This window comes from Lichenostomus cassidix, chromosome 6 (assembly GCF_008360975.1).
Source record: "Lichenostomus cassidix isolate B80296 chromosome 6, HeHo_3.0, whole genome shotgun sequence".
Lineage (NCBI taxonomy): Eukaryota > Metazoa > Chordata > Aves > Passeriformes > Meliphagidae > Lichenostomus > Lichenostomus cassidix.
Genome location: NC_139487.1, coordinates 15,352,519 through 15,556,116, shown reverse-complemented (window position 1 = coordinate 15,556,116; position 203,598 = coordinate 15,352,519). Strand labels below are relative to the sequence as shown.

At 37.8% G+C, this 203,598-nt stretch overlaps 9 protein-coding genes and 1 long non-coding RNA gene across 19 annotated transcripts; 5 read left to right on the top strand and 5 right to left on the bottom strand.

Moving 5' to 3' along the window:
- Nucleotides 1-12,593: 12,593 nt before the first annotated feature.
- On the bottom strand, nt 12,594-26,680 carry LGI1 (leucine rich glioma inactivated 1). 2 transcript variants are annotated; one of them, XM_085065224.1, is made up of 9 exons: nt 26,663-26,680; nt 24,511-24,959; nt 24,045-24,116; nt 20,173-20,244; nt 19,998-20,069; nt 15,849-15,920; nt 14,439-14,608; nt 13,853-14,017; nt 12,594-13,769 (listed from the first exon to the last, which is right to left on the bottom strand). In XM_085065224.1, exons 2-9 carry the CDS (start codon nt 24,699-24,701, stop codon nt 12,952-12,954), a joined length of 1,632 nt encoding a protein of 543 aa, XP_084921350.1. In that variant the 5' UTR covers nt 24,702-24,959; nt 26,663-26,680; the 3' UTR covers nt 12,594-12,951. The 2 variants fall into 2 exon arrangements, with proteins under 2 accessions (XP_084921350.1, XP_084921351.1); XM_085065225.1 differs by lacking the exon at nt 26,663-26,680 and having other exon boundaries at nt 24,502-24,639.
- A 1,339-nt stretch (nt 26,681-28,019) lies between these two features.
- On the top strand, nt 28,020-36,566 carry LOC146435317 (uncharacterized). Of its 4 annotated transcripts, none has more exons than XM_085065230.1 (2): nt 28,020-28,354; nt 36,017-36,566. In XM_085065230.1, exons 1-2 carry the CDS (start codon nt 28,025-28,027, stop codon nt 36,038-36,040), a joined length of 354 nt encoding a protein of 117 aa, XP_084921356.1. In that variant the 5' UTR covers nt 28,020-28,024; the 3' UTR covers nt 36,041-36,566. The 4 variants fall into 4 exon arrangements, with proteins under 4 accessions (XP_084921356.1, XP_084921357.1, XP_084921355.1 ...); XM_085065231.1 differs by lacking the exon at nt 36,017-36,566 and adding an exon at nt 28,973-29,328; XM_085065229.1 differs by lacking the exon at nt 36,017-36,566 and adding an exon at nt 28,945-29,328.
- A 4,719-nt stretch (nt 36,567-41,285) lies between these two features.
- Nucleotides 41,286-42,745, bottom strand: LOC146435316 (uncharacterized). The gene is made up of 2 exons (XM_085065232.1): nt 42,431-42,745; nt 41,286-41,523 (listed from the first exon to the last, which is right to left on the bottom strand). The coding sequence occupies exons 1-2, from the start codon at nt 42,743-42,745 to the stop codon at nt 41,461-41,463; spliced, it is 378 nt and encodes a 125-aa protein (XP_084921358.1). The 3' UTR covers nt 41,286-41,460.
- On the top strand, nt 42,642-63,723 carry LOC146435315 (protein FRA10AC1 homolog). The gene is made up of 14 exons (XM_085065226.1): nt 42,642-42,776; nt 48,232-48,308; nt 50,289-50,381; nt 50,465-50,510; nt 51,309-51,385; nt 52,073-52,156; nt 52,647-52,731; nt 55,928-55,973; nt 58,655-58,768; nt 59,787-59,829; nt 60,283-60,407; nt 60,996-61,034; nt 62,310-62,394; nt 62,834-63,723. Exons 1-14 carry the CDS (start codon nt 42,744-42,746, stop codon nt 62,874-62,876), a joined length of 990 nt encoding a protein of 329 aa, XP_084921352.1. The 5' UTR covers nt 42,642-42,743; the 3' UTR covers nt 62,877-63,723.
- Nucleotides 63,724-65,482: 1,759 nt separating this feature from the next.
- On the bottom strand, nt 65,483-93,002 carry PDE6C (phosphodiesterase 6C). The gene is made up of 22 exons (XM_085065233.1): nt 91,764-93,002; nt 83,110-83,262; nt 82,914-83,003; nt 82,550-82,690; nt 81,995-82,069; nt 81,848-81,912; nt 81,643-81,709; nt 80,868-80,915; nt 80,512-80,661; nt 79,680-79,823; nt 79,528-79,596; nt 77,210-77,356; nt 76,724-76,831; nt 76,509-76,618; nt 74,079-74,166; nt 72,597-72,697; nt 71,353-71,460; nt 70,733-70,796; nt 69,880-69,954; nt 69,650-69,733; nt 68,747-68,897; nt 65,483-66,023 (listed from the first exon to the last, which is right to left on the bottom strand). The coding sequence occupies exons 1-22, from the start codon at nt 92,241-92,243 to the stop codon at nt 65,956-65,958; spliced, it is 2,586 nt and encodes an 861-aa protein (XP_084921359.1). The 5' UTR covers nt 92,244-93,002; the 3' UTR covers nt 65,483-65,955.
- On the top strand, nt 73,302-78,739 carry LOC146435314 (uncharacterized). Its single transcript, XR_014853199.1, has 3 exons — nt 73,302-73,746; nt 75,247-75,317; nt 77,967-78,739. It is a non-coding gene; the product is annotated as an uncharacterized LOC146435314 (long non-coding RNA).
- Nucleotides 93,003-100,375: 7,373 nt separating the features above from the next.
- RBP4 (retinol binding protein 4) lies at nt 100,376-106,579 on the top strand. 2 transcript variants are annotated; one of them, XM_085065223.1, is made up of 6 exons: nt 100,376-100,520; nt 100,682-100,817; nt 101,464-101,600; nt 101,745-101,851; nt 103,234-103,446; nt 106,379-106,579. In XM_085065223.1, exons 2-6 carry the CDS (start codon nt 100,689-100,691, stop codon nt 106,390-106,392), a joined length of 600 nt encoding a protein of 199 aa, XP_084921349.1. In that variant the 5' UTR covers nt 100,376-100,520; nt 100,682-100,688; the 3' UTR covers nt 106,393-106,579. The 2 variants fall into 2 exon arrangements, with proteins under 2 accessions (XP_084921349.1, XP_084921348.1); XM_085065222.1 differs by having other exon boundaries at nt 100,405-100,557.
- Nucleotides 106,580-106,850: 271 nt separating this feature from the next.
- FFAR4 (free fatty acid receptor 4) lies at nt 106,851-113,835 on the bottom strand. 3 transcript variants are annotated; one of them, XM_085065218.1, is made up of 3 exons: nt 112,417-113,833; nt 111,566-111,694; nt 106,851-107,869 (listed from the first exon to the last, which is right to left on the bottom strand). In XM_085065218.1, the coding sequence occupies exons 1-3, from the start codon at nt 112,948-112,950 to the stop codon at nt 107,462-107,464; spliced, it is 1,071 nt and encodes a 356-aa protein (XP_084921344.1). In that variant the 5' UTR covers nt 112,951-113,833; the 3' UTR covers nt 106,851-107,461. The 3 variants fall into 3 exon arrangements, with proteins under 3 accessions (XP_084921344.1, XP_084921346.1, XP_084921347.1); XM_085065220.1 differs by having other exon boundaries at nt 112,522-113,833; XM_085065221.1 differs by lacking the exon at nt 111,566-111,694 and having other exon boundaries at nt 112,417-113,835.
- A 10,365-nt stretch (nt 113,836-124,200) lies between these two features.
- CEP55 (centrosomal protein 55) lies at nt 124,201-135,661 on the bottom strand. The gene is made up of 8 exons (XM_085065217.1): nt 135,052-135,661; nt 132,937-133,224; nt 130,640-130,684; nt 129,763-129,901; nt 127,546-127,859; nt 126,491-126,562; nt 125,741-125,866; nt 124,201-125,296 (listed from the first exon to the last, which is right to left on the bottom strand). Exons 1-8 carry the CDS (start codon nt 135,232-135,234, stop codon nt 125,090-125,092), a joined length of 1,374 nt encoding a protein of 457 aa, XP_084921343.1. The 5' UTR covers nt 135,235-135,661; the 3' UTR covers nt 124,201-125,089.
- A 1,349-nt stretch (nt 135,662-137,010) lies between these two features.
- MYOF (myoferlin) lies at nt 137,011-197,953 on the top strand. 3 transcript variants are annotated; one of them, XM_085065216.1, is made up of 55 exons: nt 137,011-137,224; nt 143,118-143,173; nt 144,046-144,137; nt 150,416-150,524; nt 151,748-151,832; nt 153,378-153,538; nt 154,069-154,197; nt 154,952-155,014; nt 155,127-155,177; nt 156,705-156,735; nt 157,164-157,279; nt 158,416-158,542; nt 159,008-159,111; nt 160,030-160,098; nt 160,217-160,260; nt 160,655-160,737; nt 161,526-161,564; nt 163,261-163,385; nt 163,860-163,976; nt 164,337-164,514; nt 165,339-165,463; nt 165,716-165,822; nt 168,129-168,321; nt 169,339-169,494; nt 170,457-170,588; nt 171,887-172,050; nt 173,746-173,860; nt 173,988-174,093; nt 175,632-175,774; nt 176,070-176,243; nt 177,477-177,588; nt 178,873-178,950; nt 180,697-180,878; nt 180,971-181,129; nt 181,268-181,366; nt 181,697-181,858; nt 182,377-182,542; nt 183,147-183,223; nt 184,692-184,748; nt 186,985-186,996; nt 187,800-187,898; nt 188,556-188,681; nt 189,399-189,554; nt 189,665-189,756; nt 190,735-190,905; nt 191,431-191,579; nt 191,799-191,938; nt 192,537-192,625; nt 192,754-192,849; nt 193,436-193,577; nt 193,898-193,997; nt 194,844-195,037; nt 196,251-196,360; nt 196,678-196,825; nt 197,292-197,953. In XM_085065216.1, exons 1-55 carry the CDS (start codon nt 137,137-137,139, stop codon nt 197,325-197,327), a joined length of 6,234 nt encoding a protein of 2,077 aa, XP_084921342.1. In that variant the 5' UTR covers nt 137,011-137,136; the 3' UTR covers nt 197,328-197,953. The 3 variants fall into 3 exon arrangements, with proteins under 3 accessions (XP_084921342.1, XP_084921340.1, XP_084921341.1); XM_085065214.1 differs by lacking the exons at nt 184,692-184,748; nt 186,985-186,996; XM_085065215.1 differs by lacking the exons at nt 161,526-161,564; nt 184,692-184,748; nt 186,985-186,996.
- Nucleotides 197,954-203,598: the final 5,645 nt, after the last annotated feature.

The window sequence follows — 203,598 nt, the reverse complement described above, 5'->3', positions numbered from 1 at the left end:
AAAAAGTCCATAAGAGAAAGCTGAACTAAACTTGGGCAATTTGATAATTGAAAATTAAACTGCAGCACCAGCTAAAATGGCATTAATTTGGTTTCCATAATATTGTAAGTGCAGAAAGTGAGCCACCTCCTGCCTAGTCACCACTGTCCACACAGGGTGCTTTCTTAGGTTATTCTTTCTAAAGGAAGAATATTATCATCCTCATCCAGAATTTAGGCACACAGTTTTTGTCATTATAAATGCCAGGAAGAGGCCACTACTTCACTGCAGGTTGAGATGCAGGCCTGGCAGGTCTGTGTGCCTGGTAAGGGACCCTTTGATGTTCAATTTCCATCTCCCCGCCTGTAAATGCTCTGACTCCTCAGAGTGGCTTTCCAGAAACATTAAGAAGCACAAATGACAAAGCAATTAAGAGAGTTTTGTGGAGAACCGTGGGACTTTTCTGAGAGATTATAAGAACTTTATCCGCTATCACATCATTCCTTTTATCCGCCACTGATATATTCTAATAAGCCTTTTGGAACACAGCTGCTCTTGGAGGTTTAGTGAGAGCTAAATAAGATAAACCAAGGGAGTCCTGGAACTGACCTAGCCCTTACTCACCTCTCCTAAGGGCAGCACTAAGGGCTCTGCAGAGCTCCAGCAGGAAAGACGGCTGGATTCCTGGTACTGCACGTGGAACACCCTGGTGATATCTATCACAGTTTGATCTGAATATAGCTGTGTCAGCACTGTTATGTACTGCTGAAGCTATAAAAGTAGTAGATTTAAATCAAAACAGTAGTCCATATTGATGGCTTTTATTCTGTAAAAATGCTAATTCTGTAAAACCAACTTTAAGATCTTAAATTGGGGTTTAATTTGTCTAGCAAAACATTCATTGAAAGTAATACAGACTAATGTGAAAGGAGTAACAAAATAAATAATAAACTTGCATGGTTTCCTTTCCTTCTGAAAAGGTTTAACAAAAAAAGAGATAAGAATTACTTTCTCAGCTTCTGAAACGGATCCAACTCTTAAGTGCATTGTAATAACCATTTACGTCTGCACCTGAGTGCCATAAAACAGATGATTATTGCAGCACCAAGGAGTTTCATTGTCCTGGTCATTCATTCCAACTTCTGTCCAACCCAGAGTTGTTTGGGAATCACAGAATAGCTGAGGTTGATGGGCACATCTGGTGCCTTGAGAGGTCATCTACTCCACCCCCCCTGCTCAAAGCAGGGTCAGCTAGAGTTCAAGACTCTCTCTCGTGGGATTTTGAATATCTCCAGGGGTGGAGACTGCACCACCTCCCTGGGCAACATGCTCCTGTGTTTGGTGACTTAGTAAAAAAAAATTTTAAAAACAAAAGTTATGTTTAAAATTAATCAACACCTATGGTCTTGCAGCCCAGTAAAAATGTGGTCCATATGAGCTCCTGCCTCCCCACCAAAATTCCAGTGTCTGTCTTAATAGGTTTTATGTCCATCTTAGATGTTAGAACAGACCTGTATTTTTCAGCTTCTCTGTTAAGGAGGATGGTGAATAATTCTTAGTTTTTGGTGATGGAATCATTTGGTGCATGATTCTCCCACAAAGTGCTTCCGCATGTATATATAGGACTGTTATACAAACATTTAATCTTGTGTCACAGTATGTTCAGAGTATCACAGTTTTATTCCTCCTGAGTTGGTGGTTGTATTGAATAGTACTATAAAACAGGAGATGGGGTGGAGCATTGAAATAACAGGGAATCCTGCAATTACAGTCAATATAATGGAGATTTCCTGAGGCTCTTTTTCACTGCATTTTACAGATTGCACTATTAGTAGTTGCTCTTCAGGAGACTGAAAGTATTGAGATAAGTACATTCGGGAGAAGTAAGGAGTAACAACAAATTCTGTGGTCTTCAGAATGAAAGATTTTATTTTCTTTACTTCTGAAGAATAGGAAAATAATGGATATGCAGGATAATATTCAAATTCTGCTTCTATACTTGTTACTGTGCTTTCAATCCAGTATTAAAGGTGTACTGCTTAGCTGATTTTGGTCATGTAAAGGTCATGCTTCTGTCCTCAGATGGCTTAACTACACTGCTTGCTAAGCAATCAAGTTTCTGTAGCTAGTATTCCTGGGAAGATAAATTAAAAATAATTTTCCACATACTTTGAAGACTGTAGTATTTTCATTCTTGTATTTCACATAAATGTCCAAAGAGTTTATACAAATTTAGATTGTGATCCTTACATTTAAAAAGTTATGTAATTTTTGTGTTCTCTTTAAGCATGTGGAAAAGGCTGTTATTCCAATACAGCTTGGACAAAAAAAATATTTTCTTTTACTCTTGTAATGAAAAATCTGTCCGATTCCTCATCTTTCTTTCTTTCTCTCTCTATCATTTTATTTCCACTGAAGAACATAAACATCTAAGCAAACCAATAGAGTGAACTTTAGTAACTCACTGTTAGAAAAGAAAATGAACAGTAGCACTGGTTTTGTTGACCATTTGTATTTGCCACAGGCCAAAACAGTGTAAGTTTTGTAAAGCACAGTGGTGTGGGTGGCATCCAGGTCTTGGCCTGGTACTCTGAGGAAGCAGCAGCACTTGCTGTCCTCCTGCAGTGAAGTTTTATAGATTGTTGTTATGTAGCAAGTATATCATGCTCATCTCAGTTAAAGGTGTTTGAAACAGTAAATGTGTATTTGCACACCCTGTGTGCCTCTCTCTCAGGTGTAACTCCTGCATGTCAGGTGCATAGACACCCATGGGTATGTTCTTAGTTTATGCTGTGACACAGTGCAGGTAATGAACAGAATTCCTACATGTTTCAAACTGGCAGTGCTCGATAAAACATGAACAAGGCTATTACTTCTATTTTTTTAGGAGAATCTATATTTTTAATATAAACTTGGCAAGGCAACCAGTGTGAAATTCTAAATTTGGAAAAGTCTCCTTTCTGGCAAAAGAGTTGTGGGTGGGGTTTTATTCAGGCTTATTGTCTCATTTGGTGGGTTGAAGTTATCTGAGTACTCACTAAACATAACAAATTTCCAGGAAAGCACCTTTTTTCTTAAATGCTAAAGGAACATGGATTCACTGTAGCACAGTAACTCTTATAATTCCCCTTCCAGTTGTTTATTGGAGCCATTTATGCAGTGAAGAGAATGCAACCTTGGCATGTTCCCTTTCCCATACTGCATTTCCTGATGTGTCAGTACTCTTCTAGTTATGAGTTATGAGATTAGTCATAAAATTGAGTAAAGCTCTCTTCCCTTTGAATAAGTTGTTACTCAAAAAGAGTAAGATCAATCAGTGTATACAGAGATGCACAGTGGAAAAAAAAAAAGGAAAATACAAGAAAATTAACAAGGAATCCAGAAAAATAAATGATGGCATGTGATTATGGAAAAGAAGAAATGACCATGCTAGAACTTATGTATGCACCGTCCTGAGTAGGTGCTTCTTCCAGTAAGCATTTCCTCCTGGCAGTTGCTTAAATTTAGATCTTTCCAAAATACAATGCTTCATTTTGAAATATCTAAATTTGATGTTTCAACAATATAAATCCCTAACATATTTTTCATTTAAAATTCTTTCCCAAATCCAGCCCAATTTCTGGATTTTTAAAAAAATCACGTTTGAGAATTTTGATAACTTTTCTTGGTTTTTTCCACCTCTTCCTTGGAGAGGTTCTTGGAAATCTTGGAAAGAGTTTTTCCTGTTATTTAGTGCAAATTGCCACTATGTATAACTGAAATTACTATAGAGGCTTGTTCAACATAGCTACTAAAGCCAAAGGGCTTGAAAGAGGGAAGAGCAGATATTCTTTGAACCACAGATATAGAAAAGCAGGAGCAGGCAGAAGGTTATCAGTTACCATTCTGCCACATGCTTCAATAGAAAAGATGTAATCATTGAATACATGCTCCTTCTAAGTTACTCAGTTAGAGAATTAGTAGCAGACAAGAGGGAGTATTTATTTCTTCTTCATAGCACACAGCACCAGGGAGAGAAAAAGAAACAGAAATTACATAACTTTAAAGTTTGTGGTGGCTTTCCAGAGATTTCTTTTCTGGCAGGCACTACAGTAAAAAATCAGTGAACAGAAGTAGAGCTTGAGTGCCATTGAGGGTCAGAGCTCCCAAGGAGGAGTGGAGAAAAGTTGAAATTGCTCATAGTTGCCATTATTGCTTGTCTTATTTTGTTCTGTTCTGTAATGCCCGTTGTGACTGTTAAAAGAAGATAATTTGTTCAATTATATTTTTGCACTGTCACTTTAACTGAGTTTTTACAGCAGTAGAAATGGCTGAATGTATAGTTTCTCTTCGTGGAAAGGGAGAGAACTATTTCAATCAGCTGCATTTCTTGGCACTTACACAGTATGTTTCCTATTCTGTAAGCTATCTGCTTGGGGCTGCTCTGCAGGACAGGAAGGGGGAAGCTTCCTTATTTGCAAGTCCTATGAATTATTAAGCATTTGTTTACATGCCTTACTTGAAGGAGATTATTCTTCATTAGCTTTTACTTTTTCCCCAGAACAAAAATTACATAGAATGTAAATAACATTGTCACAGGTGATAGATCAGTATTAGTGTATTGGGACTCTATAATACCTTGATATATTCATAAATATGTGAATGATTTATTATGTTGTTATATTATTATATAAAACATTTTTATGTTCAGTATTTATATATAGACCCATGATAAACATATGGAATACTGACATGATTCAGCCTGTGCACCTCTCATCTTGTTCCAACAAGCTTAGTCCTCTCAGTTTGCTTGTACTAGTATGTTCAAAGGAGAGTGATCTGAAAAGCAACTCCAGCTTTTGTTAAGGAAAGAAAACGTTGCAACATAGATTTTAAACCCCTTTCCCTTTGTCAGAGTCACAGCCATAAGTGGGGTCTTTTTTTTTTTTCATTATTTTTTAATTGAGTCAGTGCTCCTTCATTACCTCCAGGAGCCGCAATGCAGAAGAGCATTCCTCATTAGAGCAAAAAACCCTGCTGCTGCCTTGCATGAGGGATGTACCTATTCTGGGCATTTTGCTGTCCACGAGAACACCTCCTTAAGGCATGGTTTCTTTTCCTTCCTTGCTGGAGGCTGAGAGGGTATACTGGGAAATCACAGTGCTGTAATTCTCATACTGTAGGGTTTTCTAATAAGCATCACTTTTGGCCAAGTGTGCAGGACATGGGAGCACACAAACCCAGGTCTAACTCCAAATGGTTATTTTTATGTCCTGTAACCTCAGCTAGCTTAGATCCTGTGAACAGTGCCAGAGTGGCAGCCCCTTAGGAATGGGCTGACCAAGCTTTTGCGGCATGTGCTGACCTCTGCAATCTGTTCCTGGCTCCCCAGCAAGTGGATGCTAAGTGAGCTCGGGTTTGATGACACACACGAGCTGATTACTCCCTCTGAAATCCAGCAAAACTGGGAATGTTCTGACATGCAAGAGCTGGTTGCCCTCAAGACCTTGCTGAGTTGTCCTTGTCACTGGGAGGAATGCCTCTGGTCTGTGGCTGTACTTCAAGGAAATTGTTTCTGTTGAGGCATAATTGGAGTTTGTTCCCTTCTTCCAAGGGCAGTTCTGGGCTGTCTGTTCTGTGTGCAGGAACAAGTAGGGCTATAAGAGAGAAGGAAGGACTTTTGCAATTTACTGGCTTAAGGCAGCTCTGGTTGTATACAGTGATGTTGCTCTGGCATAGTTTATTTGCAGTACTCTTGCCAGGTACACTTTACAGTTCATAGAATATCTTTAACTGATTATTTTGCAATTGTACTTAATTACATTTATACAACTTTTAGCCAAAGTGACAACCACACCCATAGGATCTTTTGATAAGTAGTTGAAATTAGCTTCCTTTTTTCTTACTGTTAAATCCTCTGATCGTGTCACTGCTCTCAAAATGATTTTACAGAAATTCTGAAATGAGTTGCAATTCTGGAACAAACATTCATTTCCAATTCTGTTCAAACTAATAAAATATGATTATCATATTGCTGTTGCAGTTTGATGTACTCCAGAACCCTGTATAAAAAAGCAGAGCTTTTCTGGCAGCTGCTGTACCAGTTATTTTTTCTTGGTCTCAGCCTTGAAGTGAGCTTAGTTTGAAGGACTTATTGTTATCTTAAATAATGCTATGGAAAAGTTAAAGATAAGATTTAAGACTGGACTAATGGCAGTGCATATGAATTATTTAAAAGCAGTGGATTTTTATTTGTGTTTGCAATCTACAATTGAGGTAGCTACTGCCTTCAAGTGTAAACATTAAAAGGATGGTCTCTTTTTAGCAGTAATCTGTATATCAGAAAATTTAGGTATTCACATGTGCAGTTAAACTTTAAGTTCCAGATTTATCCTTTTTCTTCCTTTCTTTCACACTTTGGAGCAACATACATACAGTGTTTTTTCTGAAAGGGCAGTATCTTTATGTTACTGTATATGGGGGACAAAAGGGAGCACGATAAGGGTTTCAAATTACAGTTATTTGGAAGTTGTGCCATACATTTGTTTGTTTGTTTTTCCAAAATTGCTGGTCCTTTCCTGTGCTTTAGAAATTACTCCCTCACAGGACAATACTATTACCTGCTTAACCATAAGGTACTTTGCTACTAATATTCCTACAGCTCTAATATTCAAATCTTAATAATAAGCTTATAAAAAGCTGAGTTCTGTTCTTCCCATGGGAATCTTGACTTACATTGCTGAAGCCAGCCTAAGTTGTGCAATTACATTCTCAAGTGCTTGCAAATAGTTTGCCAAAATTTTTTAATTGTTGACATAATTTCAGGGAATTTGGTTACTTGTATCTTACAGATTTTTTCAGTGTTCACATTCTCAGTATTGTAAATGCTCTGAATGGCTGTCTCATGTGTACATCTTATATTTTTTATTTTGTGGATCTCAGCAACTAAGTTGAGCTAATTTCTGAGCACTACGTCTCAAGAACTGAAAATAGGAAATGCAACGCTGGAGCACATTCATTATCCAGCTGCTTGGCTTTTCATCCAAAATGGTTACAGCCAGATGCTTCTGACAGAAGTGCAAAGACCCTCCTCTTCCCTAATAAAGAGCAATTATGTTCAGTACTAAAAAAAACAGAATTACAATTTTTATGTAATTTGTTCATGTTTGACTTTCTGAATGCTGTATTATTGTCCCCTTTGTCACTGCCTGTGACGGTGAATGCCACAGTTGAATTTGTGGGGGGAGGTATTTCCGTTCATGGCTTGGGGTTTGATGGTGTCAAGTACCATCTTGTTCCACACCTTCAATGAGTTTTTTCACATCTCTCTGAGTCCTTAATCACCCTGCAGTGTTTTTTGAGAAGGCTACATTAGTACTGCATGCAGTATCTCAAATAAGGCAACACCATTGATTTGCCATGATATGTAGTGTTGTGTTCTCCCTATTATCCTGCACATGTGGCAGCATTATTTGCTCTTTCCTGTAGCTGTATATTGAGATTAGTGTCTTGCTGAGTTGTTCACAACAATGTCAACTTGACTTTCTTTATTGCTAATTTTAAACTTTGTGAGCCTTTGTTCCCTATGTATAATATTTTGCATTTCTGGACCTTCAGCCTCATTAGTCAGCCTGTCCCACTTGCTCAGTTACCTAATTTCTCCTGAAATTTTACACTTCCATTTTCATGTATAATTTCAGATAAATGTGGATCTTACTGGTCTGAAATCCTGCTGGTTATCCCGTGAACTTTTTCTAAAAATAGACATAATATTTGTTACTTTTAGTTCTTCTGCACATAAATGGTTTTTAATGAAGGACTATGTATTCTTAGCAGATCAGCTTGTTTATTCTGAAGCTCTTTCAGCATTTTTGGATGCTCACCATCTGGGCAGGTTGACAACTTGCTAACATACTGCTGTTGCTATCCAGGCCTTCGAACAGGAAGTGGGAATGGGTCAGAAAGTCCTTTTTTCAATTGAAATAATTCAGTAGGAAGAATAAAGTAAGGCTGAGTTGAAAACAACTTTTGAGAATTCAGAAATTGATTTGATGAATGGGAGATTGGGAACAGTAACATAATTATTGCCATCATCCACTTCAGTTTATTTGGAGTATAAATAAACAATTCTATGAATATAAATATGCATATTTAGGGGCAAATTGCTTTCCACTGTAACAAATTTGAAGACAGAAGTATTACACTACCATAACTAATTGGAGCGATTCAAAGTCTCAAAGCGCAAATACAACACCACTTCTGTATAGCACACTGGAGGTCTTTGTAGTTATAGTTCATTTCAGGAAAATTCCTGAATAGAAATAGGGTTAGGTTCGCCTCTGAGCACTTTGTTTAAGTGAACTATAAACAGAGACATGCCTGTAACACCAGCCATTAGAATTCAGAGTCATCAGCAAGGAAGAAAAGTTGCCATTAGCAGTAAGTCAGGCAGTGTACCACAGCTCAGTCTTGAGGAATTGAACTCCCCAAGACCTCGACATTTATCGGTGAGTTCCTGGCCACAAAAACACATTCAGCCCTTCCAATCAATAGCAGTCTAAATCACAGCTTTACTACCACGCTTAGGTCTCCAGATCAGCAAGAATGAGAGGAGAAGGCTTGCAGGCATATGAAAGGTAGTTGCAACTGTTGGCAATATGTATAACAAATCAGAGAGAAAACTTGCTAGGCAGTGGGGGAGGCATTAACAGCAGAGTGAATTGAGTGCTTGGGTTTGCATTTTCCATCTGCTCAACCTGGCTTAACTTCTGTCTGGCCCTGGCAGGGCCTGGGCCTTTTCAGTGGGCAGTAGTGTGCTCACCACTCCCTTTGTGTCACCATGGTTGAGACTCATCTAACAGAGAGGTGTCAAAAGGAAAAAACCCACGTTTTAGGATCATGGATATAGTGCATTAATTTGTAAGCCTCTTACAGTATTTTGCAAGAATTGGGTGATTATCTGGATTTTCAGGGGTCCCCACTGAGGAGAAAGACTTAATGTGTTCCATGGAAAGGAAAATACTTCAGTGAAAGGGAAAACTTCCACATTCTTGGGATGTGTTGTGGACTTATATTCTGTTCCTAGTTGTAACATTTTGGGCATGCTGACACCTCTGCTTTCTGTTGGTTCTATTGTCAGTCTGAGGACTTTTTGTTACTTCTATGGTTTAAATAGTCTTTATTTTCTATTGAATGCTAACACAATATATTGTAATGCTCATATACATAAATACAGCTGTTAGTGAGCTTCCCACTAGAACATATCAAAGCATATCACATGTTATTAATTATGCTAATAATTGTTTCCCATCCTCATGTGTACTTTGAGTGGCTGTTACAACCCCTTCAAATAAAGTTTAAAAATTAAAATAATTAAGTTATAATTAAAATGAAATACAAAACAATAATACATTTCTGTTTGTTTTGTTACCTTGCACAAGAAGATATTTCTTTACTGAATTTCCTTCATAGTAAAAAGAGTGCGTTTTGGAATATTTTTTTCAATGGAAAATAAGTAGAAACAAAAAAACTACAAGTCCTAGGCATTGCAACAGACAAAATAAAAAAAGTTACACATGGTATAATATCAGGTATTCTGAATGTATTTTGTATATCTCTTCCTAAGTACAGAGGTGCATACTCTTTTATATTTGTGCTGTATTAAAAAGATAATGAAGTTGTTGTAGTAATACAATACTGTAGCATTTATGTTATTTTTCCTGTCTTAGACATTTACATGACTAAGCAGGGTCAAGGATCAGCAGTACTCATTAATAACCTTCAATACTGTCTTCTGTAACATGTTTAGTAGCTTACATATTCTGTCAGTCATAAACAAAACAGTTAGGGAGTTTAGAAAATTCATTAAAACTACAGAAGACAACCAGTCAGCTACAAGTAACATAGACTTTACTGAAAGAAATGGGTTTTTTTAAATAACATTTTAAAAAAGCATCAATGTATATATGATAAAAGGTTCTATTCTATTTTTTTTCTGACTTTTCCACTGATAGCAGAAGGAATACTGAGCAGAGATACAGGACGGAATATGGTCTTAGCCTTAAGCTCAGACAAGCTGTTAAAATGCCCAGTCTCTGAAATCAGGAAGAAATAGCACAGGGAACCACCTAATGAGCCTTTACACTCTTCTCCGTTAAGGATTATGAGTTCTGTTCTAAAAATACCCCAGTTCCTTATGTGGTACAAAGAAATGCTATAGTAACACAATAACAAACTGGCTGTTGTCCCTGTGAGTCTCCACCTGACATAAATTGACTAGAGAAACTTTCAAATTGAAAAAATAAATTGACTAGAGAAACTCTTTCAAAAGAGAACAGGTTTCAATTCAGCACTTTATAGTAATTAGTTGGTCTTCCAAAAATTACCTGGGCATTGAGAACTTCCCAAATCACTAGGGCTTGACTACAGGTAAAATTTTCTGAAGGAACAACCAAACCGATACCTCAGTTGCATTCTCCAGCAGATTAATCCCTTGCTACCCTCCACTGTACCATGGCTAGTTTTATACCTATTGTGAATGTCAAAGTCTAGTGCAGGCATTTAAACTCCTCCTTTAAACCCAGAAGTAACAGGGAATTCCCATAAGTCTGTCATATTGTTTCAGAATGAGGTAACTCAGGAAAACAATCATAGCATTACTATAGCTTAGGCCTTAGCCAGCATAGCTGGCCATCTCTGAAATACAATTCCGTGAAACATAACTTTTTTAAGGTACACTGTGAGACAATTTGTTGTTTGTAAATAAACATTGGAAGCAGATTAGCAAGTTTCTCCAACTGCACTTAAATTCAGCCAGATGTTATTAATATGTTCATAATGAGAAGGATACATAGCCATTATCTTCATAATTTGATAGACAGTGCATGTAGGCAAGTATAATGGGAAAAATCAGATCAAAACCAGTGCACATAATTCAATAGGACCTTAAGTAAAAGACTGAAACAGAAGACAAGAAGAAATAGAAAACACTTCATGGTTTGCTGGTAAATTGGAGATGGGTTCATGACTTGGTATTTAATTCCTTTCCCATGCAAAGGGCACTGAAGAAGAAATGGACAAACTGAGCTGGCAATCATAGATTTGCAGCCAACATTGAGAAATAATAAAAAATATTACTTGGGTTCATCTGGGGTTTGAAATCATGCTCATATAAAAGCTAAAACTATATAAAGGAAATATGGTTTGACATATAAATGAAACTGCCAAACAAGAGATTATTTATTAAGATGATTTTTGGACATATATTTATTAAGAAAAAATTTGGAGGCTTCAGCTGTGAGACTTAGTTTAAAATCTTTCTACTCACATTGTAAATACTTGTGGACTAGGTAGTTATTGAGCCAAATACTTAGCAGAGCATACGCAGCTATGGATAAAAAGGCATCAGAAAAATTAACTTACTAGAGTAGTATTAGAATTATTCACGTGAGATTTTTTCTTTTCAAATAACATTAAATATAAAAAAATTCCATTCTTTATTACAGAAGCAATACTGTTTAGGACTGGCTTCCTAAAACACACATTAATCAGCTCATGTGATTAGCTGCCATGCATAGTATGATTAGTTTTATTCACCAATCAACATCTGTGAATGGTAGAAATGTGTAGAAATGAACACAGTATTCATGTGTATATTTTAAGGATGGCGCTGGAGCACAATGCTTGATAGCTTAAGTGAATGCAAAGGTGTCTAAAATAAACTCGAGCTCTCTTCCTGAGCTGCACCAAATCAGCATCAGTGTAGGTTTCTCTCAAGTGCACTAGATGTATGTAAACAAAAGACTATTTTAACTTTGAGCTTGTAATAGATTTTGATGCCAAATTCAGATTTGGCATGATTTAACAGATATAGCTAGCTTCCCTGGAGTTGCATACACTACACAAACTGAATTTATCCTGCCACATTCAAAGTTCCCTGAATTTCAGAGGTATCTGGTACTAAGATTCATGGCAGGGTAGTGTAAAAAAATTACTTCCCATTCACTAGCTTCATTCAGAATAAGGAATAAATTCATTGAAGACTAAATAATTGCATTGCAGTGGAAAGATTTGACAAGGACACAGAATTCATGCAAGCGATGTGTGACAGTTCAGCTATAGAAATAATGCTAGCTGAAAAATAAGCTTTGCTTCTAGTTTTCAGCACAGTAACAGCCCCCGTGTTGTACAAGAGATTTGTTTTGCACTGCTTCAGCATCAGGTGAAGAAACAAAGACCTTTACCTTGTCTTTTATTCTGCTGAGATCTTTGTAAATTTTTAGAAAATCACATCCAGCTATACACAGTACAAAGGCCCATCCTACAATTCGATGTGTATAACTGAACCCTTCATCCTACAACCATATCTAGGTAACGGAATTATTTTTTCTGGTTAGAGTTCTGTTTAAATTAGTGAAGCTTTACCTAACTGCAAGGATTGTCCAGGTGATAATTTATAGGCTTGTGTTTTAATGCAGTATTTTTATCAAGAACTTGTTATAAGTAAAACCCACCTGATCTTCAATATTGTGCATCTTCTATGCAGTACAACACTGCGTTGGGCAATATGCCTTCTTGGCTTTATTTTATATGTGTATAATGTATACACAAATAAAAAGTATCACCTGCAAATAATATTTGGAATGTGAAAGACACAAAATGTAAACATTTTATTTGGCAGTTGTTTCAAACAGGTGAATAAATAAATGGAAAAGTACATCTTAATATTCTTTATAGCAACAGATGCAGTTGCACATGTATTTACATATTGTGGATGCAAAGAACAGTTAATTTAATTTCTTTTCTGTTAAAAAATGCAACTTCCAACACCACTAGACTTGACAATTAAAGATGAAGATACTAGTAATACTTTGTTCTAGCAATCTCAACTTTTAAAGGCATTCATTTGGAAGTAAGATAAGAGAGTCATCATGCATTTAGTTCATTTTGTCCACTTACGGTAGAAAGTCTGATGTAATCTCAGAATTATGAGTGTCATGCGCTTAAGTCAACTATGACATGTTTATAAATCAATGTAGTTCCCTTAAAACTTGAAGCAAAGAGAAAATCTCGTTTATCGATGGAGACATGTATGAAAGATCTTGGTGCCTGTACGTTTAATTCTTGAAACTTCACAAATTTTGCCTTTTCCGCATCCCAATAATAGACTTGAGTGAAAGAATAATCACTTCCAAGAATGGCATATTGATAATTACTTATCTGAAGCGGTTGGAATACCATTGACCCTCGGGAGGGCATCCTTTGTAAATCCAGAAATGCTGAACCACCCCATTTCATTACTTTAGAGTCCCCAATAAATCTTGTTAAGCAAATGTATACATCCTCTTTCACTTTGAAATGCTTCACTGCATATGCATCTTCCATATCTTGAATATCAAACCGCTTAACAAATTCATTTGTTCCTTTGTTCCATTGATATATTACAGGTCTTTGGGAACTACTTGACAGAATTAAATGTGGTTTGCCAGATATTTCAAGATACTCCACATCAGTATCTCTGTACCAGGCATGCAGAGACTGATGGGAATAAAATCCATTCCCATTCCATTTGTAAACCGTGGTGAAACCAGCCTTTGAACTGTCTGCAACAACAAAATACCAGTCTTCGGCAATCCTGAAAGTTTCAATGTCATTGGGTTTTCGGATTTTAAGGATTTCAATATCTTGAATTTTTATAAACTTATTAGCAAAAATATCTCTTTTATATATATGGGAGCCTCCAAACAGCTGTGCGACAATGACATACAGCTGACTCTCAATAACTATAGGTTTACACACAACAGTTGAAGTACCTATAAAATAAAAGTAAAAGACAGGGTTAGTACCACTTTTTGGATAATTTGTTGTGATGTTATTTGTCAAGCAGTGTTCATACCTGTAATGTTGTCGTAATTCCTGAACATCACTTCCACATGGTCCCATTCAAGAAAGATGCATTTTCCAGTAAAAGGCTGAGCAATAACCACGTGCTCATCATTCATATATGAGAAAGTATCTACTGACAGAGATTGGTATGGCAGGGACTGATAAACTTCAAATTCTGAAAAAGTGCACAAACCAGATTATAATTACAGAGATACTTTACATACTGTACTGAAAAAACATCCACTTATCAGACACCAATTCCTTACAAATTACAGTATTTCATCACTAGTCCACTTATCCTGTTGATAAAGGACCACTGCAGTTTGGTTTTCAACCTTTCTCAATAAAAAGAGGTGCTGTTTTATGTCCCACTTTTCCAAATCCTTACGTAACATATTAAAATGTGAGTAGATACTGCAATGTAGGACCCTGCTCCCAAATGATTCCCATGTCAGACTTAGACCGGCAAAGAGTTCATATTGATTTTAGTAGAAACTCCATCCAGTATGCAGCCTTCCTGCAAAAATGTGCTGTAGAATGAAAAATTATAGCTTTGAATTTAATTTAACAAGATTAAATAATTTGAGGCACATTACCTGTAATAATGCAATCAAACTCTTTCGGAGAGAGGCTATTGATTTTGCGCTTCTTATATTCTGGTGGACTTTCACAGTAAATGTCTTCAACAGTTGCATTGGTGCTGCCCAGCCATTCCACTAACCACTTCAGTTTGCAGTCACAATTAAATGCATTGCCTCTAAGATCTCTACAACAAATAAATCAGGCATTGAAAATAAGTAGTCAGTTAATATATTTCTCCTTGAGAACAACAAAATAGGCTTTTGTAAATATGTGCCCTCTTGCTTATTCTCACTTGAGGCCTTCCTGGCTTAATTTGTCCTGACCCACAGTTAAATCTACATACCAGAACCCACACAGACCTAATTATATTAAGGTAATCAAGGAGATCTTAACTTGGTGATCAGCCAGACATTTTTATCGATTTCCCCAAGTTTACAGGTATGCAAAAGCCTACCAAACTAATGAGCCCTGTTTCTTTTGGATTACCCTTTCTCAGTAAGAGCATTCTAGATAACAAAACAGGAATTAATGTAGCCTGATGGTCAGCCAGTCAGTCAGTATTCACTGTCTCCTTTAGACACACTCATTTAGGGCTTCAGGAGACACAAGCAAAAGAGTTCTGTTCAAGTCTTTTACAGCTGTCTTGAGTCAGATTTCTGATCGTATGTAACAGGAACAGGCAAGTGCCAGGACCAGACTGTGTAACCACCTGGCCATGATCAGTCATGCCAAGAAATGATCCCAGAGACACTGGCCATGTCCACATCTTACTACTGCAGCTCTGCACTGCGAATTCAACCTACCTTGTTAATGCAGGGAGCAGGCAAAGGATATTCAGAGCTTATTATCCCAGATCACATGAAACAGGACTTGGTATATTGTAAACAGGATCTATTTCACTAAACCAACTATAAGATTTTTCTGTTGATCTATATTTTGTGTTTCTACTGGTATTTTTTTATATATATATTTAAACAAGTTGATGTTTTGGTTTGGTTGCAATTAGATTTAGTATGGGATACTTACTTAGGCACATGCTTTATCGATAAAAGATAGCTTTCCCAGAAATTGCTTGAACATTAAAATATTACTCCATTAAATATCTTCCACCTTCCCCTCATGCCTTGCTCTCTCATGCATCCCTAAGGATCCTCCCTTCTTATTCACGAAATCTTAATGAACATGCAGCTTTATTACATAACTACCAACAATATTACTTATCTTCATAACTGGTGGAATATTCAAAACTATCACAAATTCTCAACAACAGTGCACAAAAAGCCCAAGCCTACCCATATTGTGTAGTCTGTACCCAGTAAGAAGATTCATTACTGGCTACTGGCTTAATGGCTACTCAGAATGTCCTCTAAAATAATCTCTTTATACTTGCAGTATAATTAATAGTTAATTAATTGCTTTCTTACACATTTGTTAAAGAATCCAAGCCTTTGAATATGTCTTTTGGAAGTGACTGAAGATTATTATTTGCAAGACTCCTGTAAAAGAAAACACCTCAGTATTAGTGCTAGTTCATGAAACTACAGATTTTTGCAAGCTGTGATATACTGTGTGGGGTTTTTCTCCTATGGCAAAGAACACTGGTATTCTCCAGCACTTAGTTCTGAAAGACTGCTTTTAAGAATAGCTCATTTACTTTGTGACTCTTCCTTCTACTAAAATGCCATGCCTCCTTCTGCTTTCTCACTCTTTAGCAGCCTTGCAGCATTTACAATTCTTCACTTAGCATAGTAAAAAGTGCTGTCACCTTTGGTGTTTTGCCAACACATTTTAACATTTTAAAACAATTAGTCCTGATTGGATCTACTGATGTTTTCCTTATGAGATCCCAATACAAGGTGTTCATATCATTGCAATTTCCCCACTTTCTCGTACCTCTTCTGGAAGGAAAATCTTACAACTATGGGCTGACGGGCTTAGGTTTAGCTCACAGTTTTTAAAAATATGCAGTAATAGGCAATAAATTGCTGATCGGCATGAATTGCTTTCCTGGAATGTGCATGTGTGTGTGTAAGTAGGTATTAGACCAGCAAAAAACTGTAATTAATTCCCAGTTTATAATGTTGGAAAAACTTGTTTAAATTCAGGTAGTATTCTAGCTAGTAAAAGTGACTAGGAAATGTGAGCAGGCTTTGAACAAAGAGTATATTACATTTCAGTCAGACTGTCTCTGTGAGTCCACCAAAGGTCTCAGATGTCACAAAGGGCATGACAGAAAAAGAATAATGTTGTAGGGTATAGTTTATGCCTCTTCTAATTAACAGAATTATTTATTACTTATGAGAAGAAACAAAAATGGAAATAAATCATTCTAGATTAAGATCTCAGTTAGAATCTGTAGCTAGTAGGTCTTAGAACTGCTTCTGTTTTAGCTTGTAAACATAGAAGTTATTTATTAACCACAATTTCTCTAGCCAAGCAAAGACACTTAGGCATATACTTAAATACAAGAATAAGCCCAAATGTACTATGTATGCTGCCTCATTTAAAATTGTTTGTCTGATCAGGAAGAGTAAATATGGTATGACTCCATTAGTCCATTCTCACTTCACCACTTTCAAAGTACATCAGATTGTAACACTGTATGTGAATGTATCATGTGCTTCACTTATGTGTAATTTTATTCTCAAGAGCAATTCTTTAAAAGTCAGGTGACTCACATGGAGAAAGTTGTGTGGACTTCCAAGCTGAGACAAGTTTAATGACCTGTATAGTTTTTATATGTTGTTATACAGCAAACTGAAAGGGACGATGTACTTGGAAGTAGGAGTGGTTCACCACTGCCATGGGAATAGGACTGATAGAAAAATTTAAGCAAGGTGTATGCATTTGCCGATTTTTGAATGAAAATTACACATTCTGTATTCCGCTGTTAAAAAGCACACTTCTATATTAAAAAACTACAGATGGTGCTGTATGTGGTATTTGGTTTATAATAAGAGAGTAAAGGTTGACTCAAACATGCAATTAAATTTATGGTAACACTTCTGAAAGAAATGCAATCAAAATTATGTATTTGCATAGAAATTATCATCCAATGCTAACTGTAAGACTTTGACATTAAATTAGTAAACTATTTGAAAAATGCAATCTTTCTTTAATTTTTCTGTTCTTAAGTCTGCTCTGACCAAAAATAAATCCTGTTGCATAATAATAAATACTAGATGGCTCTCTTTTACAATAAGGACACATTGCAAATATCAAAGCATTATAAAAATACAAACGTTTGGATAGCTTACTCCACTGCAAAATTTATGTTCTGAAAAGGAAGTAAATAGAATAAATAGAACAAAGTTCATATTTGTTCATCTAACTTCACAGAACTTATTTGCATGCTCATTTACTATGATTTTTTTTAATATATCTTATGTACACAAATACTCTCTTGTTTCTTAAATGAAAAATGCCTCAGGGTGCCAAATAATCATTCTTAATGTGTTTGTGCAATTTTACCCAAAAGATGGGGAGTGGCTCTGCAAGCAGATTAAACTAGTGGTGCCTTTGCAGTTATTTTCCACAAATTTCTCATTGTCTTTCTGACTAGTGCTCCATGGACAATAGCAGCATGATGCACAAGCCTGTGTCTCAAAAATGTGCATGCAAATGGCAGTGGTTTCTCAAATGTTGTTCTGTCTTTTGCATATGTTTTCTCTTGTGAAACTCCTGAAGCATCCCCAGAAACCAATGTAAGAGGCAAGACTTGGCCTATATGCTCTGCAGAGAAGAAACTGTGCCTCTGTTTTAGAAAAGCAATTTGTTCACTGGCAGCAGCAGCTACTAAATAAGTAAATGAATATAATAAATAATGTACTGGACCCATTTGTGAATATAAAGCTATTCATGTGCATAACTATTTTGAAGATAGGGTCCCAGTTCCCAGCCTCATCCAACTATGCGTTTTCTACCAACAGTATAATTATGCCTGTGCCTCTAATATGGATTGTTATGGGATGTGCACAGCCTTTTTATGTAGCTTTTCCCCTCTCCTCTCTCTTTCCTCTTCCTCAGACCTAGAGCCATTCCATAAGTAACTTTATCTACAGGAGATGTCACAGTAGGCTTGGTTTCAGCCAGCTGTAAATCTTATCCTGACCAAAAGGGAAAGCATAAAGCATTTTATGGTACATTTACTAGGTGGTGAAAATGTGGTGAGTTGCAATTGAACAATTATATTTATGCGTTAACTATTTAAAATGGAACCTTTGCTTTCTCTCCTCTGTCAAAATATATGAAAGAAAATTTTAAATGACCCTGTTTCAAAACCCTCTTGGAGGTTATCATGTTAAGGCTAAAAGGTCAGAATCCACTCCCCTGCCTATGACACACAGCCCATGACATGCTTCAGAATGCAGATCCTCAGAACAGGGTATAAACCCGTGTCAGGCACACTACAAATGTTTTAGCCTCCTTCCAGTATTTTTGTATTTTTTTTTGTGTTTTCTTATAGTGAGTGTTTTGTTTTTAGAAACTTTATTCCTCACTAAAATAAAATTATTGCTAAAAGACAAACTTGCTGTAAGATAAGAAACAAAAGCCTGTATAAAAGCTGTCTCCCTAGCTCAGAGACAAGGATGCTACTCTTATTTGCAGTGAAATGTTGCAGGTATTTGTTACCAATGTGTGTCTCACCTGCTGAGCACAGTTTGAGAAATGGCCCTGCTGGTGTGGGCATGGGGAGTGTTGCTCCTCCAGCCACACTGGCATCCAGAGTGCCTTGGACTAATTTCCCCTCCCTGCTCATGCAGGAAGGGGCAGCAGCAGGTCAGAGGGCAAGAGCTGGCCCTGTTTCCAAGATAGCCGAGGGGCTGAGCAGCACACAAGGAACAGTAAGCAGATCCCAGTGTCAGTGTGTGACAGATCCTGACTGGGGGAAGTTCTTGCTTGCATGCAGGAGAGGACAGGGTGCAGAGCAGAGTAGGTGCAGAGTGGAAGAAGTAGATTAGGAAGCCATAATAAATGCATCTTTTTGCAAGTCCTCTATTTAAAATTAATTGCTCTGGGTGGGAATTTTCAAGTTTGATTTAGTCAAATTCTTCTGGATACCATTACTGTCTGAAGTGGACACAGGCACAGACAGTGATGGCCTGTCCCAAGAATGGCTGTAATATTCTCCTGGATCCATGTCAGACTGGGGTACCTGGGAAGAGGTATGTGTCCATCCCTCAGCCTCCCACACTCCTAACCACAGCTCCCACCTTCCTCCTTTCCAAGTCCCAAACTGGGACTCACCTCATCAGTGCCAAGATTCTCAATTCACACTCCTTTCTCCTTGCTCCTACACACTCAGCTGGAAATCCCCTGTGCTCCAAGCAGAGAAAGTCAGGGAACTACTGCCAAACATGTACTGCTTGGAAGCTGTTTGTGTCTTTGCCCTCTACAGATACCACCGTTTGGTGGTCTTTGGTGGAACCACAAAGGTTAACATTCTAATTAAATTACTATTAATACCACTTAAATAAATATGAACAGTTATATGAAAATGAGAAATTCAGCAACACAGTGGTTCAGTTACTATATTAAATATACCAGGTAATACATTCAACCACTTTACTTACAGGTGAATTAAAGATTTCAGTCCTCTGAAAGTATTTCTTGAAATTGACTTAATGTTGTTGTTTTCTATGAACCTGTAATGGGTCATAAAGTGATTCTGGTCAAAGCAATGTCTGGAACTTGGAAGCCCACCCACTCTATTCAATAATGCCAGGAAATATACTTTTATCCACTCACAAATATTCTAGATGAGGAAGGCCCATGAAAGCATCATCACTAATAACATCAAAAGTGTTGGACGTAAACAACCTGCATAAAGAAATACAAAACAAAAGACCATTAGGTTATTAGCAGCTTTAGAAAATGGTTCAGCAAGCCATGGTAGGCCAAATTTCCACTGCCTGGTTTCATGTTTTTTCTGTGCAAGCACTATAGGACTGTACAGCTTATATATTGCACCATAGCATGGTGCAAAGGGAAGGATCCAACAATTATCTACTGGGGCCATCTGATGAAATTCCTTTGACTTCTGTGGGACGTAAACATGGGTTTATCGTGCCAGTAAAACAATGAGATTGTGCAAGTGCCTCTGGAGATATAGTAGGACAACAATGAAATGTTCAAATCTCTACAGAGATTTAAACAGTCTTGGTTTAAATTGCTGGTTAGCCAGACATCAGGTTGAATTTGCAACACTGACAGGAAGGAAAGATCTTTAACTTTTAAGTTAAACTTGTGAGTGTATTTAACCTCTGAGAAGGGTACTGAGAAGTTACTGAGAAAAAAAAAAAGGAAAGAAAACAATCTCTTAATTCAGTCAATGTTGAAATCAGAATTATTTTTAAGACCTCATTATACCTCTTGGAGATACTCTTAGTGTATGCATCTAACAGTAAAAATACCAGCAACGCATTTAATTTTATGTAATTTTGTAAGCATTAGAAGTGCACTAGCATTGATTTTTCCATCTTTATTTATGCTTATCAGCTATGTTTGCATTTGTCCATTATAATTTAGCCCTGGACCGCCACACTTTTAATGTGGTGAGACATCATCAAGTACATTGAACTTTACCCCAGTGGAATACTGCATGCACATCTATATTTTAATCAGTTGACCTGATGGATAAATAGATTCAGGCTATGACATCCTTAGATGTTCAGGAATGCAAGATTTCCAAGCACTAATTAATCCACTCAATGAGTTAATCTCTTATTTTGATGTTTACATTCAGAATAAATTGCAGGTAATTTATTTTCTCACTTGGCTATTGCAAGATTGTGCTTTTTCCATGTCAAGTATGTTCCTGTACAAAGTGTATGAAAAAATACAAGCAGGAAATTCTTCCTTTCTGTCAAAATCATGAAATACTTCAATTTTAGAGAAAACAATAATTTTTGCAGAATCCTTGAACCAGAAGACCAATTTATTAAATCCTGCAAATAATTTTACTTTTCTGATGTGATTTCACTGGCTAATTTTTCCTTTTTTGTTCTGCACTCTACTGTATAATTTAGAGAACAGAGTGGTATCTCTTTAAATAGTATTGCTATTTTAGAGATTGCCAGGCTTATAACATAGGTCTTGCACTTGGTGAGCTCATTTGCCTCCCAACTCATACCTCTCCCCAATGGCTGTATCACATATATTTGATACACAAAGTGTTTTTTCTCCCACAATTGCTGCTTCTGGGGATAGAGGCTGATGGTACTGCACTGTGGCTAGGGACTGTATCATTTGGCAGGAACAGTACAGCGCTAGCAGGTACAAATCCTGATGCCATGATTACCTGCCTTCTTTCTATGGGCTTTCATGTCATCAGTTTATAAGGGCACCCTCAGCACGTTGCTGATACACAGAGATAAAAGTGCTGAAGATGAGAGCTGGGAGGTTTTCTCTACATTTAGGGAACACTCCTGCTGGCTCTTCACTGTAGCTGTGCAGGTTCTTTGTATTTTTGTGGTCACATGAAGAGCACAGAGAATATCATCCATACTACACAAGAAGAAAAGCTCTCCAGGACTGGGAGTTATGAGTAGTGTTTAGCTCAAGACGGTGATTTTTCCAGAGACAACTCATGCTACTACATTAAAAATAGTAGTAAATAATAATAGCGGCAGAAATATTCCATATTTAGAAATCTGTGACTGGTGTATTGGAGACACCCAATTACATTTGGACTTCAAAAACATAATGTTGGAGACTGCTACTATTTCTATATGTATTTCTATTATTATAGAAATACACATAAGCTGCTAAATCTTGCTGTTGGCAAAATTAAACCTACCAATACAGCTATAATCATGCAAAGCTAAAACTTACTTTAATGTTTAATTAATGTCAGTTTTCCATATTTTTATTTCCCTTACTATCTTCTGCCAAAGATGAAAATTTTTCTTTCCCACATACAAACTGGAGTGTTGTCCCCGCAGACACAATCCTGCTCCTATGGTCTGTGTTTTGGGAGTAATTTGCCTTAGATCAACAGCCTGACATTCCAAGGATGGCAAGCAGCTCAACTACCATGTTAAAAATATATCTGGAAAACAAATCACTCATCAAAGCCCATAGTGGAACAAACCCTGCTTTTCTGGGGTCATAGCTTTTGTTGCAGCATTTATGAACAGCAGCGTAGAACATGCACTGCATTGTACAGTAGAAATGGAAATTATTATCATTACCAAAATGCCTTAAGACGTTGCCCAAATTCACTGTGCCAGGCACTATAATAACTCAAAATAAGATGACTGTGTCTGTCCTACTCCACCATGCCCAATTCTGCCTGCCTTGCAGTGGGATTGCTAAGTGTAGGTGGTGTATCATAGCCAAGAGAGATGATGTCCTACTCACTCTCTTCAGATACAAGCTCCACCAGTGCTGCTGCTTTTTTTATTTCCTCTCCTTTGAAAGGCCCATTGCAGAAATTATGTGAAATGTGTCCCTTTTGTGATCTGTGACCACCTGGGAAAAGCTTCTCTGGCATAAAGCACCATGGAAAAGCATTTAGGTTTCCATAGTAACTGCATTTACCTATTTACCCTGTATCCAAAATTGTACAGTATGTCTGCACCTCCTTATCAGCTCCACTTGAGGTAGCAGAGTACAGCCAGGGTCAGGGCTTCAGCTATCGGTATGCCACTAGTTTAATTTAACAGCCAGAGAGCTCCAGTACATCAGCATTACACCTCTGACCACATCCAGAGTGCACGGGAAGTCAGTTTGGGACAGATATCCGATTTCGGTTTTGATCACATCGGGGAGTCTGCCTTGCCGGATTTCTGAGACAAATCTGGGTGTGTGTCAGGCTGGCAGCACATCCACTATAAACAGTTCAGGTTACACCCCCTCTACCTCCGTATAGCTCACAATTATATAATCATATGCCCACATTTCTAGGAAAGCCTGTGAGCCTGTAAAAATCCTGTGCTGAAATGCAGCTAATAGTTAAATACCCTAAAATATTCGCTTTCTGTGTATACCTCATCAAAGTATTTGATTTTAAAAAAACCTGCTTCAGGTTTTTTAACTCAAAGAAAATAGTCATTACTTTTAAGAACATGAAATAACAAACAGGGTCAAATTCAGGTGCTATGAAGGCAGAACTCCCACTGAAGTGACTAAACTTCCACAGAAGTCAATGGCAATTTTACATGGAAAAGGACTTCAGGACCTGTCCCACTGCAATGACGGGCCTGATGTGAGGGGTTCTGAGTTCACAGTCGATGGGAGTTGCAAATGGACAGCTTTATACTGGGATCAGGTCCCAGGAAAGCAGAAAATAAACAAGAATAGTTGTTGCAATACTCAAGTCCTTACTGCAATGTTAATTAAAATATAATGAAGATAATATACATTCTGGCACCATGTATATGCATGTAAGCATTCAAAGTAGCACTGACAACAGATTGCCTTGCAAGATACTAAGTAAAAACACTTTGAAAAAATTAAACATGCACTATTTTTCAAATTGCTAAAAAGTCTTGTCTTTTATGATCTAATAAATCTTCTGCTGCTGTTTCTTATAAAATTAATACTGAGACCCTTTCTATAATATTTATGAATACATATACATTTCATAACAAAAACTGTAGCATATAAATATTTCTCACAGAAGCTGCAGAGATGGTGTGAGCAAAAAACTCCCTTCTGGGATTTTAGTAAAAGCAGATCTCACAAAGGATCTGTAAAGAAGAAAAAAACAACCATACATTAATGTAGCCTCATATATCCATGGTTATATGATCATCATAGAGATCTGGTCATCATAGAGAAATTTATTTATGTAAGTAAAAAAATTACCACCCCCCCCAAATATAATGTGACAGGTTTCATGTAGTATACAAGAAGGTATAAAATGAGATGTGTGCACATACACAGACAGACAGACAGACAGACAGATGAAAGAGATATAAAAATCAGGATTCAAGGATGCAGCACAATTTTAACACATTAGCTGATGATTCTGAATGCTGAAGGTACTCCCTGCAGCAAGCATCCTTCTGTGCACTGAAAACACCATACATCCTAGTTCATTTTAAATCATAAATTAAATAAGCAAATGCTTACAGCCCTTACAGTGAGATAACATCAGGCGGAACGCTGCGAGGAATAGATCTGGCATTTTCACATAAAGCATTATCTTTGGTACAAGTACACCAGGCAGGACATTTTGGCTTCACTGGTTTCTTCCCTTCAGTCAGCAAAAGCACAGATAAAAGGCATAAGAAATAAGCAATTCTTCTAAAGGGTCTGCTGGCATTTCCCATTCTTTTGATCCGCTCTCGTTCCAGCCAGTTGAAAGAATATCCCAAAACATGAACAGGGTTCTTTATTCAGCCATTGGATGTCTTTCTATAAGTCCAGGTCAATATTTGTCTCTGCTTTCCCAACCCTTTTCTTTCTCTTTCACTCTGTTTTTGTAGACAGAAACCTGCAGCTGATCTGTATGTTTCCACTCACTCAGGCAACGTACTGCTCAGAGAAGAGACCTGCGAGGTGCTGTAAGATGGGGAAAATCCAACCAGCTGAAGGGAAGGGAAAAAAAAAAAAAAGGGAAAGAAAAAAAAAAGACTTGCATCACCACAAAAACACTGAGCACAACACAGCATTAGATTGCAAAGTGATGTAACTGAGAAATACACTGCTTTCTGTTTTCACAGGGAGGCCCTTTCCCTGTTTCCAAAAATAGTACAGCATTATGTTTTGCTGGTGGGTGGGTGAGTGGGTGTGGGGTGGAGTGTATGTGTGTGGGGGAAGAAATCAGTCATCTCTTACTGGATCCCTACAACCTCGTGAACCTTTCAGAATTATGCTTCACATATTACAAGCAGCAGAACTAATGGCAGTATCCACAGGAAAATGAAATCGAGTGAAGCCATCAAAAGCATTGCTGCAAAAACTGTTAGATTAATTTTTATCCTCAGCCTTTATTGCACATATTTGTACCACTGAAAAACAAGCTGCCACACATGGAAAATATTACAATGTATGAGAGAATGCCTTTGACTGTCATTCCTAAACAAAATATTTTCTCATGCAAAATAGACCCCAAATAGAGCTTATTTTTTTTCTTTCTTTTTTTGCCTTTTTTTTTTTCCAGAAAAAGAGCGCTTTGTATTTGTTGCATGTTTTCTGAGCTGGTTAAATAAAGGCATAGGTGGATCAAGCACAGTTCTATATGGACAACATTAATTGAAAGTTTAAGTTTAAAAATGTATTTACTTGGAACTGGTTTGATCATTTTAGACAGAAAAAAAGAAAATTGTCATTTAAATACCAGCTATGTTAAACCTGTAGTTAAGAATGGACCTTCTTTGAAAAGTGACAGGATAGGGACAGATCTTGGTGGTAATAATGAACCTTTAGAATACTGCCTGGAGGCTGCAATTGAAATGAGTGCTAGGTGTGGTATGAGTGCTCAGTAAGATACAATCCTCAGCCTGAAGACTTTACAGTAAACCACATTAAATATTTTATACGGAACTTCAGCAGCACCTAAGTATTATTACATTAAGAATGGTAAGACAAAACTAACAAATGCCAAATGGCTGGGAAGCCATGTGGGATGATTTTTTATTCAATATAGGATTGTTATTAGAAGAGTTTTGCAAACTTTAACAGGTCTTAACACTTCCCTGTTGGACTGTTTACATCACACAGTTCACAAACACTAGTGGGGTCAACCCAGTGGGACAGATATCTAGTACATTTAATCATGCTCACTATTGGCCTCTTCATATGGATGCTGTCTCTCACCAAGAGACACCTGATCTCCTGATGAGGAGATCTCTTTTGACTTCTGGTTACTCCTCCTTTGATTTCACATGGCCACCTGGCTCTGGCCCATCTCTCCTGCTCTACAAGCCATGAAATCACAAGATCAACACCAGGCCATGTCTATCTTCCTCAGCAACAATCCCAGGAAGGCCTCAGTGCATATCCAGATATGCATGCTCACCAGGAATTTCATAGGCTATGGGCAGAACGACAGCCTGCAAAACTGCAAGAAATTCAATCTGTGGATACAAGGCAGGACTCCAGCACGGCTGAGTCCTTGACCGGGTGGTGACTGAGATCCATCTCCCTGGGATGAGGCAAGACACCCAGAGCTCACACCAGGTGCTGGGACTGCACACTCTGAGGAAGTGGGTGCAGACAGACATGTCCAGAAAGCTTTTAGAGGCAGATGGCCACCTTCAAAGGCCCTGCTGGGACAGGACTGCAGTACCTGTGCATGGGCACACTTCCCACTAGGCATCCATGCCCATGGAAGAAAGTGCAGCTCGTGCTTTCTCAGCTTCCTTGCTCTCTCCATTGTTTTTTTGTAAAGCTCTTTATTAATTTAAATGTGGGCCCATGTTTCTGCTCTTAAGAAAACCTTCTCTGTCAGCAGTCTCTCCTGAAGCAGCACCAGCTAAGAGTGACAGAAACTTAGGTTATTTCTGAGCCCTTCCACCTTCTGTAAGAAAATGGAACAGAATTACAGTAGCCAAAGCACTGAAATCATTACTAAGCAAATGTCGATGCTTTCCCATCCCCCAGTATAAAGGTAACTTCTTGATCTGGAAGTGCTCTAATTGTACCTACTGAGAAGGGAGCTGGATTTGTGGGACTTGCATAAGTAGGCTACACCATCTTCTCCCCTCCAAGATGTCCAATGGCACAGACATGCTGAGGTGAGAACAGAAAATTCTCTAACTTTTTTTCTGAAAGAGGCCTGTTGTTGTTTGTTTGTTTATTCCTGGCAAAGCTACCCATTGCCATGGCAATATTTTACCGTTGATGGTGAAACCCCGTGTTTCATTTCCTTTGGCTCATTCACTGAAATCCACCATCAATTACCTAGGCATTTCTCTTTAATTAATACTCCAACCACATTGTGAACCTCCTGAAAACTTTGCAGTGTAGCGTTTTCTTCGGTAACAAAAGCACATTCTGCAGCAGAGCAGTAACCTGACTCCAGTTTTGTCCATGCAGAGAACGGCCTGGAAGTTAGTTTTCCATTCCAAACTACATGCCAAAACAACCACTTTTTCCAAAATTGCGATATTATGAATATTTATAACAGCCCCATCAAAAGAGAGCCACAATCACATTTTCCAGGGTCCTTTTCTGCCAAGCTCAGCATCTCATTTCTTGCCGTGTAGCAGTTTAAAAACAAATGGGTTCATGGATTTTCGGTGGCACAGCTTCCTGCGGCCCGGCGGCACTTGGCTCACCCTTGGCGCTGCCATGGCTGTTTGTTTGCTGGCCAGCGGAGCGGGCAGTGCCTGCTGCGCCCACGGACCAGCGCCTGCCTCTCGCTGCCCGCTCGTTTGCCTGGCTGGTTCAGGTACTGAGTAGGCACAATGGCATTCAAAATTCAGTTATTTTCCTTTCAGCAAGGTTCCAGCAGGGGGGATGAGGGAGTTGTGGATGCGTTCCTCGCTCTGCTTCCCATCACTTGACGTTCTAGCTGAAAACCCTGCACCTCGCCGTGCCGCTGAGGGGGCTGGCGGTCAGGCGCGTTCCGGACCGGGCAGGGGGACACTGGCAGGGGACACTGGCAGGGGACACTAGCAGGGGGACACTAGCAGGGGGACGCTGGCCGATGGACACTGTGGGGGCCAGCGCGGCCCCGCGCAGCCGCCTCGCCGCGGCCCGTATCCCGGCAACGCGGCGGCCTCGGGCGGCGCCCGCCCTCAGCGGCCTGGGCCGGGCCGGAGGGAGCGGCCGTGCCGGGCCGCCCTTGCTTTCCTTCGCCCCGCGGCCCCTGCGCCGCCAGCCCTCGCTGCAGCAGCGGGAAGGAGCCTCGGGGGCCCAAGCCGAGCGGCTGCAGGGCTTGCTGCACCAATGTGCCGGCATATTTCACCTCTCCGCTGTCGAGCAGAGCCAACTACGCCTTAGGGAGCGAGCGCTTCCCACGCAGTGGCTCTGCGTGGTAGGAAACAAAATGCTGTTTCTTCCAATGTATCCAAATCGAATGGTAACAACAATTTTTGGTGACAATCAAGCGTCTAGGAAAAAGCTTGGTGCAGGTATATGACAGTCAAATTTAAAGCTACTTTTGCTTGCTGCCACTAGAGGTATTCAACACCCACCACTGCTCGTGTTCTTTGGTCAGACTTAGAACAACTTCCATGGCTTCTAGAGCAAACATACGCATTATTATTATTATTATTATTAATATTATTATTATTAACTAAGCATACATTTTTAGCACGTATTCTCCAATATCTGGTTAAAATGTTAATCCTTCTACAAGTAAACCTGTTTGCTAAAATATTTGAGGACAGCAAACACAAATGGTCAGAACACAGAACCAAAAATTATTTCAAAAAATATTTAATTTTTTTGAGGAATTAGCTCCATGCCAATGACTATATTTGCATATTTGCATTAGACCAGTATGTTTTCATTACCAACATATGACAAAATTTGAATAAGCTTCCTGTGGTTTCATGCTCAGTACACTTCCCTTTGCAGATCCATATCCTGTAACAGTTATCCTTAATTTTATCCTGCTTTTAGAAAACTGTGTTGCCTTTTCTCCGTTCAGGATGAGCAGCCTGCACATATGTAGCCTCATCCAAAATCCACTGATGGTGATGATGAGACTTTACTGTGCTTCGTGTCAAGCCCATAATATTACACCACACAGATGGGCAATAGTCCCAATCACACCCAGCATTCACGGGTCTCCTAAAGAACAAAACATTGTCATTGCTATGTTACCACTGTGTTTGGAGCAGAAGGATTTTGAGATCAAAGACTCCTACAAATGTCTCATGAGTCTGAGTTTTTGCTCTCTTGGCTCCACCCTTTTAAGAAATTCTGCAGCAAATGGCAAATTTAAAGCAGCTGAGAATGAGGCTGTACTTTCAATAAACCAAACTAAGTCTTGTGAATTCTAAACAGTTCTGAAAAGACTATGCTTCCTGGTGGATCTGGCACCAAGTGCCACTGCCAGGAAGAGGCCTTCTGCAGGTTAGGCATAATAAAACCCGAGATGCCTTTCCAACAGCTCATAGCACAGACAAGCTTGGGAATGAGCACAACACTGCCCAAAACTTTTTATTTGGAAAGTTCTGCTGACTTTGCCCTATCCTGTCTATACAGGTTCGTATTATGGGTATCCTTCTTTATTACACCAGTTTCATTAAAAGCAGAACAACCAGGCCAGTCCCTGTGTCAAAAAGCTGAGGAAATGGATACTTGACTGCTGCCAGCATTGGAGGAAAGAAAGACTTGGAGGGTGGTCTCTTTTTCCTTACATAAAGTAGCCAGTTCACAGGTCACTATGGACTTAGAAGCGATCACCTCTGAAGTGAGCTCTTGTGGCCAAAACTTCATGGTGATGTAAAACACCTGCTCCACTGAGCATAACCTGGTGAATGTGCAGCTGTCTCTGGAACTGCCCACTGGTTTAGGTACACCAGAATTTGACCAATGACAAAAAGTATGTCAGGAGAGATGTACTGGTATCTGAATGATCTCTCTTTAAGAAAAACAGATGCATAATGTATTTCTTTCAAAGGGAAGCCAGGCAAAATTAATCTATTTCTAGGTTTTATTTTGTTGCAACAAAGGACTTTCAACATCCTTATGATTCTTGATGCTTCATTTGCTTGTGAGCTCTGCTACAAAGCAACGTGCTTTGCAGCACACAACCCAGTAGCATCAAACTAACTGCTCTCCTGATTACCAGCCACTTTTCTCCAGACCTACACAAATAGTTCTTGCTTTGCTTCTATTGTCTGTGTTTTGCCTTGAAAATGCTAACAGTGGATATTTAAAGCTGGGGGGGAAATGAAAGAGCAAACATACACGCTCAAGAGCAAACCAGAGCTCAATTCAAAGATGTATGAAGCTGTGCTACTTAATGGTTCACAGCAGGAACTGAGACCACACCTAATATTGGGGGAAGTGTAAGAACAGGAAACAATATAAAAGAATACAAGGTTTCCACCTGCTGCAGAAAGCTGATTTTTTTTCAATCTTTCAAGATAAATTTCAAGAAAATTTGCCTGTAGTTTACTCATGGAAGATCAACTTCTCCCATGTTGGAAATGGGGACACTGTTGAGATAGACAAGCAGCCCATCCATTTCAGTGGAACTGACATCACACTCATCAGCTAGCATAGATCCTACGGTAAGATTAAGTGCCCTCTGTATGAACCTCTTAGCAAGGAGAAGTCTTGTTCAAATATGCAAGCTACTTTTTTGCCTTTTTTTCCCCTGCATAGCTCAAGCAGACATTAAAAGCATGATCCTAGTGAAAGAATTTATGCTTAACTTATAATTGGAAATGGTCTCATGACTTTTGAAGAAACTGGCATGGTGATTTTAAGAATATATTTCTGTGCAAAGCTTTCCTTAGTATGATGGTTTCTCTGTTCCCCACTCTTCCAAGTACTGTTGATTCTGCTCTCTTCCACAGCTCACTGCTGGTGTTTCTGCTCTAATGCTATTCTCTAAACTAGATTAAATAAATTAGCTGGTAAAAGAACCAGAAAACAAATAAAATGCTCAACAAGCCCAAATTCTTCCAACCCCACCCCATCCCCCCAAAAAAAAATTGCTAGAGTCAGAACAAGCAGCTGAGGACAGCAATGGGCAGAGAGCATTAGTTTCACTGTTAGAGAAAATGTACAGGGAGCTGCATGCTTGAAGGGCAGTTTCATGTTACAAATGCTCATATTTAAATGACCCATAGGACAGAACTGGTAACAAAGTACCTCAGTCTCTACCAAGCAGGACAAAATATGTAGTTCATAAGCACCCCAGTATTCAGCTAACATTGTTTAAAAATTATCACCGAACTGGAGGACAGACTTTCAACAGGTGTATACAAACTGACACTTCATAATTATCATCTCCCCTCTGCCAGCTCCTTGCACTATTTCTTAATTTAGTAGTTATTCATACAAGGTATCCTTCATGCCTACATTCAGAATAAGAGGGATAGAAAATCCAGTCCAGTAAGAACCCCGTATCCAAAACAAAATGTCCCAGATTTTCTAGCATGAGCAAGTGCTTTCTACAGACCCAAAACAACATACTACTGTCAGTGTAGCTAAATGCCATTTAATTGGCAGCTAGAGAAGTCTATAATACATTTCTTCATGGAAAAATGTTTGAGCTCTTCCAGTTTGCCAAGATGCTAATTAAAAACAGACGGCGTGCTACAAAATCCTTTCCTTGACCTATGCTATCTCACATGCCCTTCTGTACTTTTTTAATGGCGTTGGCTCCCTGAAGAATTATTCTAATCTTTATAAAATTGTCTTCAATTTTCCTTGTCATTTTGCAGACAGAAAGAAGTACCAAAATATTATTTATTTAAATGTACAGAGGAAATTTATTTGTTACATGGCAGAGACAACAGGCTTTTGAGGAGAAAGTCTTTACTTGTTAAAAACAGGTTTCTATGTCCTGAATAATTTACAATGAAAGAAGTCTTAGCACCACTGAAGTCACTGAAATAGTTCAAGCAAAAGCCTTGCTGGAGTGCCACTGACATAATGAACTGCACAATAAGAAGGATGTGCCTCATCAAACACATATTATTGTTTCATCATTGCTAATTAACATGCTTTACAAAGCAGAGATTTGTATTGGCACTGAAACATTTTAAGGGGTTGGTGGTGGTAGCTCCACAAGTGTATTTCACTGATGTTTTTATTGTTCTCAACAACTCAAGATATTTGGAAAAATACCTTATTTCAGTAACAGTTAATCCTTTTTACCTCAAGCAAATACCAAATCTGCCTGACATCCCACCCTGTGTTATGGCAGGCGCACTGCCACTGCACGAGCCCAGCACAGATTCTCCATTAAATAAAATACTGCACCAAGCTGAACTCCAAGGTCTCTTTTCCTTACAAACCACATTCGCCCTGCAGAGGAGACTTTGCAAGGCTGAAAATTTCATTACATCTGTTTGCTCATATGCCAGTATGCTACATATTTAGTACAGGTTTAAGAAAAGATTTGCTCTTTTGGCTGCTGGCCCTCTCCCTCTGCAGTGGGAGAACAAAATCAACACAACATCTTTATCTAAGAACTGACTGTAGTTTTAAATATAATTTTCATAGCAACAGAGAAATAAGTTATGACTGCTCAGAAGCTAAAGGATTTTCCCTACCTTGAATATGGTAACATTCACATTTTGAGTTCAAAATTACCCCTAATTATCACTTTTCTAAGCCAACAATCCAAATGCCATATAGCTGACTTTCTTTTTGACACCAATCACTTGTAGGCATCTGTAAGTTTCCACTGTTGCTGCCCTTGTGATTTTGGCAGAGTCATTAAAACTGGAAGGCCTAATTCCCAGCCTCAATATAACACATTAGTAAGAAGTAATAAGCTCCTTCATGAAGCAATACAGCTCCCCAGCTAAATAAATGGCACACAGTACTGATTAAACAAAGGCACATGTGGCCTTTTTTCCCCACATTTTTTTTAGAAGCTAATGGATGAATATATAAGAGAAAAAGACAAGGACAAAAAAAAAAAACCAGGAATGGGAACTCAAGAAAACAGTTAACATCACAGAAACCGAGATGTTGACCCCTAGGCATGGAAAGGGGGACCTGAGAAATTCCCTAGAGAATTTCTTGGAGCAAGTAATGGCTGAAAAGAGCTTCGAGCTGCAAATAGTCTCCTGCTGTTCAATTTTCTCTTCACTCAGGGAAATGAAGGCTACACATTCATTGCAAATAAAGACTGGATCAAAGATACCAGATTCCATTAACAATTTATTTTCTTAAACAGAACAATTGGAAATAATGACTTTTTAGATAACTGCTCAGGTCACAAATAGTAATAATGCTCTAATATGTGTTTCTGACACCCTTGATTCCCCTTCAGGGAGGCAGATATCCTTTCATATACATTATATATATATACAAAGATCTCTCTCAAGAGCTATATATAGCTTCTATTCACAGGCGAGCACCACAACCACTTATTCATTCTTTTCATGCTTTACCTGCTGTTTTCAAGGCTGCCCTGATGCTAAAAATAGCTTCGCATATTAGAGGAGGGTTGCTATAGATTCAGAATGGGTGATGTTCCAAAGACAGCTCAATCCCTCTTTGCCGAGGATCTGTGTGGATGCAGCTGATGGGCATCTGTGACCAGGGCTGTGATGCTCTTTCACAAAGACTCGTAGGCTCTAGGGATGGGGTATTTGTGTTGTTCTTAAGGCAAATCAATACAAATAATGGATGTCATCATAAGTTTAAGGCTTTCTTTTTCATACTGTAGTGTTAGAACACAGTACCACAGTACATTCACATATTAATAGCACATTAGCTTCTTTTTAACTGGGAAAACAATTTAACATTCTGTTGTATGGGCATATTTTTCTGTGGACGTTGATGTCTTCTAGTAAGAAAATATCAAAATGCTTCACTGGTCTTCTTACTACAGAGTGGAAAGGATGACAATTCATCATCTATTTGATTACTATCAAGAAAGCAAGGAAATGGCATTAAAAATTGTACTACAACAACTACTGTTGTTTTGCACTTCTGGCAGTGTCCTCTGACAATGCTGACAAAGCTAATGTTAATCTTGTAAGTTACCTTCATGTCCACAATTTAATGGATAGTGCAAGTGAAAAACTGCTTGTACATAACCTTCCAACTCATTTATTGCATACAACACTGAAGTGTGCTATTATTAAGTGCCATTTGATTAAGATTATGAAACCTTCATTTTCAAACTTTGTCTAATAAAAAGTCTGGAATCATAGGAAAGATTTTATTTTACCAAGCTTGAACATGTAGAAGTTTTGAGGACTGTCTCCAAAACACATTTATCTCTGTGTTCTGCAACTAAAAGAATTGTAAGTATTTTCCAGCTTTTAGAAATAAATTTTCTACATCAGGAGAATATCACTGGTTGTATCCTTTCAGGATAATGAAGTGCGATTAATGGAGATAAGCAAGTGTCTCAATAAAACTTACTTTTCTTTCATAACGGTGTAAAATCCTTTCAAGGTGTAACAATCTGATCTTAGCTGTGAAAGCAAGATACATTAGTTAAAGGGTAAGTTTCAAGAAATAATGGATGGCAATATATTGGTCATTAAAGTAACTCCTGCCTAGAAATGTGGGAATTTTATTCCACAGTATACATTAGCTCCCACACATGTAATAAACCAAGTTCATGTCTGTATACAGAATATCTTAAAGTTATTCAGCTACAATAACTTTCTAAAAACTTTAGTGATTTTTAGTAAATTACAATGAAAAGTTGAGGGTCAACAGAAAATTGTATAGGAAAGATTATGCTTCAGGAGTTCCACATTACAAATGGAATTTATTGTTTCATCTCAAAAGGCCACTGTTTCTAGGTCTTAACATTTGTGGCTGGATTGTGACCATATCTAAGATATATGAAGTAGTCAGAATTGTATTTTCCTTTTGTTAACAGACTCATATTAAAGAAACCTGCCAAATACTGACTCTGTTAAGGCTGAGGTTCAAATAAAAGTTTTACGGGGAAAGAGTGGCATCAATTTACTAAACCAAGATTGTTAAAATATATTAAAATAGATCCCAAATAACACAATCCATCTCTTATGAACAATATATTTAAGGCCAGCGTAATGCAAACTTGAGAGAGTATTTCATGAAATGCTAAAGGAAATGTTTTTTCACTCAAAACTCACTTCACATCCTGACCCTTATCTTCCACGTGGTTATGTTTTATTTCCATTCAGGAAAGCCAGTCATCTGGATATGCAACTGTTAAATGTTTTGACTTATCACTTGCAAATTGAATGTGGTTTCAGCAAGTAGCAGGATCTCCCCCAGGGTACAAGCTGGATATTTCTTTTTACTTGCCAGAGATACTTTCGTCAGTGGTTTTTTGAGTCTGCGATTTTTACTTCTAGAGTTGTGGATATTGCACAGTTCAGTGTTGCTGGCTATTAATAACATAACTTGGTATTTGTAACTAAGTTAGACTAATGGTTCCTATTTAGGGTAGTTACCTTTCCCATTCCACTAAGGTGGCATGGAATGAATAGTATCCTGGAAATACTTCCAATAGAAAGGCTGATAGTATTTCAGTAGCTCATGTCTTAATGATATTGGTGATTAAATAACATAAAATTGTATTTAATTTGAAATATAATCCTTATTATTTCCAAACCCTGGCAATCAGTAGTATACTTTTACTAATAAAAGGTCAGTTCTAGCAAAATGGTTCATGGTATTATTATTTAAATGAGGTCTCACAGCACTACTCTATAAGCATGTTCATTAAAAACTGTGAAATAGGAATTTTTAACTGATTCATTCTACTTCAGTGCTCAGAGCAGCTTTTTTATATCCCTGTATCATTTTCGCTGAAGGATCAGCTATTGGTCACCTCAGCCTGGATACTAACAGCTTCTACATGCAACTACTGTTCTACTTGACTATGTAATCCCACTGAAATAGATGAAGTGAGGGTCGATTCTGTCATCATTACATTATATTATGCTCTTACCTTAGTTTTTTAAAATCTGACTGTGAGATTCCAATCAATTGACTGCAGCTCTGTATATTGCAAATAAGCTCTGATGTATTTTCTTTGCTTTAGGACAACCAGTGGAAAACTCTATGATGAACTCATCTTACCAGCTGCACAGTACCGTTTTCAGGACTGGCCTTCTGGATTCCTGAGTTAAGAGCTCAACCTCTAAGTTAAGATGAAACATATCTCTCTAAAAAAACAGGTGTTTTCTGGAACATGTTTGCAGGAATGAGACTGTACATCTCTATTATATTTTATCTTAGACTTTTAGGCACCTTTCTTTTTGTTATGTGGAACACTGGGCACACAAATAGTGCTTAACTGCTACTGTGATTCAGATGACAGTGACTTGTCTGTCACCTTTTTATACAGAAGACTGTACAGAAGATTGTAAACGTTCCCTGTCAATGTTTTGTACCTTTCCTCATTTCTCATAAGTGAATATTATGAATATATATACATGGTAGACATTATACACAAAAATGCATGTCAGGAAAAGAGGGAATGCATATCCTTTCCACTATGGTTTAAAAATGCAATGGACTGTAACTTTGCTCATGTATTCTTTCTTCACCAAAAAATCAGTGGGAAACAATGTAATTTAAAGAAAACAAGTACACTGTTTGTCAGTTGTTTTATTTATTTCCACATTACTGGATTTTCCTTCTCTTCCTTATTATTTTCTATGATTTTTTTCATCTTCTGTAATAACTCTGATATCAAACTGGAAAAATAGATTTGCATTTCTCTTGTATTTCTGTAATTGAAAGCCATCAGTCACTTTCCACCATAGCAGATTTAGACATAAAAGTAAGATTAGGCATTCTTTGCTCTCTTAGGAAATAGTTCATACTTCAGGGAATTTAAGCATAATGAACTTCTAAAATCTCCTCAAATGAAAACTGGAACATGGTGGAGAAGTTACAGTTTCTATATTCCACTTACTTAAATGCAGGTTGATAAAACTAAGAAGTAGTATTTAGTACATATTGGTAATTACTTTTTAATTAAATTCCTGATAGGCTGAAGTCACTACTCTTGTTTATGCATGCCTACATGCAGGCGTAATCTGGTAGTGAGCTTTGCTCTGAGTAGAGCTGCCAGACTATGCTCTGGAGACCAAAATCACCTGCCACACTCCAAATGTGGAACTAGCAGTGACAGTTAAAGGACACTAGACAGGAGTCTCCACCATATATCTCTAGAGGATTTATTTAGTAACATTCTGTACATTTTGCAAAAATAATCCCAAACTTTATAGAGATAATATGGGGGGGTGATTCTAAGAATTATTTTTTATGGAAGTCTGATTTATTATTTCCATAACTGAATTAGTTTGTCTTTATAGGGTCATACTATTATTATTTGCACTACACATCTTAACACGGGCTTGCAGAAAACTTTATTTTAATGATATTTTTGAAATACACTGAAGTTTTAGGATCAAGGCTGATGCTTTGAGTGTTCTCTTACTTGCAACAAAATGAATGAATGAAGCAATCTGGTTTTCAAGATATTGTTATAAGATTCTTACATAACTCTGTAGTCATAGGCAAGAAAACTAAAATAGATGCTAGAAATTAAAACAGCTATAGTTCTTCAATATTGCATCTGTGATTCTGTAGCATGTTAAGGTGGAAGTAATGTTACCATCAAATAAACTGTTGAGCAGGACTTAAACTACGTCAGTCCGTGATAATGAAGATTAAAGATGCTCTTCTGTCAACAGTAATAAAAAACCTTATGAATTGAGTGTGAAGTTGAGAGTCTTTATCTGCATCACAGGAGGTGGAGCTAAGGGAACAAATCAGGTTAGGCTGTATTTTCTAACATTGTGGCCTAAACTGGGATTCTGTTCACCAAATTGATTAGCTGAAAATAAGGGTGCAATTTCCTCATATTTGACTTCTTGGGAGATTTTCAGATCAATAGAAAGTTTCAACTTAATTTTTATTAGGAGCCTTTGATATTTGTTTTTATCCTAACAGCACAACAAGCTTAATCTGGAATTTGAGATGTGCACTGTTATCTTCTTGACCTTTCCATTACTGTTTATTAAACTAATTTCCAAACTTTGGTCTCAAAATAAATGCTGTGTAGACAGACAATGGAATCAGCACCTTCAGTGCACTAGGCAGTAAGTAGTTGTGGAAACTGGCAGTGATTTATTCACCCTGGAAGTAGAGAAGCCAGGAATAACAAAGGTCCATGGGTCAAATTCTACCTCATATGTCTTTCTCAAATGCCACCATGTGTCAGACCTGCCTTTTGATATACAGATTTTCAAACAACTATTTTCCAAACTGCTTATCATATTGGAAGTCTTAGTGCTCTAGAAATTCTGTCTCCACCCGATATATCTGACATTGATATCCAATGGTGTTAAATAGGAATAATTAAGTGGAAAATGTCCACAGATAACTAGAATTTAGGAAATTCAATACTCTTATAATAGGATTAGATATTGGATTATTAGCTCTATTTTATCTTATTATCAAGTGAAATGAAATACAATGATTGTGGCTATTACACAAAGGTCAAGGAAAGAAACTGATGATCAATCAGATGCCATTTTTTCAAAGGCACTTTTCTAACAATGATTACACACTGAAATGGTAATTGCAACTTCAAAATAAAACTGCACAGCTGCTCTCAAAATAATGGACACAGCATGGGCTTGTCTATGATTATTTTTTGTAACTGACTTTATACTGGAAATATCTTTAAATACAGAAGTTCTTTTCTTGAATAAATTACTTTATCAGCCAAACAAATAAAACTGCATTTGTCTTTTTGCACAGCAACATTGACATCTAGTGGCTAGTTAAGCTTCATGTTTGATACTCCCTGTGTGACAAAAAATGTGGAACACACCATTTATGTAATTTGACAAAACAGATATGCACTGCAACAGCCTGCTATCTCCACATAACCTCTAGATGATTATAGAATATCTTTTAGTCTTCAATAACTAGTTTGGATGACCAGTACCAGTGATGGTGAGCGTGAGCCACTGCCCCTCCTGCACAGCCCCACTGGTTTTCCCTGACTGTCAGGAAGTCTTAAGCTTGGGAATCAGCTGCCTGATTGTAGTGTATGCCTTCCTCAGGGCTTGCTGGGAAGCACAGTGAATCCCTGAAATTGTACACAGGTACATCTAAATGAAAAAGAACTACAGTTACTGAATGTGATGTTACTGGCATATGTGACTGTCCATTTTTAGCTTTATTTGCTTTTCTACAAATTACTAGGGGGCTTCAAGTAGGAGGAGATAAAAAATCAGGAACACAACAGATGCCAAAGTACTGTTCGTACAATGAGGACACAAAAATAAATGATTTGGCAACTTCATAGACATGTAGGAGATAGAAGGGTGCCAACATCAAATAACATTAGAAAGTCTAATTGCCTCATTTGTCAACAAAATAACTGACTTAATGGAGAAAGAGGAGTGATTAGACAGGGCAAATCTCGATTTTACTAGCATTCCTGAGGGCTCCACATTACTGTCTCATAATTAAACTCAAATGTAGTACCCAGCAACCACCTCAAAATGGATGTGGTTGTCAGTGACTGCCTTGCCCTGGCTCTCCATACCAGTGGTAGCTGCCTCTTCAGGCTTGCTGGCAAAGTCTTCTGATATGTTTCATTAAAAATTGGAACAATTTTTTAATTGGCTGAACAAATTTTGATTCAAATCAGAGGCTGTGGAGTTTAAACAACTTTACCAGAGGATCTTAGAAGGCAATCATCTTCTGCAGGAAGGCTGATGCGTTTCTTCCTGGCTAAATACTGTTAACGACTAGACAGCTATGCTTAGTATTTCTTAAAAATGCATAGAGAAATGTGAGTTTGAAAAAGAGCAATAAAATGCCAGAGTGTTCCAATATGTAACCTATATAGAAAGGTTAATGTACTTGGGCTGCAAAAAGGGAAGACTGTGGGCATATATGTCTTCCAGTATTTAAAGATATTATTCAAATGATGATCAATTCTTGCTTTCTGTACCAACTAATGCAGGGCATTAAGAAATTATCTTAAGTAGCAATGAAGATTTTTCTTAGATAGTAGGAAAAAAACCCTTTATACCTAAGAGGTTAATAGATTAAGGTATTTAAGCTGTGAAATCTCTTATACCAGAACCTTTTAGGAACAGCTCAATAAGTATGTCAGGTGTAATTCTTTGGATTCTGCATCTCCATGACGTATGTATCATGTCTGACTTAAGCTTTTTGGATACACCAGGTCACATACTTAGCCCATTCTAGATTTAAGGCAGAACTAAAGTAAAAACTACAGTGATGTTGTCTCCTTTGTGGACCACGAAGTTCGGGGCTACTGTAATCTAAGACTATTGTTTCACATTACTGCTGAGCTGATCTAAAAGAGAGCTGCTGCTAAAAGGGCAGCCCATGTTTCTCACCTCCCACTTCCCTCCTGTGCCATCGCTCCATCCCTAACTCTTTTTTGCTCCACAAGGGTTACTCATCAGACACCACGGCAGGATAGCCACAGGAGCTAGGCTGGCAGAAAATTTAGTTCTGCAGTTCAGCAGGAGTGGTCAGATAAGCACTAGGGCCATTCAAGGGGAATGCTCTCTTCAGCAGTAGCTAACCTGTAGATTGACTTACTCGTAAAGGAAAGCTGTGCTCCTAAACTTGGCTGTACAGTCACTGAAATCTAAAACAGTAGCACCTCCTGCCCTATAAAGAGTTCTGCCCATCTCGTCTGTTCTTTCTCCTGTATCTTCCAGTCCTATGGGACACATATGAGAGAAGTGCCTTTTTGGTATCAAAACATACTGTTGCTACAATTAAACTACGGAGATACTCCCACTGGAGCCAAGTATAATGCATATACCAAGCGCTAAGGGCATGTTCAGTTTCAACTTCCAATTTATTTAGGAGGCCACTTCAGAACCCATTCCCCAGCTGTAGCTTACATATAAAAAGCAACCAGGTGATGTTCTAAAGCAACACAGTCAGACATCAGAGAAGCATAGCAAAGCAAGATGAAGTTATCTAGCTGCTATTCTCAGAAAAGCTGTTTATAAAATAACTTCAGCATCTACAGCAGTTGCTATAGTTGGAGTCACTGCAGAATTTTCCTGTCCCAGAAACAGTATTTTTCTATATGCAAGCTTTTCTGGCCACAACACAATGCGAAGAGACTCAAGAATTGTAAATCTCTCCTCTACCTTTCCCACTCTTCTTCAAAGTGCATAATCAATGATACGTTGGCCCAGTTTCCAGAATCATGTCAGGATTCATTCACACTAAAGCAGTCTGTCATTTCCATAAGACAGGAACAACAAAAAGATGCCTGCTATTACAGCTTTGAGGGTATACATTATTTATTTTGATATATTTAAATTATTAATTAGGATAATTCCATTTTTGCAGCCGAGTCTCTGCCCTTTAGAGGAAATGAGCTGCATCCAGTTAGGACTTCAGCAGAATACTGCATGCACTCAGATAAGCACAGTGCTATTCAGTTCCTTTCCACGAGACTCAGTTCCTTTCCACAGGACCATCTTCACATTCCTTCCCAGTGATAATGGCACAACACAAACACTAGGTCAGGAGAAAAAATAATTCTGAAAACGGAGATTCAGTAGCCAAGATAAGGAGATAAATTCAGCTCTGGTGTGTGATTACCTTACTGCAGAAAAACAACTATCTACAACTTAGATTTTACAACTTGCATATTACAAGGACAGCAGCAGTATTTAAATGTTTAATATTGCCCTATATTAAGTGTATCTGTGGTTTAACAATCCAGGAATCAATAGCACAACTGGAAACTGACACAGTCCAGAAGAAAGTACCTGGGATGGATTAAAGCATTTTAGACCTCAGCAGTTCAGCTTGTGTTTGTGTTTGATGGGAAACTATCAATTCCTTGACAGCTAATTGCTCTATCTGATGACTTAAGGCCGAAGATTGGTGCTTCCCAGCTACTTTATCAGAAAACACTTTTGGTTTAAGAAGCTCCTGTTTATGATGTAACCCACAGGCTCCCAAACTCTTATCGGCCAGCTGCCGTCGGTCCTCACAGGGAAACTGAGTCACATACTGCCTTTCGTTCTTTAACTGCGAGATGTGACTGAAAAGCAGAGAAGCCGCTGGCACACGCAAAAATCAGCGTTACAGACCGCCGTGCCGAAGCTGCGACCGCGGTCTATGCCGCGCCGAGGGCAGCGCGCACCTCCCTGCACGCCTGGCAGCTCCTGCCCACCGCAGAGCGCCGAGGGGCCTCCCTCCCTGAGGGGTCCCCTTCTCCAGAACAACGACCCCCGCCGCCCCGACCCCTCCCGAGGGACCCTTTCCGCCGGGCCCCTTTAGCCGCAGCGGGGTCTAAGCCCGTGCTCCACCACAGGGACTGCCCTGCCCAAGAGCTGGGGGATGGCGCGGGGGCGACCCGGGCCGGGAAGGAGAAGGGCGCACTGAGGCCTCTCTGAGCCCTGCGGCAGAGTCCTACCTTCCCAGAGGCGGAGAGACCGCGGCAGCCGGGGCCGCTCACCGGGTTCCCGGGCAGGGAGACTCCCCTCGCCCCTGAACATGATGAGCGGCTTTCCCCTCCCCTCCCGTGCCGGCTCGCCCTCGCCCTCCCCCGCGCCCCGCTGCCCCGCGCCTCCCGCCCGCGGCGGAGGGAGGGACGGAGGGAGGAAGGGAGCCCCCGGTGCGGCCCTGCTCCGCCTCTGCCTCGCTTTCCGGGAGCGGCCCGCAGCGCAGCGCCGGGGCTGGGAGCCGGCCGGCCGGGCAGCGGAGGCGGCTCTCGCCGCGCCGCGGCCATGGAGCCCAACCAGCTGCGCCTCTCCGCGGCCGTGAGTGGGGCCGGGAGGGAGGGAGGGAGGGAGGGAGGGAGGGAGAGGGGGCCCAGCAGGGACGGGCGGGGACAGGCCCGGCGGAGGCCGCGGCCTCCATGGCGGCGGGGCCGGCCGTGCCCGTGCGGGGAAGGGGAAGGAGCCGAACCGCCCTCCCCGGGCAGCCACGGGGTTCGTGCCTGTGCCCCGCTCCGGCGGCCGACGGGTCGGGCGGGTCGGGACAGCACTGGGCCGCTTGAGGGGAAAGCAAGTGGGAATGAACGGCTTCAGAAGCTGCGTCCGACCCACACGGGCCGGTGTTCGGTGTGATTTTTCTCCGTGGAGCTCCACAAAGCTCTAATCCTCGATGTCGTGGTCTGCTGTTAACCTACCTTTTACTCCTACTTTTTCTTTCATAGCTGTAATACAGGGGCAGTATCTTGTGAGTGCCTTCTCTGTTTGTTAAGGCCGTTCACTGTACAGTATATGCAGACACTCCTTGTCATTGGTTTTACAAGGAAGAACAGGTTTGAAGCTAGTTGTACTTATTCTTAGATTTTTCCCCCGAGCTAGGGGTGGCAGAGCCTCATAGTCAACATCAAGGTGCGACGAGCATGTTGCTGTGAAGCATTCTAACCTTCCACACAGCGTCCTTTATCCGGCCAGGATGGCTCCTCAAGCCCTCTTAGGGTTCCTGTGCTTCCTTCAGACGCTCTCCAGATAGTTTGTACTAAACAAGCACTCGGGCCTGTTCTGGGCCCCGTCTGGGCTGTGGGCAGACACGGCCACAGGCTGCGTGCTGGGTGGATCAAGGGAGGGATGGCAGCGATGCTTCTGAGGGCACTGGCAAGACTAGGCCCCAGGTCAGGAGCCACATATTTTGTAGGATTGCTTTGCCTTTTTTTTCTTCTTTTTAAACTGTTGTTTAAACTGTTCAGCCACCTGTTTGGTCAGGAGTCAACATGAACTGTGATGTGTCCATTTCACCAGTGTGTGTTTACCCCCTTGGAGAGGCTTAAAGGAGGTGCCTTCTCTGGATGCAAGTATCTGCTGTAAATGCAGTTCTGGGCAGTTTGTACTGTCCTGTATTGACATCAAGTATTGGTATCTCAGTCTGACATCTGTTGCTCACAACCTTCATACACTTACTGTGTTTTGTATGGGTTTTAGGAGCCCAGAGTTAAGTGGACTCTGTTCTGCCTCCAGTTATTTCACTATTAAATAATCCAAGATGTTTGGATTACTTGAAAGTGAGCTAAATGTACCCCAGAGCATATTTTCACTTGTTTTAAGTTTGTGGTTTACATTTATTTTGTTGTTTGGGAATAAAAAAATTCAAAGTTGGTGCAACAGCAAAATACACTGTACCATTTAAGTTACATAGCTTTCAGGTTCGTGTTTTCATAAAACACTTGGTATTTGTACTAATATTTTGCTAGAAGCATTCTGAGTCTGACAAATTCCATCAAAATAAAGTATATATTAAAGGGTTTATTAAATAGTGAAAGTAGTTACTTTAAATTTTGTTGATGATTATGCATGTCCATGTCTATATCTGCTAGGGCGGGCACAAAGCTTTGCTATCTGCTCCTCTTTTACTACAGTTAAATATTAAACATATTTTCCTGTTCTGGGATTGTTGTTTGGCTCTTTTTTTAGGCAGAAGGGGAGAAATGTGTCATGAAATTTTACAGCATTAAGTAGGTGTCTGCTTATATTGTCCTTCCAAAATGTCAAGATACATTTATGGATGAGACTGTTTGATGGAGTTCATGAAATGAACTGTTTTATGAAAAGTCAGGTCATATTGGTATCATCCTCATGTGTCAGGTCAGAAATCATTCAGTCCCAGTCTCCATGAGTGTGGTCAAGCACTGCTGGAGCTGCTGATGTCAAACCCAGCACTAGTGCAGTCCCTGTCTGTCCTGTTGTTGCCTTCACCGGAGGAGCAATCCAGAAGTGTCAGGACATCAGGGATCAGTTGTATTCTTTTTCGCTCTGAATTTATCTTTGGGGTATTGTAGTGAGTCAGAGGAATGTCAAAAGCTACGAAGAGCTTTCCTGTTGGAAGAGCAGCCTAGTCCTCAGCCATACCTGCCCTTATATTCACAGTCAGCTTTACAAAAGGCAGGCATCGACTTCTGAGAGCCCTACAGTGTGACTCTGTTGGAGCAGCTTTTCTTGCATCTTTTTTTCTTTTTATTTGAGTCATTCCTGGAATCACTTGAGAGCTGATTACTGAGGATGTCTACTTCTTTCCTGGGGTACTTCATCCAAGAGCAGCTGCTTTGTGAAAATCTCCATTCATTTGAGCTTTCCTCTTCTTGTCTGTTTCAGTACTTCATCTGTCTAATGCTTTCATGCTCATGGTGTTGGCTGGGACTTTCTTCCCTTTTGAGTGTGAAGGAAGCTCTCAATGTTCATTTGGGAAGCATTATTAATGCCATTTAGAACATTCCCAGATTAGCATGATATTTTTTAAATTTAGAGGCCAAATATAAATATTTGCTGCATACTCATGGAGTGTTGAGATTTTTCTAAAGACCACATGGGCTTCAGTAACAAAAGTAACGACAGGCTGGCTGCTGGAACCACCTAGCTATGAGAGTACCTTTTTGCTGCTTTTTTGCCTGTGCATGAGGACCATTTACAGCAGACATCTGCTGCACTTGTTTTTTTGGTTTGGAGTTTTGTTTGTTTTGGTTTTGGGGGTAGTTTGTTTTTTTTGTTTGTTTCTGTTTTGTTTGGTAATGGACAATTTTTATGTCTCCTGGGAAATAGAAAAGATTTCTGATTTGCTTTTGTTAAAATATATATGTACAGGGGGGTTATGTGTTCTTCAGAAGCATTCAGAAGAGTGAGAGGGACATTGCCATATTTGTTTAGTATTATTACAGTATTACTATTATTATTGTTATTAATAATAACAATAAAGAATTAAAAAAAATTTATAAACAGTCCTTCACCATCAGTTTGAGAACATAGTGTTTTACATCCTGTGCACGATACAAACCAGTTGTTGGTGTCAGTAGAGGATGCAGCTGACTCTTCAGCGTGGCATTTCTGCAAGCCATTTGCATCAAAGAGAAGGCACCTCATCAAAATCATCCTGAGGAGTTGTGCCTTTTTTTCAGATTTCGTTTTTCTCAGCTTTGGCTGAGGATGAGTATGATTGTAGCTAATGTAAGAATCAGCTGAATCAAACGCGCTTGTTTTCTAACACACTATCTTTTCTTATGCACAGTCTCATTTACCAAGTTACTTAGGTAGTGTGTGTTGCACCTTTCCACGTGCAGATCTGTTAATAACCATCCCTCTTGTTTTCACCAGAGTTGTGTAAAAGCTTGTTTGGAGTCGGTGCTGGTTTACACAGTTGCCAGCGCTGGCTGCTCTCTTCCTGTACTGCCCCGTCAGGTGGTGTGGGTTGTGGGGGCTCTGGGTGAACTATAAGGAAGCTTATCTGGGTGAAAATAATCTTTTTTTGTGTAGGTTCCTTTGTAGGGTGAGTTGTTTGATCTGGTTCATGTGTACTTTCACAACTGAAACAGAGCAGCTGGGAGGAAGGTACCAGAGTAGGAGTGAGGGAGAGGAGATGGGATCTACCTAAGCCATTGCTTCTCCTGAAGGAATTGAGCATGGAACCGTGCCTTGAAAGATGGAGGTGATAGATCTGGGCATCAGTCAGTGCTTGGTCGTTTGAAAACATTACGATACGGATATTTTGCTTTCCTTATATGCATTAATTTGACATTGTAGTCCAAAAGGTGTGTGGAAAAAAAGGTTTCATTTTCTGGTAGGAATGTTGTGATGATGAGGTAGTACATTTTTGCAGGCATATATAGTTGTTCTGTATTTCAGTTATTGTTTCGATCAGATTTTCAGCTACCAGTGTAAGATCTAATGATCTAAAATACTGTATCACAGCCTAAGAAACTTTTATTCCCATTTTTCTGTGTTTATAAAGTGGGCACATCACCTGTTGCCCTCCAGCCCTCTAAAAGACTAGCTCCTGGGGAAAGTATTAACCTTTCTCTTACATAAGGAACATTGTTTAGAAAATAAAAACCAAAGGTATTTGTGTTGGTTTTACTGGGCCCAGTTTTTGGTCGGGGGGGGCCCACAAAAATGGCTCCTCTGAGAAGCTTCTAGAAGCTTTCACCAAGTCCAGCAGAGCCAATCTCTGGTGGCTCTGAAGATGATGGACATGCCGCTGGCCAAGCCTGGGCCAGTTGGAGATGTTAGTCACGCCTCTGTGATTACATGTTTAAGAAGAAATCAAAACAAAGTAGTTATGCGCATCTTTCTAGTCAGAGAAGGAGGAGGAGGTGAGAACATGTGACGGAAAACAACATGGAGACACCAAAGTTAGTGGAGAAGGAGGGGGAGGAGGTGCTCCAGGCGCTGGAGCTGAGAATCCTCTGCTGGCTGTGGTGACGGCCATGGTGGAGCAGCTTGTCCCCCTGCAGCCCATGGGATCCACAGGGGATGCAGAGATCCACCCACAGCCCGTGGGGAGGTGCCCACACCGGAGCTGGGTGGATGCCTGGAGGAGACTGTGATCCAGTGGGAGTCCCAGTGGAGAGAGAGGCCTTGCTGCAAAGATGGAACAGCCTGGCCTTGGAGGTCTGCACCCCGTGGACAAGGGACCCATGCCACAGCAGTTTTGGGAGGACTGTCTCCAATGGCAGGAGGCTCACAATGCAGCAGTGTGTGTGTGTGCTGCTGCTCGTGAGATGGACCCATGCTGGAGCTCATGGAGAGCTGCCTCCCGTGGGAGGGACCCCACAGCTCTGCAGGGGATAGCTGTGATTTTCTTCCCTGAGCGGTGGAAGAAGGTTTTGTTGATGGACTGACCTAACCCCCCACACCCTGTCCTGCCCTGCACTGTTGGGGGGAAAGAGGGAGGGGGGTGAGCAGAGAAATTATGTCTTTAAGGGGTTTATTTTATTTCTCATTATCTTCCTCTGACTCTGTTAGTTATAAATCTCACTTTGTAGCTTTAAGATCAGCCTGTTTTGTCCTTGGAACATTTTTCTCCTGGTTCCTTATCTCAACTCATGAGCCCTTTGTGTGTTAACTTTTTTTTTCCCACTCCTCTGCCCAGCTCTGGCAGGGGAGGGTGGAGTGGGCAGATGTCATGGGTGCTTGGTATTTGACCAGTGTTCTAAACCACAACAGTATTTATCATACTTCTAGTTTTCTGCATCTCTGTGGAGGTTAAATACGAGGACATTTACATATAAATTATTTATAAAGTGATCTGTTTTATAAAGTGATCTTTCTTTGCCCTGTATTATTTGGAATATACTCTGTATTGTCTGTCGAATTTTGTTTGGTTTAGATGTGAAAATTTGCACTTGTTTGCTTACTCTCTGTCTTTCTCTCTTTTATTTATGCATGATGGACAGTACTGATTTGTAATTATGCCATATCCATATTGCATTAGCAGATATATTGACTGGTCTATTATTTTCAGGCACATGGCCATGGAGGCTATGATTCTGATTTTAGTGATGAGGAGAGTGGAGAGAAGTCTCTGCAAAAGACTAAAAGGTAATGTAATACAGAATTAACACTTTGCATTATGTATTTTGTGCAAATGGCCTCTTAGTGTGCATAGAAGATGCTGCCATTGTATGTAGGCTCTGGTGTTGAAATGGTTTTTGAAAAAATCAATGTCTTTGATTTCTGCATCTCCTCATCTAGAGCTTGCCAAAGCTTGTCATCTCCTAGGGGCAGCTGATTAAGATCTGTTCTGCCATCTCCATCTGGTGTATATTTGCCCCTCAGTTCTTGAAGCAGAGTGTTTTGTTTTTCCAAGCACTAGTATCCACTGCTGGGTTTTGGCAGCACTGTTCACATCACTGTGATCCATCAGGACAAATGGAACTGCTAAGAGAGCAAGGCAAAAAAGGCCAAGTGGTAGCAGACTTTGACAATATAAAACACATAGAGATGTAAAGGGAAGAACTGATGGTACTTCTTTGTTTTTTAATTTGTGAAGAGACCTGGGAATTGGTGTGTGATCAATCCTTGAAACGTACCTACCCATCTCGTATTTGAGATGAGCTTGGACAGTACTTTCAGTGGTTTGCACAGTTAGTGACCTGGAATTTTGTAGTCTGATCTTACTATATTGCAAAGATTTGTATTTATTTATGTATTTATTTTGCTTTTGTACAGTAGCTCCTTGACACTTTCTGTACCATACTGAACATTTGGCCTACATTTTGCATATATTTTCCTTACTTTTTCCTGTCTCCCTTGCTCTTTTATTGGACTTTATTTAAGAAGACTTTCTGGAAACTTTCCTAGGACTCTTGCATATTTTTCCTTTAGAGAAAAATTGAAAGAATGGGTTTTGTAGTGTCTGATTGCATTCTGGGAAAAAAAATTCATGTTTTAATCTTTGGAATAATAGCAGGCATTGTGCCATTTCATGTATTTTATAAATATAGCTGTTCTCCATTAAAATAGTGACTTTTTTCAGATTTCTATTTCTTTAAATGCCATTGCACATTCTACCATTCCACTTTTTGGGTGGAATATTAACTAACCATCAGGAGACTTTCAAAAATACCGTCATTATCCTTGTTCTGGCACACCACTGCTGATTCCCAGTAGAGCTCTTATGTGGGTTCCTTTTCTTGCTCTGTCATGGTATTTATTTTCACTTTAAGGAAAATAGTAGTGTTAAATTCTCTCCAAATTGTTGTTTAATAGAGTCTTCTTAGGGGATTTTGTGCTTACAAATCCTTTTGAGTAAACGATACCCTTAGTTTTTAGAGTCCTATATTCCATAGCTAGAAACAAATTCCCTGGCTTGCTTTCTTCATGTTTCTGGTTTCCATTCTTTCTGCCAGCTGATAATTATGGAAAAATTTTTTCTCCACCTTGCTTCATGAATGAAATTAACTAAATATACCTTTTACTAGCTAAAATGCATATCTTTAACTTTTTATTACTTCGTTGAACTCTAAAAGTATTTTTAGCTGCCTACTGACAAGTATGGTTCACAACATGGTAATTGAGTTTTAAATTTGTGATTCTTGTGATTGCACTACAAGAGGCAGAGCTGTTAAATGAGGTGTTGAGACGCTGGCACGAAAGCATGGAATAGGGTTACTACCAGTCACTCTGATTCAGTGAATGCACTGTCCTTCCTGTTCCTGCTTTGCTGTATAGCTGAGATTTGTAAAGGACTTTAAATGTCAGAGTGAAACTGAGGAATCTTCCAGGTTTTTTCATTGTGGTTCTATAGTGATAATATTGATAAAAACAGATATTACAAATTACTGTTTTAAGCAATTGCCTTTAAATTCCAACTGGAAGTAAATGCCTTTCTGGTTTTGTTCTGCAAATGTGGTAAAGTCCAAGCTGACACTGGTTCTGAAGTTTAATTTTATTATTGTAGAAAATAGCAATATAAAAGTTTTTGCTAGTCAAGATAGTGCAAGGTTTGGCATATGGAAATTTTACTGCTTATGAAAAATTCTTGACTAACTTTCCTTCCTTTTTCCCACCTACCTTTAGAATAGAGGAAGATGCCCTCCTGATAAAGCCATTCCAAAAAGCAAAACAAGGCAGTGTGGTTCACAGACAATTTGCAGCTGAAGAATGTGATAGGTATCTTTTATATATTCTTTTTGTGAGACATTTTCCTCTTAATGGAAAGATAGTTTTCACTGAAACATGTTTGTTATTAACAGGGAAGAAGCAAGAAAAAGAAGATTTCACTTGATAGCAATGGATGCTGTATCCTTCTGTTTCATTTTTCAAGTTTGAAGATGGGGCACAGGTTACCCATTATGGTAAAACACTGGGATATCTCAGTTATCACAGAAGGTGACAGTGCAGCACCAAATACTGAGTCATTCCTCAGAGGAGCTTCTTTTTGCTGTTGAGATAAAAGTTAATTGAAAATCTTTTTAAGAAGCCATATATAAAGTTTTTATTTATGAAGAAGCTTATTCTCTGAATAACTAATTACATATTTTGCTCAAGTTATGGTAAAAAGTGTGTTTCAAATTATGTTTCTGAGGCCAAAGTGTTTCCTATTTTTCCTCGATTTTAATTTTCAAACTAAAGCATACAACTTTTATTTGTATGTTGATGGTAAAAAAGTAATAAATTATTCCATTTTAGTAGCCAGACTGTTTTTATAATAGAAAAGTACAAACCTGTTTTAAACCAAAACTGCAGTACAAAGAAGCTGTTGTCTAAATCACAGCTGAAAAAATGAATGAAATTTCTGTGTATATGCATACAGAGCATCTTTGATAAAGGAAGACAGTTTTGTAAATTATGAATGAGGTTTTAAAGATGAAATTGCCTTGAATTCCTGTATTTGGAAATTAGCTTCTATGAGAGGTTATTAAGTAAAAGTTGCTAATTAATTCCATTCTTTATTTTGGAAATTACTGAACTGTTTGTGAGAAGAAAAGTCTTTCTCGTAAGTACATAAAAAGATTTTGGTTGGGTTTTTTTCAGTTTTAAACTATGGTAAAAGAAAAGGAAATAAGTTCTGAAACAATCCTTAATTGCTTTATTCAGTATGAAAGACATAAAAAGTTTGTGCATGACTACATTTTATACTATGGCGGCAAAATAGAGGATTTCCGACGATCTGGGTGAGAACCATTAGCAAACTTTCCCCTGCTGACCCCAAAGCTCCCCTGTTCTGTAAAGCTGTTAAATATATATTACAGCTTTGCGGGCAGAGATGGATGTAGCTGTGTATCAAATTACTAATTATTTTGGTCACAAATGGTAATGACAGTAATTGCAAATACCCAAACACAAAACTGCCTTGTTTCATTTTGTTTTCGTATTTTTAAATAAGAACTTACCGTGAGCTGAATTATTCTTGTTTTGTTATGTAAAAGGAAAGATGACAAGTGATCATTGTGGAGGGTACACTGAGAAATATCTGTCAGTACCTTCAAAATGAAAGTCTGAAATAATTCTGAAATGTGCAGAACTGCTATCCATTGTCCAGAATAATAACTTCTTTAGAGCTGTCTGTAACTGCCTTTAACATCTCTGTCTTCAATAAAGATTATAAAAAGTGCTTTCAGACAGGATCAAGTCATCCACAATTTCAGTGACCATTTTCCACCATGAGTTCTTTATTTGGGAACAGGTATACCAGGGAATACATTTTTGGTAGCTTTATTTCATAGTAATGTATTCCTTTATGCTGTGAGGTGGAGATCAGAGCTGTAAAATATTGATGCTTACTAAATTATTTGATGGATTATTTGATGGATTTTCATTTTAATGTTACATTGTACTAAAAAAGGTGTGTCCTTTTTTAGAGCAAATGACAAGACGGATCTTGATGTTATTAGAGAAAACCATAGATTCCTGTGGAATGAAGAAGATGAAGCAGACATGAATTGGTACCTGAAACGATTATTGGATGAGTTATTTTTAGATCACTTGTACTAAATTTGTGGTTTCCTCTACTAATTAAGAATTACTATGCATACTTGGCGATCATTCTTTGATCTTTGATGCATTTGAAAATGAAAGACCATTAGAGGGTCTTTCATATTGTAGTATTGCTCAAATGCCAACATGAATTGGTAACAGAAAGAACTAATAATAATATTTATTATCTGAGATGCAAATGACTGTTCAAAAACTCCAAAGAAAGCAGAGTTTGAGAAAACACAGTTTAGTATGTACTGTGGATTTATTTTATATTTATTTTTCCAGTTTTATGGAAACTACTCCTTAGATACAGAGTGTGTATCTGTTGCATTTCTAGGTCTACAATTTCTGTTCTTTCAATGAAACAACATGTCTTTGTCTCGCTAATGTCATTACAATGTAAAGTGAATTGTGTTGTCTTCTGTAGTTAATAAAAAATAATACCTTTTGTTTCAGGGAGAAGAGGCTTGCAAAGAAGTATTATGATAAATTGTTCAAAGAATACTGTATAGCAGATCTCAGCAGATACAAGGAGAATAAGGTACCTTTCATCAGTATGAATCATCTTGGTTTTTGAAGTATATACCCTTTTAAAAAATTTCCTTATGATTGTAGATATGTTGTAAAACCAGAATGTTAGTATCCCTTCCATAGAAAGGGAGTTGTGAGAATTTGTCAAGTTACTTAATAAACAGCACCCGTTTGAATCCAAGCATTGTCACTGCCTCAAAAATGTGCTTCTGTGGGAATAGGAACATTTCTGTCAGATGATGTTTTATGAAGAGGTACATTGTGTGTGAAAGGCAGAAAGTGCAAAGGGGTTAAAGAAAGAGGCTAGAGAGGTTGCTTGGAGAGGAGCAGTAGATGGAGCCTAAAAACCCATGGAATGTTACTGTTAAAAAAAAGTCTAAAAAGAGTTTTGTACTGGAATGCTGGCAGAGACAATTTTGGAAAAGTCTATTCTAAAGCAGCATCTTTTGCTGGTTGTTCTTTTCTGTTTGTGGAAACAGGATTTGTATGTGCCTTGTAAATAAATAGAATCTCTTAAGAGAAACAGCCCAATTCCAGCACCAGGTTTTCTTCTTAACCGGAACAGCCTTTGTTTTTTCCAAGTTTTTGGCTGACTAACTTCTTAGTCAGAGAGTATACACGCATTTTCTATTGTGGTTTTCTAAAGACTGGTGCTGAACTCAGATGCGTCTTGGTGTTTCTAGCGCACAGTAACCCAGCCTGTAGAGTTCTTTTAGACTATTTATGGTATTGAAAATTACATTCAGTGGTAAATATTTGCAAGGACTGGGTTTAGCTCTATTAGGAAGAAAATATGACAATCATCTGAAGACAATTGCGACAGTAAAATGCAAAAATTTAATTAAAATTAACAAAACCTAGAATGCTGAAGATTACTTCCCTCCTTTTTTTGAGTGAATTTGATTTTATTTTCCTATAGCTGTTTCATATCCCTCAGTGTCCGCTCCATCCCCCCACCTGATTTCCTTTGAGGATGCCTACAGATTTTGTTTCTCTCATTACTGTGCCAAGTTTCCATATGTTTGCTGTCTTTTGTGGGAAACTGTTCTGCCCCAGATTCTTTCTTCCTTTTTTTTTTTCTTGTGTTGTGTTGTGTGAACAGTATTTCCCTGTCAGACTTCAAGTGTGTCTGTCCTAACTTTGAGGTCACTCTCAATTCCAGTTTATGCTCCTAAGTCATTACCTACATTTTTGGAATTGCCATGTCAGCATAACTGCTGTGTCATGCAGTTTGTAAAATATTTATGCTTTCTTTTCTCAAATACATTCTGATCATATATAAGTCCTTTCTTAGAAATTCTTAGAAAAATAGGAAAAAAAAGTGAGATTTTTCTCAATGATTGCTTTATCCATGCTCGTGTTTGGAACTGAAGACTTTCAAAACAGGCTTTTTTCTTGGAAGTCTTAAAAATTTGCTGCTTATCCCATTCACACTGATGGAATGCAGTCTGTGCTTTCAGATTTTTCCTGCCTTAGTTTTTTCCTGCATTTCCAGAAACTGGAAGCTGGATATCTTTAGCCCCCCATGCCTTCTGTTTTGCAGTGCTGGTGTTATGAGAGGTGCAGGATAGATGATATGCTCCTCAGCTAGTCAGCCTTTTGCATGATAGTTGTTGATACTTCACCTTGATACAAGAAAGAAATTTTTTTATAGTCAGAACATTCAGTCACTAGAACAACCTCCCCAGTGGCACAGTGGAATCCCCATTGCTGGAGGTTTTTCACATGCAATTGCACAGGGTGATAGATAATCTCATCTGTGCTCACTTCCCCATGGAAGGTTGAACCTGGTGAGGTGCCTTCCAACCTGGGCTGTTCTTTGATTCTATGATTCTACGTAGTTCTAGTTGGTGTCAAAGTAAAGTTGGGCGTCAGTTTTCTGTGATTTTTTAAATACATATATTGCATAGATTGAGACTTGCACATATGTGCTCATATGTCTTTTCACAGCTATAATTGTTCTGCTCCAAGCCAAAATTTTCTGGTCAGGTAATTTTTCTAAAGATCTCTGCATAGAGATTGTAGCTTAGATCTCGTTAGGAACTTTTCTTCTGAAGTAAACTACTGTTTTGTGAAGTACTGAATAGTTTCATGGGAGCATCTCTCTCAAGGTCTGCAAAATAAGCAGAACTAGCTTCTCAAAGACTGAAGCTCAGAAGAACACAGTAAGAAGCCCCAAGACATGTGAACCCCTAAGGCCACATTCCATTCGCTGGTCCAGACTGTTTTACTCACTCACACACATGGATGTGCAGACACACACACACACACACGTGGCAGGGACTCCTCTGCTCTCATCCCTGTGAGCATTCTCATCCCTGAAGAGCTTCACAAGTGCTCTCACACCCAGAGCTGGAGACCCACTCACCCTCCTTGCTCCCAGGCCTGACCTGGTGATCAGGCCATCCTTGCTGATGACCAGTCTGGCTTGTTCTTCACTGGTGTTTCATTTTAATCAGAAACACCAACGTGAACCTCTGGGATGAGGCTGCACAGAGACAGTGGAAGAGTGTTCTGACAGCTCTTGCTTATGATGGGCCTGTTACTCCTCACATTTTCCCTAGATAAGAATTTTCTAGGTCAAGGTTGTCTTTGAACCTTCAGTGCATCTTGTCTGCAGACTTTGAGGCTGATAAATGACCGTCTGTATTGTCAGATAGTTCTGTTCTATTGTCAGTTTTGCAGTGCAGCACAGGAGGGTGTTCTGCATCTAAGTTTTACCTTGATATCCCTGGACTGGAAATGTTCCCATTGTTGTCTTATTTTCCTAGAGAATTTCTTATTTGCTGTCTCTGTACTTTGTTTTGTAGCTTAATAGACTGCAAGTGTCTCCTATTTGATAAGAAATGAAATGTGTTTGACACCTGGTCATTAAATAAAATACATTTTATTCTTTTGTTTTTATTTCCAGATTTCTAGGCCAATTCGCCTTCCACTTGGAAATATTAATATGTTTGCTTTTGTAGTTGTTTTTCAGCATGGAGATTTCCTGTAAAAATAAAAATATTTAAAGTGTTTATAAACAAAATACCCTTCTGGCAAGCAGAGGCAGAGAAATATTTTTAATTAAAAGAGAAAAGATTAAATTTTCCTGACCAGAATTAAATGGATGAGCCACGTGCAGGACATCAATCAACTGAAACTAGTCTTTACAATACTGAATGTATTGACAATTAACAACCCAATTTTGATTCTTACCTTAACAGTTTGGATTTAGATGGCGACATGAGAAAGAAGTAATTTCAGGAAAAGGTAGTTTCATTTTATATTGCGTTTCTTTTTGATGCTTCTCTTTCTGATTTTTGACATAATTTTGTTAGATAATATTTGACAGTAGTGGTAAGTTTATCAGATAGTAATGAACAATAAATTGACTTGTCTTCCAGCTTTGCTGTATTAGGCCACATAGGTTTAGATTACGCACTGTTCTACACATATTACAATGAATATTTTCCCAAGGTCAGTTTTGTAATGAACGCCACCATAATGCATTTGATAATGTAGAATTTCAAGGATAGGCTTTTTAGATGCTTTTCTCCAGTAGTTCTGTTACCTCATTATCCTTTGATACCTGTAATTGAAGTCTCTCAGTAGTTTTCCTCAGGAAATAATTTATTGATTAACAGTTTCTCCAGTGCTGTTCTGCAAAACAGTAAATTTTTAATTAAGGTTTCTTGTGTGATACCTACTTTAGATTAAATTGGTTTTGAAAGCTTCAGTGGCAATGATTATCATGTCTCCCAATCCTGTCTCTAAATCAGTAGCTTTATTATGTGTGTGAAGTTTTACCAGTGTGTTACTGGGACTTTACACAGTGGTCCTCCTTCCATGACTGAGTTGCTTAGACTTTTTCAACTCACTGAACAAGGAAGAAAATGAGGGGAATGAGGTATTACACTTCTTGAGGGTGGATCCTTACACGCTGTGGTTTTCAGAAATCATGGATGCACACACCAGAAAATTGTGTGGAGTTGTAGTGTTGATCTGTATCACTCAGTTACAGTTCTGTAAACAGCTGTGTCCTGTGAACACCTCTATTGTAGTACGTTTCAGAAAGTTAGAAATGCATTTATGATTTTTAGAAAAGTAAGTATTTCACAGTAGAAAGTGTGAACATTAATGGTGGGGTTTTTTAAACTGTAATGAATAAAGCTTCTAAAGGTAGTTGTAGTCCTATGTTGCATTCAGCACTACAGATTATATTAATAGATAGTTACATTTGATACAATTACATGCTTTATTGAATACTTTACCAAGATGATTAAATTAAATGAGAAGTAAATTATTTTTATGTCTTCGTGGGGAAAAGAATTTATAGCTTTGTATTTTTGTTATGTGGTACTCTATGTTTTAAAGTGTGGGAGAAAGTGCAAAATTACGCATTTCAAGCTTTTCAATGGAATCCTAATGAAAAGTGAGGAGTTGGAATACGAGAGTGGATAAATCCTCTCTTTCACCACCGGGGGGCGAGAGAACCCAACCCTCTGGCGCTGTCAGGCTCTCTCCGAGTGCGATTCCAAACAATCCTGTAAAAACAGCCGTGAGACTTATATGCTATTTTAAAGTATAAATCAGCGACATAAATTGCTTTAATTAAATGTAATAACACATCAATACCTACCTGTCTGATAATTAGCGTTAACATTGTATGCACTTACTGTATGTACTGCCACAGCTGTGTGAGTATAGCAGTGATGAGAACCACTGTGGGTGTGCTGTGCTGAGGTTAGGGGGTGTTAACAAGGGAATGCAGGAATGGAGTGCTCACATTTGGTTGCTTTGCATGTGATGGCTGTCTTTGCATGGTCACCAAGAAGGGCTAGGACAGTGAAAGAAGAGGTGTCACTTGTATTACTAATTGTAAATGCCAGATGATTTCTTTGGATTCGTTTCTTTCCAGACTTTTGCCATAGGTGTTTTTAAAGGAGGTAATATTGGAGATTGCTATGACACAGAGCCATACCTTACCTATGTAAGGTAGCCATACCTTACTTAGGGTTAAACATAATGAATATTAATTTGAAAGTTACTTTGTTTAATGAGAGTTCTAGGGTTTTTTTACTTCAAATGTTTGCATTGCAAGTGGTGTTTCATTACAGAACTGAAGTATCTGAGGACACTGCCAATCCATTAGTTAGCCGCTTAAGCAGAATTTTCTGAGGTTAATCGTTCACCAACAGTCCTGCATGTGAGCCTATTAATACACATCCTTTCTGCCCGCTCTGCATGTAACTCAGTCTTCTGCAAAGGGAATACATGGATCTTTATTAGTCCAATATTGGGACTTCAGTGATGTAAACAAAATCGATTATGTGCACATTTGTTTTAAAATCAGTGTTGCTTTTCACAAAATGAACCAAAGGAAGCTTTTAAAGCTGATGTAGCATTTCTCACAAAACTGGATTTCCTTTTCTTGAAAGAAAGGCATTTATGGATAGTCAGTAGAATAAAAATTGTGTGTCCAGGGTATCAGGTACACAAGTTATGTAAAAAGAATGTGGGCATCTTCATAGTGTATGTACATGATACTTTGAATAGTTTGATGTCATTAAAGATACATGTCTGAATCACAGCTTCTGATCCGTCATCCTTTGCTAAGTCAGTAACCATTTAGGGTAGAGGATGTATCCTAGTGACATTTTTTCAGACTTCAGTATTAGGCTTGTTATTTCATAACATACATACCTTCATCCATACATTTAAAAACACAGTTATGTTTTTATTTGCAAATAGGCAATATTGGACATAATTGATTGCTTTGTTGTTTCCTGTTATTGTTTCCTTAATCTAGATGTTATTTTTAGATTTGTGGGGTTTTTTATTTGAAAGAAATGGAAAACAAAAAGCAAAGACTGAGCAGAACTGGAAATAACAACCCCAAACCTATTCAGTTAATCATTGAACCATGGTTTGCTGGTGTTGACTCTTTGCAGGTCAATTTTCCTGTGGAAATAAACACTGTGATGAGAAAGAAGGCCTTAAGAGCTGGGAGGTGAATTTTGGTTACGTTGAACATGGTGAAAAGAGGAATGCACTTGTGAAATTGAGTAAGTCAGCCCTTCAAGGATATGTACGCTTAAAAGAAGTATCTTGTACTTTGAATTCTATCGAGTGAGACCCAGTGATAATAAGAGTTCATGACAAATGCTGAATAGGAGATAATTTTGTTAAATTAATCACAGGTGGTAGTATGCTCTTGATTTAGAGAGAGCAGCTATTACCAATATATATGTCAAAGTTGTTACAGTTTGGGCACTTCATTCTGTATAATTGGCATGTCATAAAATTAGAATAATTGACTAGAAGCTGTTTTGTTCAAAAGCATGTCTAGTTTTAATGGACAATACTGCATTGCAACGAGAGTTTCAGCATTGTCATTGCTCATTCAGTTACTTGGCTTAGAAGTCCTTAGGGCTTTGGACCAGACAACTTCTTGCACACCTTCAGCTCTACAGACAGTTTATTTTAAATATTTGTGTTTTCTTAGAAAATTTCTATTTTAAAATAATTTTCCATTCTTACATCTCAACTGGGATTTTCTAGTTCAATATTGTGTGCATTGTCATGTGTTCATCAGGTAATTAAACTTAACACAGTTTATACAGTTACTTTGTGTAAAATGAGTGAACAGTGGTGGATTTTTTCCTTTTGTGCACAAGACATTCCATGTAGAAGCACTTGGTCTTTGACAAAGCTCTAAGAGACTTACAGGTCTTCAGTATAATTGCAGATCAATTTGATCTGTCCACAGGGATCCATAATGGGATGTCTGTACATGATAAGCACTAATACTTCTTTAATGAAGAGTTGTGAGTGCTAAACTTGTGATCTTTCTTGACATTTAGTAAAACCTGGGTTTGTGATCCTTGACATTTAGTAAAATCTGGGTTTGTACTGAAGACTTTCATAATGCATTTTTTGAGTCCTGACTGCAATTACATGGTAACTAGTGTTTTGAAGGAAAAACTACTGATACTGAAAGATCTAGTTCTAACTAGTTTTGTAGTTTTGTTAATTATGCTTCTCAGATTCTTGGCTGCAATATTCTCATTTTCTCTTTTTCAGGACTATGTCCAGAATGTTCTCACAAACTCAACTTCCATCACCGGTAATGAAATGTTTTGGAAATAATAGGGACTGAATTATTAATAAGTTACAATTATGATGAACAGCACATAGGGGGAGAACTTCAGTGAGATGATTAGGAACTTCATTTATGCTGAAATAGCATAAGTATTCTGGAGTTACTATAAAGCCACCGCCTTGTCACTGTTGAGAGTTAAGATACTGTGCTACTGACAGCGCAGAGCCCCTCAGACTGGAACAATTCATCCCTACCAACACAGAAGTTTCATCTGCATAATTTCAGCCCAGTGATTATTTTTCTTATCCTGTTTTTCTATAGCACTTTTCTTTTTAACCGGATCGATTTTTTTTTCAGTTTAACTACTGATAAGTGTCTGAAAAAATGACAACCGTTTGACTGAATTAAATACTTCAGATTTACTGTTGCATAAAAAGTAAAAATAATAGAGAAGGTGTACATTCATCTTTTTTAAAGGAGGAAAGAAGTCAAAGCACACAAGAAAAGAGGCACAGCTGTACAGAACTCTAAAGAGCCAAAAAAAAAGAAGACAAAATTATCTTGTTCAGCAAAAAAGAAGTCCAAAAAAAAGACCCATAAAGGTAAATTTAAACTTTAAAACTTCAGTTATTAAAATACTCAGGTTATTTGAACCTTAGTTTTGCTATAGGTGCATAGATATAGACATATAATTATGTATAACTCTAGATAAATACATTTAGTTATACACGCAGATACGTAGTTTCTTGACTGTAACACAGGTAGTCAAAAAGGTAAATATCCTAGATAAAATTTCCTAGATTCAGAAAAAAGATAAATTTCTTAAATTTGACAGAGAGCGGGAGCCTTTTGAGAAGTATGCACTGCAAGGGAAATTTGTCCAAGCATTGGATGTTGTATACCAGAGAGGGTTGTGAAGTATTTCATTCCATGAGGCTTTGGGGTTGAAAGCCTTTTGGAAATGTTAGATAACCTTGGGTTGACATAATTAGGCTTGAACTGATGACCTTTGCACTCATGCAAAAAAAACTCCTTTTATTTCAGTGTTTGCTTGCTTGCTTTGAATGTGGTGTGTGAGTGCATGAATATATTTCTATATTATGATAGAAGTATCCTTGTAAACAATTTAAGATAACAGATAAAACCAAGAGAAGCTTACTTTTTTTTTCTATTTTGGTGTTTCTTTACAGATCAAGTTTCTTCAGATGATTCAGATAATTCTGATAAAGGTAAAGTATTTTAATATCCTTTATGTTTTGTAATAAGTTGTATAACTTCATAGACAGTTGTCATTGATCTTAGTTTTATTAGTGGTCTGTTTTAATATTTTGTAAGAATGCTGTCTGAAAACAAACAAATATGAAGGTTCAAATAAACTATTTACGTATCTTGGAAAAATAGTGTGGGGAGTTTTAAGAAGGAAATAGTTCAATAAAAAAAAAATTAAAAAATTAAAAAAAAAAAATGTGGGTGGATAGGAAAGTAAATTATCAGAAAAATGAGAGCTCAGGTTGTTCGAAAAAGAGTAGAAGGTGCAAAAATAGGTACGTTGTTAATAATTTCATGCTGTGTAGTCTCTACTATGTAAAGATAGTACTTTTCTGATACAATAACTGGTACATTTTCCTTCAGGGAATTACACTGATACATATATTATACTGAACTCTGCTCAAAAAAAAAAAAGTTTTAAAAAAAAGTACACTTTAATTAACATCCTTTCCAGCTACCACCTGTAGGACCTGAGACCTCCTTGTTGCAGGTGGATGCATTCAGTGACTCCTTAGTCCCTGGTTGACTCTGTATCTCAGTAATTCCAGTCTCCAGTTTCTTTTTTGATGAAACAGGCCCCATCTCCTGGTCACGCCAATTCTTGCTGCAGACTGTCCAGAAGTGATTGACTGTTTCCACTGATTGCTCTGCTCTGCTGTGTATTTTAAAGGCTTTCCCAGTTAGATCCAGTTAGATCCAGGAAGATGTGAAACAGTTTTCTTATGACTTGGACCATGCCCAAAGTCTTACTGGAAGATTGAGGGTGGTTTTTTTCAGATACAAGTTTTCACTCCTTTGTACTGACACAAAATAGTTATGCACTAATCCATGCTTTCTTACAATTTCATTGATAAGTCACAATTCATAAGAACTATCATTTAAGTAAGGTAATTGATTCATTTAATATTATAAATTGAAACTGTATTGTAACTCTGGCTTTGTGAATACTTGATTATAGGAAAAAAATGCAATGTTGCTATTGTGTCAAGGTCAGTGTTTTGGCATGATTTTTGTTATGTTTGACCAAAATAGTAGTTCATGATACCTAAGAATCTTTTTGATGCTACATTGATTAATGTTGCACAACATTTTCATTTTCACTTTATGCAAAGTAAAGTGTTCTGTTTATTCTTGTGGTTGCAATTGTACATTGCTTCTAGCAATATACCATCTAATTTTTAAAAAGATAAATTATTTTAAAATTAATTTCACGAACATTTTAAAATTTTTAACAGATTCAGATAGCAGCAATGCAGAAGATGGTCCTTCAGAAGCTGACTTTCGGAAAGGTCCTCTGCGAGAAGCAGATAAAAAATCACGGTTAGTTTGGTGTACTGTACTAGTAGCTATGAAATGTACAGTGTCCAGTCAGAACTGCAAAAGCAGAGTTTTCCTGAGTGTTTCAATGAGTATTCAGACATAAAAGCTTATGTCAAATCTTTTTCCATGTAGTGAACCTAAAAATGTGTTTTTAAAGAGGAGACATACACAACTCTTGAGGAAAACTTCTGTTAAAGCACTACCATCCACTGCTGCCTTACCCCCTACTATACCATTAATTGTCTTAGCAGTAAGTCCTAACAGTCAGCTCATACAGGGAGATGTGAAGGGTATTGGAATGTAGTGAATAAGTAAAAATTATCTGCATCTTCTACAATTCTAACCAGACGTCTGCTAAAACCTTTTCATGCAAAGATTATCTCCTAGGTACAAATCCAAATCAGAACTGTCTGACTTTTATTTTTTGTTGTTGTTACAGGGAAGGGGAGTTTGATGAGTATTTTCAAGACTTATTTCTCTAAAATTTGCAATTGATGTTGGCTGATTTGCTTCATGAGTTGCCCAGATGGGAGTCTGGAAATCCAGTCATAATTTTCCAGAGACCTCTATCTGCCAGCATACCTTTCTGCAGTCACTCATATGGACCATTTGGGTAGATTGTCTTTGTAGAAGGCTTCAAATGTAAAAACTTCCTGTTTATTGTAATGGGCTGCATACTCTTGAATAAAGAGAAATAATTTTTTCAGTTTAGCGCAAAAGATATATGGCACCCAAACGTAAACAAACAAGAATATAGTTTATTAACTTTACAACATGGAAGTTCACTGCTTTTATTTTATCCCAAACTTCAGTTATTGCCAGATTTTTGTAAAGGAGCATTTTATAAGATTCTGTGAGTAGTTTAAAGCCATACACTTTAATATATTTGTATTTTGTATTTATTAAACAAGAATTAATAGCCTTAAATTTATTGGTCACGTACACTTTAATATTTGGATATAAGTCTCTGTAAGTATTTTCAAATGCTATTGGAGAGATTCAAATTTTGTCAAATATTTATTCTACTTGAATTAGGTAAACCATATCTGAAGTGTCTCTCCTACTCCTTTAAAAAGTTCAGGTTATTTTGACTTTCTTTCAAATTTTAGCTGTAATGTGATGTGTCTTATAATTCCACGTACAAAAATTTGGTTGGTTCATGAAATTTTTGATGTAAAAAATAACATGTGATTTTCTACTGGAGATGTATGTGTGACGTTCATGTTATCTGTGGCTTCTGATCTCCTTTCCCTTGATTGAATGTTAATCCTTCTTTCACGTGTAATCCTAAACATACAAATAAAGCATGTATATTGCTTGAGAAACTTACTGGATGCATCTTCTTCATCTTGCAGCACATCTTTAAACATTCATTCAGTCATGTTTCCAAAGAAACAGTCTGCACATGAATAGGATCCATGCCTATATTTTTTCTGTCAGGTGAAAATTACTTTGGATATGAAGGTCAAACTTTTTAAAATTAAGTTTCCATGTTAATCTGAGGAAAGTTAAGGTTGTGTAAAGTATATTTTTGATAGGTACTTCTCACTGTAGATATATTTATAGAAAGTACTTCTAGTATTTGATGGGGAAAATGTAACAGCAGAGATGGTTGTAGTGTATTTATGAACATTTTACATGCACTCATATGAATAACTTGAGAACTCTATTTACAAGTATTACTTAACATAATTACATTTTAAACAGTTTGTACTTACATAATAGATGACAGTACAAGGACATATTTAGGGTGTCCTTGAGTAAGAAATAAGCGTATCCTTGCATGAAGGCTTCTTTAGGTAAGAAGGTGGATTTAGAGGTTAATTCTCTGTCATCTTGCAAGCTTGGCTGAGAGTCAAATCCAATCTGCAGCAATCTGCTTAAACGTGTGCAACTTGCCCAAAGGGGCTTTTGTTGAATGCGTTGCTATATTTGTTGCTTCAAGTATTGTATATATAAGTATGTGTTCTGGATAACTAGCTTCTCTTTGGGTCTTCAAAATACAGTTATAAAAAGTTACACTATACATATTAAATACATAATTTAATACAGTTTGAATAAAATTACATTATCAAACAACCTTGAAATATTTTTCTTTAGTAGCTGCATTTAATACAGAAAATAACACGATACCCAGTTTTATGTCAACTGTTTGCATAAAATATTTGGTCCATTTATAAGTCAGAATATTGTAAGCGTTTGGAGTTTTTTTGTGGATTTCTTTAATTTTGAGTGATAAATGTACACAGTATCTGTGTTCGTAGAGCATTGTTAAAAAGGTTTATATAGAGCAAATTTCTCATTCTCCCTTCCATGTGGATGTGGAGACTCTTTCAGAGGAAAAAAAAAAAGCGTGGGTCTGCTTTACTTAAAGGGGGAGGAAAAGTGGCAGGATTGAGTCTGCATGTTGAATGTATCTATTGCATGAGTTGCATTTGACATCCATCTCCTTAGATTTGAAACTGGTTCCAGTGAATACTCAGATCTCTGCATGACATACTGGCGATTTGCCTTCCTCCATCCACAGGAGGGACTGGCTTCCCGAGTGGGCTGTGGTTCCAAAGGTTTTGGGAGTGAGATCAGTGTTCTTGAAGAGCTAATTTGTGTGCAGTCTGGCCTCTTGGTTGTACAAGGAGAGGTAATGGGAATTTTGATGTGCTTGACTTTGGCTTTCCTCTCCCTCAGAAGATTAAATGGGTGCCAATTAATTGGTTTTCAAATACTTTAATTTATTGCATTTTGAAAGAATTACATGGGGGAGTATGTGAGTCTTTTAAAATGCCCTTGAATGCAGATCCTGCTGTAGATATGCTGGTGTAGGTATCTTAGTATACTTCTGTGTATACTAAGTGTAAAGTATGATGTTTGTGGTCTGCCATTTTAGATTTTTACAATAAAAGTTGGTCAGTTTAGGAACTGTGGGAGAGCCATTTGCATGTGATCAAAAGGGGCCAATGCCCACCATTTACAGATTTACCATTGGGAATTTTGGAAAAAATACAGTGTACCATGGGTCTGCTTTTTATAGATAAGAGCTAGGGAATTGTGTTGTGCATTCCCAAAATGAAAGAGATGTTTTACTCTAGAACTTTATATAGTGTTGAGAATGAAGGAAAATGAGAGAATTACAGATTAAAGAAATACACATAATATAAAAATCTAAATATCCAAGTTGTGAGTATCACAATTTCTGGTTTGAATTGTACATGTTAGATTTCATTCAGTAATTTCATATAAGATCTGTCAAAATAATTTCTAGTTTTTATGGACAGTGTGTAGAAGTTACATATTTTAACAAAAATACTGTATATAAATTGAGTGCCACGAAAAAATACCTAGAGCACACAGTTAACTCATTTTGCACCATTCTTTTTTTTCAGTTTTTAATTGTAACCATTTTTTTAATCCATTAAAAATAATTTTCAACAAATGGCAAGTGTGTAAGAGGATTGTTAGGAGATTGATCTATACTATTCTATGCAAAGCAGAAATCCACTGGGGCTCATTGAAGTTCTTTCTAGATGTCTTTTCTGTAGCAGGAGCAGTGTCTGAGACAAAGAATTACAAAACTACACATGTTTTGGATTTTCCTTCCTCTCCTCCTCCTCCGCCTGCAGCAGCACCTTCCGCTATAAAACAAGGAAGGAAAGTAAAATGAGTATTTTTGGTTAACTTTAGCTGCTCTAATTGCTTGTTATAGATGTGCTGCTTTTATTTTATGCATATTAAGTGTGTTTGACCTTCTGAAATTTCACTGCTTGTCTGGGATATTGGAATAAGAAACAATGACACGTTATATATACATATGTGTATATAGTGTAGGAGTTGATACCAACATTTTTCAAGGGACCAAACACACACTGAACCACTCTTACTGGAAAGTTTCAGTATTTAAATGTATATGACTCTGTCCCACACATACAAAACTGAGGTATGCAAGCCATGCAAAAGAAAGAAACTCTTGAATCAATATAATCTGTGAATCTAATTTTGAAGCAGATGATACAAAAACTAATTTGACCTAATTGCATAAAACTTTTTCCAACCCTGCATGAATCCCTTTGTAATTACCAATTGAGAGAGACACTTTTCATGTTTTTATTTATAGCTCCTGATTCTGTTACTCTCTCTCAAATGATTCCACAGATGCTCATTGGTCATAGTTAAGATTCTTTCAGTGTAATAACTTGCGTTTCCAGATTCACTTAAGGTAAGATACCAATATTAGAATTAAAACTTACATTTGAAAGCTGTGGATCACCATGTTACTAGGTCATTTTCGACCCTTTCCACCTGCATTGAAACATGTCACACAATCAGTGTCCTACCCTCTGTAATTTGTGGATATAATCAACAGTATGTTACTAACTATATATTTGATTTTCTCAGTTTAATACTGTATTTTGCTTTACTTCAATTCTGAACTTTCCACTGTAGTGGTTCAGCAAACATGTTTATTTTGTTTTGTGTCTGTTGAGTGGCTAGGAATAGCCAGGTCAGTGTGTTCTGGAGAAGCCACCATGGTTCAGCATGTATGAAATCCTTGTTTGGATGAACTGACTTAACTAACCCATATATTTACATGGCCTTGATTTGACAGTGTCAGATCTGTTCTTCACAAATGTCCATGGCCTCATTCCAGTGTGTGTTTGAAAAGATGCAGAATAATTCCCTTTTGTTTTGTGATGCCAATTAAGATATGCAAAGGCAAGATCCTTAGCTCCTGCAAATCAGTCTGTCTGTGCTTGCCTGTGTAAAGTGGTTCCTTGTGGGAAAATATTTCTTAAGTCAATGACTTAAGTGATTCCAAAATACTAAGATGGTCCTGACTTCCAAGAGGGAGTAGAAATACCTGACTCTTCCTAAATTCATTATTGGATTTTTGTTTAAGAAGCTTATGCTTAGGAGCATAGGATCTGACTTTTGTAACTATATTCTTTGCTGAGAAAGCAAATGTATAAGGAGGTTTGAAGTTGTATAAGGAGGTCCCAGGTTTTGGTTTGTTTTGCTGGTATTTCTGTGAAGTTCAGATGCTTATGTTCCAGTGTAAGGAAAAAGTATTTTTTTCATACTGATAACCAGCTAGTTCTCAGCAACAAATTAATCTTAAATAAATTATATGATTTTTTGAAAAGTGTCATTGAAAATAAATTTGGGAGCCACTAGGAGGGTGGAACTTCTGTCAAAGTGTGTGTAAGTGGTACCACAGTGTGAGCAAGCCAAGTCATTTTATTAAACTCTTTCCAAAATCTGCTTTGATTAAATCGTAACTTACAGTACTTCTTAAACCACTTTGCAACGTTTTGATTTTTTAAACTTATTTTAACCTAGTATCAGTTTTGTAGGAGCCAGTAACTAGTTCCACTTCACACACTGACAGTAACTTGATGGGTGGCCTGGAATGCCTCTTTTGTGTGAAATACGAAGAATACTCACCTATTTCCCACAGATATTAATTAACAAATAAATTATTCTGTACTGCTGTATGTTTTAAAGACGTGTGAAACACAGACCGAGTAAACGAACTTCTTCTTCAGACTAGCTTACAATATATCACTGTTTTAATCACACGTAGTTTTGTTTTAATCTTTGAACCTTTTCAGTCATCTCAGTTGATTTGCAGAGCTGTAGATCTGCTGCTCCACATGCAATACAAAAATAAAACTAACTGACTCATTTCACTCTTACACTTGAGTGATGGGTTCTCAGTTTCTATAAAATCAAATTCTCGTCTAGGTAATGCTATGCAGAACCATGCTTTTAATTTTAGGACTTGGTCTGTCTTTGGAAGATTAATGTTAAATTTGTTATATGAGAGGGTGTATTTCAGCCAAGAAACTGGTGGCTGGGAAGTAGAGCCAAAAGCTTTATCTCAAACTTGGAAGAGAAGTGGGGATTGGCACTGTTTTTTATGTTCTGAATGCATACTCTATGTTACCTTATATTTTTCATTTTCAACTTAAAACAAAGCACCTGAATACTTTTGGGGCTAATGCCACAAAGAATTTTGATACCTCTCTTGTATTTCAGATAACCAAGTTTTTAATTACATTCCATTTTAAGTCTTTAGACAAAAGAAATTTTACATTCCCTTCACTTTTGTGATGGTCATATTTTATATAATTCTGCAGTTCAGAAAAAGAGGTCAGTGTACTGGATTTGTGTCGTCTTTAGAGATTACTCTTCTTCCAAGTAAAGATAAAACTAATTTGGCTAATTCAGAACTTGCATACCACTAGTATAAAGTTAATATTGCAGAAGTGCAATGCATGGGTGAATTTGAGAGAGAGAGAGAGAATATGTTGACTGCCTTACAAATATATGTAAATGAAAATCTAAGAAGTTACTTAACCTTTTTGGGCAGCTTCTTCTTCCTTTTTCTTTTGTTCCTCAATAGCTTTCATCTTCTCTTCATATTCGTCAGCTCGTGTTTTCCATTCAACCCTGTTGTTTTGAAGACCATCAAACATAGGTGTAATTTCCTTGTGAAACCTTGAGAATTCCTGTACAAGAAATTGAAATCAGTAAATTGGAAATTTGTAAGCACTGATGAATTTTTAAGTCTGAAATTGTGGAAATACTTCTGAGAAAACATTTTCTGTTACACCTAATTCTCAGGCATATTATTGGAAGTACCATATTGGGATAACAATGCCCTATTCTGCACATAGTCTGTTAGGAAAATATCAGAATTATATGATGCAAATTTTAATATCTGTAGTATGTTCCAAGCAGATGAGGATATTTCTGAAGATGTTAAAAAACCATGTCACTTTTTTGCATGATATTTTTGGATAGTATTAAAAACTAGACAGGGATTAAGAATGTTGACATTTTGTGCCTTACAGAAGAATCAGCATATCTGCATGCCCCAAATATTGCATGTTTCCTGTTCCCTTTGCTGTGCCATTAACTGCTTTCTGTAAGCATCCATGTTGCTTGTTTATATTAAATGGGACTGTAAAGAATCAAGCTGGACTTTGTAATTCAGTCTTTCAAGGCAATAGCAAAACTGCAACGCCCTGAAGTTTCACTGGGATCTTCCTTTTCACTGAATTTGCTTCACATCTCTTGAATTTGCTCTGTGGAACAATTCTTTGATGTAACAAAATACTGAAAAATGGTGATGGTTGTGATAGTTGTTCACCCTGTGACCAAGAGTCCTGCTGCTGTCTAAAATTTTGTACTGCAGCATCTTGTCACTGATTGTGCCCTCAGAACTGCTGAACAGGAAAACAAAACCAGTTATTCTTACCTTGTACACGAATGTACACACAAAATCTATGAAACCAACTTGGAGCTTAGGTAGTTCATCTCCTTTGTTTCTGTCCATCATAGGCTAGAACAGAAGAGCAGTAATTTAGAATATGTAGATAATCATGCTTTTTTGGTATAGTGATCTCACAAGCATCGTAGTTCATTATTGATTCAATGTTTTAATAACAGTTAATATTGCCTAACACAGTTAAATTATTTAGTACTTACAATAGGTTGTTGCTGTAGCACGGTTCGTTCCAGGTCACCTTGCTCCCAGAATTCATTTGCAACCATGAGGGCAACCTGAATAGGCACAATTCAGTGGAATTGTCAGCAGAAAGTAGTAAATTTAAATAGATCAAACAAGGCTTTCCAGAAAACATGAAAAAACTTGTCTGCTTTACTTAAGGCTTTTTTCAACAAATCATCACTAACAATATTCCAATGCATGCTCAGTAAATAACAGATTATTGCCAACAGGAACAAGGCAATATTAGCAACATAACAGTCTTGTAATATCTGTTATGTGTGTAACTTAGAAGAACAATAATTTACAGTTGTGTTTTGATTATGCTTTGTTAAAACATATTCCTGTAAGGCTGAGTGATGAGCTTCAGCAAGATGGTCAATAAATGCTGGAGTACTTGAAGTACTTACGTACCACACTGTATTAAAGAATTTTAGTGTGTTTAAACTGCTTTGCAATGGCACCAAGTGCTACAGAACAGACACAATTCAAACCATACTGTTGTTAAATTTGTGCCTTAAAAATAGCTGGAAAGTAGCAAAAGATGTCTAGCACAGAAATAATGGAGTTATATTTAAGGGTAGCTAGAACAGCTGCCACAATCAGTGGTGCCAGTTTTAGTGGAAGGACAAGTAGAGAAGGGTAGAGTGGTTGAGACATCATGGAATATCAACACTCATAGTGACAAAAAGGTAGAGGTTCTTTTCTGGAAGCAAAAGGTACTTAAGTATGTATCAAGTGATAATAAATTAATCTTTTGGTTAATAAATCATGCACCAAATGGGCAGTAGAACAGAGAGTAAATGCAGTATTATCTATTTCAAAAGTACCTACCTTACTCTGCACTTCCCAGGGCTTGGTTATTGCAGACAGGTCACATCCAGTCATCATCATAGCCCTTTAAAAGCAAAAACCAAAACAAGTATGGTTTTGGGGGTCAAGAGGATGGTGCCAGTCTCTTTTCAGTGGTGCCCAACAACAGGGCAAGGAGCAATGGCCATAAACTAAACCAGAAATTCCACCTCGACATGAGGAAAAACAAGTATACATTGAGGGTAGCAGAGCACTGGAACAGGCTACCCAGGGATAATGTGGAGTCTCCATCTGGAGACATTCCAAACTCACTTGTACCAGTTCCTGTGATACCTGCTCTGGGAGAGGGGTTGGACTGGATCATCTCCAGAGGTCCCTTCCAACCCTACTTACCCTGTGCTAGGATGATTATTTTAAAAAGTCTAGATTTTAGGGGATTGAAATACCTAAGATGCCAAATTGATTCACATTTTTTACATTTTAAGAAGATTGTAGGCATCCATGTCTAAATTAAAATCATGGTTATGCTCATCATTGGACAATAACACTGAGTCCAAATTTCCATGTTTAGGTGCCCAAATTCTTTTAAAATCTAGTCTTAGATAACTGATTGAATAAGGAGTAAAATATTAACCACCTACATGATGACTTCTTTTTTCGTTGGGTCAATAGATATATACTTAATTGCCTGCTCTTCTGTTTCCATTTTTTCAATTGCATCCACGATCTTTTGAAACATAGTTCTTTTCCTGTTAAAACATACCAATAAAGCATAGATTATTGAATGCAAGTTCCTGTATTAAAAATAAATAGAAAACCATATTTATGGAATTTGTGCTTTTCCAAAGTAGCATTCTACTCATAGTAGCATCAAAGTAACATTTTCCTGCTGTTGAATGCAAACTTTTCAGGTAAACTAGACATTTAAATTTTGCTATATACCACTAACATGTGAAGTAATTTGTCAGAATTCCTGACAAAGAAACAACCAATTTCCTACTTCTTCTGATTAAACTCTTTGGGGTGACATTCTCATTTTTAGCATTACATGTTTGTTACTTCCTGTAACATACTGAATTAGGAAAAGTGAAACAAATACTAATAAATGCTCTTCCACTCCCTCCATCAAAAATCCTAAGAATTACTAAAACCTGACTGAGAAGAACTTCCGAAAACATAACCCTATCCTGCTATTGTTTCATAAATCTTCTAGTTTGTGCTTAGAAATAATGAAATAATGGAATTACTGTTCTCTAAATGTTATTAACTGCTGTTGAACAACTTACTGAAATTTTACCTGTCTTCTGACTTTGAATTGTCCCAGTCATAAAACAAAAGTCTCCACGTATCTTTAAGGAAGGTACCCATTGTTAAAGCACATTAATTCACTAACTTGGGAACAGAATTGATGGTTTGATATTTGGAGTCTTTGGCATATTTAGCACTGAGATCATTTGATGTTCACAGGGTTTTTTTAAATTTTCAGCATGCTCCTGTTTAGTGTATTTATTGTATGGTATGTGAAATATCACACATGCACACAGCCTTATGGTTAGGCTACTGAATCCACATTTCTGGAATACTGTAACTTGCTGTAACTAAATTGTAACTAATTGCTTGCTGTAACTCAAAGTATATTAGAATGACCTACTAAATGTATACTAAGTATTATATACATTCATGCATTCTCTAATTTAAAAGCTTATAATCAAACTAAGAATGTCTTGGTTTTTACAGGAATTAGACTCGACAATGTTTAATAGAGCTCTGTTCTCTGCATATAACTATCTTTGTATGTTGCATATAAACAACTAAAAACTACAGTTATACATTCTATAGGATTGCTTCTTTTTCAGTAGGAAGTTATACGGAATTTAGTACTTACTTGAAATACAAAGCCAAGTCAGTTGCTATTATTGCAACTTCAAATAAGTGTAGAACGGTTTCATACTGGCGCTTATTTAGGTTCTGGAAGATGTTTAAACTCTGCAAGGTGGAAAGTTTATGATTTCAATTCCTTTTATAACACTGTCTTTGGTTTTTACTATACAGATTGTTTCACAGAATAGGGTAACAAAATTGGCCAACTACAGTCCTTAAAATAATGGTACAAATCAAAAATTCACATTCCATAAACCTAATTGTCCTGATTTTATAAAGCTTCCCAATTCCCCTTTTTTTCCTGTTAAATTGGGTTGGCACAATTGTCTGCAGCAGTGTATGGGACCTACCATGCTAAGTGCGATGTTCTTTTCTTCAGGGAAAGGGAATGAGACCATCACACAGCGTTTTTCTAAGTGTCTTGGTTTTGTTTCCTTCTTTAATAGAGCTACAAGGCCTGTGTGAGCTAGGGCACAGCGATGCTGCTGCTGAGAGCCCAGAGCTCCTGCCAGCTGCTCTGCCAAGAGCAGAGTCAGTCCCTGGCATCTCACACTGGATCGTCATCAGTGAAGGGAAAGGTGTGTGTTTGTTTTCATATCACAAATTTCTGGGGTTTTTATTAGCATAGTGGTACTGCTTAGCGTAAGGATTTATTCTGCGGCCTCATGAGGTCAGGCAGTAGCATCACCACAGGGATTAGAAGTGGAAAATGAGGCTGAAGTGCGTGCCTGCCCTGCTGCTGCAAACAAGGGGTGGAAGGGGTGCGTATGTTCATGCCCTGCTGTTAAATCACCCTGCAAAACACATAGCAAAGAGCGGAAATAGTGTCCTTTGCTGTAGGCAGGCCGGAGCCCATGGGGCTGATGGCGGGGTGGCGGACCAGCGCCCTGAGGGCAGCTGAGCCTGGGGATGCGGTGGGATATCAACCCGGCTGCTGGGGAGGGCAGCTGAGCCTGGGGCAGGCTGTGTAATGCAGGAACATGGGCAATGGGAGCTGCAGCACAGCCTGCCATGCCCCCGCCCTGGTTAGCAAGGCGAGGTGCAGGGCAGCTCTGGCCTGAGGGCGAGAGGGCTCTCCATGGACAGCTCCATCCCTTTGCTCCTGAGCTGCCGGAGCCTGCAGCTGGATTCAGAATTCAGACGGCATAACCCAGGTACTGTGGTTTAATGACAAGATTTTGTGTGTATGTATTGTATTTAATGCTTTGGTTTCAACACAACAACAGCTGTGTTGTGCAAACGGAAAAAACCTGAGGAGTGTGAGTGAGGACCAGAGGAGGAGCTTTTCTATCTGAACTGAGTCTGTTCCAGGCAGAATCACTGATGTTTCTCTAAAGTGGAAAGTGCATAAGAATTTGTCTTAAACGTCTGAATTTTAGCATTTCTTAATCTGGGCCTAAGGAAGGAACGAGACCCAGTGAAATTTGGAACAGTGTAACTTAATTGGATCTCTAGTATTGATTGGTGTGAGCAATCCATGACATACCTCATCTTGCAGCAGGGTTTTACTGTATTCTAGGTGATGCCTCTCTAAAATGGAAGAGCCATGGAGTTTAGCCAGGGGAGCAGCTGACCTGTTGAAAAATAAGCAATTCTTTAGACTATAACATATATATTTGGAAGGAAGTAGTTTTTATTCAGGTTTCATGTCGCTGTTGAGCTGCTAGCAGAGAAAGGACCCCAGGTCTCAGCATGGCAAGAAAGAGAGTTTATTATTTTGATTTCCGTATATATACAAACTTTTCAGAGGTCGCCCAGATTGGTCAGCTAGAAACCTCCCCTTAGGCTTAAGTGGCCAAGCCTGAGCTGTCTAAATCTCGAGACACTGTTTGAAACACATCCAGACTTTATCTTTGTTTATAAAACACAGCGGAATGTTCTCACGAGAAAAACCTGTGCTAGCCACAGGTTTCATATTTTTAGGATTAAAATGTTTCTCATCGATATGTTCAATAATTTGATCTGTATACATTAACCATTGGTTTGGTAGTTTAATCTGTATACATTAGCTATTGGTATGATGCAGGGGAAAAAAAACCAGCTTCCTTCCCTTCATTTTTGTGACTGAGTAATGATGGAACTTGGAGAGCACTGGGTGTTCAGTGCCCACTAAAGTCGAAGGCATTGTTACATGCCTCAAAACTCAAAAACTGTGGTATTTAAAATATGCCTCCATTTTTTCTTGCATGTTCAGTTTTGCTGTTTGTTTAATCTATGCCCCTTTTTGTGTACCTTAAAAGTAGCCTTTACCCCTCTTTTAGTGTTTATTCTGTGGCAGAGCTTTTGAATTCTTGTATGTCTGTAATGACTGAGCCATGTGCCCTGGGATTCTAGCTAACTGTAAGTTCAATCTAAAGTAATGGTAGGTATAATGGAGTTTAATTCCTCTAATGCCTTCGGGCTACTTCACTCCCCCAATATCACCATTTTCTGGACAGCACAAGTCCTGACAGCTCAGGTTTGTTGAGTTTTACAGTTTTGTTGAGCATTCCCCTGACACTGGACTAAGCTTCAAGCAGAGGAAATTCTGAATCAGATTATGGTTGTGGGATGAAGGGCGAGGTACCCTACCTACATGTGCTCTAGATAGTTCTGCATGTTTGGAAGTGTGTTTTCCTCCTTTTTTTACCTTGGTCAATAGCTCTGTTTTCCAGATAACCCAAGGTGGATTGCTACATGGTACCTGTATTTTCTGATATGATTAGGACTGTCGTGGTAAAGCCTGGTAAGTTTTATAAATAGCTTTACTGCATATCACCTTATGTAGAGGGCTTTCAGCTAGGGAAGCCCACAGTAGGAAGATTTAAGTCCCCTTTAGACTTGTTTGGATGAGAGGCAGTCCCCTGAATAGGAATAAGCATCTGTCATTCTCTTTCCTACGTCACCTGGAGAATCCCTGGGAATAATCAGAAAATCCCTTTGCGTCACTGCTCTAGCATGGAGGCTGAAATACCTCTGCTGTGAGGAGAGTATTCAGGGTCAGAGGGGTAGGATCAATCACTTTGGAGATACAGTTGGTGGAAACTAGTCAGATAGTTATAACGTTGTGGTACACATGACATTCTGAGAAACCCGTGTTCTCTGGCTAGCACATGGAAACAAGCTGTCACAGATCACATGGAAGACTAAATGGTGGGTTGTTCACTCTTCAGGAGGAGAGTGGGTCTCACCATGATATGTAATGTTGTAATACAAAGGTAATTTTATTTAAATTAATTAATATTGTTTCATAATAAACAAGGTAAAAATCACAAAGAAATCCTTTATAATATTTTCTCAGAATGTGTCAGAGCACGAATTGCAAAGCTTTAACCTTGTGATGTGTAACTTCTGGGCATGTGGACCAAGTGGTAGAACTCAAGTTTGTTAGCTCAGATTGCTGTACAACATGAGGAGATTACACCTCAGGAAAGGACCTGCATCAGTTAGGAAACTGAGTGTGGGGAGGAACAACTGAATTAGTCAAGCCAGATGGCAGAAAACAGAGAAAAAAAAATCCTGTCTCACTCCCTGGCCCTTGTCTATGTCACATATTGAATCCCTCTCCAGAAAAGTGCTTATGCCCTGTCTTGAAAAAGTAATCCAGTTACGGATTGTAATTTACTTTACTCATTTCCTTGTGGCCTCATGTAGCACAATGTTTGCTACAATCCAAGCATTGCTAGAGTTTAAAAAAAGATGAAGTCTTAAAAATGGAGTGCAGCTTCAGGAGATCCTTTTAAGATTCTGCCTTTGCATTTTGTCTTTGTGTTTCAGCTGCCTAAAGTGCTCTGGGGCAGAAATCTTCTGTAGCATAATTCTTTATTCATGCCAGATGAAAATGGAATATATGCCTTATATTTTTGCAAGTTTTGGTTTTTTGTTTGTTTTCCTCTAAAAGTAGTACTTTTCCATGTATTTGATCATTTATACTTACTTCATTTGATACAAATTATTGGTCCCTCTGTGATCAATGTCATGGCAGAAAGCAGCAGCAACCATGGCAAAGGCTTCTAGATCAGTATAGTATTTCTTAATTTTGCCTGTCTGTAAAAGAAAACAGATAACTCTGAGTGTGTGTCTTCTGAATTTTCCATCTGGAATTGAAAGAAAACTAAATGATGAATGTGAGGTTAATATTAGCGACATTACCATCAGCAGGGTAAACATTGTTTGTCCCACATTGAATCCATGTCTCCAGTTATGGTAAGTGATGTCTCGATAACCCTTCCTGACTGTGTACATCCATCTTGTAAGGACCTAGTAGGGACAAAGTGATTAAGACTGCTATTAATTGAAACAAAACAATGGAATTCTCATTAAATTACTGGAATATACTATGAAATTACTTAATTGTGCAAGTTCTTTGGAAGCAAATAGTTTTGATTGAGTTAAACATGGAAACAGCAAATTATTCTTACATAAATGCATGTGGATTTAATTTCTTACTTAGCTCACACAATTCAGGATTAGTTATGTGTTTTTATGACACTTATGTAAATGTTTCATTAAGAATGGAAGGTTGTTAACCATACTGCTAATATTTTAGAATTGCCTACTTCTAGATTAAAGGATGTAAAACTAGCTATTTTTCCTCTATTTAAAAATAAATACAAACAAGAAAAAAATAAACCAGACCTCAGCTGGGACTTTAAACTTTTCAACAACATTTATCTCGAAGAACAGTCGTATTCCACAAGTTATCAGGCCATGCTCTGTAACAGGGAAGTCACTGAAGCGGAATTCATACAGTTCTAAATCTTTTGGATCAGGTAATTCTTCTTTCTGTTAGGAAAAATCAAAACCAAGGGTTTTTCTGGCAAGAAAACACTTGGAAAAGATTTTTTACTTCAGTAGAAATATTGCTCAAGGACAGTAAGCTTACTTATCTTCAATGGTCTCAGGTGTCATTATGAGCTAATGTGTTTTAACTTATGAAATACCATCATGATACTGCTGGCTTTCTTCCCAGGGAATAGATAAAAGCCTTGGGCAATTCCTACTCTGAATTCCAACACAAAGTGACCAGTGGTTGAGTATGATCATCTCAACCTTTCCTTAGTTTGAAAATCTTGGGCCTTGGAATTTCTCCTTCCTGGTATAAAATCCTATGAGTCTCCCACTTTTAGCCTGATGTCAAGGCTGTATTAATCTTTTTCACAACCAGATTAAATTGCCTATTCTGTGTTTGTGATATAGATTCACTCTGAATAGCCTAACTGGTAATAGTGATATTAGTGAACTGTTCTATAGACTCCTCATCTGTCTCAAAGCTTGGGGAGAGCAGTATTATATTTTAAAGAATGTGCTCCAATCCAAATAAGAATTAACTCAAGGAAGTCTGATGCAACACAAAAAATAGCTTCTATTATCCAAATTCTCCCTTTCTCCACAGCAGGCTATAAATGATCTTCACTTTATGGAGAAAGAAAAAAGACAACCAAATAAGGCTGATCATCCACTTCCTTCTCCTTGGGTTTTTCCTTTGTACCTACGCAGATCTGAGATCAAGGACAAAGAAACCCAGACCAGTGGTGTTTTAAGACCCATTACTTTGTGAATCATCAGATCTGGAAACACCTGCTTTATCCTATTAGCTAGCTGGGATTCCAGGTCTTATAATAGGATAAAGCACTTGCATGCAGCCTTGGCAGTGCAGAAGATATTAGACCTTTGAATTTGTGACTCCACAATGTTGAAAGAACAAATTGCTTTTTGTAGATTTAAAAATTCATACCAGTATTATGTTTTTAAATTTGGAGCCTGTACCAGAATAATCAGATTTTGCTTTACCCATAGATAAATTTTATAATGTCTATCTATTATTTTTTGAAGCTTTTCATGCAGCTAAATTAAATTTCCTTTAAAAGGCAGGTGAAGCTACACATTCTCTGTTGATGTTTTTTTATTTCACCGGTTGCAAGCTGTGTGAGCATCTGTTGTGTGGAAGCCAGTAAAACATTAACACCAGTGCATTCCAGAATGAACATACACATAACTAAAAAGAGCTTCATGAGAACTTTTCCCTATGGCTATGCGAACATTAGCAAATGTGATGTAATAGAAGAAAATATGTGAAGTGGTTGGAACTGGAAGTCAACAGATTTCTGTATATTTGATCTTTTTTCTTCACCTAGCTCTGTCTGGATCCATTAACAGTGGAAGTTCATTCAGTGTTTTCATTCAGAGCACATCTTTGAGGGTTTTCTCCAATAAAGTAGGCCAGTTCATGTGCTCCAGGACTGCTGAAGTGCAATAAATGGGCAAAAATAGGAGCTTTCTTCCAAAAAGACACTGCCTTTCTAGACTGAAATGTTAAGAAAGCCAGAGGACTCCACAGTCTGGAAAAGAAAGTGACTCATTTTTGTTTTGGTAGTAGCAGAGTAGTAGAGCAGAGAACGCATTGGGTCAAATGTGTTTTGTCACTGTGGAGTCAGAGATCACTGTCTTTAGACTTCTCTGCCTAAGGAAATGCAGGAAAATTAACCTGAAAGTAGGTTTGTTCCACAGGACACTCCTACATGCATTCTCTTACTGAGAATGAAAGAGGCCTCACAATATCCCTTCTTTTATTTCCAGAATGAAATAAATTAAATTCAATTATAAACATAGCATTGTCCCCATGGATATTTAAAGAAATACAACACTTCAGATGTTAGTTAATATAAAAATGTCTGTGTAACTCTGACTATCCAAGTCTGTTGATGTACATTTGGGACAGAATGTTTCCCAGCAGGTAACAGTGGAGTCTTCACACAGGAGGACAGAAGAGGCTGAGGATGTGTTACTAAATCAACTCCATCTAGTCTATGGAACTGATTGCTAACATCGATTGTATTAATCAGGATTTCACTACACACAACTTTTTTCTATGATGAGGACATCATAGTACATATAATATACATATTACTGTCTGATATAAACACACGACCAGAATTTTCAGTTTAATGACTTACCAAAATCCTGATGAGATCCTTTTGATCACATTCATCTAAACTTTTTGCATTTAGTTTCTCTTTGTATTTCTAAAAATGAAAAAAGTAAGAAAATTCAGGTTTTGTGTAGTAAGTTTCCCATTTTAATTTTTTGGCTGTGGACAGAAACTTACCAGGATAGATTCAACTTCAGCAGGGGTGGCCTTTGTCTGGTACATAAGCATTTCCTGAGCAATGTCTTTCCTGTTTTCAAGTTTGTTCATTTTGTCATAGGTGTCAGTATTTAAAACAGACCATCCCAGAAACTGTGTGAGAGTCTGCAACAAAGTAAAATAAAGCAGAGATGATGCCATGACAATAGAATGAACCTGACATTTTGAACTCAGTTTATTTAAAGCCCCATTTATAGTAGTGCTATTTGAAAAGCAAGGTGCTACTCTACTTGTTAGAGGCCTTTATCTTCCCTCAGCCAGTTCTGTTAGCACTCACAGCTTCTAATGACGTTTGGCTCAGCCTAGTAATTAAGTAATTAATATTCCCATTTTACATACAGGACTTTGAGGCTTATGAAGCTTAAGGCAGGTGGGTGGACTTGGGTACAGTGTGCAGCATGTTCTTTTGCCTGAGTGCATGTGATTATGAACGCTCTGTGAACTCCCTGATCACAGGCTTGGTATCCATTGGCAAGCAGCACACCATACCTGCTTACCCACTGCTACTTAGCAGACGCTGATCATCATTAAAAAGTCAAAGGACTGAAAGTGGAATTATATATGACTGTTGTTCATTAGTAGAATGTAAATGATCATTCAGAAATTTTCAGTTTTATAGAGGGAAATAAAATCTCAGATTCTTAGGAAACAGCATTGTGAAGATGACAGGCATTTAGCTATATGTCAATCTGGCCTATTTGATAAATATTTTTACATGTAAAAATGACTTTTTACTTAATATTTTTATCAACATTACATGGCTCCTTAAACCCTCTAATCCTATTGGGCTTACTTCAATGATCTGTTCATCATACTCATCAAAAGGTTTTCCATCTTTCCTATTATAAAATGTTGCAACTCCCACAATTTCTTCTTTTTTGTTGACAATAGGCAATGACAAGACATTTTTGATAACCCATCCGGATTCATCCACTGGTCCTTTCTGTAGGAAAGACAAAAACCAGGAAATGTGTATTTCCTTGAAAGTAATAATACAGCTATTAACATAAGCAATGTAACAAGAAGATTTTTTTTGTGCATCACAATCAAATGAGAAATTATTTATAGAATCAATTGTATAACCAATTAGTGACAAGCAGCAGCGTATTTTTCTACAATTTTTACAATTATGAATATTACTGGATTTACCTGAAATGTGAAGTATTCATCTGCTGGTGCATTCATCATGTTACAAATCTGCAGCATAAAGAAAATGAGACATTGTTGAAATGGAATATAATGTGCATCAGAACCTGGTCTAATATTTTCAAAAGGCATATTTATTTTCTAAGCTAGCAATAGTGAGCATCCTAACTAGCCACAGAAACTAAAACTGTTCCTCTTAAATTAGATTTGGTTATTCTAACAGGCAAAATTTTAGAATGTTTGTAGCAAAATCCCTCAGTGTCTCACAGTGCAAAACATAATGGTTGAGAAAATCCCTTCCAGTTTAAAATGGCATGAGGGTTTCTAGAAAGAAATTGTTGAGTACTACGGGCTCTATTGAAAATGCCATAGGGTCACTAATAGCTGTCATATATCCTGACTTTGAATTACATAGGTCTACACAAGAAGATACAGAAAATAAAGAAAAGTTTAAAGCCTTGTATGTGATGATTTTCTTACTTTGACATTTTTTGTAACATTTAGAACACCTGGAAAGTGACATCAGATGCATACATTATTGCTCTGGTATCACCAAAATCCAAGGGAAATGATCCTGCTGTTTTCACCAGATGCGCTGAGGACTTGTCTCCATCTAAAATACTGATTCAAATGATCTCACTGGGAACCAAAGGCACTGGAAGCAGCATGGTATTTTTGTAGAGGATTTTGGCCATGGGGAGGTTTGGGCATGTTTTTTGTTCAATCAGAACAACTGCATGATTTAAAACTCTAATGTTTAGCTTTGCTATGAACTTACAAGACCATTTTCAGCAACATATGTTGGCAATCCACTGACAAGACACCAGTGATCTGCTGGAGGTGACCTTTTGAGAGACAATGAAATTAATTTATTTCTACAATATAGACATGCTATTCTATCCCAGCAAAATATATCTATTAGATATATGTATCTCTAATATATCTAATTACCACACATTCACAGGCTGCCAATGAATACTCACGGAATGACTTTGATTTCTTCTTGTCCATGTAACATATAGTCAATAATCTTATAAAAGTTGACTTCCTAAATAAAAATATAAAAACATCTGGGTGAGTTGTACAACTTCCAACTTAAGATTCATAAAAAGAAAAATTAATATCCTCACTCGTCCATCAGGTGTCTTGGGGCCTTTGTAAGGCTCTGCCTCCCCCAGCCGGATTGGCCACTCGTCATAGAACTCCTGAGGGAAAAAAAAAAAAACCAAGGAGTTCTGTGTTCATAGATAACAGCACATCTGTGGATTACAAATAGATTTTTATCCCTACAAAGTTTGCTCAAAGTTGTCATATTTCAGACAATATTAAGAAAACAATATTAATTATATTCTAGACAAGAAATGTTTCCACTAAATTGCAGGATAATCTTATCTCAAGATATTGGTACAGCTTAATTGTTCTTTTAGCAGGCAGATATTTCTAACACAATAATAAGACCTGCACCTCTACCCTTTCTCACATGGAATTGTATGAAAAATTATTTCAGAATTGGCCTTTATCTTTATAGTGGTTGTGTCCTTTGCCATACATATATATTGCATGTAATCTTTGTAACATCGTTAGATTTTATATAAATTATCTCAAAGAGTTAGGAAGCATGGTAATGTTGTGTCTTGGAGACTTCAAGTTAGGAGTTTCTAGCAAGTAGGAGAAATAGTTGTTACCTTCTCTTTAGTCATGTCCAGCAGACCAACAGAGTATCTTTCACAATTCAAATACATTCGAATAGTATACAGTGCTTTGTGAAACTGTCGTTCTATATCTGTTAGCTCTTCAAATACTTTGTTGGCAGACCACAAAAGCATCTATTTACAACAAAAGAGGGTAATGTTCAGAGCAGTAAGAAAACATAAACATTTGAATCGTAGGCATTCTGGAATAAAATTATAAGGAGCATCACTGTTACCAAATTTAAAAAAACAAGTAGATTGTATCCTTACTTCAATAAGCTTGCAAGAATATAAAATAGATGGAATGGTAATTATTTCATACAAAAATGAAGCATTATCATAAAAAATGCTTCTATACCTGGCTTCTTCGTGATTCAATATTGTAGAGATATGATGTGTGATGATTTCTTAGGACCAAAGAGATAAAGTTGAGGTATTTTTTAAATACCTAAAAATGACAAAGATAAAAAATAAGACAAAAGAATCAAATTAAGAGATAGAGTCACTCAAACTACTTGTTGAACTAACAGCTGTATTATTGTGTGAAATTTTACCTCTTCATCCTCTTTTGAGAACTCAGGGGCATTTAATTTGTTGAGTGCCATCACAACACCAAGCACCTCTTTACCCTGTGTAATTGGAGTTGCCAACATATTGACTGTTTTATAACCAGTTCTTTTGTCCATAAAGTCAGAAAAATGGTTGTTCTGTAAGAAAAGAAAAAAAAATCACAAGTGAAACGTACAACAATTACTTACCATGCTAAGAGCAAATGATCGTTTCATTTGATAACTGATGTTTGCAATGCTGTGAGCACTGTTTCACGGTGCAGTAGGTTTATACTTGAAAGAACCCCATTATCATTATTTAACTCAGTCTTGCGGAGTTATATGTACAACTTAACAGAGGCATTGGTTATGAAGATACCTTCTGAAACCAAGTTCTATGCAGGTCCTTATTACGCTGAGGAATTTGAGGAATTAAAGATAATAATATGACCTTGTGACTGCCTGTGAATCTAATAAATATGGCTTGTGTGTAAGAGAATTATTTCACAGCTATGTTAATATTTATTATTATTTAATTATTTCTGTAAATAAAATTCATTATACTGTTCCATCACACAATCTTTAAAAGTACCAACTGTCCTGGCTAAAAATGCTTATGGCAGAGAAGCATCCCCAGCAGGTATTCATCTGGCTGAACTGTTTCTTATTCCTTGCTGTCTGACACACTCCCATCCCTGTTGCTCCCAGCTCTACATGCTCTTTTGGTGAAAGGAAAGATATAAGACCAGAGCTACTTTTGTTGAGTATGTGATCCTATGGGAATAAGGCCATGAGACAAACGAATGAACCACAGTTAACTACTCCACCATTTTCATCCTTAAAACAAATGCTGAGGAGGCTTTAGCAAAAGCTATTATTTTAATTTTTTAATGCAAAAATTGCTGGGAAGCTGGTTCATGCTTCATGGAAAACTGTTTTATTTCCTCATATCAAAGATATTCCTGGTATTTTCCTGAAAGGCTTTAATGTTCTCTTTAATTAAAAAAAAAATTAAACATTTTCAGGGAAATCTCTTTCTCAAGGGTTGTTATGTTTTGTTATGTCATTATGAAAATGCATCTGAGTTATGAGTTGGGGGTTTGAAATCTGTTGATATGTGCATACTGAGAAGTGCCATGGTTCTACTAAGCAGCTAAAATAGCCAGACTGTCTTCACAGAGCCTTTTCCATCCCCTCACATTTCACTGCAAACATGTCAGTACTCAAATTTCTTCAGAGAGATGAGCACTCAAGTCCTAGTATACAGTCAGTGGCAGATTTTCCATGAATTTCCTTTAGCAGGTCTGGTTCTGATTTCTCAAGGTGATGGACAGTTGGTGCTAAATGAGAATGGCAAGAGGCAGAAGCTGCCTGGTAACCAGGGAAAATCAGACCACATGGTAACACCATGGATAGGAACAGCAGCTGACCAAAGTGAGGCTAATGGAGTCCTGTTTTGAGGACATTCACCCAGAACCAAGATTCCCAAACCTTACCAGTCCCCTGCAATTAGCAAATATTTGTGAACCCACTTATACTGCATGTCTGTCCCCAGAGCTGGCAAATATTACTGCTATTAATTACTGCATTAGCTTAGGCAGCTGAGATCTGCATAATGCACCCCAAGGCATCTTCCTTGCTGATAAGCTGGACAATGTTGCAGGATGCCACATAATGGAACTTCAGCTTTCACAGATTATACAGAAAGCTACTTAAACAAACACCCAAACAAATAAGCATTTTCTAGATTGTAAAATCAAGTATGACAATGCTTGGAAATGCCAGAACTAAAATTGTTTGTCTATTATTTAGATTTTCCCTCCTAATTTCCTTTTGCCCCTCTTTCCTCTAGCAATTGTTTCTAGTATATGTTGAATTTATAGCACATACAACTCTAACAAGAAAGACAGAATTTTGTCATCAAAATATTAGAGTTTGGGGTTTTTTCCTTCAGTTTTTCATAGTCTTTAGGCAGTCCATCTTTTGTGTTTGCATTTTATATTTCCTTCTAGGGCTGCATTTCAGTGAAACAAATGTCTGGAAGTAACTCTTAAATGTTATATTTATGCCCTGGGCTCTCTTACAGAGAATTGATTCTCTTAAGGACAGCTTGTGTCATCCCCACAAATCTCATTCAATGTATCAGGTTGTATTTGGGTCCCTGGAAAGTGAAGCCACTTTCGAATATATTGACCAGGTGAAAAAGGGATACTTTATTTCCAAAAAACTCTCCCTGAGCTGTTGTCTGATCTTCTACTGTCCTGCAGCCTGCTAAACAAGTGTGTTATTACATGGAAATATTCAGTTTTCTCTCAGATGTATTACTTACTGGCACAACCATTCTGGACTTGGGTGTGGTTTGGGGCTTCAGGTTTCAGGCTTCCAACTGTTTTAGCCATTAAAAATCCAGTAAATCAGGCAGATAATTTGACCCTGTTTTGTAGTCCCTCTACATCACTAAAAGCATCTCGTCCCTGGTTTTAGGGTACTGTATTCTACTCTGAAGGAATAAAAATTTCAGATGCTCCTGGATTCCTGAATACTGAAAACAGGCCTGTAGACACCAAATGAGTTGAATCAGCAGGACTCAGCTGTGTGTCTTACTATGTTTAGTGCTCCAGAATGAAGGTACAAGCAGTGGTGATTGGAAGAGTTCAGATGAAGCACTTTGTTCATGCAATTTTTGCAGAGGATAGAAAAATTTTAATACAAGTCTCATGTTAACAAACAGAGTAACCACAAGCCACCCTGTGCCTAGACAGTGCAAAGTAGAAAGATCAAAATTCCTTGCAATGCATTGGCGGCATCCCCACAGCACATACAAAAACTCCTGTCTCATATGATTTGCATATACAAGCAAAAAATTGTGCTTAGATTTAGGCTTTTCATTATTGAATATTTTATACATAATTTCCAGGAGTTTTGAAGCCTTTATTCCTAACAGAGTTTTTAAAATATTTTCTCTTGGGAACACAAGCTCCTTCTTTTCCCAAAGAAAATCACTTTTTACAATATCTAAGAAATCAGGATCATAGAAAAATAAGCAAGAAATGTGGTCTGTATTACCAGAGCCAGAAAAATATATTGGTGCTTCCATGACTATATGAATGTGGACACAATCTACTTGAACCTGATCTTATGAATCAAACTGTCTTATAAAACAATGTTTTGAACTTTCAGCTCTCAGTTGAATTACAAAATAGGCTTTAAAAGAGAAATTATGGAAGATCAATCTCCTGCTAACTCCCCAACAGCAGTATATTTGCAGGAATTTCCTACCAGCTCCATTTAAAGCTGAGATGCCAAGCCATTTACTACACAATGATTAGTTCTTCAGGTAGGTCCTAAGATATGCAGCACATCCTGGGTTTGCACTGAGCCAGCACCAGAACCTAGCTAGCATGACGAGCTAGCACAGCTCTTTTGGTGGAGAAATGTTTTCTAATATCCAAGCTAAACCTCTCCTGGCACAATTTGAGGCCACTTCCTGTTGTCCTATTACTTGTTAGTTGGGAGAAGAGGCTGACCCCACTTTTCAGGGATTTGTAGATACTGATAAGGTCCCTCTGAGCTTCCTTTTCTCCAGGCTCCACACACCCAGCTCCCTCAGCCACTCCTCATAGGACTTGTGCTCCAGATCCCTCTTCAGCTTTGTTGCTGTGCTCTGGTGATGATCCAGCACCTCAGTATGTTTCTTGTAGTGAGGGGCCCAGAACTGGATACAGGATTCAAGGTGTGGCCTCACCAGTGCTCCGTACAGGACAACAATCTCTGTCCTGGTCCTGCTGGCCACACTATTTCTGATCCAGTCAGGATTCCATTGCCCTTCTTGTCCACCTGGGCACTCCTGGCTCATGTTCAGCCACTGTGGATCAGCACCCCTAGGTCCTCTCTTCCCAGGCAGCTTTCCAGCCACTCCTCCCTGCAGCACTGCCTGGGGTTGAAGTGACCCAACACAACAAGGGATAAGACTTAATCCTGCAGGTGATGTGATTAGGCCAGGACAGCAGATGCCTATTTTCCTCCACCTCTTTCCCCTTATAAAGCACAGAGGAAGAAGGGGTTACTGTGACCCCTTGCAGTTTTGACTGTTTTGCTCATATTTAGCAAGAGGTTCTGTCTTGGATAGATGAGCTCAGACTGCACGCATTTCTTTGCATTATCTCCACGTTTCTGGTTCTCTTTCTGGTAGTTCTATGGTATATTCTTCTCTTCCTGATACTTTGTTCTTCCACTGATATTCTTGCATTGGCTCAGATTTCTCAGAAATTTAACCACTCAGTAGGTGGTATTGATGTACTAGATTGCTTCATCTTTTACTTCTGCTTAGCCTAATTTCAACTCACAAATGTTTTTGCTTCATAATGATATAATAGAGTATGAATAGAAAATAAAAAGCAACAACCATCATCTACAAAAATGTCATCAATCTGATCCAAATCCAAACCCAATTAGTTAAATGGGTTGGCCCTTTCTTAGGCCACACTCAAAAAATTATGTAGTGTCAGGGATGTAAATTTCATTTTGCAATGTAACTTATTAATATTGCAGAACAAAATGACTTTGTTATTGTCAACATCACTAGAGTTCTGGAGCTGAATCAAGGAGAAATTAATATGTATTTAACAGCACTTGGAGTTGAACTTTTCAGTTATGTGACTGAAATGGCTGCTTTTTGTTTGCCATATGTAGTGGCTATTTTGTAACTGCATGAAATTGGGCTTGCATTATATTATTTTAAGTATTTTTTCACTTAAAGTAAGAAAATTAAATAAAAGCGAGCTTTTATGATTAATTTTTAATGTACATTTTTTCTTCAATTTTGGGAGCTTTCATCTTAGCACAGTAAATCAAGGAAAGAATTGGTTAGGATTTTCTTCTGGAAGGTACAATTAGTATAAATTTGTTCCTGTGTTAAAATATTTTCTGGTAGTTTGACTGAATCTTTGCCTTTATAGAGGACTGGAACATGTTTCCATTTTTCCAGTTAATATTTATTTGATATGAGTTTCTGACAACCTGGTATTTATCATCAAGATAAGATAAAATGAAGGAGCAGACATTAACATTTGCAGTGCATATTCTTCCCATGTAAAAAGGTACCTCAGACACCATGGACTCTGGGGACCAGAACATTCACGTTAATCTCAAACTCCTGTCAGTTTAGACAAGTCTGGAATTAAAGTCTCTCCCACCCTTGGGTGAAAGAGTAGAGCTGCTGTTCTGAAGCTGGATCAGCTTATTAAGGGATGATACAAATGCTTGCAACTGGAAGATGTGTTTAAATTGGTTTGTACCACAGGTTTCCAGTGGTTAAATAAGGTGGCACAACAATCACTCTTCTGTCTGCTTAATCTGAGTTGGAATCTCCCACCATCTCTTGTTTCTTCACTTCACTGGGGGCTGTGAATTCCAGTGCAGGACCTCTAAAAATGAGGGCTTGTTATATCGGCATCAGAATATTTCAGTCCCTTTATAGATCTAATCCAAAAGCCTTCACTTCTTTTGAAACATTTTTTCACCTTTTAAATAATTTTATGCTCAAATAAGACCAGGAATATTATTTCTTGAGTTTCCAATCCTCAACTAAATCCTTGTCTTCAAATACCTCTGAATTGAAAGGAATAATGCAATAATTTAGAGTATGGATTTATATATTAAATATATAAAGTCTTTATTATCGGTTCTTGCAAGCTGAGAATGTGAGATTTTGTTTCCCCAAAAAAGACATACTCGTTATAGAACTATTTTTTAGTTCTTAGTTTTATTTGGAAATAATACCTTGGAGAAAAATGTAACATGATTGTACTCTCCTTTATAATGTTGTCTGTGTTATCAGTTACTGCTTAAAGAATATTAATGGACAAATCAATTTTTTCCAGCCTATTATTTTACTTTGTAATATTTGAGGCACATACTCTGCTAGACCCTGTGAATAATGTGAGACAAATGTTTAGGGTAATGGTCCTGCCTGGCCTCCTGTTTCTCACAACTATTAAATCCTGGATTAAGGGCTATTAGCTCTCACAGTCAACAGGTCCATAATCTTGTGGGGAGGAGACTGTTCTAACTGCTAATTTAATTACGGACAGTCTGTATCTTGTCCTCTGCTTTTCTTTTCTGGAGCATTAGTCAGGATGAGGAACTTCCTCACGTTTATTGGTACCTTTCCAGGTTGGAGAGGGAGAGGATCCCTAAAGAACTGGTTACCAGGCATGAAAAGTGGAGTCATTTTTTCCCCAATGATTTATTGCTGTTGTGATCTTTTATTGCATTTACTTTTGTTATAAAGGGGTGATGATTGAAGATGAAAGTGTCACGCCATGGGTTTGTCAATGTTGTCATGTGCTTAAGACTTAGAAAACACTATGCTGTTTGGATATGGACTGTGTCAACAGTAGAAAGTGGCTAGACATGACATTTTTAAAGTACTATAGCCAACGAGAAGTAATCTGTGCATTTTATACTTGCAAGGTGGAAGGGGCAAAATTCCTCTCTGGCTTAACTCTGCTTTCATTTTTTGTTCAGAATTTGGGTAGCAGGCAATCTAGTTTGACTGATTGTATGTAGTGAACTGGAAAATTATTATCCTTTCTAAAATGTAATAAAGGCTTCAGGGGCTGCCTATTTCTGCTGCCATGGACTAATTATACTCAAATGTTACTCAAGGTGCAGTTCTGGGTTCACTATCAAGATAAAGATTCTGATGACATAATTGTGAGCTCTGCCTGTGTGAGGAGTGTGGTCTTGGACATTGACTTTTTGTACACATAGAATGAAAATGGTGACATTTTTGAGATCATTAGGGTTGTTTTTAAATATCAAACCTTGGTTCCAGAGAAGTCTCTGGGAGTTTTGCAATTAACTAATAAAATGTCCATGTTTTGATGACATTTAGTTACCAAATTTAGTTTAATGAGAGCATTGTTGAATTGCATTTTTAAGTGTGTGCCTAGTGGCACAGACCTCAGTAATCCTAAGGGAGTAAAAGGGTGCTTAAGTAAAGAGTACCTTAGAATGACTGAATAATAACAGAAATTCAGCTGACATTAATTCATTTATGAGTGCAAAACAGCTAGCAGGATCAGATAGACAGAAAAGTTCTCTTACTTGAGCATATTCAAATGACATTTGTCACAGAATTTTGAACAAATCCTCTTGCAAACACAGAAATATTTGTGTAGCCCTGCTCCGGGCACCTCTCACATAATGATATTAAGAAGCAGTGCAGTGTCTGATAGGAGGCACATCTTTCTTGATCCTGCTGATCTTTTCTCATGTAATCAGTCTTATGAACTTAGAAGGATTATCCTCCAATCTCCCCACGTGGTGGTAAGAGGCAGTAAATCAGACACTTCATGTCAGAACAGCAGCCACCGAAGAAAGAATATTAGTGCTCAGCTGAAAATCAACTGATTTGTTTTTTCAAATCAGTCAGTCTTCTCTTTGCCCCTGTGATTCCTACTTACATCTGAGGCAGTTTACTATATATTGGAATGTTATATATACATTTATATATATATATATATAAAAATAAATATATATATATTCATTTGTTTCTAATCTTTAAAAGTAGTCCTTTATAACTTCTAGCATGATAAAATATATTATTTTTGTTTACCTTCTGGAAAACATAAATAATAGCAGTGTATTAATATTTTCATTATTTACATTGAGCTTAGGACACTGAGGTGGTTTCTATCTCTAAAATATTCTGGAATTTTAAATTGACTGGATAGCAAAAACTGATAATCCAGACAGTCATCTTGATAATTATCTTAGCACCATTTGATTATGCCCAGATTTTCCACACAGGACTGAAAAGAAATGATGACAGCATTTGATGATACAAGGTTAGTTATTTTTAAAGAAATCCTCACAATCAAAGCACATTTATGTTTCCCCATGTATTTCAGAGCATTTTCTAAAGCAGACCTCATTCATATATGTTTAACTTTTGTTAGGTTACTCATCCTTTTAATTAGCATTGATTAATAATAATAATATTATTTAAATAAAATAAATAAATATTATAATAAACTCTTATCAGCACCTTAAAGAAAGAAGGTGATTCTGTGCAAATTCAACCAGAACTTTGAAAATGTCAGAACAGCTCTGACTCATTATTTTCTTCTACAGATTATTCTGAACAAAAGCCCTGGATCCAGACATACTCAAAATCAACCCCATTTCAAATCAAATACTGACATGATGCTGAACATATATGTTGACATCATCTTCATCTGTTGTCATTCAGTTACTTATAAGGGTACATCTTCATTACAAAAGCTGCAAATTAAATGATTCAGAATTGCATGTACGGCAGCATGGAATCGTAACAGAGAAAACTTGCAAGCCCATACTGGAAAACAGAATACAAGTCTGCCTTGTTCATCAGAAACTCAAGTTCTTAATGGTCTCTATTAATTGAATATTCTCCTCCCTTATTATAGTCACTGACATTACCACTACTGCAAGGACACTGAAAATATCTAACTAGGCTACATGATGTGGTTCTATTGGATTTTAAGCCATCTCTGCTGATGCTTTTCTCGTGTTATTGTCTGGGTTTCTGGATAATGATTTTTTACCTCAAGTCCTGGGCAGGAAGCTGAGTAAGCAAATGCACAGAACCCCATTCCCCAAGAGCAGTCACTTACCTTTGTCACATCAGGTATATTAAAAAACTTCTTCGTATGAGCAACCCATCCCACTATCCCGATGTCCAGAGGAAAAACAGTCTCATTTTCTGGTGCCACCAAATTCGCCTCATAGTTGGAAGTTGGAGTGATATCAAGAATCCTGGAGGCTACCTCTGGAATACCATTTCGGGAACGGCAAAGGAACAAACTACACCGATCAGCTGATATCAGCTGTGCCAGCCTCTGCAGGGCCTTGTGCACTATCTTTTCCATAACACATGCTTCATCCTGGATTTCTGTTACCAACTCAAAAATTATGTCACACTCCTCCAGACGGGACATGTCTTTGAAGCTGACTCCTTCCTTCACATCTCCAGGGTTCACTTTAAAGATATTTCCCAGCACTTCTGGTCTCACTTTTCGGTCGAAATACTCCTTGGCAAACTGGGGATTGTTCTCCAAGTATTTTTCAACGGCATCTTTATTTACCTCACCCATTTCTGCTGGATTTTTCGTAGGATTTCTTTTAGAACTGCATCACCATCAAAGCAGGAGAGGTAGAAAGAAGTCCTAACTTGTTACTATTAAGAAAAATGTACTTTGTACATATTGTATAGCTCACAGACATAATACATTCATCTTCCTCTGTGGCTTCCAAGCCTTCTGATACTCTTGAGATATGACAGAAGGCACTGGCTTAGCATCTTCTTAGTGTGAGATCTTGGAGACTGCTAATTAAAGAGATGTCAGGACACTAAACCCCTGAGCATTCTTAGCTCATAAATCCTCATGGAATCATTTTAGCATTTTAAACTAACCAATTAAATCTTATAAAATTTTCTGATGTGTAGATATGCACACCTGTCTGTTATCTCCTTCATTCACAGTATATATGCTGTACTATGCACATGGAAGTTCCTATTAAAACTTCATATGAGGAATTGCACCTAGGTACTTAGCCCACACTATACACGTGCACAGATGTAAACACGTGTATTTGTGAGAGGTACTTAAGGGCAAGAAAACAATGTTATGGAGAAATCTTTAATGGTAGAAATCTAAATGGTAGAATTTAGTTTTCCTTGAAAAAGTCAGGAGATGATAGAAATTGCATTACTAAAAGTAAATAATTATGAAACTATACATGCATAAAATGGGTGAAATCCTTAAGACCTTACAAAAGGCTGAGCTTGTTCAAGTGCTCAAGTGATTTACCTAGGTGAAGATAGAATAGAAGAATTAGAATTTGACTTAGCACAGCCAGATATGGCTTATAATTTCCCCCCCCCCACAAAAATAGAGAGCCAAAAGAAAGAATAAAATCAGAAAACTGATTAAATTCTTACAGCTGAGGAAACAGTAAAATTTTTGTTATATAAGCATAAATATCCAGTCAGGGTCTACACTTCTTTCAGAAAAAATTGGAGATGTCTGCTCTATTAAATAGCAGAAAAAGGAAAATAACTGACAGATATTAGGCAAAGAGGAGATCTTGCATCTGGTCATAGATATACCATAGATAACCATATATCAATATAGATATACAGTTATACATGTTTAAAGTTTCCTACCATTAGAAGTTCAGCGTTACACACACGAATGGAAAAGGAGTAATGGAAAGTGTGTTGAATTTGAGGAGCAAACACTCCAAGGCTACATGAGTGAGAAGGCTGAATTTAAGTGCCAATGATGACAGTAAATGATCTCTGTTCATTGAAAGAGATCTAAATTTCAGCACAGTAGGAGGGCTGCAATACAATTAATCTTACTTCCGTTTGTGGCATCAACATGGATCAGAAGCAAGGAGAGGTTCCTAGTGTAAGAAAAAGAAAACATATACCCTTTGGCTACTCCTTATTTGCAAAGACTAATTGCCAAAATACAACATTATCTGTCTGCCAGAAGCCACAGTCTGTCAACATTTGTTTCCATCAACACATCTAAAAGAATCAAAATTGGCAACTGACACACATACTCTCAAGCATGAAGAACAGGTCACTGATTGATGTGCAATGGCACCTAACATTAGTTTTCCCTCTGACCCTGATATGAAACACTGTGTATGGCACTAACTTTTGCCAGACTGCAGATGCTCTACAGATTTTAAAATGCATGTATGTATATATATAACCAGCACGTTGCAAACACATTTTGGCCTGGCTCCTTTTCTCTGACTGGGTTGCTGCCCCCAGCAGCCTGGGGGACAGGCCCCTCCCTGGTGGGTGTGTGAGTTTGCAGCATCTTCTTGACAGGTGACCTGGTGATAGGAGCTAGTGGCAGTGCAGCAGGGTGTTCTCACCATTGTACACACACACACTTTACAAGAAAACAGCAGAAAAAAGGCATATATATCTTAGTCTCTTAGTAGTGTCGTTATTTGATCAATCCAGATAAAAGCAGTAGAGACTTGAAAATAATTTTATATGTAATTGCACATAGAGTTAAATTATTTCTCGTCATCTTCTCAATTTCTAGCTCATTACTTTTCATGCTGTGTTTTAAAAGCAGAGGATGTTGAAGAGCTTAAATGAAATAATGTGAGGAAATAGTAATATTTTTTTGCATTATGTGTTCAGTCATATTTTTACTGACTTTGGAACATTCCACATAGTAGTTTCTTTCAAGTAGAAGGGACCTCTGGAGGATCTGTCTCATGCCCAGCTAAAACATTATAGAAAATGAACTTCTATGGAAGATTTACACATTCATCTTTATCACATGTGAGAAATCAGTTTTACAAACATCAACTCTTTATATTGTGATCACATTAACTCATTGAAATAGAGTGGCATGTCACATTCTGGAAAGAGAGTAAGTGAAGACAGGAATCCTGACCAAGTGATACCATTTTCTTTGGGGGCAGGGAGGTTAGTGGGTTTATATTTTTGTTAACTAACAATTTTACTATCATTTTGTTATCATTTTTTCTATGTGCAAGTTCACTTGCAATGCTTCTCTTGCTTTCACCAAATCTCCCTCATGCTCATCTGTTTTTACAAAGGATAAATTACTATTTCTACTTTGAGATAAAAAATCAAGATAATTTTTTAGTTAGGCACTACCAAAAAGTGATACATTTGCATTGTAATAAAATATTTCAGATGTAGCTGGGTTGTCCCATAATCATTCTTATCTCATAAAGCAATTCTTATTGTATTTTCCTTAATTTAGATTCACTCTTAAAATTGCACTCTTGTGCTGTAAATTGTGAAAGGACATGGAAAGAAGTATCAAAAACCAACAGAAGTTCTTTTTGAAATGTTGTAATGAATTTCAAAGTTTCTCTGATGGAATACGGCATTTATTCTCTGTTCTATCTCCTTTACTCTCCTTTTTCTCCACAGTATTGAACATTCCATCTCTATTAAAGCTAATTCATGTTTGTATCTAAACTTAATTTAATTCCAGAGACTCCAAGAAATATGTATGCTTTGTAATTTTAATACTTATGATGTCATTTGCCTTTGACGTCCATAGTACCTACAGAAATCAAACTATTTATGGAGTAGTTCTTGGTAGTGGACCATTCCTGAGCCCTTGTGATACATGGAAACTCCTAAGAAGGATAACTGACAGACATGGTTATTTAAATAGATCCAAGCAGCACGTAAATGTCAAAGGCATTTATAAGGTTTCCCAGTTCAGCTCAGTGTTTGCACCTGAATGTCTCTGCCCATTCTGATAGCAGTTATTGTGGTTTAGTCTGTTAAGATTTTCTGAAAAAACACAGAACAAATGTGCTTATTTCAATTGCATGGCTCTTGATATGGATAATATTGTGGTCACTGTCTGGACATTGGAGATTCGTATGTATAATCCAATAAATTATTGTTCAGATTTTATTTTTCTTCTTCCTAAATGGTTAGGTTGTGAGAATGGATTTTGTAGGTTTTTACAACAGGTACTGTGTGACCCTAACATAGCCAGGTTTTGGCACTGAAATGTTTTGGTGTCACTGTCCTAGTATCTTCTGGGAACCCTTGTAAACATCCTTAACTTCATATTTCTTTTACAATAATTCGCTATCCCTTTCATTTAAAAAGTAATCTTAAAAACATAATCACTGAAGATAGTAAATTAACAGCTTTTTTTCCACATGGCTGCAAATTTTTATGTTCTCTCAAAACTACCAATCTTTAGCTCTGAGGGATCATGCAATTAGTAATCAACAGAGGTTACAGACTCTAGGGGAGATTTCCTGAAGTAAATGGCTGGCCTGGTGTGAAGGGGTTAACCTGTTAACCTGGGTTGCCAGATACACTGGAGCTTTGACCAAAAACATGGATTTCTTTATAGCTTGGCATGAATTTTAGTATGAAGGCTAAGGCAAAAGGCAGCAGCTTTTTCATCTCAGCCATTCTCACATTTACTCCCTGGGAATCTTAGGTTACCTGACAATTTTTTTTACTGAGAATGTTACTCAGCACTGCTGAGAAGGGTCTGACTCTGCCTTCCTCAGCAGTTATGATTTAGTGCTCTTCTCACCTGGCAGGCCAGCCTGTTGGAGAACTTTACATCTTTGTTTAAAATTGTTTCAATTTTAGTAATATTTCCAGAACAAATTTCAATTCAGAACCACAACCCTCAGAAAGACTTGCTAAAGAAAATAAGGGTACCATTTTAAACTAGTTTTTTTAGTAAATACTGTTTATAAAGATCTCAGTGTAAATTTACTCCCTAAACAAAATGTCACGTCATTCAATTACAAAAACAGATAGTACACAGGCTGGCATGGAGCAAAGGCCAGTCTTTTCTATTCCATTCTGTCCTTGACCTCTGTACTTAGAGTGCCACCAAGGGGAGCAGTTGTGATGGTGACAGTGTACACAATTGTCCCTTACAAAGAACACTGAGCTTCTTGGCTCAGCTCATGCCATTTGTTGTTGATACAAGTCTGGTTTCACACGGCGGTGGCTCCACTTGCATCCACTGCTCTGTGCACACAGTGGTCACTCATTCACCTGCAAGATCAGCCTCTGAGAGTTTAATGGATACCCATGTTTGCGAATGGCATTCTATAAATAAATAATCATAAGAAGACAGCAAAAAGTCTTTCAATCTATGTGTAGCCTGGCTGGAAATGGATGCTCCATTTCCTATTAGCAGTTTTTCAGTCAACTTTCTCCTAAGACTTAGACTTACTCTTGTGAACTACAAATAAAATTTTAATTTTTTTAATATGTAAAGCTTAAAAGTTGCAGTGTTAAAATTGTTTAAATAGTAATTTGCCTCTTGTTTCTTCCTTTTTTAAAACCATAAATAAAGCTAAAATAATTCCTAAAATGAAAGTTTTTTCCAGCCACTTCCTTCTAGATTTTTTCCCTTGCTATACCTACTTGAAAATATTGCAGAATTTTCCACGCTATTAATGTAGAAAATAATCCAGTCACAGGATCACTGCCAGAAGTTAGCCCATTTTCTGTCCTCTTGGCAAAATTCAAAGGTAGAAGACCTTCTTTCCCTTTTATAAAATATAGTTCCAATAAATACATAGTGACCTTTTAAAAAAACCTCTATAATATTCATAATATGCTGCCAGCTTCAGGCATCAGAAATCATGTATGAAACTTATCAATATTTTAATAACTCTCTTAAATGTAATTGTCTGAGCTTTCCCAGAACCTAGAAATCCTTTGATACCATTGACTTGATCTATGCCTGTTCCTCTCAGAATCAATTGAAACCCTGGCCCAAATTCTGTTCCTTTCAGTTTGCATGAGTAGTACAAATCTTCAAGGTGAATATCTAGGTCTGGAGGAGTATCACTTGCTGACATAATTTCTCAACCAAACCCAGAGCCCAATCAATCCAAATGACGTTTAACTGAGGCAAAGTTTACATTGTTTATGAGTTTACACAGTTCTGCTGGCACTGCTGTATCTCTTACAACTGAGGAAGAATTCACCCTTGAGTTGCCATAGTGATGCTCATTTGCCAAAAACCTTCCTTTCCTCCTCTGACACACCTCAATCTACACGTAATCAGCAACAGATCAGCGGGTTTGCCTCAAAAGCTTATCCCACTGAACCAAGAAAGTGCTTTAGCTGTAACTCTGAAAGGACTTCATCAGTGTAAACTGTGTCTCAGGTAGGCAGTATTGGAGGTGCAGCTAAAGCAGAGAAGGCAGAAAGCCAAATTCCCAATGTAACCTTCCTGTTGTACTGACTCACCCAGCTTCTCTTCCACAGTCATCGATATCTGACTGGGAAATACTGGTGAGATTTCACCATAGCTGCACTACCACAAATTCCTAATGATAACAGGTCAAAAGAAGAGTTTTCTTTGGCATTGTCTAGAGTTTGTAGAGATCCCAGACTTGAGGACCTGAATGAGTTAGGAGTTATAATTACTAAGACTGTCAGGCACCTCCTCCAGATACGAGTTGCCAAATATTGCAGAGATCAGTGGAGGTACACAATTACAGAAATGCTGTGCCATGGCTTATACAAAACTACATGTTTCTGAATTAGTTTTATTGAAAGCATCAGATTAATTTAAGAAACTGTAATATCTCTTGCATGCATTTAGAACTGATCTTATTTAAACTCATTAACAGAAGTAAATTTTTGCTTCAGTGATGCCTGGTTTCATTTCCTTTCTGTAAATCTTCTTACAACAGCACTGTGTATAACAGGAACACTGAACTAGATTTTCAGAGGTGGTCAAATCTCAACAGGTTTTGTCTCACATGGATGAGTGCCTGTAGACTCCTTTGAAAACATCACAGAAAATTATGCTGTTGACAAAATGCTATAGGAATAGATTTGATCCTGCAAAAACCTCACTGGTAATATAATTCAGTATACAGATTTTTGAGCAGGACAAACTTAGGAGAAATTATAATATTTCAAAAATTGCAGAGAATAAAGAAATAATTGTTTTCTTTGGTATTAAATAAAGTAATAGATTCAAAGCTTATAAATTAAGCTATAATCCATCTTATTGCTATCAGTCATGCGAGACACTGAATGAAGAAAATACATGTTGATTTTGATCTTGTACATGTGATGAATTCATATATTGAGACTAGAGGGGGTTTTGTAAAAGTTGTATGAAAACTAATATATATTACTGGTATCACCATTGCCACAGACTGGAGCAAGATTCTAAAAGTCACCAGAAAAGTACAGGTTACTTTTTCTCTTCAGTCTCTGTAGGAATTAGCAAATTTGAAAATCTCAGCTTAAAAATGGAAATGTTGACTTAATGAAGCTACCACTGAAAGTTTCAGGACAATTAATATGCATACCTGCTTCTGGTTCCCTGTGTTAAATATGTTCTTTACTCCAAACAGAAGCTTAATATTCAACATAGTGGAATTTTTAGTGCCTGATGTTATCCAGGAAATCAAAGGCAGACACGGAACAGCCCTGAGCAACAGACGTTTGAGAAAGTGAGTAAAACATATTCACTGTGCAAAAAGGCTGCAACACAAAGCAGAAAAGGAAGATAAATAGATCAGACTGTTTGCATTATATATGAGAAGAGATTGTAAAGGATAGCAACAGTAAAATGTCTAATATTTTTATGAATGTGTGAAAGGAATAGTAAGTAAACTACTGGGAAAGTCCATGCTGAATAAATTGGTTGAAGCTGTACATTGGCTACTATTTGAAGTATTTTTTAATGCTACATCGGTATTTCCATATTTAATTTATATTTTTACTTGGTTGTTAAAGTAATGAACACAGGCCTTTCAAATAACAGGCTCCTGCCTTTATTCTTTAAAAAAACTGGGAGGTAAAAAAAGCAGGTGAATTAGTTCTCTTGGTAACAATCATTCCTATCCTGCTCTGGTTACATGCCTAGAAAATAATTAACAGATTTTCTCTAATGCTTCCTAAAGATGTTGAAACTAAAGAACAAATATTGACTGAGAGGCAGCAAAACTTGCCTGGATGGGAGAAAATAATGGTTTATATAACTGACAACAGTTTGACAAAAACAGAATAGAAATTATGGAATATCTGATTTAAAATTGATGTCAAAATGGCCAGATGTGGTGTGTACATTCATTTGGGTATTTGCAGGTCACACTGAAGTCCTGCTGCCTGCGGTCCTGCTACCACATGAAAGGGCTCTTTCATCTTCCAGAGGATCTGCAGACCCCCAGTTCCTGTTGCTGGGAGCCACACAGGAGATGATTTAGCCCCCAAGACAGCCTTTCAGAAGCGCGAGGGAATCAGTCATGAGGACCTGAAGAGGTTCTGGCATAACCAGACTTTCAGAAACATGAGCAGAAACTTGCAAGTATTATGTTTGCCACTGTTTATCAGGGTAAAAGAGGAAAGGAATTTGGGGAGGAGGTGGAGGAAACAAGTCTGCACCTTGTAACTGGGTTGACCATATTGAGTAAGATGGATTTTGGACTTTAGTGTGTAAAATCACAGAGGAGGTGGAGGCAGTTCACTCTCCCCCATGCAAAGGTGGGATGACTCTCATTCCATTTGCTCTCCCCACACATGTGCACACCCCTTCCCCCAGGTGTGAGCTCTGCTTTTGAGTTAGGAAAAGCAAAGAAAGGCATTTGTTCCTAGCGCCCGCTTGGCTGCAGATCAGGGTCAAAGACCACGTGAGCCCGTGAGTGTTACGCAAGAGGCTGTTATGAAGGGGCCCCAGCCTGCAGCACCCATCAACCCACCTCCCTGCTCCTCTCTCCAGTGCTGCCTTTGTGGCTCAGCAGGTTGCGAAAGCCCCAGGAGTACATAAAGCATTCCCTGTCTGGGCACCGCCACCACCATCAACGCTTGGGCTCTCCAGGAACCAGCACTGTCTGTAAGGGGCTCTGCTGCTGTGGGCTGGGGACAGCCAGGTGCCTTGCCTGCACATGCATCAGGGAAAACTGCCTGATGCCCTGGCAACCTGTCAGGGCAACCTTCCTCCCTTCACTTGTGTGACAAGAGCCTGTTTCTGATACTATTCTCTGTTTGCTGCAGGGACAGGATGGCCCACAGAGAGAGAGCTCTGCCCTGGCTGCTGCTGCTGTCACTGGCCTTGCTGGGCAGCAGCACTGCGGAGCGGGACTGCCGAGTAAGCAGCTTCAAAGTCAAGGAGAACTTCGACAAGACCAGGGTAAATCTTCTTTACTCTCCTGGATCTGTGATGTCTTGCATAGCTCCTTTTCCAGGCTACAAAATTTGGCATTCAGTAGCAGCAGTGTGTTCACATTTTCGCTCAGAGTCACAGACTGCACTACCGAGGAACAGCAGAAGGGTATGATGTTGTCCACACCTCCACAGATGCTGGATCCCGATGCATCTGGAAATGGAATACTGCAGAAATTGAGTTTTAGCAGACTGGTCTCAAACTGTAGGGTGTAAGCAAAAGGGGTGTATTGACTTGGTTGTTTCTAAGAAAGATTAATACTCTGATGTTTTCAGACACCATTGCAAGGAAAAAAAGAATACATAGGTATGTCAAGATCTGCTGATTGTTATCTTTTTTCCACTAAATTTTGTATTCCTTATACAGGACTACTGCAGATACAGATAAGATTACCAACAAAAAGTCAATATTTCTACAAATTATGATTTCACTAGGATGCATTGGAGGGTTTGTGCTGTTGAAACAGCTAGATTTGTTTCTTAGGTACATCATTTAGGCATGGCATCAAAAACCTGCATGCCCTTCCTGCTGTCACCTCCTCTGTTCTCTACTGTCTGGTTGTAATGTTTCCATTGTTCTAGGTCTAACTGCAGCCTTTCTTATTTCCTTGCAGTACAGTGGCACCTGGTATGCTATGGCAAAAAAAGATCCTGAGGGGTTATTTCTGCAGGACAATGTGGTAGCCCAGTTCACTGTAGATGAGAATGGACAAATGACTGCCACTGCAAAGGGCAGAGTCAGACTTTTCAAGTAAGCTGTTTTTTATTCTCCTCTCATTCCATTTCATGAACCTACTGCTCCAATCCGACCTGCTATCCCTGTGCTAGTCACACAGTCACACTGAACCTGTGCTGTCAGATTGGAATGTGGAATTTTCTTTGTCTCTGGCTACAGTAACTGGGACGTCTGTGCTGACATGATCGGCTCTTTCACTGACACAGAGGATCCTGCCAAGTTCAAGATGAAGTACTGGGGTGTCGCTTCTTTTCTGCAGAAAGGAAGTGAGTACTTAATTGTAGAAGATGTAGAACTACTTGGAAAACTAGTTAAGTTGTATGTCCATGCTGGGGAAGGAAAAAGTACTGTTGAATTTCTTAAACACACTTAAAAGACATAATAACTATCATACTGCAAGCCTTAATGTGAACAATGTAATCACTACTTTTTATATGGGACAGCTGGCTGGCTTTCTTTAAACAAGGGAAGACCTGGCCTTTGTATATCTAGGTATGTCTTTTGTTTGTTACCCAACAATATAATCGAAGGCCACTGTTTGGAAAGAAATGAAAAGCAAATGAAGTATTTTAAGACTTGTTTTAGTTCAGAACTCAGTTACTGCATGCTTCTGTTCTCTCTGAAACATAATGTCAGACCTCGCCAAGCGGGGAAGAGAATTTAGAAAATGTTATGTTGTTTGGTCTTGTGTCTGCATAGGTTGTGATTTATCTGTTTTAAGAAACAAATATGATCATATGTATATACAGACATACTCATATTTTTTATGTAATCTGTCACACCCTATGCAAAATTAGTTCCTTGAGCCAAGCAGAGATTCAGGTGCTTTGTAGCTCAAGACATTTCCTTGGATTGTTTCCAAGAGAAGCAGACAGAATTTGGAACTGACAGGAGCTCCATTCTGTCCAAAGACACAATTAAAAAGCATGCTTTGGATGCCAATTGGTCTTAAGCAGTTGCCAGTCCACTTGCAACATGCTGCTGAGTCGTGGGTGCTTCAGATTGCTGGCTGACCCTAAACTCTACCTTTCTAAAAAGTCCGGTGTCCCCCCACAGCAGAGAAGAGAACAGAGTACTGCCTTAACCAGTGCAGATGTACTGCAAGAGAAAATCCTTTGCTCCTGGAGAGGAAGGTGCAGATATGTCAAGTTTTATTGTAAACACCAAAACAGACATTTTGTTTGAAGAGGGTGTCTTCAAACACTTCTGTTAGAAAAGGGTGTCTGTGTGACCAGGTTTTTATCAGGTTACATAACTAAATAGTCAAGAAGTCTCTGAAGTTGTAACTGTGTTTTAAGAAGAGGGTTTATGACAAAACTTGTAGCAAATATGCTTCTAACACACATGTAAACTGCATGATAATCTTTTTCCTTAAAAATGCTGTCTAAGTAACATCCCTGGTAGGAAAATATTTGCAGGTTTGAGTCATCTGGAGCAGGCCTAGCATGTCCTTCTTTATTTTCTTTTTAAAAATAAACTTGGATTTAAATATTGGACACAGTAATAAATGAAAAGCCCATCTGTTATAATTTGTACTGATCTTCATCTTAGTATTTTCTTTACAGAGTTATGGCAGCAATCCTTTCTGATTTACTAGATTTCACTTGTGTCTCTAATACTTTTCCTTCTTTGTTATGGTTTCCTCCAGATGACGATCACTGGGTAGTGGACACAGATTATGATACATATGCTCTTCATTACTCCTGCCGCCAACTAAATGAAGATGGCACTTGTGCTGATAGCTATTCCTTTGTGTTCTCCCGGGACCCCAAGGGATTGCCTCCAGAAGCACAGAAAATTGTCAGACAAAGGCAGATAGACCTCTGTTTGGACAGAAAATACAGAGTTATCGTTCATAATGGTGAGAACTTTTTTTTTTTTGCGGAAGAATTTTACTTCAGGGTTTAATGACTAAAGCACTGGGATTCTCTTGCTCGTTAAACATCAAACGCATGAAGTCTTTTACTTAGTGGCTGTAACATTGTCTTTTGAAAACTGGAGCTTGTAGTATGTTATTTCCAGCTTTTACTTCCCTTATCTGAAGGAGAGCTAAGGTGTATAGCTTTTCATGCAACATATCAGATCAGCTGAAACAGTAATTAGAGGAAGTTGTAAAACAATTAAATCAATGTAGTGTGAGTAAACATGGTAGGGATAAACTTTGTAGTTACGGTAAAAAGTAATTGTGCAGCTTTGGTCAGATCTCTTTGCCTTTTTTCAAAAACTTATTTGATAAACTCTTCAAAAAGACCTTTAAGGAAAATCAGAAGTCTTGGACAGGATACCTTATAAAAGACTCTTTCTCACAAGTCCTCATGTCAACTGTTTCACAAAGGGTTGGGGAAGAGGGACATAGCCCTCATACTGAAAGCATGACCCTATGTTGAGTCATTTAGTCAGGCAGAGCTTACAACACAGGGAAGGATACAGATTAGCTCACTTATGCTCAAATGAGGCCAAATGGTAATGATCTAGAAGAAAACATAATATACTTACTGATAAAAACTATACCCAGAGTGGGGAATTGTAAAGAGTGAAGAAGAATCAGAATATTTAGAACAAATAAAATAGTAACACCTGTCCCTACTCCCTCCCCACCCCTCACATCCTGGAAGACACAATACCTATGAAAGGCTTGACTGGTGAATCAGCTGAATGGGAACTCCCAGTGTAATGATGTGGGCAAAAGAGTTAATGTGATTCTTGGATGCATAAACCAAGACTCACGTGAGATTATTGTGCTTGGCATAGGTCTGCTTGCTATGTCACATTTGATGACAACCATAACTGGAGTAAGTACTGAGAGTGAATTAGAACAGCAGAAAAATGATTAAAAGTTTGTAAAATGTGTCCTCTATTGAGTCTTCTATTCAAAGACCTTGATCTTTTCTCATTAGAAAGAGGTTAAAGGCTGACCTGAGCAAAGTGTGGGCTTGCCCACACAAGCAACAGGAATTAGATAGAAAAGGACTTGCAAACATAGAAATAATAAATTGAAATGGATGGAACTTTAAACTGGACACATTCAGAGAAGAAATAAACAGCCATTTGTTTAACTCCAAAGGTCCTTAACCTTTGGAACAGTTTACCAAGAGCTGTTGTATGTTCTTCATCACTGAAATCTGTAAATCAAGATTAAAGGCTTTTCTCAATGACATGTTAGAACAAACAGGGATTGACTGAAGGAACTTTTTTGTCTTATAAAGGAAGTCAGAACAGATGAGCAAAGTCAGCTGTGTGGCTCTACTACCTGCTCATCTGATCTATAAACATCTGATCTAGAGCAACATATTGCCATGTTGTAAAGTAGGTATGCTGATAACAGGGTGCCTTGAAGATCTTCAAAAGTAGGTGGTGTTTACAGTACTGATCAGTGACCTGGAAAAAGTGCCTAACAATGACAAAAAAAATTTGTCTTGAATGAGAATTTGGAGACAACAAAAGTCAGTTGAGACTTACAGCAGTCAAGAATAAGAGATATCATAAACGTAAATGGAAAAAAAAAGTATAAATTAAACTTAAAGCCAGCATTTTCCCCTTTATGTGAACAGGACCCTATTGTTTTTGTGATTCTGAATTCTCCAGCATCACTAAGCCAAAGTTCCTGCAAAGCAAGCACATTTGGGAGTGAGAGAATGGTTGTGAGCTAAACTGAAAAAAAAAATTCTTGAAAGCTTCATATCAGAAACTCTTAAAAATTTGCTTAATTGTGAAATGTGTGGATTGGAAGCCTTGCTACATTAGTTTTAGTTCTGCTATTAAGAGCTACAGAATTATTACGAAAACAAGCCAACTTCAATTGTCTGTACTGATGTGCATCCCATTGTTACTGTGGTAAAATTCTGACTGATGTTAGTAAATGCTGCAAGAATAGGCTGGTATGTGTTGCTAATTGTGCATACTCTGCATATGTCTTGAGACTAATTTTTTTCCCAGCATTTTTTCATTAATTTTTTAATTAATACTGCACTCAAATTAAGAGAGTGTGTGTGTGTGTGTGTGTCCCCTAAACTAATAGATGTACAAAACTTATCTTGATTTTTAAAAAATTTAAAATATCTGTACTGGCTGTTCAAGGCAAAAGAGAAATCTAGGAAATGAAAGGGTTTTTTCCTAATTTACACTGCAATTCTGATGGTAGCTCCTTTTCAAATATAGCTCAAGCTATGATATACTTTGTCTCTCAGAGTAATAGCTCAAGTTACTTTAAGCTATGTAATGTCAGTGTGGATATTAAGTGATAGTCCTTGTAAATACTATGCAGTGTCATGTCAGTTGAATTGAAAGCTGCATCTGCTGCTTGCATTTGCTAGAAGCAAAATTTGTGAAATACAGAGTGGTATATTCCTCCAGCTAATTTACTATTGCCATTAGAAGTTTTGGGGTCAGGAGATTCTTACTTTGTTGAAAGACATTCTTAAATTAAGTATTTTTAGGCAAAGAACTAGAAGCTTGTTAAAGTGTCAACTGAAGTTATAGCTTGTTAAGTATATCAGTGAAAGATACTCTTCTATCATTGATCTGACAATACCTTGTTTGCAAAAGTATTAAAATGCTTAGGAGACGTGTAAGAGATTGGATGAATTCCTGTTTTGTTCCGAGTTGAAAATTCCTGGGAAATACAAACTGCAGAGCAAGGTAACAGCATTATTATTACAAGTAGCAGACTGCTGGACTCAATAGCATCTTAAAGAAATTAGATATGGATGCATTTTAAATTTGGCAGGAGTTCGTGTATTTAAATTTTGTCTAGTGTGTTTGACAAACACAACTGTGGTTTTTGTGTGTTTCAGGATTTTGCGATTAAGGAGATCCAACCCTGGAAAGAAACCATGTAAGAGCACCATGGATGTAAAGTTAACACATTGATCATGTGTTCTCTGAAAAATGTTTAAAATGGCTTCATTTAGATTTTCAATATATTTATCTGAGCTGTGTAGCTCACCTTGTTAATAAACCAATGAAACATTTTAATAAACTTGGATTACAGGGGATGCTAATTGTTTGTTTGCAAATCTGTACATATGTAGACATAGGTTTCATTAGTAGCCTGTTATCTTAGTGCACTGTTTTGAACCGGTGACACATGGTGATAATTAAGAATTTGATCTTGCTTTTTTAGTGGTTTCAACTTCTAACTAAAATAGTATTAATCATAAACCCCCAAATATATGTATTTTAATTTCTTTTCAAATAAAATTTTACATTTTCTCTAGAAAATACTGGAAATCATTCAGAAAAGAGAAAGGAATTTCGGTGACCCTATAGATCACTAATCAACTTTATTATATGACTACTGAAGACATTAAAAATGTACATCTTTTTAAAATAACTATTTTACACATGACAATTAACCATTTATTATTGTTGACTTAAAAATTCATATCCATTAAGTCCATACTTTTAATTTGAGATGGAACCAAACTGGTCATTTACTTGGTGATAACACATGTTCATCACTTGTTTCCTACATGAAATCAGTTAATCTGCTCAAACCTACGTTCAGGCAGTCAGTTATTGAAGTGTTTAATCAAGTTCCCTTTAAAAACTGCGTTTAAAAAAAGCAGATACTTTCTGAGGACGAACATTTTCACTAGAAAGTTTAAAGTACTTATTTCAACTATTTTACATTCACCAAGTTCACTGCCATATTTCTATTTATTTCAGTGTAAGAGGAGAATTCAATCCATTGGATTAAATTGCCCAGATCTTACTGAGGAAAAGCAGTCAAGAGAATTTTACCTACAGGAATTAAAAATACACATTTAGCTTTCTTCCCGCCTTCTCTGGCATATAATACTATAACGTAATGACCTATATGACCTGGGATAGCACAGAGAAAATCCAAAGTGTGGCACAGCTCAGACTTTAAAAAATTATCTGGTAATGAAAGACAAATGTGGCTGTTCACGGTTACTTCTTCTTGCAGTGGTTTCTGTACCTGCTCCATGCCTTTCAGGGTTCCCTGTACAACAGAGAAGGATTTCCTGACATTTACGTCTGAAATGGGCAACATTATACAGAATTGGATTGACAGCAGAGTTGGCAAAAGTGAATAACACTATCCAGAAGAAAACTGATGGCAAAATATTTAAATCTTTTTTGAAGTTCTGAACTAAAATTAAAAAAATTGTTACTATTATTGGGCTCCACATTATGAAGAAAGAGATCATCAACAGAAACAGGGCTCGGAATAGTTTGTAGTCTTGCTGGGAAACACGAATCTGATGATGTTCTGAGTAGGCTAAACCAGCATTTAAACTTCTTCTTGATGCTTTTGTAATCTGCAGCAAAAGAGAAGAAAGCAACTTTCGCTTAAACACATTTTTACAAGTGAAAAAATAATCTTGGCATATGATGTTTTGTTTTGAAAAGTGACTACAAAAAAGGCATTGCAGAATTCCATTTGTACTTTTTGTCAATGGTTCCAATTCAAATATTCTCACTTCACTAGCAATTATCTTTCCTCTCACCTGTGAACTCACCTCAATGTTGGACAAAGTAGTTGTTCTTTTCATGGCTCTCTACCAGTCATAAATACTTTTCAGCATAAAACAGTCTTAATTACTCATGAAATCCCATTAAATTCAAATGATTACCTCATTTGTTCTATCTAAAGAAACTCATTGATTTTTTTTCACAAATACAAATTGGAACATAGTTAACTACCCTGTTGATGTGCAAGGAATGCAACCCAATTCTTACAGCCATGCTGATATTTTAAGGTGGGTATTAGAAGGAGCATGAATTTATTACAGTAACTAAATTATTTTAAATGTGAGTGAGACTGTGCATTGTTTTGTGTCAACTTTTAGCTTTTCAGTTAGTAATCATAATTGCTTTCTATGAACTAACATGAAATCTTACAGATACTTTTGTCGTACATCTGTGTCTCGTAGAAGTGCTCTCTGATGTAATAAACCAGACTATGAGTAGCTTGGAAATCTAGTATTCATGGGACTGCATTATCTGCTGTTAAGTAGAATATTGAATCCCATGACCTGCAGAAAACTCTAGATCTCCTGCTCTACATCTCTGTCCTCACTGATGTTGGCATGGCACGATTGAGGTCATTACATTCATACATCTGATGCAAATAAAATAAAACTGAAATATTTAGCAAACAAACACTTATGCTAAACAACTGAGATGCCACTTTACCCTCTGCATGTATAAAGAAGGGGTGTTTTCAAAAGCCTTGATCTATTTGCTGTCTACATAGGAAAGTGTAAAGGTGTAAGACTCTTCCTGCCACTTTTCCCTTTTAGCACAAACTACAGGAAGGATAACACTAGCAATACTTCATAGCTTCCTGGTACAAGTAAGGATGAAAATGTTTAGGGAGAGAGAGTAATTTGTCATTCTGTTAGCAGTTTTCTGAATTTTTCACAGAGATAGATGGCCTAGAGTAAATACTCATTAAGAACCTAGACATCTAAATATTTCAATAGAATGTAGGTGTATAAATCAAAACCCATGAACCAAAAATGGGCTTCTTAGAGGCTGCTGAGTCTGAGAAGGGGACAGTATCACTAGCTGCTTCCCTGATTTAAAAGGAGCAGAGAATTCTGTCCTGAGCATATAAAACTATTCCAGCTTAATGATCTTCTGCTGTACCCATCTAGAATCCAGAAACTAGGCTAACTCCTCCAAACAGTCTGATCTGAGAGTTGTTCTCAGAGAGCACCTAACCTGTCCTCAGTAAGAATGAAAGTTTCACAAAATGCAAAGGACTAATATCCACTTCTAATATAAAAATAGGAAAACTGGGCTGTGTATACTGTTCAGTCTCCACTGTTCAAAACTGCTATGGAATGTCCTCATCAGATACATTTTTATCTGTCCCATACAAATACCTTATTGTGTTTCTTGCAGGAGCTGCAGAGCCTAGAACTGAGAATGCAAGAATTACCAGGACTATGGTAAATAAGAGGCAACTGCATCTTAGGAGAGTGTTCACGAGAAATGGGGTGGCAGTGGTATGTTGTAGATCCCTTTTGGTCTGCCCAGTATAGATACCTATCCTGGGCATCTGGACCACACTTGGACAAACAGGAACCTAGTAGTCAGGTATATATAAGCATGTAACTTCCAGAACATGGACATATTCCCTAGCTCTAGCCTCTGACAAAGTCTTATATGAGAGGCAGAACAATGCAAAACCAAATAAATTACAAATCGTTGCTTCTAATCTGTCATTTTTGACAGGGTTCTGGGAAATGTTATGTAAAAATAAAACTCAGTTTCAGATTAAATTGTGAAGTACACATTTGCAGTAGAGTATATCTGTTAAAAAATTTCAGGTCTTATATCTGTAGTCAGTCATCATCATCATCATCATCATCATCATAGATGTTGTAACATTAATACATGAATGCTTTGTACTGCTTCCAGCAACACGCAGAATGATGCTATGTATCCACTGGCATAATGGAGCATTCTCATGAAGTGAGAGTGAGTCTGCTCTTGGGAATGACTCAGGGATTGAGACATTCTCCAGTTCAGTTCTGCTTGCTTCGTGGAGAGAGAGAAGATTCAATTATATCCTCCTATGGGCCTCAAGCCTTTGTCAGTTCAAGGGAAATGGTAATGTATTTTAACACCTCTGTTAGAAAGTTAGAAAAGAAATAGGAGCAGGGCAGCATGGGCCTGTCTTGTGATCCAGTATTCCAAACACTGGTTTTGGTTTCTAGCTCCTTATGTGCCAATTTGTTTTCTAAATTTACCTGTTATCTGGAGTCTGCAAGGACACGACAAACACCATTCTTGTCCTGCCCTCTGACCAAGGACCATGGCATTCCTTGGCCTGCAGTATTCTGCAGTGCTTTCAGAGGGCTCACACTCTTCACTGAGTTACTCTATACTCTTTGCCTACAGCAATATGAGGTTGCAGGTGCTTTACTTCTCTAGAAGAGATTCATTTAGTGCATTTATCTCAAGGTTATGCTGAGCTAATAGATAGTACAGAAACTACAGGCTCATGACTTTTACTACAAATTTAAGCTCGATCAATAGGCAAAGATGTGTGGAGACCAGATTCTATGTCCTAGGTTCATTGAAACACCTTCATGCAGCTCTGGTGAGTGCATCCACAGCCCCTTGGTGCTCAGCATTTCATCAGTTAATTCCTTGTGCAAAAATCTGTGTATTTTGAAGTTCCTTTCGAAAACCTGTAATTTTCTTATATATATTATGAGAAGCTTAATTTCCCAATAAAGTAATCAAGAATCTCATGTGCAGTTGCTAAAAACTAGGTATTGCAGTGCCTAGTTCGAAGATTTCTAGATCTTTCTCACTCTGGTTTTGGATAGTTTTAAAGGAATTTAGATGCTAATGTAATGTTTGCTAGAATATAGATTAAAACGCTGTGATGCTGAGTGTCTTGGCATATATTTCAGCAGTTAAACACCATCCACTTAGAAAGTGGAAGCAGAGGGTTTAATTTACAAGTTTTGTTTGCAACATTTGAAATTCTGGAGGATTAAGTACAATATAATGAGATCTATGTATGAAAAGCCCATGCTGAAAGGCAGTAGATCAAAAAGTGGATGGGTTTTTTTCCAGTCCTGCCTTTCTCTGCTTTCTTACAAATCCCTTATGACTGGAGTTTAGGCTCAAGGAAAGCAAAATCTAGCTTTTAGTTATTTCAAATGCCTGACTCTTTCAGCATTTAGGAGATTGAGTCTTTAAATATGAACAGCACATGAGTGGAGAAGTGTATTTAATACTATATATACAAGAAGGCAAACTATGTGTTGAGCTTCTGGTAATGTGCCATTGAAGAATGTTCTTAATTGAAACGTATAGGCTGTTATTTAAAGGTTGAAATAATTCATTTTATATCACATACTTATCATTTATTGAGCAAAATATGTTTGTTCCCTTTATGTGTATTTGAATTCAGTGATGATATGCTGATGCCTAGTGAGTTACTGTTTACTTGCCTTTGTTTTACAACAAAATTTAAAGGAAAAACATACCTGTAAGATTTTGGAGTAACTGATGACAATGACTAACCCTGGTATTAGAAAGAAAACAATGGCAAAGGTCATATCCCAGACTATTTCTCCTGCAGTGCTTGGCCAATCCAGCGTGCAAATTTGAATGTCCTATTTACAAAAAAATGAAGAAGAAAAGTAATAGGGTACCATTATTTTCAGTACAGCATTATTTCAGATACAGTACATTATCTCCCTCTATGCTTATGGAAACAAATGGCTGTATACTAAACCAAGACTGTGAAAACTTTGTACTTAGACAAAGCAGCCAAGTAATATATTACCTGATGGCTTTAAAAGCCCCTACAATCACAAACAGATGTGTCCGATGTGTCCACAACTGGAATATTCCCATTAATTCCATATCAAGTGCTAATGGCAACTTTAACATTGAAACGTACAGACCCTAAACTTAGTCAGCTATTTAAGTGTCATGTTGGGTGCACTTTTGTAAGCATTTCAAAATATTAGGCAGAAAAAAATCTCTGTATGGCCATTTTGTACAGAGGCTGAAGGTGCAGAGCAACTCTCCCAGGATGCTGATCCCTCGGCAACGGGAAGTGTGCTGAAAAGGGCATCTCTGAGCCGCTCTGAGGAACGCAAAGGGAATCCTAGCCGGTGCGCGTTTCCCATCTAACGGGACGGTCCGCTGGGAGGGAGGGCAGGCGGGGGGAGCTCCGGCCGCTCCTCCGGGCACACTGCGCACCTGCCCGCCCCGCAAGCGATCTGGTCACTCTCCCGCCGTGGCACAGCGGACCAGCCTCCACCGCCGTGGGGCTCGACGCCCCCGGCCCGGCCCTTGTGCCACGGGCGCGCCCGGCGCTCGCCCTCACCTGGCCGCCGGCGGCGGGCAGCCGCACCACGGTGAAGAAGCAGCAGAGCGGGAGGGTGGCGAGGGCGGCGAAGCCCCAGATGAGGAGCAGGGAGGCGGCCAGCACCTTGCGGCGGCGGAAGGCGGCGTGGCGCAGCCGGGCGATGCTGACGACGCGCTCCAGGCTGACGGCCGAGAGGGAGAGGATGATGACGGTGCCGCTCAGGCTCACCACATAGAAGAGCAGGTGGCAGACGACGTCGCCCAGCACCCAGGACTCGGTCCAGCGCACGACGGCGATGAAGGGCATGGCGGTGATGAAGAGCAGGTCGGCGCAGAAGAGGTTGAGGACGAGGCAGTTGGCGGCGCAGAGCCGGCGGTGCCGCCGCATCAGCAGGCAGATGCCCCAGATGTTTCCCGCCAAGGACAGCAGGAAGATGGAGACCAGGGCAGATGACTCGCAGACCCGCAGGGCCGTCGCATTGTGGCCCCTGAAGTCTGAGAAGAAGGGGAAATAGGTCCTGTTCCCTCCTGGTGGGGCCCTGGACCCCGGCATGAGGCTGGCCAGCGGGCATGAGAGACCCACCGCGGCCGGTGGCACCAGCCCTAGGGGAAGGGCTGAGCTCCCAACCACCACGGTGGCACCTGGGGTGCCCTCCCAGCACAGAGCCAGGGGATGACCGCCATCCCCCTCCCTCCTCTTCCTCCTGCCCTGCCACCAAGGGCTCGGCCGTGCCAGCCGGGCGGTTTATGGCCCTCGCACTGCAGTGGAACAAGGAAGTGGGAGAGTAAACACGGTGCAGCTCACACAAAGGCGAGGCCGTGGTGCGTGGGGCGGCAGCGAGGGGCTGCCCGACACCTCCCTGGGTGTGGATCGGCACACTGGCACCTCCATGCCCAGCCACCTCATCGGGGCCTGCCCTGGTCTGCTTGGCTCTCCAGGCAGGCTGCTGGGGTGGGGGTGACCCGGGTAGGCCACCCAGGCAGCTCCCATGCAATGGGGCTGTGCATGCCTTAAAATGTGGGTGGCTGCTACCCCACTGTGAGCTCTCTTGGGAGCCTGGGAAGAGCAGATTAATCTAGGGAAAAAAAAAAAAGGAGGAATTTACCTATCACATCCTGTATTGACAGTGGTATTTGGAAACAGTAGACCTCTTCATTGCTTGTCCTAACTGTGGAGAAGTGTCACTAACATGATTTTGGGAATATGTTTACAAAATTGATCCAGAATCTTACCCACCTGTGTTATGAGTTCTTGCTGGAGAAGCCTGTTAAAGACAAACCTAGAAAATACCATATTTTCTCTGAACTTCAGTTCCTGGAATGAGTTGCTCAGATTGTAAATGAAAGTAGGGCTTTCCAGTTAGGCTCTTCCTCCCAGATTATTTAGAAATAGTCTGGAAGTGAAGCACACAAATTGTCACAGATAAGCAGATAATGTCTCATAAAAGAAGATAAAATGTTTTCATAAAGTATGTAAACAGCTGTATAACTTTAGAGAGCGCTGAGTGAATTCATTTGGCTCAGTGCCAGCATAGGTGCTCAAGGGTGCCCTTACAGGCTTGGTGTGTGGACCTTCACCTTCTCATTAGGTGAGAGTTATTCCAAACTGCTGTGCTGTGGGGAGCAGGTGACAGGCAGTGCTTCTGCAGTACCCTGGGTGTGACCCTGCTGTCAACCGTTTACACAACAGCATTAGCGGGGATTCCAGATTAGTGGGGATTCCAGAAACTCGGTCCTTTGAAGGGGCGATCTCCTAATGAAGGATGACAAGAGTGACATCTTTCCTGGACTGCTTCCTACGTCTTTGCCAGTGCAGAATTTACATTTATTTTAATTAGCATGTTTTCTCCTCAGCTATAAGTAGTTCTAACTATCTATGGTACCTAACCATCAAACAGGGAGTTTGCAGGGCAGCTTGAGCAGGTGGACGAAATGCTCCTACTGACTTCTGCTGATTGATGACTATGAAATGTGGACACAATTGCTGTTAAATGGAATGGGCTATGAACTCAAGTGAAGACAGTAAGAAAACTTGCAAAGATTGGGGTTTTTTTCCACAAGCAACACAAGTGACTGGCGAGTGTCTTGATATAGATACTTTATTCTACATCATTTGATGGGAGAAAAAACCTGTACCATATTACAAAAGTTTCAGCAAATTTAATAGACCTACTGATTATTAGTATTTGTGATCCATGCTTGGCATATCTAGCCAAAATTTATATTGGATCTGCTGTGGACTGATTCTTTAAAAAAAAACTATATTCCAGTTGCCACAACCTCACAGGTCTGGGACCTTTTACAAGCTGGCAGACTAGCCCCAAAGTTCGGGGAATCTGGCAGTAGCAGTGGTGTGGTCAGCTCTAAATAATGGCAGGGATTTGGGAAAGAGCTGTTGTTAGTAGTGGTTGTACCTGTGTGAAACTTGCAAGGCATTAAGAGAAGGGGGGCAGAGGAAGCAAGGCAGCTGGAGCTGGTAGCACAGATAAATGCAAATTGTATTGTGAATAAAATCTTTAGCCCCTTTGACATTAATGGAAATTTAAATTAGAAACTGGCCCTGTCAATTCAGGGTAAAAGTAAACATATTTGAAACAGAATAGGGGAAAGAAAATGGGGAGTGAAACATTCAAAGCTGCAGTATTGAAGAAATTATGATACTTTCAGTCAGGGAGGAAGGGAATGCCAGAGGAGCAGAAGGTTTGAAAATGAGATGATGTGTGGATAGACCTTTGATCTTCTTTAGAAAGGATCACCTTTAGCTTCGGTCCTTAGGTGTGTGTGAGAACCTTACTAACTTGGCATAAGCCTATTGTTTGCTCAGGAGAACCAAAGCAAAATGCTGCTTTTAGTATGCTATTAGTGAGTGAACTTCACACCAACCTGTGTACAAAATCCTGTGCCTGGGGACAGCAGAGGTGTGAAGAAACATGCACATTTCCATCAGGTTTGGTCAAATGAATCCTGGCAGGAGCAAAAACAGTCTGATTACTCATGGGTCTGTTGGATTCATTATGTAAAAGAGCAGCTTTCTTTTCCCTCCCATGAAGTACAAAAGCTGTATTTGCTGTTGGGTAGGTCTAATGATAGCAACCATCACAACATGAAATCTGAGGAAGAGAGGAATCATAACCTCAATAGAGCTACTCTGGCTTTACTGTAATAGGTGGATGCTGTGTGTGGTATGTGCACCACGAGCTTATGACAAGGAAGTGATTAACAGAATGCTTGGAAACCTGTTATGACTGCTTAACTTACATAATTTTTTCAACCTATGTTTGCTTTTATGCTCAGAGTCAAACATGGAGTCAACTCAGATTTCATTGTTCTGAGTTAAATGAAAGCTGCAGAAACCTCTGCGGAGCTGGTTTGTCTAACCTAGTAGGGAAAAATCTTGTTTCCTTTTTCGTGTTTTTTTCATCCCTAATGAAAGCCCAAGCTTTGGCCTTCTCTGTTGCAGATAAGGGCTGTATTGCCTGATACCATAGGTCAAGCTCTGCTTTTCAGATTGTTCCCCTGGCAACCATGAACTGTCATGACAGATGGGGGTAGATCAGTTTATTTATTTCTTGAGCCTTAAGAAATATTCCCAGAGAGAGGGACCACTGAGGCTACGTGACTCTGGGAGATGGGAGTTCTTGTTCCATTTCGACATGATCTAGTAAAGGTTTTTACCTATTTTGTGCATCCTCTTGCATGTAGATTGGTGTTTACGTCTTTGGGTCTATTTTTGTGCACCTGTATCACAATGAGTAAATAGCACTGACTTCTGTAACAGATGTATTGCACATTTAATGTTTGCTAAGTGATGTAAATTCATTTCATTAGAAATGTTGGCTCTTTGTCTTCACAGAAGAGGTTGCAAGCTTGTAGATGACTCGTGTCTGCACAATAAGGTTTTTAGGATAAGTTTCAACCATGGTTCGCTTGCTGTTTTCATTGTTGCTCTTACATATCACACTGCAGCTGTTCTGCTTCTAGATGCAATGACTCCTGTGCTTAGAAGAAGTTACACCATTGTAAGGTCTGTTTCAAATACAAGTCTGCTTTGATTTGTTTTTTAGGAAGTTTTCTAGCTGCTCACCCATTTTATACTTTCAAAAGAGTGAGCCAAAGCACTTACACCAATGGGTAAGGGACAGTTTTAATCTTGTAGTGCAAATATAAGTGCATTTGTTTGTTTTCATGTAGTAGCAAGCTCACACATTCCTGTGTCCACTGAAAATAGCTAGATTCTTCACTTATGTCATCGCATCAAAAACTAATCCCTGTTTCTTCTGGGACTTGAGCAAGTCACTGTTTCTTCTGGGAAGTCTCATTTTGCTGTGGTCAGTATCCATCAGAAGTGGGCACGCTTCCTGGGATATGTGCCAGTGGCACTGTAGTTTCAAGCTGTAGCAGCAGCATTACTGACCAATGCCTCAGCCAAAAGCAGAGCTGCTGGTAATACTGTCAGTAGATGTGCTTTCTAATAAAAGCTGGGTCAGCTTTTGGTCCTCAAGGCCACCTGAAGTTTTGCCAAAATCAGCATTGAACCATTTCCATGTGGCTTGTAGTAAGGAAGGAATTTCTCTCTGAACCAAGTGCAAATGAAGAACATAATCTACATAGCATAGAATTCCTGTGGAAGGTCACAATTTCGGTTTTGCTGCTTGTTAACCAAGCTTTACCAGAGTGACTCAGCTCCAGCTAAACTGTTATAACTGAGATTGTGTCTTAACAGTGTTGCGGTTTTGAGGATGTTACAGCAGACTTTACTCTAGAGCTTCTCTACCCAGCCCGGTTTAGCGCCTCAGTGCTCTAAACCCTCTGTCTCAGGGCTGGACACTGCGCTCTCACCATCCGGGGAGCCATAAGGCTAGCTCTGGTTCGTCTGCTTCCACAACCGGCGGTGATAAAGGAGGCGAGGAGGGTCTATGCGTTGTGTCCATGGAAGATGTTTATTCGCATGGTGCAGCAGAGGCCAACGACCTCCCCGAGGCAGAGATGCCTCGAGGGCAAAGGCCTCACATGCACAGCCACATGTGGAGCATAGACACACGTGGAGCATAGACAGCAAGATGGCGGAGGGTAAGGGGTTTTATAGGGAAACAGAGAGGGGCAGGGACAGCACACAGGCCCAGTGACCTCTGGGTACAGGGGAGGTACAGGGGCGGAGTTAGGAGTACAGGAACCAATAGGGGAAACCCGAGGGAGTGGCCAGGGCCACGTGGGGTTAGGGTACAGGAACCAATAGGGAAAACTGGGGGCGTGGCTAGGACTATGTGGAGTAGGGACGGTAGGACAATAGGTGACAAGTACAGTCGTTAAGAAAGGGGTGTGGGGAACTTGCAGCCATTATCACAATATTTCCCCATTTTTTACTAAATTAAAGAGGGGAATGCTTTTCCTAAAAACTTTCATAGCAAATTTTTAAACAAAAGGAAAATGGTAAAACAACAACATAATGTAAAGCAATGACAAAACTAGTTTTGCTGTGAGTATGAGGAAAACGATGATGCAGCTGGCTGATTTTGATGTTGGAGTTCAGTACAGGCTGAATTTTCGGACTGCAGTCATGTTTGTAGTTTGTTCTTTTTTTGCTGGGGCTGCTAAGATGAAGGCAGGGTTTGCAGCAGCAACGGCGTTGTTACTGAAGTCTTTCTCAGCTTAGGAGAGGGAGAAAACTTTGGACGCAGCGCAGCTCCACTGGGTGACACACAGCTCTTCTCTGCTGTGGCTCTGCCGGGTCTGGAATAGTTCTACTAGGCTCTAGCACGGCCAGCCGGCAGCACAGCTTCAGGGACTGCTCTGGCGCAGCTCTACCGGGCTCCAGGGGCAGTGTCTGCCGCGGGGAGCTAGAGGTGCAGCCCCACCGGCTCCTCTGAGCCTGCCGCGGGCAACTGGAGGTGCAGCTCCGCTCTCGGTCAGGCCATAGCTGCTTCTGGCTGAGAGGGAACACCTGAGAGGATGGGAGGAGGGGCCCGCACCGAAGGGAAACACTTAGATGGGGAAGGATCTGTAACCGAAGGGAGCGCCCACCGACGCGGGGGGAGGGGCTACAACGGAACACGAGGGATGCAGGGGGCGGGGCTCCGGCAAGCCCGGGAAAATTTTAAGGGGAAGAAGGCAACATGGCGTGTCTGACCATGCGGCCGGCGCCATATTGGAAAACATGTGGAGCCAGCTCGGCTGAGGTTTGGGGCACAGGAAAGGAGGTTAGCAGGGATCTCGAGTTAGAGTGGCCAGTTCTAACCCGGGAAAGGGACAGGAGAGGCTGAAAAGCGTACGATCAGCTCTCTCCTGAGGGACAGAGGGGGAGCACGAGCTGGTGGAGGAGGGGGTGCTACCAACACATGGCTGGCACCATGTTGAGGGATACATGCAGGGGAAGGTGCTTATTAGGGAGAGAACAAGGGTTTTTCACTGCCAGATAACTAAATAAAACAAAACACAGATTAGTTTACTTTATCTCTCGCGCGCAAAAACTTCCTACATAACAGCTGATTCCCCACTCCTTATAAAAAATGTCTAATTTTATAAGAAAAACTTCTCCCAAAATGGGGGTACAAAACTTAGGTCTCCCCTTGTTAGAAGTGGGTTTTTTCTTGTCGAGATTTCGCATGGAGCGCGACTCTCTTCACCTCGACAAGACACCACCTCTAACCCTCCACCCACCCCGAGGCAAAAAGAACAAACTAAAAAGAAAAAAGGGACCCCCGTACCAAGCCGACCAGGCCTTCACCGGCTCCCCTCCCAAGGGGCTTTCCAGAGGGCTTACCACGCACGGAGAATCAAAAAAAAGCACTCGGGATGGTCTACCGCCGTTCAGCCGACCTCCTTGAAAAGCGCGACTTTTTTCCAGAGGCTACCGGCCGCTCCTTCGGTTTTCTCGCTGAATGCAAGCTTCTTGTCGGGGAAATGGCTTCCCAAATGCGACTACTCCCCTGCCGCAGTTGCGGCTGCAGGGGGACGCTTTCCAGGGTGGCTTCTGCCCCACGTTGGGCGCCATTTGTTGCGGTTTTGAGGATGTTACAGCAGACTTTACCCTAGAGCTTCTCTACCCAGCCCGGTTTAGCGCCTCAGTGCTCTAAACCCTCTGTCTCAGGGCTGGACACTGCGCTCTCACCATCCGGGGAGCCATAAGGCTAGCTCTGGTTCGTCTGCTTCCACAACCGGCAGTGATAAAGGAGGCGAGGAGGGTCTATGCGTTGTGTCCATGGAAGATGTTTATTCGCATGGTGCAGCAGAGGCCAACGACCTCCCCGAGGCAGAGATGCCTCGAGGGCAAAGGCCTCACATGCACAGCCACATGTGGAGCATAAACACACATGGAGCATAGACAGCAAGATGGCGGAGGGTAAGGGGTTTTATAGGGAAACAGAGAGGGGCAGGGACAGCACACAGGCCCAGTGACCTCTGGGTACAGGGGAGGTACAGGGGCGGAGTTAGGAGTACAGGAACCAATAGGGGAAACCCGAGGGAGTGGCCAGGGCCACGTGGGGTTAGGGTACAGGAACCAATAGGGAAAACTGGGGGCGTGGCTAGGACTATGTGGAGTAGGGAAGGCAGGACATTAGGTGACAAGTACAGTCGTTAAGAAAGGGGTGTGGGGAACTTGCAGCCATTATCACAATATAACAGTTTTAGGATTACACTTACATATAGCCCATGGATTTAAGGAGTTTATCAGTGAATGCAGGGTATCAGAATGGTTTGTTTGGACATTGCAGGATCTGGTAGAACACTCTTACCACGGAACTGACACCCCAAGTGAGGTTTTTGCAGAGTGAGAAGGTAAAATGCCATTGGACCTTTGCTTAACTTTCAGGTGTGCATGAAGTTACTTACATTCCTGCTAATGAGCTTTAATGCAGAGACATAAAAGCTATGATGTACATCTGAAGGGTGTACAGACTAATTGTCACCAGCCTCTCATGTTCATGAGATGTGCTCATACATTCCCTGAATGCACTGGTCTGCTGGGTTGTACACTGTGCAGAGATCACAGATATCATTGCTTCCTCTCATAGTCAAGATCCCAGTGATTAGAGAATGCTCTTATTCATGAAGTTTAAGGAGAATTGGCTTGCTTTTCTTTCCCTGATGTCTCATCTTAGAAGAGTAACTTGGGAGCAACAGGGGTTCTTCAGGTCAGAACTGGGACAGCAGCTTTAATTTTAAAAGCCACATATTTCTGAAACACAGTCTACCGTGCTTGTCTGCTGCAAAGAACATTTTTCTGTATTGTCAAGCATTGTCAAGCATATTGTCAGGCTTCTGCTTAGCTAGCATTAAGCTAGGGCTAAAGAAACAGAAAAATCAATCTTGCAACAGCAATGAAAGTTCAAATAATGCTTTAAATTCTGCTGTAAACTCTTGTGGCTTCCCTAATGTAATGTTAATCATGTTTCCTACACTGTTTATGGTTTTCATTATCAGTGGCCATTTGAGATAACTGATAAGATGTGACTTGGAGCTTCCCATGAACTGACTCTGGAAAGCATGGATGCCTTAATTAGGCTGTAGAGTTTTCTGAGTTGAATGAGATAATACTGACTCTCTCAAGCTTGTTACATTGGTAAAACTGGCACTTTCACTGACACAGTGTGCACATTCACCAGTTTTGAATTGATGAGGGAAATTAAGCCTGGTTGCACTTCCATCAAGAAGCCAGCTGGATATCACTATGATAAGGTCCCAGGCTTCTTTCTTACAGGATATTCTGAAGCACTTTATCTTGTTCTATCTTTTTGAAACCATTAATTCAGTATAAAATACTTAACTTTTTGGTTGGTCACAGAGACAGCAAAATGCTGACTGCTGGTGGGGAGCTCTGTTCCAGGTCTGAAGGAGGACTGCATGTGAGGGGAGGTCTCACTTCATGCATACATGTCCTGTTTGAAGTCTGCTTTCTTTGCAACAGACTCATTTGACATTGACAGTCAGTGTTAGAAGAGAATTTACATCTGTGCCTCCTCCAGAGCCTCTCCTTTCTGTGCACTGAACCTTTCTTGAGCAGTCACGTTTCTCACTGGCTGGCTTGGCCAGCTCCCACTCAGGATACCAGCTTTCTGAATCTTCTTCCTGGAGCACCTTGTGGAGGGGAACCTGAACGCCCCAAATACCAAAGAATCAGACACCATGGTGCTGTTTGTTAAAACAATATGGGAATGAGGCACTTCCCAATTATAAGGAATTAAGTGACATCAAGTTGCACTTGTGTCATTTGTTTTCCAGCAGGATAGTGATGCATGAGTGCACATATTGATTTGAAACAGTTTTGTCTGCTTAGACTAGAAGTTTATACAGACATAGGCATACCAGTAATTTTCCAGTTGAAAAAACACAAAATTAAACTGTTTTAATGACTTCTGATGCAGCAGCTACTAATTTAGCATGTAGTGAAATAACATGAAGTCAATACAGAAGAACCATTGTGGCTTTTTAATTTAAATCTTACCGTGTCTTTTCCTCTTGCAAGTCTTTATGTGTCGTTAAAAACAGGGCTTTGAGGCACTGTGAGAAATCAGTGGCTGATGTCCCTGACCCAAGGCAGACTCACCAGTCAGGGATAGTTTAAGTAGTTACATAAACTACTTAACTCCAGTGGTGGAGATTTCACAGCCTCCGTAAGTGATGTGTTTCACTGCTCATCTGCTCTAACCACCAGAATGATTTTCCTTATCTGTTGCAATTTTGAACGTTACTCATTTTTTTAATGAAATTTTGTGATTTTTAATGTTTTTTCTAGACTGGATAGGCCTGATTCTTTCATGCATTTGATTAGAAATCTGAAAGACTTCTACTACATTCATGTTAGTCTGACCTGTTCTTTAAGTACAGTACTCAAAATCAACATAGCCATGTGAAAGATGGTTATCAAAACCAACAGTAAAACATGCATAATCAAGTAAATTATTAGAATTTGATATAAGAAAAATAACAGAGCCATCTTTCAGTTTTTATTTCACAGGCAGCTTTCCTTATGGAAAAAAAACTATGTGGAGTTCTAGCTGTCTTTCCAGCCACCCAACATTGAGTGAGAATAATTTATTTTGCTGTTTAAAAAGAACAGTGAAAGCTAGGATTTATAAATATTCTAGTATTGGTAAACAATTGTATTAACCCCCAAGCTTCCCTAGATCAACAACTTCAAATAATGCAGACCTTCTGCTAGGCTGAAATTCAGTTGCTTGAAAGGGACATAAAAGAAAAAGGCAATTGAAATTGTGCTTGAAATAATAAAGATATTGCTGTTGCTTCCTGCCTTACAAAGAATTATACTTACAGCTAATTAATTCTTACCAGTAAGGTGGGCACATTAGGCACAAGCTTTTCTTTCCCCCATATAACTAAAGAGAGGAGCAGCAGATCTTCATCATGAACTTTCAGAATAAAAAAAATATTCTGAGATTTCTTAGCTTCTGAAGAATGGAAAAAAAAGCAGAGATATGATCTGCATACCTTATGAAGTTGGAGTTTTATAGTTGGTTTTAATTTCATGTAAGAGATGACAATAGTATTTGTGGGTCTGCTTTCAAAGCAAGCATTTTGCTTCACTAGAATGTAATTTTGTTATTTTTCAACATATACCACATTAATGACCTGTATAAATTTATCAGCCAGGGGCTTTTTGTGCTTAGGTGTAATATTTGTCAGGTAGGATTAAATCCATTGTTAAAGTTCAGAAAAGGTGGAGTTAAACGAAACTTTTTAAAGGTTATCACATTATCAACTTTCTGAGTCTCCCTCTACAGTATCAGTTTCTAATGTGAAAGTGTTTTGTGCTAATTTAAGAAATCCTCAGAGCTACTGAAGAGTGCTGACCTGTAGTAGGCAAACCTATTTCATTTATAATACATAAAAGATCAGGACTTCCTTTTGCAGAAACTATGCTGAGTATGCAGCTGGGAATAGAATACTAGCTGATTAAGGTGTTGTTAAAAGACAAGCTAACTTAAACTTTCGAAAGAAGTTTAATTAGAGATTAAAATTATTAGGCTGCAATGAAAAACGTAGTTATTATCCTGAACTAAAAGATCTTTAAAAAGAGATGAAATTAAGACTATTTCCCTCATGGCAAAACCTTGAGATTCTGAAGCATAATTTCTGTTTTACTCATTAGCTCATGGTATCTTTGGTCAGAAAACCTGTTGCTAGCAATTGAGTAAATTGTCAAATACAAAGATTAGCCTGAGATATAGTCAGTGAAATTGAAAAGTGGATAGGTAGTGGCTAATACAATAAATCTGGCAGAGATTTTTCAGATATAAAGATAATACCTTTTAATATTTTCTGTCTCATGAATACTGGATTTAATTGATAATAACATCACTTGATACTATAGGTTATTGAAAATAACTTGGAAAACACCTTCATATTTAAGAATAAGGTTTAACCATCAGGGATTAAGGTGAACATCATGGGGTAAGTGCATGCATTTTTGCAGCAAAGCCCAATGGAGAAAGGGGATACCAGCTAGCAATTAGAATCAGTATGCCAGAGCAAGATACACCTTGGGTATTTGTGTGTCCTTAGCAAACCATTCTAAAATAACCAAATTTATTCTTAACTAGTGTATCTTTGTAAAATTTCCTCATTTTATTAATTTCCATGGAAGTAACTTTCTGTTGGGACTTCACTACAGATGCAAGGAACAAAATGCTCACAACACATTCAGGTTTACAGTAGGTGCTAGAGAAAAATAACACTGCAATTGCAAATCCATTAGAGGTGGTTTTTTGCCAGTTTCTAATTTGTTGCCAGAATTTATCGATAACTTGTGTTTTGTATAAATATGAAGATACAGTGACACTTCAAATCCATCAAAGCAATTTATTGAAAACTGCACTTTGGAACATTTGTCAAATCTAACATTGAATAACTGACATTTCCCAACTTTAACCTCTAAAATACAGAAGCAAAGCAAGTTTAATTCAGCATAATTCTATATCCAAACTTCAAAAATTATCTCTGACATTGAAACAAACTTTTTTTAGCACCAAGAAAGTCTGTCTTTGCTAGGAAGTTGGTTTTCCTGAGATTAAACCTTGGTCAACATTTTAGTCACCCCAGACTTTGGTTCAGGATAATCAGCTACTTAAGGTTGATGTTTTCAACATTAATCTTAAGCAGCAAAGATCTAAGATGACCCTCCTGAGTTTTTATGTATCAAGATGATGTATTTCACATGTATATGATGTACAACACATGTATGTATATCCTGTATATATTACACATATATATACACAGACCATGTATAAATAAATATATATATAGTGCACCTACGAGGGCCAAAAATCTTTTGCAGCTATTCTTGTTAGTTAAGGTGCAAGCACAATCATCAGGATTCATCAACCAAGAACTGCGTAAGCCAAACACTAAAATACAGTCTGACACAATAATTGTGCTTGCACTATTCTTATATTTAATAGTGCAAAAAGAAAAAAGTAGTCAGTAGTTTACTGTATAAAATATTCCTAATTGTAAAAATATTTCCGTTTGCAACCAGAAAATGCAGTAGCTGTTTTGCAAAAACATGAGGTAAAATACTAAGGCCAAATTATTATAATGTTAATAATATTTTCATGTAACTGAATTACAAAATTCAAAGTCCTTTATATAACTGTAAGAAAAAAAGCTTTAAAAAGATCTTTTGCCAAGCATACTGGCAGCATATATAGAGCAAAGACAGTAAGTCCATTTGGAGCTCAAGCTGTACAGAAGTCAATGTGTGCTAGTAATTCTCTATGCTGGCTTATTGGATATGGCACTTTACATCTGGGACACTCAAGAAAGCTTTCATCAAGGAAGCTGGAATGTTTCAGGGGAGGACTTCTGTCTAATGTGGTCAGCTTCTTGTCAAATACAGCTTGCAAATCTTCTTGTGGCTCCATACGTCCAGATTCCCGGAGTTTCTGGATAAGGAGGAGCATCAGGGTAAGACTGGGACATGCATGCACTGATCAAATACTGTAGGAAAATATATTAAGGCTTGATGGCACACAAGCCTTGTGTGTGTTACAGCACTAAGGATTGTGCTCTGTTCAACAGCAACAGGTCTGAGTGGAAGTAAATTGCAGCTTTGTCATGGTGCAACAGACAAAACTGGGTCACAGACTGTGATACAAAATACAGTGTGTTCCCTGCTCAGGAACCTGACTGTTCTGGAGCTCCTGCTGCAGTACTGCGCTGTGCCTGCTGTAGAGAAAAGCACTGCCTGCCTGGCACAGGGCTCTGCACCCTGGGGAGACAGACATAAAGGATGGAGGGACACTCAGTGCTTGAAATAAAATCCCAAAGTGAGAGATTTATGTTTATGCAAAATCCCTAAATTCACCTGCAAGTTATTCAGTACATACCAGAGGTTCCAGCCGCATTATTTGCTCCCTGGCCTTGCGCAGCTCCTTGAGGACTTGGTTTAACTGATGCTCCAAGTTCTGGCGATCAAGCTTTCCATTCTCTAAGTCTGTGGTGCATATCTGGATCTGGCAGCCCCCCAAAGTGAAAAATTAAAGTCAAAGTTATTATAAATTGGGAGGAATGTTTCCCGTTTATGTATTTAAAGTCAGTTTTGCTCTGCAGTAACATCTTAAAAGGGGATTAAAAGGAAAATTTAAATGATAAATTTAAAATTGCATATTGCTTTTTCACTCCAGTGAAATTCGTACATGTCCAGTTATTAAAAGCTCCCTTAGCAGAGGTGCAGTTTAAAGTTATTTTGGTTGGAGGGTGTTTTAATGCCAAATAAAGAAAACAGAATATATGGCAATGCAATTATTTCTATATTAAAAATATATTACAAAACTTCAATTAGCTGACTAGTTTTAGGATGTTTCCTATGCCTTATCTGAGGCTATAACTGTTGAACAAGTGATTGTGGAGAAAACAGCATCAGGTTTGATCATACTGTCTTATCAGTAGAAGGTTACAGATTTTCCTCCTGACAGATGTGTCAAAATTTTAGGATCAAGAGATTATGCATGGTTGAATATTCGTGCCTAGCACTCCTTCATTTAACATACTAATCATGCTTAAATATGAAGTTACTCTAGCAAGACTCTGTTCATAACACAGATTAAATATCAGCACTTTAGCATATAATTGGGTACCTGTTTTTCCAGCAAAGCTATTCTTGTGTGTTCTGCCTCATGTCTGAGCAATGATTTACGAAGAAGTTGCACCTACAAGACAGATGAACACTTGTAACAAACAACTTCCATATACAATAGTTAATAAGCTTAAAACATAATTACTTTATAATGGGATGGAAGCACACTTTTACATTCCAATGCCAACAGAAAATGTATGCCTGTTTTGCCACAGCCCAACTCAATTTAAATCTCTACTTCTCTGAGGAAAACCCTAGTGAAAAATTATTGTTGGGAAGGGGGAATGCAGGATGATGTTATTGTTAAAAAAAAGAAACCAAAACCTGAAGCTTCCTAGGTGATTGCCAGGATGCTGACAAAAATATACTCACAAAACCTGTGTTTGCACTAACACAGTGTTAGTGTTAATAAAAGATGTTAATAAAAGCAAACAATGCAACTTTTTTTTTAATAGAAGAGAACAAGTTTAAGGTTCAGAAAGTACTATATTATGATTACGGAAATACATTAAAATATCCTCTGCTTTCACCATGTATCAACTTTTTTTATAATGCTGTTGTTCAGCTTCAAAAAATGAAATAAACTTCTTTTAATCATTATTAACCAGTGAGAACCAGCTTGTGTTTAGAGAGCTTAACTATTTTTCTGGTTTTGGCCTGTTTTAGTGTCTAGTAAATTTTATTCTCTTATTTCAAATATCAGTTGTATTGTAGCTGACAGGAGATAGCAAATATTAGTGGTATTCCATAGTTAGGAGCACATAATAAAATGAATTTTAACCTTTCCTGTTCTGATTTACTATTAGTCTTAAGGATTAACTATATTAGAATCAATTCAATATTTTCTCACTTCTCTTTCATGTCCCTTAAGACCAGGGAAATAAATGAACAAAGAAGTTCCTTGTTAAATAACTCAGTTTTTACCACAAGGACTTGAGTCTAGATCTATGTGAAAAAGTTACCAGAGAGAGTGATGGTCCATTCTGATTAACTATGCATTTTCATCTCTCTTGATCCTTTGCTAATGATCTCAAACCTCCAAATCCATCTACTTACCTGACGTAAAAGATCTTCATACTTTTCTTTTTCTTCTCTGAGCTGTTCTTTGATAGTTTCATTTTCTTGTTTTAATCTTTGTGCTTTCTCTTTCATTTTATTTTCATTTTCTTGAGTCTTCATTTCAGCAGCTCGCTGGGACTGCAATAAGGCATTTAAACTCATTATCTCCCCTTGTGTTTTTTCATACGTCTTTTTGAATTCACTAAGTTCAGATCTCAGCTGGGTTATAGTGCGCCTTTCAGTCTCAAGATCACTCTTGGCAGTTAGTAACAGCTGGTTATAATATTCTTGCTTTTCCTCTTGTAGATGACCTTAATGAGTCAGAAATAATTGAGTTAGTAATGTGAAGAAAAAAAAAATCACCTTAAAGTTCAGAGCAGTAAATCTTTAACATAATTTTAAGGCTTATTAATAGAAATTGACATAGTAGGCTATTGCACAGCTCAGATTAGAACTAAACTTTAGTTAAAACAGCTTTCAGTATTTATAATGCGTTAAGTCTCCTTAGCAATATAGTTACTGGCAGACACAGTTCTTGTATGGCTTCATGCATTACACTGACATATGGGATGTGACCCAGAGACTGGGCTCCTACTTCCACTTCTAGGCTCCTTAGCAAAGCTGCTGGCATTACTCCCTCCTCAGATACCCTTGGGGTTGTGATGGATTCTACTTTAACCTTGTTGATCAAAACCAGACCTTCCATTGTCTTGTACAGACCATATTTTTCAAATTGTATGCAAAAATTTACTTCTACATAGCAAATAGAAAGGACTAGGATAGTTCTTTTGATTAAAAAAATGCTTGCTTCTTGGGTAGCAGATGTTACTTAAACCAGAGTTTGAAAAATTTCTGCTTGTTGACCCAAGAAAACTTGAATAAGTAGGAAAAAATTGAGGCAGACTCAGAAATTCAGAAGTAATACAAAATATACCTAGAAGCAGAACGAGGAACACAGAATTTCATGGGCTTTGCTGATTTTTGGTACTGCAAGTTTCGTGACTTGATACTTTTCCTATTGAAGACTTACCCTAGTTCTTCAAAGTGTAATTTTCTAGGGAGAATTTCCTGCTTGACTGTTCTTCCTTCTCTCAGCTATGAACTAAGCCTTACCTTCTCATTAGCAATACTCCTTTATAGAGCAGTGACATCCACAGACCTAGGCCAAGTTTTCCTTGGAAAAAGTTGACATATGTATTTTCAAGTTGTATATCTAGGTTCTTAGAAACTTGGATTTCTGCTACTGCCTAGCTGCTTGAAGAGAGGAACTTCTTACACCCTGACTCCTAATCGCCGGCTGCTCTTGTGGCAAAGCTTTGACTGCAGTAACTCTGAGTTACATTTCCTGCTGAGCTGAGTCTGCCTCCCTCCAAAAATACTGTTCATAGATTTCTGAACAGCACCAAAATGTGATTATGATGATATTTTACTGTTTTCCAGAAAGATTCAATCAGCAATACAGAAACCAAGCCACTGCCCATGTATTACTTGTGGATATGCTCTTATTCCACACAATGCTAGTTCTGTTTAGTGAATTTACCTTGCAGGTCAGGTGCAGCATGTATGAAATTAATAATGTGATAATAAGAAAGTAAGTCAATGCCTTCTGGTTCTTCTGCTCAACGTGATTTTAATTTTATTAATACTCAGAGGGTGTGCCTTATTGAGGAACTGCTCAGCAAGGAAGTGAGTTGGAGGTGGCCAGATCCTTATTGTGAAACACTGCTTTGGAGAGGTGCCAAAACCTATCACAGGTTTTCTTGCCCTGTAACAACTCTTCAAGTGAGTAAAGAACATGGCAATCTTGAGTCATTTTTATAATATTTATTTTGAAAAAAGTAAATTAAAAAAAATCTGATCCACACCTAGCTAATAAATCCTTAATGCTTCCATTATGTCGTTTGAAAGTGTACTTTGAAGGATGGGAGACATACATCTATTTGCCTCAACACTTTGCACAAACAGAGAGGTTGCTAATAGAGTGTCAAGGCTGTTAAAAACCATCTTTGAAGTGGATAAGAACAGGAAGTACTACTGGTCAAGTAAAATGGCAAGATAACAGGAAGCAGAGAAATATTATTTAACCAAGTTTTATCATTAAGCAGCCAAAGTGTTGAGAACAAAGTCTTGATTTTGTTTAATTGTTTTCAGAAAATTTATTCTATAGATTATTATGGTTTGGGTCACTTGTAGGGGAAAAAATAAAGTCAATACCTTCTGAATTTGATTTAGATTCTTGTTGGCTAACTATTTCTGCCTTCTGTTCAAGTTCCAAGATCCTTCCAAGCAATCCCCTGACATATGCTTCCCGTTGCTGGTCATACAGTAGCCACTGCTGGTTTTTTTCAAGAGCCTTCATGAAAAGAAATGGAAGAACAACAGGTAATTAATCAGATTTTAAAAGTATTTGTCTTACATCTTAAAAATATTAGAAGTTATATATTACACAGTTTAAAGATAAGCTGGTTTAGTCTGCTGCAAATTGTAGTAATCTGTATAATAAATAAATAAAACCATCTTCATTTGGAAAGTTAAATCAGGATGCTGAGCATAAGTTAAAACTGCAGCTATGGGAAAATGACTTAAAGACCAAAGGTTTTCATGAATCATGCCTAGATTATGAAGAATTAGCTTTTCAATATCAAATATAAAATAAAATAGAACGTAACAGTCCTTGAAGGTGGAATAAACTAAAACTGTATCATTGCAATTTAGTTTGTAAGAACAAGGATTTTTTAGCTGTTTGGCTATTCAGCTTGGAAGGGACCTCAAGAGTTTTCTGATCCAACCTCATGCTATCCCAGGCAGTGTCAGGTTCCTAGAGGCTCCTGATTTGTCAGCAACCACTTTATTCTGATGTTCCAAGCAAGGTTTTTCAAAGGTGATGGAAATCTTAATTTTTTTCTTTTGCAAATTTTTGGGTTTTATAATTTAAATTATTGCCCTGTCAAAAATAATTTTAGAGATTATATTTTAGAGAGAAACATACCCTCTGAGGTCCCATACTACCCAGAAATGTGTATGATCATAATTTACATTCTTCTGCATCTCAATACAGATGGTTTGTACTTGAAATGTACAGGAAACTTACATCTTTCAATTGCCTTTCAACTTCCATGATGTTTGTTGCAGCTTCCTGCAGACAAAGAACAACTTGTTAGTGTTGCTTAAAATACATGGCTGAAACAGCAAAGCTACTCCTGTACAACCATTAATCTCACATAAATAGCATTTGACTATTTTAAAAATTAAAACAGATGCATTTAAAAATTAAAGCAGATGCATACATGTGCATTTTGTGTTTAAAGATCTTTATAGTTGGTTTTTGGTTTTTTTCTGAAGGATCTAAGTTACATAGAAAGCCATTTCTTATATTTAAAATAGACTCTTCTGCAAGATATGGGACAAAGATTACATGGAATTTATTCCATAAGTCTGTAACTCATAGTTACATTAAAACATTTCCTAAGAAAACCATCATGTATTTTCTGTTGAACTGCTGTCTTGGAAGTCCTGAAGGGTGTTCCCCAAAGAGCTTTTGAAAAATGAAGACATTTAAGGGTATTATTTAAGTAGACAAAAAAAGGTAAATGTTTCTTCTGGTTTTGTATCCTCATATGTTTGACAATAACCCAGACCTATAGGGGTTGTGGGGGAAAGCCAGAGACCTCAATGTTTCACTGGGATAGGAGGAAGACTGTAAACATCTGGGAAATCATGCAAGCCTGTCTGGAACCATAAGGACAAACTGCCTGATTTTCTGAGACCTGATCCACAGTGCAGTGAGTATGACTTACGGAAATGTATGAGTAAGAGAGTTTTTGAGACCCATCTTGAGACTAGAGAGAGCAGTTACACAGTCATATTTCTTCCACTCTGACATGTCTGGTCTCTGAATGACACAAAGTGTTTATGAAATTGTGTAGATGTAAGTCAGAGGGAACCTCAATGAGGAAAAAAAAAAAAAGTAGATTACTACCCAAATTCAAACTACTTTTTTCCGACGTTTTTCTGTGGGTCTGGGAATATGATTTACAACAGAATTTATAGCTGAAAAATGCAGAACTTTGAATCCAGTTATTAAACCTCAATTTTATTAAACTAAACTATAAAAATAGGACTTAAGAGACATGGCCTCTGTTTCTATGAACATTAGAATCCTGCCTCAGTAAAAACTTTCCCAAAATTGTCATAAAATGGTTGTTTCCATTTCAGAGCTCATATGCCACCTAGCAGTTTCAAGCAGCATTGCTAGACTTGTTTTCAAGTTCTCCGAGACATCCAGTCAAAACATTATTGTCCTCTGTTGATAAATCAGTTAAAAATTTAAAAGAAAATGATGGTTTTGAAGTAAAACATTTTTGGTGGTTTATTGACAAAAATATTATGAAAATCTATCAACTTAACATAGATTTTAACACCTCTAACAAAGTTCAAAGTCTCTTAAAATTGAAAATAAATACGTTGCATTTGAAGTGGTATTTCTCAATATACTGCATTATTAGAAGTAGTGTATGTACATGTATTATCATTCAAAAGTAGCAGATGAAGACATTTCACTATGTATTTGGCTATAGCGGAATTTCTAGAAATTGCTTAACTCCGGTGTAGAGTGCAGGGAACCAGCACCATCTGCAGGTCAAAAGCTGAAAAAGAAAGACCTATGTTTAGGCACCAACTTCCTTGTGCCCTCATAGAGATACTACTGCATTTTCCACAGAACATTAGAAAGGGGTAGGGGGGTAGAAAAACAACTGTAGAATACTCAATGGACTTATAAACACTGCCAAGGATTGGCACCATACCTACTGACGACTTTACATGATGCTCATTATTTCTGTCCTATCCTGTGTCACAGTGAAGTATTTACCATGTGTGATGCCATAGAAAGTACAATTAGTTTCAACAACTGAGACACAAAAGAGGATTCATAACAGCAGCGAGGAGAAGGATGTTCTCATGACTGAAGCTGAATTAGGTGAGGAGCTTAGCTTGTCTTTGTTTGTGCCCCACATCTCTATCACTGCTGCCTTCTCACTCTGTCTAATCACTGAGCACACAAATCTGAGAAGGGCAATGTCTGCTTAAGCAACACTGGATCATCATATGTAGTATCACAAGTCACACTACCTGTGTGTGAGCTTGAACAAGGGACCTTGAAAAACAGCAGGAGAGAATTCCCTCTCCAGCTGTGTTGCCTGAAGTTGTGCTCTCTGATTGTTCCTCATTCAGAGTTCGATCTGGATACCATCTCTCTTCATACAAGAATATTTCAGCATACAACACAGCTTGTAAGAAAATGTAAAACCTATCCTATTTTATAACACGTACTGGTGCTTAGTGGGCACAAATTCTAATTTGCAATTGCAATATTTCTTCAGTGCTTACCTGGGATGTCTGAGAAGTACTACTGGCTTTGTTCTCAAGATCGGAACATTTTTCCATGACTGCAGATAAATTACATTTTAACCGGTTAATTTCTTCTGACAAAGAACAAAGTAACTGTTCTCTCCTTTCTGATTCTTTTATTTTTTCCTCTAGTTGATTTTGTAGTAAGGAAACTTCATTATGCTTGGTTTTGGAGCTAAGCTTGTCTTTCATGTTTTGGATTTCTCTGTCCTTCTCTCCAAGAAGATGGTTGTATTTTTCTTTTTCTTTTTCAAGGGAAAATATTTTCTAAATGAAACAGAACAAAAACGAGTAAGTGTTAGTCTACGCATAAAATGCATTAGCAAGTTTATGGTAGTTTGAGATGATCTGAACAGCAGGGTGTAGTGGAAGGTATCCCTGCCCGTGGCAGGGGGAGTTAGAACTAGGTGATCTTGAAGGTCTCTTCCCTACCCAACCCCTTCTATGACCTTATGATTCTATAATACTCACTTTCAAAGTTCTCTCTTAGCCATTAATTAGCTGAGAAAATTAGTTTTAACTCAAAGCAGACAATACTAGAGCGATCATCTGAAATATTTTAAGTGGTAGTAAAACCAGTCTGAAATAGATGAAAAAGGGAAAGAATAGAAAGAACCAAATTTCACAGGCTTGGTAGGTACTCAGTTTTGCATATGAATAAAGATCACTACACTATATGAACCTTAAAACAAAAGCAGTACAAGAAATCCAAAACATTTCCAGTGAAGAGGTCAGTGCTACATTTTTTGTGTATTTCTTAGCATATTTCGTAGCTTTTGGGAAGCAGCAGAATCTTCTTGCAAACTACATGACCATGACAGTAAGTGAGCTTAGAAAAAAGTTGTAACAAAGCATTCAGGAGAAAGATCCTCTTTTCCAAATTATCTGGCCCTTAAGTTTCAAAATGTGCTTTAGCAGATATTTTCAACATGCACTCTCTTTCCAGTAGGCCTCCAGCACAGGCAATTATTACATAGAATTAGTACTGCATTTAAGATACCATAGGGTTCTGCATGAACTTCAGATGTGACAGCATTTAATTCTGGGTGAGAAAGGCTGATGTTGAAATCCTACATGTTTACATTAAGTCATTAGAAGATGTCAGAGAAACCGAAGGAAACGGAATTTGAGAGAGCCTCCTTTAGGAGAGTGGTTGAACACCACTGCTCACTAGAATTAAAACAGTGACACCAAAGAGTAGCTGGTATATCAAACCGGCACGTGATTTTCCACCTGTAGACTAGGAACCCAGAATTAAATAACTAACATGAAGCAAAAAGCAAACACCAACAGACTCAGCAAATACACTAAGGAATTTAGCTACAACTGTGCATGAGCTGCCCATAGCTCATCCTTGCCTTAGGTCTTCTCAACTAACATTGTCGCACAGACACATGACAAATCTTTTGGTTGAAAAAATGGGCTGGAAATACTAGTGTGCCTAGTCTCCATTAGTTGTATCCTCTTCAAGAGTCTATTTAAAGTTTCCTCATCCTTCTGGGAAGCCTGACAGCATGTGACTAGGTCACATATTAAGTCTTGAACTTCTCTCTCTGCAACCACAGATTTACCTTGAGTAGAACAGTCATAGAGACATATAGATGCTGCAATACCTTGCAGGGTCTTAGTTTCTGCTCTTTAGCTGCAGTGGAAGAATAACATAGTGACGTGATTACAATTTAATTTACCTATAGCTGAGTGGGAGCTTGACAATTCAATTCAAGCGAACACTCGGAAGTTTTTGGCATGTTCTTAATCAAGTGTTTGCAAACATAAAGTTCTTTGCAGGAAGTGCTTAAAATAACTCTCAGAGACGTGTTCTATTGGACTCGTGAGGACAGCTATTAATGGACTAATTGGCACCTCTGGCCTCAAATCTTTGTATTTACCAGCCTTATCAGAGGAGCGTGATTTTATTAGCTCAGCTATCATTGAAAAATATCTGAGAATGAAAGTGTCAAACTAAGTGTCTAACACTACTAAACCAGCCGTGCCATCAGAAGTTTTGAGAGCAAAGACGGGTCTCTCGCTGCCGAGCCCCAGTGCCATGTCCGCGGGACACTGTGGGCGCTGGCTCGGGAGAGCCCGGCTCACCTGCAGGAGCTCGCTCCTCTCCGGGCCCGGCACTGCTCCTTTCTCTGCGCCGACCTCCTCCACGGATCTCCTGGGGGCAGCGCCCTCCTGCTTACCCTTCTCGAGCCCGCTGTCAGCTCTGGAGCTGCCCGACTTTAGGCCCCACTTGCCCATAATCCGATCTTTAGCTGCCCTGGCGTTCATCTTCAGGCGCCTGTACAAACCAAACGCGGCGCTTCTAGCGGGCAGGACACGGCTTCCGGCAGCTGGAGTCGATCGCAGGCTGCGCGGGCCTTCCCGGGTCCCGTGGGGATCGGAGGGGCCCAGAGCGCCGGGGGACACGGCCCGGCGGGGGAACACGGGACACGGCCCGGCGGGGGGACACGGCCCGGCGAGGGGACACGGGACACGGCCCGGCGGGGGGACACGGGACACGGCCCGGCGGGGGACACGGCCCGGCGGGGGGACACGGCCCGGCGGGGGGACACGGCCCGGCGGGGGGACACGGGACACGGCCCGGCACTGCTCAGTCGGCCCCAGCCCGGCGCCGCTTCCGGGAGTTTGAATCCCGCGGCTGCAGCTCGTCACTTCCGAAGCTTCCGGATGGTCCGCGCAGGGCGGGTGCGGCAGGGGCGGGGCGCTTGTGTCACCACCCCCTCGTGTCCCTGCCCCTCGTGTCACCGCCCCCTCGTGTCCCTGCCCCTCGTGTCCCTGCCCCTCGTGTCACCGCCCCCTCGTGTCCCCGCCCCTCGTGTCACCGCCCCCTCGTGTCACCGCCCTCTCATGTCACCGCCCCTGTGTCCCCGCCCGGCCGGTACGGTCCCCACGCTCCGCCGCAGGGGCTCCCAGCCGGTGTGAGCGGCAGGGCTCGGCCAGCGCGGGGTGCGGGCGGGTGGGACAGTGTGCCGCGGTGCTCGGGACGAGTCTGCAGGGCCCGCTCAGTGCTCTCTAACGTGTCTGCTTCCTCGTTCCTCCCTGAACATCTGTGGTTTTCCTTCTCCAGAAATCTTCTTCACCTACCCAAAATCTAATCATTTTAGAAATTACAGAGTAAGCTAGGATAGTTCTTAGGTGACCACGTGAAAATTAGGCTGAACTGCGCTCACATGTGACTCATTTTGCTCCCTCTTGCTGGTTTCCCCTCTTCTCTCTCCTTGGGGACATGTGTGGCAATGGCAGAGTGCACCTCTCGGGTTTTCACATCTGTTCACAGCTGAGAAAAACTAATACTGAGCACGGGGAGCTCAGAGCTCTTGTGCTTATCATCCTAGTTCGTGTTACTGGCGTGTTCGTGCACGTGTTCATGGGAAAACATTTCTGTTAAAACATTCATATGACTCCAAACTATACGGACTGTCTTGTCTCTTTGCTTTTAGGTTTGTTTTTTGGGTTTTTTTGCACGCATTTCCTTAATCCTTTTTCATTTTTAGTTATGCACATATATATTTCAATAATTCCCCAAGAACTCTGCTATGTCCAGGATGTTCCATGAGGAAACTCAGTGTTTACTATGTAACACGTCGTTGTTCCGGAGCGCAACAGGAGGGGGAGGACTTACACTGCTTTTGGGGACAGCCCTGGTTTCTGACTGGGCTGTCACAGAGACAAGCCGAAAGCATTTGCGAGCAGTGACGTTCAAATATTTAAGAGGAAAAAAATATAAGTGAAATTTCATACCTTGGTAAACCGAGAGGCAGATGTGATTTAGCTCGAGTTCTAGAGTAGTGCATGATGTTCTTGTTGCTTAATGCTTATTCTTGCCTTGGTTGCTTGCGAGAGATTTATCACGCAGTTTCAGAATAAAAGCAGCAGCAACAACAACAAATTGCGGTTTTGCAGCGTGCTTTTGTGTTACAGGATTTCACTAGCGAAAGCTCTTTCTGTGCAGCAGGACAGAACCTGGTGTCAATTTACAGGACTTTTTTTTTTTCCCCATAGCTTTGAGTCGCTAGTCCGTCATAGATCCACCCATAGACCTCCTTTGCTGTAAACCAGCAATTCCCTGCCTCCTCTTCCTGCTAGCATTTCAGTCCAGAAGTTAAGGACTGTGAAACTGAAGACTAAATTCCTTTGGTAGTAGTCAACATTTAGGCAAAACGGGAAACAATGCTTCGGGTGATTGTGGAATCTGCTACCAATATCCCTAAAACCAAGTTTGGGAAACCAGATCCTATCGTTTCTGTTATTTTTAAAGGTAAGGAAAACTGTCATAAATGTATTCTGGGTGGAAGTTTTGTGAAAGGTAATGCCCTTTGTACGTATTTGAAAATCTGGAAAACATATTTTCCTGAAATTACATCTGATGTAATTTTAGGGAAGACTTTTTAATTAGAGACAGGAGTTACCTGAATGAAGTTTGAACTGGGTGGAGCACATTGGTCTGTCCTGACCAGCTGTGCTTCTGTTTCAGGATCCACATTTTACAAGCTTTTGCAAGGATTAGCCCTTTGCTTTAAAAACAAATCTAATTGCATCGATGAACCCACTTTTAATTCTGATACTGAAGATTACCTTGTTTTCCATCTGGAAAATAATTCCTGTCTTGATTGCTTTGAACAACCACTGCTCACTGTCACACACATTTTTATTGTGACTGGTTTACTGTTGTTACAAGTAGTATGTTGAAAAAACAGTAGTACCATTTCTTAAGGTGTTTGGTTTTAAGTTTGGGTTGGTTTTTTGGTTTTTGTTGTTTTTTTTTTTCCACAAACAGAACTGCACATCAAAATTTTGCCTGTTGAGATTATTTAATTTAAAGATTTAGGAAGGAAATTGTATTTATAATTTTCATTCCTTGTCAGTTATATATGGGAGAAGGAGAAGACCATGATAAATTTAGCATTAATATGTAAAGCTGATTATATTTTACAGTATACTTTACCTGTTGACATCATTACCTCAATTGACTAGAATAGAAGAACTCTATTTCAAGTACTGTTTTATCTTTAAGGTGCCAAAACTTTTAAACCATTTTGGATCATGTAATACATCAAACCAAACTGTGACAAACAGGCATCTTAACTCCTGGTGACCTGGTTTCCTAACTGTGCACTGAAATCAGAATAGTATTTTAAAGTGTGAAAAATCATTGCAGGGTTTTGTCACCTTTAGAAATCAAATCTGAAATCATGGCAGCTGGGGGCTGGGAAAGGACAAGGCTCTGCACAGATTTTTGATTTTCAAAGTAATGTATTTTTAGATACTTTTATTTCAGCAACAGAAAAATGTGAAAATGTGAAATCATTCAATTTCCTTGAGTTTCCTCATTTTTTCAAGTTTTGGTGGTTTTGGGGGGGGCTGGGTTTTTTTTTTTACCACCATGTGTGTTAGAACAAGTAGTGAAGCCTGTCTCAGTAGCTTTTGGAACTTCATAACTCTTAAAATATGATTTTACTTGCCCTGCAGAAAGTGATGATACTGTATTTTGGTTTTGTTTGTTTCACATTCTGCTGCTTCTTCAGTATCCATTTTCTCTTTTCAGTTATTGCCTTTCTTTGCTTTCCTGTCTAGTTTTGCCTTTCTGTGTTGCCTCTGTTTCTTCAGTTTCATACTCCAGAGCTGGTTTGTGCCTTCCCTTCTTCTTTATGATTAAGTGTATGTTTAATCCCTGCTTGTAACCTTTTGTTCCTGCTATGTGCTCTAATGCAGTTCATTTTTACCTAGTAAATATGAGTTTCAGATTTTTTTTTCTGCACTGCTGGATTTGTTTTGCAGTCCTTTGGTTATCTAAACACAAGAATTGGACAACAGAAATTAACTGGGATTATATTCCAGTTAATATAATATTATATTATATTAATATATATAACTGGTATTATAACTGGGATTTTTAATATTCCCAAATATACTTAACCAGTGTCAACTTCATAATTGTGACAGGTTTTTAGCAGGATATTTAATTTCTCCTTCTCCTACCACTTCTATTTATTTGATTTTACTACATAACAACAGACTGAATTTTTGCTTTCTGTCCAGAGTGATTCAAGTGGGACAGAAAATACCTGGCTTTTACCAGCTATTAAGCAGCTCTGATTTAATTTGTAAGTGGAGTGCCTGGTTGCCAAGTGCAAGGGCATAAGGCCATATCTGAAATAGTTCAGCTTCTGGCTGGTTATGTTTATAGATGGTTTTTTTATATACACTGCCAGGTCTCCCCTCACCCTCTTAATGTGTAGAGATGGGAAACCAGTCTTATTTTGGTAAGATTTATGTCAAAGGGCATCAGTCTTTATCCTTAGTCCCTACCCAGTGTAAATCCTGGGGGACAAAAAAACCACATTTGGGAGTACATGTTCTAAACTGGGAAAAACTCAAGCATTTGCAAGACTTTGGACACGGCCCTGCTGCACATTTTCATGTTCTTGTTTGACTCTGGACTGTCGTTGGTGAAGTGAACAGCACTCATTTGACAGAAAATTGCTGTGGGAGCCAGCATTTCATTGGAACAATATTTTGTTCAAATTTTAATTCACAGGACCTTTGCTGATGTCAGGTTCACATGGAAACACAGTCTTTCAGTCTCAGACATTTACAGCCATGCTGTGAAGAAAAAGCTCATGATCCTACAACTGTTTGTATGAAAATGACTGCAGATGTTTTATATGTTAACACAGATAAGTTAATATGGTTTCATCTGTGAATAAAATAGATTTCATCCAATTTGTTTAAGCTGGTTACAGACTAGGCAGTCAATGTAGTTAATACAATGTAGTTAATACATACTAGCTGCATATTAGGAGGAAATAAGCAGCTCTTAATGTTCAGTTATCTTACAGCTGAGAAGTTCTGTGCAAGCATTTAGTTGTGGGTTTTTTTACACATTTATTTCCAGTCCAATGGAATAGAATTTTTATTTACTTTAAGAACAGCTCACTGTTCAAAGAGAGCTACACCCTGAGAGTAAACGAGTATCGCTATCTGGAACTGAGTGCCGTTCATGCAGAATTCTGAGTTTGTCACTCAACGTGAGACACATCATTAGTCAAATTAATATGAAAATTAATTTAGCAAGCTGCCACTTGCTAAAATGACACTAAGTGATAATGATTAAATCAGTATAATTGTTTTGGTTTGTAGGTTCTTGTCTTAGGGGGTAAAAATTGATTCAATTGTTTGTATGTGTAGTCAGTACTGGAATACTTAGCGCTTTGAGCATTTCTTTTGACTGCCTCATTCCACTTTATGCAGTGAAAACTGAGGTGAAGTGGCATTTAGTTTGATTGGCCCAACCTGAATAAAACTTCTTTTTCCGTTTGTGCTTAATCTGAGAGCTTTTTAGCAGGCCTGCAGTAGTTCATAGCTATTTTAGTTTATATGTCAGTGTGCAAAAGAAAATAGTTTTAGAGTGTAATTATTCACTGAATTTATATTTTCTGTTCTGCAGAGAGTTAAATCATTTAAATTTCATTTCCTGGGTTTTGCAGGTCTGCCCATTTTATCCTGTAGTTGCTGCTACCGTGCAATCTTAATTCTCCTTCCGTAGAAATTTTATGGGAGACTTAGTTAACTGGAATGTGATTCTTGAATCCTAGACTTAGGACTGTTGTAAAAGATACTGTTTGCTTCTGGTATTCCCCACCTGCTGATGTTGATTAAAATGCTAGTTATAGTAGAAAAAAATTGAGATGGGAACATGGATTGTTTTGCTGCACTGTAATAATCTTTTTAATGATGGAGCAGTTATTATTTAAACAGCTCATTTTAATTTCTTTGGGACACTGAGTCAACTCATTGGCCATTAAATTCTTATTACAGGTATTTCCACTTGAGAATATTAACTAGCATGTTAAAATATAAGGTAGTATAATGCTTCCATCAAGATAAAACAAATAGTGATTTCTTCTACCATACCACAGTTACTGTATTTAGTTTTTAAAGAAACGAGTATATAGATTGTCCTACCTGTATCCACTATAATTTCCTATTTCATGGTAGGGCCACACGGAAATGGTGACTGGGCCTGTGGTACAGTTTGTCCTGATGTGGTTTGGTCTTGGTTGCTATAGCTGCAATCATTGCCAGGAAAACAGCCTGAGGACCTGAAACTTACATGAGGTCCCAGAATAACTGAGCAATCCACCTCACCCTGCCTGGCCATGGGGATTTTTGACTGGAAGAAGAAAGAGCTTTGCCAACAGCTCCAAAACAAATACCACCACCACCACCCAGTGCATTGAAATACTGATAAAAGTGTAATAAAAAGGAAGTCGGTAAAGAGACGAGAATATATGCAAAATATGTCCTCAAGGAATGTGAATGTCACATTCTGACTGACTAAAATTACAACTAAAACCCAGTGTAAGCTGTGCTTCCCAGTGTTTATTCGTCCAAGTTTCACACAGATGAATAACACAAAAAGGTTTTCTTCTCAGTGGGATCTAGAATATGCCTATTAGTGGAAACATAAATCTTCTTGATTTTGTGAAAATGGATAAAACAGAGTGGAAAATTTTGCACCTCTTCAGGAACTCTTCTGACTGTTGTTCAAGCCAGAGTTCTCCTTACCTTAGTTACATTTTACCTTAGACAGGGATCATAGGACTTTCATCCATTAGTTCCATCAGAATCAGGTCTGTAATTCACTTTCTCCTTTACAAACAGGTGTAACTGTTCCTTTATTTCACTGGCACTGGAAACATCTTTTCATCTCCCAGCTTCTAGGGGACTTTAAGGATCAGTGCCCAACCCCAGATATTCTGGGATACTTAGTTTTGAAAATGCTTTGTCTCCTATTAGATAGCATGATGTTGAATTTCTCTCACCAGGCTGTTAATTAGTGCTTTGTTCTGCAAAATGTCAGTCCACAATATGGTATGTTATGAAAGCTCTTTCCTTTGTCCTACAACATGAGTCAATATCCTGTATAAATTGTAGACAATTCCTGTTACATAAATGAGAGTCAGTTCTTGCAATTTGCAGCATGGGCTGACTTTCTGAGAATATCCCACTCTCATCCAATAAAAATAGCCAACACAGTCTGCTGCCTGAACAGTGGGTATATGAACTTACCCATTTGACATATCTTTCCTCTTGCTTCCCAGGCCTTTGCAGCATTTTCCAGGCTAGGTATGGTCATAACTTGCAAATAACAAAAATGCAATTATCTTTACAGGAGTCCTTAAATATCTGGAGTGTGTCTGAAGCTTGGCTTTCTTGTGGTAGCTGAGCATTTTGTAGATCAGCAGCTGCTTTACTGACTGCACTTAAATATGCTTGTTTGTTATCACTAATATATGCAATCTCTGTTTAAAGAGCTGCATGTTTGCTTGTGCTCTTTTGTGCTTCTGAGTGTCAAAAGACTCATCCTCCATCAGAGCTATATGCATATAGTGCAACTGAAAAGAAAAATAATGCCACGCCGTATGTAATTAGCGCCACAACCCACATTCCCAGGATTTGTAGGTTGCCCAAATGCAAATTTTACCATGAAGTATGGAAAATTTGTAATTTCTGTAATTTTTAGGCCATGGTAAATATGGGTGAAGTTGGATCTGCATAACCTCTGGAAACCATTTTTTCAGGAAGGATTGCATTTCCTCTTACATGCATCTGTATTTCTTCTAATATTTGCTCATTTAAACCAGAAAGTACTGACACTGTAATCATATCTTCTTAAGGCTTTTTTCCATGTGATTTTATTTCAGAGCTAAACACTTAAAAATATTTTGTAACTCGGATATGGTAAATATGTAACATATTTTCTTTACTACTTTCAGAAGTAGTACTTTTCTGCTCTCACTTAGATGCAACTGTTTGGTTTGATATCTCCAGGTCTTCTACTGTGTGTTTTTTTATCATTACTGAAGTTGAAGCTAAGGGTCATAAAAGGTGGAGAAACCTAAATATTTATTTTGCTTTTTGGAAATTCATCTAGCTATGCTTAAACAAAACAGAGTAAAAAGCCTCAACTACTAAAATTGCCCAGGGGACTTCTTGATTGTAAAATGCGCAACTTCTGGAAAAGGTAAAAAGAATTGGAACATTTGGTTTAAAGCTCAAACCCTCTTTAGAAGAGTGAAAGGAAAAATGATGATATTTGTGTAGTGCTTTAGCAAAAACAAGTAATCCTACTTTGTTTGTATTTGCAGATGAAAAAAAGAAAACAAAGAAAATTGAAAATGAACTCAATCCTGTTTGGAATGAGGTAATTTTTTTTAAAGTAAATCCTTAGTCATTTTTAAGACAAAATGATTGTAAGGTCATGAAGTCAGTTTCAACAGCTGCGTATGCTGTTGAAAGAGGATCTAGTGCTGCGTGTTCTTTCAAGGTGTTAGTAAATGCAGGTAAATGGATTAATCTTGCACCATCTATTACAATTCATGAAGTAATATGTTAATGTAAAATTAGGTGGATAACTGATGAGTTTGTGGCCTGGTTTTGTTCCCACTTTCTTTTGATCAAAATGATACTCAGCCATTGTTTAGCAACGTATATGGGAGCATAATGGGATCATTTATTGCATACCAGGAAAAACTATACAGAATTAAAAGGAATCATTTGTTGAAAATCCTCATGGCTTATTTGTATGATTAGTCCTATTTTGCATCTTCAGTAATATTTTTCTTGGGGAAAATGTTTTCTTGGTAGTGTTTTTTCACAATGATAAATGAAAGTTAAAGTTTTTCTTACATTTTGTAATTAGGATTACAGAGAATGGGAACCCACAACTGTTTGTTTAAATTCAATGGCAACTGAGTTCAGCCAGTATTGGAGGGGATTCATATCAGATATTATGAATGACAATACAATATGTAGGTTAGTATGAGGAAGTGGAACTGCAAAAGAAATTATGGCTCACTATTAAACAATTTAATTGTCCTATTGTTGCAAGTAATTAGCAAATCAAATGTGTGCTATGAGCACTTTTTACTTTGCTTTCGCAAATGTAAGCTGGATTTGGTCTCTCACTAAGTGTAAAATTTATTTATTAATAATTTTGCTGTATATGCTACTCTGCTGTTAATTTTTACATAACTTGTAATTATAATTTCGGTTTGGTCCATTTTTTTTGTTCAGATTGTTGAATTTGACTTGAAAGGAATTGCTCTGGATAATTCATCTTCCCTAACAATTATTGTGAAGGATTTTGAAACAATTGGACAAAACAAGTATGTTCCTTCTTTCTGTCTCCCTACCCTCCTCCCACCCTAGTATTAAACACAACTTCCAATGCAGCAATGCAGGGGGAAAATGGAACTGATAGCTGCTCTTTGTTGTGCTCTCTCTTTTCTGTCAATGCCAAGTAGTGTTTGCTGTTGTTATTTTTGAAAGGCAGTATGATCATGTCATCTTCTTTCTTTTCTTCATGTCAGGTTTCAGATGGTAGGCAAACATTCATGTTTACTCATAGTAGCCCAGTTCCATTGCTGGCTTTCCTTTACTACTCTCTGCCTCCTCCAAACATGTGGATTCAGGTTTTACAGTAGTCTAACAGCTCTGTTGTAAAATCACTGTGAATCAAGCCAGTGCCCTCAGGTCTCTCATTCTTGAGATTCCTGCAGGTCAGTTAGGCAGGAATATATTGCATGCCTCTGACTTTATGGGAATCTCAAAAGCTGAGATAGGAAAGCTTGTCAGTAATCAGAATCTTGTAATGGACTTTATAATGTCTCAGAAAATAAAGGAAAGTGATTATCCAAAGCACCTAAAATGTTTCACTCTGTACATGGGTTCAAAGTTAAGCAGTCATGTGGTTGTTTTTTTTCAAATTGTGTTTGTAAATATCATCTAGGTTCATATTTGTAACTTAACACCAAACTTGTGCAAATGCCTGTTTGTTTTGCTTGGATTTATGCACAGAAAGTTTTTCATAGCAAAGCCAGAATAACACCTTCAAGGTAATGCTCTTTGAAAACAGAACCTCAATAACAGCCACATATTTGTAGTGTGTGATGTGTTTGGAAGGGATATTGGTGGGGAAACAGGCTAAGGGGGTGAGAAGTGATAAACACATGAGCAGACATCCTGATTGTAACATGGCCATAGGAAATAGCATCTGGGAGTTCTTTTAAAGACACAAAGCCCTGTAACAACAGAAGAGATTTGATATTAATGAACATTCACATTTAGATGAAAGAGTACATGAAAGGAGGGAATGTGGAATGTTTCTCACCTACCAGTTGCATGTATGCATAACCTGTACTTCTGCAGAGTTACTGATTCTGTTTACTGAGTTGGCGAGAGATTTAGGACTACCATGTCATAGATTTGCTATTTTTTCGCACTATCCTCTTTTAATACTTAAAAAATTTATAGTTAGATACATGTCTGAAGAGCTGCAGTATTTCAAAACAGTGCTCAGTGGAAGAGTGTGCAAATAACACCCCCATGGTTTGCCTGCATGCTAGTTCAGGATTGGAAAGGTGGAGTGCAATGCTTACCTGAGGTCCTTACTACTGAGAGATATTCTAATGACAGTTTAAGAAGCCCAATGTTTGCTGTGTGCTTTTGACATTCACAACTAGACCCATTAACTTGGGAGGTGTATTAGGTGACTAAGGCAAGTGGGATTTGAGTTTAAATCAACAGTCTTCCCTTTAGAGATTCATGTTTTTATATATTTTATTTTAAAATCTAGATTGAATTTGGATTTAGTTTTTGAGTGCAAAGAGTATGTCTAGGGGCCTCTGTTGAGAATAAGCAATGAAAAGAACATATACCATGTTTTTGGCTTTATTTTCTTTCTTCTGGAGGAAAATAAGTGATGGGAATTGCTATTGTTACTTTCAAAGTAGTGACAACTTTTACTCAAATGTTTGGCTGCTGTCTATAGGCCAGAAGCAGAGCAATGTGTTTCTCAGCACAGCCTCCCTCTCTGGCTGCTCACTCACAAAGCTCCTGGCCAATCCACACTGCTATTCCATGCACTGTTAGTCCTGACTAGTTCCAGACACCTGGTCTTGCTATGCCCAAGAGGTGACTACAGAACTCATACTACCCTCTGGAACAACAGAACAAAGGATTGCAGTATAAAACATTATTTGTTCCAGCTCCTAGAAGCTCATATAGCTGTTCATCCAGTTTGTTCTTAAACTCATGCAGGAGGAGGAGTACAGTGGATGTTATTCTGCTTTTACACTGTGCCAAGGCACTGAACTCATTGCTTTGGCATGTTTCTGTAAACTGAGCCTGAAAGAACATTTGGATATTTTTCCATTTCTTTGTTTTCCTGGAGAGAGAATTTACTGCCTCATTTACAGGATCACTAAACTTTTGGAGATAGGATAATGAGTGCTCCTCATGGTGAAAAGTCACAGTAATTGGAAAAGATAAATAAGGCCAACCACTGTATACAGACAGACCATCATAGGAATAAACCAGAGGACTCATATGATTCATGCTTAGTTAGGGTTTTTTGGCATAAAGATGTTTGTAAAAGAGAACACATCTGTTTTCTATTACATCTAATACTGTTAGTAGAAAGATTTCAAATCCTCAGAACACAAATCTGTATGCAGTTAAAAAAAACCCCAAAACCTCCACAGTAATGTCAGCTGTCCCTGTGAAGTTAGGAGAAATAGTTGGGATTACGTGTTTCCCCATGTCCTTTGTGTAGTTAGTAACCTAGTGAGACAGGAAAAACAGATTGGGCACACCCTTTGCTCTAAGAGAAAAATGCAGCTAAAAACGAGCAGTGCAGCAAATTATTTAATCATGACTAAGTATTTCTCATAGTTCAATAATTTCCAGATTGTTTAAATCCTCCTACAGCTGTACTCTTCTGTGTGGATTCTTTTCCACATCATTGTGACTGTGAACAGTTGCAAGCGTTCCTTGCATCCACTGGATGCAAGATTTAGACAGTTTAAAATTCAGTTTTGGGCTTTTCTTCTTTGTACAAGACAATAACCATATTTTGTTTCTTTTTTAAAGTTTGTTCTTGCAAAGGCCTAATCAAGTAAGTTAACATAAAATAGAGGTTTTTCTTAATAAAAATTTTAAACATAGCAGGAATAACTCTAAGTTATTCACCCATTAATAAGGTGGGTGTTGGATTTTGTAGCATAGATTCTGTAATGAAACATACACACTGAGAAAGAAAGGTTGAGTATAGTAATTATGACTCCAGAGTAGAATCAAGGTTGCTGATTAGAATAATAAATATAAACCTCTGCCAAAATAAACCCTTAAAAATAGGTGAAAAGAATTTAAATGCTTGACTCTCAGGCAATTTAAACCTTGGGGCTTCTGGCAGAAGTAGCATGTAAGCAACTGGAGGACATGATAGGTTAAAGAATTTAGTATAGATTGCTACCTTCAAACCAAGAGGAATAATAAAGTGGTTGGTTCTGTGAGTTAGCACTTCCTGATCCAGACATGGGTGTGAAGTTTCACTTCACTTGGTTATTTAGGCAGCTAACAGGAAGTGCTAACCACAGCACTAACGGATTAATTAGCTTTGGCACAAGTGTAACTCCGTGTTTAGTAGCTGGTCATCAGTAGTTCATTGATTTCATGCTTATAAACTAAGTATTTTCCTGTGATCACTGGGGGGAAACTGTCATAGGCCTAGTGATGGTAAGATTCAAAATCAGTGAATCAGTGTCTGAGTAGGGACTTTGCTGTTTGGTTTGGTTCTTTTGTTTGTTTGTTTTTGGGTTTTTTTTGTTTTGGTTTGGGTTTTGTGGTTTTTGTTTGTTTGTTTGATTGATTGATTTTTGGGTTTTTTGGGGTTTTTGTTGTTGTTCACCAGTTGTTGTTGTCTTCACCAGTGGTAGACCAGAATGTTTAAACTGCTTGTTGGAAGATAGTTTTTTTGCTTTACTCCTGCAAAGCTGGAAAAGTTTAAGAGACCAGACTGACTGGGCTTTATACCTGTAGAAATGTCAGGGATGGCCAAAAAGGTACTTAAGCATTTAAGAAGCAATACTTAATTGCTTTGGTCTTCTACTAAAACAGCTGATGAACAAAAGGTCAGAGGGTGCATTAAGCTGTTCCAGTAGCAGAAATTATCCCACTTGATGGTGTCAAGAGACTAGTGTGATCTGTAATTAAATGGGCAAATGTTGGTCTGCTCAGGCAAGAGGAAGAAAGCTGAAATAGGTCCAGCAAAGAGCAGTGTCCTTTGATGATGAACAGGTGGCAGAAAAATTTTTCAACTGTGCTGGAACGAAAGGACTCCTTGTCATCTTGTAAGTCATGACTTCAGATGGAGATCACATACAATCCTGCCTGAAGGTAAAAAGTCTTCAGATTTCAGAGGAAACTAGCAACTTCATGGTAGCTGTGCAGAGAACTGGGGGATTAGTTACCTATCAGAGGGAAGTACAGGCGCAGACCTTGCAGCAAAGCACTAAACATAAGTGAGCTGTTGGTGGACATGATCTCACAACAGCTCCTGAGAACTGAATTACTGACTTAGCCCAAAGATTAGAGACCCAAGAGAAGCATGTCAGAATAAAGGCTTTGTTTAAGACTTGTACACAAGTGACAAAAATGAAACCTAACAATCACTTTGAGGCATTCCTTGTTACTTTGGAATGTATTACTTCAGTCTTTGAGCTCTATGATCAAAACCAGACTGGACATGGTCATTGGTAACCTGTTCTAGCTGACTAAGCTTGAGCAGAGGCATTGGACTAGATGATCATGAGTGATCCCTTCCAACCTCATCACTTCTGTAGTTCTGCTGAGGGAGGGGTGAAACACCCCAAATCCAGTGAACAGGACAACTTTGGGAAAGACAGAATAGTGCCCAAAGCTTAGAATTTGGCTAAAGCTTAGAAGTATACTAAGATAGTTTATAGGCTGAATATTAAATTTCTCAGTCTTGCTAGAGTGGAAAAAGACTGGAGACTATTGTTGCCCAACCTGCTAAAGGAGGGGGAAATAAAGGCATATATCTATACAGGCAATATATAGAGGCAACTGGTTGCAAGCAAGAAGTCTATGTAACTGATTCTGTCTTCAGTTTCTGAAGGTGGTCACTATTTTAAAAATAGCTACTGTGCATTCAATAGCAATAGCTACTGTTCAGTTGTCATTTTTACAGGACAGATGAGGATGTAGAAATGGAAATGTACAGTGGAAAACTTCAAAAGCACTACAGGTGAACGGCAATTCTTGATTTAATGTCACCAGATAGGAGGGTGTGGTTGCTGAAATATTCATCCTGATGATTTGAGATTACTTTGGGTGGCTTCTCAATTCATGATGTTTTTGAAGTTAAGTCACTCCAGCTCATATCAAATCAAAATGTCAAGTCTACGTAATTTTTCTACAAATGTGCATGGGAAGGTATTTTCTTTGTTTTTCTCTAGAATGAGATTTGGCCTAGCTGCTTACGGGTAGTCTTGTTGGGTTTTCCCCTTCTATGACATCTCAAACTATGTAAATTTCTATTTGTTATTCTCAGATGGAAAGGCATAGTCAAGTTGAAGGATTTAGGCAAAATAAGAATATTTGGAATTTACATTCATGGGATTTGCCAGAATTTGAAGGAAAAAGGGTGAAAATATCTTGAGGTTTTGGTTTGGTTTTTTTTCATTGACAAAAAATCTCAGTTATTCCAGCAATCCACTTCAGTATAGGAGTAAACTGTTACTACATACCATGGGAATGAAATACAGTGCCAGGTATGATGAGACGAGTGCCACACTGAGAAATTCTGCCTAAAAGAATTTTCCCAGGTTAAAAGTGCATGCAGTTTTCATCTTTCTGGGGGAGGATGGGAATGGCAGATGAAGTTCCATAGTATACAGGAGTAGCTCAGAAGAGTCTACCACATGTCAAGTCCCTTCAACACCTCCCTTTTGTAGACCTCTCTAGAACCATTAGAAACATTCTGAGAATTTAGAAGCAAGAAGATGAACCTATTCCAACATGGAGGACATGGGCAAGAAGATTAATTTGTAATTCTCTAGTCAGCACATTGATTGCATTTGCTCTGTTTCACTGTTTTCATTACAAAGATGTGTGTGTGTCTCTTTTGTATCTCTTTCTGTGTAGTACAGAAGTTGTCAAACCTAGTTTTTATTCACTACTTCTCACCTGAGAGTTTGCAAATCTGGGTAGGGAAAGTATTATACCCTTTAGTTTACCAATGTGAATTCAGTGGTTCAAATAAGTGATATGACTGTTGAAAGTTATACAGAAGCTTAATTTCAAAAATACACAAAAAATAATATCAGTTTAGTTTTTTAACCTCTTTTAGGTTAAAGCTGTGGCTGCCATAAAGAACACCAACACATTTAAGTGTAATGAAGCAGAAATTACAAATTAGCAGTACACAATCATTACATGGCATTAGACATTAATGGTCATTTGTTGTGCTTTGAGTTTTCAAGTCATGGCTGCAGTTACTTGGTCAACTAACAGATGCTAGCAAAACGGGAAGCTCTGTTTGATGGGTACTTGCATTCTATTAATGATTTTTATTTAATTTCAGGTTAATTGGCAGGGCATCCATAGCACTTAAGGAACTTGTAGGTAACCAAAGCAGATCTTTTCCCTTCAAACTGATACCTCTGCTAAATGAAAGGGGACAAGAAACTGGGGTGAGTGACTTACATTTTCTTATTTTACTGTATTCTTGATCAAAATGCTCCAGCAACAGGGCTAGTATCAATTTAATGCTTGGAAATTTCTAGCAAGAGCTCCAGGCAGAGGAAATTTATAACCAGAGATATTCATGTCTATACAATTTTGTTTTCTCTGTATATATTATGTATTTATATGTATGTGTTATAAATATTATGGGCCACAGAATATGCATGGAAATCAGCCTGATGAAAAAATGCATTTTTCAAGTACCAAATGGAGTTCCCATATGCACTTTTTTGCCATATTCTGTGCCACACGTGTCATAGCCCTGATTTTAGAAAGGAAATAATCATGTACATGTTCACTGTTCAGAAAGTTACAGCTCTGTTCAGAAAGTTACACAAGAACTTGCTCAACTTGATTTAGCGCATGTTTAAATTGAAATGGTTATTAACTTAGCTATTAATTAAGTAGTTTCTGGAACCTGGGACCTTATTGTGTTTGTGCAGCATAGCTGTTAAGGCACTTCAAACTTCATTCTAGGATACTTCTATAATAAGAGGCTCTAAAGGTAATTTCAGTATCTCATCAGCTGCAGTTTAATATGACTAGTTGGTCACAGGGTTGGGCTTTTTTGCTGACTCCTCATGTTACTCTGGCAACTAGGAATAATAATGGTTTGTTCAAAAACCCAAAACCACACTCAAGCACAAAAAAGGACAATTTTATAATAAGAATGGAAAAATGACATAGTGGTTTTCTTCCAGGATGGAGGTATGAGCAAGCATTTAGAAAATCCAGATAGGAAATTTTACATATGGTTCAGACTTCCTAAGTTGTTGATGAGATGGTATTGTTTCTCTACTGCCTTTGGTTTTCTGTCTGCAAATTTAGAATGTCACCTTGTCTGCCATGAATATTGTGGAACTAAATAAATTAACATTTGTAGAACATCTTACATGATTGTATTGTGACAGATTTTTCTAAATATAGACACATCATGTCCCTTAGGTATTATTTTAGAACCTATTCCATTAGCTGCAAATTGTGTAATCTTTATTGTTTGTATGTATATATAGCTAAATAATAGTTTATTAATTTAATGAAGCTGAAAGTTCATAAAACTTTTGTGCCCATGAATAGTTAACTGTTCATGTACAGTGTTAGAACAGCTTAATGCTTTAAATCAACTGGTGTGAATACTGTGGGCTACATAAAAAACTGCATTTCTCTATAGGCAACAATTGATTTGGTAGTAGGATATGAGCCACCAGCTGGACCTGCAAATCCAACTGATCCAGGAGGGACCAGTGCACTGGAAGGTATTTCAATCTTTTCTCAGAACATTCTTGTTAAAAGCTCATGGAGCTGCTTAAGGTAAGGCAAGAAAGCTATTCAGCAGCACTGTTCTCCAGAAGCAAGCATATCAAGGCTGCCAGAGAGTGATTTTAAAGAAATTAAGGATGATTCAGAACTACAGCTAAGAAGAAAATTGGCATTTCCTGACATAAAATGGATTTTAGCATCATTTTTTTTTCTCTAGTTACTTAAAAAATTTTCAAAATAGCTTTTGTTCAGGAAAGAATGATTTTTGAATGCTCAAGGAAACAGCAATTATCTGCTGTAGTTCTAGGGCTTAAAATTAATTAAATTAATTTTATAGAAATGTGGACTTGAAGGCTAAAAATGCAAATTCTCTTTTATGAGATTATTTTGATAGCTTTTTAAATGTTTTTGAACTATGAGATATGAAAAAAAAAAGGCAGTTTTCTAGCTAGTATCCAGCAGCTGTATGAAAATTATTTCAGTGTGAAATCAAACACAGCTTCAATCACTTTCCCAACTGAGATTGCTACAGCTCAATTTCAGACATTAAAAATTAAGGGCTAGGTTATGTAATCAGCTGCATGGATCCATCCATGCGAATGTTAGCTGTTTTGAGAGATGTTAGCAAGGTGGATGGGGTCTTCTGCTTAGAAAATGCATGGTATGTCAGTCTCTCTGGTTTTATACATCTCTTACAAGAACCATGAAGGACTTTGTTATACAAAGTGACCATCAGCCTGTGATTCATGAAGTTAATATACATTCTGGTTTTGCCAACCACCAGAGACACAGCTCATTCTTCATCTAAATTTTCCCATAGTCACTGTCCTTCAGTTAAGAAAAGCTGGAAACACAAGGGAGTGACCACTTTGGTGGTCTAGATATTTATGGATCCTATTTTGCAATACTGGAATTTCACAGTATGATTCAGTATTGTAGTGTCATGTGGTTTTAGCACTGTCTTCCGCAAAGGAATGTTGATTTCAGAACTGTCAAAGAGGCTTACTAAAAAAATTATTCCACACTTAAATGTTAAGAGGAAGGATTCAGAGTTTCATTTTGCATGGCAGACCCTAAATATCTTCATGTACTCAAGATTCTGAAGTAAAAAGTAATGCAGTACTATAACCTAGTCTGGCCGATGGGAAACAGCAAGAGTCATGCAATAGCAATATTTATTCAACTGGAATAAAATTAATCCCTTGTGATGTATTGTGAACTTCGGGTGATGGTTACAGCTGAGCTGTACTTTGCTTCAGTCAGTTGATTTTAAAAGTGTATGGGAATTGTATTAGACACTCTGCATCCAGAAGAGAGACAGATCTAGAGTTAGTTTGGTTAGGATATAAACTTGTTTTAAGCACGCTAAAATGATTAGCTTTCAAAAGGAGTTGGAAGCATGTAGTTGACAAAAAAATTGTTGACATGAGCTAATAATAGCATTTTAGTGTAACTCTTGGATATCAGACTCCTAATCCTATAACTTTGACAGGAAGCCCAGCTATTTGTTTATTAATTGCACTGTGTTTTTGCTGTGTGAGATGGAGAGGATGATGGAGGCTATGAGGATGGGTTGGATGGTCCAGTTGGTGGTATCACACCAACAGTTCCAACTGGCACAAAGGAAGCCCAGCTGGCTAAGCGCATCACCAAAGGAAAGAAAACACGAAGAATCCTTTCTAACAAACCACAAGATTTTCAGGTAATTGATTTACTAAATATTGCATGTTCCCTTTTTCTGCTGAGTGTGACACTGCTCCTTTCACATAGCCTCAGCATAATTTAATGTTAGCTTATTTAATGCAGCATAGAAAAAATTAGCCTCTTCCCTTGAAAGCCTGTATTTCAAAAGTATTCTTCAAATGGGCCTATGTTTGAGATGTCTGATTTTGTACAGTTCTGACTGAAATAAGGATGAACCTTATTTACTGTATAGCTTTATAGACTTCAAACTACCATTGTAGCTTTAAAAATAAATGGTAAAGGCAAGTTAAAAACTCTACTGAAATAATTAACCCTGACTTGTCTTGTGAAAATCAGATAAAATTACAGTTACTGTCATAATTAAGTTTGAAAAGTCTGTCTGGTTCATATCTGTCAGCTACTTCAGGTTATGAACTTCTGGTTCATATCTGTCAGCTAACCTTTTGGTGGCATATTAAGGAATTGTGACCAGAATGATAGATAATAGAGAGAATGAATTAATACAAATATTTGGGTGTTTTTTTTCAGATTCGTGTTAGAATCATTGAAGGTCGTCAGTTGCCTGGAAATAACATAAAACCAGTGGTCAAAGTTCATGTTTGTGGTCAGACACACCGGACAAGAATCAAAAGAGGAAATAACCCATTTTTTGATGAAGTAAGTGGTGTGAGGACGCTCTAGCTGAAGTGGTGAGGCTATCAAATGTAGAAAAACAGTTATTACAACTTTCAATATGATCAACTAATTTTAACAATTCCAAGGCAGTCCCAATATCCATAGTAGTCTATAACTGGAATAGAAGGGACCATTTTGTTGTATAAAATACTGACTGGAATATAGCTGTGGTCAAAGACCAAACTTGGTGAGGCATGATCTATTATGAAAACAAATAAGCTAATAAAGAGTAAATTTATCTTCATGCTGTCATACTATCACATTTATTCTTACAGGCTTGAATTTAAAAATCTCAAATCATTACAATCACTATCACCACTAGCCCTAAACAAGGCCTCTGACAATTGTAACGCAGATGACTGGCCCAAGATTTAATGTCCTGGAAAGTGAACAACCTTTATAGTTTCTGAAGTTGTTCCCCTGAGAAAAATGTGAAGTGCAGAGAAAGAAGCAAAAGACAATGGTGAAAGTTTTCAGCCCAGTTATACTGGCTGCATTTGTTCAAATGGAAGTTGTGATTCTCATGCCTGTTTTGTACTGAATCAATTTTCTAAATTCAGTTTTTCATTCCTCACTGAATTACTACATCATATGTCCAGCAAGGAGGCAGGGTGAAAATACTGTATCAGGCATGCATCACATGCCTCTTAAAATAAAGGTTTTTCTTTTATGTTCAGATAATTATGTTTGTCATTTTTGAGAAAGGCGGGTTTTTTGTTTGTTTTTACCTTGACAGATATTTTTCTACAATGTCCACATGACTCCTTTAGAGTTGCTTGATGAAACAGTTAGCATTCGGGTAAGAAAAAACAGTGCATATTCACAAGGCTGCTGGATGCCTGAAGCATCCTCTGGGCATCTCAGCATGTTGTTTAGGAACATTACTGTTTCATGCTCATCTGTCTTTTTAGGTGTATGATTCTCACTCTCTTCGAGCAGACTGTCTAATGGGAGAATTTAAGGTCAGTATGAAGTAACCTCAGGACTAAATTAAATAAAATGGGAGATTTTTTTTTAAGTACTAGTTTTAAATGTTTAAATTTATACTTCTTTTTCATGGGGCCAAAGAATTACCTGATGATGTCTTGCTTCTCATGCTAGAGACCATTTGCTCAAAGCACTAGTAAGCAGGTGTTTTATTTGAGTAGAAGATTATTGTTAAAGAAATTTGTGTGGTTTATATACCAAGTTCTCTAATTTGCATCCAGGCAAATTCTTCTTCTTTTGTAGGTCAGGTGATTGTTTAGTATGAGGTAGGACTTGAAGAGATAATTTTATTAGGTATCTAATAGGCACAATAGTGATATGTAGGTTGGCATAAATATACACATTCTCAAATTGTGTGGAAAGGTGTTCCTTTGGTCAGAAGTTAAGTAAAAAAGATGGTGGAAAATTCACTTAGTTAAAGTAGTTTTTGTGGTTCTGATACTAGTGAGATTGTCTTTATTTGGATTTGTTATGGTCAACTCTGAGAAGTAGTCATCTGCCTGCCAAGAATTCCCATGGCAATTGTAATGGCTACTGGAATCCACTGTTGCAACACTTCCACTATCAGTGTTGGCTGTGTTTTCTGCTTGCTTACTGCATAAATTCTATAGGTCCTTGTACCAGCTTTTTACAAAAATGTGCAAATGAGGAAGAGTGCTCTTTTCTAAATGAAACACTTTCTCTCACAAAGCTGGTGGCTTTTTGCTTCTCCCTGCTTATTTTCTTTGTGATTTCTAGTGATTCAGTCAGTGGTTTACTGCTCTGTGGAAGACTGATTATTCACCAAGCAGGTGACAGCACGTCACTCAGCTACTTTCTGCTCCTGCAGGCACACATTCCAAGAGGAAACCACAAGGGTAATTCTGTCTAGAAAACCACCCTTTCAGACTTTACCTGCAGGGAATACTAGCCCCAGTTGCAGTGAGCAAACATACTAACATTCCTGAACATGTTTGAAATCTGATACAATGAATACAGGCAGAGCATATGTGCAATCTTGTCCAGATTTGGCACAGTGAGGGAAAAACGGTCATATTCTTCATAAAGAAAAGGAAATTATTCATTGAAAAAACAAGTTTCACTTCTGGAACTGAATGATGAGATGTTGAGCAGGAAGTAGGAACAAAAGTGTTCTGAGAAGCTTGAATGAACGTAAAATAATGGGTGAGCATAGGGAATTCAAGAAGCAGTAAGCCAGCCCCATCTTGTGTCTCTGGCAAATGAAAAAGCTGGGGATCCAGGAGAGGAAGAAAAACACTACACGAGTTAGTTCTAATACATCTTTTCTTGCATTTTTTTCTTGGCTGCTGTATCCATTCAAAATCCCTAATTTTTCAATGTAAGGCATTTTCTCTTTCTCCTCCTTGCAATATTTTTTTGTAAACTGTCCTCGTGACAAGAGAACAATGTAGTACTGCACATGAAAAGCATGGGGGGAGCTGCCCAACCATTTTTCTGTTTTGGTGTTTCTTCAGAGGTAATGTCTTTGATCTTTATTTCAGATTGACATTGGCTATGTTTATGATGAGCCTGGTAAGTAATAGTTACTTCAGAACTTCTTTCCTTGAAACTACAAGTTGAAACATTTCATTAAATTTCTAAAGTAAACAATGAAACTAAATGTAAAATTATTTAGGTTTACCACTTTAATCCAACAATATATAACTCATCCAATGGAAGATGAAGTACAAGCCCCCTTTTTATCAAAGACCTAAAATTTGAAAAATAATGCAAAACTATTTGATAACCATGTCCCTGAATTAGTATGCCAAAATATTTTAACACTACATTTCTTATTTTGGAAGGCACTATTTAGATCTGTCTAGGACAGAAGAATTTTTAAAAATAATTAGGGTAATTTAGGATAAAGCATACTTTTGAAGTAGCTGACTGCTTATATGATGTCTGCCATTTTGTAATGGATATTACTGGGGCCAGTGGTGATGTTTGTTTTATTTCAGGCCATGCAGTCATGAGAAAATGGCTTTTGCTGAGTGATCCTGAAGATACAAATTCAGGAGCCAAAGGTTATATCAAAGTCAGCATGTTTGTCCTGGGAACTGGAGATGAGCCACCAGTAAGTTTAATTTAAATGTTTTTCTTCCCCTCTCCACTCCAAGGATATTTATTTTTGTCCCCCCAACATTTTTTTTAATACTGTATAATTTGCTCTGTGAGCAGTATCTATAAGAAAGACAGAATTTACGCGTGGTTTCAGGGGCATCCTGTACCAAGGGACTAACTCAAAGCTTATTTTGTTATTCTGCTCAATTAAGCAACCTCTACCATTTGTGGATACTCCTTCACATGCTGGAAGTGGAGATGTGTTAGCCTGGGTTTGCATGCAAGCTAATATGTAATTCTCCTTAGCATAGCTAAGCAGTCAGAGTAACACTGATACCAGTTCCAGGACTAAGTCAGGAATGTCTCCACTACTACATAACACAGACAAGCCCATAGAGAAATCTGAGTACCAGAAAGCTCCAGAATTTTCCTGGTGAGAACCAAGTAATTTGATGCATTTGAAAGCAGTAGGTAGTTTTAACAATCCAGTCCTTCCCTGTCTGCTGTTCTGTCAAGGTGAAAACAGGCATTCTTTTCTTGTAATGCTTTTCTTACCTGACCACTGTCTGTACTTAAGTTCTGCTGTTCTTCCTGCCTGAGATTTTTGCATAGTGATACTCCTTAGTTAATTTTAATGTGGTCCCCAGAACTATGGGAGATTTCCTTTTAGTTCCGTATTTACTCTTCCTCTCTGCTATCCCCATGGTTCTTGAAATCACAAGGATGTCTAGTTATTTGTGCTGTGTTTATTTTTAAATGAGGGAGCAGTAAGTTCTGGTAAATTGTATCAGAGTTGTAAGCCTTCTCTAATTGTACTAAATGTCTTATCTTGAGATGAGTAAGAAATTTGCATGAAGCTGGCGTTGTACATCTGCCAAAATCATCATAATCTGATGATGATGATTTTGAAAGTGTGATTATACTGGGCTCCTGCAATTGAGTACTTTAGAGATAAAACTGAAAGTGAAATAGTTTAGCTAGAATTAAATTTTTGTGGCTTGATAATTTGATGCAGTCTCATTCTTCATAATGAAACTGTCAATAGTCTTCTCTATAAAGAATGTTGTGGGCACCAGTTTAACTAATCACCTTAATTCTAATTCTGTACATTACCCTGTCTTTCTTGTCTACAACTGTATCCCCCAACAGGTTGAAAAAAGGGAGAGAGATAATGAAAGTGATGATGTGGAGAGCAATCTTTTATTACCTGCAGGAATTGCACTTCGATGGGTCACTTTCCTTCTCAAAATCTACAGAGCTGAGGACATTCCACAAAGTATGTAGCTTCTCCCTGCTTCTTCATCAGCATATTTGGTTACCATTAGAAATAGTTACTTGTGTTAGCTCTTCAGAATAGAATATAGGTGACTTTTTTCCCTTACTAGCGTATTTTCTCACCTATATTTTGCCAACAAATGTCAATGTCTACAAATACATGTATAATGCTTTTCAAATACAGTGATGCCTTTAAATTCAGGAGCACATCAGCACTTCTTATGATGTTTGAAAAATCTATATTCTTAAATTGCTCCTAAGTCAAAATTCTTAATTATTACCTGCAACACTGCAGAATTTTGTTTATCAGGTTAGACTTCACCCTTCCTAGATCTGTAAGCTCACTGATTTTGGTAAGATTGTAATGGGAAATTTATTATTTAGGAAGAATAATAGTAGTAGTAGTAGTGGTAGTGGTAGTGATAAATAAGCAACCACCTTAATTTTGTCTTTGACACCTCTCCAGTGGATGATGCTTTTGCACAGACTGTCAAGGAAATATTTGGAGGAGAAGCAGACAAGAAAAACCTGGTAGATCCATTTGTGGAAGTTTCTTTTGCTGGGAAAAAGGTAATTTATTAAATATCTGAAGCTTTGTATTCTAATTGTAGTCCTAAGAATGGATTTCATATGCCAATATGATTTTTTAAGTTTACTGGAATTACAGAAATGAACAGTGAAAAAGTTCACTTTGTAAAATGAACTTTAAGGAACAATAGAAAGGGTGTAAAACTGATGACTAATAAAAGGAATGTATGACTAAAGGCTGGAACTGATATATGCCAGATTGCTTGCCTGCCAGTTGTTCTGATTGCTTTTAGGAATTAATGATACAGATCTTTCTGGACAGATTGACAGCATTTGTACATTTAAATAATAATGTGTTCCTTAGGATGCCAAATTTGATCTGGAGCGCAATTGCACAATTTACATTCATTACCAGTCAATTTTTTTGTCAGTCATTTAATATGCTATATAGTCAGGTTGCTACACCCAGTAATGTAGAAGATCTTTAGAAGACGTGGCTAGCAAATAATAAAGCATCTCTCATACGACATATTCTTCATCTACTCTAAAATCTGTATAAAGAAAGCTGGAATCAAGTAATTCCTTAATCTCATTTTGCTGCTGTGATAAAGCACATTAATTTGCAGCTTGTGGAAACAACAAGCTTTAATAATTTCATTTAAATGTAGCTAGCGAAAATAAAAAGTAGAGTAACTCCAATTTTGTGTTTAAACACTGTTTCAATATTTTCTCTTCCCTCCAAAAGTCATTAATGCTGCATATGCAGGTTACTCTAGCAGTAGTTAACAACAGAAAGCTCATTGAGTATCAATGGCTTGTTGCAGCATAAACCCAGGATTCGCTGACTACTATCCCTAATTTTTCCAATCAGATAATGATATGTCCTAAATTATATCTACTAAATACTTTTTTGTCTGTTTTATCTTTGATGTGTTGCATATTTGATTTCATTTTTGGCAGGTTTGCACAAATATAATTGAGAAAAATGCTAATCCAGAGTGGAATCAAATTATTTATCTTCAAATCAAGGTCAGTTTTTTACCCTTGTTTCTGTAGTAAACAGCCATTCTTTTGGAACTCAGGGCATTAACATTACAGAGGTGAAAAAAGTAGTGAGTTATTTTACTTTCATTGCTTTTCTTTTCAGTTTCCCTCAATGTGTGAGAAAATAAAACTTTCAGTTGTTGATTGGTGAGTTACGACTTTTAATCAAATTACTAAATGAAGTAAATGGTATTAAGTGAAGTCTGGTCCTATACATGTGAGGTATTTTTACAGTCTATGAGACTATTTAAGCAAGTGTTAAAGCATCTTTATAGTTTCTTTTCAAGAGATCTGATTAGTGTAACATAAGATTATTTTTAATTTTGTGCAGTGAGAACTGAGCACTGTCACTTTTTAATGATCGTGTAAAAGTCAGGTGACTTAATCATGGTCTACAGCCCACTTTTGTAATTAGTCATTAGTCTTAGTAATATTGAAGCATTTCAGGTATAGAAAATGTGTGTACTAGTAGGCTGCTTCTGTGTATGATGACCAGCATTATATTTAAATAAAATCTTTCTTTTTCTTTTCTTTTTTTTAGGGATCGTCTTACAAAAAATGATGTAGTTGGAACAACATATTTAAGTCTCTCAAAAATTGCCTCTTCTGGAGGAGAGATTGAAGGTAATTGATTAAGCAGTGTGTAACATACTCTCTTCTCTTGTGTTACAAAGAATGGCAAAGATCTGTGTTTTAAGAAAGTATATTTATCTATAGTCCCTCAATTCTCTGGCAACAAGATTATCTGTTCCTTATGTTTTCAAAACAATCTATGGGGCTTTTCAAAGTAGAGTATTACAATTTTAATGACTAAACCACATCATAATGGAAATAGCAGTAGTTCAAGATTTGGTGTTCTGTTTTATAAATATATTTATAATATGTATTTTTTTATATAATAAAGTTATTAAATTAATGAACTACGTAAGTTTGTGAGTACTTTCCCAAATTCAGAAAACTATATGATAGCTTACAATCTACCATGTGTAAGATGTGCAAATTTACTTAGACTCTTAGTAAAACATTTAATTTCAAGACAATCTGGAGTCACTGCTTCAGAACCACTTCTTCTTTGGACACTGGTAAACAAGACTTCTTTTGCTTCCTTATAAGAGTATCTGTTCAATCTCTGGGAAGAGAACCTAAAAGCTGTGAAGTGTTCCTGATAGTTAGCCTAGAGGAACTATCTTGAACCACATATTCATTTCCTGGGCACTATCAGGCTGCTTTCAGATGTGGGGGGAAGGAAGCAAAACTAAACATCAAGCAAAATTCTAGCCCACATGAACTTTATTTTTTCTCAGGCCTTCAAATTTATTTTTAAAGGAGATTGCTTTATGATGTGTGGTTTGTTTGGTTTTTTTAGTGCTATTGTCATTTGTCATATAACTACTTCTCTTTTCATAATATAGATTTTTCATCTTCAGGAACAGGGGCTTCATCATATGAAGGTTTATATCTTCACCTGTTACTGATTTTGTGTTCCATTGCCCAAACTAAAGAGTATTGCCTAAGATACTCCATCAGCTTGAAAATAGTTTTTAATAATTATTTGTCTAAAAGATTTCACCTTTGTGATTAAAGAGTATCAAACATAATTAACTCTGTAAATCAGTTTTGGCACTGGAACCAGTTTGAAAATATTTCTGTTTGGCTGGTGCTTCAAGCTGTGTGTTAGAGATGAACATGTAGTTGCTTCAATTACCAAGTGCTTAGTCTAACAATGGCTTGAAATTTTTAACTTAGCTACGAGATTACAAGTATATTTGCACCTGCAGAGCCCCGCAGAAGTAAATAACTGCCTAACATAAGTAGTGGCTGTTTTGCTTATGCTTAGCAAGCTATATAAACAAAATCTGGAAAATAAAATCTGATTCCGTAACTACCTGGAGAGATGACTTTTTCCATAACTGTCTAGGTTGACATCCAGTTTAGAAAGATTTTATGGGAAATGTTTAAATAGTGAGAAATAAATACAAGAGGAGTGCAGTTGAAAGGCAATCAACATTCATCCACACAATACTTCATTTACTATCTTTCTTTCTTAATAAAGCAATATTAAGATTAAGGCTCAAGTAATTTCTCAGAGTCGCTTTCTGTTATACGTGATCATCATCCTAGAAGTAAACAATTGGATTTTAAATGTGAAAAATAGGAAAAAAATTCTTTTTGTTCTAGATTTGGGAGAGCTTTTTTGTTGTTTCTCTATGTGTTTAAAAACTTACATTCTGTTTTGTTTATTCAGTTAGTAGTGAATATAGTAACACATATCTGTATCTTAAATCTAGTTATACTGAGATCTGATGTGAGCAGCTCAGTGTTAAAACTTTTTAAAAATTGGACATTATTCCAACAATCCTTTTTCATTCAAAAGTTGAACTGTTTCTGATTCAGATGTAAGGATGTGGCAGTATCCAAATGCAAAATAGAGAACCGCAAATCTTTATTTTATATTGTGCAGATTATATGTGACTTTGTGTTGACAGGAAATTACATCAAGACATCACATTCACTTTTACTATCCATTTGTGTCACTTAGTAGTGGCATAGTCATACAAGGCATAACCCTTTACTTTCACTGTCTTATCTCAGCCTTCTTTTCCTGTGAGAAATCAGTGCATCCCTCTCTGTGCTGCAGATCACTCCAGGAGATTTCAGTTGCAAGGTTAAAGACCTGTTTCTTTTTTTTCCTGCTACACTGTGCATCTTTTCTGTGGCTGTTTAGCTTGATCATTGGCTGATTAGCTTGATCATGGCATTTAAGTGACTGCAAATGTTGTTTTACTCAGTTTCAATTTTTTCTAGAAAACGTGTTTTCTGTTAGCATAAGAGCATATTACCCTTGCACATAAGTTAAAACCAAATTTTTGGAGTGGGACATAAATTCTTTTTATTCCGTGGGATGCTTGCTGCATGCAGTAGTATTTAGTGTAAGTGTTGTACAGTGAAGAAGGAAGTTAGGTACAAGTGCAGTCAGTGTTATACTTTAAATTCACATGGTATATCCAGAGAATAAAGTGTTCTCATGTTACTAATACCTAACTAATATCTAACATTTCTTCTAATGGATTTGGTAGTAATGTTAATTATTTTTTTCTGGCTCAGTATGGTAATTAACAAAGATATAATGGTAATGTCTTCTGTTAGTAAACTCTGGAGAAACTGAAGTTGGCTTTTTACCAACATTTGGGCCTTGTTACCTAAACTTTTATGGAAGTCCAAGAGAATACACTGGATTCCCAGACCCATATGATGAATTAAACTTTGGAAAGGTAAGTTTCTTTATTAATTGTGCTTTATAAAAGAATTAAACCCAATTCTTTTTAATCAATTAATTAATTAATTTTAATGGTTTTTGTTTCATATTACACACCACTTGCTGTTTCCTTTTGAATAATATTTAATATCTAAGATTAATAAGAAAGTATGATAGTATTTTCCGTTCCTATCTATTTTTGTTTTAAAGGTGTTTTTGAAGGAGCAGCAGTGATTTTGATAATTATCACTAACTGCACCTTTGCATGCATTTTTATGTCTTCTTTCCGTGTTTGCATAGATAGGTTTTTCACTTCTTGCATTAAATAAAGCCAACTGCTTTATTTCACTTGTTCAAATATGTGCATCCATGCCTCTGCGCTAGTTTTCAAAACAGTTCAGTGAGGCCAGAATCATGTACAGCCAAAGAAAAAATACTCTTATTTAGGGCAAATATATAACACTGGATTTGATATGTGTTTATGTTACAGGGAGAAGGAGTTGCTTATAGAGGGAGAATTCTGGTTGAACTATCTACAATAACTGAAAGCAAGCCTGTTAATAAAAAATTAGAAATGATTCCTAATGATGACTTACTGGTTGTTGAGGTAAATCCTTGCTTTATTGTCAGTGTTGGTAGTGGAGATGTGCCTTGGCTGGTTGTTTTCAGAGAGTGATTTAACTCACTAAAATCAAAACAATGGAGTTGAATCTTCAAGTTAAGAGAGGTGGTCGGTGGTGGCAGAGCAGTAGTGGCTACAAAAACGTTGTGCCCTTGTAGTAAGAAGTGTTAATTTGAAGCATTTTATAATATCAAGTACAGTAATTTATTATACATGCTACATTTTCTGGTTTCTCCTCAGAAACCAGAAAGTTATTGAAGTTATTATTTCCATTAAGAAATCACTATAGTTTTCTATAAGTGTGGATCCTGTTTTGAACTACAACTGACAAGGCTGTTTCTGTAGAAATACCAGCGCAGACGGAAGTTCTGCTTGGCTGCTGTGTTCCACTCTGCTACGATGCTGCAGGACACTGGAGAGCCCATCCAGTTCGAAGTGAGCATTGGCAACTACGGCAACAAGTTTGACACCACCTGCAAGCCCTTGGCATCAACCACTCAGTACAGCCGCGCTGTGTTTGACGGTAACGATGCTCTGCTTCGGGGATTAAACACTCTCAAGTTGTCCTTTTGAGGTGCTATCTGTAGCTTGGGAATGTTAGCCCAAACTGCACTGAACACTTCCTGAAAATGTGACAGGAAAGAGCGTGTGGCTCTTCACAGCTTTTGAGATGAAGTTGCATTTATGGAATACCTGCTGCAAGGCCTACTGAGATTATTAACGAAATTGAGAGAATCCAGTGAAATCTTTTGACCATGTACTAGATAGACACAAAATTTGCAAGGAAATTACATTATTTTAGAGGTATCTAGGGATTAAATAGGGAAAACACCCTTTCAATATCTCTTTTAGAATAAAATAATAACTTGTTTTTAAACCATACGTCTCTCAGGCTAGAAAAAACAAACTAGCTAGATCACAGGAAAATACATTTGGCTATAATTTTTTTATTAACTGCAAAGAGTTTTTCTTTTTTTCCTGTGTGTTAAATGAAATAATCACATTTACTCTGGAAAATAATTTTAAAAATATTTTATTTCAAAGACATACTTACATTAATGTGCCATCTACATTAGTAAGTTATGGGAAAGATTAATGAACATGTTAACAGCTAATTTATTTTTAAAAATCTGTTGGATTTTGAAACAATTTGAATTTATTTGAAGTGAAAGTTTGCCATTCAAAAGATGCTACAGTGGCTTGAAAATACAAATTCTTTGATGAATTTGGAGCAGTGTGTATGTTTTGAATGATTTGTAGTACATAAATGAAATAAATATAGCAACAATGTACAGTATGTATTCCTGCCATGAATTTTAACTCTTACACATAAATGTTTCACACCAGGTAATTATTATTACTACTTGCCATGGGCAAACACAAAGCCAGTTGTAACGCTGACTTCTTTTTGGGAGGACATAAGTCATAGATTAGACCCTGTGAATGTAATCCTAAACATGGCTGAAAGACTGGTAAGACTTTTAAAATCTTTCTTTTGCTGATGTTAAGTCTGTGGAACTGTTATTTCCATGTTTTGTTAAGTACAGTGGGGGAGAACATCAGAATAGTCCTGTTAAATATGAATCAAGTTTAAACATCTGAGTCTTTTTTTGGTTTGGTCTTTACACTGACAAATAAATAAGATTAAAATCTTGAAACTCCTACTGACTATAAACCACAGTGGAAGTTCATAAATGCAAATTCTTTTCTTTTAAATTCCTCAGCAATCCAACCTGGCCACCTTAAAATCAGGAATGCAGGCTAAAATATCTGAAACCCAATTAGCTGAAATGTGGTTGAAGCTGATTGATGAACTTACAGAAGATATAAGGTAAAAGGACCTTTTTTATCTCTTATGTTATCATTCTAGCCTGCTCAGAATCTTCACTATTGCCTCTGCTAAGTCAGAAAACAAATTCTGAGGACTATAAAGCTGACTAATCCCATGAATTGACCTAAGAACTGAAATTCCAAAAGTCTCTAAAAGTAATAAAACATCATAGATGTTACCAATGAAATAATCCATCTAGTTGTGTAATTCTCCTTTATCTCAGGCTAGTTTTATTACTGACAATGATAAAACAAAACAGTATCTCTTGACAAAATCTCGGGGAAGACTGTTCTGAAAATAGCTATTAGGTCTGTTTGCTGCCTTTCTTCCATCCTCCCTTCTTTAGAATTCCTCATGTACCTTTGATTTACCCATGTCTCAATGTTATTTCTGAAACTGAAGAGAGAAGAAAATCTAGTAATTTACTGGTAAGCCAAAATAAAAAAGTCAAAAGCTATGCAGAGATTAAGACCCATAAAGATCACGTTTCTGAATAAACCTCTAGTCAACACGTCTGCATGTATGGGAGTGTTCAGAGAAGGCAACAGTAGAGTTGCTTTCAGCATTTAGAGTTCTAAAAGAGAATAACTTCTAAATAGAGAGGAAGGAATTATATGAGAAAAAGACATTAACATAAGGATATATTGACATGGGGAGAGTAAACAAGTGGGTGAAAAAACATCACAGGAAAAGGAAAAATGACAGAACAGTTACTATGCATAAGAGGAAATAAAATATGAAATGAGAGAACAAATCCATCAAGTTTTAGAGCCAATATAAAAGTAAACAGAGGGGGAAACAAACAGTGGAGATCAGTATATATTAGAAAAAGAATTACATGACAGAAAGCTTATGTAAAAATATAAGTTAGTAACTTTGTAGAATGCTGTGAACTGAAAGAAATCAGAGAGAAAGGACTGCCAAACTCTGGGAAAATAAAATGTAAAACTCTAGGAAAGGTCAAGCTGTTGCCACATGGAGCCATCTAATGAATGTTGAAACCTTAGGTCAGTTCATCATCCTGTTATTAATCCCGTCCATTATTTTATAAACTATCACTCAACCATTATGGAGCAATAGCACTTAGATATATCCACTAAATGAACTTCCTTGCTTGTGGTATACAATGCTCTTTTTGGTTTTTTTTCAGCAAACTCATAAAACCTCTGTCAAAGGCATAATTCCCTGTGTTGAATTCATGGAAGATTTTTCCTTGGCATGATAAGGTTTTAACGAGCTAGGAGTTTGAGAGAGTTTTCAGTGCACTACTTAAACCTAAAATGATACGACTTTCTGAAAGTTCTGATCTGGTACATTTGATATATGTATAAGTAGCTCCCAGGGCAGACAACCCTTGCATTCAGATTTGTAGAACTAACTGTAGTGGAAAGCACAACAGTCAGTGTCAAAGTTTTGCAGAATCAAAACCCTTAGAAGTGCATAACATGTCATTAAATGTAGGTCAAGGGAGAGTCACTCTTTTCAAACTAGGTAAGGTCTTTGGAAATTTTTTTACTTTTTCTAAAGTATCAAAATAAAGACATTTTAATTAACTCTGTTAAAGGGATCCAGTAATTGGTCATTGAAAAGCTGCCTTTTTCTCAAACCTCCTCTAACTCAAAAAAGCTCATTTATCCTACAGGATTGGTCAGTGCTGTCAGACACAGCATGATTTTTTTGGGGTTGTCCTGTGCAGAGTGAGGGCTCAATGATCCTTGAGAGTCCCTTCTAACTCAGGATGTTCTATGATTTCTTGGTTCCATTGAATAGTTACTCTGCCCTCTGGTGACTCAGAAGTTCTGTGTCATGGATTTCTCTTAAAGTTCTTTGATGTTTTCTTGCCGGAGGATTAAATCACTCTAGTCATAGACTTATACAAGCCCCATTTGTGTATTGAGTTTCTGAGAATATCCAGTTTCCAGTGAAGGATATACAGTTTCCAGACCTAATCTTGGTCTGAAGGCACTGATTTAATTTTTGAGATGCACATTTTGAGAGAATAATTTTTTACTGTGAATATATAGAGAAATGGATTTCCCTTGGTTTGATTGGCAGCAATTACATTAAAACAAACATATCAAGGTGTTCTATCTTGGTGCTTATTATGTAACTACAGCCTTTCCCTTGCTTACTATAAACACTTTGTCAGGTGGAAATTCTGCAGAAGCAATGGCACAGTTCCAGTTGTTTTAATCACATGAAATGATGGCACTCAATCCATTGCTACTGTTTGCATGTCTGCATTTAGAGCTTAGCTAAGTAAAATCCACTTAGATTATTAACCATAACAAATATTCTCTTTTCAGTAAACCATTTCCCCTCATAGAAGGCAAATCTAATATTACAGTCCTTGACACTCAGATAGAAAAACTGCGCCTCAAGTCTCTCAAACAGATTGGAGAAGCAGCAGCAAGGATGAGAAATGAAGCTACTGATGTGAAAGCCACTCTGACAGAAATTGAGGATTGGTTGGATAGATTACTGCAACTGAGTGAAGAGGTTAGTGCTGGTGATTTAATTAGTTTAGCAATACCTGTCTAACACAAATGAGTGTAAAGTTCACTGCTGATTAAGCAATATCCACTCTCTGTAGAACAGTAATTTCAGATGCTGTGAAAATAAACATGTTCACCTCTGTAATTGCAATTTACTTAAACAAGATGTTCTCATGTGTTAGCTCAGTCCTCACTGAGAATGTGTGTTGGGTAATGATCACTCTGTGATTTGTAGAATAAGACCCTCTTCTGTTTTAAGTGTCTGTATTTTGTCCTTTCCTTTCTTCCAGAGTAGCAAGTCACTTTTCTGGTTCAAGGAGTGCAGGGTATATGTTGTATTTCCACAGCTTGTTAGCCACAGTATTCAACTAACAGAGTTAAATCTGTTAGTTTCTGTAGTTTTTTTTTTTGTTTTTTAAAAAATTTCAGCAACTCATAATTGGTTTTCACAACATTTTAGAAATGGTTTTATTTTTAATTTGTTGTTTATGCCTTGTAAAGCTACTGGTTAAAACAAAAAAAGAGCATTTAATTGATCAGACCTGCAGCTAGCTCACAGAACTCCAAAAAGGTAATGGGTGGCTTCTGTCTCCTGCTGAAAGTCTTACCATGACATGATCTTAACATGAAAGCATCACAAACACTTTAATATGTAGCAGGTCAATCCAAAGCATCAGCATATGGCTTCAGTCACTATTGTCACCATAAGAAAACAGAGATAGAAAATGTCTTTAGAAAAATTTATAAAATGTGTAAGAATTGCTTTTTTAATAAAACTTACTTGCTTTCCAAAAATCTTAATGGTATTTTTTATTATTCTTTCAGAATGATATATTGCTTTACTTGCCAAATAAAACAATTCCCCCTATTTGTCATAAGTTTGTGGTGATTCTTGATTCTAAATGATAAATCCTTTGACATAAACCGTTGCTCATGTTTCTCTCTTTTCTAAGCTCCAGATGAATTTATTGCTCTAGTAGTTACTCTTCTTAACTCTCCTTTCCCCACAAATAATTCACAGCCACAAAACAGTATGCCTGATGTAATCATATGGATGATCCGAGGGGAGAAGAGACTGGCCTATGCTCGTGTTCCTGCACACCAAGTGCTGTACTCCACAACAAGCCCTGAATCATCGGGAAAATACTGTGGAAAGACCCAAACAATCTTCTTAAAGGTACCTTTTTCTTTCTCCTTAAGAAATAATTAACTAAATTGAGATGCCTTCTGACATGAGTTTGAAACATGCAAGCAAACTATGAACAATGAGGTGTCAAAACTCAGGACAGATTAAAAGCTAACTGCATATAGCTTCTTCAAAATATCACAGAAGTTTTAAGTTCATCATAAGCCAGTTAGAACCAGTATTAGCCCCTATCTCTGAGATTTTTCTAAGAGTTCAAACTTGTGATAGATCTTTTAGAGCATTACTGGAGTTGGTATTTTGGGATTGGACATGAATGGACACTTTCAGAGGGAGTAATGGGTGTTAGTCAGAGAAGTTCCAAAAATCTATTCAAAGTTTTGGATGGTTTTCTGCAAGCAATAGAGGATGTCTACGCCCAGTTGTCTCTCTGAATTGAGTCATACTCTTGAATGGGAATGCCTTTATCCATTGAAGTTGATACTGTCTTAAATTGAAATAAACCAGAGAAAAGCAATCTGACTGTAAAACAATAGCACTTACAGAGTTTCTCATTTTACTAGTAGTTATATTGATTAAAGCTTCAATCCAGACAAGCCTGTATCTTCATGGTTTTATGCAAATCCCCACTGATTCTGCATTTACTGAACCATTCCTGCTAACCTCTGCATTTCCAACAAGAAACTCAAATATCAACATCAAAGTTAATGTCAAAACTAAAAATTCATTGCTGAATGAAACTTGGGAGAGAATATACAGGAACAGGGATGATACTACTGTTAGTGTGTTTGGTTTTTACATACCCTAGGCAGGTGTCATTTAAAGAATGTTTTTCTCTTGAACTAATTATTAGTGGCTTTTGAGAAAAAGCAATACAGGAAGCGATAAATAAACATACATTGTTACTCATATCTCTGTGTTATTGTATATATTTTACTGAAAGCTACAGTACCTGCACAGCATAACAAAGAATAACATTTTTGTTTGTGTGCCAGTACCCACAGGACAAGACGAAAGATGTCAAAATGCCTGCGGAGTTGCGGATTAACATTTGGCTGGGGCTCAGTGCAGTTGAAAAGAAGTTTAATAGCTTTGCAGAGGGAACATTCAGTGTTTTTGCAGAAATGGTATGTCCATCATTGCTTTCTTACTTTAAACTTGGATGTGAGTGTTGGGAATTCAGTGCAGTTGGAGCTCTTTTGAATTTCTTTGCATGCTGGACAGAAAGAGGGAGTAGTGTTTATTATAAGGAAACAAGCAGACCCCATTCAAGGCAATTAATGATCAAGTCCATTGTGCCTACCAGATGAACTTCAGCAGACCAGATTCTGAACTGGTTAGTCAGGTACAAATCTGGTTAACTCCAGCAATTTCAAAGACGATTATTTTAGATTTTTATCAGTGTAATTAAGATTGAGATTTAAACCATTATGTTTTGGCATGTGAATAGCCCCCTTTTTTTTTTTTTTTTAAATTGCTTCTTCACTTCTACAAATTACACTTGGATACAAGTGGTTTTGCTTAATAATGGTTCTTTTGTAGCAGTGGAAAATTTACTGTTGCTTACAGAAGGCTATAATATGATAACATTTCAATGAGAAAAGTTAACAAGTTCAGAATACAAATACTTGAAATAGTCCCGGAGCATATAATAGAGGTTTTGGATGGTAATGGTAAGTAGCAGGGGTGTTTTATATGCCACATCACCTAATGGTGCATATAATCTAGTGTCAGTAAAATAGCTAATAAAAAGACATTTTTATGGTGGTGTCAACATTGCTCCTGTTCTTGAATATTTAATTGCTGTACTAAGTCACTTAAAGCAATGGTGTTCAAAGCCATTATTTAAGTATACATTTTAAGAGGCTATTGAATTAGTTGGTCTTCAACAATCCAACAATTTTGCAGGAATAAAAGCAGAAAACTCAAGACCATCATAAACTACAAATAATCCCAGGAAGGGAAATGGACTATATAAACTGGGCTGACTCCAGAATCATGCCCCTGGTAGCTACTATGATAAGATTTTAATTCAGTTCTACATGTTATAAAATAAAAGATTTTAAATAGGAGGAGATTTGAGATGGAAAAAATGTCAGAATCATGCATTTAGTGAACAGAAGGAACTTGTTTGAATAATGTAACAGAATTTTATTTAACAGAGCTTTAATTTTGAGAAAATTTTACAGTAGTTGTAGGGAGGCATTATGTTAAGAAGAAACATTGTTTACCAAACAGAACAGAAACAAATGAAAGAAAGAAATTAATGCATTGCACAGTAATGTGGAAAGGGAGTACTTAATTTCAGAGAAAGGAAATTTATAGTAAAATGTTTCAGTTGTAATAGTCACATAATTTTTTTTTCTCCTGAAAGCTGTTTATTATTCCTGAACAATAACTGGATTTTTGCTTTCTTTCCACACAGTATGAAAATCAGGCTCTCCTTTTTGGAAAGTGGGGTACCTCAGGACTTGTTGGTCGCCACAAGTTTTCTGATGTTACAGGAAAAATCAAACTGAAAAGAGAGTACTTTCTACCCCCGAAAGGCTGGGACTGGGAAGGAGAATGGATGGTTGATCCTGAAAGAAGGTCAGATTTTTTAAATTTTATGCAGGTAGGAATAAAGGCATTTAAGGTGTTGAGTAAAGGCTCCTCTGTGTTTTCTTGGATGAGAAAGAGATTTTAAGCTGAATGTTCCAGGACAGTTAAAACCAGCCAATAGTCAAAACTAGTTAATAGTGCTAAAATTAACATTACGTTTTTTAAAACATTAAAAAACAAGCAACAGAAAGAAGGCATTAATTTCTAAGAACTTACAGTTTTGCAATCCCCGTGTTATGATGGCTATATTGATTATATTTTCTGGGTCTCAGTGCTTCATCTTTTAAAAAACCACAATAATAGTATTTCATGCCTAGGAAGCTACAGTGAGGTTTACAGCTGTTTGTGTGAGATTCACATATCCTGCTGTGATGGTTTCAGACAAGACCCTTGGATTGGTGGATTGTCCCTAGATAAAAACTTAACCCTGGCATCCAGTATACATCTGCAATTCATCCTGTAGCAACACCATTACAGCATTTGCATGGGCATTCACTAACACTGCATGTCTGTTTGTGTTTATTTCGTTAAATGTTGAGAAGCTTCATGGCCATCGCTAAACAACTGGCACAGGTTGTTTCTCAAACTGACTCAAGGCAGTTGTTCTCAGTAGGTTGTGGTGCCATGTGACAGCTCCTCCCCTGGCAGACCAAATTCATGAAGTGCCAGTCCTTCCTCAGCCCTAACAGGTTCAGTCTTGCTCTGCCAGAGGTTTCCAGCTCTGGAGCTGTGCCAGTCCGACTGTGTTGCCACACTTTAAACCAGACTGGGTACATTATTTGTTTCATACACAAAAGCCAGCATGAGAAAAAGACTGTTTTCTTTTTTCCTAAGAGAAAATATTTGGCCCATTTAAAATTCTTGTGTTCTGATGGTGAAAAAATACAGAACTGTTGCTACAGAAAAATGTGCAGGGAAAAATATGTGCTATAATTTGATCCATTGTAAAATTTTATCAGTTATAGGTATGAATGGATGAGGTTTTGTTTATATTAAATTAATAGCTTTTATTTCAGTGAATAATATGACATGAAGAAAAGCAGTAACATGGAGATATTTTCTCAGATAATGCAGCTGTTGAAATGCATATTTTTGCCATGCAGCTGCTTCCACTGGGAGGTGATCTGTGGCTCTGTTTGGACAGCAAATGGCAATGTGGAATATGCTTCAGTGCCTTCTGAACTGCAGTGAGCCACCAAGGGAAAGCAAAAGGCTTTTGTCTGATTTAATGTTCTTCTATTTCTTTTACTTACAAATTAGAAAAATATAAACCAACTGGTTGCTTCCCTTGTCAACAGCATAAATGGAAACAAAATTAATTACATTGCCAAATGTTAGGGCATATATAGATGCACATGCTCTAGAGATGCATATAACTGTCATATGCAGTCTGGGTGTAGGTGACCCAGATGATGTTTTTTCTTTTTCCAAGAGGATACATTGAAAGCAGATCCTGAATAAAACAGCAGTTAAACATTCCTGCTAGTCACTCATATTTATGAGTAATGTTCCTCCTATTGCTTACTGCTACTGGAGTTTCTTCAGTGTTTTTTCTGTGTCCTTCATATGGATGGACGATCCAGAATGCCACCATGTGTACACATTCTGTACTATGTTTCAATATGTTCTTTGTAGTGAACTAAAATAGGTTTTATTTATTATTGTATTTTTTTGGATGTGCAGTTTGTTGACTGAAGCTGATGCTGGTCATACTGAGTTTACTGATGAAGTATATGAAAATGAGAGTCGCTATCCTGGAGGGGAATGGAAAGCATCTGAGGAGAGTTTCACAGATGTGGTGAGACTTAAATTTTTCACTGGATAAGTAAAGATTTAAGAGGAGGAGTACTATGTTTTGCTACACAAAGCATTTGTGTATTTACTCTACTAATGCATAAACCTGTTATGTTTTCTTTACATAAAAGAATGGAGAAAAAGCCCCTCCCCCACGTGAATTCACATGTCCTTTTGGATGGGTGTGGGAAGATGATGCTTGGAAATCCGATTTAAATCGAGCAGTAGATGAACATGGTGAGATTTACTGTTATCTGCTGGTTATTAGTACAATCTGCTGTAGTTCATAATGAAGGAGGACACATGTCAAAACTGTAGCAATATCCTGAGCACGATAGTGGTTGCCCTATGGAAAAATACAAAGAAAATATTTGGATTAAGTTGCTTAAGCAATCAGATAATAAGACACTGAGAATGTGTTCACTGTCTGCATCAGTTTCTATTTCCATTTTAATGGATTAGTAGCAGCAGTTGAGGGGCTTTTAGAGAAGTCAGAAGCATTACCTTGAAGCTGAAACCTCTGTAGTTGCACCAAGAATATGTGGCAAAGCCAGGCTTGGATCTGTCTGGTAATTTACCTGTGAGCCTTTAGCCATGGGATGAGTCACCAAATAACACTGAATCACGAGGTCTGGGGACTAAAGGAAGTGGGGAGCCAGTTTGTGCTCACACCACACCATCCTTTGTTGCCACACACCACACAAGGGTGGAAGGATTCCTATATTGCTGAGGGCAGAATAACGGCACTAAATCTGTGGGAAGTGAGCCATGCAGACTGATCAGGATGAAATGTTGGTTATTAGGCAATTCTGAAATGAAAAAGATTTCAAAATCTTTCTGTGCAGAGTCAGGTGCTGCTAGACAAAGATTTTCAGAGTATATGTGGTAGTAACATGATCAGGTTAGAAAATCCTAATATGCTTTTTACTTACAATAAATTAAGACTGTTCTCAGATGAGAAAGTTGTGATATAAACAACCACCCAAGACCTTAATTTGTATTCTACAGCAATAGGAAAAAGTAGTCAATATCTCGTAGCAAAGTATTTACAGGACATTGATTTGATGGTTTGAAAACAAAATAAATAATTTAACAAAAAAGGGAAGATCATGGGAGACAATGGAAAACCCAGGATTTTGCAAAACTATAAGAAATTTTTATTTTGTTCTAAACCAGCTGAAAACTCTCAAATAGTTACTGCTTTTAAATAAAAAAATAGCTAGTTATTAAAGTAGAAAAAAATCTTATATTTATCTTAGAGTACTGATATCTGTCTTAAGTGAAACTTTCAGTAGGAATCTGCAGTAAGTTTTTAATGAGATTAATTTAAATTAAATTCTGAGTCTTAGATACTTGGCAACTGAATACATAGGGCAAAAATATAGTAACAGGTGTACCAGTTTTTAAAGTTTTATGATCAGAACATATGCACAGAACATTTGACTCTTATTTAAAATTAAGGATTAGTTTTTCCTGCAGTGAAGTATGAAAATGTGATATCAACATCTGGAAAAACAAGAATGCAAAGAACTTGAAATGTATTGTATCTGTTTTATTGTTGAGATTTTTATAGTCACATATATTACAACACAGCACCACTATAAAATGCCACCAGTGGTCCCCTGGCTATTGCACATTTAGGGTCTGCAATGCTGAATAATCTTGTTGATAAAGCTTCACCCTCTCTAGGTACACTCACTCTATTCCCCATGCTTTTCTTCTTTCTATCTTGCTTGTATTTCTGAAAATACACCAATTCATCAATTCTGTTTTAGGCTGGGAATATGGAATCACTATTCCTCCAGACACTAAACCCAAGTCATGGGTTGCTGCAGAGAAGATGTACCACACACATCGACGACGAAGACTGGTGCGCAAGCGTAGGAGGGATCTGTCTGAAGGAGTGACAGCAGGAAGGGTAAGAAAAGAGAGATCCAGTCATGGGCTTGCACATTGTAACTCTTTGAGTTTCTTTTTGGAAAAAATATCTGCAAGAGATTGCTCATTTCCTGAGTAAAGAAAAATGTAATACCAACCAAAAAAATTCTCAAAGAACCTTTTATGTTTTCATTATATTCCCTTTCTTTTCCTTTTTTGTGCATTGACGTTTCCAGCTTTGGTTTATAGGGGTTTTTAGGCCTGCCAGAGCAAGTACTGGTTTTTTTCACTATGGTTACACAACATTGTAGATAACAAGAATTTATACCTTCTAGAGAATGTCATCATATGAAGATCAGGAAGGATGGGAATATGCTTCATTGATTGGCTGGAAATTTCACTGGGAACAACGTAGTTCTGACACTTTCCGTCGGAGGCGATGGAGAAGGAAAATGGCTCCTTCAGAGACACATGGTGCTGCAGCTATCTTTAAACTTGAAGGTGCTTTGGTAAGGGACAAAGTTCAAAAATGTCTTTCAAAGGTCAATCTGTTAATTCACAGTAAATAAACTAGTATATCAGCCATTTTAGCCCCTGCATTGCTAAACTAACATATAACTGAGAAACTAATACAATCTATATTGTTTAAATTATTTAGTCTGAAAGGGACCATCAAAGTTGGGGTAGAGACTTTTGTATTATTACTAATTTTTTGTATTTTATATTACATATAAAATACTATATATCCCATTATATATAATATCCCATTATATATAATTTATGTTTTATATTACTTTTTAAAATCTTCCTTATTACTTTATTTTTCATATTATTGTTGCATAATGTGAGATTTAGCTCAAAAGGCCAAATTACCAGATGAGCCTCCTCTAAATAACATGAAAAGATAGCTCAAGCTTTTCATGCATGTAATTCAGATGATTTAACATCAGCACAAGAAACAACAGACATTGAAAAAGCTGCCCCTAATGAATACTTGCTTTTATAAACAACCAAACACAAAAAAGATATCAAAAAGAAAACACAAGAAAAGAATAGAAAGTGTTGGAGAAGCCAGAATGTCATACAACACAAATAGATGAGCAGAATACAATTATTCCTCAAGTTTTCAGGTTAACACAGATTCACAAATAACCTCTATTTACCAAAATACAGGCTGTAGCAAATAATGTGACAAAGCTCCTTCATTTTTATAAAATATATAATGATTCTGAGTGTTTAGCATTAACAAAACTTGGCACTTTTCTCTTGGCTTTTTTTTTCTTCTTTGAGTCAAATGTTGACCAAGGATTCACTGATAGCATTTTCTTTCTCCACCTTATTTGGTTCCTCAGAGTTTAATAATTCCTATATCAGTTTCACTTACAGCTGTAGTTCCTGGACTGAAGGCTTAGAGCAGTTCTCTGCCACAGCACAGTGCAGAAGACCAGTGACCTTTCCTCCAGTACAAGCTGATAGGTAGCTAGTACATCTCCAGAAATAAGAAATTCTGGAAGTAAGATTAAATGACTGCATATGATTTCTGCATAGCTTCAATTTGCAACAGGAAATTACTTCTGGACTTGAGTAAACATCTTGTAAAGTACATTAACTCAGAGAAGTACATTTTTTCTTGTCCTGGAAGAGAGATAGAAACCCATAAATTCCCCCATACAATCCATTTCTATCGAGCTCCTTCTATGTTTTTAAATACTCAATAACTTTTCTTCTATATATAACTTCAGGGAGCAGACACTAGTGTCGATGATGGAGAAGGGAAGAGTTCAGACAAAACCAAGGAGTCAGCTACAAAGGTGTTTGGTGCCAATACACCAATGGTTTCCTGCTATTTTGACAGTAGGTTCTTTAACAATTCCTTTCTCAAGAATCTTGTCTGTTTCATTTTGGTCTCAAACAAAGCCATAATTCTTCATGGTTTACATCTATCTTTATAAGCCTTCCCTCGAGTTACTATCAGACCCTTGATGGAACCCAATTTAAGTTATTAAAAGAAAAATTACAGTTAGTCATTTCAGAATTTCGGTCCACTGTCACACAGATATTTTTAAAACCCTGTATGGGACAGGATTTTTAATGCTAAATTTAATTTTTTTGTTGGTTCAGGTCACTTAACCAGCTCAGTGCAGGATCAGACAATGCCTGGCCCAGAGGAAGCACTACCATGTAGTTCAGTTGGCAAAGTGAACAAAACTGTAACTTTGCCAACCTGGATTGGTTTTAAATTCTTTGTAATCACTGTAATGTGAATCACAAAAGCAGGGATGTTGAGATGGGAAGCACCAGTGCTAGTTAACAGGAATAGAGGCCAATCCTGCAACTTAACATCCTTTATGAGGAGCACTTGTCTTTATTTGAGCTCTGCAGAACTTGATCAGCCTGCTGGGAATGCATGTCTCAATCTTCAATATTTAAGAACCCAGGGAACATTGCTGAAGTTTCTTTTTAATAATGAGCACATTTGGAGAAAAAAGGCATTTTTCTTGCCAGAGGTCAGAGGTTTCAGCTCAATGAGGCTATGTAGTTCTCAGATTTTTTTTAAGGGCTGAAAGGTTTGGACCTGACATCTTTTAAAGAAAAGCTGTAGTAACTTATCCCCACTCTGTCCTGGGTTTGGGCCACTCACATCTTTTTAAGCTATTCCATCTTACCTTCAGTGCTTTATTTTTTTAAAATCTTTTAACCAAAGAGACAGAGTTGCAATTGGAATAATTTTCTAGAGCTAAGAGCTAAAAATGTGAAAACCCAGGACCATGGAAGTGCTATGGTGAACACTTAAACTAAGCACAGGAATGCTCAGTTCTTGATTCTCTGTGGATGAGCTAGATTATCATCACACTGTTTCAAGAGGAAATTTTTGAATAGAAGGATTTTTAGATGATGGTATGGTGAAAAAAGCCCAAATAGCATAAGTGATTTTTTTAAAAATTCAGCTTCATGTTGGAACAAATATTCTCAGATGCTATCTCATTGGTATTAATACACTTGTCACACGAAAAGCAAAAATGTTGCTGCAGTACTTGTGTTAAAATGTGTAAGACGTTTGTACAAACTCAAAATGTCTGCATTACAGAAAAGATGCCTGTATAATGCAGTTGAACTGTTTTTATTTATTTGATACAGGAGTATATACTTACCACCTTCGCTGTTACATCTACCAGGCAAGAAACCTCATGGCTTTAGACAAAGACAGTTTTTCAGGTATGCAAAAATCCTGCTAAAGGTGCAGAAAACCTACTTTTGCTGTGAACTAGTAACTTGATTTTTTTGGTTGTAGAATATCTTAACTCCTTAAGGTCTGTGCATAGGTCCCAGCTACTGAAACTATGCTGTAAAGAAAGTCTCAGCTTTATTACACATGATCCAAATTTGGTGGCTGCTGCAAACAGCGTGCTCTGTATGTCCTGTACCAGCTGCTGCCAGTGAACTCTTGCTGAGGGAATGGGATTTCAAATAGGGTCTGAATTTCTCATGACCAGGCCCTTTTGCCTTGGATTCTCCTAATAGAAATCTACATGCAGTTTTTTCCTGCAAGTAGCTTGCACAAAAGCAAAGATGAAGAAAGCTGGATGGCTGTAATGTCACCAACTGCCTCTCAGTGTTCAATGTTTTATGTTAATTCATTATGGAAATGAACTGGTAGAGAACTACACTGTGCCCTACTGATAAGCATGCCTTTTGTTTGTTTATACACATGTACTGCTTGCCCTTTTATTTCCAGCTCTTAGGTATTCCAACAGTGTAGTGTCCATCTGGCATCTTTGTAGTCTGGCTAATACCCGGGTTTCAATTTTTGCTAATTCAAATTAAAATTTCACTGGAAAGTCACAGAGCAAATTGAATTGAGATTCTGTAAGAATATGACTTTACACTTCCTTTAAGGAAGTTCAGCAAAAGACAAAGCTGTAATGAATTTTCTTTCTCCATTACCCTCCATTTGCATCCTCCTTTTTCTCCCTGTAACTGAGTAAGTGTAATGCCTTTGTTACAGAAGATACAGTGCTTTACTAATTTTAGTGCTATTTTCTGAAATGAGGAGGGTTTTCTACAGCTGCCTGTGTGTATTTGGTCTTACTTCAATATGCAGCACTTAAAAGCAATGCAAACAATTATAAATGCCTCTAAATTGCCTATGTGTAATTCAGGACAGACACCTCAGATGCAGTCCTACATAAACTAGCTCATCTATGTTTTATTTTCCTCTAAAGCTAGTTTGAAGAATTAGCCAAGTTTTGTAAAACTCTGATCATGTACCTTGTCAGAATCTATTGAAACTGACCTAGAGATAACCTTTAAAATTGCCTTTAGTCCTTAGTAATTGCAATTTGTACAGGAAACATTAATGACCATCATCAGATACCTTCTACAGAGCTCTTGGTGATCTAAAGGCCTGCCAAATAGTGGGCTTAGACCACTTTAATCATTCAGCTGGTTCACAAGAAAAGGTTGCTATAAATAAGCATGTTTGAAACCAAACCTTGATCTGAGCAACATAGCCTGGGAGAATTTGTTGTTTGGCAACTAGTCAGAACTAGAATTATTTCTTTAAGTTTTTTATGGGGCTGTACAGTTGTATGTCAATGGAGACAACAAAAAAGAGTTTCTATGGACAAGATTTAAGACAAGATTAGTATAAACATTGTTTCATTTTAATTTTCTGGTTCTCTTTCTGCTTTGCAAGATATTTTATTATTTTCATTTATTACTCTGTTAATCAAGACTTGTATAAAGGAAGTGATTTAGTAATCAAATGGAAATTGCTCTATTAAATATAAATTATGTATATGTGTTCATTTTTGTTTTACATAGAATGGCTTATACAACTGGTAACAACAGTAGAAAAATAACACATTGTATTTGATAAAAACTGTGGTTGTGTATCTTATAGCTTGATGTGGTTTTGTTTGTCTGTAACTCTGTGCTTTCAATCTTTGTATGATATTTCAGATCCGTATGCTCATGTTTCTTTCCTCCATCAAAGCAAAACAACTGAGATCATTCATTCAACTCTAAATCCCACGTGGGACCAAACTCTCATATTTAATGAAATTGAGATCTTTGGGGACCCACAGTCAGTAGCCCAAAACCCACCCAATGTTGTTATTGAACTTTTTGACAGTGACCAAGTGGTAGGTGTAGTCTTTTTACCCTGCTTGGCTTTTTATTAGTTTGTATTAGTTGACAGTACATTAATGGCTATTATTGATAATTTTTGATGCAGGGTAAAGATGAATTCCTTGGAAGAAGTGTTTGCTCCCCCATGGTCAAATTAATCCCAGAAGAGGATGTCACACCAAAACTGCTCTGGTATCCTGTAATAAATAATGGCAAACCTAGTGGAGACATTCTTTTTGCTGCAGAACTTATTTTGAGAGACAAGGTATATATTTCTCCTTTTTGTGTGCATGTGTAATATAATGAGATACAGTATATATTCTTTTACAACTGTCTTATACTTGCAAGGTATTTCATCTAAGGAAGATGGGAGAAACTAATAGTCATGTTTGTGTCTTAACAGGGTGGTACCAACCTTCCAATCCTTCCATCACAAAGGGCACCAAAGCTTTACATGGTCCCTCAGGGAATCAGACCAGTAGTTCAACTCACTGCTGTTGAGGTATGGATACTCTTTAACTGAATACAAGTACAGTCTGCTCATCCTATAGGCAGTAGTGTGTAAATACAGCTTACGTATTTACTTACAGAAAACAAACAAAAAAAAATCGTTGTGAGAAATATTCTTTTCCTTAAATGTTTGTGAATTTCACTGTTTCCATTAATTTTCCTAGAACTAGAACATTGAAATATTTTGCCAGATTTTTATTTTTTTTTATTATAATTTCTATTATGGGAAAGACTTCATTTCTTCTTTCCTACTTTTTGAGTATTACATTAAGCATATTGATATCCCTTCCCACTTTTGCTTATATTGGATTTTATTTTACAGATTCTGGCCTGGGGGTTGCGAAACATGAAAAACTACCAACTTGCACCAGTTATGTCTCCAAGTCTCATTGTGGAATGTGGAGGTGAAATGGTGGAATCTGTGGTGATCAAAAACCTCAAAAAGACACCGAATTTTCCATCTTCTGTTCTCTTCATGAAAGTCGTATGTTACAAAAACCCATATACCAGCTATCTATAGTAAAATAAGTTGCTCCATAGTTTTAAAGGTCAAAGATTTGTCCTGAGTAGAAAAACTGACATCCTTTTTTGATTTACCATGAGCAATTTGTGAGCCTGAAAACTGTAATAAAGATCATGTAAACATGTCTGTACAGTCCCTGGTAAGTTGCACAATTTTATATGCACAGTCCAGTGCAGTATATATTTTTTTTTTAATTTGAAAAGGCATTGATTTACCTGTAGATGGTTTGGCTGCTTTCCTACTGCTAGGATGGGAGCTGTGCATGAGTCAAGAAAATTCAAGATTTGGGGCAATTAAAATTATTCTTACTGACTTTTATTGACTGATAAGATTAGAAGTTTTTATTCACCATACAGCCATAGAACACTGTAGTTCAATATCAAATGAATGAAGTAACATCTCTTATTTAGGGGGGAAATCTTTATTCTTTTTTTCTCTTCTGTTTGCATTGTAAAACACCTCTAACCTTCTATTTTTAGCTTTTGCCAAAAGAGGAGTTGTACAGTCCATCCCTTGTCATTAAAGTAATAGACCACAGACCGTTTGGACGGAAGCCCATCGTGGGACAATGTACTATTGATTTACTGGAAAGCTTTCGCTGTGACCCCTACACTACCAAACAGGACATTGCACCACAACTGAAAGGTAGAAAGCTGGAAAAGTTCTACTTTCTTGTGAGATGCTAGAATTACCTACCTTCAGTGCTTTCTCTGAATGCTGAATGGATGAATAGCCATCTCGTGTTCTGTACTTAGTCGGAGATAATATTATCTGAAAGGAAAAACGTCTGACAGAGAGTATTAATTAGTTTAACACTCTGTGAAGAGTAAGAGGGCATAATGCAAAGGCAAATCCACTCTCAGACTTGATGGGTTCATTCCCTGAAGTTCCTCTTTAGTATCAACTTGGAAGTTAAGTACCTGCAGATCACCTCTCCACTAGTACCAAAGTAATGATCAGTATTCCAGCAAATATGGTCTGAATACAATGCTGACATTTCCTCTATATATTTTCATGTTTTACTCTTCTTTTAATTTTAATTCTATATATTGGAGAAAGATTTACATATCCTGCACAAAAATGTTTTATCTGTTTTTAGCAAAAAGTGGCAATTAATTGCTTTCTTTAGAGGATCAAGCATATAGCCAATCAATTATTTTACATCTGTCTGGATTTCAAATCTGATGAAACTGTTTAGTAAGATATTTTTCCTACACCATATTGCCTTAATAAAACCTTTGTCTTACAGTTAGTCTGCTCTCTGCTGCACCTCGCCAGGATACAGTAATTGATATGGAAGACACACAGCCACTGCTAACAGCTCAGGTAATCTTTGAAATTTGATGCTTGACTTTGTTCTTAAGATCTCTGATTTCTGAGGAGCTATCTAGACAGCAAAATTGTCAGAAACATATGCAACCCTCTGGAAAGCCAGATGGAACAAAGTTACTTGGTGACAGGAAAGCAAAGGAAATATGTTAATCATTTTAACCTTTGTTTTCCTATAGTAAACATCAAACTATAGCATTTCGTGCTTGGTGAAATTCACCAGTAGATTAAGAATTAATTTGCTTATTCAATAGCTACTGAAAGCATGTGAAACCAAGCTACTGAAACCTTTCCCAGTTCCCAGTGATGGTGGGTAGAGCAGCCTGATTTTGCACAGACTGGGCAGTTCTAGATAAAGGAGTTAGCAGTGGGTATATGCTGGTCCTTCAGTCCTTTATTTTATCACAATCATGGCTTTGCCTTTCTTACCTTGAAGCCATCCAAACCCAATACTACTGAAACAATTTTTTTTTCTGCACTAACACTTATCTTCTTTCCTTTTCTGTTGTGTCTTGTCTCTTTACTGCTCTGATTCTTTCGGGACCACCACAATACAGTTTTACTTTCCAGGTAAAAAATAATTCTGCTTGCAGAATTTTACTGTTGAGTTGCAACATGCCTGAAGACAGATTCCAAACAGTACATTTTCAAGGAGAAAATGTCAATTCTCTTAGGACTGTAAAACGTTTCCCTTACCTAGAAGGTGTTTTCATAGATTTTTGATGGCCTGTTATGTTAAAGGAAGCAGAGAAGTTATGCCCTTTAATATATAGCAATTTTACAGGCTCTTAATCCACAACTTTGACTTTTAAAAATGCAGACTATTTTACATTGTTACAGAGGTCCCAAAGTAAATACTACTGAATTTAAACTTTTGTACTCTTACTGCCATTTGAGTATATTGCATTGATTGCATTGCTTTTCCTTCATCTCTTCTTCTTAACATCATAATTTTAAGACTCTAATTTAAATGTCATAGACCATGATCTTGTGATTACTGTCATCATACATGTAAATTTTCCTTAATATTTAATTTAGAACAGTCTCTAACTTTTATCTGAAATAGGTTTTCTCTTCTAATATAAGTGGTATATATTCTAATAGAAGCTGAAACAGAGAATTATTATTTCCTTTTTAAATTATTATAAGGAAAAATATTTAGAAAACAAAGAAGACATAGCAATTCAAAGTCACTGGTAAAAGTGATTGTATTTGTGAAGTTTATTTCGACTACAAAGGGAAAATTTTAAATGCTACATAAGCAGAAACACAATTTCTCTTAGTTTGACGTCACCCAAGCCAAATATAACACTTAGATACAGTGATAGCATCCATATTACAGGAATGAAAACTCAGAACAATCCAAATTGAAATAAGTACAACTGTGGAAAATGTAGGTGCTATGCAGACAGCACCCTAAGGACACAAAATGCCAAAATTTCATCAATTACATTCCGATTTCCAGTGTTTAAGCAGTATGTCAACAGCACTCAGCAAAATGGCTTCTCCAACAGCAGTGCATGTATGTACCAAACTAATGCATGCAGGTGACCAGGACGGGTTGGATGGGGAGAAATGTTAACCTGGTGGGGCCTGGAGGGGTACTTCTCTTGGCAGTTCTGGCATAGAGAGATTTTGGAGGAGATGATGCCTGTAAGTCCAAATTTATTAGTTACAAATACTGAGGCATCCTTGTTCTGAAAGTCGTACTGTGCAAATGAAGTTATGTATGAACTACTAAAATCTTTTTTTTTTGTTTCAGTTTACTTAAAATCTGTGTGATAAAAGCACAAAAATAAACAGGAATTATTTCACCACACTATTAACATTTAAACTTTTTTTAGAAGTCAACTTCCTGGAAAATAAAATTACAGTTTAAAAAATTCTAAATCTGACTTTTCTAGGGATCCACTGCATCTCTTAGATTTTTTTCCATAATATCAAAATGTTCAAAAAGCTGATAGTTAAGTGTTAATGCCTTGACAACTTCATGTATAACAATCTACAGTGAAGTCACTGGGTATATTTTAAAAAGGACTGTAATGTTACATTGTTTTTACCATGTGAATATTTCACTCCAAAATCTCCAATTTATCATATGGCATTTTACTCTGTGTTTTGGCATTCTGTGAGCACATCCTCATTACAACTTTTAGAAACAACAATATCCAAATATTGAAGACCATTATTTGCTCTGGGAATTTTTAAAGTAGGTCTTAAGGTTTTGCTTTATTTTCCTCCTTAACTACTTCTTCCCAAAACTATCCAAATGCATTATTTGAAGAGACATTTGAAGGTGTATCAAGGGGAAAAAAATACAAACCCAAAAGATAACCCCTGACTTAAACTCTTTCAACACTGTGTTTTGATGAAGAATTCAGAGTTCTACACAGTATATTTGGTGAAAAGGCTTTAAATGGGGAGTTTAAATTATGATTGCATAACTATAAAAGCTAGCCTTCTCTTTGTCAGCATTACAAACCAGTATTTAAACAGAGTGACATTTAAATATGGCAAACTATTCAAAATTACCTCACGAATTCTGCTGGTAAGTTTTACAAATCACTATCAATGTGTTTTCTGGGAAAAAAATCATCCCAACTATCTTTAGAAAATGACAGTTCCATGCAAATCTGAAAAAAAAAAAAAGCTGTATTTCTGATTTGAAGGTAGGCAAGACTAGTAAAATACATTAGACCTGAACATCCCAGCACAATAATTACTTTGGAGAACAGAAATGGGAGTAAATGAGAATGATATACCAGAGAGATGTCCTGACCTATTGATGCATTTGGCTTGTGTTCATAAAATGTTTTGCATATTTCTTCTGCTTTGCACAAAAATTAATTGCTAATGCTTTTAAATGAAAACACAAGGTATAATGTATAAAAAGTAGCACAAATAACACTTGCTAATCATGGCTTCCACATGGGATGCATGATGCTTGCTTTTAATGGGTCATAATTAGGGTATCTGTGATTTAACAGGTGAAGCATTTTGAGTTGTGCAAATTGTTTTTACACTTATATGGATAAATCCATAGACACACATAGAGTGGTTGTTATTGTACTTTATAATTCTTCATTTTTTTTTCAGACTCCTGAAAATCCCCAGCCTGTAAACAATTGTTAAATAGTAGTAGAAGGAAAAGGGAAAAAGATGTTGAGCATTAGCAAATTATTTTCTAGAGAAGGAAATAATCAAAAAGGGGAAAAAACCCAATTGAATGTTACATATGTGAAATTCATTTGGAAATCTCTGGAATAGGTTCAGTTTTGTAACTGCTCTTAGAAACATTTTTCATCTGAAATAAATCAGATCCAGTGCCCTGTGCAGCCACAGATGAAAGTGGGGAGTGATGCTACTGTGAAAACCAGTAAATAGAATCCAGACTGTAACACTACAATGATACAATAAAAATCCAAGCTTCTCTGAGTTTTTCTTTATTATGTGAAGAGCAAAGCACAAGGTGATAATGTCATACAGTCCTGAAAGCCTGATTTTAAGAATGTATATGTATATATGCTCCAGTTTAATATCTAGAACATTCTGCTTTTTTGACAGAACAAAAACCCCAATCAATTAATATTCTTCAAAAGCACTTCTAAATTATTGATGTTAGTAACTTAATTGGCACACTTACTATATACAAACCTCTAACTGTTTGAAGCCTGTTTAACTGTATAAAATTCTACAAGTCATATGCTTACCATTGTTTTTATTTTGCTCCTTTTTTATGGCTTGATCCTCACGAGCAGCTTACAGAAAAGGTAATGTATACTACTTTAAAAAATCTACACATTGCTTTCTCCAGCTGAAAACCAGTGTATCAATACTGCCTATAAATTACCATTTTCAGCATGTGGGTGAGAACAGTAATCTCAGAAAGTGCTTTATATAAAACCTACAGTGAACTTGTAAAATGGAAAATTTAGGAAAAATATGCAAGACTGAAATAGGAAGCCCTGTATATAAAAAAAATCCAACAAACACAAAAAAGGCCAAGCAAACCTTCACCTTTAATGATCTGCATAATACTTTAAGATTCTCTGTAAGTCCAAACAATCTTTAAAAAAAAATTCAGGTTTACACAGTGGATGAATACTATTCATTCTTTTCATTCATAGCGAATGAATGCTATTCATTACCATTGGAAATATGTTTTCAGGGGCAAATAATTATGTTATGCAATCCCTGTGAATACAGAAAATAGCTCTTTCTTAAACAGTGATTGTCAGACTTAAAAAAAAGTAAAACCAGAAAAAACCCTACAGAAATACTGTATTAGTAGCATGCATAGATTGCTGGTATCTAGGTGTCATGAGGCTCATTGAAGTACTATTTTTAAGAGGGCAAGGCTCAATTACTCCTTTTCAACTGTATTTGTTTAATGAGGTAGATCTACAACTGTCTTTATTATATTCTTATTTTCTTTCAAATAAAGCAATAATAATATCTAAATGAGAACAAGTTTTAGAGTATATTATTTGTTACTATGTTTAATTGTTCATTATTTCTGCTGTACAGTTTGATTATCTCCCAGTAAAAGACTTTTTTTTTGCTTTTCTTTAAGGAGGAAGAAATTGTTGATTGGTGGAGCAAATTTTATGCATCAATTGGAGAACATGAAAAATGTGGACAGTACATTAAAAAAGGATATGACACTTTAAAGGTATTGCTCAGGATAAATAAATTAATATATTTCAGAGTTTATAGGCCCAAGACCTAATCAGTACTGTCCCCTTTCTTATATGCTCTTCAAAATTTAACTATATATTATTTTCTATAAAGGTTCTTTACTAATTCATGTGATGAAATGAAGGCTTTAAGAAGATATCTTTGCTTCTCTTCTACTTAACTACACTTATTAAGAGATGTATTAATCGTTAAGTCTCACCTTCAGTGAAAGGGAATTTTACTCTTGACTTCTTTGGACGCCAGGCAGATCCTGAATAAACATACATATTAACAAAGTATGAGCACAGAGAATCAGTACTTTTACTGTTTGTTGGTTAAAATGTCAAGTGAGACCACCTTCATTTCTTATCTAATCCACCTAATGAAGGAAGTAATTATAAGCTTATTACATTCTACTTACTCTGTTTTTAATCAGACCTTTAATAGAGCTTTATCACACATTCTCCAAATGTTTTTGCTTCCACTTCTTTTGCTTCCACTGCTTTTGCTTCCACTTCTATAAAAAAATATAGTTCCACAAGCTTTGGTTCCTTAAAATATTCCATCAAACCTAAAATACATCTTGCATTGCCACAATAGTGGAGCTGATATGTAGGATAATTTCTAAACTTTCCTTTTCTCTTTTTTTAAGGTGTATGACTGTGAATTGGAAAAAGTACCTGAATTCAATAACCTGACAGACTTCTGTGATACATTTAAACTGTACAGAGGCAAATCTGAGGACAGTGATGATCCATCAGTGGTTGGGGAATTCAAGGTAAATTTCAAATCATGGGCAACAACCAAATGCTAGTTGCAGTCTTTTGTTTGTAAGTGGTTATTCAAGAATATCTACATGCAAGCATTTCAGTTTAAATATGGGTTTGTGGAGTAGTAGGGGCAATAAATTTTAGGTACAGGCACATGTCTTTCCAGCGAAGTACAGCGACACATTGCTCACACTAAATGTGCCACATTTTAATTTGAAATAAATATCTCTCCTGCTAATGTAACCTTCCCTGGTACTCATAGGACAGAACCTTCCCAGATAACCTCTTGAACAGGACTAAAGTTCCACAAAGTACATTTTTAGAATTAATTTGGAAAAGGTATTTTGTACTCTTTCTGTGTTTCTGTGACTTTCAGAGATGAAAATTATGCTAATGTAGATAAAACCAACCAACCCCCAAACCTTACATGATGCTTTTGGAGAGACAAAGTATTTGTTACATATTCTCAGCTGGAGCAAAACAGAGTGATTGTGTTGACACCAAAACAGTGTAGTTGAGGCTATAACCTTATCTTTTAGTGAGTCTTAATAACCAAAACCCACTAAAGTAAAACAAAAGACTTCTAAGTCACTGTGGATGAGGCTATAATTTTACTGTTCCTTTATACAACAGAGCGTGTATGTGTAGGATAAATAAGAAAAACCAGACTTAGCAGAGTGACTTTTCTACATTTACCTTGACCAAGCCTTTACACTGTTTTTTAGGGCTCGTTCAAAATCTATGCGCTGCCGGACGATCCCTCCATCCCAGCGCCTCCGCGGCAGTTCCGCGAGCTGCCGGACAGCGGACCGCAGGAGTGCATCGTGCGCATCTACATCGTCAGAGCTCTGCAGCTCCAGCCCCAGGACAACAACGGGCTGGTGAGGCTTGCTGCTTTTGCAGTGTCTGCCAGCTAACTGCTCCAGTGTACTTTAATGAAGTTAGTCTTGAGAATTATTTCCTAACGATTTTTTTTTCTTATTTTAAATAGTGTGATCCTTATATAAAGATATCTCTAAGTAAAAAAGTAATTGAAGACAGAGACAATTATGTGCCTAATACCCTCAACCCAATCTTTGGCAGGTAACATACTTTTTTGTATTTTGTATTTACTGTATTTTAGAATGTTTTTGTATTTTTTAAGGTAAACCATAACTTGAAATATTCAGTGCTCTATTCATGGTTATATACTGACAGTTGACTGTGAGTAAAATTACATCAAGCATTTCCCTTTGAAATCATTGGAAAACACAGATATTTGGTTAGTCTATAGATTTTCTTTATCACATGGGAAAATTGCACAAAGTAAAACAATGTCTCTATCTGGAAACCACCCTGTGTTAGGCATTTAAGATTAACAAAATATGCTTATAGAATATGGAGAAAGTTTTAACTCTGAAAACTAGATGGATCTCGCAAGTAATCAGCTTAACATGCACTCCCAGTACACTGGTCTTTCCATCAAAGGTTGATTATAACATTGAAACATATGAATAAAAAACACTAGTTAGGAATGAAAAGTTACATCATCTGCATAATTACTATGAAAGTCTGGGTCTGGTTTGGTGTTCAGAGTTGGAGGAGGACTTTGATAAATTAGAAAGTTCAGAGAGGAGGACTAGAAGGATTATAAAGGATTTGGAAAGCAAACTTTGCAATGATGCATTAGAGGTTTTCAATTGTTCAGATTATGCAAAGAAATAGACAGCGAAGATACTTGATTACAGACACAAAGTAACTTCCTTTCTCAGTCCCACTTCAAGCTGCTGCACAGAAAACATCTAAGCAATACACTGTGCAGAAAGCAAGGATGTAATATTCAAGAGAGTACAATTGAAATTATTAAGTACAAATAGAAATTGGAGCATGAATGGTAACTACTGCTAGGTTATCAGCATTGGAAGCATCCTTTTAATACCTTGTAAGGGCTATTGCTCAAAGATCAACTGTTAACTATGAGGTGCTTTTTATACTTTGGTTGTTTTGTGGTTTTTTTAAGTTTAAAAATAAGAAGCATTGCAAAAATGAGCAATAACCTTAATGGAGCATTTTTATGTTTAGAATGTATGAACTCAGCTGCTTCTTGCCTCAAGAAAAGGATCTGAAAATTTCAGTCTATGACTATGACGCACTGACTCGTGATGAAAAAGTGGGTGAAACCATAATTGATCTTGAAAACAGATTCCTTTCTCGCTATGGATCTCACTGTGGCATCCCACAGCAGTACTGGATGTAAGTAATTTTGTCAGTTCAAAATTTTAATCTGTAAGATCTAGTACCCAGTCACTAAAAAACCCCTTAATTTTATGGTTTAAAAAAAAATGTGGTGGCTTCTCAAGGATATCTGTTGCGCTCATTCTATTATCTAAATTCCAAGTGAAGTTGTAAATCTTCAGAACAGCCTTCACTGAAAGCCATGGCATCAAATATTTTAATATTTTCCTAATGCAGTAACATTGGTTATTTCTGTCCAGAGAACTCACACTTAACAGGATTTTCTGACCTACTGATGGAAGTAAAAAAAAAAAAGCATCTGGGAGTATAAATTATTTTTATATGCAAAGAAAAACCACTCTGTCTTGGAAGATAATTGAACTGATACAAAATTATGTCACTGTATCAAACTTCAGTGGCCTCAATCTAGGCAGTGACAGTGCTGCTCTTTCTGAACTAGTTTAATAAATATGTTTTACATGATGTGTAAATGCCTGGAATAGTGAATAATTTTAGGATATGTTTCTTTTGCTTTCATAAAAGTTCAGGTGTGAATACCTGGCGTGATCAACTAAAACCCACCCAGTTGTTGCAGAATGTAGCCAGGTTTAAAGGCTATGCTCCTCCTGTCCTCTCTGAGAACGGCAGAAAGATTAACTACGGGGGACGAGACTATACTTTGGAGGAAGCAGGTGAGCTTGTTCACTTATTTTATATGCATAACTTAAATTCATACTGATAAAAGATAAAACTTTTCAGTTATTTATGGAATACTAAAAAAAAAAGATCTTTTTCGAAGCTGAGCACATTTTTCTCTTCAATTTTAAATATCTGGTTTTAATTTTTTTTTAAATTCAAATGCAAAATCTAGTTCATGAGCCCCTCTTCTTTTCCCATTTCTTTTATTTCAGAAGCTAACAAAATCTTGCATCAGCATCTTGGTCCGGGTGAAGAGCGGTTAGCCCTTCATATCCTCAGAACCCAGGGTTTGGTACCTGAACATGTGGAGACAAGGACCTTATATAGCACCTTCCAGCCCAACATCTCCCAGGTACTACAAACTGGCTTATTTATGGTTTCTTGAATGCAGAAATGGAGCATTCCAGAGTTTATATCATGGTGTTAGTGGTATGGTATCACTCAGGGAAGAGGGCTGCAAATCATTATTGCTTGGCTGAAAATGTAAAGCAGATAAGTCTAGAAATATTATAAAATGCAGTTATGTTTTGCCATTAAGGTTTCCAAATGACATCTTAAACACTGACAAAGTGGGAGTTAAGGAAGATTTATTTACCTCTTTGTTACTGAAATAAACTGGAATATATGTTTATACCTCACCAGCAATAAAGGAGATGGGCTAGCTCAAGAGCTTCCCAGCTGCACCCAACAAATGAAATCCAACTTGTCAATTCTCTATGACGTTTAGAGGGACAAGCTTAAATACTCATAAACTCCAGTCTTATACTGGACCTCTCTGCTAGGAAGGAACAAAGGCTAACATTACTTTTCTGGCATTACCCGACTCACCAGTGCTTGAGGTTTTAAAGGAAGTTTCTGCAGAAACCAGAAAACTTATCTGAAAAATAAAGGGGCCATGTTGAACCTATATGCAACAAACAATCCCTCATTCATCCTCTTCACTGCTACAGGGCAAGCTGCAGATGTGGGTTGATGTTTTCCCCAAAAGCTTAGGACCGCCAGGCCCTCCGTTCAACATCACTCCCCGAAAAGCCAAGAAGTGAGTATCCCAGGATCCCCACATCCTACAGACCCTCTGGCAGCCTCGACAAAGGCAGTTCAACTCTCATGCCCCAAACATCTCTCCTAGGTATTTCTTGTGTGTGATTGTCTGAACATCTCTCCTAGGTATTTCTTGCGTGTGATTGTCTGGAACACCAAAGATGTCATTCTCGATGAAAAGAGCATCACAGGAGAAGAAATGAGTGACATTTATGTGAAGGGGTAGGAGCATTCTGAACTGTAACACTTACAAATGAATAACATTCAGAATGTCCTGGGAACACCTTGACCATGGGGTTCAAATATTATTTTTTTCAGCCAAGTCAAATGCTAACCTCAGGGAAGTACAGAAGTGTTATGAGATAAAGCATGACCAGTTAATATGTGGTGAAATATCCCAGAATTTCACCTCTTGAGATGGAGAACAACTGAAAATATAGAGAGTTAGCTTTGGTGCTGCGTAAACCTGGATTTTTAATTTTTACATTCCTTAGTCTTAATATTAAAAAAAAAAAATCAATAGATATCAGAGAAATATACCATTAGGCAGATCTAACTTCTCCCCTAAAAAAGAACTTAGCAATTCACCACTGATACAGCACTGGTCTTAGATCAGAAATTCAGTTCAGATGTTCCTGTTTACAGTGCCAAATTGGAACCAAACTGCAAAAGGGCATGAAAAACTCCCCAGCCCTCTGTGAACAACTCTTACAGCTTGTCTGCAACCCCCTAGTGACACAGTTACAGTACAAACAGGCACCATTGTGCTCCCACTGCAAACACCAGAAAAATCTCTTGATGTTTTCAGGTGGATGCCTGGTAATGAAGAAAATAAGCAGAAAACTGACGTTCACTACCGATCATTAGATGGCGAAGGGAACTTTAACTGGAGATTTGTTTTTCCTTTTGACTATCTCCCAGCAGAGCAACTCTGTTTAGTTTCCAAAAAGGTAAGTATTTCTAAGGATTTCAATACTTAAAATACAGATTCTAGTTAGCCTGGTAATTTTTACCTACAAATTGAAGGAGACAGTTTGGCTCAGTTCTGCATACGTTTCTCAAACTGCTCTGGTGAAGAGATTCCTTTTGCCTTTGGGCCAGGAGCAACACACTGGCACCAAGACCAATCTCCTTTTAGCAGGGGCAAAATCTTTTAATACTTCCACCAACCCCAGAATTCACTAATACTAGTGAATACTAGCAGATCCCAGCTTTGAATTTTCATAAGTAATTTTTAAAGGTGCTTGGTATTTGTTTTTTTAAATTTTAGGAACACTTTTGGAGTCTTGACAAGACAGAATTCAGAATCCCACCCAAACTGATCATTCAAATATGGGATAATGACAAGTTTTCCTTGGATGACTATCTGGGTAAGAATTAAAATAATTACTGTTGTCTCAAAGAGGGATATAAAAGTGAACAATTTTAAATTATCACATAAGGATTGTATTTACAGAGTGAGAAACTAAGCATGGAAATACATTCTAGCTTTCGTACACAGTAGAGGCTTACTGAATGAATGAGTGAGGATTCACTCAGTAAAGGCCTCATTGCAGGTAAACCAAGATACTTTTCATTCAGGTAAACCCTCTCACAAGGAGCATGAAATGATAACATGCATGAAAATTTACTTTGCTTCTTTCTTTAAGTAAAATTACTTAAATGAGGGTACTTCTAAATAAGAGTATAGATATAACATGTAATTTAGGTTTAAGCAATCTACTTCACACTGTTATTAATCCCAACCTTTTCCAGAGATGCTGCTCTGCACAGGATTGTCTGCCCTGTATTAAGACAGTTTCAAAGTCTTTAGCATACATACAAACTATATAGGCCTCAAAATCTGAAAATGATTGTTGATTTATAACCATCATTAAAGTTTGCTAAATTATGCATTTAACTGTCAGAAATTACTTATTACATTGCTGTATTTGGGTATCTTCTGTTTGGATGTGGGGGTAAAAATTCTTTATTAAAAAATCAAGCAATCTTGCATTAAAGACAGAGGAGTCAAGCTTGCTAAATCCAATATATCAACACCAGCAAGAGGGGCTTAAACACAATGTGTCCAACTTTCCTGCGTCACAACATCCATAGCAAACATGAATGTTACGTGTCTGTATAACATGTTTAGGGATAGTGAAGGCAGATGTTGAACTGATGTGCTGTATGGTTGATTGTGTTATACAGTGTTTATTTTTGTATCTGCCTCCTAGGCTTTGTGGAACTTGATTTACATAAAACAATCATTCCAGCCAAAGTTCCTGAGAAGTGTAATATAGACATGATTCCAGAATACAAGGCAGACAGTCCTCAGAAGGCTCCCAGGACTGCCTCTCTCTTTGAACAGAAATCCATGAAAGGATGGTGGCCGTGTTACGTTGAACAGGATGGCTCCCGTACTTTAGCGGTATGTTGTTGCTTCTTTTACAAGTACTTCAGGTGTGCTCACCTTACTTTTGAAATTACAAAGACTGTAAAGAATCTCCTTATCTTTCAGTGGATAGACAGAGAAGGGGTAAATAGGACATTCCATGCACGAGTTCAGGAATTTGGTCCAGCAACAATTTCTTGTTTTAAAATGTGAGCTTAATACTTCATTTATTTAGTTTGCTGCTAGCCTTGTTTAACTTGAAAGAATCTGGTGCCAGGTTGAGCCATGCTACTTTGCCAAAGCAGCAGATGAAGTCGTGTGAATGAATGCATAGCCTCAAGCTGTGCTGGGGAGGTTCAGGTTGGACATCAGGAGGAATTTCTTCACAGAATGAGTTGTTATGCATTGGAATGGCTGCACAGGGAGGTGGTGGAGTCACCATCCCTGGAGGTGCTCAAGAAAGGACTGGACATGGCACTGCACTTAGTGCCATGATCTAGTTGACAAGGTGGGCATTGGTCAAAAGTTGGACTTGGTTGGGAAAGACTTCTAAGATCACCTAAATGATTGTGTGATTCTTTAATTTATCACATTATTGCTCAGAAGAATATTAGAGACATCGCAAATGCATTAAAGACTAAAGGGAGAAGTTGAAATCCAAAGGACTTTTGTACACAGCAAACAAAATTTCTGTACTAAGAATCCAGACTAGCTGTGATTATGTATGCAATCAGAAGACTCAAAGCATTCTAACTTGTTCTACAGAGAATATAAATTTATATTTATCATTTGCAGAATATTAAGTCTTTCAAATGCGTCTTCTTCTTTCTAATGTTTTTGCCTTTATCACTGGGATTTAATAAATGAGGAAAAACATTCAGAAACATTTACAAGTCTTAGCAATATGAAAAATTAGATGTTTGGTCCTTTGGAAAATATGCAGTCCTTGGGTTGCGCTTGAAAGAAGAACTGGTTTTGTTTTGCTAAATTGGAAAAAAATTTATATCTTAAACCAGAACCACAGAAGAATTAGCAGAATGATTTTATGTCCTGTCATTTGGCTTTTTCTATGTGTCTTTTCCTGACATTGTATTGTGACACTGTCATAGTACAGAAATCAGTATATTTTGAAGAGGAAATGGGAAACACCAATGTACACCATGAGCTGACTATTCTGTGTAAGTAGCAAGCAAGTCCTACTAGTGCAATTTCAATAAGATGCTTGTTTCATGGCACCTTTTTCCTGAAGGGAAAAGTTGAAATGACATTGGAAGTTGTCAATGAAAAAGAAGCTGAGGAAAGACCAGCTGGTAAAGGAAGAGATGAACCCAACATGAACCCCAAACTAGATCTACCAAAGTAAGACATTTTTCTCTCACTAGCTTTAGAAATATCTAATATCTAGCTACTCTGATGCATGCAGTAATATATTAGTCATCAGTTATCCTTTGCAAAACTTCATTTATAAAAGCCAATCTTGTTCCTTTCTGCAAGCATTAGGAAATATGCAAGGCGGATTCAGTACTAATGGGACATGTTTACTGCAACTGCTATCTTGCATTTCAAAACTGTTTCCTTCAACCTGCAAACCAGGATGTTTTAATGTGTTGTAATCTCATGCCTAAGTATTCCCTGGTTTTAGTGTAAAAATAATACTTATTTCTTTCAAAATGCAGCCGACCAGATACTTCCTTCCTTTGGTTTACAAATCCCTGCAAGACCATGAAGTTTATCGTGTGGCGCAGGTTTAAATGGCTCTTCATAGGCCTTATCATCTTGCTGATTGTCCTCCTGTTTGCAGCAGTGCTCCTCTACTCCCTGCCGGTAAGAATTCCTAAATGGTACTGTTCCTCAGCTGGGGGATGAGCTTAGACAGGAGTCATCAACAGGATATACTCCTTACTCAGACAGGAGTCTATCAACTCTCTTTTAACAGGAGATAGGGGTTATATCCTTATAGCTATAAAAAATTAAATTGGTTTTTATTGAGGAAACAATTAAAATTTAGGTTAAAAACTAATCTGTTGACTAAAGATGGAACAAGGAACTGTGTTAGAAGAGCTAATAACCTACACAATTAAAATAGCTAATAGTTGGTCTAGAGTCTGGATTTCAGTCCACATAAGTCTGAAAAAAACCCACCTATTTTCACTGTATTTTAACTGAAAGTATCATGCACTAAATACATTTTGATCCATTTAAAAATCTTAAATGTCTTTTTCAAAAGTACACTGAAGTATTTTGTGTACATAATTTTACCTCTCTTGTTTCTTTCCTCCTCCCCCAACAGAATTATTTGTCAATGAAGATTGTGAAACCAATTTAAAGAAGTTTTTTACCTCATCTTTTTAAATAGTACCGAATTTTTGCCCTGGGCTGTGGACCAAAATCAGCAAGGCTCTCCATCCTTTGTATCTGCTTGTATTTAGAATGGTAAAGTAGATAATTAAGACTTTCAATAAGGTTAGCCAAGGTTCAAGAGGTCATGAAAGGTGTTTTTTAAAAACAAGGACTAACCCACACCCTCCCATTTTTTTACTTCAATGGTATCTATACATGGTAAAATTCTGACTTTGCTTTTAAAGTGGATTTTTCATAAAAATCCCTCAGGAGGCTGCATGCTATTGATACCACTGTTTTTTAATTGATACTCTCTTTTGAGAAGCCTTTTCATTTGGCACACTTTGAAACTTTGCATTTTAAATTAAAGGAAAACAATCACTACTTACAATTATGTCTGCCCAAGAAACATCACAGTGCAACTGAAGGGTCATACATTGTTTCTGGCTCCAAAGTTTTCATCATGCTGCTTAAAATTCTTATTTGCTGTGCTGTAGACTTGACAACACTACACAGGTGTCTTGACAACAGCTGCATAAACATAGAAATGAATTATATATTGGTTTTTTAGTATAATTACAAAATTTTCAATAAACTTATCCACAAATAAAATGCAAGTTTCCCGTTTTCTTCGCCTATTATAAAATTACAATGTATTAGGACACTGATAGACACTTGCATAGTGTCTATCAGAAGATGTAATGTCACAGACCTGGATTTTAAGGTATTTTACTGTTATCTACACAGTGAAGAATAAGGAGATACTTCTGCACAATGTTCTTGTTAATTTAGTCATTAATTAGGAAATTAGTAAAGAAATTAAATCTGTTGACTAGTTTCACTATATTCCTAGTATTAAGAGATTATCGTGAATCAAAACACAAGAGGATACATGACCCAGAATCAACCCCTGTTTGAAATCTGATCTGCACATGGGAAGTATCTCATTTTGCCTCAGTCTCCTCTCCCAAGGCAGAGTAAAATATAATCTGCACTAAAAATCAGGTTATAGTCTGTGACTCTATTTCACTTTTATGGGAGGGCCAAAACAGAAGCACCTCTGAACATCCTCTGGTCCTTGAAATGAAGGAAATCCACAGCAGAACCTGAAATCAGCATTTTGTATGATTGTCACACTGTTGACTGGATAAAGACTTTGACTATCTTTAAAAATATGCCACAAAAACCTGCAAGAATTAATTAGTCTTTAAAAACCTTTGTCATTGTATTTAGTGACACACTTAATACTTTCTTATAACACAGTACTATAAAATAATAAGCATGTCCTTGTCAGGCAAAATAAGTAACCTTATTCTGTTGGAGGAGCTGGGGTAAAGGTCTTGCATGAAATAACTTCCACCATATGAAGTCCCAGTGGCTAGAGTGAAGCCAGCAACAGTCATCCTGTCAAAAACATAACACCACCCTTAGTTTTTTGTTGTTAAGAAAGTCTCAAGCATCTTGACCCTTGAATGAGAGCTCAGAGCTGGAACTAATCACTATCCAGATGGATTGTCCCTCCACTATTGATGAAATAGTACTCCAGAAATAACCAGCAATTTGCATGAGTTAATGTTTGATCATCAACTATTAAAATCTGTCTCAATCAATGGCATAAATCTGACAAATGGTAGAAATCACAGCAACCTTATTTTCATGTAAGACAAGGAAGTGTGTTGCTTCTAAGGGTTGTAATTAGAAAGCATTTAACTTCAAAGAGCATGGAGCAGAGATCCAAGCAAGCCTGTTCACCGAGCATTGGAAGAGTGGCAGGTACTGCCCTTCCGAGTGGAGTTCACCCTCTTCCAGATGCCTTTTTGTCCAAGCATGCATAGGCTTGATCGTTTCACTTCAATTAGGCAGTGCTATTAAAAACATAACTGAAAAGTCTGGGAAGCCATTCTGTCTGCCAGCCTGCCCCAGTAACAAACAAAAGACAACACACGTTCGCAAGAAAGAAAAGGTGATAATTTATATTTACATACAGTGCTAGTCAAATCTGTAATCATTGGTGCAGCTGCTGTGCATGACTCCAATGTGCAACAGGTTTTTGTCTAGTTGGAACAGTTACCAAAGATTTAGCCCTGTGTAGGGAACAACTTGGTGCTGCTCTCACTGTGCACTGATGACAAGGATGTTCACTTTGGACAGGCCAGCTCTAAACCACTCCAGTTACTGAGGCAAATGGCCTGTGAGGTGACAGAAGAGAGGGCAGAATTTAGATATGCCTGGTGCCACTCCTCCTTTTTACAGGAAATTACTTAACCCTGGGAATTCCTCCTCCTATGAGTTTGTTTTGCCAGCCATCTGGAACAGCCAGGAAAAGGCTAAAGCTAAACTGAAAGTACTTATAACAAAAAATGGATAACTAGCAGTAGTATGTCAGTCCTCCTGCCTCTGCCATCACACAGGTTCAAACACCAGCAGCTGCACTCTTTGATGCACTCAGGTATCCAGCCATCATATGACTTCTTATCACTGCTTGCTGTAGTCAGCCCAAAACCTGACAACTTCCTTACAGCCCATGCCAGTAAACAGCTATTGTCATGTACTTTACGAAGAAAGAGTCATCGTGTAATTCAAGATGAAAATTTGGGAAAGCTTGCACCTATACCAGCTCAGTGTAAAGAGGGAGTGAGCTCATGCACACTTAGAAGCTGTTCTTGCATTTCTTTGAACAACCACAAGATGACATCCCAAGTCTCGTGTGTTCACTAAGGCCTTCCAGTACTCCTGTTTTATTCCTACCCTAAGTACATCTCACATATGGAGATGAACAGCAAGATACATTTAATTGGTAAGGGAAAACAGTCCTATCAAGTCCATCGTTTCTAAGTGTATTTTAAAAACACAGCCGAAAGCACCTTTGGGACCTACCTGTCACATACAAAGAAAGTGACTCCAAGCCTGGTCCTTACTGACTTGTGTGCTGTTGTATCCACTCCCCAACCCTACATGCCTAAGTATCTAATTAGCAACTTGACAGCAGTACCAAAATATGAAATTGCAGCATTCACTGCTGCATCTTGTGTCAATGCTAGCTCAGCTAGTAAATACTGTGCAGTTTTTTACACAGTACTTGCCATTGCTCAGAGCTGCCATGTCATTTATACAGACAGGGATCTGAATTAGAATGACAATTCTTTAATGAAAAAGTACCAACTTCTTTAAAAATTCATATGCAAAAAAAAAAAAGGGAAATACACATTTTATCTGTTGAGTCTCACCATGCTCTGACTACAAAGTTACCCTTTGAAAAATTTATGTCCATTTTAGTCTTTGCAGTGGCTAAGAGATTGTATCCACTGACAAGTGCAAGATGAGGAACGCAGTAGGGAAAAAACACTTTCCTGAAGCCTGCAAAAACTCTGAAAGCGTTGTAGGTGCTGACAAAAGACCAAGAGAGTTCTGCTCCTTTCCCAGACCTACAAGGTGTCAGGACTTGCAGCAAAAGAGAACACAGCAGGAAGTACACAAACACCTGGAACAAGCAGTGGGACTGCCAGCCACCTCACAGGGACCCTGGGGTGCCAGCACAGAGCAGAGTGGTGCTCCCTGCATTTGGGAGAGCAAGCCAGAAGTGGGCAGTGAGCGACTGAGCCTCCAGCCTGTCTGAGACCTCACAGCTCCAGGCTGCTGCAGGGTGCCAGCATCCACCTGGGCTCTGCAGACCAAACCACTTCCTCTCTGCTCCCTTCTGCAGCAGAGGTGCTACCACAGCAGCAGGGCTGGAAAGTGACACCAGGAATGACCACAGCATGCCAGGAATGGCCCAGCACCCTCAGCCAGGCAGCAGATTTAGGTTTAAACCTTTCAGGCAAAGAAGTGAACTGAACCTTCGCTTCCAGTCTCTTGTGTAATTCTTGTCACTGTTAAGTAAATATAGTAAAACAAAAGAAGACTCACTTGCCACGACCTTCTAGGAGAAATTGTGGACAGTCAGTACTGCAGACAGTTGTGTGAGTGAACCTGTCAGCCCAGGCCCTTGGAGATACTGAAGCTTTTGGTCATGATGCAGGTTCAGTGCCAGGCTGGTTAGCTGTAAAAACATACACATACATCTAGAAAGGAAAAGATGCAGAACCAGGAGTGACTGGAGAGTTTATATAAACCTTAAGTGCTGTTAGGCAATAATGGAACAGTTACAGATTTACACCTGAGCACCTGAGCTCTCAGCAGTGCCTCTTCACACAGCTGTGTGTCTGTTGGGTCTGTCACTGACAGCAGCTCTCTATAAAACAGCAGTTAGGAAAATTAATAGAGTTAGATGCATCCTCAAACAGGAAACAATTAATTAACTCAGGATATGTTAACCATGTTCTATCAGTCATAATCCCCTTATGTTCAAATCCTGTGTTTTATTTTGCTACAGGTCTCAAAAAAAGGCATATCATAAATGAATAAAGACTCAAATATGGATAATGAAAAGAATCAAGAGGAAGCATGTAGGATAAGGCTTCCTGTACAAAAAAAGCTTGAGACATCAGCACTAGCCTGGAAATCAGCAGAGCAACAAGAAAAAAACAAGTGTCTAAAGTAGGCTACAGAGAGGTAGAGAACATAAATCAGATACATTTCTTCAGGGACTATATTAAAAACATGCACATGCACAGATGAAGACTCCTTCTCCCCTCTCAAAACCTCCAAACTAAAAGCAAAAAAATTTACAAAATATTAAAGGAGACATTGTAGTGCAGATTTTAGGTGACTGTTAGAACACACTAGCAGAGCATATTGCTTGGTTTAATAAGAAGAGGGAAAGCCTGTAATGCCTCTCTGCATTTACATATTAGGACAATATTACAAAATAAACTTTATATGCAATATGAAGTATGCATATGCATACTTCACTGCATCCCATGATCACTGGAATTCCCAGAACCATATTCCACTCTAAGATAGCACTGTGCTACTGAGAGGGGAATAATGCATTCACAGCTGTGAAAGATGCCCTACCCTGCTGATTCCCAAGTTTTCTAGCCTTAACTGCACACTGCTTACTATTCAGGTTATCAGGTAAAATACCACGAAGGACTGATCATGGAGCAGCCTCAGAGTCACCCTTCCAGCTGGGTCATGGCTTCGCAATGAATTGGCACTGGTGGCATGACTAACTTTAGATATGTATTCCCATTCACTACTATGTTCTTGACTACCAAAATCAAAACAAAAATAAACACTACCAACCTTCCTACACCCTTTCTGAGTTATTGTTTAGTGTGGGACAATGCTCTCATTAGCTTCCAACCACAGTACCATGGTGTGTTGAAAGAAATAATGAGTTATAGCCTTGAGAAGAATATCTCTAATCTGATGTAGTCATCAAACAAAATATTCTCAAGCTGAGTTGTCAGCAAGTTCCTTTGCCTCAAGACTCCATTTCAGGACTGCAGGCAAACTCATGGAGACAAGAATACATCAACAGCACAGGAGTGACCCTCGAATTCATTTGCTCGCATATTAATGTACAATAAAGAAGACAAAATCAAATAAAATATAAAGTTAAAATAACAAAAAAAGTAGTTAGCCACCAGCTCACATTTGTACCAAAAATAAGGATGGTCACTTAGACACAAAGAGGACAACTCATCAGTAGAGATAAAGCATCTGTAAGTAGGCCAAGACATTCTAAATGTAAAAGACACACATTAATATGTGCTAAAACAATGAAGGCTCCAGTCAGCAGCAAAACATTAGACATCATCTACCTTGGAGAAAAGCAACAGGTTTCTACTGCAAACTACAGATTTCTAAACACTGCTTTTCATGTTTTCAAGGGGAGAAACATGGCAGAAGTGTTTTGTATATGATCCTGCTCTGCTTTTACTCCCAGAAACATGAAGCCTTTGTTTTAATGAGATGATTCCCTGGCTGGGAACTGATAGCAGAGTTCATTAGCACCTTCACTTCAGCCTGCACATCTCCTGAGCAGCCACCCAGCAGCCTCCAAAGGGACTCAGAGCCTGGGCACCCCTGGGACTCCAGCGATGAGCTCCTGCCCCCATCCCTGACACTCCCTGGCCTGGCAGAGCAAATCGATTTCAGTGAGCTGCTTTCAAAGCTGAAGAGTCCCTGCTTTGGAGTAGGAGGCAGTCAATTAAACTTTTAAAACTAATCCTGCCCACGTCAAAGCAGTCTAACCCCAAATCTACACATTCTTCCACATAATCCACTTGCCCTCATGCAAAAGCCTGCCCCCTATATGCACTATATCTGAATAACTGCTACTGTTCAACATTAAGAATGTTTAAAAAAGA

Coding starts and splice junctions, on each gene's coding strand:
- LGI1 (XM_085065224.1), bottom strand. CDS start 24,701: ATGGGAAATGCCAGCAGACCCTTTAGAAGAATTGCTTATTTCTTATGC. Junction 20,245..24,044: donor ACACCATCTCTGCAGCTTCT/GTGAGAAATATT, acceptor TTCTTTATGCAG/GTTGTTTACGTCCAACACTT. Junction 15,921..19,997: donor CTGAAATCTTTAATTCACCT/GTAAGTAAAGTG, acceptor TTTCTTTTACAG/GAGTCTTGCAAATAATAATC.
- LOC146435317 (XM_085065227.1), top strand. CDS start 28,025: ATGGACACTGTGGGGGCCAGCGCGGCCCCGCGCAGCCGCCTCGCCGCG. Junction 28,384..28,944: donor AAAATGCTGTTTCTTCCAAT/GTATCCAAATCG, acceptor TCCTGCTTTTAG/AAAACTGTGTTGCCTTTTCT.
- LOC146435315 (XM_085065226.1), top strand. CDS start 42,744: ATGGAGCCCAACCAGCTGCGCCTCTCCGCGGCC. Junction 50,382..50,464: donor GCAGCTGAAGAATGTGATAG/GTATCTTTTATA, acceptor TGTTATTAACAG/GGAAGAAGCAAGAAAAAGAA. Junction 52,732..55,927: donor GCAGATACAAGGAGAATAAG/GTACCTTTCATC, acceptor TTACCTTAACAG/TTTGGATTTAGATGGCGACA.
- LOC146435316 (XM_085065232.1), bottom strand. CDS start 42,745: ATGGCCGCGGCGCGGCGAGAGCCGCCTCCGCTGCCCGGCCGGCCGGCT. Junction 41,524..42,430: donor GTCTCTCCGCCTCTGGGAAG/GTAGGACTCTGC, acceptor CTCCTGACCTAG/TGTTTGTGTTGTGCCATTAT.
- PDE6C (XM_085065233.1), bottom strand. CDS start 92,243: ATGGGTGAGGTAAATAAAGATGCCGTTGAAAAATACTTGGAGAACAAT. Junction 76,619..76,723: donor CAATGTTTACCCTGCTGATG/GTAATGTCGCTA, acceptor TTTCTTTTACAG/ACAGGCAAAATTAAGAAATA. Junction 71,461..72,596: donor GACTTGGCTTTGTATTTCAA/GTAAGTACTAAA, acceptor ATGTTTTAACAG/GAAAAGAACTATGTTTCAAA.
- RBP4 (XM_085065223.1), top strand. CDS start 100,689: ATGGCCCACAGAGAGAGAGCTCTGCCCTGGCTGCTGCTGCTGTCACTG. Junction 100,818..101,463: donor AGAACTTCGACAAGACCAGG/GTAAATCTTCTT, acceptor ATTTCCTTGCAG/TACAGTGGCACCTGGTATGC. Junction 101,852..103,233: donor TTCTTTTCTGCAGAAAGGAA/GTGAGTACTTAA, acceptor GGTTTCCTCCAG/ATGACGATCACTGGGTAGTG.
- FFAR4 (XM_085065218.1), bottom strand. CDS start 112,950: ATGCCGGGGTCCAGGGCCCCACCAGGAGGGAACAGGACCTATTTCCCC. Junction 111,695..112,416: donor TGCCCGCCGCCGGCGGCCAG/GTGAGGGCGAGC, acceptor TTTTGTAAATAG/GACATTCAAATTTGCACGCT. Junction 107,870..111,565: donor GTTACTCCAAAATCTTACAG/GTATGTTTTTCC, acceptor CTTTTGCTGCAG/ATTACAAAAGCATCAAGAAG.
- CEP55 (XM_085065217.1), bottom strand. CDS start 135,234: ATGAACGCCAGGGCAGCTAAAGATCGGATTATGGGCAAGTGGGGCCTA. Junction 133,225..135,051: donor AGAGGAGCGAGCTCCTGCAG/GTGAGCCGGGCT, acceptor TGTTTCATTTAG/AAAATATTTTCCCTTGAAAA. Junction 126,563..127,545: donor ATGAAGATCTTTTACGTCAG/GTAAGTAGATGG, acceptor TCTGTCTTGTAG/GTGCAACTTCTTCGTAAATC.
- MYOF (XM_085065216.1), top strand. CDS start 137,137: ATGCTTCGGGTGATTGTGGAATCTGCTACCAATATCCCTAAAACCAAG. Junction 160,261..160,654: donor AAACTTTCAGTTGTTGATTG/GTGAGTTACGAC, acceptor TCTTTTTTTTAG/GGATCGTCTTACAAAAAATG. Junction 172,051..173,745: donor ATGGTTGATCCTGAAAGAAG/GTCAGATTTTTT, acceptor TTGGATGTGCAG/TTTGTTGACTGAAGCTGATG.